The sequence below is a fragment of the Salmo salar genome, chromosome 15, assembly GCF_965601325.2.
Source record: "Salmo salar chromosome 15, fSalSal1, whole genome shotgun sequence".
Taxonomy (NCBI): Eukaryota; Metazoa; Chordata; class Actinopteri; order Salmoniformes; family Salmonidae; genus Salmo; species Salmo salar.
In genome coordinates this window covers 79306491-79594848 of record NC_138305.1, presented here as the reverse complement: position 1 = coordinate 79594848, position 288358 = coordinate 79306491, and the positions used below count along the sequence as shown (strand labels likewise).

The following is a 288358-nucleotide window of genomic DNA, read 5'->3' as shown; positions in this document are numbered from 1 at the left end:
CTGTCTGTCTGTCTGTCTGTCTGTCTGTCTGTCTGTCTGTCTGTCTGTCTGTCTGTCTGTCTGTCTGTCTGTCTGTCTGTCTGTCTCTGTCTTCGCTTCTCCTTGTGCTCCTCTGTTGCCTGTCTGTCTGTCTGTGACTCCTAAGTGTTAATTGCTATTACATACACTATAGAGCCAACATGTTAAGGAACTGGCAGTGCATTTGTGTCTCTTTGTTTTCTTCCTACCTCCACTGCACTCACCTTTGAGCTGTCTCTGCTAAGTCCAGCATCCTTTCCCACAGCACTGGCACCAGAAGACCAGGGGACCACACTGCCTGTGCTGGGTTGAGCAACATCCTAGTTGTGAGTGAATAAACACATTTCTTAGATACACAATAAAGATTACTGAATAAATGCCAAATAGATGACCATTGGCTCATAATATTGCAAATATAAGTACCTGGCTGTCATACATGTTCCCCCCTAATTACTGTTACATATATAATATAGAGCCAAAATATCAATAAACTGGCAGTACATGTGTCAGTGTGTGTCTCTCTCTGTCTGTCTGTGCAGTAACACTTTATTTTAAGGGTCCATAACAAACTAAATATAAGACATTTACAAACCGTTTGCTCACCATTTATTAATCATTATTCCCACATTTGTAAATGTTTGTAAGCTAGTTATTCACACATGTAAATATACTTCCTTAAACATCCTGTGTTGTGTGCTTGTTCTTTTACCAGGTACTGCAGGCATGTCTACCAATGGCATGCCCAACACTATGAAATAACACATATGGAATCATGTAGTAACCAAAAAAGTGTTAAACAAATCAAAATATATGTGAGATGCTTCAAAGTAGCCACCCTTTGCCTTGATGATAGCTTAGCACACTCTTGGCATTCTCTCAACCAGGTTCATGAGGAAGTTACCTGGAATGCATTTCAATTAACAGATGTGCCTTGTTAAAAGTTAATTTGTCAAATGTTTTTCCTTCTTAATGCCTTTGAGCCAATCAGTTGTTTTATACAGATGATAGCCCTATTTGGTAAAAGACCAAGTCCATATTATGGCAAGAAGAGCTCAAATAAGCAAAGCGAAACAACAGTCCATCATTACTTTAAGGCATGAAGGTCAGTCAATTCGGAACATTTCAATAAATTTTAAAGTTTCTTCAAGTGCAGTCTCAAAAACCATCAAGCGCTATGATGAAACTGGCTCTCATGAGGACCGCCACAGGAATGGAAGGCCCAGTTACCTCTGCTGCAGAGGATAAGTTCATTACAGTTACCAGCCTCAGAAATTGCAGCCCAAATAAATGCTTCACAGAGTTCAAGTAACAGACACATCTCAACATCAACTGTTCAGAGGAGACTGCATGAATCAGGCCTTCATGGTCGAATTGCTGCAAAGAAACCACTACTAAAGGACACCAATAAGAAGAAGAGACTTGTTTGGGCCAAGAAACACGAGCAATGGACATTAGACTGGTGGAAATTAGTCCTTTGGTCTGGAGTCCTAATTTTAGATTTTTGGTTCCAACCGCCGTGTCTTTGTGAGACGCGGTGTGGGTGAACGGATGATCTCTGCATGTATATTTCCCACTGTAAAGCATGGAGGAGGTGTTATGGTGTGGGGGTGCTTTGCTGGTGACACTGTCTGTGATTTATTTACAATTCAAGGCACACTTAACCAGCATGGCTACCACAGCATTCTCCAGCGATACGCCATCCCATCTGGTTTGCGCTTAGTGGGAATATCATTTGTTTTTCAACAGGACAATGACCCAACACTCCTCCAGGCTGTGTAAGGTCTAGTTGATCAAGAAGGAGAGTAATGGAGTGCTGCATCAGATGACCTGGCCTCCACAATCTCCCGACCTCAACCAAATTGAGATGGTTTGGGATGAGTCTGACCGCAGAATGAAGAAAAAGCAGCCAACAAGTGCTCAGCATATGTGGGAACTCCTTCAAGACTGTTGGAAAAGCATTCCAGGTGAAGCTGGTTGAGACAATGCCAAGAGTGTGCAAAGCTGTCATCAAGGCAAAGGATGGCTATTTGAAGAATCTCAAATATAAAATATATTTTGATTTGTTTAACACTTGTTTTGGTTACTACATGATTCCATATGTGTTATTTCATAGTGTTGATGTCTTCACTATTATTCTACAATGTAGAAAATAGTACAAATTAAGAAAAACCCTTGAATGAGTAGGTGTTCTAAAACTTTTGACCAGTAGTGTATACTGTTATTCTTTTCCTCTTTTGCCAGTCATGAGTATTTACTGTGAGCAAGGTTAATTATGTGTCTAGGAAATATTTGGTCAAGTTGCATTGTAGCACATTTCAGTTTCATATTTAAAGGCAGTAATTTATCCTTTTGCAATCCTCCAAGTGGATGCGATGTTCAGGTGCACATGAACACTTGCTACACTGACGAGAAAGAAGTTGTTTATTTCCTTATTGTAATGCATCCTGTGTTTGAAGTTTGCAAGTCTGGGAGCTCCATGTCTTGTCTGGCATGTATGTGCTTAATGGGAGCACGGGTGTGTGCTCGGCTCCATAAGTAATACGTTTTGCTGCTGCTTGTTGACCTGCAGAACTATCAAATATGTATTCATTAATTGAACGTATTCCTGTTTTGATGATAAGCCAGGAATGTTTAAGATGCTTATTTAGGCAGAATATGTAAATGTGGGTATGATGAAAATGCCTCTTACATGATTTACTGCCATATTTGGGTAAAGAGCTCCATGGTTAATGGTATGGGCCATAGGAAGGGGCAATGGGTGAAAAGTTATACCTGTTTCACCTGAGGGTTTCAGTTATGTTCAAGCTCTGGTATGTGAGCTGTGTGGGGAGGCTGTCCCTAGCCTCTATCATCCAATCTGCTATAGTTGGTTTGGCAGGGTAGGCCTGATTCAGGCTTAGGTTTTTGTTTTGTATTCAAACCTGTATTTTGAGTGTTTATTTTGTAAATACCTTTTGTAGATGATTTAAATATGAATTGGATTTCTCCATTCACCTGGAACCACCTTTCACTGATAATAAACTGGACACTATTTTGCACCTGATCCTGCTGCCTCCTGCTAATTACTGCGCTTAAGGCTGCTCCAACATCTGGTCCCTATCGCATGTGCATTTTAATATATTTTAATCATTTAGACATAATTTAGCTAATATGTGTGTCTAAGGTGTGGTGTGTGCTGGACCCTGGGCAGATGCTCTCTCTACAGACCTGCCATATAGATTTTGAAGTTGGACTTTTGTTGCGTTATTAAATGGTGTCATATCGTTGTGGAATAATAGGCTACTGCATCTGTCACATTCTTGTATCTGAACTTGCATTTACTTTTGTAGTGTCAGTAACTTTACTTTTTACAATAAACAATGGGAGACTTTCCAATTTACTGGTCCAACAGCAATAGTTGGGCTTATAATGAGAACAAATTCGTTAACTGTGTCATACTACTTGTCTACAAGAATTCGAAATATTGTTGATAAATCGTTTTATCATAATAATCCTCAGATAATTTGGACCTCATGTGCTTTCATTGCAGCGCTGGTTGAGTGCATAAACTATTCATTGTATTGCAGTAAGTAGTTCATTAGAAGGTATGACTTGAATTTATCTCATTATCTTTCTCTCTGTGCGACAACTAATGTGACCAACTATGGAAGGCTATAATGTAATTGATAAGAAATATATAATTGGATATGATAATAAAGAAAAGTTTATTACAAATAATGCCATCTCACAACATATACATCGATTTGAAACACACAAGTGAACAATACTGTACAGGCGTCCAACACATTTTTATTTTACCTTTATTTAACTAGGCAGGTCAGTTAAGAACAAATTCTTATTTTCAATGACGGCCTAGGAACAGTTCGGGGATTCGAACTTGCAACCTTTCAGTTACTAACCCAAAACGCTAACCACTAGGCTACCCGTCCGCCCCTACGTAACAAATGCGTTGTATTAGGCATTTCTGGAGAGTGCGATTAGCAATCATAGTTTCCTTTTCGTGGTAGAAATACAATATGCATGTCTAATTGTCACTGACAGTCTAGAAACCAACCAACACAGAAAAATTTAGCATGTTTTAATATTGAAATTATTTAGTATAAATTCGTTTATGAAATACATATTTCTCAGTTTAGGACTATTGTTTGAAGGGGAAAAAAATGCATTCTCCAGAATGCCAAGGAGAGTTTCACTGAGGTCAGACATGACGCTGTTTTTTTATCGTCCATGAATGGGTGGGCCTAGGTTGTTCTTCAGTTCCCAGATATTCTCTTCTTGTTACCTGCAAATACAAATTAAAATGATATAATAATCAACTGATTAATTTCATTTTTCTGTGGTTAAATTGTTGTCAAACATCACCATGCAGAAGTTCAAGTCATAGCCCTAAATGATATCAATGAATAATGAATATACAGCCCTTTCTTGATTATAATAATGTAATGGAGTTAATATCGATGTGTGTGTGATCTTGCAACAACCTTTATGTTATGTCTTACAATAGACAGAGCTATGCGTAAAATCAATTCGTGCGTAAAGCCAACACATTTTACGCATACCTTTTAGCCCCAAAGTATGGACTTTTTGCACACAAATTAACATGATACTACATTCTTGTCCTTATTTGTACGTTTTTTAAAGGCATTCCACTCAAATAATTGCCTTCAAATATACCAGTCTTGACGTTATTGCACCCCAGTCCGCTCCACGAGCCGATTCTCTCAATCCGGTTACCGAAACAGCTGTTGAACGATTTGGCCGTCCTCCTCAAACCGATTAGATCTTTCAGGCGTGACACCACAGGGCTTTCGAGGGCAATTATTTTGGCTGCGTTGATTACCATTCTCTCCTTCTGTCCCCGGATCGCCGCGGGCGAGTTCTCAATGTCCTCCATATCGGCTGCGTCCACGTCCTCAGACTCTGACGGATAAACGTAATTTTCCTCGTTAACCGTCAACTTGTCCTCGAGCCGCTGGATCAGGTCCTATAAGTGAACAAATGGCGCGTATTAATGTCACATAGTCATAACGTATTACTTTGAAAGGTGATTTTAATATAGAATGTAGGCCTGTGCGCATATAATGTATGCTGATGTCACCAGTTACATTTTGTCTGCAGAAATTACACAATTGTAAAAACTTAAATTAACTTGATTGCCTTTTTTATGTTTTTGTCCTGCTTGTAACTGTATGTCTTACCTTCATATTTTCCAACTCTTGAACATTCCTACTGGCATATAGATTTCCCCAGCTCACACTGTGCGTCATTATTAATACGATATATCCAAAGAAAACATGCAATTTTGCCATTCCGATAACAATCCCCGGTGGTTTTTGAGGTGTTTCAGATATCCCGTTCAGTGATTTAATGACGGGATGACTAGGGGCCCTTTTTATGTAGACTCCTTGCCTCAGATAGTAGCTTACTTATCAAGGACTGCATGTTATGACATAATTCAGCTTGACATTCCGTCGCCTTGACAGTGATAAGGGAGCGGGGTTGTTAGCGACGCCCGGACCGACTGCCTTTTAAGATAATATTTTGTTTGGACCATTATTTGGACTGGATAGGCTTATTTTCTGTAGAGTTGATGGTAGCTGTTGAGGTGTCATGTTTATAGTTTGTCTTTGGGGGTGAGAGGAGGAGGAGGATGAGGATGGGAGATTAAGAATAGGTCAGGTGGAGGATGGAGAGGTGAGAAGGAAGTTGCGATAGGCTACTGATCGCTGTTGGGAGTTATGACGATGATTTTGGCAAGTCAGAAACAGATGCTTCACTTGCTTGAGTGAGGAGAGCGTAAGTCTCGGTATGCCAGACCATGATTGTAAAAAAACGGAGACAATTAAACTCACAACAAAGTAATTTATTATGCAAAATATTTATTTCAACGCATTAGGCTACAGTCTATCGCAAGTCTGCACGTTATTTTTCTTACAAGAAAATAAATAGATAAATACATACAACAATAGTATATTATAGCAAGAGCCAAAAATGAAAATTCATCAGTATACAGTTCTAAAATAATAACCATTTAAATATTCCAAACGCGAACCACAAATTTAAATACATCTCATCACAAATGCCATTGTAAACTCTCAGTCGAGACTTTCTGAGGTGAAGAGATTCATCCTTGTTGAAGAGTTCAAGTAAGGTTCGTTTCTTGTGCTCTGATCAACAGCCCAAACCCTGCAGAAATAACACAAAACATAGAGCTGGTCTTGAGAAACAATATTGCATTTATTTGATAGTTCAAATAAACACATTATAATATAAATTCAACTCCAACATACTGTAGCTACACCTTGAATGGATAATCCCATTCGGTTGGATTGACGCAGAGGATAACCATACCTGTCCTTTAGCATCCAAGTCCACTGAATGACCCAATTCGCTCTAGCCTGACGCCGAAGCAGCTTCTCAGTCCACCCTTCTTGAACCGGCTCCACGAGCGCTTGGGGGTCGTCATAATGTCATTGAGAAGACGCGCAATTACGTCCTCCTTTCCCGTCAGCGCAGAATTCCTTGCGTCTTCGGAGTCCCAAGGAGGCACCTCTTCCGCGATGTTCTCTGTATTCAAGTCTTTCCCATCCACCCCCATCTCATCCGACGCGTAATATGGCACATGACTCTCCTCCTCCAGAAGCTGTTTCAAGCTCTAACGGAGAGAAACCATGGAATTATTAACCTCAATGTCACTTAAAGCCACTTAAAACAGTCTTCCATAAATTACAATAATATATATATATATATATATATATATGAATTGGTGGAATAAGAAGAACAGAAAAATAGCAATGATCAAGAGAGTTTGGTCCATGACGCACCAGCTTACCTGTAGGTTTGACATGGGGTTGGCTCCTACCAAGTTCAGAAGTACAAGCGCAGTTAAACAGAAAAATTGGATATTTGAAATCATTTTCATGTAGTTCGTCTTCTCCCCTTCGCTCTGTAGGTAGACCAAATCCTTCCTCTTGCCTGTTCGCCTTTGGCAACTAAACGTCACCAGGTGCGCTTTTATAGCTGTGCTTTCGTCACGGAGGCCCAAGAAAACATGAACCGTGATTAATCTAGAGAGGAGCAGACAATGCTGTGGGAGTGTGTAGCTAATTTGACTGGATCTCCACCTCAATTGACATATGCCTAAAACTGTGACGCCAAGAGGGCTCTACCCAATTACCCCTGTCTCCATACCCATGTCAAGAGATGCATAACGGGGGCTATACCTCCAGCTAAACGTTTCATATGTCTCTGTGGTTCATTTGAGATGATGCTGTTGTGTGATGCTTTCACAAGGAGAGACAGTGAGACAGACAGACTAACAGACAGACAGACTAACAGACAGACAGCCTAACAGACAGACAGACTAACAGACAGATAGACTAACAGACAGACAGCCTAACAGACAGACAGACAGACAAACAGACAGACTAACAGACAGACAGACTAACAGACAGACAGCCTAACAGACAGACAGCCTAACAGACAGACAGACTAACAGACAGACAGACTAACAGACAGACAGCCTAACAGACAGACAGACAGACTAACAGACAGACAGCCTAACAGACAGACAGACTAACAGACAGACAGACAGACAGACAGACTAACAGACAGACAGCCTAACAGACAGACAGCCTAACAGACAGACAGCCTAACAGACAGACAGACTAACAGACAGACAGACAGACTAACAGACAGACAGACAGACTAACAGACAGACAGACTAACAGACAGACAGACTAACAGACAGACAGCCTAACAGACAGACAGACAGACTAACAGACAGACAGCCTAACAGACAGACAGACTAACAGACAGACAGACAGACAGACTAACAGACAGACAGACTAACAGACAGACAGACTAACAGACAGACAGACAGACTAACAGACAGACAGCCTAACAGACAGACAGACTAACAGACAGACAGACAGACAGACTAACAGACAGACAGACTAACAGACAGACAGACTAACAGACAGACAGACAGACAGACTAACAGACAGACAGACTAACAGACAGACAGACAGACTAACAGACAGACAGCCTAACAGACAGACAGACAGACTAACAGACAGACAGCCTAACAGACAGACAGACTAACAGACAGACAGACAGACAGACTAACAGACAGACAGCCTAACAGACAGACAGACTAACAGACAGACAGACAGACAGACTAACAGACAGACAGACTAACAGACAGACAGCCTAACAGACAGACAGCCTAACAGACAGACAGACTAACAGACAGACAGACTAACAGACAGACAGACTAACAGACAGACAGACAGACAGACTAACAGACAGACAGACTAACAGACAGACAGACTAACAGACAGACAGACTAACAGACAGACAGACAGACAGACTAACAGACAGACAGACTAACAGACAGACAGACTAACAGACAGACAGACAGACTAACAGACAGACAGACTAACAGACAGACAGCCTAACAGACAGACAGACTAACAGACAGACAGCCTAACAGACAGACAGACTAACAGACAGACAGACAGACAGACTAACAGACAGACAGACTAACAGACAGACAGCCCTCTGGGCAAAAACTGGTTGAATCAATGTTGTCATTTCAATCCCCAAAATCTATGCGATGACGCTGAATCAATGCGGGAAACGGAATTGGATTAATAAAAAGTCATCAATTTCGGGTTTTTTTCACTTAACTTTTAACCTAAATCCATTGACATGGTGATTTATTTGTGGATTTCATGTTGAATTCACATTAGCTGACAACTCAACCAAATGTTTGCCATCTTCTGTTTGAAGACATTGTTTATCTTCTGCTCTACTGTCATTTGTGTCATTTGATGTGACATTTTTTATTTAACAATCAATCGAATCAATCAAATGTTTTATTTAGCAATCAATCACCTCAGCAATTGTTAACTATAGTTCCCTAAAGAAGAAGTGAAAGGTGATGAAGAACATTTACTATTTTAGTCTTGAGCTGTGTCCCAGATGGCACCATATGTCCTATATAGTGCACTACTTTGGACCAGATCCCTATGGGCCCTGTGGGTCCTGTTCAAAAGTAATGCACTATAGAGGGAATTGGGTGCCATTTGTGACTTAAACAGGGTTTTGATATTTCACCTGCCCATGCCCCACGTGTTTGGTGAACTTGGCATCAGCCTGAGAGTTATACAGTTGTTTAAGTGAAGAAACAGGGGTATTATGGTGATTTTATGTTGATGGGTTGACAGACAGACAGACGGACAGACGGACGGACGGACGGACGGACAATATGATTCCCAATGCGGTGAAGTGGAGCAAACAAAGAATAAAGAAAAAACTCAAGAGAAACTTGTTGATACTATTATATGACCTTGAACAACAAAGTGAACAACAAAGACCTTGAACAACATTTTATTCCATTTATTTCAAATGAAGTGGTTGTCATTCATTGCATCGGCTATTTATAGGCTATTTATAGGCTACATACAGAAAAGTTGGTATTGGGAGTTATTTCACAACATATCACAGTGTCTCTTTTCAGTCTCTTTTCAACTTTTTGAACAGAAATTGATATCCAGGACCTGCTCAGGGACAATAGATGTGTGTATATACAGTTTTCCTATTTGGCATTGTGAGTTACAAAAACTCTACATGCATTACAATCATTCTGATACGTTTTGTCATCTCATCCACAGGAGTGAATGGGGTTTGCACATCACATTTTTATCAAGCTCTTGTGATCCTAACATTGCTTCCCTAACCTCCTCCACTCCTATTCAAGTCTTGCATTTGTTCTGACATACTTGTTATGAAGCATATGGATTTACAGTTGTTACTGTAGGCTGGTTACATTTCTCTAACTCAGTCTGGATCCCCGTCAATGAAGATGGAGTTATGACCTCTCCTCTCCTCTCCTCTCCACACCTGGACACATTATATCCATAAATAGTTACTCAGTAAGGCTGAGTTTTTATTTTTGTTTCTCTCCCTATCTTTGTCACACACTTCTATTTATAGAAGTGTAGGAAAGCCCAACCAGTGTCAACTGTCATAAACATGTTTTTTCCCCCTGTGGAGAAGTCTGCAGAAAATACCTTGAAACTAAGAAAATGTATTGAGATACGTCTTGGACAGAGTGTTTTAAAGATGTCTCTCTTGGCCTTCAGATACCAACCTTACATTTCATACTTGGCCAAAGAGTCAGACATTTGCTGGTCTACTGTTCAGTAGTCCTGTCTCATGCAAAAGACACTGTTGAAAACAAATCAAATCATGATTGCCCTTGTATCCATGGATACAGAAATGGATCTAGCCTCTATAATGCCTTAAGGCTGCTTCTACTTTACGTTATTGAAACATAAAGTGCCAAAACTGGAGCAAGCATCTATGCTATTATGATATTCCACAATATAATACTTTTCTATACTATTTGAGCTGACTTTTTTGGCCCTTATTACTGTAATGTCCAATATAGAGAAGAGTTGAGAGTTCACATATTGCCAGTGGTTTGTCATTTCAAAATGGGAAATCTGATGATGAATGTAACTGTATGGATCTGTGATGATACTGAATGCTTGCAGTCCATGTTCATGAAAAGAACACAATAAAAATAAGTTTGCATATGTATTCATGCAACTTTATACATACACTACCACTCAAAAGTTTGGGGTCACTAAGAAATGTCCTTGTTTTCCATGAAAACATACATGAAATGAGTTGCAAAATGAATAGGAAATATAGTCAAGACGTTGACAAGGTTATAAATAAGGATTTTTAATTGAAATAATAATTGTGTCCTTCAAACTTTGCTTTTGTCAAATAATCCTCCATTTGCAGAAATTACAGCCTTGCAGACCTTTGGCATTCTAGTTGTCAATTTGTTGAGATAATCTGAAGAGATTTCACCCCATGCCTCCTGAAGCACCTCCCACAAGTTGGATTGGCTTGATGGGCACTTCTTACGTAGCATACGGTCAAGCTGCTCCCACAACAGCTCAATAGGGTTGAGATCCAGTGACTGTGCTGGCCACTCCATTATAGACAGAATACCAGCTGACTGCTTCTTCCCTAAATAGTTATTGCATAATTTGGATCTGTGCTTTGGGTCATTGTCCTGTTGTAGGAGGAAATTGGCTCCAATTAAGCGCCGTCCACAGGTTATGGCATGGCGTTACCAAATGGAGTGATAGCCTTCCTTCTTCAAGATCCCTTTTACCCTGTACAAATCTCCCACTTTACCACCACCAAAGCACCCCCAGACCATCACATTGCCTCCACCATGCTTGACAGATGGCGTCAAGCACTCCTCCAACATCTATCTGACCATCTGAAACTTCGTCTGTCCGTAACACTTTTTTCCAATCTTCATCTGTCCAGTGTCTGTGTTCTTTTGCCCATCTTAATCTTTTCTTTTTATTGGCCAGTCTGAGATATCGCTTTTTCTTTGCAACTCTGCCTAGAAGGCCAGCATCCCGGAGTCGCCTTTTCACTGCTGACGTTGAGACTGGTGTTTAATGAAGCTGCCAGTTGAGGACCTGTGAGGCGTCTGTTTCTCAAACTAGACACTCTAATGCACTTGTCCTCCTGCAAAAGGCTTTTCTAATGATCATTTAGCCTTTTAAAATGATAAACTTGGATTAGCTAACAACGTGCCATTGGAACACCGGATGGATGGTTGCTGTAATGGGCCTCTGTACGCCTATGTAGATACCATAAAAAATTGGCCGTTTCCAGTTACAAAATTTATTTGCAACAATAACAATGTCTACACTATATTTCTGATCAATTTGATGTTATTTTAATGGACAAAAAATGTGCTTTTCTTTCAAAAACAAGGACATTTCTAAGTGACCCCAAACTTTTGAACGGTAGTGTATATTAGATGTTTGTATCTGTATATTCACCACATAATAGTACTGTACAACCCTAAACATTAGCAAACCCAAAATACAGTATTTTGGTGCTAAGGCTACTGTAACTGTGTTTAATCAAGGCTACTGCATACACCTATTGTTCATTATTCTCAGCCACACACACACACACACACACACACACACACACACACACACACACACACACACACACACACACACACACACACAGTACCAGGTTCAGATCCGTTAGCGCTGTGCATCGTTTATATGATGAAGCACTGATGTGCTAATTAAAAACGTTAATGAGGGGGAACCCCCGTTAGCTGGAACAGACACATTCTTCATCGGAGTGACAGTGTATTGTTTTAAATGTCACACAACGTAACCAGCTCTGGGGAAGTTATGTCGCTCATGTTCCGCTATAGGTTCATGTGGTCCAGAAGCTGTAGTGATTTAGAAAAGACAAATGAAACACATGGTTCGATAAAACTGGATTGTATCCTCTATGATCCACATTGTATTGCCATTTGAGAGTTGACACATCTTTGTTTCCAACTGTGATGAAACGTTGACATCATTCATTTTGATTCATATTAACACTGAGTTTACAAAACATTAAGAACACCTGCTCTTTCCATGACAGAGACTGACCAGGTGAATCCAGGTGAAAGCTATGATCCCCTATTGATGTCACTTGTTAAATCCACTTCAACTACTGTAGATGAAGGGGAGGAGAGAGGTTAAAGAAGGATTTTTAAGTCTTGAGACAATTGAGACATGGTTTGTGTAAGTGTGCCATTGAGAGGGTGAATAGGCAAGACAAAATATTTAATTACCATACCAACGGGTATGGTGGTAGGTTCCAGGCACACCGATTTGTGTCAAGGAATGGAAAACGTTCCTGGGTTTTTCATGCTCAACAGTTTCCTGTGTGTATCAAGAATGGTCCACCACCCAAAGGACATTCAGCCAACTTGACACAACTGTGTTATGCATTGGAGTCAACACGGGCCAGCATCCCTGTGGAACGCTTTCGACACCTTGTAGAGTCCATGGCAGAACTAATTGAGGCTGTTCTGAGGACAGAAGGGTTGTTCAACTCAATATGTGGTCTACTCAGTGCCTTCAAACTATTAGCACTGCTTTACTTTTGACCCATTTTGTATTGCAGTGGGATTCAAATGGATTTAATTGTCAATTGTTGTCAATGATCTACACAAAACACTATGTCATGTCAAAGTGGAAGAACAAATTCTAACATTTGTTTAAAAATGTATGAAAAATAAACACTAATATAACTTAGATAAAGGGGGTGGGTGCAACTCAATACTGAGAAAGGTGTTCTTAATGTTTTGTACACAGTGTATAATTGATTTATATTTGAGCTTAGAGAGAGAGAGGGCGGGAGACAGAGTGAGAGAGAAAGAAAGAAAGAAAGAAACATTTCAACCTTACCTCATCATATTTTTCAACAAATAAAATGTGTGTGTTTGGCCTGCCAGGTGCTACTTTTGAAAAATTTGAGTCTGCTGAACAGTCTTGGTGTTTCAAACCCCTGAAAAGTACATTATCGGCAGATGCCCTGAGACCTAAGTCAATTTGGCATGATAGCTCCTTGTGCCAAGAGGCTGGTGAATTGTCAATTAGTCCCCCTCCACCTCCACACTGTGTGCCCCACATCCGAGGCGGCGGGAGGTGGTGGTAATCGGGCTAATCGCTCATAATTTGCCCTTGGTCTCTCTTCTCACTAGGGTAGTGTGTGAGTGTGCGCTAGGGTGTGGGGTTGTTTGGAACAAGCTTCTAGTCTACACACATGCATGCACATACTTACACACACAGGCACACACATTCATACCACACCAACACACACACACGCAAACACGCATACACACGCGCACACTATTTCCAATAGAAGTGAAACTTCAAAACAGGAATGTGATTTACAGTAGACAGATTAATTTGTCATTTTCCCCCATTTTCTATTGCAATCCTCTATCCTAAGCGTTCACACAACAATGTCAGTAAACTCTTCAGCACAAACTGGAAGACACAGCATCAGTAAGAAAGTTCAAAATGCTGATATGTGACAAAACGTTGAAGATTAGGGCCAGGATTCAATATGACTGCATGAACGTTGTCAGCTATGCACCTTTTAAAAGGCAATGTTCCCGAGTTCATGGAGACCACATATGTCAGCTCAATTGGAAATTACCTTTAAATGTCAAGTGCGCTATAACACGGATCTACCACTGATCGGATTGAATCCCAGCCTAAATTGTATTTTACAGCAAAATACAATACATATACACATAGATACAATACACATAGTATAATATATTATAGCTAATGAACATTAATAACAAATCATTGATGATGATTACTATGACAATGATGCTAATGATCCACCCGCTCCGATACTTGAATGAATAATATGACAGGACGAGAATGGGTCGAGAATTTGTCACCTGATTAGGGACAAAAAGAGGCGGACGAGAGATAGCCACTGAACCACGGATGTTCTCAACTAACGCAGTCTGTCAGCACTGTCCTCTCACTCTTCCGACACACACTGATTATCATACAGACATTGCTAAAGCACAGCGGGAAGAACACTCATTATCCCCGATTCACTGGATGCATACCAAATGAGACCCTATTCCCACTACTGTTGACCAGGGCCCATACAGATTAGGAATAGGGTGCCATTTAGGATGTAACTACTGTCTTTCTGAGAAAGGCTTTGTTTGAATCCCTGTCCACCCCCACACAGGAAATTGGCCAGTTGAATTTTCATTGTAACATTTCTAGTGTTGATTCAGGAGGTAAATTCAGTCTGTAAGAGTGAAATTAACACTCAGTGGAGCAAAATAACACCCAGTGTTGGTGTTAATAACTAGAGTTATTGTTTTACACTGTGGAGAGTAAAACAGCCACATCAAAACCACGCCGATCATTATCATATTTTCCAGCATGCTCTATTGTTTTTAATATCTGTGTCTTTGCATATACTGTACAGTACATTGGCTGATTCATCTTATGCTACAAAAATATAAATAACATGCATTTTTCTAAACTAATCCAATCAGTCAGTTAGATTTATTGCACCTGTTACTGGAATGGTTGCTCCAGTTTAAATGGTTTAGGTAGTCTTCTTATCAACTTTCCTAATCCTGACAGTCACTCTGAATGCAGGTTGCAGGTGAATACAAATTCCAACTGTTGAACATCCTAACTCTGGCTGGATTCCAATAGGAAATACACATCACTTTGCAAGCCAGCATAATAGGACTTGCATGCTTGATTTGGGCTGCAAACCAGGAGTTTCCTAACACCTCTGTGTTAGGGTAAAACTAGCCCATCAAAGTAAGGCCTTATGATATATGTCTTGTATTGTCATAGATTTTAATGATAGCATTTGCCTAGATACTCAGTTGGTGAAAGCGACAGGCCTTTCAAATGAAATAATTCAATAACCATGTCTCTGTCACTAACAAATACAGTCATGGGTGTTAAATATGCAAATTAGGCTCTACACCATACAGTGTTAAAACAATATCCCAAAATGATTTACTGTAACGTTGCAGGTGTTCATTTCTTACACAGAGAAAGTGTTACAGCGTCAGCACTAAGCAAAGTGAGTCCCGTTCACTCTAAATCAGTGTTATGTTTTACACTGTAGGTGGTATGTATTACTCTACAGTAGAGCTATGCAAACATCACAGTCAAGTTCATTTTAACACTTTAAGAGGTGAATAGGGAGCAGTGCAACAAGTTAAATATTTAACACTTTCAGAAGTTTTATTTTCACACCAGTTCAGTGGGACTCATATGTTCACTGAAAATAGTGTACATTTAGCACTTTCAGAGTTAATCAATGTACACCATTGATTTTGTTGTGCACTTCCATATCCCTTTTAAACAATTATTAATGAAAATGTGAAAAAATACCTGGCGAAACCTTTTCAAAAACAATTAAGGTATATTTTGAAGACAGTATCAATGCTATTTTCGGCTATGAATTGAGGGTATTGCTCATGGCACCTGTGTAATGATTGAGTCACCACTGGGGGATCATTAGCTTGGCTGTTGAGGTGTTCTGGTGGAGTGTGTGTCTGTGTGTGGGCGTGCGTGGGTGTGTTCGCATGTGTGTGGGGGTTTGTGCATAGTATGGGTTGCGTGTGTGTGGCTCGCCTCTGAAAGGCCAGGGAGAGAGAGGTGTGTGCACTGACCTCATAATGGAATGGCATTTGCAGGGCAGGAGATATGACAGGACTCAAAAGACAGGCATTTGTTGGACATATCACCTCAATATCAAAGATGCAGAAATGCAAACATATCCTTTAGAACATTAATATATGTGATTAAATACTCCCAGGGCAAGGAGTTTTTCCTCACCGTGTGACTCATGTCATCTCATTGTTTCTCAGTTGGCCAGAATGTGTCAGCGGTTAGTGCCACTGACCCCAGCACATATGCCAGTTGGCAATGGTTCGAATCCGGCCCACTGCCCTTTGCGTGTCTTAAGCCTATCTTTCCAGCCTTTGTCCTAGCCTGCACAGTTACATCACACCCCGTGGTTTAACATAGATAAGGCTATTTTAACGTCAGAGACCTCCTCGCATATATATTTAGCATTAGTTCATGCTATTTTTTTTATTGTGTGTCGCTTAAACAAGCCAAGTACAGTTTTCAAAATGGCAAAAACGTTGTAAGGTTAAATATATGCTAGATTTGGGTGCGTAGTTTAGAATTTCCTAGTCCTCAGATAATTCCCGGTTTTTTTTTGCTGGGAAAATGTCACACACAATCTGAATTCCATTGGGGATCCACTGGGATTTCCACAAATACACCAGGTGAATATTGGCAGGCCCACTTTACACGTCTTACAGAGTGTGGCTTCACCACACAATAACAACACCAACAACAACATAAAAGATCCATTTCAATGTACCACTTTTACAGTCAATGACTAAATGTGCCTCCAAGACATTCTGCACTGGCACACGAATCCAAAAAGAGCTAGCTTTACAAGATCATTAAAATCTCTTTAATGCCTCTTCTTCCCAACACTGACCCCCCGTAGCTCACTGACATATATCAATGACGTTACCCCGGGCCACACGCACCCCTGCCGTGGCGAATGTCAGAGGAACCATGCGCAGTAATGATGAAAACACTGTGTCCACTCTACGTAAGCCCCAGGCTACTTTCAGACTTTTCAGAGGTTGCCAGCTTTCCCCTCAGAGAGGGGAGTCAGGGACAGTTGGCACAATGGACATAGCATTTTTGTAAAGGTGTAATGTGTAATGGTTTTTTTAATGGCTTAAAAAAAACTCACCTGAAAGACATTTAGTGTGTTCCTGTGGTAACGTATTAGTTCGTTATCAAAGCCCAGTCCACAGGGTTTCAAACTCATGAGTAATTATCTTTGAATTCATGCTTTTGCGGTTGACATGAGCTACTATGTCTGGGCTGGTGGCTTTGCATGAAACCCACCTGCGACATCACCCCGTACAAATCTTTGAAATTGTATTTTAAGTAGAAATTGTACACCAATATTGCATTCTAAAAGCCTGTTATATTAGACAAAGTGCCCTTTAATATAAACCACATGGAGAATTCAATACATCAGACCTTATGCTTCTAAAACCGTACCACAAGTGAAGCGTGTTAATGTTCAGACACCATCGGGGCTCTTAACAAAACTGTACAGAAGACACCTTCGTCCAATGACTATGTGTAATGTAATGGAATTGAGAGCCATGATGAAGGGCTACCCTCACGGCCGCCCTGCTCATTAGGCAGGATTAGTGTTGGTCCCATGTTTCATGAGCTTAAATAAAAGATCCCAGAAAGTTTCCATACGGACAGAAAGCTTATTTCTATCAAACTTTGTGTACAAATTTGTTTATATCCCTGTTACTGACAATTTCTTATTTGCCAAGATAATCCATCCACCTGACAGGTGTGGCATATCAAAAAGTTGATTAAACAGCATGATCATTACACAGGTGCACCTTGTGCTGGGGACAATAAAAGGCCACTCTAAAATGTGCAGTTCTGTCACACAACACAATAATACAGATGTCTCAAGTTTTGATGGAGCGTGCAATTGGCATGCTGACTGCAAGAATGTCCACCAGAGGTGTTGCCGAAGAATTGAATGTTAATTTCTCTACCATAAGCCATCGTTTTAGAGAATTTGGCAGTACGTCCAACCGGCCTCACAACTGCAGACAACGTGTAACCACGTCAGCCCAGGACCTCCACATCTGGCTTCTTTTCTGTAGCCTACAGGCTGGAGATAAAATGTATGACAATGTAATGAGACAGACACATTTTACATCATGCAGGTTTCTCCGAAATAGCCTAACCTAAATGGCATCCAATCAAATAAAAAATGCGCTGTCATGTCAACAAACAACGTATCCTAAAAACAGGACAGGTCAAAGTAAAATGGACAATATGGAATGGACAATCACAACTGTTGTCCAGGGGTTTCACCCCATTGTCATAATCAGTGGTTTCAAGTTTGTATCCGTCCATTTTTGGCAAGCTGATCATGGCAACAACAACAAAATACTTCTGTATTTCCCACTGTGTAAACACATTGCAAATAGGCTCACAATAACTCCTGATAAAGTTGGATAGCTGATACTCAGAGCTTAAATAGTCAAATTGATTAGTCACAGGAATCAAGACTAATAAAGCCAATGCAAAGGCCTGTTTTACAAATGGTGGGCCTACCACATGGATGGGCATTCATAAAATTCCTTTGAGGGGACATGGTAGGCTATACCCCAGTAAGCACGAGCTGTTGTCTTTTGGACTTCTTTTTTTGGTCCTATTAACGGCTTTTTGTTGGTGTTTTACAAACGGTAGGCTTGCCACAACAATTTCAGGCGACATGTTTTGCTCTCACATAGTGCGGCAGAGAGTAATGTCAACCGGCCCTGGCTACCCTGTTACCCATAGACAGACAGGCTAGCAATGTTTTAACAATAAATAACACATTGTGTTTCTTGCATTCAATAGCCACACCCTGTTGCACACAACACGCTTCCATTCAAATCAAATCAAATTCGATTTGTCACATGCGCCGAATACATCAGGTGTAGACCTTAAAGTGAAATGCTTACTTACAAGCCTGTAACCAACAATGCAGTTAGGAAAAATAAGTGTTAAGTAAAAATAGATAAGTGAAAGAAAAAAAAACTGAGAGTAGCAGCAGCGTAAAAGAGGGGGTGGGGGGGGGACAATGCAAATAGTCTGGGTAGCCATTTGATTATGGCTTGGGGGTAGAAGCTGTTAAGAAGCCTTTTGGACCTAGACTTGGCGCCCCGGTACCGCTTGCCGTGCGGTAGCAAAAAGAACAGTCTTTGACTAGGGTGGCTGGAGTCTTTGATAATTTTTAGGGCCTTCCTCTGACACCGCCTGATATAGAGGTCTTGGATGGCAGGAAGCTTGGCCTCAGTGATTTACTGGGCCGTACGCACTACCCTCTGTAGTACCTTGCAATCGGAGGCTGAGCAGTTGCCATACCAGGTAGTGATGCAACCAGTCAGGATGCTCCCGATGGTGCAGCTGTAGGATCTGAGGACCAATGCCAAATCTTTTCAGTCTCCTGAGGGGGAATAGACTTTGCCGTGCCCTCTTCACCACTGCCCTGGTGTGTATGGACCATGATAGTTTGTTGGTGATGTGGACACCAAGGAACTTGAAGCTCTCAACCTGCTCCACTACAGCCCCGTTGATGAGAATGAGGGTGTGCTGTGTCCTCCTTTTCCTGTAGTCCACATTCATTTCCTTTGTCTTGATCACGTTGAGGGAGGTTGTTATCCTGGCAACACACGGCCAGGTCTCTGACCTCCTCCCTATAGGCTGTCTCATCATTGTCGGTGATCAGACCTATCACTGTTGTGTCGGAAAACTTAATGATGGAGTTGGGAGTCGTGCCTGGCCATGCAGTCATGGGTGAACAGGGAGTACAGGAGGGGACTGAGCACGCACCCCTGAGGGGCCCCTGTTTTTAGGATCAGCGTGGCAGATGTGTTGCTACCTACCTTTACCACCTGGGGGGTGGCCCATCAGGAAGTCAAGGATCTAGTTGCTGCGGGAGGTGTTTAGTCCCAGGGTCCTTAGCTTAGTGATGAGCTTTGACGGCACTATGGTGTTGAACACTGAGCTGTAGTCAATGAATAGCATTCTCACGAAGGTGTTCCTTTTGTCCAGGTATGACAGGGCAGTGTAGAGTGCAATAGAGATTGCATCATCTGTGATTTTTTTGAGGCGTTATGAATATTGGAGTGGGCCTAGGGTTTCTGGGGTAATGGTGTTGATGTGACCCATGACCAGCCTTTCAAAGAACTTCATGGCTACAGACGTGAGTGCTATGGGTCGGTAGTCATTTAGGCAGGTTACCGTAGTGTTCTTGGCACAGGGATTATGGTGGTCTGCTTGAAACATGTTGGTATTACAGACTCAGTCAGGGACAGGTTGAAAATGTCAGTGAAGACACTTGCCAGTTGGTCAGCTCATGCTCTGAGTACACGTCCTGGTAATCCGTCTGTCCCTGCGGCCTTTTGAATGTTGACCTGTTTTAAGGTCTTACTCACATCGGCTACGGAGAGAGTGATCACACAGTCGCCGGAACAGCTGATGCTCTCATACATGCTTCAGTGTTGCTTGCCTCGAAGCGAGCATAGAAGTAATTTAGCTCGTCTGGTAGGCTCGTGTCACTGGGCAGCTCGCTGCTGTGCTTCCCTTTGTAGTCTGTAATAGTTTGCAAGCCCTGCCACATCCGACGACCGTCAGAGCCGGTGTAGTACGATTCAATCTTAGTCCTGTATTGACGCTTTGCCTGTTTGATGGTTCATCAGACAGCATAGTGGGATTTCTAATTAGCGGCAGCTCTACCCTTTAGCTCAGTGCGGATGTTGCCTGTAATCCTTGGCTTGTGGTTGGGGCATGTACAGTTGAAGTCGGAAGTTTACATACACCTTAGCCAAATACATTTAAACTCAGTTTCACAATTCCTGACATTTAATCCTAGGAAAAATTTCCTGTCTTTGGTCAGCTAAGATCACCAATTTATTTTAAGAATATGAAATGTCAGAATAATAGTAGAGAGAATGATTTATTTCAGCTTTTATTTCCTTCATCACATTCCCAGTGGGTCAGAAGTTTATATACACTCAATTAGTATTTGGTAGCATTGCCTTTAAATTGTTTAACTTGGGTCAAACGTTTCGGGTAGCCTCCCACAAGCTTCCCACAATAAGTTGGGTGAATTTTGGACCATTCCTCCTGACAGAGCTGGTGTAACTGAGTCAGGTTTGTAGGCCTCCGTGCTCGCACACACTTTTCAGTTCTGCCCACAAATTTTCTATAGGATTGAAGTCAGGGCTTTGTGATGGCCACTCCAATACCTTGACTTTCTTGTCCTTAAGCCATTTTGCCACAACTTTGGAAGTATGCTTGGGGTCATTGTCCATTTGGAAGTCCCATTTGCGACCAAGCTTTAACTTCCTGACTGATGTCTTGAGATGTTTCTTCAATATATCCACATAATTTTCTTTCCTCATGTGCCATCTATTTTGTGAAGTGCACCAGTCCCTCCTGCAGCAAAGCACCCCCACAACATGATCCTGCAACCCCCGTGCTTCACGGTTGGGATGGTGTTCTTCAGTTTGCAAGCCTCCCCCCTTTTCCTCCAAACATAACGATGGTCATTATGGCCAAACAGTTCTATTTTTGTTTCATCAGACCAGAGAACATTTCTCCAAAAATGTGCAGTTGCAAACCATAGTCTGGCTTTTTTATGGCGGTTTTGGAGCAGTAGCTTCTTCCTTGCTGAGCAGCCTTTCATGTCGATATAGGACTTGTTTTACTGTGGATATAGATACTTTTGTACCCGTTTCCTCCAGCATCTTCACAAGGTCCTTTGCTGTTGTTCTGGGATTGATTTGCACTTTTCGCACCAAAGTACGTCCATTTCTACTAGACAGAACGCGTCTCCTTCCCGAGCAGTATGACGGCTGCGTGTTCCCATGATGTTTATACTTGAGTACTATTGTTTGTACAGATGAACGTGGTACCTTCAGGCGTTTGGAGGTATTGGCTGATTTCTTTTGATTTTCCCATGATGTCAAGCAAAGAGGCACTGAGTTTGAAGGTAGGCCTTGAAATACATCCACAGGTACACCTCCAATTGACTCAAATGATGTCAATTAGCCTATCAGAAGCTTCTAAAGCCATGACATCATTTTCTGGAATTTTCCACGCTGTTTAAAGGCACAGTCAACTTAGTGTATGTAAACTTCTGACCCACTGGAATTGTGATACAGTGAATTATATGTGAAATAATCTGCTTGTTAACAATTACTTGTGTCATGCACAAAGTAGATGTCCTAACCGACTTGCCAAAGCTATAGTTTGTTAATAAGAAATATGTGGAGTGGTTGAAAAAGGAGTTTTAGTGAGTTTTAGTTTTAGTGTAAACTTCCTACTTCAAATGTACGTACATTCACTGTGGGGACGTCATCAATGCACTAATTGATGAAGCCAGAGACTGATGTGGTGTACTCCTCAATGCCATCGGAAGAATCCCGGAACATATTCTGAGGGAGAGCTTTGTACGCGTCTCTGTGTGTGGAGTAAAGGTGGTCTAGTGTTTTTTTTCCTCTGGTTGCACATTTAACATGTTGGTAAAAATTAGGTAAAATGGATTTAAGTTTCCCTGTATTAATAAAGTCCCCGGCCACTAGGAGCGCCGCCTCTGGATGAGCGTTATCCTGTTTGCTTATGGCGGTATACAGCTCATTGAGTGCGGTTTTAGTGCAAGCATTGGTCTGTGGTGGTATGTAGACAGCTACAAGAAATACAGATGAAAACTCTCTAGGTAGATAGAGTATCTCATGATAAGTTGTAGACTTCCTTAATATTAGATTTCGTGCACCAGCTGTTGTTTAGAAATATGTGACTCACCACCTGGATTTGGTCTTACGTAGCAAAATTTGAAAGTGTGTTTTTTTTTTACATTGGATAATAGTAGAGACTCAGAGCTACAAAATGGTATATCATACACTGCATTTTGATGAACAATGGGAAAGGAATTATGCTTTGAAAGTTGATAAACTTGTAAACTCACATTTGAGAAAATGGCCTTTGAATGTTTTGGTATCTAGTGAAGAGCTCTTCTTTGTCTACACCCATTCAGCATCGTTCACACCCTCTAAAGCTTTAGCCCCACCCATCTCGGAGCGCTCTCAGAGCGCACACTTGACGCTCTGGCTGATGATTTGATTACCTCTGGATAACATGAAAACAGCCAAACCAGCTCATCTGGAAAAAATGTAATTCCGCTTTTTTGCAGATGTTTACTGACACCGGCCAAGTTGTTCACTTTAGCTTAAGACATGTAGCTAGCTAGCTAGGTAAACAATGAACCTAGCTAGGTAACCAACGTGTAAGATCACACACGTCACATAACGTTAGCTAATGAGCCAGCCAGCTAACGTTAGCTAGTTAAACAACAATGAACATAGTGCCAAATCATGTCGTTACACCCTGCATGAATCTACTGGGAGCTAACCAAACAGGTTCAATGTTAGCTAGCTAACATTAGGTTCCAACTAGCAAAGCAAACGGCTCTGGGAGAGCAACACTAATGCAGTTCCACTACACAATACTTTTTTTTAAAAGCCTTGTTCGACCGGATTACCAACACAGACTGATCAGCTCAAATAGACAGAAGCCTTCTATTTGGCAGCCCAATCCGAACTCCTCTCTTGGCATGTCCAGCCCACTCAGTGTCTCAGCCAATCATGGCTGGTGGGAAGGTTGCTGGAGTTTTCTGTAGCTTTACCAACAAGGCTCATAATTTAACAATTTTATTCGTATTTACAGATGCCATACATGTTTGTTGTTAAGGCACATGAAAGTTCACATGTTCCAGAAGGCATTTCTGCCAAAAAACACATTTTGATAAAAAAAATAATTAAAAAAAAAATGTCAAAAGGCTCTCCTGTGAAGTCGTGACTTGCGACATACGCCTAGTTTCCTGAAACGGGTCACATATTCACAGACTGCCACCACTTGTCTTACCAGAGGCAGCTGTTCTGTCTTGCCGATGCAGCGCAAACCCCGCCAGCTGTATGTTATCCGTGTAATCGTTCAGCCACGACTCGATAAAACATAAGATATAACAGTTTTTAATGTCCTGTTGGTAGGATATTCGTGATCGTATCTCATCTATTTTGTTATCCAATGATTGTACGTTGGCTAATAGGACTGATGGTAGAGACAGATTACCCACTCGCTGTGGGATCCTTACAAGGCACCCCGACCTACGTCCCCGACATCTGTCTCTTTCTCATGCGAATCACAGGGATTTGGGCATTGTCCGGTGTCTGAAGTAAATCCTTTTCGTCCGACTCGTTAAAGAAAAAAATCTTTGTCCAGTACGAGGTGAGTAATCGCTGTCCTGATATCCAGAAGCTCATAAGAGACGGTAGCAGAAACATTATGTACAAAATAAGTTACAAATAACGCGAAAAAAACAGACACGATAGCACAATTGGTTAGGAGTTCATAAAACGGCAGCCATCTCCTCCGGCGCCATTCTTCCCCCTGTCACAAGGATATTTATGGATGATTTAAGATGAAATCATCAACCCTGTTACTGTCAACCCTGTTCCTTTATTTGGCACTTAAAAGACACTTACTTAGGTCATTTATTCATTTCACCTCTTGAGATGGGAAAATGTGTATTTAATTGGAAAACACTTTAAAAAAGGATGTACTTCCTGTAAAGTAAGTGTCCAATGAATATGCACATTTTTGTTTTCCTTTTTCAAATTGTTTTCTGTTTAATTATTTCTGAACACACCCCCAGGCCCTGGTTCCTGTGTTGGCACCCTGAGTCAGAGGCAGGGTGGTGTCTCGGCTCGCCCTATCTGCACAGCACCACTGCCATTTTTGGGGTGGAATGCATTTCACAACTTTATGCCAGAACGTCACACATGAAGCCTGGTGACTGGAACAGAGGTCTGATGTAGAGCAAATCATTTCGACAAACTTCTCACTTTTAGAAGAACAGTTACCTCTTTAAAGCAGAGAAGCATTAAGATATGTATGCAGGGCATGGAGCACTAAGAACTGAGAAGTAACAGTGATACCTCCTGAAAATGTAATACCTTTTCACTGGTCCTGGGCAAAAACCACTCAGTCCCTGATGCTGGTAGGCAGTAAGACATCTTGACTCTCCTTTCCCTCAATAGGTTCTGTTATAGACTTATACAACATTGGACCCGTTTTAGAGGACGTACGTGAAACAATGTCATATAATATAGCAGTCACACAGAGGTGTGCATATGACGTAGATGGCAGCAAGGTCTTTGTGAGTCAGCACCTGGGGTCAGGAGAAAGAGAGAGACAGAGAGAGAAGTAGAAAGAGAGAGAAAGAAACAGAGTGAGAGAGAAATAGAGGGAGAGAGACAGAAAGAGATGTATAGAGGTAATACAAGAGAGAGCCGAGAGAGGGCCGTCATCACGCTGTCCCCCCCAAGACACCTTTATTATCAGGGCACTGCCAGTGAGTGTGGTATGACATGCAGGCCCTCCGAGGCGGTGTGTGTGTACTAGGTGGAGGTGGAGGGAGTATTAGAGGGGGCGTCGGAGGGAGGATTAGAGATGGAAAGGTAAATGCCCATCTTGACTTCTTTGAGAGCCTTTCTATCAAATGGCTTAATTTGTTCAAGTTGATCATTGGGACACATTACTGTGGTATGAAGTATCAGCATAATAACCGCAGGTTGACATTTATTGTCATGAGTCTTGCCCTTGAGGCAGAACTGAGCGATTTCCCCTTAGACAGACCAGAAGAGAATGCATTTGATAATTTTCCTCTTCAAGAACAGCAGTCAACACTACACTCTGAACGGCTGGTTTACATTACTCCCAATCACTTATTTGTATAGATAAATAACGCGGCAGCAGGTATGTTGCTCACTGTGGTAAACAAGGGTTGTTCTACGAAATGAGTGCCTTTGCATCCCTTTGATATTTTAAACCAAGATTGAATTTTAAAAGCCTGTTATATTCAATGAAATGCCCTTTAATATAGACCACATGGAGAATTCCATAAATCAGATTTACTAAAGTCCACAACATTTCTCCAAGTTTTCACCATCATTTTAAAGCCCTAGTTATTTTATTGTTTTGACAGTCATTTCTGAAGATTATTATTTATTAAATGTGATTGTGATTCATTATAAGTTAAAAAACAACCTGTCCCTCATTTTAAGGTCAACGCTGTTACGTGAACTGAACTCTCATTTTAATACAGTGAAACTACTCTTCAAAAAACATGTTTTTTAAAGAAACATATAATAGACAAATCAACGTGTGAGAGCAGGTGAGTTGGTTCTACTCTTTTCAGAGTTTTCTGATGTTTTGTGATTGAAAACAGTGGGTCGATCGTCACACGTCAACCCTGTTACCCACAGATAGACAGGTAACCAATGTTTTAACAATTTAATTTGTTCTTGTGAAGCTTGCATTCAATTGCCACTCCCTGTTGCACACATCAAGCTTCCCCTGTCACAAGGGGATTTATGGCTGATTTAAGATGTAATTGTCAACTCAACCCTGTTACTTTATTTGGCACTTAATAGGCATGTTCTATAGTATTCTTTTCATTCAACCTCTTGAGATGGGGAAACATGCTTTTTTTTAAAGTTGAACATTTGCTCTTTATGACAGAATGTTAATGTTAAAATGAGGTAAAATCTCAAATTAGTTTTCATCAAGTTACACATCTCAAAAGGTACCAAATTGTGAGCAAACACTCCATAACTGTAGGTGGCAGTAAATCACCATCCTTGGCTTTATACCTATTCAAACAACTCACTCTAGATTAGGGGTGTGAAAATGACATAGATGCAGAAAAAAACAGCATAGTGGGTCAGTGTCTACAACAACTAATAGTGCTAAAGCCTGAGGCTCAACTTCTCTGCTGTTCTGGTGAGATGGTTACCATGCTGTGAACAGCATGAAGCAAACTGTATTGTGTGTGACCGTGTGAGAGCGAAGTGTTGCATCTCACTCATCTCAATATCCTAGCCTATTTATTGATGATAGACCCTGCTTTACTGAAGTTGTGAGACATTGCCAGCCAAGATATTGCAAGATACAGCTTTTGATTGCTGATAGATAGCCCTAGTGCACGGTTCTGACTCCGTCTGCCTGGTGGCCGACCTGCCTATACTGTGCCCCTCCCTTCTCTCTCTGTCCCTCGCTAGCTCACTAAAGATTCAAGTGTTTGTGTTCTCGGAAGTACGACAACTAATCAGTCTCTGTTCCAAAAATACTGAATCTTAGGAGTCGATTCCTAGTGGAATCGAATCTTGACACACAGAAATGGGAGCCGACATGCAAAGAGTCGAGGAATTAATTATTTTGGAGTTGAAAGGCGACCGACAGCAGAGTGAAGTCCTGTATGGAAGTACGTTGAGAAGTTAAACAAGAAGGAAATGCAAACTTTGTAAGATGGATTTGAGGTACAGTAATAATAGCAGGGGTTGGAACCGGTTCAGGGAACAGAACCCAAAACCGGTAAATAAATAGATAATAGATAATGCCTATGATCACAAGATGCCCAGCGCTTCAAGCCAAGCCTCCTCCTCCACCCTCTCTCACTCTCTCCCCACCTACAAAATGTCAGTTGCATCTCGTGCCCAACACTTGTCTTTCCATCACGCATGTAAACACCTCACTGATCTATAGCTTGCCCGCTCCATAGCATAGTATAGTGATTTAATGTCAAACTAAATGTAAAATAATCCATTTAAAAAGGAACAGAAGAACCAGTACTTTTTGGGGGGATTGAACCGGTTCAGGACTTTATTTTGGTTCCAACCCCTGAATGGTAGTATAGGTGCAATGCACCGAGACCCAAACCATTGCTGGCAGCAGCGCAGCTGCATTGTGAATTCACGTGGAATTGTATGACATTTTCTTATAGTTTTAATGTAAAACTCTAGATGGCGGTAGAAGAAGAAAATTGACTAGTTCAAAATGGAGATGGCCTAAATAGAGCTCAATGACGAGTTTCCCACCAGTAATTACCAGCTGGAGGGCCATTCAAATAGATTTTTTCCAGTCATATGTGCTAAACATTGAGCATGATAGAGATATCATCTTTATATATGTCCCATTATGGCGTATGTGAGCGCACGGGCAGCGCCATTGAGGCCCTCTCCATTTTGTAGTAGTCATTTTCTTTTTCTCGTACAACAAACTGAAAGAGTGGATACTGCCAGCTAAAATGTGTTGTTTGAACAGGTATAAAGCAAAGGTTGGTGATTTACTGCCACCTACAGTTACGGAAAGTTTGCTCAGGAGTATAATTCATTGGCTGATCCCTCCTGATGTCCCGGATGGAATCATGTGATTCTTCCTTGACCAATAGGAAGGCCCACCCAGTTTACTACTTTAAAATGGTGGTCCTTTATCTAACTCTATGGTGGTAAATTCCCACTTACCACATGATTACGAACTTGATTACGAACGCAGCATAAACTCTGTCAATATTCCAATGTCACCAGGTCCAGTGTTCATACACTTAGCTCAGTTATTGAGAGGTCAGATGTCAAGTCTCTGGCTGCTGCTAGCAGTAATTTAAGTAAATGACAAGCTTGGCATTCAAAATGGCCCAGATTGGTGGCAATTAATTGTTGGGCCATATGACAAGAGCTTCTTGTAAATATCACCTCTCATCAGCAGGTGTTCATATAGCGGTCATGGGAATCAACTGGTTAGTCTCTTTGGGATAAAATGTATATTTTTCAATAGCGAACTATAGTGGATGGCTAAGTGCTAATGTGAATACATAGATAACGTGCATTCAGATCGTTGTATCCTGATCTGAAAAAGGTTCAACTTATTTTAGCTCGGGACAAGACTTTTTCCTATGTATCCTATGTCCCCATCTTTGTTAACTCAACTGTCACCGTGTCACTTATGGCTGGCCTAGACAGGATTGGTGCTGCTGTGCCTCTGTGCGTTTGTGTTTGTGTGTATCAAACACGGGTCTCTTGCTATTCGGTTACAGTGAACCCCTCCCATCTCTCTCTCTCACTCTGGGTGTCACTCCTGGGACGTGGCAAAATGTTAAAGTGTTCACAGGACCCTACTGCAGCACCAGTCCCAGGAGCATGTGGTACACCTGGCAAAGATAGCAGGGTCATATTCATTAGGCACGAAATGGAAGCAAATGGCCCTGAACAGTGAGGTACTATCTGAACTTGTCCAATACAAAACACTTGTTTACGCTTTCCATTGTACACCAGTTTGAAACATTTTGCTACAGTGTGACCAAATGAATATCGCCCAGGTCATTCTCCCTAAAGCCAGCTAGCTCAAATAAAGGACTCACACTACGACACATTCTCAACCCGCACAGGGTATCTTGGACTTCAAGCTTGAATATGCAAAGGGTATCCAATTAATAATATAATCAGTTGTCATGTTTTAATAACGACGTCTATAAATGTACACTATACACACAATATATACATAAATATGTGGACACCCCTTCAAATGAGTGGATTTTGCTATTTCAGCCACACCCGTTGCTGACAGATGTATAAAATCGAACACACAGCATTGCAATCTCCATAGACAAACATTGGCTGTAGAATGGCCTTACTGAAGAACTCAGTGACTTTCAACGTGGCACCATCATAGGATGCCACCTTTCCAACCTGTCAGTTCGTCAAATTTCTGCCCTGCTAGAGCAGCTCCGGTCAACTGTAAGTGCTGTTATTGTGAAGTGGAAATGTATAGGAGCAACAATGGCTCAGCCGCGAAGTGGTAGGCCACACAAGCTCACAGAACGGGACCGCCGAGTGCTGAATCGCGTAAAAATCGTCTGTCCTCGGTTGCAACACTCCCTACCCGAATGCATAGTGCCAACTGTAAAGTTTGGTGGAGGAGGAATAATGGTCTGGGGCTGTTTTTCATGGTTCGGTCTAGGCCTCTTAGTTCCAGTTAAGGGAAATCTTAACGCTACAGAAAACAATGACATTCTAGAATATTCTGTGCATCCAACTTTGTGGCAAAAGTTTGGGGAAGGTCCTTTTCTGTTTCAACATGACAATGCCCCAGTGCACAAAGCGAGGTAAATACAGAAATGGTTTGTCGAGATTGGTGTGGAAGAACTTGACTGGCCTGCACAGAGCCCTGACCTCAACCCAATCGAACACCTTTGGAATGAATTGGAACGCCAACTGCGTGCCAGGCCTAATCGCCCAACATCAGTGCCCTTACTAATCAGTGCCCTCACCTCACTAATGCTCTTATGGCTGAATGGCAAGTCCCTGCAGCAATGTTCCAACATCTAGTGGAAAGCCTTCCCAGAAGAGTGGAGGCTGTTATTGCAGCAAACGGGGGGACCAACTCCATTTAATGCCCATGATTTTGGAATGAGATGTTTGACGAGCGGGTGTCCACATACTTTTGGTCTTGTAGTGTAGTTCTGGACCACTTGAAGTAGCTTCGATGTTTGAACTTCTGTACGCAAATCTGTAATCAGAAATTATCAGAAAATGAGGAGGGCTTAATGTGCACATATAAACAGATATGTCAGTCCATCTTGAACCCAAAATAATACTCTTACTCTCACAAATGATTTTATAGGTTTCATTTCAGTGCTGCTCAATTCAGGCTGTTCAGTTTCAGAATCCTGAGAGTGATAAAGTTTGTTTTAGTATAAACAGAACCACAGCCATTTAGTAATGCACCCTAAGCTTGAACATTAGCAAAGGGCTCAAGTTTGATCAAATTGTGCCCCCTTGTGGCATATTGACAGAACAACTTCCACCACTTGATAAACTACATGATTCATACACAGTGCCTGAATGCTCACCGGTCAGTCTCTCTCCCTCTCTCAATATGAGGAAGGTGTTCCTAATGTTCGGTATACTCAGTGTATATTTGTTTCTACTGCCCTTTTGAATAAAACGTAATTTATTTCAAATGTTGTAATTGTAATAGCGTAGTGAATTGTTGTTCTCAGGGTTTCTCAATGGGTTTCCCTGGTTAAATAAAAGTTAATAAAACAATTATAATAATACCATCCTTGACAGAACAACTTACACTTGACAAGCTACATGATTCATACACAGTACCATCCATTATACACCCAGTGTTTCACTCACATGATTTCTGAACTCAAAATCCACCCTTATCCGCAATCCGTACTAGCCACTGCTGTAGATCGTAGGTTAAAGATGGAGTATTTGCTTTGCCATGCGGGCAGGGTGTGGTTTTGGACATATTGCTTAATTATTTCACATCTACAGTGCCTGTATTCAGCAGTGCTGATCTAGGATAAGTTTTGCCTTCGAGATACAATTAATTATGATTATATGGACAGGGGGAACCTGATCCTAGATTACCACTCCCACTAAGATGGTTTTTGAGGGGATAGCCTACGGTGCTATTTGTTGTCCTCAGTGTGGATCAAGGAGAAGAGGCCAATTCAGACCATTGAGATGTACCCTTCAAGTGGAACTTTTTTCCACTTTGAGCAACCTACAATTATCTTCATTTGATGGTCAGGGTTAACCCTGTTTGAGCAGTGGTTGGCACGTTAGCAGCATTGCACTGGTTGTTACAATATATTCATTCTTAAAAGTCTAAGCTGTTGGGGGCCCTTTTGGTTTAAAAAAATATATAAAAAATGTTACGATAAAATATTGAATTTCGCCTTTACTACTATAGCCCATAGAAACACATTGAATAACACATTCATAAATAGCAACAAAAAAAGACAGTCAAAAAATAAAGCATAACAAATAAGCTTTTGAAGTGTCTGTCCTATAAGTAGGATTTTTTTTTACACATATTTAACCCCTTTTTTTGGGTAGGTACAAAACTACCTCCATACTTCCATTCATTTTTTAAACCGGTAACGGTTACCTTCAGACGAAAGAAGCAGAGACCACCATGCTGTTCATATCAGAGCCTCATCTTTCCAAAGAGTGTTCGTATTAGTTTGTAGGCCAAAACACCGTTTAAGTGAGAAGGCAGATTTTCAGGATGTCTCATGGTCTGACAAACACTGCTGTAGCTCGGCCACCTTCCACCGCAGATGCGGAAGTCTTCCATAGGCGGATATGGTGGTCTGAGACGCAGCTCTGATATCTCTAGCTTAAACTGACGGATTTTGATGGGGATTTTTTTATTGTGTTACTTAGATTGACGCACCGGTGTGTCAGTAGACTCTAGGGAGTTGTAACTTGTATCGTAATGTATTATTTCGTAAATGCACTCACATTCGCCATAGAAATGTCGCTCCCCTCCAATGTCTTCTTCTTGTGGGGTAGATTTGGGTTCCAGTGACACACCAGGCTGTCCTTCTGAACACTGTAGTTCTTGTGTCCGATCAGCCTATATATGTTAATTTTCCGTTTACCCTGAGAGGGGAAATGCTGTTTTATTTCATAATAAATCAAATTTATTTATATAGCCCTTCTTACATCAGCTGATATCTCAAAGTGCTGTACAGAAACCCAGCCTAAAACCCCAAACAGCAAGCAATGCAGGTGTAGCTCAAAGACAAATCACACTAAGGATTAGAAAACAGGAAATTCACTTTTCCCCCCACTGCTTTGAACAGAAATCTCTCACACACTTATTAGAGGTAATCTGACGACTTTTGACTTGTAAGTTAATTAGCTAGAGAGTTTGGATGGGTCCCAAATAATTATACACTTCACTTCAACCCACAGGGTCTATTGACAGTTCATTACACAGTACTTCTCCCCTCTATGTCAGTGTGAGGACAGTTGACCTACTAAGTACCCTAATGATTTTATAATGTTCAGTTAGATTAAATAAATGAGGTGATGATCATGCTGTCGAACTGTAACTTAGTCATTCAAAAGTCATAATGTGAGCTTCTCCACTCCACTTCGCTGGAGACAGTATATAGATGATATGAATAGCCAATGATTTGCTCAGAGTAATAATAGTATTTTAGTGGCTGAAACTAGACATTGCTCCAAAAAGGAATATATACACGCACGCACGCGCACACGCACACGCACACACACACACACACACACACACACACACACACACACACACACACACACACACACACACACACACACACCACAGCATTGAGAACAGGTGCCTGCATACTGTATGTGTGTGTGCCAGTGTGTGTGTACACCTACGCAGGCTGGTGGACTCCATTCTGGAGGCTGTGTTGACAGTATCTCCAAACAGGCAGTATCTGGGCATCTTGTAGCTGACAATACCTGCCACACATGGACTTGGAGCAAGGAAACAAATGAAGAGAAAGACAAGCTTGCTATGCCATATTTGACTCACTGATCTTTACATTGGCAATAACTCCATACAATAATCCCAGGTTATTAAAAGGCAATCGGGTTATAGACTTATATCAAACCTACCACAACAGTACATATGCAATATATATTACCACACAGGAAGTTCCCTCTCAGGAAATACAATTTATTTGAATTGAATTCAGTATTGCTTGCATACACAAACTGTACGTCTCAAAACTCAAAGCATCTGCCTGTTAGCTGAGATTATCAGGTACTTTTGCAGCACCTAAAACCCTTATGTGATATGATTTGAACATGGGTATGTGTGTGTTTTGTCCCCTGTGTGTATTCCTGCGCGAAGCTGTGGGGTACGGCCACCTGTCTAATGGCCGCCACCAGGTCCAGCGACATTTTGGCTATCTCGTCAGCGTGCTTGTCCCCGTTCCTCTCAGGCAGCCCGCTCACCACCATGTAGGCATCGTCTATCGTCAATGGGTCCACTCATGATAAGGGCATGTTGGATAGATCAAAAACATCCCAATACGTACACACAATTTTGTATAAAGTGATGTATTGGCTATGCATACTGATTAGTCTGATAAGATGACTCTGTTTGTATGTTTGACAACAGCTGGTAATCAGATAATGGGACAGGCTGTACCAAAATGAACGAATGGGAGGGGAAAACCCAATTGTGCATTAGATGACCACTTCTCAGTATGGATGTTGATATTTGTTCAGTTTTAACTAAACAGTATGTTCTAAATAGTATGTTGTATGGTTAGTACACAGTATAGGGTGATTCCACGCTATCACAGATTGTTCTGGCAATTCTTACATAAAAACTCCATTGGGAGTTTTTGAGAAAATCATAATGAAAGTGTCCATTTTAGGCCCTTTTTAGAACCGTACAGACATCTTGGTGTCATTATACTACTTATAGTGTGCTCTAAGATATGGAGTTTGTCTTGATTCTGAGAAATGAACTATGAACTAATTCAACATTTGTGGTAGCAGGATTACAAGATGATGTTACATATACGCACCAAATGGTTGTTTTATGAAATAGACTAAGGTTCTTAGTCTTTTTGAAGCTTGGGCTGGCAACTGTTAAAAAGATGGTTTCATTTTAGTCATTTAGCAGACACTTTTTATCCAGAGCATTCCACTCTAGCTTCCTGCAGTTAGTATGGACGTATGGTCAAGGGAAATGGGTTTTGCTAGATAGCTTGGGCTGACAATGACTTGGTGATAACTACCTAAAGCTGGCATTCTATAGACAAGATGTGGTGTGGGTGACCCGAGATAGAGAGAGCCTGGAAGAGTCTAGAACAATACCTCATTGTCTCGTCTTCCTGGCATCTGGGAAACTAAGCCGGGTTGGGGGTAAAACACCATCATGTGTGGATAACCAAGGTGGCTTATGGGAGTTGGAACCAGTCTGACATAGCATTTTTAAGTCCTATATAAGGTCTCTGTTTTATCATTATCAGTTAGGCTCTCGGCCCAACAGTCTTTTCATAATTGCAATAATGAATCGATATTGAATAAAAATGATTGTTTGAAGAAATGACAAAGTCTCTCTCACTTGAATAAAATATTCCACCACATTATGAATTACTTTTTGGATTGTGCTTATTTTTAGACATTGTTTGAAACAATATACTCTTCAAAACACATCAAATTTCCAGAATGGGCTCTGATATTTTTTAAGGAATTTTCTATTTTATACATATAAATTGACATAGGTAATTAACCAATGAGAGTCGTCCTGTAGGATTGCACATTCAGCAAATCACCAGCAGAGGGAGTTCCCTTTGAATCCATTTTCCCATTCACTGTGTCGATGTTGCTCACACATGGGACATTACAGGATTTACCCCAGTGTTTTACCCAAAAGGCTCAGACTTTTCTGTTTCCATATACGCAGGATGGCACCTGTGTTTCACTGGGCCATGGCTTTGGTGGACCTGCTCTCACTTGGGGCCAAAGCCAGGCCACTGGTACTTTTCCGCTGTCATTTACATAACAATGGCTAAATGTGAACTTGAACACCTTCTCACAAAGCAACTGTTTTGATTATGCAGAAGTTGTTTAGTCCTCTCTGTCAGCCCTAGCACAATTTCCCTAGTATAAAATAAGGGTGTATACACTAGTGTAACACTGGTGTTCAGTGGTGATTTTAGCATGTAAATCTTGGTGGGGTAAACTCAACTATTTTGTTTAGATGCATGCCAGCAAAGCCACTGCACAACACTAAACAATACATTAATTGCACTATAACGGTGCCCACAAACTGTTAGGGCCTACATAACGCTGTCACGACAGCGGAGCTTTCCTTTCAGCAGCATGGAGTGAATCCTTACCACCGCTACACCTGGCTATCCGTGGAGCCTTGTCTGGCAGCAAAACAGTTCATTCAGCTTCATTTACTGACTTTTTAAAACCATAGCTGATATGACTGACTTTCTTAAACAAATGTGGTTTCTACTGACTCCTTGTGGATTTGTGTAAATCGATAAGAACTTTTTTGTCCTTCAATAATAACGAACACCAACATGAGTTATGACTTTTGAACCATTCACAAGGATTATTACATTTCTGTTCAGTAAATTCACAATGTTTGTTGTTATATCATTAAGACTTAGCTCCAAGTATAAGCAAGTGCAAGCAAACAAGCTGTGATGAGGCAGGCCTATTCGTTCAGCACTTTTAAAATGGAAACTGGCAGATATTCAAATAGATTCAGATAGAGAGAGAGAGATGCGGTTAGCCTACCATTTGAAGTATTTTATTAAGCCTAAAAAGGAAGGAAAATAATCATGAGGATCCACTTTAATAGATAATATACCGACGCACAGACACCGGATTGGGCAAACACAACAACTCTTGCAATGTCAACTGTAATTACATGGGTCTATTACTGAACGTTTTGTTGAAAACAAATATTTGAATGGGAAGCGACTGTCACTGGCAAACATGGTTACAGACCCAACAACATTATATAGTATCCGCTCCTCGTGAAGAAAAGCACCAGCTCATTTATGCAGCAGCATACAAGACATTTTTGTGCTGTGCACACTTGAAAAGGAAGGTGGCGCAGTGATTCTTCTTGTGGGCAAATTTTGTCATCAAAAGTTGCTTTCAAGGCAACTGGGAACTCGGAAAAAAACAAGATCAAATCATGACATCAGTGATCTTCAGGTCAGAGCTCTAGAAAGAGGCTTGAGTACCCGGCTTGGAATTCTGAGTTGAATGACCGTTCAAAACTTATTTTCCCAGTTGGAGATTCTTTTTTTTCCCCGAGTTCTCAGTTGTCTTGAACTCACTGAAGTCTGAGATTTTCCAGTTCCGAGTTTCCAGTTGTTTTGAACGCGGCAGAAGTCATGCTGGATTGACAGCATGGTCAATGTTTTCAACCTTTTCTGGCCAATGGTGTTGCGAGTGAATGTTTATCCTTTTAAGCTTGGAAAAGAGACCATTTCAGACATACATGTATGTATGAAATCCTTAAACACCCTCTCCACCGAATAGCAGGCAGGGGAAGCAAAATAGTAATTGCTTTGCAACGCTTGCAGTTAGCCACTGATTCCTTCCAAACCACTCATTATTGAATTTTCAATTTTCCGACTTGTTGTGTAATGTTTATGTCCAATGGCCAATGAGCACCGATACCTTTTATCTATAATTAATCTTCATATGACAAGGATTGAAAAGGATTTGTCAGTAGATTGTTGACGTGATGCATGATGATGACTGCTTGTCTAGCTTGCTAGCTAAGATTTTGAAAGTAATATGATGAGTCCAATCAAAGCTACGGTAGATATAACATGATTTGACATCATTTTATCTGTGGCCAATGACCTTGAGCCTTCTTGGATGGAGACTTCTAATGGAAATCTATGGCAGCACCCAAGGGGGCTTGAACTGCCTAGCTCTCCCTGTAGATTCTGCAGTGACGTAGTGTCCCCATGAGTGACAGAACACTGAGCCAATCACGGCGCAACTAGAGAAGATTACCAACACCTGCGCTCTGTATATTCCGCTGGCCGCCCCTCCACCGCAGAAAGCACTGAGCTAGGCTGAAACACCTGCATTTTGGAGTTGCCTTACTCCCATGTTTGTATGCGGCTTTAATAACTCAAATTTGTATTTGTTACATTGTTTAACGGTCGCCACCGCTGGTGTTACAGTCGAAAGCTTGTGGTGCCTATAAAATGTATCATAACTTTAAAAGTAGCAGACAGTCCACTCCGGATATTTGATGTAGCCTACTTGTATAGTACATTGTTTAAAGCAATATGTCTAAAAATGAACAAAATCTAAATGTGTACTTTTAAAACATTATTATTAATAGTTTTAATGTTGAATAAATGAATGTGTAAAATTATATTTCAGAATGTAGCAATACTCCACTGTAAAATGGTTGTGGCTATTTTGCTTCCACTGGTCCTGGGATAAAAGACATGAATTTTACCCAGTACCAGGACATTTTAGCCAAAAACCTGGCTGCCTCTGCCAAGAAGCTGAAACTTGGCCACAAGTGGATCTTCCAGCAAGACAATAACCACAAGAAAACATCAAAATCTGCCCCAAATAATTAATTGGCCACAAAATCAACATTTTACAATCTCAGTCTCCGGACTTGAAACCCATTGAATACGTGGTTTGAATTGAAGAGGGCAGTCCATGAGCGCAGACGAAATGTATCAAGGATCTGGAAGGATTCTGTATGAAGGAATGGCTCTACCCGTGCGGAACACATGTCCATTTGCCCTTACAGTATCCTAAGTGCCATTTTCGCTGGTAGTATAATAAAAAATGTTTTTGCTAGTTTTTTTGTATAATTGTTGTCGTTGTTGTTCTTAACCAACTGCCCACAAGTTGGCGTTAAATTCTCATATATACTTCAGAACCAAAATGTGATTGTTGACCAATGACCAGTCATCAGCATTGGAGTGCAAAGGCAGGTATTAGGCCTATGCATATTAGACCTAGTTACCAGATAGAACTGGTTTCATTTCCCCCAGTTTTGCCTGGCAAAAACAGGGTTGGCCTACATTTATCATCCATATAAAATACAGTTTAGCAACCTACTACTGACTGAACTCTGCCAGAACAATAGGCTACCTGGTGATTTTGTTGATCATTTTCATATTTCAGATAGGCCCGGTTCGTACTGGCTACAGGTCTAAAGAAAAGCACCTGTAACATCGAACTGCCTTCAATATTATTTGATGAAGATTAATCATATTCCGGCTAATTTATTATGATATTTGTATGGAAGAACAGGGCTACCCGGCTGGCAACTAGCACTCTGCAGACAGAACATGCTTTCCATCTGATCCTGCAACCTATGTTACAAGAATGTTGTATGATTTTGTTTGCTCTGGACTCCAGAGAAGTGACATGATATTAGCTGCTAACACGAATGACTTTCAGCTCCAAACTCAGGTGTTAAACGCAGTTTATTTCTGTAGCCTATCTTGCGTTTTGAAAATGCATCACCATTTATGGATATGTGCGCGCATATTCGCGGATGCACACACACGCATGTGCGTGCGGGGTCGTAGGTTCCCGGGTCAAATAGTTTGCAAACCACTGGGATACATGATAGTGGTAACATATGCAGTCTCTGAGCAATTGTATTAGTATAATTTGTTTTTGGAATACAATATGTCTTGTTATTTATTTTATAAAATCATTGTTGGTTGTATTTATCAATGGTGTCAATCGTTTCGGACCACACTCTAGTAGGAAGTAGTAGGCAAGAACGAGTCCAATACAATCTCCATGTAGGCTATCCAGTCTTACATTGTAGACGTCATAAGAGTCGATGCGAGTGTCGAGCACAAGTACAGATTGTTCAGCATCTCCACAACTTGCAGAGGGGTGCAGGAGGCAGAGATAGTGGTGAAACCAACAATATCAGAGAAAAAATAGTGACCTTTATAGAATGACAGGAAAAACAAGATGCCTCTCTTAACACATCATATGGTAAATTGCGTGCGAAGTACGCTGTGCATGCGGAATACATGTATACAGTTGACTCCATTGTGATTTAAGTCTCTTTTACAAAACAGACAGTGGTCCAAAGTAAACATGGGTAAATGGAGTAAGTGTCATTTGTAAGTGTACTGTACAGTTCTATTGTATACGTATACTACTTGTATAGTTTCTTTGTCTAGCAGCTGAATAATGGGGGTTCCTCAGGAATATGTCTTATGGCCTTTCCTCTTTAGCTTATATGAACTTATAATGACCTTCCTCATGTGTGTCATGATGTTGATAGCCAAATGTATGCAGATAATATTGTGATTATATTGTGTTCCATTTTGAGAATGTTACAGTGCTGGGACTCAAAGGCTGCATTTAGACAAGCAGCCCAATTCGGATCTTTTTTCCACTAATTGGTATTTTGACCAATCAGATCATCTCTGAAAAAGATCTAATGCGTAAGATCTGATGTGATTGGTCAAAAGATCAGAATTGCGCTGCCTGTGTGAACGCAGCCATAGAAGCCTGTGTCAAAACGGACCACATCCCCTTTGCTAGCCAATAGCCCTGAGCAAAGTGCTTTTGGCCCAGCTGGTTCAAGCCACTCAATAAGCTGGATGCAATTTTCACCCGTGTAACCTATTTTATCTCCTAATGAATATGGCACACCGTAATTACAGGTAATTATGACAACGATAAGAGCAAATTAACCAAATGTAAGGGTTCATTCAGCACATTGGTTTGGTGATCTTGCCAACCTATTTCACCAACGGGGTCCCTTAACATTACAAGGCTGTAACGGCTGTCTTCAGGAATGGACCAAAATGCGGCGGAGTTAGTGTTCAACATGATTTAATAAACAGAACACTATACAATTTTACAAAACAAGAAAACTGACAGCCAACACAGTCCTGTCAGGTGCAACCACTATGACAAGAACAATTACCCACGAAACACAAAGGAAAACGTAGGCAACTTATGTGTGACTCCCAATCAACCACAACCCTCTACAGCTGTGCCTGATTGGAAGTCACACGGCCAAAATCAACGAAACAATAAAAAACACACTCCCTTTTGCCACGTCCTGACCCAACTACACCCTCTACTGGTCAGGACGTGACAAAGGCCCTCACAGTAATTTGTTTAAATTGTAAAAGTGATGAGGGAGAGAAAGGGTCTCATTTGCTGCTATTTAAGTTGGTTATAGAAATGTCAAGGAGTTTCTTTAAATTGAAAGGTGTTGTTAGAAGGTGCCATACCCTCTAAGAAAGCATGGGTTCTTGAAAGCAGTGGTGTAAAGTAGTCAAGTAAAAATACTATTACTATTTATATTTTTGACAACTTTTACTTCTACATTCCTAAAGAAAATAATGTACTTTTTACTCCATACATTTTCCCTGACACCCAAAAGTACTCATTACATTTTGAATGCTTAGCAGGACAGGAAATAGTCAATTTCACTCACTTATCAAGAGAACATCCCCAGTCATCCCTACTGCCTTTGATCTGGCGGACTCACTAAACAAACATACTTCATTTGTTAATTATGTCTGAGTGTTGTATTGTGCCCTTGTAAGTAAATAAATAAAACAATAAAATGGTACCATCTAATATAAGGAATTTTAAATAATTTCTACTTTTACTTTGGTACTTAAGTATATTTGATTAATTACATTTACTTTTGCTAATTCAGTATATTCTGAACCAAATAATTTCAGACTTCTACTCAAGTAGTTATTACTGGGTGACTTTCACTTTTACTTGAGTCATTTTCTATGAAGCCATCTTTACTTTTACTCAAGTATGACAATTGGGTAATGATGACACAGGAATTCACTTGATGGAACAGCACAAAATGGAATTGATCGACATGATTGAACTGAAGCCCCACATCTCCTCAGATCAATCAAACCCACCTTCTCGTAGCTCTCTGCCTCCACGTGCTTCTGCTGCCTCAGCTGCTTGGCCACCGACTTGGGCACCATCAGGTGCAGGAGGTCCTCGGCCAGTTGTCTCTGGTGCTTCAGGTCCTCAGTCCTCTCTCGCAGGCTACGCGCAAAATTCTGGGTCCACTCCGTCATCTGCTTGAAGGACATCAAGCATCAGTGGATAGATCTGGCAGGCCAATGTCAACAGAGGGATCTGCTGGCACCGCCCCGGCCAGCAGACCCACATGGGTGTCCCTCAGGGCTTGGAAGCCAGTCTGAGAGCCTGTGAGGACGCCCACTTTGACCACCATGTCAGACGCTGAAATCTGCCAAGGGGCAGAGACGAAGACGTACGCGTCGACTTTGAGGCTGTTGGTCAGGTTGAGCTTTAGGTGAATGTTTTCCATCCAACAGTCATGCAGTGTTTCTGAGGAGAGCTGGGCAAAGGCTATCGGCTCAGTGCTTGGATCCACTTCTCGTGAAAGTCAGCTTGGTCAGCAATGGAAGAGAGCTCATTGAACTGGTGATTGAGTTCCAGGAATGTGACCATCAGTCTCAGTGAGAGGACATCTTTCCAGTCTGAAAACTTCTTGACCTGACTAATGTCCATTTTCTTGGCTTGTCTCGTTACTCCTGTACCATGTGCATAGACTTCTCGTGTTTTGGAGTTCACCTATGAGTTGGAGAATATCCGTGGTCCTACATTAAGTCAGCTCGTCGAAAGCGGCCTCTGTGGCGCGCAGCAGGTCCAAGTTGAGCTGAGGTCAACGGCGACTGAGCCAAGCAGAGCCAGAAACCAGTTAAGCAGAGCCAGAGCCAGTCAATATGCGACGAACAGTGCGGTTACTGCCAAGACACAGAGAGAGAGAGCACCTGCAACAACAACAACAAATATAGAAACAAATATATACCTAGATAAGGATCTATGATTACATAATTTAAAAAAATGCAATAAACTTATTGTAAATATGAAATATGACTATTACATAATGCAATTATAATTTTAAAACCTTAATAGATAAGTATATAAAAGTACACTTAACATGAGGACAGGCTCTCCATGGACAACACCAAACATGGCAGACTAACCAGGGAAGTGAACTAGATAGCTTTTATCCTCTAAAACAACAGATAAGCCTGTGTGAATACATTGGTATAAGTTTGTTTTATTGTTCTGCTTAAACTTAATGTGGGAAAAAGTTAAACGAAATGCATTTGTTGATTGGATATAATGTTGATATTTATCATGATTTTTACAAAAACAAAATAAGCCCTTTAGCTAGGCTTACAAGTAAACAAAGGTTTTGTAGGTTTGTAGGCTATTAACATTTAACAAAACAATACTCACAATTACCTGCAAATATTCGCATTCGCTGTCGACTTCCTCTTGCGCCGTTGGTGCGACTCTCCTTTTATGTCTGCTGTTCTGAATTTGGGTAAATATTCTTTTCAGAGAAGACGAGGACAGTCAGGAATGCGAAGCATTCCTTTTTCATGTAACGTTACTCCAAAGATGACTTGGACTCGTCGTCCGAAAGTAAAATGCGGATATCAAAGTTATGTAGTCCTACATTTGTATGATGCAATTGAAAGAGAATAGAAGGCAGACATTATGTTAACAATTATTACAAAAATGTCTGTCATTTGGCTCCGCAATATTGCTTGTTCCTGATATCAGACAGGAGGCTTATAAATAGGATGCAACTAGTGACGTGTGTTGGATAATTGTGTGGTTTAATTTCTGCAAAGGGAGGAATACATGCCAATAAAGTCTCTCACCTCCTTTCACCCAAGGCTTTTCAACAGAAAACAAGTAATACATTAAATTCTAACTCAATTTATCTTGCTTCTCTTTGAAATACATTTTCATATTGACATTTTTGACGACAATTTCCCATCAAATTAAGATAGTTAAAATATCCTGTGTTATTACACTCAATATATTTCGTTCCAACATACATTTTGAGGTAACAAGTTGGCTACTGCTGGGCATAATCTTATCTGCACGCAAATCTATGGACTCCTATTGAGTTTCATGCTTATATATTTAATAATTTGTGTTTTCTTTATCAGAAAATCTCCTAAATTAGTTGAACATTTGTGTTTCCATGAAGAGGGGAAGTAAATCTGGGAAACTCAACCAAATTCACATAGAAATGTGAGTTATACATCTGTCATTCACACTGAAAGGAACTTCTATGTGCAATATTTCTATCCTTCCCGTGCGTAAGTTTAGTTTTTGCATCTTCTACTTTCGGTTTTGTACACCAGCTTCAAACAGGTAAAAATACTTTTTTGGTTATGTAAAATAGCAGTGTAAATGGTACAATGATTCTCTAAACTATACTTGCTTGTTTTGTCACACAAACTGAAATTAGGAAAAACCAGTAGAATTTTAGCAACCAGGAAATGGAGGAGCGATTTCTGCATATTGCATCTTCAATGAATAGTGTGTAATTGCTTTTGCTGTACATGGATCTCAATGACAGCTGCATCCACCCTTGAGTATCTGCTTATCTATTATTGAATGCTTAAATAAAAAGGGAAAATTATAGTATGCCGAATAATGGAACAAGAGACTAAGGGAAATTATAACTAGAATGCAGTTATTGATTTGCCTAATTCAGTGTCTGCTCCATAATAAAAGGAAAATCAGAGAAATACTTCTTGTCATGCATTTAAACCCCATGTTGCATTACTAATTAGGCCTTGTGGATTTTGACCAGCCTTGATATCATTTTATTTTTGATGGGGTGAGAGAACGCAAAGGACATTCAATTTTGTGGAAAACAACATGTAGTTTAAAAGCTATATACCATCCTTTGGTAATTAAACCAATTTAATTCAAACCCCTTCACACGTGCATAGAGCCTAATAACTTTGATTAGAAATACAACAGATTTCACTTTCAATTCACAAACAAGTTGTTGTATACTGTCAGAAATTGTTTAACATATTTACATCTTAATTCAAAGTCTTTGTATACATTTATTTTTTAGCCAAATTGAAATCAACTTACAACGTACATTTTTATTTTCTCCCAAATCACATTTTCATACAATATTCAAATACAATCCAACCAAATTCTAGGTGTAATCAGAATAAATTAAACTTGTTAAGGCACACTCAGTAGTTAGTTACAGACAAAAAAACAGATTCGAAAAAAGCCCTTAAAAATGCTATATAAACAAAGATGAACAATAAATGCAAAAAAAACACACAAAAAACTGAAGAAAACAATTAAGTCACACTTCACAATAAATCAGTTGTAGAAACTCAGTTTATCTAGTAACTGTGGAGTATTTAAACAACATTAAGATAATGTGCATAAATTCACTAAATCATGGTGGATTAATTAACCTAACATTTAAATGTTAAGAGTAGCCTGTATGAAGTAGAAAATCTACTACATGTCCAAATGTAATTCTATTGGTTTAATGTGTCAGAGTGAACAGTGCGAAGTGGAAACTGGAAACATACAGGCTACAAAACCCATTTAAGTAAACCAACTAAAATAACTAATTTAAATGTCAATGTTTACATCTCAATCCATTTTTAATGGAGATGATTTCTTAGGGACTAATCCTATCTTAAAGTTGCGATAATAACCACTTGTGAAGTCGTAAATACCAGTTGGATGTATTCACATGCATTGAACTCATTGACAAATGCAGATTGGCTAATGGCCAACAATTTACCTTTATTCAATGACGGCCTAGGAACAGTGGGGTAACTGCCTTGTTCAGGGGCAGAAGGACATATTTTGCACCTTGTCAGCTTGGGGATTCGATCTTGCAACCTTTCGATTACAAGTCCAACGCTCTAACCACTAGGCTACGCTGCCAACCCAACAAGCTGAGTCAACCACAGCATAATAGCTGTTCTTTTAGTTTATCAAATTATAGTGTTCAAAAACAATATTAATAGATTGCTTTTTATAAATAATGTTTTGTTGGATTAAATTGCCGAAAATGTTGTTATCGAGGTCATTTCCTTAGTGGGTGACGTCAGAGGTCACCATGTGGGAGAAGTAGGAGCTCAGGGATGATAAATACATTTTCCTCTAGTAATTACCAGTTGGAGGGGCATTCAAGTGGATTTTCCCCAGTCATATGTGGTAAATACCACCATCCCACTTGGTTATGATCGCAGGGTAAAATATATGTGTGGGCTTGGGTTAGGATTCCACCATCTTGAAAAAAGGTGAAGGAATAACTGACATTTTTCAGAATTCTATATGGTAGAAACAAAACAAAGCTATGTCTAGAACCATATAAATAGAATCCCTATTCTTCGTTCAAACCGAGGGAGTCATCCAGCCAAAACAAATGGAAGCATTGTAAACAGTGACAGACTTTCGTTAGCCTTGCCAATGAAAGAGGTCATCAGGTGAGGTGAGCTTCTTTCTCTGAATTCAGCTCCAACATGTCGAAAGTCAAACATTGATGACCATCTCAATACAAATCATTGACAAATAATGACATGTACAGTAACACACTTTCTGGAAATGTAATTTGTCTCATGCTGCCATCGCTGGCTGCTACTCTGCACCTGTGATGTCATGGCTGCTTCCTAAGCTTCCATTTCCTCACTTGGCTTCGTCACCTGGTGAGGTTAAAGGGGAGGGTTACAAACAGGAATAGGAAACAGGAAATGCAAGGCTGTTTACTGAAGCAAGCTCCTACTCGCAGATGCCTCAATCCCAAATCGACCATAGAGCTCATTTAAACCAGAGCTTCTACCCCCTGGGCAAATGTGGAGATCGAAGAGGATTGGAAAGGCGTAAGAAATATGGCAGCAATTCCACCTGGCCCATCAGAAAGCAATGTTAAGCTACAGCAACATTGCATTGGCCGTTGTCAAGACCTCCACAAGAGCATAGGAGCTAGCGGCTAGGAATCGGTTGGGGATAGGCCAAATACCTATCCACACATAGGTATGAGTAACAGCAAGCTCTCTGAATATCAGAGAGAACCAAGTCCTTCTGTCAATTTAATTTCTTAATTTAGTCAGAGTGAATCAATAGAAAACACCATCGAAAAAAAACCCCAGCCAAATCAAAACAATGTCACACGGTGAAAGGGATAACTGGCAGCACTCAGTCAAAGCTAATCCAAGACAACCACTTACAGTAGAAATGTTCCTCCTTTGTAATGCCCATTATTTTAAAACAGACATCTAATTCTGCAACCAATGCTGTAGATAGATGGGTATTTTTGTACATGATAGGAGACAGGCATCAAGAAGCTTTTGGATAATTCCCGGACTAGTTCGTACCACCTCGTTGGACCTGTTTATGTTCCAGTTTTGGTGTCTCTCTTTCTAATTTTGAGACATAGCACAGATAGTTACTTAGCCTAGCCTATACTGAACAAAAATCTAAATGCAAAATGCAACTATTTGAACGATTTTACTGAGTTACAGTTCATATAAGGAAAACAGTCAATTGAAATAAATTCATTAGGCCCTAATCTTTGGATTTCACATGACTGGGCAAGGGCACAGCCATGGGTGGACCTGGGAGAGCATAGACCCAATCCCTGGGGAGCCAGGCCCAGCTAATCAGAATGAGTTTTCCCCACGAAAGGGCTTTATTACATACAGAAATACTACTCAGCACCCCCTGAGAAGCCGGACATGGAGGTCCTGGGCTTGCGTGGTTACATGTGGTCTGCGGTTGTGAGACCGGTTGGACGTACTGCCAAATTCTCTAAAACGACATTGGAGGCGGCATATGGTAGAGAAATGAACATTCAATTCTCTGGCAACAGCTCTGTTGGACATTCCTGCAGTCAGCATGCTCCCTAAAAACTCGAGGTCTGTGGCATTGTGTTGTGTGACAAAACTGCACATTTTATTGTCCCCAGCACAAGGTGCACCTATGTAATGATCATGCTGTTTAATCAGCTTCTTGATATGCCACACCTGTCAGGTGGATGGATTATCTTGGCAAAGAAGAAATGCTCACTAACAGGGCCGTTAACAAATTTGTGCACAACATTGAGAAATAATCTTTTTGTGAGTATTGATCTTATATTTTAGCTCATGAAACATGGGACCAACACATGGTGTTTATATTTTTGTTCAGTATACTTTAAACCACTCGAAATTAGTATGCCGTGTATCAAATCGAGGTGGTAGTAACTAGGCTACTATAGAAGCGAACAGAACTGAAAAGATTGGAAACCCACATTTACACCATTGTTGATTGAGAAGAGACTTCAAGGCACCAGAATAGGGATCAAAAAGAGGGTGAACTCAACTTAAACATACATTAGCTACACTAGAGGCTTATGGTTGGGGGAAAAAACTATTTGTTTGCTTTCACACAGACGGGAAATGCTCTAGGCTACATTTGGAAATATATGTAAGGGTTCGGAAATCGATGGATTAAAACAACTTGCATTACTGCATGTAATGAAATGTTGATTAACAGAACTGGGATGGTCCACCATTTTAAATGAGGACTAATACTGGTGCGTTCAATGACAGAAGTTTTCAAATAAAATGTACATGGCTCATGTTAGAATATATTCGTAATAGGCTATGTATTGCAAAATAAATTGTTCCTTACTTTCCGATTAAAGCATTTGTCGTCAAATGTCTTCACAAACTGATTCCTTTCACACAAAATGAAAAATCACCAAATAAATTATTGTTTGTACGGAAGAGAGCAGAAAAAAAGGGCGAGGCGGCGCACAGCAATTATGCAAATCCACTCCAAAAAACATTCCAAGCACACATCCAAACTATGTCCCAGCTGAGACAGAGAAAGACACCCGAGGAGGAATGAAAGTGAAAGGGAATTCTCCACCACACACATAAAACAAAGCGAGAAGAGCATAATTTGGACAGTTTTTGTGTTCATCAGTTCAAAGCAGTTTGTTGTGTTTGTGTTATTATACCTTGCTCCTGAAGAGGGGCTTGGCGCTGGGGCCGCAGTACTCATTGTAGATGAGCTTGAAGAGGAAGAGGTGGAAAAGGGTGATGAGAGAAGCCACGCCGAACCAAAAGAGGAAGGGCAGGCCCGGGTCCTGCTTGGCCATGTGCTCCTCGTGTGCCAGGATGGCTTTGAGGTGCAGTGTGTGCCGCAGGTCCTGCAGGTGGCGCAGGTCCGTGGATATGTAGAGCAGTGGTGTGATGGGCTGCGTCACCATCACCGGGAACACGTGGCCCTTGGACTCTACCATTGACGACGTCAGCTCCACCGGCTCGTTGAGGCATCCCGCCTCGCAGGCGTACAGAGCTACGGGTTTCTCCTGGGGCTTGACCGAGACATGCAGGAAGGGCTTGACCGACACGTGCAGGAAGGGCTTGCCCTCGGCGTCCAGAAGCACAGCCAGGTTGATCAGGTCCTGGTTGTAGTGGATGCCTCGCAGCGCGTAGCTGTTGTGCAGCACGTCCGGGTCCGCCTGGAACTGCAGGTGGTTTTCGTTGAAGGAGAGGCCTCCGAAGCTGAGTACGGCGCCCTGCATGACGCCATGGGCACCTGCCGCCACAAGCACCTTGCAACCCCTCTTCTGCAGGGTGAGGGTCCACAGGGTGACCAGCTGCAGGACTTGGGCCACACTGCTGACCCGCTCTGGCCACAGGTTATCGGCATGCATGGTGGCATGCCCACTAAAGCAGTGGTCGGCGTAGTTGAGGCTGGATTCCAGACGGGCGCGTTCTTCAGCGCCCAGACGGCGGTCGAGCAGGGGTGCCGGCGAGGCCGAGAGGACGTAGTAGAGTGTGGTGTTGACCGTGGCGCTGGACGGCGTATGCGCGTCAGTGATCTTACGCATCTCCACCCCTGCAGGAGACACACACAGTAAGATGTGGGAACAGAAAATGTCTACATAGTCATTTGATCTAGAACTACATAATTCATTAGCTTAGTCATTCATCACGATCAGATAGAACGCTTGTATTTTTTGTAAATACTGGGTTGTGTTAATATCATCCGGGTCGTTACATTTGATTTCAATCTCTTTTTGACCGCACCCCTTTTGATTTGAACAAAAAATTCTATACATATTTTCCCATGTTAGAAGTGGTCATAGAGTAATTTTTTGGACATGAATGACAAAAACATTTAGGAGATAGAGGTGCTCAAAGTTGACCCATTTTGCATACCCCACCCTACCATAAAGCATCCATGTCTTCATTACTGGAAAATATAAAAGGTTGAGTTTCATATAATTTACAATCTTCCAAAACAGGGTTGACAAAGTATTTTATAATTTCTTGGAAAAAAAGTTAAATAATAAGTTTAAATAACATTAACGTAAATGATCTAAAAACACTTTTAAATATACACTGTCGTTCAAAAGTTTGGGGTCACTTTGAAATGGCCTTGTTTTTTTGTCCATTAAAATAACATCAAATTGATCAGAAATACAGTACAGTGGGGTGGCAGGTAGCCTAGTGGTTAGTGTTGGGCCAGTAACCGAAAGGTTGCTGGATCGAATCCCCGAGCTGTCAAGGTAAAAATCTGTCGTTCTGCCCTTGAACAAGGCAGTTAACCTCCCTGGGCAAGTTTGTTCTATAATATAAAATGTCCTCTTTGATTTGATCTTAACCTCCCTGGGCAAGGTGGGACGCTTAGTCAACAGCCAGTGGAATCGCGTGGCGCGAAATACAAATACCTCATAAAAGCTATAACTTCAATTTCTCAAACATATGACTATTTTACACCATTTTAAAGACAAGACTGTCATTAATCTAACCACATTGTCCAATTTCAAAAAGGCTTTACAGCGAAAGCAAAACATTAGATTATGTCAGGAGAGTACCCTGCCAAAAATAATCACACAGCCATTTTCAAAGCAAGCATATATGTCACAAAAACCAAAACCACAGCTAAATGCAGCACTAACCTTTGATGATCTTCATCAGATGACACTCCTAGGACATTATGTTATACAATACATGCATGTTTTGTTCAATCAAGTTCATATTTATATCAAAAAACAGCTTTTTACATTAGCATGTGATGTTCAGAACTTGCATACCCACCGCAAAGCTCCTTTGAATTTACTACAGACATAACAATTATTTTAAGAATTATAGATACAGAACTCCTTTATGCAATCGCGGTGTCAGATTTTAAAATAGCTTTTCGGCGAAAGCACATTTTGCAATATTCTGAGTAGATAGCACGGCCATCACGGCTAGCTAATTTGACACCAACCAAGTTTGGCCCTCACCAAACTCAGATTTACTATAAGAAAAATTGGATTACCTTTGCTGTTCTTCGTCAGAATGCACTCCCAGGACTTGTACTTCAACAACAAATGTTGTTTTGGTTCGAAATAATCCATAGTTGTATTCAAATACCTCCGTTTTGTCACTATCCGAAGGGTGACGCGCGAATGCATTTCGTGACAAAAAAATTCAAAATATTCCATTACCGTACTTCGAAGCATGTCAAACGCTGTTTAAAAGCAATTTTTCTTGTAAAATAGCGATAATATTCCAACCGGGCGACATTGTATTTGTTCAAAGACTGAAAGAAAAACATGGAGTCCTCTCGTGGACGCGCACTCCAGTGTCATTGTTCCCTGCCCTACCACTCACAAAAACTCCTGCTGTTTTTCGCCCAGAGACTGCAGAGACGTCGTTCCACTTTCTGGCGCCTTCTGAGAGCCAATGGAAGCCTTAGAAAATGTCACGTTACAGCAGAGATGCTGTATTTTTGATAGAGATGCCACAGAAGGAGAACAAATTGTCAGACAGGGCACTTCCTGTATGGAATCTTCTCAGGTTTTGGCCTGCCATATGAGTTCTGTTATACTCAGACACCATTCAAACAGTTTTAGAAACTTTAGAGTGTTTTCTATCCAAATCTACTAATTATATGCATATTCTCGTTTCTGGGCAAGAGTAGTAACCAGTTTAAATCGGGTACGTTTTTTATCCGGCCGTGCAAATACTGCCCCCTAGCCCCAACAGGTTTTAACCAACTGTTCCCAGGTGAGCCGTCATTGTGAATAAGAATTTGATATTAACTAACTTGCCTAGTTAAATAAAATAAATAAAAATGTAAATCACTATTGTAGCTGGAAACGGCAGATTTTTTTAATTGAATATCTACATGGGCGTACAGAGGCCCATTATCAGCAACCATCACTCCTGTGTTCCAATGGCACGTTGTGTTAGCTAATCCAAGTTTATCATTTTAAAAGGCTAATTGATCATTAGAAAACCCAGCTGAAAACTGTTGTTCTGATTAAAGACGCAATAAAACTTGCCTTTTTTTTAGACTAGTTGACTATCTGGAACATCAGCATTTGTGGGTTCGATTACAGGCTCAAAATGGCCAGAAACAAAGAACTTTCTTCTGAAACTCGTCAGTCTATTCTTGTTCTGAGAAATGAAGGCTATTCCATGCGAGAAATTGCCAAGAAACTGATGATCTCGTACAACGCTGTGTACTACTCCCTTCACAGCGCGAACTGGCTTTAACCAAAAAGAGGAGTGGGAGGCCCCAGTGCACAACTGAGCAAGAGGACAAGTACATTAGATTGAACAAGTCCTCAACTGGCAGCTTAAATAGTACCCGCAAAACACCAGACTCAAAGTCAACAGTGAAGAGGTGACTCCGGGATGCTGGAAATTTACCAGAAAGTTTCAGACCCTTTGCAACCCTAGTTTGAACTATACAAGCAATACTCGCTTAGCCACGTTAGCTTCACCTTCATGTGTGTGCTAGCAAACAAGCTTGGTAGTGCTAGGTATCAATAGCCATTGTCAGCCAATCCTAGTAGGGTCTGGAAGCCATGGTGAGCTTCGACTGGTCACTTGCGCCACAATATCGTGGAGAATTTGCATAAAGTTAATCTATTGCCAACTTTAGTCCCACCCTATTCAGCTCCCTCGCCCATGCTCACATTGCTCAACGGTTCCCCCGCACAGTCCGCTTCTCTTGCTTTCCTTCCAATGAAAGTGAATGGCTTCTGATATTTCACTGTACGATGCTGCTGTATATTACGAGACGCAGCCCGTAAGCTTCGTCTCAACCGATGGTGGGCACAACGCAAACACCTTAGATGGTGTAAAATAGGGTCTAAGCCACAACATACTTGAAAATGACGTTTATGCATTTTTTGATAATTGACGCTAAAAAAAATGTAACTCATTTTTTATATAAAAGCCTGCTTAACAAAATCAAAATGTATGCAGTCAAAAAGTGATTGAAATCAAATGGAACTACCCATCCATTAATTGTTTTGTCCTGTACAGTTTCCGAAAAAACTCACACACTAAATACCACACACTAAATACTGTGGTATTTAGTGTGTGAGTTTTTTCGGAAACTGTACAGGACAAAACAATTAATGGATGGGTAGTTCCATTTGATTTCAATCACTTTTTGACTGCATACTGTAAATAGAAAAGACATGGCATCTCAGCTTTGACTTTTACTTACCAGAGATGAAGAGGTCCATCCAGGCCTGTTGGTGGTCCTGGACCAGATCTTCTATGTTAGCCCTCAGCAGCTCGCCCAGCTCTTTCTTGGCCCCCTCTCTAAGCCTAGTGAAGGTCTCCTGCAACTTGGTCGACTCAATGGGCTCCGACGTCCACACCACCGACAGCACACTTTCTGCGTACTCCGACTTGGCCGCCACCTGGATGCGGCTGCCCAGCTTCTTGGTGGCCACCACCACCAGCAATATCTGGTTCTTCTCCGGCAGAACCACGCGGCCTGACGACAACACCACCTCTTTTTCCTCCACCTTCTCCACGCTGGCTGAGAACTTGCTCCCGAACAAGGACGGTTCAGTGGAAACCTCCAGGGTGGCGGCCCGCTCCGAGGGGTTGTTGACGTGGATCCTCTGGAGGTAGACGTTGGGCCGGCTGCGGTGGGCGATGAACTCCTCTCGGACGGTGAGGCAGTCACGGGCTGACCCGGAGCTGTCCCCCGGGAGGACACAGTGGACGGACAGGACAGCCCCTTTGCGGAACCAGAGCATGGTTGCACTCGCCTCGGCTCGCTTCCCAGGGAGGTGGACACCCACTATGGGCGAATACTCAGTCTGGTGGACAGGGGCCGAGCCGGGCTGGGAGGACGAGGCCACCCACAGTCTGTTGGAGTCAATGTCCACCAGGAAATGGCCGTTACCTGTGACAAAAGGCGTGACCGCTTTCTCCTGGGGAGTGCTGTAGATGCCCTCCCCCCGGTCCACCAGTGACTTCCACCTGTGGATCTCAGTCTGGAGGCATTGTCCGGCAGGCCCCCCTGATTGGCCTGAGCCACTAAACAACCTCAAAGCGCCCTCTGAGCTAAGGTACCAGTAGAAGATGAGGAAAACCAGCAGTCCAATGAGCATTCTTCTAGCCCAGCTGCTTGACAGCACACCTGGTAGGCCCTTTAGTCTTTGCTGGAGCCACATTTTGAATTTAGGCTTAAGAGTCACTTTAACTCAAGTTTGCAACTCGTGTTAATGAGCTAACTAGCTTACGTTAGATAATGACAACAAACAAAATGGACGGTCAAAGTTGGTTCTCCATTCAAATCTGACCAAAACCAACGTTAACAGACTAGCTAGATTACCACTTAAAGTATTTCGCTAAATGTGTGAAGTGTTGTACTTCCTGTTGACAACTAGCTAGCTAACGTTCGCTAGCAATGCACTGGGGAAATGAGCTAAACTGGTAGCTAGCTCTTTACTAGCTAGTTAGCTAACTAGTAAACTGGTACTCAAAATATTGTATGACTAGCTATGTTGCTATCCGACCAAGAGCAACATACATTCCATGTCAAACCTTGCTTACTGTCAAATCTAACAAAGCTTACAATAACAAGCTACTGACTGTAACAACCTAACTGTTAATATTTAAAGTTAGCTAGCTATGGTGGTTGCAAACTAGCATTGTTGCGATGCAAATTAGGCGACACTTTGCATTTGTTTCTCACATCGTGGCAATACGTCCATTGAGTGCAATTGTTGCTCATTTGTTGCTTGTGTCTTGCAGTTGTGAGATTTCATTCCTTGTTGAAGTGGATTACTTTGTTCAAGCAACTCACCAATCTATCATTGACACTTTTGGATTTACTGAAATTAGCGTAAATGATGTTGATGACAGAAACCGGAAGTGTCGGAATTGGGTCAGTCGCATGATCATTTTTACGACATTGAAATTGTTTTTTATTGCCTTTAAAGTTTCAGCAATAATAGCTATTTTAGCCTCGTTTATCCATCGAATCTAGGCTACTACTGATGTAGTCTCTGATGATACAACGTTTTGAGACAGACTGAGGAGGAGAGGTAGAGCGTCTGTGAAAAGAGGAAGATTGGAGTTAAGGATCTCTGAGCAGCCTAAAGCAGGAGAACTCTGAACTTAAACATGATGTTTGTGAGCTCAGTAAAGAGTCCCTATCCTGTCCCTCCCTATTCTTGAAGCCCAGAGCTTTTTTGAAGTTTCAGTGAGTTACTGGGGGATGAAGATTCGTCGGTATGATGTCACGGGGAGTAAAGCCAAAAGTGACTATGTCCGCCCCCGATTTCCCCCTCCTCCCTGATGATGGATAGGATCCCCTGCATCTCCCTCCCAAAGCCCACCTTCTCCATCTTATGAAGCGTTCGACCCTCTCCAAGCCACTGCCCTACATAGAGGGAGGGTTGGTGTTGAGTTCCTCAGAGGAAGCCATCTATGCTGAACGCTAATGCCAGAGAGAGGTTTTCTGGAGGGGGCCACATACCTCCACAGAGGTGCCCCACCTAATGGAGACAGGGGACCCTGTGCTGCTCTTCAACAGAGACCTTCAGACAGGAGCTGGACCACTACCGCAGAACGCCACATAAACAACATCAGTGTGAGTACTACCTCTGGTTTGGAAAATAACTCCACTCATTCTACAAATCCAATTTCACACCGATATCTCTCCCGTGGGCTGTGCAGTAAGCAAGTGATTGAAGTTTTGGTTGAATGTAGGTTCAACAAGTAACTTGATTAAATGCTTCAAGCTGATGTGATGAAGGAGCTTGCTATTCTTGTACATGTGTAATAGTTTAGTATACTGCTTGTATTTGTTTTTTAGGGCCATTCCAGTGTTATGGATATTACATTTGCACACAAAATCACAACTTTAATGTCTCACAGAATGGACGAACAGAGAATACATGAATACTGTGTGTGTCCAAAGAACCCCTTGGGGGGACTGTATACACCAAAAAGCAGACTTGTAAATATAAAAAAAAAAAAAAAAAAAAGCTACATGGCCAAAAGTATGTGCACACCACAGGAGGTTGTGTGGTAGGCCACACAAGCTCACAGAAGGGGACCACTGAGTGCTGAAACGCGTAGCGTGTAAAAATCGTCTGTCCTCGGTTGCAACACCCACTACTGAGTTCCAAACTGCCTCTGGAAGCAATGTCAGCACAATAACTGTTCGTCTGGAGCTTCATGAAATGGGTTCCCATGGCCGAGCAGCCACACACAAGCCTAAGGTCACCATGCACAATACCAAGCGTAAAGTTTGGCGGAGGAGGAATAATGGTCTGGGGCTGTTTTTCATAGTTCGGGCTAGGCCCCTTAGTTCCAGTGAAGGGAAATCCTAACACTACAGCATTCTAGACAATTCTGTGCTTCTAACTTTGTGACAACAGTTTGGGGAAGGCCCCTTTCTGATTCAGCATGACAATGCCCCCGTTCACGAAGTCATGTCCATACAGAAATGGTTTGTCGAGATTGGTGTGGAAGAACTTGACTGGCCTACACTGAGCCCTGACCTCAACCACATCGAACACCTTCTGGATGAATTGGAACGCTGACTGCGAGCCAGGCCTAATCGCTCAACAGCAGTGCCCGACCTCACTAATATAACAGCAAAGGGGGCCCCAACTCAATATTAATACCAATGATTTTGGAATGAGATGTCCAACGAGCAGGTGTCCACATACTTTTGTACATGTAGTGTATGTTTATTATATTATATTCTTAGCTATAAATGGTGTTTTTTTATTAGTAGCAATAATTCATAAATAGGGTTCTTTATGGAACAAATGTTGGTTCAGTTAAGAAGAACCCCTGGGGTTGTATATTTGGTTCAGTGAAAGAGTGTAGGCCTATTAATGGAACCATTCTGTCTATATATAAAAAAAATAAGTGGCATTGCAAACAAATTATTTTGGTAAACATGCTTGTTGTTCTTTTTTTACTTTTCCATTTCATATGCATTACATTTATAAATATTTTAACTCCTGTACATCCAAAGTGAAAAACATAAGCAACTGTACACTTTCATTGTTGACACATGCATTTAATAAATGCTATTCAAATTTACAGTATAAAGAGCTTGAAACCCCCCCACAAAAAAAATCCAGTACAAAGGCAGGAGAGATGAGAGAAAAGCAATTTAAATAAACATTACAGAGCAACTTGGCAAGGTCTACATACTACAGTCCAGCTTTCTCAGAGCAAAAAATATATACAGCTCTGGAAAAAATTAGAGACCACTGCAAAATTATCAGTTTCTCTGGTTTTACTATTTATAGGTATGTGTTTGGGTAAAATGAACATTTTTGTTTTATTCTATAATCTACTGACAACATTTCTCCCAAATTCCCCCCCAAAATATTGTCATTTAGAGCATTTATTTGCAGAAAATGGTCAAAACTGGTCAAAACTGGTCAAAATAACAAAAACAATGCAGTGTTGTCAGACCTCGAATAATGCAAAGAAAATAAGTTCATATTCATTTGTAAACAACACAATACTAATGTTTTAACTTAGGAAGAGCTCAGAAATCAATATTTGGTGGAATAACCCTGATTTTCAATCACAGCTTTCATGCATCTTGGCATGCTCTCCACCAATCTTTCACATTTGATGTTGGGTGACTTTATGCCACTTCTGGCGCAAAAATTCAAGCAGCTCGGCTTTGGTTGATGGCTTGTACCAACACCATATTAATGCCCATGATTTTGGAATGAGATGTTTGACGAGCAGGTGTCTACATACTTTCGGCCATGTAGTGTATATGGATGTTACAGGAAATGGACAAGCGTTTTGGGGAGACTGAACATATTAGCAAAAATCTGTGAGTTTGTAAGTCTTAAGTCAAAACATGGATTGCCATTTAGAAGGAAAAGCTGGCTGAAAACAAAAAACACCCTCTGTTATGGATGTTTCAGTCTGAAATAGACAATCAAATCTTAATGTTGTATTGATCAACATCTGTCATAACACATTTAGTTGTCATTTGAAATGTTTTTCAAATGTAATCAGAAGGCATAGTACCTTAGGATTACAGGTAGCCTGAATAGTATACACACCCATAGTTATTTTTTTAATCATAATGTATGTCATAATGAAACTTTACTAGTTGAATTTAGACACAAATATAATACTTTTTTGGATTTGTTTTGGGATTTTTTTCAGCCCACCACTGGTGTGCGTGGCCAAAGAGCTCTATTTTCATGTCATCTGACTATAGGACCTGTTCCAAACCAAGCGCCAATGCCGTTTAGCAAACCCCAGGCATTTACATTTGTTGAAAATAGAGCTCTTTGGCCACGCACACCAGTTATAGACCCTATAAAACCTTGATGAAAGTTAGCTTTACAGAGAAAGTTTCAAGATGATCTGTTGTAAGGTGCATGTTTGTCAAACACTTTTCCTAAAAAAACTTTATGGATGTTGCACTGCCTGTCCCAGTCACCCCTCTCTTTAAAAGACTGTAGAACACACAAACTAAACTAAAGACACAAGTTGTGAGCACTTTCTAAAAGCCATTAAATATTATTGACTGAAAATACTTTTTTGAACACGCAAACAAAATTCAAGACACTTCAATTTGGTCAGTATTATTGCTTCATTAACATCTCATACTGGGGGACAGCTGTGAATACACTTTTTTTGAGTCTTGGCCACCTACTCTGGTCAAAATTCATGAAATTATCTATTGATAAAGTAACCTTAAACTTTTCAAATAAAGCCTGAATTCCCAACATTTAGAGATTGAGGATAATTATGAACGTGGTTTCATAATAAAAAAAGAAAACACTTCTGAATCCATCTATGGTACATTCCATGTCCACCAGGTGGTAGTGTAGGCTAGTATTGAGTACGCATTTTGTGAGAGCAACCACAGACTAGGCAATTCAGAGGATATATTCAGCCTCATTATTTGAATTGAGCCCTCTTTTTTCCCCCCATTACATCACACACAGTGTGTGTGAGAGAGAGAGAAGAGCGCACTTGCATGTAATGCTATTCTCACAGCAGCAGTTAATTGGCGTTACTAGGCCCACCGCTCACCCTTGACCTTAAGCTAGGGTCATGACCAGGTACATGTTTAAAAAATGGTGTCTTGGTTGCTAAGAACGTTGAACTTTGTGGCAATGTTAACGTTGTGTCACAAGATGGATTGGTGGATAAGTGGGTTGCGGGGCTAGTGTGATCAGATGCCCTTGCAGCAAGTTAGCTAATCAGACAGGTAGCTGGGGATTGGCTGTAATTTCCTATAAAAGCCCTGTGTTTTGTGGTGCTCGGGGCTGGCTCAAATGGTGGATGGAAGAGTGCGCTTGTTTTAAATGGAAAGGGTCCCGGTAGCTATTGATAAAGAAGACCATCAAGACGAAGCAGCTGCTTTACAATTGGGATGCACTGTTGAGCGCTACGTGCTGATTGTACGGAAATTGTGAAAGCCGGTTAAATGGTGTCCCTTGAGAAGGCAAGAACAAGATGTCATTGGCGAAAATCTGATATCAACTTTGGAGGGGACAATTATATGAAATTTTCTCAAGAGCAATTCCTGAGGGGGACACCAACAGTAGTGCTGTAACACATAGCCTACATTGTAATATGGTAAATGTATATTGAGGAACCAAAGAAATAAGGTGTTTGCCGTACTCCTAACTACCGGTACCCAAAACTACACGACTAATCACAACAGCAATACCATTGCCTTTAACAAATCTTAGTTCAGTCACCAGTTTAAGTTGAGAGTGGGGGTATCCATGGCATTTTCCAATTATGTTCCTATTTTACAAGTCAAAAAAATTGAGAACCTTTCATAATGTTGCCAAACAAAGACTCAACAAACTTACCTGAGACTCCCTGTCTCTGCCAGTCTGTCCCTGCATATCTGTCCCCAACTCTGCTGTCTGTGTGCCATCTGTTGCCTGCTCTGCCTAATGACATCATTGTGAAACATTTCCATTAGAATTTCATTTCTTTCTTATGAACATTTTATCAACTAGTCTTTGAGATATTAGGCTACTAGGGTTCTTAATATGCGTTTTGGTGTATTGAAAAATACTCTGATGTCCGTCTTTTATTTTTCTGCCATTTTTCTACCTGGCTGGCTGGCTACACACACAGTGTGTAGGTTATTTACAGTAGGAGATGGGCTTCAATCATCTTATCTTTTATCGTTCTATTTGGGCTTCGATCTAAAAGGTAGCTAGCAAATGTGAAACGGATTAAAATGACAAGAGTTGACAGCTGTATGAGTTCACCATTTACACAACATATGCTGCAACCTTTTGTCATTTTAATAGTTTGTTTCATATTGGCTGGCTTCCAACAATAGCTGAATTTGCAAAGCTAGCGAGCACCAATTCAGTTTCAGTGGTGTTTGCTATAATCTTTGCTACCCGGGTTAAATAAAGGTGAAATAAAATAAATAAATAAAAGTTCACTTGCGACAATTTAGCTTTTGCAACGAGACCATTAAATATATTTAAGACAATGGTAGAAGAGAGTGTAGTTCTGTTCAGTTTGGATTTCAGTTTATCGCTAACCTTATCACAGGGACTTTGAAGCACTAACTTACATTATCTGCATGATGATTCCATCTTTGACGACGCCACATAAATGGAATAGGTACTAGCTAGCTTAATAGTTAATATTTGCGCGCTAGCTCTGCATATTCAGCTAGTGTGTGTGCGCGATTGACTGGATTAACCTCACGTCAGTTACGTAGCAAGCTAAGGAACTGGCAGTGGATCAAACCATTGTGAAACTTAAAAACGCGCTATTAAGTGTCTATAATCAGCACAATTGCTTTCATTGCGTATTATTAATATTATTTAAATTACATAGTTATGTTTCAGTGATATATTGGGGGGGACAAATCATATTTTTCCCAGGATGGGGGGGTCGTGTCCCCCCCGTCCCCCCCGGGATTTCCGCCCCTGCAAGATGTATGTCACGGGAAGTGCAGTATTATTATTAGGAGATGAATATGAAGGAGGAATGGAGGGAAAAAGAGAGGCAGAAAAGGTCTTAGAGAGAGAGAGAGGGAGGGTTAGCTTGAGTCGGTTAAAAATGGCGGAAAAAAGGGAGATGGTTTGTTAAAGAAGAATGCTAGAAAGTGTAAGCAGAGTGAGCTGAAGACAGGAGGAGAAATTGAAGTGAATTAGTGCGAAGTATCGGAGGTGGTAGGTGTGGTGAAATTCTCAGAGCCCGAGGGTCAGGATAAAGATGAGTCTGTGATAGCAGGAGTAAAGTTTTTGGAAAAAGTTGACCCTTGCCTTTTGGCAAATCCATTTGTGGTTTCAGGGTGGGTGAAAACAGAGTTGGATGCTGTGGAATCGATGAGGGTAATCAGAAGTGGTCTTGTGATCATTTTTGTGTTTCTGCTGGTCAGAGGGAGCAGGCACTCCGCGTTAAACGAATGGGGACAAGAGATGTGAATTGTTTTGCTCTCAAGGAAAGGGCACCTGTCACGACTTCTGCCGAAGTAGATGCCCCTCCTTGCTCGGGTGGTGCTCGTTGGTCGACGTCACCGGTCTTCTAGCCATCATTGATCAGTTTTTCATTTTCCATTGGTTTTGTCTAGTCTTCCTATACACCTGGTTCCAATCCCATTAATTACATGTTGTGTATTTAACCCTCTGTTTTCCCTCATGTCCTTGTCGGTGATTGTTTGTGATGTTATGTAAGTGTGTATTTTGTATCGGTGTGCGACGGGTTATTTTTACCCATGTTATTTTTGTACTTTGGTTTTGGAGTTTGTTTTTTGTTATTAAATACTCCAGTTTAACTAATTTGGTTTCTCCTGCGCCTGACTTCCCTGCCACCTACATACATGATTATGACAGAATCACCGACCTCAATATTGAAGTCAGCAGGAGAAGATACCCCGGACAGGGAGGTGGAGGAGCGCATCCAGGAGAATGCGGAGAAACTACACCATCTGTGCGCCGCCATGGATCGCGTTGTCCAGAATATGGACCTCTGGGAGAGACAGGGAATTCATCCAACGCCTCCACCAGCCCAACCGGGGTCTATCCGGAACGCCCCTTGTCAACCTGAACCCGGTGGCATCTGTCTAGCCATGCCTCAGGGTTACGACGGAAGTGCTGCCAACTGCCAGGGTTTCCTACTCCAATTAGAACTTTATCTGGCCACGGTCCACCCAGTTCCAACTGACAGTGAGAAGAGTTTCGCCCTCGTCTCGTGCCTCACCGGGTGAGCCCTGGAGTGGGCCAGCGCTGTGTGTGGAGAGGGAGATGCGGCGCTGGACCATTATGAGGAATTCACCCACCGTTTTCGGGCAGTTTTCGACCACCCATCCGAGGGCAGAGTGGTGGGTGAGCGCCTCTACCATCTGAGGCAGGAGACGAGGAGCATCCTGTATTTTGCCCTGGAGTTCAGGACCCTGGCAGCCTGTACGGGATGGAATCACAGGGCCCTGATCGACCATTACCGCTGCAGTCTGCGTGAGGACGTCCGTCGGGAGCTGGCCTGCAGAGACACCACCCTCGCCTTCGACCAGCTGGTGCATCTGTCCATCCGGCTGGACAACCTGCTGGCTGCTCGTGGACGTCCAGATTGGGGTCTGGTGGTTCCATCCTCCCGCACCCCCTCTCTTCTACCCATGGAACTGGGAGGGAGGGTGCACAGGGCGACTGGAGGGGGTTCCCGCTCGTGCACCATTGGTGGCCGCAGAGGTCACACTGCTGGTCGGTGCCGGGTAGGTTCCTCTGGGAATCGAGGTGGCAGGCAGGGCGCTCTGGCGCCACCCCAGGTGAGTAGGCACCATTCTCATCCAGAGCCCTCTGTGGCACATATATTTGTGTCTGTTACTTTTCCTGATTTTTTTTCCCCCCCGCGTTCCCAGCATAAGGCGCTAGTAGATACAGGCGCGGCTGGGAATTTCATTGATCAAGCTTTTGCTCAAATTTTAGGGATCCCTATTGTACCCGTGGATGTGCCTTTCCCCGTTCATACCTTAGATAGTCGACCATTAGGGTCAGGGTTGATCAAGGAGGTCACAGCTCCTTTGAGTATGGTGACGCAGGGGGGTCACAAGGAAAAAAAGTAGTATTTTCCTTATTGACACTCCTGCGTATCCCGTGGTGCTGGGCCTACCTTGGTTAACCTCTCTTGGGTAAGGGGCAGTATTTTCACATCCGGATAAAAAACGTATCCGATTTAATCTGGTTATTACTCCTGCCCAGAAACTAGAATATGCATATAATTGTTTGATTTGGATAGAAAACACCCTAATGTTTCTAAAACTGTTTGGATGGTGTCTGTGAGTATAACAGAACTCATATGGCAGGCCAAAACCTGAGAAGATTCTATACAGGAAGTGCCCTCTCTGACCATTTCTTGGCCTTCTATAGCCTCTTTATCGAAAACAGAGGATCTCTGCTGTAACGTGACATTTTCTAAGGCTCCCATAGGCGCCAGAACGGGGAATGATGACTCTGCAGTCCCTGGCTGAAAAACAGTAGCGCATTTGGAAAGTGGTCGATCTGAGAACAATGACACGGGCGTGCACGTGAAGACACCATTTTCTTCTTTCAGTCTTTGAACGAAAACAACGTCTCCCGGTCGGAATATTATCGCTATTTTACGAGAAAAATCGCATAAAAATTGATTTTAAACAGCGTTTGACATGCTTCGAAGTACGGTAATGGAATATTTCCAAAAAATTTGTCACGTCATGCGTCCACGCGTCACCGTTCGGATAGGGACCTGAACGCACGGACAAAACGGAGGATATTTGAACATAACTATGGATTATTTTGAACCAAAACAACATTTGTGGTTGAAGTAGAAGTCCTGGGAGTGCATTCTGACTAAGAACAGCAAAGGTAATCCAATTTTTCTTATAGTAATTCTGAGTTTAGTGAACACCAAACTTGGTGGGTGTCAAATTAGCTAGCCTGTGATGGCGAGCTATCTACTCAGAATATTGCAAATGTGCTGATGCCGAAAAGCTATTTTAAAATCTGACACAGCGATTGCATAAAGGAGTTCTGTATCTATAAGTCTTAAAATAATTGTTATGTTTTTTGTGACCGTTTATCGTGAGTAATTTAGTCAATTCACCGGAAGTTTGCGGTGGGTATGCTAGTTCTGAACATCACATGCTAATGTAAAAAGCTGTTTTTTGATATAAATATGAACTTGATTGAACAAAACATGCATGTATTGTATAACATAATGTCCTAGGAGTGTCATCTGATGAAGATCATCAAAGGTTAGTGCTGCATTTAGCTGTGGTTTTGGTTTTTGTGACATTATATGCTAGCTTGAAAAAATGGGTGTGTGATTATTTCTGGCTGGGTACTCTCCTGACATAATCTAATGTTTTGTTTTCGTTGTAAAGCCTTTTTGAAATCGGACAATGTGGTAAGATTAACGAGAGTCTTGTCTTTAAAATGGTGTAAAATAGTCATATGTTTGAGAAATTGAAGTTATAGCATTTTTAAGGTTTTTGAATATCGCGCCACTCGATTCCACTGGCTGTTGACTAGGTGGGACGATTTCGTCCCACATACCCGAGAGAGGTTAACTAGTCATAACCCCACTTTTTCTTGGCCACAGAGGGCTCTCATGGGGTGTTCGCGAGAGTGCTCAGGTAGGTGTGTAGGGGTTTCCGTTGGTGCTACTACGGTGGAAAGTCCAGACCAGGTCTCCACCGTGCGCATTCCCCCCGAATATGCCGATTTGGCTCTCGCCTTCTGTAAAAGGAAGGCGACTCAATTACCACCCCATCAACAGGGTGATTGTGCGATAAATCTCATGGTAGACACTGCACTTCCCAAGAGTCAGGTGTATCCCCTGTCGCAAGCGGAGACGGTGGCTATAGAGACATATATCTCCGAATCCCTGCGTCAGGGGTACATTAGGTCCTCCATTTCACCCGTCTCCTCAAGTTTCTTTTTTGTGAAGAAGAAGGATGGAGGTCTGCGCCCGTGCATTGATTATCGAGCTCTTAATAAATCACGGTGAGGTACAGTTACCCGCTACCTCTAATCGCCACGGTGATTGAGTTAATGCACGGGGCGCGCTTCTTCACTAAACTGGATCTCAGGAGTGCGTACAACCTGGTGCGTATCCAAGATGGAGACAAGTGGAAGACAGCATTTAGTATCACCTCAGGGCATTATGAGTACCTCGTCATGCCGTACGGGTTGATGAATGCTCCTTCAGTTTTCCAATCTTTTGTAGACGAGATTTTCAGGGACCTGCTTGGGCAGGGTGTAGTGGTGTATATTGATGACATTCTGATATACTCCGCTACATGCGCCGAGCATGTGTCCCTGGTGCGCAGAGTGCTTGGTCGCCTGTTGGAGCATGGCCTGTATGTCAAGGCTGAGAAATGCCTGCTCTTTCAACAGTCCGTCTCCTTCTTAGGGTATCGCCTATCCACGTCAGGAGTGGAGATGGAAAGTGACCGCATTGCAGCCGTGCGTAATTGGCCACGGTGAAGGAGGTGCAGCGATTATTAGGGTTTGGCAATTACTACCGGAGGTTTATCTGGGGTTTTGTTCAGGTAGCTGCTCCCATTACCTCACTGTTGAAGGGGGGTCCGGTGCGTTTGCAGTGGTCGGCTGGGGCGGACAGGGCCTTTAGGAAACTGAAGGCTCTGTTTACCTCGGTTCCGGTGTTGGCTCATCCGGATCTGTCTTTGCAATTCATAGTGGAGGTGGACGCGTCTGAGGCTGGGATAGGATCTGTGCTCTCTCAGCGCTCGGGTACGCCATCTAAGCTCTGCCCCTGTGCCTTCTTTTCTAATAAGCTCAGCCCGGCGGAGCGAATCTATGATGTGGGGGACCGGGAGCTGTTGGCAGTCGTCAAGGCTTTGAAGGTGTGGAGACATTGGCTTGAGGGGGCTAAACACCCTTTTCTCATCTGGACTGACCACCACAATCTGGAGTACATCCGGGAGGCGAGGAGACTTAATCCTCGCCAGGCAAGGTGGGCCACGATGCGCTGTCTTAGTGTAAGGTACTGGTGGCCCACTTTAGCTAAGGACGTGAGGGTTTATGTTTCCTCCTGCTCAGTGTGCGCTCAGTGCAAGGCTCCTAGACACCTACCCAGAGGTAAGTTACAACCCTTACACGTTCCACAACTGCCGTGGTCGCACTTGTCGGTGGATTTCATAACCGATCTTCCACCTTCACAAGGTAACACCACGATCCTGGTCATTGTGGATTGATTTTCTAAGTCCTGTCGTCTCCTCCCTTTGCCCGGTCTCCCTACGGCCCTACAAACGGCGGAGGTTCTGTTTACACACGTCTTTCGGCACTACGGGGTGCCTGAGGATAGTGTCTGATCGGGGTCCCCAGTTCACTTCAAGGGTCTGGAAGGCGTTCATGGAACGTCTGGGGGTCTCCGTCAGCCTTACCTCGGGTTTTCACCCTGAGAGTAACGGGCAGGTGGAGAGAGTTAACCAGGATGTGGGTAGGTTTCTGAGGTCTTATTGTCAGGACCGGCCGGGGGAGTGGGCGGAGTTCGTGCCCTGGGCAGAGATGGCTCAGAACTCGCTCCGCCACTCCTCCACTAACCTCTCTCCCTTTCAGTGTGTGTTGGGGTATCAGCCGGTTCTGGCCCCTTGGCACTGGTTCTGGCGCGCGGAGGAAACCTGGGACGCCGCTCATGTCCGCCTTCAGCGCGCCATACGGCGCCAGAAAGTTGGTGCAAACCGTCACTGCAGTGAGGCCCCGGTGTTCGCACCGGGGGACAGGGTCTGGCTCTCGACCAGAAACCTGCCCCTCCGCCTGCCCTGCCGGAAGCTGGGTCTGCGGTTTGTGGGGCCGTTTTAAAGTCCTGAGGAGAGTGAACGAGGTATGTTATAGGTTAAAGCTTCCCTCCCATTACCGCATTAACCCCTCGTTCCATGTGTCTCTTCTGAGGCCGGTGGTGGCTGGCCCGCTCCAGGAGGCTGAGGTGTGGGAGGTTCCTCCGCCCCCTCTGGACATTGAGGGGGGCCCCGGCGTACTCCGTTCGATCCATCCTGGATTTGAGACGTCGAGCGAGGGGCCTTCAGAACCTCGTGGACTGGAAGGGGCACGGTCCGGAGGAGAGATGCTGGGTTCCGGTGGAGGATGTGTTAGATCCTTCCCTGCTGCGAGAGTTCCATCGTCTCCATCCGGATCGCCCTGCACCTCGTCCTCCGGGTCGTCCCTGAGGCCGGTGTCGACGCAAGTTTGTTTTTTGTTATTAAATACTCCAGTTTAACCAATTTGGTTTCTCCTGCGCCTGACTTCCCTGCCACCTACATACACGATTATGACAGCACCATTGAAAGGAGTGATTACTGGGGTAGCGGTAAATGTGAAAGTTGACCAACTGGGGAAGATTCCCAGTGTTTGTGATGCTCGTCGTTTGGTGCGACCCAGACAGAGTGGCGTAAGTGGTGAAACATGAGTCATCTGTTCTTTAGAGTTTTGATGTTGTCTTTGCCTGACAAAGTGATGTTAGGATATATAAGTTATCCTGTACAAGCTTTTGTGCCGAATACATTGCGTTGTTACAGGTGTCAAGATTATGGGCATGTGGCAGCAGTGTGTAGGAGCGAGGTTCCTAGGTGTGAGAAGTGTGTAGAAGGGCGTGAGACAAAGGAATGTGTAACATTGGGGAAAGTAGTGGTATGTGTTAATTGTAGGGATGCCCATGGTGCTGGGGATCAGACATGTACCGTGTGAGAGAGGCAGGTTGAGGTTATTAGGGTTAGAGTAGTGCAGAAGTTGTTGAATGCTGAGGCAGTGAAGAAAGTAGAGGAAGATGGGTCAAGGGGGAGGGCTCCTGAGAGGAGTAGTATGAGTAGTAGATCTGTGCCAGTACAGAGGGATAAACCAACATTGCAATGGTTATCAACTGTACTGCAGGGAAGGAACGTAAGTCAACGAAAATTGAGGTTCTGTTGGCAGCTGCAGAGAGGTATTTGGCTGTGAGAGACTTGATGTCAGAAGAGTTACAGGGTGTGTTAAGTGCTGGTGTCCCATCCTTTCAGGCTGTTGGCCTGAGGTAGGACTAAATCGATTTAAATAGTGGAGTAGGGTGGTTTTTATTAAATGTTTTATTTTAGTGAGCGTGGTGTTAGATAGTAGGGTATTTGTTTTTAATTTTTTCAAGCAAAGTATAAGGGAGTTAATATTAATACTATGCACGCCACTCTCTTGGCTAATAGTTGAGTTGAGGAAAGACTGACTGCGTCACTTCTTGTTTTCATAAGAAAATTGTGTTTGCAATTCCAAATTGTTTGCCTAGTCAACTTACACACACACACACACACACACACACACACACACACACACACACACACACACACACACTTACCCCACCAGACATGCCACCAGGGGTCTTTTCACAGTCCCCAGGTCCAGAACTAATTCAAGGAAACTAACAGTATTATACAGGTCCATGAGTGCATAGAACTCCCTTCCATCTTATATAGTGCAAGTGGACAGCAAAGCTGGTTTCAAAAAACAAATAAAGCAACACCTCACGACACAACGCCTCTCCCCCATGTGACCTACTTGTTGTGTATGTACTGACATGTATGTGTAACTGATAGATGCACACACACTACATGTTAGTGTTTTTAAATGTTTGTAAATTGTAAAGTATTTTGTCTGTAATGTATTTTTTGTTATACGTCGGACCCAAGTAAGACGAGCTGTCGCCATTGGCGTCGGATAATGGGGATCCTAATAACTCAAATCGAATTAAAACAAATGGGAAAACCAAAGCCTGTAACATTTTGATAAAGTGCTGACAACGTACAGAAGAGCTGTGTGCCACAGACTTTACAGGCTTTCTTCTACTTGTGGTGTAGTTCAATCTAATCGAATTTACTGCACACTGATACATACCAGAATCAGGTTTGATTTTATTAGCAAGATTAAAACATTTTAGTACAAAGTACTTTGGTTCACAGTGCACACAAAGAACTGAGTCTGCGTTTCCATCAAGAATCCTCATCCTTGCAGACATGAAGCCGAATGCATTCTGATGTACATACTTTTGACAAACACAAGCAACTGTACACTTTCATTGTTGACACATGCATTTGATAAATGCTACTCAAAATTACAGTATAAAGACCTTGAAATCCCCCCCAAAAAAATTCAAATTCAAAGACAAGAGACAAGAGAGAAAAGTAATTTAAATAAACATTACAGAGCAACTTGGCAAGGTCTACATTTACCTTTACATTTATGTAATTTAGCAGACGCTCTACATACTACAGTCCAGCTTTCTCAGAGCAAAAAATATATTCAGCTCTGGAAAAAATTAGAGACCACTGCAGAATGATCAGTTTCTCTGGTTTTACTATTTATAGGTATGTGTTTGGGTAAAATGAACATTTTTGTTTTATTCTATAAACTACTGACAACATTTCTCCCAAATTCCCCCCCAAAATATTGTCATTTAGAGCATTTATTTGCAGAAAATGACAATTGGTCAAAATAACCAAAAATATGCAGTGTTGTCCGACCTCGAATAATGCAAAGAAAGTAAGTTCATATTCATTTGTAAACAACACAATACTAATGTTTTAACTTAGGAAGAGTTCAGAAATCAATATATGGCGCACTGGTTTGTGTCAAGAAATGAAACGCTGCTGGGTTTTTCATGCTCAACAATTTCCCGTGTGTATCAAGGATGGTCCACAACCCAAAGGACATCCAGCCAACTTGACACAACTTTGGGAATCATTGGAGTCAACATGGGCCAGCATCCCTGTGGAACGCTTGACACCTTGTAGAGTCCATTTCCTAACAAATTAAGGCTGTTCTGAGGGCAAAAGTTTTTAACGTTTTTTTTTTATATAATACTTTTCTCTCTCCCCCATCTGTCTGCAGTTCCGGAGTGTGCTTTAACGATGGCCAGTGTCAAGAGGACTCGTCGTAGCTCTGTGATTGCCATGCAGGATTCAACGGACCCAGATGCCAGTATGGTGAGAACACACGTCACTAGAGAGTGGTGTCCACAGGGTTTCTCTGGGTCAAACACCTCCATTTAAAACAATGGTCAAATTCTGCCACTGTACTCAACATGTCTGTACTGTGTGTGTAGTTTGATGACATCAATGTCAGTGCTTAAGACCTTGCTGTCACATCATCAAAGTTTCTTGTAATTGTGACACTCCCTGGAACTTGACTTAGCAAGGTTTGATGATTAAACTCCCTTGTCAGTTGACGATCAGTTCTGCAGACAGCCAACAATGTTATCAATGGGAATGGTGGCGATTCAGGAAGTCTGGACTGCTGACCGAACAACAAAGTGGTGCTCCAGTTTTTCTGTCCCTAAACCGAGTTCAGAGAATGGATACCGGAATACTGGGATTGTTAGAACAATGGGAGATGTTCTGATGGTGATGACTCCAGTTGTTCTAGTTCCATTTATTTGGGTGCCAAAATAAATCATCCTAACCTTTAACAGCTACATTTCCATGTCCTTGCTTTTCTAGCTCAGACTGTGGGTCTTTTTTGTAGATTTGAACGCTTATCACTGTTAGCTGGGCCATTGGTTCCTGTTGGGATGGCCATAGTTGATCATTTCCAAATGTTTTACTTTTTCACTTTGTCACTTAGTCATGCATTGATGTCAATGGGAGAATAATTTCAAATATGAGACTTAGAGCGAGTGAACGAGGGACAGGGTGTTTAATATAAGTGTGATCTCACAGCTGTAAAGAAAATCCTGAAAAAATGGTTCTTATTCAGACAACTTCCTAACATGCTGGAATATAAAAGTTGAAACAGATTCATTATTTGTAAGACGCGCGCGCACACACACACTATCCCGTTTAAATGGAGCATTACTCAAACCATTGATTAAGCCATATTACACATTTCATGTTATTCATCATTTCCACACCGGGGAGTTGTACAGCTGAGGACACTTGGAGAAAACAACATGCCCCGATCCCAATAGCTCACCTCTTGACTCTTGAGAATAATTGACCTGACTTCTGGGACACACCTTGAGACAGCTTTCTAAGCTCTGCCTGAAGCTGTTGCTATCACTCAGTACCTTACCTCAGGTGTGATGTTTGCCTAAGAGTTACTCTGTCAGACAAACAACTCCCTAGATGTCTTTGCCTGGACGGGTCCCATGAGTGGAAATCTGTGGTGAAAGACAAGGTGTTTGGTCCTAGCACTTTTAAATACAAGGGCCATGGGACATTTCCTCTCCCCACAAATGCTTGTAGCTGATTGAAACTCTCCACCATGCTGTTTCATGTGGCTTTAATCTTCATCCTAACATCGGGTCACTCTTCACCCCCCTGGGCCAATCACAGTTAGGTTTACTAACAGTGGGCTTCAAGTGACACCTTTCCTAGTAGAGTGATGTCCCTCGGTGGATGAAGGCTTCCTCAAGAAGTGTCTAAATCTACATGTCCAAAGCAACACCTTTCTTGCAATGGATTTAACATGCTAGGCCAATGCTCTAAGTCTGGGGAAAGTCAATGAATACTAGAATGATACATGTGTTTCAACCCTGAATAACCTTGTGACTCACAGACAACGATACTGGCTTTGGTGGAGCGTGTTGTGTGCCATTCTATTTGTTGACGCAGCATTGGCTAGTCAAATATTAGTGTTAAAGGTCAAACCTCCTAGAATAATACTTTATAGATTATATTACATTGTAGGAGTACTATAATACCCTAATAAAACATGCAAAAGCGTAGTCTTTAATACAATTGCAATAATTAACATTGGTTTCTATCACTTCGGCACGTTGCCTGTGTATTCACTCAAATTTCAAGCCATACCACTTATCCTAAATATACAGTACATAATGGGACTCACATTACAGTAAGTGCATTTTTCCATGCTGTCCAATTAGTTTTGAACCAAGACTTTAGCAATTTTCTGACTGGTCAAAATTGTTTGTTCTTCGTCCACTCAACACATTGAAAATCACAGGACTTTTTTATGGAGCCAGATAGCTGCCAAAAGGTTGAACGTACGTATCATTAGGATCTTAAAAACTTCTTGGTGACAGGGGGCAGTTTCATGCATCTACTGTTACTGGGAAGAGAATAGGAGCTCAGTCAATCAGTGGACTGCCTGGTACCAGTGAGTTGTTTACTGCGTGGACACGCTGGCGCGCCGCTCCTTCTTTTTCCTCTGTAATGAATACACTATTGTCCGGTTGGAATATTATCGAAGTTTTATGTTAAAAAGACCCTAAGGATGATTGTAAACATCATTTGACATGTTTCTACGAACGGTAATGGAACTATTTGACTTTTCGTCTCTGGTTTTGCGAACAAAACGGAGGTATTTGGACATAAATATGGAGTTTTTCGAACAAAAAGAACATTCCGACGAAGATCAGCAAAGGTAAGGGAAGATTTATAATACTAATTCTGAGTTTAGTTGACTCCAGAACTTGGCGGGTAACTGTATTGCTTGCTTTGATGGCTGAGCTCTGTACTAAGAATATTGAAAAATGTGCTATTTTAAAATCTGACACAGCGGTTCCATTAAGGAGAAGTGTATATATAATTCTTTCAATAACTGTTGTAAATCTTATCAACGTTTATGATGAGTATTTTTGTAAATTGATGTGCTCATTCACCGGGAGTTTTGTTGGGAATACATTTTCTGAACATCATGCGGCAATGTAAAATGGGGTTTATGGATATAAATATGAACTTTATCGAACAAAACATACATGTATTTTGTAACATTGAGTCCTGGGAGTGTCATCTGATGAAGATCATCAAAGGTTAGTCATTCATTTTAGCTGTATTTCAGGTTTTTGTGACACCTCTCCTTGCTTGGAAAATGGCTGTGTGGTTTTTCATGTTTAGGCGCTGTCGTAACATAATCTAATGTTATGCTTTCGCCATAAAGCCTTTTTGAAATCAGACACTGTGGTTGGATTAAGGAGCATCTTATCTTTAAAATGGTGTATAATACTTGTGTGTTAGAGAAATTTAAATTATGAGATTTTTGTTGTTTTGAATTTGCCGCCCTGCTATTTCACTGGCTATTGATAGTGTGTACCGCGGGTGTCCTAGAGAGGTTAAGAAAAGCCATGCGTGTGAAACATGATACGTAAATGTGAAATTTCATCAGTGAACATACAAACACCATGTTACAAATAACGGACTAACATTTTAGGGGTGAACAAATTTTGTGTTGCAATTCTGACATACAATAATACCTTTCAGGTAGGAGCGCTGGGCCAGTAACCGAAAGGTCGCTAGATCGAATCCCCGAGCTGACAAGGTAAAAATCTGTCGTTCTGCCCCTGAGCAAGGCAGTTAACCCACTGTTCCCCGGGCGCCGATGACGTGGATGTCGATTTAAGACAGCCCCCCGCACCTCTCTGATTCAGAGGAAGACACATTTCAGTTGAATGCTTTCAGTTGTACAACTTACTAGGTATCCCCCTTTCCCTTACAGAGTTTTGGCAGTTTCATCTCACCAACAAAAAAAACGTACACCAAATGGAATGTGAGGAGTGTTACGCGAACAAGCCTAACACAGAATAAAAAAAACGGAAGTCAGGGAGAATTCAGGCAAACTGGGAAAATAAGTATCTTTCACGTTTTCAATTAAGTCTTCATTCTCTATTACTCCTCAGTTGAGTTTACTTTACATTTAGGGTGCTAATGTCATGGATTTATTTGCCAGCACAAGTCTAGATAGCACTAGCTGTATTATGCCTACAACAGTAAAGTTTCAGTCCGCTAGGTGTATCTCTACAGCATGCACATATCTCAAATCAAAGTATATTTGTCACGTGCACCGAATACAACAGGTGTAGACCTTACAGTGAAATGCTTACTTACAGGCTCTAACCAATAGTGCCAAAAAGGTATTAGGTGAACAATAGGTAAGTAAAGAAATAAAAACAACAGTAAAAAGACAGTGAAAAATAACAGTAGCGAGGCTATATAGAGTAGCGAGGCTACATACAGACACTGGTTAGTCAGGCTGATTGAGGTAGTATGTACATGTAGATATGGTTAAAGTGACTATGCATATATGATTACCAGAGATTAGCAGTGGCGTAAAAGAGGGGTTGGTGGGTGGTGGGACACAATTCAGATAGCCCGGTTAGCCAATGTGCGGGAGCACTGGTTGGTCGGCCTAATTGAGGTAGTATGTACATGAATGTATAATTAAAGTGACTATGCGTATATGACAAACAGAGGGTAGCAGCAGCAGCGGAAGAGAGGGGTTGGGGGGGCACACAGTGCAAATAGTCTGGGTAGCCATTTGATTACCTGTTCAGGAGTCTTATGGCTTGGGGGTAAAAACTGTTGAGAAGCCTTTTTGTCCTAGACTTGGCACTCCGGTAAGGCTTGCCATGCGGTAGTAGAGAGAACAGTCTATGGCTGGGGTCTTTGACAATTTTTAGGGCCATTCTCTGACACCGCCTGGTGTAGAGGTCCTGGATGGCAGGCAGCTTAGCCCCAGTGATGTACTGGGCCGTACGCACTACCCTCTGTAGTGCCTTGCGGTCGGAGGCCGAGCAATTTGCCGTACCAGGCAGTGATGCAACCACTCAGGATGCTCTCGATGTTGCAGCTGTAGAACCTTTTGAGGATCTCAGGACCTATGCCAAATCTTTTTAGTTTCCTGAGGGGGAATAGGCTTTGTCGTGCCCTCTTCACGACTGTCTTGGTGTGTTTAGACCATTCTAGTTTGTTGGTGATGTGGACACCAAGGAACTTGAAGCTCTCAACCTGCTCCACTACAGCCCCGTCGATGAGAATGGGGGTGTGCTCGGTCCTCCTTTTCCTGTAGTCCACAATCCCCTCCTTAGTCTTGGTTATGTTGAGGGATAGGTTGTTATTCTGGCACCACCCGGGCAGGTCTCTGACCTCCTCCCTATAGGCTGTCTCGTCGTTGTCGTTGATCAGGCCTACCACTGTTGTGTCGTCTGCAAACTTAATGATGGTGTTGGAGTCGTGCTTGGCCATGCAGTCGTGGGTGAACAGGGAGTACAGGAGGGGACTGAGCACGCACCCCTGGGGAGCTTCAGTGTTGAGGATCAGCTACCCTCACCACCTGGGGGGGGCCCGTCAGGAAGTCCAGGATCCAGTTGCAGAGGGAGGTGTTTAGTCCCAGGGTCCTTAGCTTAGTGATGAGCTTTGAGGGTACTATGGTGTTGAACGCTGAGCTGTATTCAATGAATAGCATTCTCACATAGGTGTTCCTTTTGTCCAGGTGGGAAAGGGCAGTGTGGAGTGCAATAGAGATTGCATCATCTGTGGATCTGTTTGGGCGGTATGCAAATTGGAGTGGGTCTAGGGTTTCTGGGATAATGGTGTTGATGTGAGCCATTACCAGCCTTTCAAAGCACATCATAGCTATGGACGTGAGTGCTATGGGTCTGTAGCCATTTAGGCAGGTTGCCTTTGTGTTCTTGGGCACAGGGACTATGGTGGTCTGCTTGAAACATGTTTGTATTACAGACTCAATCAGGGACATGTTGAAAATGTCAGTGAAGACACCTGCCAGTTGGTCAGCACATGCCCGGAGCACACGTCCTGGTAATCTGTCTGGCCCCGCAGCCTTGTGTATGTTGACCTGTTTAAAGGTCTTACTCACGTCGGCTACGGAGAGCGTGATCACACAGTCATCCGGAACAGCTGATGCTCTCATGCATGCCTCAGTGTTGCTTGCCTCGAAGCGAGCATAGAAGTGATTTAGCTCGTCTGGGAGGCTCGTGTCACTGGGCAGCTCGCGGTTGTGCTTCCCTTTGTAGTCTGTAATAGTTTGCAAGCCCTGCCACATCTGATGAGCGTCGGAGCCGGTGTAGTATGATTCAATCTTAGCCCTGTATTGACGCTTTGCCTGTTTGATGGTCCGTTGCAGGGCATAGCGGGATTTCTTGTAAGCTTCCGGGTTAGAGTCCCACACCTTGAAAGCGGCAGCTCTACCCTTTAGCTCAGTGCGAATGTTGCCTGTAATCCATGGCTTCTGGTTGGGGTATGTACGTACAGTCACTGTGGGGATGACGTCCTCAATGCATTTATTGATAAAGCCAGTGACTGATGTGGTGTGTTCCTCAATGTCATCGGAAGAATCCCGGAACATGTTCCAGTCTGTGATAGCAAAACAGTCCTGTAGTTTAGCATCTGCTTCATCTGACCACCTTTTTATAGAGCGAGTCACTGGTGCTTCCTGCTTTAATTTTAGCTTGGAATCAGGAGGATAGAGTTGTGGTCAGATTTACCAAATGGAGGGCAAGGGAGAGCTTTGTATGCGTCTCTGTGTGTGGAGTACAGGTGATCTAGAATTTGTTTCCCTCTGGTTGCACATTTAACATGTTGATAGAAATTTGGTAGAACTGATTTAAGTTTCCCTGCATTAAAGTCTCCGGCCACTAGGAGCGCCGCCTCTAGGTGAGCGGTTTCTTGTTTGCTTATTTCCTTATACAGCTGACTGAGTGCGGTCTTAGTGCCAGCATCTGTTTGTGGTGGTAAATAAACAGCCACGAAAGTATAGCTGAGAACTCTCTAGGCAAGTAGTGTGGCCTGCAATTTATCACAATATACTCTACTTCAGGCGTGCAAAATCTAGAGACTTCCTTAGATTTTGTGCACCAGCTGTTGTTTACCCCCCCTCGTCTTACCAGAGTGTGCTGTTCTATCCTGCCGGTGCAGCGTATATCCCGCTAGCTGAATATCCATGTCGTCATTCAGCCACGATTCCGTGAAACATAGGATATTACAGTTTTTAATGTCCCGTTGGTAGGATATTCGTGATCGTACCTCGTCGTCCAATGTTTGCACGTTGGCGAGTAATATTGACGGTAACGGCAGCTTTCCTACTCGCCTTCTGCGGGTCCGGACGAGGCATCCGGCTCTTCATCGTCTGCGTCGCTTCCTTTTGTGAATAATTGGGATGTCTACCCTGTGGGGTGTTTGGAGAATATCGTGTGAGTCCTGCTTGTTGTTGTTGAAAAAATCTTTGTCTAACCCGAGGTGAGTGATCGCTGTGCTGATATCCAGAAGCTCTTTTCTGCCGTAAGATACGGTTGCAGAAACATTATGTACAAAATAAGTTACAAATATCACGAAAAAAAACCACATAGTAGCACAATTGGTTAGGAGACCGTAAAACGTCAGCCATCTCCTCCGGCGCCATCTTGTACTTTTTTTATGGATCATTATGGAACTCATGCCATATGCATCAGTTTAATCCTGGAGCCTAGTGCATGGTTCACGACGGCTGGACCATTGTCATCACCGTTCCATGATTAGTGAGGATTATTAGGGTAGATTTATAGGACTCCTGTTAATCCTATAGTGTACACTTTTCTCACCTTACAATATTTCATGGATTGAACAATTAAATATGACAACTTTCAGGATGAATCAAACCACTGTATTTTTGATTCACCAATATATTTAGTGCCTAAAGGCTCTCCAAACCATTTATTTTTTAAATTCATAAATACTTTCTAACCCTAAATAATATACAAGATCAGAGTATTTTTTTATCAACCAATTGGTGTCTGTATTTACATGGCTTTCTTTCATTGATCCCTAATATTCTGAACTGTTCTCTCAATATATTCTAGTTTGTCTGTCGAGAAAATTGGAATTAAAGGTACACCAAATTTTAAAAGGATGGCTTTAGATAAATGTACTGAAAAACCTATTGAATGAAAACTCCACTAGAAAATCTGTTGGCCAGGAAGTGGGAGGCTTTTCAGCTGTTGAATTACATTTATTCAGCGAGCGCAAGGGAACCACTCCTTCAAAGCCCATTATGTGCCTGCATAAGGTAAATCAAATAAAATTATATTTGTCACATGCTTCGTAAACAACAGGTGTAGACTAACAGTGAAATGCTTGCTTACGAGCCTTCCCAACAATGCAGAGAAAAAAATTAAATAGTAAAAAAAAAGAAAAATAATAACACAAGGAATAAATAGTCTTAAACTAACTACTCAGAAGTGTGTAGGAAAGGCGCAAAGTCTGCCCAAACTGAATTAGAACCAGAAGCACCATGGAAATAACAAATCTCCTTCTTCAGTGTTTTATATTGATTCATGTTCTTGACCTTGGAGGCATCGCCCATGTATCTTTCATGATTTTGCTAATGGATGGTTTTGGAGAGCCAAAGAATACAAGATCTCACAGTTACAAACTCCTTGGCCGCACTGGAGAAGGCATAATTTTACTCAGTTATTGTTTTTGTACAACATCTGGTGGTTAGCATGCACTTCATTGTGGGTTGCTTCTGCTAGCATCTAATCTGCTTCCATTAGAAAACCCTGAAAGGAGGATGTCATAACCTTCATGTCATAACCACATAAGGCTATGTCATACGTCAAATACACTGTAGATTGTGATACAGTAAATTGATGATTTCAGAGATACATACAGTATGTACAGCAGATGTACAATATAGGTTGTTAAGAAAAAATAACCAGCCTTGTTTTAGCCCACATATTATGGAAATAATTTCCCTCCTTGCGCAAGGACTTCCCTGCTTAGGGCAGGTACTGCTCAGGGATGTGGTATCGTGGAAAGTGATTTGTCCTGTAATCTCATCTGGAATTTGTAATCCCTCCTAATATGTGGTAGAACCAGTGCATATACGATAGGAATCACACCGTTTCACACTTCAGGTTTAGACTTGAAAGTCTTGTCCGCTCAAAACATGTTAAGCATGCAACTCACCCCATTCTGTCTTGTAACTGCATAGTTTATGCTTGAAAATGAAATTTTATAAAAACAATACACAAACTTCATGCTGATCACTATCTCAAATTCCAGTGAGTACTCTTGGTTAAGAGTACTCACCTGACTTCCGGGTTAAGCGAGCAGTGTGTCAAGAACCAGTGCGGCTTGGCAGGGTTGTGTTTCAGAGGATGCATGGCTCTCGACCTTCGCCTCTCCCGAGTCCGTATGGGAGTTGCAGCAATGGGACAAGACTGTAACTACCAATTGGGGCGAAAAAGAGGTAAAAAGTAAAACATACAAATATACATGCACCATGTAAAGAGTTGGTCTTATGTTTCATTAGCTGAAATAAAATATCCTCCATAAAAATATCCTCCATAAAAGGCCACTCCAAAATGTACAGTTTTGTCACACAATGCCACAGATGTCTCAAATTTTGAGGGAGCGTGCAATTGGCATGCTGACTGCAGGAATGTCCACTAGAGCTGTTGCCAGAGAATGTAATGTTAATTTCTCTACAATAAGCTGCCTCCATGTCGTTTTAGAGAATTTGCCAGTACGTCCAACCGGCCTCTCAACCTCAGACCACGTGTGACCATGCAAGCGCAGGACCTCCACATCCGGTCTCTTCACCTGTGGGATCGTCTGAGACCAGCCACCCGGACAACTGATGAAGCTGAGGAGTATTTCTGTCTGTAATGAAGCGCTTTTGTGCGGAAAAACTCATTCTGATTGGCCGGGCCTCCCAAGTGGGTGGGCCCATGCCCTCCCAGACTGCGCCCCTGCCCAGTCATGTGAAATCCATAGATTATTTAAATTTACTTTATTTAAAGTCAGTGTAAATTGTTGAAATTCTTGCAAGTTGCGTTTATATTTTCGTTAAGTATATGTATAACTTTATAAGCTGGATTGCCTGTCTTTGCAATTTAGTTAATTTTTTTCATTTGCGCTCATTGGCATATTTAGATAGCAGCCTCTATGGAAATGTGCCATTACTTGTGCTAAATTTGTTAACATTCTGGTAATATACTCCCAATGGGCTTTGTTTGTGTTTTCAGCGTCCCCTTGTGTACTAAGCTGGTAAAACCATAAATGCCCACGATGAGGGAAGGACGGTATGACGATTTGAAAACCTTGATACCGACAACCCTAGTTACCAGGTCAAAGTATTTATTGTGAAGAGTTACCACAGTAATTCCCCAATATATCATTCAAAGATGCCTTTGAAGACTGTCTCAATACTTCTAAAGTCAATAATGTTAGTCATGTTTTTACAGATAGAAGTTCTTCTGCTGTTGCTCTACCACATCACTCTACACCATGAAGACCCATCGATGACCAAACTATGTGTCAGAGTTCCCTCATGGTCCGATGCCTTCCAATGAAGCCTTTGTATTCATTAGCATTTCCAAGTTCCTCAACCTAGCCACCAAAGTACGTCATCCAGCATTTTGACCAAAATTACAACATAACATCCCAGGTAGCACATTTGGTTCCTCGGGAAGTTGTGGGACCGTATGTTTTTTGTTTCCAATTGGTTCTGGGAACGAAGCCATAAGTTTCCTGACCGTTTTCTAAACATTCTGAGAATGGAAGTGAAAATGTCACCTTTTCTGAGAATCTTAATTTTTTAGCTTAGGTTTTGGGAACGTTAACTATTTAGCTTAGGTTAACTGTTTTGAACACCAAGCACAGATAGCACTTCATTTCCTTAGGCATTAATCATTCAAATACATTTCTTTATTGTTGTGGCATTGCACCAGTGAGATGCAAACCTATGATCTCCTGCTCTTTATCCATGGAATTAGTCCACTGCGCCAACAGGATGGAGCTAGCATGCCATGTGTTTTTTAACTCATACAAAGCTGTTCATTTTAGTCTATTCAAACTGACCCTGTTTCAAAGGAAACAAGCACTCATTAAGATCAGCTGTGGCCAATTAGTGGGGGTGGCCAACACACCTGAACACACTTAACAAGATAGTGGCTAGAGAGTTTTGTTGATGCTGGGAACGGAATGTATATGTTTTTAAATAACGTTTGTTGAACGTTACTAATGTTTCATTTTATTTTAATCCTTATTTTACCAGGTAAGTTGACTGAAAACATGTTCTCATTTACAGCAACGAACTGGGGAATAGTTATAGAGGAGGGAGGATGAATGTTTTTTATGGAAAGTGTTCTTAATGTTCTGAGAACATGCCTTTAAATAGAACCATGCAGAACCTGCAGAAAATGTTATGCTGAATAACTGAAATTCCCACAGAAGAACGTTGTTTCTTAACATTTTCAGGAACAAATTGAGAACATTACTTTAGAACCATGAGGAAACCTGTTATAGGAAGGTTGTGTGTAAAATAACCACAGGACAACCACACTCTCACCAAGCTCTAAGAAACATACACTGCCTTCAGAAAGTATCCATACCCCTTGACTTATTCCACATTTCTTTGTGTTACTGCCTGAATTCAAAATGGACTAAATAGATTTTCACACCCATCTACACACAATACCTCATAATGACAAAGATAAAACAATACAGAAATATCTCATTGACATAAGTATTCACAACACTTTGCTATGACACTCCAAATTGAGCTCAGGTGCATCCAATATCCTTTGATCGTCCTTGAGATGTTGCTGCAACTTGATTGGCGTCCATCTGTACCCAATTCAATTGTTTGGACATGATTTAGAAAGAAACACACCTTTCTATATAAGCTCCCACAGTTGACAGTGTGTGTCAGAGCAGAAACTATACCATGAAGTCCAAGAAACTGTCCGTAGATCTCAGAGAAGGGTATAAAACAATTTCTAGTGTTGAGAGTTTCCAAGAGCACAGTGACCTCCATCATTGGGAATTTGAACAAATATGGAACTACCCAGACTCTGTCTAGAGCTGGCTGTATGACCAAACTCAACAACCAAGCAAGAGGGACCTTGGTCAGGGATGTGACCAAGAACCCAATGACCACTCTGACAGAACTACAGAGTTCCTTGGCTGAGAGGGGAGAACCTGCCAGAAGGACAACAGTCTCTACAGCACTTCACCAATCTGGCCTTTTATGGGAGAGTGGCCAGATGGAAGACACTCCTGTGAAAAAGGCAAATGACAGCACATCTGGCATGTGAAAGACTCAAAGCATAAGGCAAAATATTCTGTGTCAAAATATTCTGAGACAAAAAAATCGAACTCTTTGTCCTGAATGCAAAGCACTATGTTTGAATAAAACCAGGCACAGCTCATCACCTATCTAACACCATCCCTACCATGAAGTATGGTGGTGGCAGCATCATGCTATGGGGAAGCTTTTCACCGATGGGGACTGGTAGACGGGTAAGGATAGAGGGAACAATGAATGGAGCCAAATACAGGCAAATCCTTCATGAGAATCTGCTTCAGAGTGCAAACAACTTTAGACTGGGGGCGAAGATTTACATTCCAACAGGACAATGACCCAAAGCGTACGTCCAAAGAAATTCTGGAATGGCTTCAGAACAAGAATGTGAAAGTCCTTCAGTGGCCCAGCCAAAGCCCAGACGTGAATCTCATTGAAAATCTTTGTAAGAACTTGAAGATCCCTAAATCCAGCTGTGCAAAGCTGATACAGACATACCCAAAACAACTTAAAGCTGTAATAGACGCCAAAGGTTCTTCTACAAAGTTTTGACTCTGGTCTTAACAGATCCACCTGTACCTGAATATCTGAGACCAGATCCGGGACCCTAAATAATATCACGGGTGTGGGTTGGATCTGATACGGTAGTCACAGGTCTCAGGTATGTGTCATTTTAACTGACCTGTCTGGAAGGGCCCGTACAGATTCGAACGCAACTGCTGCAGTAGAGAGAGAGAAATATCATTTATACTGCAGCTCTTGGTTTTCACGAGAGTGGAGCATGGCGCATGGCGCATATAGCTTGTTGTTGTTGGCCAATAAGTCATCAAAGTGGCAATATGCTTCAGTCATAAAACCCCTGTGTATGGCAAAAGTTAGGACATATCTAATCAATGGAAGATGGAATTAAAAGTTAAAGGGGGATAGGCAACAACCACCAAGAGCCAACAGGTAGCCTGCTACTTAATATTTGTTATTTGTTAACTGATTAAAGTGCATGCACTGAGAAAGCGCATGCACTGCAGCCTCAATTAGACTAGCTAGTTAACATTTGATGCAGTCATATTTGATAATATTTAACCTAGCTATGGTAGCTATTGGTCTACTATAGCGCAAGTTCGCTTGGTTGGTTGCTGTCTCTCCCTCCCTGGTCCTGTGTCTCTCACTCACGGTACGGGTCCTCCCCTGCCTGCTAGAGCGGCACCCCTCTCTCCCTCCTCTCACACTTATAACAGCTCCAATTTAATAAAGTAACTTAAAAAAGGTATTTTCTGCTGCTGTCTCACTCGGATCGGACTGGGTCTGGATCTGAGCAGATCTATACGGAACGTGTCTAGTTCAGAATGGTTCTCTATATAAAGAAAATTAATATATAAAATCTCTTGGGTCAAGTGCCCCAGGTCCATTTCGGAACGGGTTCAACATTTTGGACCAGTGAAGACCTCTAGTGTGAATACTTATATAAATGAGATTTCTGTATTTCATTTTCAATACATTTGTAAAAATGTGTTTTCCACATTGTCATTATAGGGTATTGTGTGTAGATGGGGGGGGGGGGGGGGGGGGGATATACATTTAATCCATTTTGAATTCAAGCTGTAACACAACAAAATGTGGATTAAGTCAAGGGGTATGAATACTTTCTGAACTCACTGTATGGTTCCCAAAATGTTATGTGCTAGATGGGATTAGAGGACATCTGGGTGATATAGGTCCTACTGAACACAACCCTGGCTTGGCGCACCTGGTCCAAGGAGACTATCCTGTCTGTATGTACTGTAGGATGGGGATTAAAGGGTGACTTACTCCTACTAACCACACAATGCCACCCGTCAGGCACTCTGTTTGGGTGTGTTCCCCTTGAACTTGCTGATCACTATGGGGGTCAGGAAGGTAGGTTAAGCTTGTGTGCTTTCTTTGCCAGAGGCATTGGCACTGTGGAGGAGATTTCACAGTTGATTTGTTCTTGGAAATTGGGTGGGGGGGGGGTACAGCAGGTCCTCAAAATACTGTAGAACACATGTGCACACACACTCACTCACACAAACTTGTCACATACTTCCACAAGCCGTCTACTATCACGTTAGGCACAAACCAGTGTGTATGTGGAAACATGCTTTTTCAATGTACATAAAAGTACCTGATAAATTAAATTGTTTTGGAGCAGGTCATGTAGAAAGAAGCCATAGCAGTAATTTGGGAATTCTGACATTCCTGTCTGTCTCCTAACCTTGCCCCAGGGCTCTGTGAAACCTTTCAAATGTCAGAGGTAGACTCAGAACATACAAACACTGCCCAGAAGGTTAAAGCCAACTGTCTCAGGAACATGTTTGCTTCTGTAATGTAATTTAGTGCAGATAGACACAGTTGTTTGGCCTTCTCTGCACAACATCATACTAGTCAAAATCACTGTTGACTTGGGCTATAATACACATCTGTATCTGATTAGATGCCTATTGGTTGGATCCTGCAGGAACATGGTGCATCCTGGGTTTCTATGCCCCCAACAACGCACACTTGTACGCACATCACAGTGCTCAAAGGGAAGTCCATGTTGATGCAGTTCTCATGGGAGAGATCAAACAAGCATCACGTTTTTTCACGTTTGCCATTGGTCCACTGAGCTTAAAGACAATGTTGGATGTTCAGGTAACTGTCAAAATTAAGGAAACGTGAGTAAATGAGGGATACAAAGTATATTGAAAGCAGTTCCTTCCACACAGGTGTGGTTCCTGAGTTAATTAAGCAATTAACATCCCATCATGCATAGGGTCATGTATAAAAATGCCCAGTTGCCTATTATTTTGGCTAGCATGGCTAGAAGAAAAGATCTCTGTGATTTTGAGGGGACTATCACACCAAATTGTTTTGGAGTGGTTTTTCAAATTACCCCCTTGTTCGGTTCGTTTGGACTGGTGTGAATGCTCTAAACGCACTCGGAAGCGTACTAAACAACGCACCGTGGTTCGCTCAAAAAGGATGGTCTAGGTCCGGTTACATTTGTACTGTGGTGCGGTTTGCTGCAGGTGAGAACGCAGTCCGGACCGAACACAGAAAAGAAAACAGAGGAGTGCAGTATTATTGGTTGTTTGACTGAGCATTTAATGAAATGCACACAGTTAGGCTACCATAACTTGATATCTCTGAAACATTCTGTGAGTAGCTTAGCAGCACATTTATGTTATGAGTGCATCCGATGCAGATTAGGGGAGACAGGGATACACAGTGCATTCGGAAAGTATTCAGACCCCTTGACTTTTTCCACATTTTGTTACGTCACAGCTTTATTTAAATATTATTAAATCGGTTTTTTTCCCCACCTCATCAATCTACACACAATACCCCATAATGACGAAGCAAAAACAGTTTGTTAGAAATGTCTGCAAATGTATTAAAAATCTAAAACTGAAATATCACATTTATATAAGTATTTTGACCCTTTACTCAGTATTTTGTTGAAGCACCTTTGGCAGCGATTACAGCCCCGAGTCTTCTTGGGTATGACGCTACAAGCTTGGCACACCTGTATTTGGGGAGTTTCTCCCATTCTTCTCTGCAGATCCTCTCAAGCTCTGTCAGGTTGGATAGGGAGCGTTGCTGCACAGCTATTTTCAGGTCTCTCCAGAGATGTTCGATCAGGTTCAAGACCAGGCTCTGGCTGGGCAACTTGAGGACATGCAGAAACTTGCCCTGAAGCCACTCCTGCATTGTCTTGGCTGTGTGCTTAGGGTCGTTGTCCTGTTGTAAGGTGAACCTTCGCCCCAGTCTGAGGTCTGGAGCAGGTATTCATCAAGGATCTCTCTGTACTTTGCTCCATTCATCTTTGCCTCAATCCTGACTAGTCTCCCAGTCCCTGCCGCTGAAAAACATCTCCACAGTTAAGGTCGTTTAAAAAGGATGAACACACTGCAATTTTATTGTTCTCTCTTTTCCTTTCTCTTCCCATCATTGCATTAAGCCCTTCCCATTATTGTCTTGGATTGCCTGTACAGAACCTCTGCTCCACTTTATCCTTGAATTCCTTTTTAGCTTTCCTCATTTTTGACCTGAATTCAGTATCTCCTTTCAGGAACGCAAACTTCCTTTCATTGAGGCACTTTTTCAAGTCCTTGGACACCCAGGGCTTGTTGTTGGGAAATACTCTGACAGTTTTTGTGTTAATGACAGTATCCTCACAGAACTGGATGTATTATGTGATGCTGTCTGTCAACTCGTGGGGATCCCTCCAAAGAACGTCAAAGAACACCTCCCAGTCTGTGACGTCAAAGCAATCCTTGAGCTCAACGAGAATCTCATAGTCTCTGGTGCACGCTTGTTCAATCACATTACACTGCATGGCCCAAGTATTAACTACAAAGATACATAGCCCCCCGCCTATTGATTTATGTGATGTTGTTTAGTCTCCATCTGCTCTGACAGTGTATCCATCAATGTTCACATCGATATTGTCCTGCTTGAGCCACGTTTCTGTAAAGCAGATTAAATTACTTCTCCTAAAGTCCTCTTCAAATGCAGCCCTTGCCGCTAACTCATCCAGTTTATTATTTAGTGACCTCACATTTGACAGGGTGATCACCGGGAGCAAGTGACGGCTTCCCCACCTCTGTAGTCTTAACCACATCTTGAGTCTCGCTTCTTCTTAGTTTCCCTTTTGACTTTGTAGAACAACCATCAGGCAAGGCAATGCTGTTTGGGAGTGTGAGCTTTATCTCCGAAAGAGAGCAAAAACTCACCGGAGTAGGTGATGGTGGTTGATTTACTCACTAAATCCATACAACCTCCAGTAGTGATTGTAAAGTTTTCCGCATATTACAACGATTAGGATTAAGAAGGTCACACATGCCACGTACGTTCAAACTTGTGACACACTTGGATTTAGACAAAACAAAACAAAATTGAGCGATAGAACTATAAACAAACAAACAATAGACGCAGGTGAGCTCAGGGTCTGGCAGCAGTGCCGCGCCCCCAGGTCGGGCCCCCAAGTCGGAGCCTGACTAGTCCCTGCCGCTGAAAAACATTCCCACAGCATGATGCTGCCACCACCATGCTTCACTGTAGGGATGGTGCCAGGTTTCTTCCAGATGTGACGCTTGGTTTCAACAGACTAGAGAATCTTACCATAAAGGCCTAGAGTGCTGCAGGGATGGTTGTCCTTCTGGAAGGTTCTTCTATCTCCACAGACGAACTCTGGAGCTCTGTCAGTGACCATCGGGTTCTTAGTCACCTCCCTGACCAAGGCCCTTCTACCCCAAATTCCTCAGCTTGGCCGAGCGGCCAGCTCTAGCGAAGAGTCTGGGTGGTTCCAAACTTCTTCCATTTAAGAATGATGGAGCCCACTGTGTTCTTGGGGACCTTCAATGCTGCAGACATTTTTTGGTACTCTTCCCCAGATCTGTGCCTCGACACAATCCTGTCTCTGAGCTTTATGGACAATTCCTTTGACCCCATGGCTTGGTTTTTGCTCTGACATTTACTGTCAACTGTGGGACCTTATATAGACAGGTGTGTGTGCCTTTCCAAATCATGTACAATCAATTGAATGTACTGTACCACAGGTGGACTCCAATCAAGTTGTAGAAACATCTCAAGGGTGATCAATGGAAACAGGATGCACTTGAGCTCCATTTTGAGTCCCATAGCAAAGGGTCTGAATACTTATGTAAATAAACATTTCTAAAAACCTGTTTTCACTTTGTCATTATGGGGTATTGTTTATAGATTGATCAGAAAAATAAGTAATTGAATCCATTTTAGAATAAAGCTGTAATGTAGCAAAATGTGGAAAAAGTCAAGGGGTCAAAATACTCTCCGAATGTACTGTAGGGTACTGAATATAGGCTATTAACATTGCAGTTCAAGCAGCTATTGTTTGCTCCCTTATGTTGTTGAAAAAAGTAATATGAAGTTTGGGACACAGGTTAATAATCGTAGATGGATTTAATGTGATAAACAAGTAACTTGCATGAACACTTGGTTTTGTTTAGTCATTTTAGTTAGTTTAGTTTGTGGCATTGTGAAACCAACCGGACCAAATGAGAACAAAATACAATGTGACAAATAATCTAACGCTGATTCGAACTATAGTTTAGAAATATGTATGAAAATGCCCAGAAGAGGGGTCTCAAAGGAGCATAGGGGTTTCAAGGGTGTTAGTGTGTGTCTCAGTCACCAGATCTCAACCCAATTGAAAACTTATGGGAGACTCTGGAGCTGTGCCTGAGACAGCATTTTCCACCACCATCAACAAACACCAAATTATTGAATTTATCATGGAATAATGTTGTCACATCCCTCCAATAGAGTTCCAGACAGTTGTAGAATATATGCCAAGGCTCATTCAAACTGTTCTGGTGGCGCCTATTAAGACATGTGTTGGTGTTTCCTTTATTTTGGCAGTTACACTACAAAGCGTATGGCTTTAAACTAACTCCTGGCCGTACTATTAGATTATATAATGATCACTTTGAGAGTGTAATTTAAAAGGCATAGGAATGGGTGACAATGTATCAGTGTTTAAGAATGTTCTTTATGTCATTTAACATTTGCTTTATGATGTTGAAATTACTGTAGGATTGTCAAGGCTTTGTTGCGCTATCCAGCTTCCATATTATCCATATTATCATATATGATCATAGACTTACACAAAATAGACCAATCTGTGGAGGACTCTAATTCACTTACAGCTACAGTGAGTCTGTCTAATGTTGGCTCGACGAGTCTTGTCTGGAAACGCTAGCCATGATACTTATATATATGTACAGTACAGCGAATCAATACCAGACTCCCCTGTGAACTCTCGGGTCCTGGAGCTCTTGGCGGTTGGCTAGGCCGTCTTGAGGAACATTTGGAGATTTTTTTTATTTGAAAAACTGAGGGAGATGACGCCTAAAGGAAATACTCCAGCGAATTGTCATGACATTAAGCATAGCATATGTAGATGCAGTGGTGGACCCACGCATCCAACACTCTCTTTCCACTGTCCTGCATTTACTCAATTTCCGCTTGATTGGAAATCCCACTCATCGCTCACGGAGCATCCTTTCCACTAAAAATCGCTCTTCGCTCACAGGAACAAAAAACTGCCGCTCCAAATTCGCTCCATTCATCTTTTATAGCCTACAATTTTAATAAATAAATAAAAACATTTTAGTTCACTTTTAGAAACACCATAACTGCGCAATGTCGTCCAGCATAGCCTAGTTTGTTAGTTAATTTAGCCTAGTAGACGCTCTTCCCCATACCCTAATTACAATCAACATAAATATATTTGAATAACAATATAATGGATTAAAATATAACAAATAAAAAAATTAAATGTTCCAAGATGAAAAAGTTGCAAGTGCATACATGATGATATGCGGCCACTGTGTTAAAAAAACAAATCCCCTTTTCTCTAATCCATTGATGATCAGATACTTCAGTTGTAACTGACTCTTTGTTACATTTTTACAGTTGACAGACAACTTTGGCACTGTCACAAATTTAGACTATCCACATTAGTAACAATATCCTCTGTAGAATGTAAAACGTTGCCGGTGTTGCAGCATTCACTCATTCCTTGTCTTGCCATCATCAATTACACAGGCTGTCAGTAGCATATTTCTTGGTTGACTCATATCTCTGCGCATTACTAGTGGTGTGGGGTAGGCTGAATAAATACAACAGAAATAGGCCTTATTAAAGTTAGAGTGATAAAGGGAACAGTGTAAACAAGACCTATGGAACCGAACGCATGCGTTGGAACGCGGTAACAGCTTATTTTTGTAATTAGAAAAAAATGAAATACCCCAACCACCAAGACGCGCGGTCAAATGATGAAAACATCAGTAGCCTAAACATAATTTTAAGCGCCAAGTGTGCCTGATATAGAGTGAAAATCTGCACAAAAGCAATGATAGCATTATAATGAATATAAGTGTTGATATGACAGCAATGCCCTTGAGAAGGCACTTAACCTAAGCTGGTGAGTGCGTTGCTGATGTTTTGTTGCTTGAGATGTTGTGCCTCCTTTCTGTGATGACATTCTGTGCTGTTAATCGGCCGTAGCATTGTCGCCAGCTTGTTCTAGCCAAACGGTGCCGTCCCTTCCTGTCTCACTATTTGGTGGTGGCGCAGGCACCTTAGTGCGCAACATTCTGGAATTTTTGCGCTTAGGCCTCGGAGGTGCAGGTTCAGAATCAGAATAATAATCAGAGATGTGATGATTCATTTCTTCCCCAACATCGGAGTCGTTTTCATTGATTTTGTAGCATCACTAACACAGCATGTGCATCCATTCGTCTTGGTCTTCTTGCCATTGTACATTTCTCTCACTGTGTACTCCACGTAGGCCAGAGTAGACTGACACGAATGCTTGAATTCGGTGGAATGATGCAGGGTACATACCATTCTTAGATTATAATACATCACTAGAATAGATCGCCATGTTCTTCATTCGCAATTGGAACATTACATCCCCTCGCTCATCAACGCACCCTTTCTCCCCATCATAGTTTGCTTCATTTATTTCATGTTTATATGTGTGAAATGAGTTTATAGTTTTATGTTCAGTTTCCAGGCATTTATCAGGGTTATCATCAACTGGGCATGGCACCTTCAGAAGGCCTTTTTCTCGGGAGAAGGGTGGACTGGTTGTAACTCCAGTTTTGTTGATGATATTAAGATTCTAACAGCAACAGTGTGTTTATATAGTCTTATCTAGGACAAGTCAAGGATGGAGGCGGGCATGACTTAAATTATGAGCAGTCAAAATTACCTCAGTGGTTCTAGTTAACATTTTGTCAGTGGCCATGGAAGAAAGACAAATGTAGGTCCGTTTGCCAACACAGTCAGAGTGTTTGGGGATGCTTTCCTTGGAGATACTAAGGTAACATATGTTACGGACGCTTCTAGGAAGAGGGAACGCAACACCCTGCTGCAACTCAACGTGGTGTGAAAGAGGTATGGACTGTAGGTGTGAGTAAGGATGACAAAAAGCAGAGAATTACTGTTTACAGGGAATTTATTCCGTCGCACAGTAAGTTTGGGGAAAAGGGGCTGGACGGAACCAAAGAAAATAAAGTAAATATCAAAGCCCCTCTCCTACCTTACCTACCTACCCACTACTGACCTAACTAGCACCACCTGGTGCACTAATCAAAATACAGGGGATGGTCCGCCCAGGTCTTTCCTAGTGTACATAGACAAAACTACGACCGGTAATGTATGCCCGCGGGCCTCTTGCCTAAGCACTCCCTAGGTGCCTTCCCCTTCCCCCTGGGAACAAAGGAAACAGAATAACAAACACATTTCACAAAACTGAGAAGAAAAAAACTCAGGACATTAAAGAAGCTCTCTCTGAGCAAACTAACACAGAACATTACAATCAGCTCTCTTAGCAACAACAAACACAGTACATACCAAATGTCTTCGCAACAACCAACATGCTATTAGCCTCCTCTCTCAACAAATCTCTCCCCTGTGAGCAGAACAGAACACTGGCTTATAAAGCTTCAGAAGGAGTTGTTAATTGGAGACAGCTGCATCCTGACGAGGGGGCGGGGTCAGCTCTCCAATCAGCAATGGGGCCGACCAATCAGCTGCTTGGGGAATTTCAGGAATCCATTTCCTGAAATACATACATGAAAATACACAAACCACAACACAGAAACTGGGGAACATAACAGAATAGCATTAGCATATCACTGGTTGTTCCAGCAGGTCTGTCCCATTGTGTTTCCCCAATCTGAGAGTGAAGGGGAACAGGAAGAGGTTTTATCTGAAGTGCTTTCACTGGTTCCTGTGGAGAAGAGCATTCCTGGGGCCTGGGCTGTCCCCAGTGCAGCCTGTCAGGAGTGTCCTCTGTCTTGTATCCTGAAGAACAAACAAGGACACCAGCATGGCCACTATTGGCCTGTTAATGCAGTGTCATTTTGACAGGCAGCAGAACACTTGTTTGATGAAGCATGTCATGAGAGAGAGAGAGGGAGCGGTGTATAGACTTGCACACTGAAGCATGTAAAGTGTGTGCGCTGTATGCAGTGTTCTATGTACATGGTATGTATACATTGCCTTCAGAAAGTATTCATACCCCTTGACATTTTCCAAGTGTTGTTGTCTCAAAGCCTGAATTTAAAATTGATTCAATTGTAATTTTGTGTCACTGGCCTACTCACAATTCCCCATAATGTCAAAGTGAAATTATGTTTTTAGAAATATTTACAAATTAATAAAAATGAAAAGCTGAAATGTCTTGAGTCAATACGTATCTAAACGATTTGTTATGGCAAGCCTCAATACGTTCAGGAGTAAAAATGTGCTTAACAAGTCACATAATACGTTGCATGGACTCACTCTGTGTGCAATAATAGTGTTTAACATGAATGACTACCTCATCTCTGTACCCCACACATACAGATAATTGTAAGGTCTCTCAGTCGAGCAGGGAATTTCAAACACAGATTCAACCACAAAGACCAGGTAGGTTTTCCAATGCCTCACAAATTGTTGAGGGAAACTCATTCGCGGAATCGGGCAGAACTCATTTATCAGCAATAAGAGGTTTATTTGAGCAATTGCAAGGAAGATCACTCTCTCAGGATGAACCAGGATATTAACTTTCAGGACATACCGGATAGGAACTCTCAGGACATACTGGAGAGGATCTTTTTATACTTAATCTGCACAAAGAGCTGCTTACCCCTCAAAGAGGGTGGAAAGTTTACAGTACATGAGAGATCAGGGGTACTTAGCTCTACTCCCTTAAAGCATTAAAACATATAAAAGCAGGTTCTAACCAGTTCTCACAGCCTATGTGTCTAAGATAGGGGAGTGATAAGATCTCAGTCATGTAGTGAGTTTCAGGTTGTCTAATGCCTCACAAATAAGGACACCTTTTGATAGAGGGGTAAAACAAATAAAACAGACATTGAATATCTCTTTGAGCATGGTGAAGTTATTAATTACACTTTGGATAGTGTTTTAATACACCCAGTCACTACAAAGATACAGGCGTCCTTCCTAACTCAGTTGCCGGAGAGGAAGGATATTGCTCAGGTATTTCACCATGAGGCTCTTTGAAAGAGTTACAAAGTTTAATGGCTGTGATAGGAGATAACTGAGGATGTAGTTAATCCACAATATTAACATTGTAGTTAATCCACAATATTAACCTAAATGACAGAGTGAAAAGAAGGAAGCCTGTACAGAATAAAAATATTCCAAAACATGCATTCTGTTTGCAATAAGACATTAAAGTAAAACAAAAATAAAATGGAAAGGAAATTAACTTTATGTCCCGAATACAAAGCGTTATGTTTGAGGAAAATCCAACACAATACATTACTGAGTACCACTCTTCATATTTTCAAGCATGGTGGTGTCTGCATCATGTTATGGGTACACTTATCATCAGAAGGATAATAACATAATACACAAGTCCAAATATACAGTACAGTCAAAAGTTTGGACAACACAACTGATTGGCTCAAGCACATTAAGAAGAAAAGAAATTTCACAAATTAACTTTTATCAAGGCACACATGTTAGTTGAAATGCATTCCATGTGACTACCTCATGAAGCTGGTTGAGAGAATGCCAAGTGTGCGCAAATCGGTCATCAAGGCAAAGGGTGGCTACTTTGAAGAATCTAAAATATATTTTGTTTTGTTTAACACTTTTTTGGTTACTACATTATTTCATATGTGCTATTTCATACTTTTGATGTCTTCACTATTATTCTACAATGTAGAAAATAGCAAAAATAAAGAAAAAACCTTGAATGAGTAGGTGTACCCAAACTTTTGATTGGTACTGTAAATCGGTTTAAAAATCTATGGGAAGACTGTCTGTCTAGAATGGCTGTCTAGGAATAATCAACAACTACCTTGACAGAGCCTGAATTTTTTTTTAAACAATGTGCAAATATTGTACAATCCAGGTGTTTAAAGCTCTTACAGACTTACCCAGAAAGACCCATAGCTGTAATCACAGCCAAAGTTGCTTCTACAAAGTATTTATTCAGGGTTATGAATACTTATGTCAATGAGATATTTCTCTATTTCATTTACAATAAATTTGGCCAAATTTCTAAAAACATGTTTTGATATTTTCAATATGGGGTATTGTGTGTAGATGGGTGAGAAAAGAAATATTGAATGCATTTTGAATTCAGGCTGTAACAACAACATGTGGAATAAGTCAAGGGGTGTGAATACTTTCTGAAGGCACTGTCAGAGTAAAGGCAAAGGTCATATACTGTAGGTGACACAATTGTTTGCAATACACTGCAGAAAAAAAGCTCTCTTTAGTGATCATGTTGAAACTTTGTAATTTCACCAATTGATTGTAAAGTAGGTTATGAGACAATATGGCTGACAGCTAACAGCTTACAGCAATTTGGAAAACAGACAGCCACAGAACTAAATATGATTGTTGCATTTGTCAAGTTCCTCTCATCTCCTTGTTACTGGCTATAATTTTGGCTACCCAGCATTTGTGGGTACCGTAATTTCCGGACTATAAGCCGCAACTTTTTTCCCACGCTTTGAACCTCGCAGCTTAAACAATGACGCGGCTAATATATGGATTTTTCCCGCTTTCAATTTTTTTTTAAAGGAGATGACTTCAGTGGTTTCAGTGCACAGGAGGAGGAAGATAGTGACCAATGACTTTCTTGGTAGGCTACTGTTTACTGCTAATTTTTCTATTTTTTGTTACAAGCCGTGTTTCGTTAAAGCCTATTTATTTTTGTTACAAGCCGTGTTTCGTTAAAGCCTATTTATTTTTGTTACAAGCCGTGTTTCGTTAAAGCCTTTGAAAAGTTCATTTGTTTCAATGTACCGGTAGGCACCTGCGGCTTATAGACATGTGCGGCTTATTTATGTTAAAAAAATAAATACAATTAAATTCAGTGGGTGCGGCTTATATTCAGGTGTGCTCAATAGTCCGGAAATTACGGTAGTTCATTTTGGGCAGCATGTGATTTATTATATTTATACTTGAAATTAGTGTTCTGCAAATGTACCCATACCTTCCATTGGTTTTATATTCCAGAGTTACAACAGTTTCCAAATTAAATACATTAGTTGGCAAAAAAGGGGATTTGGTTCTTACTATAACTCATTAATGGGAAAAGTGCCTTTTGAGGTTTAGTTTAAACTTGACCCTTGATTACTCCACTTCACTCACACTCTACTGTGACAGAGCCATATGGACCGGTTCAATTGTTAAAGCCGCTTTTGTCGTGGAAATTCAAATTCATTAGTGAGGCGAGACAAGGGCAGTCAGCAATTAAGTTATTTCTTTATTCAAAACGTAATAAGGGAGCAGGTCACACCACACACACAAGTGAATAGACTGAGATCTCAGCGATTCTGAGTCGGGGCTTGCCTTGTATAGCCCAACCTTGTTACATTTCCTTAATCCACCACAATCATCTCAATGTGTCGAACCAACCGATATCTACTGGATGAAGTGGCCACATTCTGAGTCCTCTGTGTTCTCCTTCGGGTACTAAGAACTGTTTGTTCTTAGAATAGAGGATAAGGAGAGACTTCATTTGGAACAGAGATACCTCGCTCCGAACATGCACGTTTCAGAATACAGAGGGTGGGGGTAAGAACACGAGATGTGCACCGCCGTGGTGGATTAGGTACAGAGTTAGGTGAAAACAGCAACTTACACAACCAGAGTAACAGGATTGTACATACCAATCATTTAAAGTAGTGCTAATACACATTTTTCCCCACACTTTGCAGAAAGATTCAATTGTTCCTGCACCTCGCGACAAGGCACCCTTTCAATACATTCCAAATTAATGTAGGTTCAAACAGTTAAAGATTTTAAATATACTGAACAGAACAGAGAAAATGTTCTTATAGCTCGCATGCTCATCTAGAAAGTATACATTCTAAATTGACTCATGTAATGCCCGTTGAGATCCAAACCCAACTGTCCTCTCTCTCTCAGCAGTCCAATCCTCTGATACTATGAATGACTCTGAGCTACAGCAACTCCTCTTGGCCAGACTCTGAAGTACAAATAAAAAAAGGCAGATCCCATTTGGTTATATTATAGGGCTTCCACTGACTAAGCCCACTGGCAGTGCCCACATTCCCATTAATGGGACATTTATTCCAATAGGAAGTGTGCATCAGGGTTGATTTGAGGCACAGAGAGAGGAAAGACTGGTTTTGGCTTGGCCTGGGACAGGACAATGTGGAGATGGCTCAGTCCAGTTTTCAAATGAACTTTATTAACAAATGCCATGCCATATACAAACAACAACAAGAATAGTCACATAAATCTCAGTCACAAATACAAACTTCTTAAAATCCTTGTTGGAAACTATTCCAGTTGCAAGAACAGTATTGTGACAGAGTATTAGTGAACCGAATGTCACACTCCCTATGATCATGCTCACATCAGTGCTGTGCAAATTCCAGACTAATCAGCCTTGGGTAGGTTCTGGCACAAACTTAGAAAGTTTTGTTTATTAATGTTAAGGTTTTAGTAGAACACTCTAAATTTCCCTAATCTTCAGTAGTTTGATCTTATTTCCCCAGTGGACTTATGTTGATTTCTTCCACTTTTTTTCGTGGTGGCTAATGAGTGAACTCATGCCCACCCCTTGACAAGTTTGATGGTTTTGTACTAAGTCCGCGGCCACGTTGGTATTTTGTGTGCGAGAATTACAGATGGAGTAAGTGTGTGTTACGTATGCAACTCGTCCGGAAAGTAGAAGGATGAGTTGTTATTTTGTGTTAATGCATGTGTGGCCATGCCCTAAAGATGCTACGCAACCCCCTTCCTTCAAGGAGGCCTGTCCTTTTTCTGTTAATCTCTTTCATGAACCTTCATGCATCTGAATTATTTAATGATGTTTGGTCTATGAAGAAAATATAACAATTAACTGTAACAATGAAATACCTTACTGTAATAGCTTTCCATTTAAAATTGTCAAAAAGCTCAAACAAATTGCTTTCAGCAAAAGACAATTTTTCAAACAAGAATTCTGCTAGGACTGTCTGGGAGGGGTCTGAGTGAGGGACCTTTTTGGAGGGGCCTAATGGGAGGGATATGTAACCTGACAACTAGCTGTTATTGGCAGAGAGGATTGGAACTATTTTTGTTATTGGTCTGTTCACTTTTACCGCCTGGTGATGTCACCAGGCAAGCAAAACCTCGGCCCATGCAAAACCTGCTGATTAGAAGGTCTGGTGTAAATTGTATTTTCAACCAGCAACTATCAGGAAATAACACAGATCCCTTTTTCAAATTTTTACAGTGTTAGTTTCATCAGCCATTGTACAATATGATACAAAATACAGGAAAACTGAATTTTGACTGCACTGGGCCTTTAAACGTATGATGGTACAGAACATTAATCACCACATCCCATGGAACTGAATGAAACACTCTTATAAACTGGCTTCTATACTATAACCCCATAAGACGATTCAGTGTGGAAGTGTTTTACCATGCAAAACGTTTTATGATTTATATGGGCCTCACACTTAATTTGGGCCCTTCACACAAATCCTTTATGGGCAGAGGATAACATCAAAACTGTGCACTGGAATTGACTTCTACATATCCATACACATCCATAACTCACTCTCCACACTCTCCTCCTAGCGTAGCTTATGAAAGCGATATCACATGTACATAACCCAGGAGGCCTATGTAGTTCATGCATGTTTCTCCTGATAAATCAAACTAACTAGTGGATTTGTTGAGCTTTCGGGTGCCAGGAAAGCAATGAAGCTATATTATGTTTCCTAGACAAAGCCCTACTGTATTTTTATGACGCCAGGCCCGAAGTAGTGCCAGGACTTCTTTGCTGTGATGAATGCAGACCTGCTTGCATTGTGTTTACTCTAAACGTGAATTGATTGCTTTCTGTTCCCCGCAGTGCTAACTGAATGTTGTAGAAAATGTTATGCCGAGGTGGAAGTTATTTCAAAGAGTAAGAGTCATGGCACAAGAGTAGGAGTTATTGCATAGAGAGAACAAAATAAATGGTTGCATTGATAAAGAGTCCATATTTTCCTCCCTCGGTCTAGGTGTCATTGACTTTAGTGATGTATATCAGTGGAGGCTGCTGAGGGGCGGACGGCTCATAATAATAGCTGGAACGAAGCTAATGGAATGGCATCAAGCACCTGGAAACCATGTGTTTGATGTATTTGATACCATTCCACGTATTCTGCTCCAGTCATTACCTCGAGCCCGTCCTCCCCATTTAAGGTGCCACCAACCTCCTGTGATGTACATGTATTCTTTTTGTATTATATTCTTTGTTAAACCGGGTAGTATCAACTTTTGTTGTAATACCAGCCACTGTGAGAACCCCTTTAAAAGGATTTTATAGCGATACATCAATCTTGATAAATGTGACCGACTGGGTTTGAAGATGGTTTCACTTGTCTGCGCACGGCAAGACTGTTAACCTGCGGTGTGTGTGTCTCTCTGTGTGTGTGTGTCTGTGTGTCTGTGTGTGTGTGTATGCATTTCAGTGAGAAATAGATTATTTTGGTGTGTGCTTTGGCATGTCTCTGCGTTACCTTGCACTGACCTGATAGTGTGACCTGTTTGGGAGATGAAGAACACACTGCTTTCCCCACTGGACTGGAGGAATATATTTTGGGCCGGCATATGAGGTACATTCTGTTCCATTTGATTTCTGTGTTTGTGGCCGTGTCCCAAATCTGGCTCGCCTACTACTTACATCACTTAAAATGCATACTGTGTACTAATTGTACTGTGTACTAATCGTACTACATGCTATTTAAAAGGGACAGTTTAGTACAACAAATATCAACATGCTACTCATCCACACTGAGAAGGAGTCATCAAATCAAATTGTATTGGTCACATAGAAGGCATCATCGAATGAGCAATTGCTCTTGTTCTCCGCCATTCATTCTGATTAGCAGTTGTTGTTGAACACACGTGAGTGTGAAAAGACAATTCTCTCTGCATCGAATTCTACTAGATGAAAAGCCAAAATGAGTAAGACATCCAGGAATTCCGCTCCAGACATTACCACGAGCCCGTCCTCCCCAATGAATGTGCCACCAACCTCCTATGGTATGTACTTGTGTGTGCATGCCAGGAACACAGACCTGTCTCATTACATGTGTCCACCAGTATAGGCTTGGGTCCTGGAGAACTGGCTGTAAGATTCCCTTGTTCCCTTCTACTATGGCATTGTGGAATCTTTTATGGCTGGAACGTTCTTGAACAACAGAAATTTAATTTTGACCATTGAAATTCTTTGGCCTGAATTGTCAGTGAACAATTTACGCTTTAATCAAGTGAATGTTGATGGATCTGGTTGCTTACAGAATCTATCATTAGTGATACCAGAGGGACCGTTGCTAGGAGCAGTAGCAGAGATACACATGCTTCAACTCTTATGCTTAGAAAGCTTTATATTCATAAACAACATACAGTTCCTGTATACACTTGTCCTCGTTAGCTAACACGCTGAACGTCGCAAATGTTCGGATTGAACCCTTCACCTTGATGTTGCCAGCACCATATTTCAGTCAATTGAGCCACCTTGAAAACTTTGATATTGTACATCAGAGTTTGTTGGACTATATGAAACTAAAAGACACTTTGCTCCCTCAAGCTTCTTCATCAACCTGGCCAAGGATTTCGACTCTGTCAATCACTGCATTCTTATCGGCAGACTCAATAGCCTTGGTTTCTCAAATGAATGACTCACCTGGTTCACCAACTACTTCTCAGACAGAGTTCAGTGTGTCAAAATGGAGGGCCGTTGTCCGGACCTCTGGCAGTCTCTATGGGGATGCCACAGGGTCAATTTTGGGCCGACTCTTTTCTCTGTATATATCAATGATGTCGCTCTTGCTGCTGGTGATTCTCTGATCCATCCAGCCCTTCTTTGGACAATGTGTTAACAAACCTCCAAACGAGCTTCATTGCCATACAACACTCCTTCCGTGGCCTCCAACTGCTTTTAAATGCTAGTAAAACTAAATGCATGCTCTTCAACCTATTGCTGCACGCACCCGCCCACCCGACTAGTATCACTACTCTGGACGGTTCTGACTTATAATATGTGGACAACTACAAATACCTAGGTGTCTGGTTAGATTGTAAACTCTCCTTCCAGACTCACATGCATGTTTCTCCAATCCAAAATTAAATATAGAATCGGCTTCCTATTTCGCAACAAAGCCTCCTTCACTCATGCTGCTAAACATACCCTTGTAAAACTGACTATCCTACTGATCCTTGACTTCGGCGATGTCATTTACAAAATAGCCTCCAACACTCTACTCAGAAAATTGGATGTAGTCTATCACAGTGCCATCCGTTTTGTCACCAAAGCCCCATATACTACCCACCACTGCGACCTGTATGCTCTCGTTGGCTGGCCCTCGCTACATATTCGTCGCCAAACCCACTGGCTCCAGGTCATCTATAAGTCTTTGCTAGGTAAAGCCTCGCCTTATCTCAGCTCACTGGTCACCATAGCAACACCCACCCGTAGCACGTGCTCCAGCAGGTATATTTCACTGGTGATCCCAAAAGCCAACACCTACTTTGGCCGCCTTTCCTTACAGTTCTCTGCTGCCAATGACTGGAACGAATTGTAAAAATCACTGAAGCTGGAGACTTATATCTCCCTCTCTAACTTTAAGCATCAGCTGTCAGAGCAGCTTACCGATCAGTGTACCTGTGCACAGCCCATCTGTAAATAGCACACCCAACTACCTCATCCCCATATTGTTATTTCTTTTTTTTGCTCTTTTGCACCCCAGTATCCCTGCTTGCACATCATCATCTGTACAATGCTAAATTGTAATTATTTCGCCTTTATGGCCTATTTATTGCCTTACCTCCCTAATCTTACTACATTTGCACACACTGTACATAGACTTTTTCTATTGTGTTATTGACTGTACGTTTGTTTATCCCATGTGTAACTCTGTGTTGTTGTTTTTGTCACACTGCTTTGCTTTATCTTGGCCAGGTCGCAGTTGTAAATGAGAACTTGTTCTCAACTGGCCAACCTGGTTAAATAAAGGTTAAATAAAATAAATGATACAGTATTTAATTTTCACTGGATTTTCTCTATTGGATTACCAAACTTCCCCGACCATTGAATCCTACAGCCATCAATATTCAATAACAGAGCAATGGATGTGTTCCCTTCTGATTATGCAGCTTAGACAAGTGGCAGAATCCACTGATTGAAGCAAACAGTTGTGCTCATTTCTTCTACAGTCACGCACATATTAAACAGTCAGATATGTTTTTTCCTAATGGTTCAATAAAACGAGCTGGAAAATATTTGCTCCTAATGTTGGAAAATTGGATGTGCACCGTGCAGCCATTTCTCTGTCATCTACTTTGAAAAGGTCAGGATTTGGAGCCAGCGAACTGGAGGTTGTGGTTTTTCAGATCACTGTCTGTGGTTTCCATCGCCAGTGGTGCAATTCTTGAAATAGAATGAAACGGTCATTTGCCAGGATTCAAAGTTGTTCATGGAAGCAATTTGCCATTGAGTTTTGTCTATTATTATCTGGCATTGGACAGTCCTCGTTACTGTACAAAATGTTACTGTTTGAACTAATCCATTTTCAAAATGACCTCCAAGGATGTACTATAGCAAATTTCCCTGTGAAATCTACGGTAGGAAAAGCAGTATTGTAATAATCTAAGTGGTCAAGGGTGAGGACCGAGGAGTTGACTTTGATGCACAATGACCTTGACTCAGCATAAAATAAATAATGTTTAGTCAGAAGTCTTATGACCTATATCGAAGGCCCAGAGTTTTTCCTGGTCAGGTCACATGGTCAGCAAAGCTCTGGGCCCTACTCACAAACTCCCAAAACCGGGGGTTCCCAAACCTTTTTGGTCCGCAACCCCATTTTCATATCAACATTTTCTTGTGACCCCATCATGTAAAAAAAAGTTAGGTAATGTTTACTTTTGTCACATCCTGACCAGCAGAGGGAGTAATTGTATTAGTTTTGGTCAGGACGTGGCAGAGGTTTTGTGTTATGTGTAGGTTGGGTTGCTGGACTCTCAATTGGAGGCAGGTGTTTCTAGTTGCCTCTGATTGGGAGTCCTATAAACAGGTGTGTGTTTTTCTTTGGGGTTGTGGGTAGTTGTTTGTGAGCACTGCTTTGTTTAGCCTGCCACACTGTTCGTGTCGTGAGTATTGTTTATTTCCTGTGGATGCTTTACTCATGTTTTATTAAAAAAAGATGAGTATCCACATTCCCGCTGCGTATTGGTCTTCTCTCCACTACGACAAATGTTACAACTTTTTTAATTTGGGCCATGACAATCTATTATAAATCAGTCTGACAGCATTTTGACAGTATTTCAATCTGAAGACAGTATAGTTTGAAGTGACTAAAATGCATCAGAAAGGTATTGGTGGTTATGTTACCGGTACCCACTGTATACAGTGCATTCGGAAAGTATTCAGTCCCCTTGACTTTTTACACATTTCGTTATGTTACAGCCTTATTCGAAAATTGATCAAATGTTTTTTTCCCTCATCAATCTACATACATCTACAATCCCTCATCATCTATTAATACAAAGCAAAAACAGATTTTTAGAAATGTACAATATATATATATTTTTATATTCACATTTACATAAGTATTCAGGCTTTTACTCAGTATTTTGTTGAAGCACCTTTGGCAGTGATTACAGCCTCGAGTCTTCTTGGGTATGACGCTACAAGCTTGGCACATCTGTATTTGGGGGGTTTTTCCCATTCTTCTCTGCAGATCCTCTCAAGCTCTGTCAGGTTGGATGCGGAGCGTTGCTGGACACCTATTTCCAGGTCTCCCCTGAGATGTTCAATTGGGTTCAAGTCCGAGCTCTGGCTGGGCCACTCAAGGACATTCAGAGACTTGTCCCAAAGCCACTCCTGTGTTGTCTTGGTAGTGTGCTTAGGTTTGTTGTCCTGTTGGAAGGTGAACCTTTGACCCAGTCTGAGGTCCTGAGTGCTCTGGAGCAGGTTTTCATCAAGGATCTCTCTATACTTTGCTCCGTTAATGTTTCCCTCGATCCTGACTAGACTCCCTGTCTCTGCCGCTGAAAAACATCCCCACTGTCACACCCTGATCTGTTTTACCTGTCCTTGTGATTGTCTCCAACCCCCCTCCAGGTGTCACCCATCTTCCCCATTATACCCTGTGTATTTATATACGTGTTCTCTGTTTGTCCGTTGCCAGTTCGTCTTGTTTGTCAAGTCAACCAGCGTTTTTGTTCTCAGCTCCTGCTTTTCCCAGTCTCTCTTTTTCTCGCCCTCCTGGTTTTGACCCTTGCCTGTCCTGACTCTGAGCCCACCGGCCTGACCACTCTGCCTACCCTGACCCTGAGCCTGCCTGCCGTCCGGTATCGTTGCCCCACCTCTGGTTTACTGACCCCTGCTTGCCTTGACCTGTATATTGCCTGCCCCTGTTGGAATATTAAACCATTGTCAATTTGACGTGTCTGCATCTGGGTCTTACCTTGAGTCCTGATAGTACGAACTGGCCATTACTGACCCAGCAGACTCGGGCCAGCAGCACAATGCCATCTCCACCCAGGAAGCCACCATCGGTAGGCACGAGGAATTGCTTCATGGTCTTATGGAGGGGATCCAAACGTTGGCTGAACGCCAAGACCGGGCGTTGGACATTTTGCTGAAGCAATTCCACGGGTTGTCTGGGAGGCCGGCTAACATGGTGGTAACCCCCACAGCTCCTCAGCAACTCACCTGCTAGCAGCGCGGTCTCATCGGTCACTCCGCCTTCTCAGGAGCCCCACTTACCTCCTCCGGAACGCTTCAATGGAGAGGTGAGCACCTGTCGGGGGTTCCTAGCTCAGTGTGCTCTCGTCTTCGAGCTTCAGCCCTCCTCCTTCCCATTGGATTGCTCCAAGATAGCCTACCTCAACACGCTGATGTCTGGGAGGGCTCTCACCTGGGCTACTGCCATGTGGGAACAACAGACGGCCATTTGCGCTAGTCTGGAGGGGTTTCGTGGGAGAAGTGAGGAAGGTTTTTGATGCCCCGTTCTCCGGGCGAGAGGCTGCCCGGAAGCTAATCCAGCTTCGGCAGGACTCCCGCAGTGTACCTGATAATGCGGTGGATTTCCTCATGTTGCCAGCGGAGAGTGCTTTGAATCAAAAGGCACTGTTCGATAAGTTCCTGCACCGCATCTCGGAGGAGGTCAAGGACAGCTTGCCGCCCGGGAGTTACCTACAGAGCTCGATTCCCTCATCGCTTTGACCATCCGTATCGATGGGCGATTACAGGAATGAAGGAGGGAGAGGAAATTGGATTTTGCTCGCACGCCCAGGGATCCCACCTTGCCTCCGAGTCATCCCGGAAGCTCCCGACGGTCTCGATGCCCAGAGAACCCGATGCTTCCCAACCTGCCCCGAGGGCTGCCGAAGACGGCAGAGTCACCACTTCCTGAGCCAATGCCACTTGTCAGAGCTGGGCTATCGCCAGCGGAACGGTAATACAGGATCGACACGAAGAGTTGTCTGTATTGCAGGACTCTTGGTCATTTCGTGTCCTATTGTCCTTTAAAAAAAACAGGCTCACCGGTAGGAGCGAGTACTCTGGTGGGCCATATGGAGAACATTCCTGCTTCCCCTGCTCGCACCCCTTTTCATGCTATTCTGCTGTGGGGAGACCAGTCCAAATCTTTCGGGGTTCTCAATGACTCTGGGGCCAACGCTTTTTGGACGCTACCCTGGGGTTCGAGCTCAACATCCCCACTCAGCCCCTCTCCATTCCCATGGACATTAGAGCGCTGCGCTGGATGGGCGCTTTATAGGCCGAGTCACCCACAACACCACTCCCATCAACTTACGTGTGTCAGGGAACCACAGCGAGGCTATCCAGTTCCTGTTCATCATGTCCCCTCAGCTTCCCATGCTATTGGGTTTTTCCTGGCTCCAGCAATACCATCCCCTCATTATCTGGTCTACTAGTGCCATCATGGGCTGAAGCTCGTTCTGCCACGCCCATTGCCTGAAGTCAGCACAACCTGCCCCGAGACGCCTTCCAACAACTTCTAGCGACACTTATCCGGAGGTACAGCACCCTGGCTTCCCCCCTGTCTGCACTCACCTTGCCCTAGGTTCCGTTCACGTGGTCTCCAGCTGCTGACCGGGCGTTCCGGGACCTCAATATCGCTTCACCACAGCTCCCATCTTGGTTCATCCGGACTCTTCCCATCAGTTTGTGGTGGAGGCCGATGCTTCTGATGTCGGAGTGGGGGCGGTCCTGTCCCAGCATTCTGCCTGGGACCTCAAGCAACATCCCTGCACCTTCTTCTCCCACCGCCTCAATGCCACAGAAAATAACTACGATGTGGTGAATTGTGACCTTCTCGCGGTGGAGATGGGATTGGAGGAAGGGAGGCACTGGCTGGAGGGGGTGGAACACCCATTCATCGTGTGGACCGACCACAAGGACCCTGAGTATCTCCGCACCGCCAAGCACCTCAACTCCAGGCAAGCCAGATGGGCCCTACTGTTCACACGGTTCAACTTCTCCCTCTCGTACCGGCCAGGATGCAATAATGTCAAGCCGGATGCACTGTCCCTCCGCCATAACGGGTACCACCCCGGAGCCCGAGACCATCCTTCCCACCTCGTGCCTGGTGACGGCACTCAACTGAGGTATAGGGAAACAGGTCCGGGAGGTGCAGCGGTCCCAGCCGAACCCTGGAGGGGGCCCTGATAATCAGATGTTTGTGCCTGACACTGTCCGCTTTGCGGTCCTGTTTTGGGCCCATTCCTCCAGGTTTGCCTGCCACCTGGGCTCTTGTCGGACTTTGGCCTTCGTGCGACAATGCTTTTGGTGGCCTACGATGGTTCCAGATGTCGCCGCGTTTGTCTCTGTGCTCAGAATAAGACTCCTGGGCAAGCTCCAGCTGGTCTTCTGCAAACACTGCCCGTCCCCCACCGACCCTGGTCCCACATATCCCTCAGTTCTCGTCCCGGTTCTGGAAGGCATTCTGCGCCCTCATTGGGTCATCGGCCAGACTGTCCTCTGGGTTCCACCCCCAGTCCAATGGCCAGTCAGAGCGAGCCAACCAGGATCTTGAGACTACATTGCGCTGCCTGGTCTCCGCCAACTCCACCTCCTGGAGCCAGCAGCTGGTGTGGGTTGAGTACGCCTGCAACACCCTTCCCTGCTCTGCCATGGGCCTGTCTCCGTTTGAATGTTCCCTGGGGTATCAGCCCCCGCTCTTCCCCGAGCAGGAGGAAGAGGTCGGCGCACCTTCTGCCCAGATGTTTGTCCACCATTGTCATTGTACCTGGAGGAGAGCCCGGTCGGCCCTCCTCAAGACCACCTCCAGGTATCGACGACAGGTGAATCACCATCAGACCCCGGCTCCCCGGTATCGTCTTGGGCAGAAGGTATGGCTATCCACCCGGGATCTGCCCCTCCGGGTGGAATCCCGCAAACTCTCCCCCCGGTTTATCAGCCAATTTCCCATCTCCAAGATTATTAGCCCCTCCGCTGTTCGTCTTCTGTTGCCCCGTACCCTTCGTATACATCCCACCTTTCATGTGTCCAGAGTCAAACCTATGTCTCACAGCCCTTTGTCTCCTGTTTCCCTGAGCCTGCCTGCCAACCTGTACCTTTGCCCCACCTCTGAATTGTTGACCTCTGCCTACCCTGACCCTGCCTGCCGTCCGGTACCATTGCCCCACCTCTGATTTACTGACCCCTGCCTGCCTTGACCTGTCTATTGCCTGCCCCGTAGGAATATTAAACCATTGTCAATTTGACGTGTCTGCATCTGGGTCTTACCTTGATTCCTGACACCCACAGCATGATGCTGCCACCACCATGCTTCACCATATGGATGGTGCCACGTTTCCACTAGACGTGACACTTGGCATTCAAGCCAAAGAGTTCAATCTTGGTTTCATCAGACCAGAGAGTCCTTTAGGTGCCTTTTGGCAAACTCCAAGTGGGCTGTCATGTGCCTTTTATTGAGGAGTGGCTTCCAACCATAAAGGCCTGATTGGTGGAGTGCTGCAGAGATGGTTGTCCTTCTGGATGGTTCTCCCTTCTCCACAGAAGAACTCTGGAGCTCTGTCATTTTTTGGTACCCTTCCCCAGATCTGTGCATCGACACATTCCTGTCTCTGAGCTCTATGGACAATTCCTTCAACCTCATGGCTTAGTTTTTGCTCTGACAAGCACTGTCAACTGTTGGACCATATATAGACAAGTGTGTGCCTTTCCAAATCATATCCAATCAATTTAATTTACCACAGGTGGACTCCAATCAAGTTGTAGAAACATATCAAGGATGATCAATGGAAACAGGATGCAACTGAGCTTAATTTCAAGTCTCATAGCAAAGGGTCAGAATACTTAAGTAAATAATGTGTTTCTGTTTTTTTGTTTAATACTTTTTTTTAAATATATAAAAACCTGTTTTTGCTTTGTCATTATCGGGTATTGTGTGTATATAGATTACATTTTTTAGTTATTTAATCAATTTTAGAATACGGCTGTAACATAACAAAATGTGGAACAGGTCAAGGGGTCTGAATACTTTCCGAATGTACTCGTCATTGTTATTTTATTGTGTTAAATTTTTTTAACTTTAGTTTATTTAGCAAATATTTTCTTAACTCCATATTTTTCTTAAAACTGCATAGTTGGTTAAGTGCTTGTAATTAAGTATTTCATGGTAAGGTCTACACCTGTTATATTTGGCGCATGTGACAAATACAATTTTATTTCATTTGAAGTTTAGAAGATCATCAGGCAATAATGTTGAAAGATCTGTGTGGAAAATATCATCATCGTTGATGTTCTTTTTCCCCCAGTCTGATTTAGTGCCTGGTCTTGTTCCCTCGGTTCTAAATGTAAGGAGTGACGCTGGAGAGGTGAAGCAGGTATGGGGAGTCAAACATTTAATAGGAAACAGACTTAGAACAAGACAGGAAGAGCGTCAGAACATGGATAACACGGACATATGACAATCAATCCCGAAGCAGGGAACAGAGCTTGGGAACAGACAGATATAGGGAAGGTAATGACACAAGTAATTGAGTCCACGTGAGCCCAATGATCGCTGATGCGCGTGACGAGGGGAAGGCAGGTGTGCGTATGTGTAATGCGGGGGATCCTGGAACCCTTCAGCGCCAGGGGGAGGAAGAGCGGGAGCAGACGTGACACTAAAGGCTTGTGGGCATAGTGTAGAAAAACAGTATGTACGTGTTCCTGAGAGTCTTATCTTTCTATTTTAAATTCTTCAATGTAGCCACCCTTTGCTTTGATGACAGCTTTGCACACTCTTGGCATTCTCTCAACCAGCTTCACCTGGAATGCTTTTCCAACAGTCTTGAAGGAGTTCCCACATATGCTGAGCACTTGTTGGCTGCTTTTCATTCACTCTGCGGTCCAACTCATCCCAAACCATCTCAATTGGGTTGAGGCCGGGTGATTGTGGAGGCCAGGTCATCTGATGCAGCACTCCATCACTCTCCTTCTTGGTCAAATAGCCTTTACACAGCCTGGAGGTGTGTTGGGTCATTGTTCTGTTGAAAAACAAATGATAGTCCCACTAAGCGCAAACCAGATGGGATGGCATATCACTGCAGAATGTTGTGGTAGCCATGCTGGTAAAGTGTGCCTTGAATTCTACATAAATCACAGACAGTGTCACCAGCAAAGCATCCCCACACCTCCTCCTCCATACTTCACGGTGGGAATCACACATGCTGAGATCATCTGTTCTGCATCTCACAAAGACATGGTGGTTGGAACCAAAAATCTCAAATTTGGACTCATCAGACCAAAGGACACATTTTCACCGGTCTAATGTTCATCGTTTGTGTTTTTTGGCCCAAGCAAGTCTCTTCTTATTATTGGTGTCCTTTAGTATTGGTTTCTTTGCAGCAATTCAACCATGAACGTCTAATTCACGCGGTCTCCTCTGAAGAGTTGATGTTGAGATGTGTCTGTTACTTGAACTCTGTGAAGCATTTATTTGGGCTGCAATTTCTGAGGCTAGTAACTCTAATGAACTTATCCTCTGCAATAGAGGTAACTCTGGGTCTTCCTTTCCTATGGCGGTCCTCATGAGAGGCAGTTTTTTATTATTGATTTATTATTTCACCTTTATTTAACCAGGTAGGCTAGTTGAGAACAAGTCCTCATTTACAACTGCGACCTGGCCAAGATAAAGCAAAGCAGTGCGACACAAACAACAACACAGAGTTACACATGGAATAAGCAAACATACAGTCAATAACACAACAGAGAAAAAGTCTACATACAGTGTGTGCAAATGAGGTAAGATAAGGGAGGTAGGCAATAAATAGGCCATAGTGGCGAAATAATTGCAATTTAGCAATTAAACACTGGAGTGATAGATGTGCAAAATATGAATGTGCAAGTAGAGATACTGGGGTGCAAAGGAGCAAAAAGCGAGATATGGGTCTCCAGCTTCAGTGATTTTTGCAATTCGTTCCAGTCATTGGCAGCAGAGAACTGGAAGGAAAGGCGGCCAAAGTAAGTGTTGGCTTTGGGGGTGACCAGTGAAATATACCTGCTGGAGCGCATGCTACGGGTGGGTGCTGCTATGGTGACCAGTGAGCTGAGGTAAGGCGGGGCTTTACCTAGCAAAGACTTATAGATGACCTGGAGCCAGTGGGTTTGGCGACGAATATGAAGCGAGAGCCAGCCAACGAGAGCATACAGGTCGCAGTGGTGGGTGGTATATGGGGCTTTGGTGACAAAACGGATGGCACTGTGATAGACTGCATCCAATTTGCTGTGTAGAGTGTTGGAGGCTATTTTGTAAATTACATCGCCGAAGTTGTTGTTTGGCAGCATGAGTGAAGGATGCTTTGTTGCGAAATAGGAAACCGATTACATATTTAATTTTGGATTGGAGATGCTTAATGTGAGTCTGTAAGGAGAGTTTACAGTCTAACCAGACACCTAGGTATTTGTAGTTGTCCACATATTCTAAGTCAGAACCGTCCAGAGTAGTGATGCTAGATGGGTGGGCAGGTGCGGGCAGCGATCGGTTGAAGATCATGCATTTAGTTTTATTTGTATTTAAGAGCAGTTTGATGGTGCTTGATGGTTTTAGCAACTGCACTTGAAGAAACGTTCAAAATTTTAGAAATGTTCCGGATTGACTGACCCTCATGTCGTAAAGTAATGATGGACTGTCGTTTCTCTTTGCTTATTTGAGCTGTTCTTGCCATAATATGGACTTGGTCTTTTACCAAATAGTGCTATCTTCTGTATATCCCCCCACCTTGTCACAACACAACTGATTGGTTCACGCATTAAGAAGGAAAGAAATTCCACAAATTGACTTTTAGCAAGGCACACCTGTTAATTGAAATACATTTCAGGTGACTACCTCATGAAGCTGGTTGAGAGAATGCCAAGAGTGTGCAAAGCTGTCATCAAGGCAAAGGGTGGCTACTTTGAAGAATCTCAAATGTAAAATATATTTTGATTTGTTTAACACATTTTCTGTTACTACATGATTCCATATGTGTTATTTCATAGTTTTGATGTCTTCACTATTATTCCACAATGTAGAAAGTAGTAAAAATAAAGAAAAATCCTTGAATGAGTGGGTTTGTCCAAACGTTTGACTGGTACTGTACATGCCTCCTTTAAGACCCTATGATCTGTGAACCGTACATGTTATAGACAACACCTTGGTGTCATTATAATCCCAATAGTGTGCTCTAAAATATGGAGTATTTATACATTCCGTAATACAATTTTATATACGAATTTATTAAACATTAATACTATTAATGTTAATGTCTAAAAATAACCAATTTTTAATTTTGTTAATTTTGTGACATATTATTTTAAACAACAAGTACATCCACTTTCCAGAGTGGGCTCTCTGCTGCTTTTAAAGTTATGATACATTTTATAAGCACAACCAATACTGTGAATGTGAAAATGGATTCAAAGGGAACTCCCTCTGCTGGTGTTTTGCTGAATATGTAATCCTACATTAGGGATGTGATCGGTTAATTACCTACAATGTAATTTACCAGAGAGCCCACTCTTGAAATGTTATGTGTTTTAAATTAAGAGTAAATTGTTCCAAACAATGTTTAAAAGTAAGCTAAATCAGGATGTGGTTCATGTTTAATAAATTAATGTAGACATACTCCATATTTTAGAGTGCACTATAAGGGGTATAATGAAAACAAGATCTTCTATGTACCATGTACGGTTCACGGATTATAGGGTTTTACAGGAGTCATGTACATGTAGACAATGAACATATAGACCAGCGGTTCCCAACCAAGTGTACTACGACCCCATGGGGGTACTTGAAAAGACGCATGAGTCCATAGGGTTACTGGTAAAATGCACATGAGGGGGTACTTCAGGCATACTCCGGGCAGAGCAAAATTCAGTTGGTGGTACAGTAACCAAAAAAGGTTGGGAACCACTGCTATAGTCCATATAGGTTTAAAAAGGGCCTAAAATAGCCACTTTCATCAAGATCTTCTCAAAAATGTTTTGTGATACAAACGTAAAAAGCATGTTAAACATTCTTCCTCCCAATTAAGTTTTTGTGGGAATTGTCAGAACAATCTGACACCAAAAATATTGCTCTATTACAGTAGGAAAAATAGGAATCCCAACAGTAGGAATCCCAACACCCATCTAAAAAAGGCAAAGGTTTGGAAAGCTGTAAGCCATTAAAATTAAGAATGTCCTGTCTGGTTTACATTAACTCTTGGCTTTTTGGGGTTCAAAGAACTGCAAAGTTTTCTTTCCTTAGCCTCATTAATCAAAAGAAGCCTTCAGGAGCTGTGTCCATGTGCCGTGCTCTATTACAGGAAGCAGGAGTGTTTGTGTGTGGGTTTGGGTTTGTATGTAGGTGTATGTGAGAGAGTAATGCACACATGTACTCATGTATACACACACACATGCGCAAGCAAGCACACACACGGCAAGGAATTAATCATTTGTGGGGGATCACTGTGGGGAACAATTTATACTGAGCCTATAGCCATAGTAGAGATGTACTGGTGTTACAATGATCGTGTGTGTGTGTTTGCATGTGTGTGTGTGTGTGTGTGTGTGTGTCCTATTTAACCCGTGTGTTGTCTGAAGGGTCAAAATGACCCGCCACTACGTTTAACAGACAGAAAAAACCCTAAATGATCATTTTTCAACTTGAAATTGGATGACTTTTCAAAGAGTGACCCCAACATTAGAAAATGTGAAACATCGCATTTGTTAATATTTCCATGAAAGCTGTACACCACCAGGGTACAAAGATTATCTTAGGGTCATTTTTGACCCGGCAGTTATAAAATCATTTACACATCACAAAAACCACGAAGACACACACACACACACACAATGAGAAATTGAGATTATGTGCTACTGATTGAACTGAGACAAAACTAAAACTTTCTTGTGCATGTGCAGCATCTCCCCCCCACGACCCCACACATGACTCAAGTTCACAGACAAAATAAACAAAATTTCCGACAAAATAAAAATTTCTTGAAAGCATTGTTACCTAATGGGGAATGCAGTCAGAGGCAATAAAGGTGATGCAGATGACAGTCCCCTGAGTTCTCTCTTTGCTGAAGCCTTGAGTGCACGTTTCACTGCCCAACACGTCATAGATCAGATTTTTTCAGATGTCCAGGAGGAACAGGAGAACAATGATTTAGAAGAGGAGGAGGTATCTGAAGAAGGAGATGGGGAAGAATACAACCCAGAGCACGATGCATCATCTTCAGATGAAGAATAAATCCCCCAAGCTGAAAGAGAGACATTTTTGTCAAAGAACAGCAAAATAACATGGTCCTTGTCACCATATGACAACCAGGGCAGGATGGCAGCACAAAATGTCATAAGGATGACCCCAGGGCCCACAAGACATGCAGTTGCCCATGTCCAGGACATCGCCTCAACATTCTACATGTTCATCACACCAGCCAATTAGAGTTGATTGATTTATGTTCTTCACGTTTTTGTTTTGAATCTATTATCTTATTTTATTCTTATTTATTGATGTTGTTTATACACCTTGTGGGTGGGGGCAATGGTTAAAAAAATGGGAGAGGACTAGTATTTTGTAGTTGAATTCCTCATTGTACGGTATATAAGAATATATCACTATGCTGCCAAAAAAGTTTCCCTTCAATAAAATGCATTCAAAACTACTTTCTGCACATTTCTGCTACTTTCTAAGGCTATACAAGTGCTATCTCTTGCTAAAAAAATTACACCTATGCAGTACCTTTAGCAATAATAATAATACAAATAAACCTCTACTTTGCTAAAGAAAACAATTGTGACAGGTGTGTTGTAATAAAAACGAGTGGTGTCCACTAATTAAATGCAGTCTTTCTGCATTGTGAAGAGGGAAAACCCAGATATTCACAAAATGTGTGATGAATGACAGGTTGTTTCTTCATGCAAAATAGATTTGGGGTTTAAAATTCAATGAAGATGCTTTATTTTAAGGGTTTAGTGAAGGCGGGTCATTTTTTAACCTTAGGACAAGGGGAGTATACAGAATGTTAAGACTACACACGGGTTAAGTCCAGACCTGGTGGCTTGAGTACAGCACCTATAAAAGATAGGACAATACCATGGAAATGACAGAGGATCCTTGAGTCAAAGCCAATATCAAATTCTCAATGCTCTCAAGCCTAATCAATGGCGGTGCATTTTAAGGAAGGTACGAACCAGTATGAAGTGAACAGCCCAAATCTCTTAATAATCAGGTCCGACTGGCTGTTGATCTCTGTCTAAAATGTCGCAGAGTACCTGGTTTGTATCATAGACTTATGGCACGGGTACACCAGCCAAGCATTTGCGTTACGGTATCCATATTAGAACAGCCTCAGGATGTGAGACACCACTGTGGGGAATACTGCCTACCTGCTATATCCGCAGCATCATCAGCACAGCAACGCTTGAGGCTTGTGTTCGAGTGTATGTCCTATTAAGAGATGTGCGTCGAAGGAAGCGTATGCATTCAGGGAAGTGGCTCATGGAGTGTTGATTTTCTTCTTTGGGATCCGTGGGTCCCCCATGGGACAGTTGAGCTAACGTAGGCTAATGTGATGATGTTGTAAGTAACAAGAACATTTCCCAGAACATATACATATCTGATATTGGCAGAAAGCTTAAATTCTTGTTACTCTAACTGCACTGTCCAATTTACGTTGCTATTTCAGTGAAAGAATACCATGTTATTGTTTGAGGAGAGTGCACAGTTATGAACTTGAAAAGTTATTAATAAACCAATTAGGCATATTCAGGCAGTCTTGATACAACATTTTGAACAGAAATGCAATGGTTCATTGGATCAGTCTAAAACTTTCCACATACACTGCTGCCATCTAGTGGCCAAAATCTAAATTGCAACGGGCTGAATAATACATTTTGGCCTTTCTCTTGCATTTCAAAGACGATGGTACAAAAAAAAATACAAAAAAATGTTGTTGTTTTTTCTTTGTATTTTCTTTTACCAGATCGAATGTGTTATATTCTCCTACATTCATTTCACATTTCCACAAACTTCAAAGTGTTTCCTTTCAAATGGTATCAACAATTTGCATATCCTTTCTTCAATGCCTGAGCTACAGGCAGTTAGATTTGGGTATGTCATTTTAGGTGAAAATTCAAAAAAGGGGCGGATCCTTATGAGGTTGAAAATGTCAACTGCCTTCATCCAGGTCACACTTCTTTTCAAATCAAACACACTCCTGAAAACTGCCATCTTCAACAAATGTATGAACTTTTCAATCCCACTTGGCCGCACTCGGACCACAATTAACTTTCTGTTAATTGCCTTGACTGACCCAGATTTGTCTGCTATCTGGGACATAGTCCACATCCTAAAAGCTAGTCATTTCCCGGTAATGAACAGCCTGTAAAATTGCAGTTTAGTTCCAATGTTCTTCTATAAGTCTCCTACTGTACATGCAGCCGTGTACTTCGGGATTTGTTATTCTATAGATGAGCTCACATATAGCTTGCCTGGCACATCACTTGAGCACGCTATTACCTATAATTTCCCTCACTCAGCTGAAGTTGGCCCTTCTCTCGCTGCTCCCATCCAAGCACAGCAGTCGATGATTGATTACATCAAAAAACAGCCCTCGCAATTCCCACAATTCCTTTCATGTCCAAAATGGCATTGACGTCTTGATTTATGTCAGGAAGTGTCCGTGTTGAGTTAGTGTAGTGTAGGTAGTGTAGTGTCTTGTCCTTGACAAACGTAATGTCCTTTAGGGGTAGCTACTATAGTTTTTTGGTCAGATGAGTGTCTTGTAATAGATGTGTTCTTTGTGTGTGTTCTTATGAGAATGTTCCAGTGGTTAGTGCTTTGGAAGCTCCCTTCTGTGTCTCTTGGATAGCTCCCTTCTGTGGCTCTTGGTTTCCCCTGTTGCTACTTTTACTACATGGGAGACTGAAACTAAGCAACCAACAGTCGCAATATGGGCTCTTCAGATGGCCCATTAATGAACAGTCGGTGCTCTCTCACAGAGTGCAATGTAAGGGTTACTCTGAAGACTTTAATACACTGGGAAGGCATTACAGGTCCATTAGCAGTAAGTAATCATGCCTTTTCTAGCCTGGAGCCCTTGTATCAGTACCATTGATGCGCAGTCCATCAGTATGCTAGTAGCATGGATGGACGCTAGACTATGTCCAACAAGTCACCTTTCTCTCCTTGTATTCCTGACAGTCCTGGTGACAGAAGCGAGGCGTTGATTCCCTTAGCTCTGTCTCTTCGCATATTACTCCCCCAAATCCTCCCTCTGTTCTGCTCTCTTTCTCTCGTTCTCCTTTAAAGGCCTGCAACAACGGTACATGTAATAACACTGGAAAATGTAATACTTTTTCTATTTGTAATAACTTTTAAATTTTTTATGTAATAAACCTGGTAAATGTAATAACTTGCCAGTAAATGTTGAACTGTAAGTGTAATAATCAATGTTTTTATGTACTACTTCCCTCAATTTGATGCACATACCACCACTCACTGCCAATTATGACACAAACGAACTCATGCACATCATACAGGAATACTCATACATAGAGACACTTACAAGCACACATTGAAATGAACACATGCACAGTCATGCACGCACACACACACACACACGCACGCACGCACGCACGCACGCACACACACACACACACACACACACACACACACACACACACACACACACACACACACACACACACACACACACACACACACACACACACACACAGATAAAAAAAGACCTGAATGAATCTGTAGGCCCTAGTTTTAAACATATAATCTGCAATAGTTACCTGCAAACAATAACGAGTCGTTAGGGCATCCTGGGACGTCACGAAATGGTTGCCTGGAGGTTTTGTCCAGTTCCCGGTTTGATTGAATCTCCCCTTTCCACAGTGGGGTCACATTAGCTTTAGCCCAAACGGTTCAGACGCTACAGACAGATGTTGGCACGTCGACGGTACCGACTTCAGATGGTCGTAGAGCAAAACAGAGAACACCATGGTGTTCATGAGAGTCTCCCCTTTCCATAACACTGGCAGATGCGGTGGATTGAGACACATCCAATGCATAACCTGATATCTCTAGCTTAAACTGAGGATTTTTATGGGGATTCTTTTGTTATGTCACTTCAATTCACTCTAGGGGGGTTGAACTCTGTCTGGTGAGCTCTGTGTAATACTTTGGATAAAGTTGTGATATATAAGGCAGCAGGTGGCCAAGGATAGGGAGAGAGACTTTTATTGTGGTTTAATTCAACATCTTGGGAACTTTTTTGGACTGTGTCGTTCATCACTCTGGAAATATTATTACCTTATTTTGTTATTTGTGTGGGGATGGTTGTGAACGGGGATAAACAAAGCCCCAGGCCGAATGTTTGAGAATTTAAAAGTAACCGTGTGATAATGTTTTTTTGTCTTATCCCCAATGGGATGTGAGATGAGGTGGGCATGCTGTTACTGTTGACTTCCTTTCTGCTCTCTCTTCAGTAATCACTTCCATTCACATGTCCTCAATTCTGCTTGCTGGACAAGCTGTAAAACCAAAATAGCAGTTTCTTTCTATCTCCCTCCTACTCCCCCCCACCCCCCTCCCTCTATACTTTATTGGCAGGTTAATGTCTCCATGGTGATCCCTTTTGGTGAAGATAATATGTTGACCTCTGCTGTAATATTTCCATATTTTCCTCCATCTTTTATTGCATTTTCATGACGAGCCAGCTAGCTGTCGAAATCCCAGTTACATGTAGAGTAGCTGCAGGCCTACTCAAGCTCTCCAATTTTTGTTGCCATGAAATCAGTGGGATTTACAATACGTTTCTCTATGGCATTAGGAGTTACAGGAAAGAGGGAAAGGTGTGACAGTGCTTGGCTTTTCTGGTGTGATGTCATCTCAGTGAATGTTGCTGTGCGGTCCAGTTGTTAGAGTTCCTCTGTACAACTGTGTCTCTGTCACTGTACCTGAGAGGGCAGGGAGGAGGGAAGAAGGAGGGAGGAAAAAAGGAGCAGGAGGGTGGACCTGTCTTCGGAGAGAGGGAGAGAGGGAGGAGCTCCCAAGCAAAAGAGAATCACATAAAACATGTTTGTCAAAGCTGAGAGAGAGAGTTAGAGGGAGAGAGAAAGAGAAAAGGGGGGGAATGCTGCCTGAAATACCAAAGAAAATGACTCAACTGGTGCGGTGATCATACCTCCTTTGGAAAAGATGCTATTGACAGCATGGTACAAGCTCTATCTCTCTACACATCGTAGTTATCTTAGTTCTTTGTAGATACTTCTCTCTTACTTTCAGTGCTGTTTAGACCATGGCTTCCATAGGTTGGTTTATGGTGGTTCTAGTGGGCTTTTGGAGTCAGTTAAGCCCTAGTTGGGGAGCTAATAACAGGCTTGGCAGATACCGCTACCAGCGCAGGAACTGCTTCACCTGTTTTTATGGATACAGTGGCTACAACACGGGACACATGCATGGTGCAGGTGAGTGAGAAGTATGTGCTGATTTCACAGTGCTCTACCATAGTAGTGACTTTGATGAGGGTGGGGGCCATAAAAAATGTGAAGTCATCATGAGGGCTTGAGGGTCTGCATACCCACGTACATACCCACAGAGGCAGTCAGAGCCGGCCCTAGCCTTTTGGGAACCCTAAGCGAATACATTTTCTTGGGTATTTTGTATTCTTGCAATTCTACTCATTTTGCCATTGGGAGGGGAAAAAACTGCTATTTGAACTCTCAACCGTAAGACTGGTAAAAATATATATAATAATTGTGGCTTAAGCCTACAAAGTTGCCCATCCCTGACATAGTATATCAGTCCTGGCTGTACTCTGTGATGATAGACAATGTCACTTGCATCTTCTGGAATGCAAGAGAACCTCTAGTCTGAGAGATTATCATTCTGAATCATGGCGTCTGTGTGTGTTGACATCTGACATGTCACTAAATTATCAGTGTGGGCTTTAGCGTCCGTCCCCCTCCTCCGCATTACCTCGAACCAGGGACCCTCTGCACACATCAACAACAGCCACCCTCGAAGCATCGTTACCCATCGCTCCACAAAAGCCGCGGCCCTTGCAGAGCAAGGGGAACAACTACTTCAAGGTCTCAGAGCGAGTGACGTCACCGATTGAAACGCTGTTAGCGCGCACCCCGCTAACTAGCTAGCCATTTCACATCGGTTACACTTGTCTGTGTGAGAGTTAGAAATACAATGCAACTGTATTGTCCCACATGAGGCTATGAACCTACATTAGTTGCTTAACCTACATTACCTTTAATGGTAAAATTGTAATGGTGTGAGTGAACTAATGGGACTTGTGTAAAATTCATTGAAAGCAGGTAGGGATCAGGAGACAATGCGGCTCCTGCAGTTAAGGGGTATACCCTGGAAGAAGTTTAATACCCTCTCACTTGTCAGAGATACAGGGAGGATCTCTATGTGGAGAGAGAATGCATATGAACACGTCATAAGCAATGGCAAAATGTGTAGAATTGCAGGAAATTGGCTTTAAAACATCACATTTTTCTCTCAGCCACATGGCAAAAAGTGTAAAAGAGCAGGAATTAAGCTTTAAAATTGCAGAATTCTCTCAGCCTCATAACAAAATGTGTAAAATAGCATCATAAAACTGCAAAAAAAGTATCTCTTCCCATAGCAAAATGTGTTAAAATGCAGGAAGTTAGCTAAATTCTTCTCTCAGCCTTATCACAACATGTGAAGAATAGCATGAGATTAACAATAAAACAGCACATTTCTCTCTGCCCCATGGCAAAATGTGCACAATTGCAGGAAATTAGCTTTAAAACTGCTAAATTCTCACAGCCTCAAAACAAAATGAGTAGAATAACATCATACAACTGAAGGAAACAAATAACTCTGCCCCGTGGCAAAATGTGTTCAAATGCAGGAAGTTAGTTGTTTTACTAAAATAATCTGCTTCCCTTTTTGGGGGTGGTTGGGGTTCCCCCTGGAGCTAGGTGCCCGGGGCCCCAAATGTGGTAGTCCGACCCAAGAGAGAGAGAGAGAGATAGAGATTGATTAATAACTTAAATCATATGACAGCGGTAGGTGATTTTTGTCGGAGTGGATGGTCGGGGAGCCGGAACATACAGTAGTTATAATCATTTGTACACTGCAAATTGACCATAAATGAGCCCAAAAAAGAGATTGTATATGAAAATAACAATAGTTTCATACCTTGATAACATTGAGACACGATCACGTATGTCTCTTTTTTTTTATTTTGGGAGAATAGTTGGTGAACAGATTTCCTAAATGAAATTCATGTTTTGGTGAATTCCTGGTGATTTTTGTCTTTTTTAAATTTCTTTTTTTTAACCTCTATGGGCTAGGTGGGACGCGTCCCACCTACTCAACAGCCAGTTGAATCCTGTGGCGCGTTATTCAAATACCTTAGATATGATATTACTTCAATTTTAAAAAAATATGACTATTTTACACCATTTTAAAGACAAGACTCTCGTTAATCTAACCACACTGTCCGATTTCAAAAAGGCTTTACAATGAAAGCAAAACATTAGATTATGTCAGCAGAGTACCGAGCCAGAAATAATCAGACACCCATTTTTCAAGCTAGCATATAATGTCACAAAAACCAAAACCACAGCTAAATGCAGCACTAACCTTTGATGATCTTCATCAGATGACAACCCTAGGACATTATGTTATACAATACATGCATGTTTTGTTCAATCAAGTTCACATTTATATCAAAAACCAGCTTTTTACATTAGCATGTGACTAGCATGTGACTAGCATTCCCACCGAACACTGCCGGTGAATTTACTAAATTACTCACGATAAACGTTCACAAAAAGCATAACAATTATTTTAAGAATTATAGATACAGAACTCCTCTATGCACTCGATATGTCCGATTTTAAAATAGCTTTTCGGTGAAAGCACATTTTGCAATATTCTCAGTAGATAGCCCGGCATCACAGGGCTAGCTATTTAGACACCCAGCAGGTTTAGCACTCATCAAAGTCAGATTTACTATAAGAAAAATGTTATTACCTTTGTTGTCTTCGTCAGAATGCACTCCCAGGACTTCTACTTCAATAACAAATGTTGGTTTGGTTCAAAATAATCCATCGTTATATCCAAACAGCGGCGTTTTGTTCGTGCGTTCTAGACACTATCCTAAAGGGTAAATAAGGGTGACGAGCATGGCGCAATTCGTGACAAAAGAATTCTAAATATTCCATTACCGTACTTCGAAGCATGTCAACCGCTGTTTAAAATCAATTTTTATGCCATTTTTCTCATAAAAAAGCGATAATATTCCGACCGGGAATCTGTGTTTAGATAAACAGACAAAGGAAAAGAAAGCATTCGGTCGAAGCGGGCGCGCGCCTAAGCCCATAGTACTCAGAGTGGCCACTTGCCAAAAGCGATAAAGTGTTTCAGCCAGAGCCTGCCTCGATATCGTTCAACTTTTTCCCGGGCTCTGAGACCCTATGGAAGACGTAGGAAGTGTCACGTTATTGCACAGATCCTGAGTCTTCAATAAAAAGAGCCAAGATGAAACACTACTTCTCAGACAGGCCACTTCCTGCTTGAAATCTTCTCAGGTTTTGGCCTGCCATAGGAGTTCTGTTATACTCACAGACACCATTCAAACAGTTTTAGAAACTTTAGGGTGTTTTCTATCCAAAGCCAATAATTATATGCATATTCTAGTTACTGGGCAGGAGTAGTAACCAGATTAAATCGGGTACGTTTTTTATCCAGCCGTGTCAATACTGCCCCCTAGCCCTAACAGGTTAAAAAACATTTTCCAAATTCCAGTGTGTCGGTGCCCTAACCCAACTGTAGATGGTGTATCCTGTGTCAGCATCAGGGGATGGTGAGAGGGTGAGATGTACACTGAGTATACAAAACATTTGTCACTTCCTGACCAGTTTAGGGAGTATTTGCTATTGTAGTTTGGTCAGGACGTGGCAGAGGGTATTTTGTTTATGTGTTTCGGGGTGGTGGTGTATGTAGTAGGGTGTTTGATTTATTATTTCTGGGTTTTGGTCTATGTTCTATGTTTTGTATTTCTATGTTCTTTCTGGTTTGTTGTATTTCTATGTTTAGGTTGATGGGGGGTTGGACTCTCAACTGGAGGCAGGTGCTTTCTCGTTGCCTCTGATTGAGAGTCCTATATATGGGTAATTGTTTGGTTTGGTGTTGTGGGAGATTGTTTCTTGTTTTGCCTGTGTGAGCTTGACAAGACTGTTTTGTTGTTCGTTTTGTTATTTTGGTGTTCTCTTTATTTAACTTGTTATGGATAGGGGGCAGTATTTTCACGGCCGGATTATTACTCCTGCCCAGAAACTAGAAAACCTGAGAAGATTCTGTACAGGAAGTACCCTGTCTGACCATTTCTTGGCCTTCTTTGCCATCTCTATCCAAAACAGGGGATCTCTGCTGTAACGTGAAATTTTCTAATGCTCCCATAGGCTCTCAGAAGGCGCCAGAACGTTGAATGATGACTCTGCTGTCTCTGGCTGAAAAACAGTAGCGCATTTGGTAAGTGGTCGATCTGAGAACAATGAGGCTGGGGCGCGCGTGCACGAGACGACTCCATGTTTACATTTTCAGTCTTTGAACGAAAACAACGACTCCCGGTCGAAATATTATCGCTTTTTTACGAGAAAAATCGCATAAAAATTGATTTTAAACAGCGTTTGACATTCTTCGAAGTACGGTAATGGAATATTTTGACATTTTGTCACGATACGCGCTGGGCGCGTCACCCTTCGTTACCCTTCTGATAGTGTCTTGAACGCACAACAAAACGCCGCTATTTGGATATAACTATGGATTATTTGGAACCAAAACATTGGGTGATGAAGTAGAAGTCCTGGGAGTGCATTCTGACGAAGAACAGGAAAGGTAATCCAATTTTTCTTATAGTAAATCTGAGTTTGGTGAGTACTTGGTGGGTGTCAAAATAGCTAGCCATGATGGCCGGGCTATCTACTCAGAATATTGCAAAATGTGCTTTCACCGAAAAGCTATTTTAAAATCGGACACCGCAATTGCATAAAGAAGTTCTGTATCTATAATTCTTTAAATAATTGTTATGTTTTTTGTGAACGTTTATCGTGAGTAATTTAGTAAATTCACCGGAAGTGTTTGGTGGGAATGCTAGTTCTGAACGTCACATGCTAATGTAAAAAGCTGGTTTTTGATATAAATATGAACTTGATTGAACAAAACATGCATGTATTGTATAACATAATGTCCTAGGAGTGTCATCTGATGAAGATCATCAAAGGTTAGTGCTGCATGTAGCTGTGGTTTTGTTTTTTGTGACATTATATGCTAGCTTGAAAAATGGGTGTCTGATTATTTCTGGCTGAGTACTCTGCTGACATAATCTAATGTTTTGCTTTCGCTGTAAAGCCTTTTTGAAATCGGACAGTGTGGTTAGATAAAGGAGAGTCTTGTCTTTAACCTCTTACATCTAGACGTTCCGCTAGCGGAACACCTGCTCCAATATCCAATGATAGGCGTGGCGCGAATTACAAATTCCTCAAAAATACAAAAACTTCAATTTTTCAAACATATGACTATTTTACAGCATTTTAAAGACAAGACTCTCCTTTATCTAACCACACTGTCTTGTGGTTTTGACTGCCATATGAGTTCTGTTATACTCACAGACACCATTCAAACAGTTTTAGAAACTGTAGGGTGTTTTCTATCCACAAGTATATGCATATCCTAGCTTCTGAGTTTGAGTAGGAGGCCGTTTAAAATGGGCACGAATTTCTTTCAAAAATCGCTTTAGCGCCCCCTATCCTAGGGGAACGCCAAGAGGTTAAAATCAATTTTTATGCCATTTTTCTCATAAAAAAGCGATAATATTCCGAGCGGGAAAGCGTGTATATGTACAAAGAGAGAGAAAATAAAAGCATGGGATCCCCTTGTGCACGAGCCTGAGTTTCATAGTTCTGTGACCGGCCACTATCCAAACGCGCTACTTTTTTTCAGCCAGAGCCTGCAAAGCCACGATTCAGCTTTTTGCCGCCTTCTGAGAGCCCATGGGAGCCGTAGGAAGTGTCACGTAACAGCAGAGATCCCCTGTATTGGATAGAGATAATCAAGAAGGGCAAGAAATGGTCAGACAGGGCACTTCCTGTAAGGAATCTTCTCAGGTTTTGGCCTGCCAAATGAGTTCTGTTATACTCACAGACACCATTCAAACAGTTTTAGAAACTTTGGAGTGTTTTCTATCCAAAGCTAATAATTATATGCATATTCTAGTTTCTGGGCAGGAGTAATAATCAGATTAAATCGGGTACGTTTTTTTATCCGGCCGTGAAAATACTGCCCCCTAGCCATAACAGGTTAAAATGGTGTAAAATAGTCATATGTTTGAAAAATGGAAGTTTTCGGATTTTCGAGGAGTTTGTATTTCGCGCCACGCCCATCATTGGATATTGGAGCAGGTGTTCCGCTAGCGGAACGTCTAGATGTAAGAGGTTAAAATAAATAACAAGATGAGCATCCACATTCCTGCTGCGTTTTGGTCCTCTATTCCAGATGACAGCCGTTACAACATTAGGAACACCTGCTCTTTCAATGACGTAGACTGACCAAGGGAATCCAGGTGGAAGCTATGATCCCTTATTGATGTAATTTGTTAAATCCACTTCAATCAGTTTAGATGAAGGGGAGGAGACAGGTTAACCTCTATGGGACCCCTTCCCATTCTCATCCTGGTAATGGGATTGCTTAACCTCTATGGGACCGGCGGGACGAATTCGTCCCACCTACGTAACATCCACTGCCAGCCTGTGGCGCGATTTTCAAAATCTTCAAAATCCTATTACTTCAATTTCTCAAACATATGACTATTTTACAGCCATTTAAAGATAAGACTCTCGTTAATCTAACCACACTGTCCGATTTCAAAAAGGCTTTACAACGAAAGCAAAACATTAGATTATGTCAGCAGAGTACCAAGCCAGAAATAATCAGACACCCATTTTTCAAGCCAGCATATAATGTCACCAAAACCCAGAAGACAGCTAAATGCAGCACTCACCTTTGATGATCTTCATCAGATGACAACCCTAGGACATTATGTTATACAATACATGCATGTTTTGTTCAATCAAGTTCATATTTATATCAAAAACCAGCTTTTTACATTAGCATGTGACGTTCAGAACTAGCATACCCCCCGCAAACTTACGGGGAATTCGCTAACATTTTACTAAATTACTCACGATAAACGTTCACAAAAAGCATAACAATTATTTTAAGAATTATAGATACAGACCTCCTCTATGCACTCGATATGTCCAATTTTAAAATAGCTTTTTGGTGAAAGCACATTTTGCAATATTCTAAGTATATAGCCCAGGCATCACGGGCTCGCTATTTAGACACCCGGCAAGTTTAGCACTCACCATAATCATATTTACTATTATAAAAATGTCATTACCTTTTGTTGTCTTCGTCAGAATGCACACCCAGGACGTCTACTTCAATAACAAATGTTGGTTTGGTCCAAAATAATCCATCGTTATATCCGAATAGCGGCGTTTTGTTCGTGCGTTCCAGACACTATCCGAAATAGTAAAGAAGTGTCGCGCGCTTGGCGCAATTCCTGACAATAAAATTCAAAGTATTCCATTGCCGTACGTCGAAGCATGTCAACCGCTGTTTAAAATCAATTTTTACGTCATTTTTCTCGTAGAAAAGCGATAAAATTCCGACAGGGAATCTCCTTTTCGGCAAACAGAGGAAAAAATCCCAAAGGCGGGGGCGGTCGGGGTCACGCGCATAAGCTAGTGTCTCTTGATGGGCCACTTGAGAAAGGCGATAATGTGTTTCAGCCTGGGGCTGGAATGACGACATTCTCTTTTTTCCCGGGCTATGAGAGCCTATGGACGACGTGGGAAGTGTCACGTTAGAGCAGAGATCCTTAGTAAATGATAGAGATGGCAAAGAAGTTCCAGAAATGGTCAGACAGGCCACTTCCTGTAAAGGAATCTCTCAGGTTTTGACCTGCCATTTGAGTTCTGTTATACTCACAGACACCATTCAAACAGTTTTAGAAAATTTAGGGTGTTTTCTATCCATATGTAATAAGTATATGCATATTCTAGTTACTGAGTAGGAGTGGTAACCAGATTAAATCGGGTATGTTTTTTATCCAGCCGTGTCAATGCTGCCCCCTAGCCCTAACAGGTTAACAAGATAGCATGGCGCGAAATTCAAAACAGCAAAAATTTAATAATTTCAATTTCTCAAACAATCAACTATTTTACACAATTTGAAAGATAAACATCTCCTTAATCCAACCACATTGTCCGATTTCAAGAGGCTTTACGGCGAAAGCATGAAGTTAGATTATGTTAGGACAGTACATAGACAAAAAATTACACACAGCCATTTTCAATGCAAGGACAGGCGTCACCAAAAGCAGAAAACCAGCAAAAATTATGCACTAACCTTTGACAATCTTCATCAGATGACACTCCTAGAACATTATTTTAGACAATAGATGCATTTTTTGTTCTATCAAGTTCATATTTATATCTAAAACAGCATTTTACATTGGCGCGTGACGTTCAGAAAATGTATTTCCCCCAAAACTTTCGGTGAATCAGCACTACAATTTACAAAAATACTCGTCATAAACGTTGATAAAATATTAAACTGTTATTCAAAGAATTATAGATTAACATCTCCTGAATGCAACCGCATTGACAGATTTCAAAATAACGTTACTGGGAAAGCACACTTTGCAATAATCTGAGTACTGTGCTCAGAAAAATACACTACGCAATACAGATAGCCGCCATTTTGGAGTCATCTAAATGCATAAATAGCATTAGAAATATTCACTTACCTTTAATAATCTTCATCAGAAGGCACTTCCAGGAATCCCAGGTCCACAACAAATGTTGTTTTGTTCGATAAAGTTCATAACTTATGTCCAAACAACTCCATGTTGTTTGCGCGTTCAGTAAGCTACTCAAAATGTAGGAAAATGTCACGACGAAAAGTAAAAAAAAAAAAATCTATTTACGTTCGTTCAAACATGTCAAACGTTGTATAGCATCAATCTTTAGGGCCTTTATAACATGAAGATTTAGTAATATTCCAACCGGACCATTCCAGTGTCTTGAAAAACGTTTTGGAACAGAGCTACCTCTCGCGTGAATGCGCGCCAATGAACTGACATCCTTCCCTGGGTCATCAACTTCCCAGCCTTCTCATTCGGTCTCTGTTCATCATAGACACCACAAACAACTTTCTAAAGACTGTTGACATCTAGTGGAAGCCTTAGGAAGTGCAAAATGAATCCTTAGTCACTGTGTGTTCGATTGGCAATGACTTGAAAAACCTACAGGCACCAGATTTTTCATTTCCTGGTTGTATTTTTCTCAGGTTTTTGAGTTCTGTTATACTCACAGACACCATTCAAACAGTTTTAGAAACTTCAGAGTGTTTTCTATTCAAATCTAATAATCTAATAATATGCATATTCTAGTTTCTGGCCCAGAGTAGTAACCTGTTTAAATTGGGTATGTTTTTCATCCGGCCGTGAAAATACTGCCCCCTAGCCCAGACAGGTTTTAAAGAAGGATTTTTAAGCATTGAGACATGGATGGAAGTGCCTTTGAACGGGTTATGGTAGCAGGCACACCGGTTTGAGTGTGTCAAGAACTGCAACGCTGCTGGGTTTTTCATGCTCAACAGTTTTCCGTGTGTATCAAGAATGGTCCACCACCCAAATTACATCCAGCCAACTTGACACAACTGTGGGAAGCATTGGAGTCAACATGGGCCAGCATCCCTGTGGAACGCTTTTGACACCTTGTAGTCCATGCCCCGACGAATGCAGGCTGTTCTGAGGGCAAAACGGGGTGCAATGTTTTGTACAATCTGTATATCTTTCACTTATACCTCTTTAAAAGAACCCATTTCAGTCCTCTTTAAAGTGAACTCTGGGATAAAAAAGGCAAACGAACTCAGTAATCTTTGTATTCACTCAGCCCTTGCATTTGAACTCTTTTGCCAGTTCACTTCAGCTATTTTGTGGTCTGAGTCCTCTTCGTATTCACATTGCTATGTTTTTAAAGAAACCAATATCTTTTTCAACATTCACTCAATGCATACTGGGTTTTAACAAAGTGCAGGACAAGCCATTCCATCAGAAGGTGTTATCGGACAGCTAGATACAGTTGAAGTCAGAAGTTTAGGTTGGATTCATTAAAACTCATTTTTCAAACACACCAAAAATGTCTTTTTAATTAACAAACTATAGTTTTGGCAAGTCAGTTAGGACATCTACTTTGTGTATGACACAAGTAATTTTTCCAACAATTGTTTACAGACAGATTATTTCACTTATAACTCACTGTATCACAATTCCAGTGGGTTAGAAGTTTACATACACAAAGTTGACTGTGCCTTTAATCAGCTTCAAAATTCCAGAAAATGATGTCATTGTCACGTCCTGACCAGTAAAGGGGTTATTTGTTATTGTAGTTTGGTCAGGATGTGGCAGGGGGTGTTTGTTTTATGTGGTTCAGGGTTTGTTGGGCTAAGTACTTATGTAAGAGTGGTGTTTGTTTTATGTGTTCCGTTTTTTTTTGTTGGTCTATGTTCTATGTTAGTGTATTTCTATGTTCAGTCTAGTCTATCTATTTCTATGTTTAGTTCATTGGATTGACCTTCAATTGGAGGCAGCTGTTCCTCGTTGCCTCTGATTGAAGGTCCTATGTATAGGGGTGTTTATGCTATGGGGGTTTGTGGGTAGTTGTCTCCTGTTTGTGTCTGTGCACCTGACAGGACTGTTTAGTGTCGTTTGTTGTTTTGTATACGTGTTTCTTTGGTTTTTCCTTCTTTTGATTTAATAAAGAAGATGAGTATACACGTTCCCGCTGCACCTGGGTCTAATCCTTACGACGCCCGTTACAGTCATGGCTTTAGAGCTTCTGATAGGCTAATTGACACAATTTGAGTCAATTGGAGGTGTACCTGTGGATGTATTTCAAGGCCTACCTTCAAACTCAGTGCCTCTTTGCTTGACATCATGGGAAAATCAAAAGAAAACAGCTAAGACCTCAGAAAAAAAATTGTAGACCGCCACAAGTCTGGTTCATCCTTGGGAGCAATTTCCAAACGCCTGAAGGTGCCACGTTCATATGTACAAACAATAGTACACAAGTATAAACACCATGGGACCACGCAGCCGTCATACCGCTCAGGAAGGAGACGCGTTCTGTCTATTTAAGATGAACGTACTTTGGTGCGAAAAGTGCAAATCAATCCCAGAACAACAGCAAAGGACCTTGTGAAGATGCTGGAGGAAACGGGTACAAAAGTATCTATATCCACAGTAAAACGAGTCCTATTTCGACATAACCTGAAAGGCCGCTCAGCAAGGAAGAAGACACTGCTCCAAAACCGCCATAAAAAAGCCAGACTACGGTTTGCAACTGCACATGGAGAAAAATATCGTACTTTTTGGAGAAATGTCCCCTGGACTGATGAAACAAATATAGAACTGTTTGGCCATAATGACCATCGTTATGTTCGGAGGAAAAAGGGGGAGGCTTGCAAGCCGAAGAACACCATCCCAACCATGAAACACGGGGGTGGCAGCATCATGTTGCGGGGTGCTTTGCTGCAGGAGGGACTGGTGCACTTCACAAAATAGATGGCATCATGAGGGAGGAAAATTATGTGGATATATTGAAGCAATATCTCAAGACATCAGTCAGGAAGTTAAAGCTTGATCGCAAATGGGTCTTCCAAATGGACATTGACCCCAAGCATACTTCCAAAGTTGTGGCAAAATGGCTTAAAAAAATAACATTTTCAAATCAAATTTTATTTGTCACATACACATGGTTAACAGATGTTAATGTGAGTGTAGCGAAATGCTTGTGCTTGTAGTTCCGACCATGCAATAATATCTAACAAGTAATCTAACAATTTCACAACACCTACCTTATACACACTAGTGTAAAGGAATGAATAAGAATATGTACATAAAAATATATATTGATGAGCGATGGACGAACGGCATAGGCAAGATGCAGTAGATGGTATAGAGTACAGTATATACATATGAGATGAGTAGTGTAGGGTATGTAAACATTATATAAAGTGGCATAGTTTAAAGTGACTAGTGATACATTTATTACATCCAATTTTTAATTATTAAAGTGGCTAGAGATTGAGTCAGTATGTTGGTAGCAGCGACTCAATGTTAGTGATGGCTGTTTAACAGTCTGATGGCCTTGAGACTGAAAAACAGCTTCTGTCTCTTAGTCACAGCTTTGATGCACCTGTACTGACCTCGCCTTCTGGATGATAGCGGTGTGAACAGGCAGTGGCTCGGGTGGTTGTTGTCCTTGATGATCTTTTTGGCCTTCCTGTGACATCGGGTGGTGTAGGTGTCCTGGATAGCAGGTAGTTTGCCCCCGGTGATGCGTTGTGCAGACCTCACTACCCTCTGGAGAGCCTTACGTTTGTGGGCGGAGCAGTTGCTGTACCAGGCGGTGTTACAGCCCGACAGGATGCTCTCGATTGTGCATCTGTAAAAGTTTGAATGTTTTTGGTGACAAGCCAAATTTCTTCAGCCTCTTCAGCCTCTGGCGCTGTTGCGCCTTCTTCACCACGCTGTCTGTGTGGGTGGACCATTTCAGTTTGTCCATGATGTGTACACCGAGGAACTTAAAACTTTCCACCTTCTTCATGAGACATAATAATTGTAATTTGAAGATGATATTAACATGTAAATATAATTGTTAACAGAATAAATAGCAGAAGAATTACTGAAGATTAAATAATGCTGTAATTGAAAATTGTATACCAATGTAGGCTACAGGCACTTTGAGAGCTAGAATTGATTTTGTACCATATGTCCTCATCAAATATGTTGTCTTCTCACACTATTCAAACCCCACAATTAAATAAACAGCTGATGAAGCTCTCTTAGCCTATAGATCACATTATCGCAAACAAGTTACCTTGAACTAAAAAACTGTGCATCCTTGATGCACATCATCATCATCTTCTCTCTTTTGTGGCACCAATGTGAGGGTTTATGGCAGGGGAACTGGTGTTGCAGTAGTCAGGTGTGTGGTGTAGGAATAATGACAAGCGGACCTGGGGAGCTTTGTTTTCACATTGTCCCAAAAAAGGGAACTTGACCACCTCTCGAGATGATCTCAGTTCAGTTTGCTTCTCTTTGAGGGGTCTGAGTTCCTTTGGAGTGTTCACAGTCTCCCCAAAATTAAGCAAACCACAAAAATTGGCTGAAAGGGACTAAGTGTGAAAACACCCTTAGACTAGATACTAGAGTTATAGACTACCTGGCATATTCAATCTGCAGATGCAGCGGTTTCTTTGTTGTTCCTTTGACTTGGTGAATTCCTGTGATCCTCCTGATTTATGACAGTTGGAGTTCAGTTGCTTTTTGAATGTGTCTTATCATTGTCCAGTAAGAGTATGGCAAGCACAGGGAGATCCTGGCACCACACACACCCATGCATGGACACACACAAGAACTCACTCACACATGCACACACATTCATGTGTGCACACACACGCACGCAATCACGCACACGCCAATGCTACTTCCCAAAACCAAGGTTCGGCTGCACTCCATACCTCTAATCCTGAAAAATGTTGTGATATTGGACCGCAGCGGACCACAGTCTTGTAACCCCCACAGGTTGCCAAACTGCGTACTTGATCTGAGCCATGTGTGTTCGATCTCTGGTCATGGTTCCAGTTCCAAACATGTTGATGCTGGCTGTGAGTGTGGGAGAGACCCCAGGGCAGCTGTTTAGGACATTACAACTGAGTTGTGTTGTACTAGTAGTGTGAATTTCATGGCTGTTGGTGAGAGGTCAGTGACTTGAGGCCAGATAAACACTGAATGACTGTGAGGTCAGGGAGGGATGTTGGCCACAGCAGCAGAGGCCAGTGGCTCCAATCCATATCAATAATCCTCTCATGTCGAGAACAACATTCAGAGATCGTTGTATGGTAAACAGCTAGGCTAGCACAAGTGGGTGATTTGATTCTCTTGCTGCAGTTGCTCTTTCTCTCTGTCTTTCCTTCTGTCAAATGTGCCTCACGTCGTCTACTGATTGAGAGAGGATCAAGTCTATCAGTGCAGTCGATGCCCCCTGTAGCATGAGCGAACTGTTCATGCCCCTTGTCTGACTGCCCCACTTATTCATTGCTAGTTCTAGCCTGACATGAGGAACCACTGCACTCATTGGGAGTCTGGGCTGTATCACCACTTATGCTGCACAGAAGTTAACACACTTGAATAATGCAACACGGTATGTAGAAATGTTGAAACTGTTAATTACTGTTCTCAAAACAATGTCCAGTACAGGCTAGAACACTACAATGCAAGAAGATACCGGTAGCTTCCATCTTTGTAAGCTAACTTTCCTTGCTAGCTTACAGCTGAAGCCAACATCAATTCACTACCCCAGTACTATGTTTGTGATAATATGTAAACCGTAATGCTAAATATGCTGATTTGTCAGCAAAAAACATTATTAATCTCTCCCAGTCGAGATCATCTTTGCTGGGGCCTCGAATTAGCTTTGTGTGTGAATGACCTCATGGGTCTTAAAGAGACAGCGCACACTTTTATAAAATAAGAGATTGCTTCTTCTATGCAAATGTTGATAAGTCCCAAATGGAAGGTTAACTGATTGTTTTTCATCTGTGGCCACATGAAATCAGCCAAAACAAGCTCAATAACGCATGCACACGCTCTTACTGAATATGCATTCACCTGTATTGTGAATAGGCCTAAGCTACACCTTGATTTACCCAGTTTGTCAATAGAGATTTACCATTCAAATTAATGATAACCATTATGCAGTTATCTTGTATAAAAACAAAGATTGTAATGCATACAATCAAAAATGTCCAATATAATGATATTGAACTGAACAGATCTGTCTGGATCAAGTGCCATTCTGTTACTTTGGCTAAAACGTCTTCTTTTGTTGCCATGGTATCATTTTGGTATCAAGTATCGTGATGGTATCGAGTATTGTGATACTAAACCTGGTATCGGTATCAAAGTCCTTCTCCCTCTACCTCTCTCTCTACCTACCTCTCTCTATACCTCTCTCTATACCCCTCTCTATGCACAACTGACCCCCAGGTATGTGCACCAGATACATTTCCTAGCTCGGCTATGTCCAAAATGCTGCAGCACCAGAGCAAATGCCTAAGCTTTAACCACTACTCCATGCTAAGCTGTTGCATACATTTGGCTTTACCAATAACAATTGGTTGCTGATTGGGAATGTACTGTATTGTCATACCAGATCATGTCCCACTTTTACTCACAGTGGTGTAATCATGCTCTAATGATTCTGTGTGAAACAGTGCTGCTGTTTATGTCCTCGCTGACCGTGTGTGTGAGTGACACACACACACACACACACACACACACACACACACACACACACACACACACACACACACACACACACACACACACACACACACACACACACACACACCAAGGTGCATTAATTTATCCTCCCGTCAGCACTCCGGGCCACAGCTATTAAAATTCTTTGCCGATCTCTCGGGGAGGTGGTCCTCGTTAGCCTGTAGACTTTGCATGTGCTCGATTGGTACACTGTTTGGGAGGCACACTTTTGTATACACTGTAAATATGTAGGGGAGACGGAGGTTGGTTGTCACACTTTTTGCTCTCGTGTGTATTTCACAGCACCAGTCTATCTGACTTTTCAATATAGGATAAAGAAGAAAGGCCTTGGGTTGAAATGGGGACGATTTTTATCCTCAAATCTTATTCCAACGTGGCGTTATAAGCCATCAAATACACTCTGTCCACTTGTGACAACCAGCGCCCTCGCGTGGTTGGTTGTCACACAGTATGGGGTTGGCTGTCACAATGTTTGCTAGTAGCTTATAGCATACAAAGTCTTAGAAATAGCCACTCCTTTCTTTGATCTGTTGATATTCCTAACAAAATTCTGAATTTTATGCTGTGAGAATAACATATCACATTTTGAGTACATTTGTAAGGTGTGTTTGCACACGTGTGGGTGTGTGTGACAGAAATTAAGGGGGCTCTTTATAGCACACACAAAAAATATACACTACCGGTCAAAAGTTTTAGAACCCCTACTCATTCAAGGGTTTTTCTTTATTTTTACTATTTTCTACATTCTAAACTTTTGACCGGAAGTGTAGCTCTTTATTCCCTCTTTTCAAGAAACATAATTGTTCATAGATACTCCCATAATTCAAACATTTACAAAGAAAATACCAATAATGCATTTATTTTCTTTCAACTATGAAAAACACATAAATTCCACTCACCTCAGTGTTTAGTCATGTTAACACAAATTGACCAGGTGGATGTTCTTTCAAACAATTCAAACATTTGAACCTTAAAAATATTACACGATTTAGATTGGGAGTAATTACCGCTGTGATAACCAACACCAGTCTCCCCTAGACTACAGTGCATTTGGAAAGTATTCAGACCCCTTGACTTTTTCCATATTTTTACAGCCTTATTCTAAAATGGATTTAAAAAATACACACAATACCCCATAATGACAAAGCAAATACAGGTTTTAAAAATGTTTACAAATGTATTAAAAATAAAAAACAGAAATAACTTATTTACATAAGTATTCAGACCCTTTGCCATGAGACTCGAAATTGAGCTCAGGTGCATCCTGTTTCCATTGATCATCCTTGAGATGTTTTTACAAATTGAATATGGTAAATTCAATTGATTGGACATTATTTGGAAAGGCACACACCTGTCTATGTAAGGTCCCACAGTTGACAGTGCATGTCAGAGCAAAAACAAAGCCATGAGGTCGAAGGAATTGTCCGTAGAGCTCAGAGACAGGATTGTGTCGAGGCACAGATCTGGGGAAGGGTACCCAAACATTTATGCAGTATTGAAGGTCCCCAAGAACACAGTGGCCTCCTTCATTCTTAAATGGAAGAAGTTTGGAACCACCAAGACGCTTCCTAGAGCTGGCCGCCCGGCCAAACTGAGCAATCGAGTGAGATGGGCCTTGGTCTGGGAGGTTACCAAGAACCCGATAGTCACTCTGACAGAGCTCCAGAGTACCTCTGTGGAGATGGGAGAACCTTCCAGAAGGACAACCATCTCTGCAGCACTACACCAATCTGACCTTTAAGTTACAGTGGCCAGATGGAAGACACTCCTCAGTAAAAAGCACATGACAGTACCCTTGGAGTTTGCCTAAAGACTCTCAGACCATGATGATGAAACCAAGATTGAACTCTTTGGCCTGAATGCCAAGCGTCACGTCTGGAGGAAACCTGGCACCATCCCTACAGTGAAGCATGGTGGTGGCAGCATCATGCTGTGGGGATGTTTTTCAGCGGCAGGGACTGGGAGACTAGTCAGGACTGAGGGAAAGATACACAGAGCAATGTACAGAGAGATCCTTGATGAAAACTTGCTCCAGAGCGCTCAGGACCTCAGACATGGGCGAAGGTTCACCTTCCAACAGGACAACAACCCTAAGCACACAGCCAAGACAATGCAGGAGTGGCTTCGGGGCAAGTCTCTGAATGTCCTTGAGTGGCCCAGCCAGAGCCCAGACTTGAACCCAATTGAACATCTCTGGAGAGACCTGAAAATAGCTGTGCAACGACTCTCCCCATCCAACCAACAGAGCTTGAGAAGATCTGCAGAGAAGAATGGGAGAAACTCCCCAAATACAGCGGTGCCAAGCTTGTAGCGTCATACTCAAGAAGACTCAAGGCTGTAATCGCTGCCAAAGGTGCTTTAACAAATTACTGAGTAAAGGCTCTGAATACTTTTGTAAATGTGCTATTTTTGTTCCTAAAATAAATGTCTAAAAAACGTTTTTTTTTTCTCTGTCAATATGGGGTATTGTGTGTAGATTGATAAGGGGAAAAAAACGATTTAATCCACTTTAGAATAAGGCTGTAATGTAACAAAATGTGGAAAAAGTCAAGGGGTCTGAATACTTTCCGGAATGCACAGTTTGTACTGTATACAGTGTAGTATGTCCTTTAATTCACTGAAATCGGTGGCTAGTATACACTGAATGTAGAAAACTTCAAGAATATCTTCCTAATATTGAGTCGCACCCCCTTTTGCCCTCAGAACAGCCTCAATTCGTCGGGGCATGGACTCTACAAGGTGTCGAATGCTTCCCACAGTTGTGTCAAGTTGGCTGGATGTCCTTTGGGTGGTGTACCATTCTTGATACACACGAGAAACTGTTGAGCCTGAAAAACCCAGCAGGGTTGCAGTTCTTGACACACTCAAAACTCTGAATGGCACACATACACAATGCATGTCTCAAGTGTCTCAAGGCTTAAAAATCCTTCTTTAACCTGTCTTCTCTCCTTCATCTACACTGACTGAAATGGATTTAACAGATGACATCAATAAGGGATCACAGCTTTCACCTGGATTCACCTCATCAGTGTTTGTCGTGGAAAGAGCAGGTGTTCCTAATGTTTATGCACTCAGTGTATGTTCTGCACAGGCACAGATAAACAGAATTTATGGAAATGGCCTGTTGGCTGTTGTTCCTTGTTTTCCTGTTTTATTATCAATTGTGATGTCTGAGCGTGTGCGCCTGCGAGCGAACCTGTGTGAGCGCGTATGTGTGCGCACACCAGTGTGTAAAGTCTGCGTGGCATGTTTCATGAATCCCCATTTTCCATCAGTGTTGATATGGCTTTGGATTTGATCTGCCTGTTGGCTGCATCTTATGAAAACCTGTCACGTCTTGCATATGCTAGCAGCTTAATAAAACTACTCTAAGCCATATGATTGACGACATGTGGAAACAGCCATCATCTCTCAAATTGAAATGTGTACTGACCACTTTGTTGTGGAGTCTTAACATTCATGACCCATGAACAGCCATTTTGTCTGCCAACGTTTCTTGTGAGATTCATCTTCATGTTTCACCCTGTAATTATCTAGAGGATATAAGGTTATGGAACTGACGCTTAGACCAGATTTAGTTCAGTTGTAATGTGAAGAAAAGTTCATGTTGTTGCCTTCCCCTCCCCTATTTTGTCGTCTTTCTCAATTGTTTTGTTTGGTAAAAAGGAACTCATGCCTTTGTCGAAAAAAACATATAGCATGTCAAAGTGCCTACCTCCTTAAGACAATGACTGACAACCCAGATATCTTGCCGGCAGAATGTAAATGGGGTTGCCAGCGCAGTGAGAGATAAATTAGCAGTGCCTACTGTATATCAGCTCAGACGCCCCATCAACACAAAGGCTGCTGGCCATCTAAATACGGTGGACCTCAGGGGTCAGACACAATTATTTACCTCCTGGAGTAGAATAGGCAGGACTTTAATCATCATCACAATAGTCCTGAATGTAACTAAGGCTTCTGATGAGCCCTTTTATCATCATGGGCTGCTTCAGAAAGTGTGCCAGACTGTCTATAACTCTCCAAATCCCTTATGGTACCAAGATAAATCCAGTAAACATAATTTGGCTGATCACTTCAGGCATTTACTGCTTATCACACTGCCCAGTTTTAATGGCAACTGGGCCATTCTCCACTCCTGGGCCTCTTGAGGCCGAAGCCAGACCTGTCCTTCCGGCTTTAGTAACTTCCTCTGAAGGCTCTTTCAGGCCTTGCCCCCAAGTGGACCCTAATATAGCTCCAGACCAGAAGACAGAGGACATCAGAGGACATCCAACGGTCTTTGTTTCAAAAGCCAAATACCTCCTCATAGCATATCTCTCATTCTGCCATTCGTCTTGTTTTGGTGGTCTCTGGTTTTGTTGAAGTTGGAAGTAGGGGATGTCTGCGTCACAGATGGTTTCTCATAGGCTTGAAAGGCGAGCCGTGTGACCACAGTGCCTTGAAATGATAACAGTAAAGCGTGTCGTGGAATGCTACTGTACTTGACATTGTGGAACGATGGCTGTATATCAAAGAAACTAAGGAAACCATGTTTGTTCTCCATAAATCTTGAATGGAGAATAAACTCTCGTCTTATTAAGAAAATGTCACTTCACTGATTTGATGAAGTCAGCAACTCTCTTCATAGTGACATACTGTACTTGTTATGACTGCTTTTTTCTGCAATATGTATCTCGTGCATTGTATGGATGTGGCTCCTTAGAAGAACAAATGTGTAGCTTATAGAGCTAAATCTACTGTGCAGGAAACTATTAAGTTTTTGATAGCTGCAGGTTTGCACTGAGTATGTATTTTCCCCATGGTAGTGCTCTTTGAAGCGGTGATATCCAGAAGAGAATGTCTTCAAACGGGCCCTTGACGGACACTTAATGTCATAGGAGCCTCTGGATAAAGTTTTAATAGAGGCACAGAGAACCCTTATGAAAAAAGATTGCAGTCAGAGTGCAGTATAACTGCAGTACACTGGAGTACAACTGCAGTTAGACTGAATTATAACTGCAGTATGCTACAAATACTGCATCCAAAATAAAAAAATTCTTACTGCAGTAATTTTGCAGTGTAACTGTAGTTAGAGTGCAGTATAACTGCAGTTCAACTGCAATACACTGCAGATATTCTGCAATTACTGTGTCCAAAATACCACAATCGTTACTGCACTTTTACTGCAGTTTCAAAACCGCAATATTTTTTCATAAGGGAATCATTGACCTCTGGCCTGTGAAGGACAGATAAAACTGGTTGTTATGGAGAGGAACTGGATGATGTTTACTGCCTTTGAGGAGGCTTGTATGGGGCCATAAGTTAATTTTCTAGTGCCATTCCTAATCCAGGTGTAAGGTACATTTTTGTTGTTATAAATGGGTAGATATACTCCATTTTAGCCTTACTTGCACTGATATGTCTCATATCTCGCAAAGACTAATGGGATACCTAGGTGACATCGTCTAAAACATTAGATTATGTCAGGAGAGTACCCTGCCAAAAATAATCACACAGCCATTTTCAAAGCAAGCATATATGTCACAAAAACCAAAACCACAGCTAAATGCAGCACTAACCTTTGATGATCTTCATCAGATGACACTCCTAGGACATTATGTTATACAATACATGCATGTTTTGTTCAATCAAGTTCATATTTATATCAATAACCAGCTTTTTACATTAGCATGTGATGTTCAGAACTAGCAAACTTCCGGTGAATTTACTAAATTACTCACGATTAACGTTCACAAAGTACATAACAATTATTTTAAGAATTATAGATACAGAACTCCTTTATGCAATCGCGGTGTCAGATTTTAAAATAGCTTTTCGGCAAAAGCACATTTTGCAATATTCTGAGTACATAGCCCGGCCATCACGGCTAGCTAATTTGACACCCACCAAGTTTGGCCCTCACCAAACTCAGATTTACTATAAGAAAAATTGGATTACCTTTGCTGTTCTTCATCAGAATGCACTCCCAGGACTTCTACTTCAACAACAAATGTTGTTTTGGTTCCAAATAATCCATAGTTATATCCAAATACCGCCGTTTTGTTCATGCGTTCAGGTAACTATCCGAAGGGTGACGCGCGAGCGCATTTCGTGACAAAAAAATTCAAAATATTCCATTACCGTACTTCGAAGCATGTCAAACGCTGTTTAAAATCAATTTTTATGCGATTTTTTTCTCGTAAAATAGCGATAATATTCCAACCAGGCGACATTGTATTCATTCAAAGGCTGAAAGAAAAAAAATTGAGAATTCTCATGAACGCGCATCTCCAGTGTCACTGTCCCCCAGCCTGACCAGTAACAAACAGAGCTGCTGTACTTCGCCCAGAGACTGCAGACATCTCATTCCACTTTCTGGCGCCTTCTGAGAGCCAATGGAAGCCTTAGAAAATGTCACGTAACAGCAGAGATGCTGTATTTTCGATAGAGATGCAACAGAAGGATAACAAATCAAGTCAGACAGGGCATTTCATGTATGGAATCTTCTCAGGTTTTGGCCTGCCATATGAGTTCTGTTATACTCACAGACACCATTCAAACAGTTTTATAAACTTTAGAGTGTTTTCCATCCAAATATACTAATTATATGCATATTCTCATTTCTGGGCAAGAGTAGTAACCAGTTTAAATTGGGGACATTTTTTTATTCGGCCGTGCAAATACTGCCCCCTAACCCCAACAGGTTAAATGGCTGATGCTCTGGGAATATTACAATTTGAATATGAGTTCTACGTCCTACAAGACAGGTCGCTTGAAGTGCAAGCGTTGCGTCGGAAGACAATGCCATTGTAGTGGTTGGTTGTCAAGATGCCGTAGGACTTCTGTGGTTAGAGGGCTGGTTGTGTGTGTGTGTGTGTGTGTGTGTGTGTGTGTGTGTGTGTGTGTGTGTGTGTGTGTGTGTGTGTGTGTGTGTGTGTGTGTGTGTGTGTGTGTGTGTGTGTGTGTGTGTGTGTGTGTGTGTGTGTGTGTGTGTGTGTGTTTACCAGCCCTCCAGTGCTTGCTTTGCTAACCGTCCTGGCCTTCGTCCATCTGTCTCCAGTTACTTCCTGGCCCTGTGAGATTGGCATGCGCCCGTATTTCTTGCTGATTGCTCTGTGTGTGTCTAATGGCTTCTCTATAAGTGGCCTGCAGGGCTTCTGGTGCTTAGGCAGGACTGATGCCTGAACGAATCAGTTGGAAGGTTATTTGATTTAAATAGGGGCCGCTTTTTTTTTCTTCGGACCTCCAATGTCTGCAAGTGCTGCACACATTATTTTTCAACTAGAACTGCTGGGCCTCAAGGGACCCCCCTTCAAGCTAATGCCATACTCATTTTGTCCAGGCAGCATCAGATATAGTACATGGGCTACACATACTGAGACAGAGGGGCGGTGTTTTGCTCGCTTGGATGATTCGTCTGAGATTGATAGGTCTTTCTGTCGGTGCGCATCTCGGTCAAGTAAATTGTCAATATTACAAGGTACGATAGGGCAGGCCAAGCCCCCTAAGCCCCGCTCATAATGCCGGCCCTGGGCTTAGGCAGAGCTGTTCCACCACAATTTACTGTTCTTTACTATTAAAGAGTGATTACACTGATTTGTCATTTCTCTCCCACAGATATTGATGAGTGTCAGGTCTATAATGGGGGCTGCCAGCACCGATGTGTCAACACCAGGGGCTCGTACTACTGCGAGTGCAGCCCGGGCACCCGTCTGCACACAGATGGCCGGACTTGCATCGGTAAGATCCAGGGGAGGGTGTCGAGGGGTCACCTGAGGTCAAATGGGTGAAGGGGTCGGGGGTGAGGGAGGTTTGGGATGAAACAGATGGATCTGGTTCAACGTACTGGATGTATTCTGTTGTTGTCCTCACTGTCTGGTAGCTAGGCCACGGGAGAAGCTGGGACTCACATCAAAGCAGTGAAAGAGGGGTCTCCACCTTCTGCTTGTGTCAAAAGGGGGAATCAAAGAGTCTGTTGTGCTGGCAGAAGACAAGCTTTCCCACTGTTCCCCAGCAGCCCTGTCAGAGCAGGTTTGTGTCTGGGTGTATATAGTAGTGCAGTGTCTCCTCCTCTTCTTTCTCTCTCTCTCTCACATACGTGTGCATGCTCACACACACTCTCTCACTTAGATCTCATCTGTTTTCCTCTGCGAGTTCCAGTGCTGCATCAGAAAGCTTATTTTAATTCACAGCTATGGCACACAACAACAGCGTGTCAGGATAACTCTCTCTCTCTGATTAGGGAGCATTACCGCACAGTGGGCACAGACGTCAATTCAACGTCTATTCCACATTGGTTCAACGTAATTTCATTGAAATGATGTGGAAACAACGTTGATTCAACCAGTGTGTGCCCAGTGGGTGGGAAGCCCCGAGGCCTGTTGAGTTTGTTTAAAGTGCTACTTTTATGGCTTTGACCAGAGCTGGTCTGGATGAAATGTTAGTGTGTCTGTTATTTTTCAATGAGTAATTACCACAGAGATACTCCAAATGGGCTCCAAATTACACTACCTCAGTTTGTGAATAGATTTCTGCAGAGTGATGATTTAGAGTGCAGGTGGCCAACCCCTTTTTCTTGGAGAGCTACTGGGTGTGCAGGCTTTTGTTCCAGCCTGGCACTAACATACCTGGTTCAGCTAATCAAGGTCTTACAGCTATTTAGTAGAAACAGGTGTGTTACTGTTAAAGCTGAGCTGGAACAAAATGTGCACCCCTTAATGCTCTCCAGGGTTGGCCACCCCAAATGCTGTCTTCTCAGCTCAACTACAGACTTTCAATCACATTGCTTTTCCTTTTCACCATTGAGAGGCAGACCATGTGCTTCGACACACGTGCTAATTTTCGATTCCCTGTAGTATTATGCACATCAACTGTGTGCAGTCCAGAAGCGCAGAATCAATAGAGTTATTTATTTAGATTTTAATCAGGCTGCTTTGAAGGCACGGAAACCTCTGATGGCATGATTTGTCAAACAAACCGCCTCATCTTTCTCACGCTGTTTTTCACCAGGCCTCGTTTTCCTCCTTTAAATGAAAGGCAGCTGATGAACTCAAGGATGCTCCAAACAGTACAAAAACATAAGACATAAACTGTGTGTGATATGGCTTACTGAAAAAAATATGAGTATTGTGATGCTACTTCACAAAAGTTTAAGTGAAAGACTCACTCTTGATAATGCTTCATTTCCTTTCAATGAAGTCCTCCCTTTCCCTGAAAAAAATTGTCGACCCATGTATGTCTGGCCTTCTAGATTATGAGCCCTAAGTAGTCTCAACTGTCCCCTAGCATTCCCAGATGAACCAAACCAGCCAGAAAAGCATGTCTCTCTCCCCCTTCACACTAGAGTGCTCTGAAGCCTCCCTCCACTAAGAGCTCTGTTCCTGTGATTCCTCCTGAAACCAGGAGCAAGTACTATAGAAGCTAACTGCAGACAGTCAGTCTCATTTGATCTTAGCACAGTCAAAAGAGGCAACTCATCCATCATTAGGAAAATGATCATTGTTCTTTGAGAATCAGTGAAACTTGGACCAGTGAAACTATATGCCTACCTGGCTCACACATTGACTATGCGGAGTGTTGATTGATCTACAAACAATGGAGAGCAAATGGGCAATCTATCTTCCCAAGCAACACGGTGCGCTCATGTTGGCTTCCCGGGGGCACTTGCCAGTCAGGGGAAGACCTGATACTTTCCACTGACAATCTCATGTCTTTCCTCCATAAACATAGGCTCTGTCCAGAAGCAACCCATTGCCCCTATACCACTCTAGGTACTTTAGTAGATCTGACAGGACTAGGTGTAAGCAATATTGCAAGGTTAAGCCACTACCATATTGCTTATATCTATCCATTCCTGTCAGATATAATGTACATAAGGTTTCAATGGCCTAGAGGTAAGCGGCAGGGGTTGTTTCTGTACAAGGTGCACTGCAATGAGCCACGTAAGTACCCCCTGCTGTCCGTACGCTTATTGGCCTGATACGATGGCTCGCTAATGGAGCAGCAAAAAATGAATTATCTCCGGCATTTCTCTCCATGTTATTATTGGGCTTTTCTTCCGAGATAGCAATCGAAGGGAAAACAGATTGGAGCAGAAGGGACAGGGTCTGTGATCATCACATTCCAAGGGTGAAGTGGAGCTGGGGTACATGTTTGTTTTGGTTTTGAAACTGGGACACCCTTTTCTGAGTTCATCCAAATGAAAATGGAGGAGCTACTTCTCATGTAGAGATACAGTTCACCTTGGGTTATGATAAATCAAGTGTTTGAAATGACCTCGTGGTGTCTCGCTCTTTGTGAGAAAGCATACAGGCGAACACTTGCTCCTGCTGTCAGAGAAAGCAGACCTACTGTACATGTAATGTTCATAACAATTACTAGTCATTGTTAGGGCCAGGAGTTTATCCTGCTGTCATGAAAAACTCTGGGCCTGTGTCAATGTAGATAATCGGAACAAAAAACAATAGTGGTCAAATTGTGTCTGTCTGCGTTAGACTTTGAGAGCATCTAAACAGGTATTTTTTCTTCATATGATAATAAATCAACTTTATTTGTTTACTATACATCACCTTTAATTGTTGATCTGTTGTCGCTCTCTGTGTGTTTGTCTCCAGCCGTCCGATCCTGTGCCGTCAGCAATGGAAGCTGTGAGCAGAACTGTGTGCAGCTGTCCCCGGCTCACTACCAGTGTCGCTGCAGACCCAACTATCAGCTCGCAGAGGACGGCAAACACTGCATATGTAAGTGCCGCTAGACTGCCATAAAAAAAATGTCTGTCCGTGTAATATTCCATATGTTCAATATGAATAATAAAGTAATGTCCAGACACAGATCAAGTTGGTCGTTTATCTAGAAGCGTTGCATGGCTCACACATATGTGTTCTGTGGTTGACTGACAGCAATGATCCACCATGAGGTGTCGCATTACACTAGTTTTGTCAAAAACAATGTAATCAATGTTACTGCACTGTTGTGCCTAAACATTATAGTGGATGTGGGTGTGCAAGCAATTTCTCAGTCCATCTTGGCCTTGAATCTCCATGCAGCACAAACTTTTTTGTCTTTGTTTGCCATGTTGGGGATGAGGTGAAATAACAAAATGCTGACTGTGCTGGCTATGCTAGCTGTGTTGACTTTGTTGGCTGTGCGGACTGTGCGGACTGTGTTGACTGTGTTGGCTTTGTGGTCTGTGCTGTGACAGCTCACTTCCTGTCTGTCTGTCTGTCTGTCTGTCTGTCTGTCTGTCTGTCTGTCTGTCTGTCTGTCTGTCTGTCTGTCTGTCTGTCTGTCTGTCTGTCTGTCTGTCTGTCTGTCTGTCTGTCTGTCTGTCTGTCTGTCTGTCTGTCCTGTCATGGAGCCGAATAAACCTGATCCAATTCCATGACTTTAACTCCAGCCTGGTGTTTTCCTTACCAACTCCACATTACTTTCTCAAACAAGGCTCATGAAAACCGTGGACAAACACTGCATCCTCATAAAAGTAGCACTTTAAACAAACTCAAATGCACATGTGGCCATTGTTGTTTCCTATGCCCATTTGGTGTGACCGCATAAAGGCGTTTGACAGCCAGGGCTCGCAATGAATTTGAAACGTACTTAAAGGCTGGAGATGGCATCGATTATATTAATCGATACTGTATTTACTAGCTTGTGTTAATGACTACTAGGCCAAACTATAGCACCCAGATTTCCTCCTGCTAAAGATACAGTAGATAGAGGATACAGCTGTGCTGGAGTGGTTGGCTTCAGATATTGTGCCTGGCAGTTCTCAGTTCGTACCCAAAGCCCATTGACAGCTCAGATCCTTTGACTTCAGACGGTTGTTATTGTGGTCGACAAGTTGATCTCAGATATAGCATGTCGTATTTTATATATCAAGACATATGGACGTATTTAATATTCTTGGAATTTCACATTTTCACATCAAAATAAAAAAGCACTTTGAGAGATGTCAATGCTATTTTAGATCCAATAGGATGAAGTTATATTTAAATGGTTTTGATACCAGACATGCATTAGGCCAATTTTAGCACTAAAGGGGGGGGGGGGATACAATTATATAAATGTATTAAGATGTAATATAGAGAATGCAGCTATTTGGGAGTGAACACTGTAATAACTCTATAAGTTAAATTACTGTGCACTTTGGCAGGCTTTGAAATTCCTCCTGTCTTGTATCAGACTCCAAGGTCTGAGAGAGAGACCAGTCCGACATCGCCTTGGCGACCTCTGACCAATGGTCTGTCTTGCCGGCAGAATAACTGGTAAATGCAATCATCAGGAGGCTTACCAGAGGTCCACCGTTGCTATGGTTACCAAACCCCGATCCAAAAGCGACAGATAGGAACGCATTAAATAGTTATCCACCTAGGGTGGATTTCAAACAAACCTGCATTGTGTTACTGCTGTATCCATTCCATCTTTGGGCAGATGTGGACATCTCCTACCTTTTCTGATTTCCTGTCCCTTTACAATATACACTGCTCAAAAAAATAAAGGGAACACTTAAACAACACAATGTAACTCCAAGTCAATCACACTTCTGTGAAATCAAACTCTCCCCTTAGGAAGCAACACTGATTGACAATAAATTTCACATCCTGTTGTGCAAATGGAATAGACAACAGGTAGAAATTATAGGCAATTAGCAAGACACCCCCAATAAAGGAGTGGTTCTGCAGGTGGTGACCACAGACCACTTCTCAGTTCCTATGCTTCCTGGCTGATGTTTTGGTCACTTTTGAATGCTGGCGGTGCTTTCACTCTAGTGGTAGCATGAGATGGAGTCTACAACCCACACAAGTGGCTCAGGTAGTGCAGCTCATCCAGGATGGCACATCAATGCGAGCTGTGGCAAGAAGGTTTGCTGTGTCTGTCAGCGTAGTGTCCAGAGCATGGAGGCGCTACCAGGAGACAGGCCAGTACATCAGGAGACGTGGAGGAGGCCGTAGGAGGGCAACAACCCAGCAGCAGGACCGCTACCTCCGCCTTTGTGCAAGGAGGAGCAGGAGAAGCACTGCCAGAGCCCTGCAAAATGACCTCCAGCAGGCCACAAATGTGCATGTGTCTGCTCAAATGGTCAGAAACAGACTCCATGAGGGTGGTATGAGGGCCCGACGTCCACAGGTGGGGGTTGTGCTTACAGCCCAACACCGTGCAGGACGTTTGGCATTTGCCAGAGAACACCAAGATTGGCAAATTCACTTCTGGCGCCCTGTGCTCTTCACAGATGAAAGCAGGTTCACACTGAGCACATGTGACAGACGTGACAGAGTCTGGAGATGCCGTGGAGAACGTTCTGCTGCCTGCAACATCCTCCAGCATGACCGGTTTTGCGGTGGGTCAGTCATGGTGTGGGGTGGGGTGGCATTTCTTTGGGGGGCCGCACAGCCCTGCATGTGCTCGCCAGAGGTAGCCTGACTGCCATTAGGTACCGAGATGAGATCCTCAGACCCCTTGTGAGACCATATGCTGGTGCGGTTGGCGCTGGGTTCCTCCTAATGCAAGACAATTCTAGACCTCATGTGGCTGGAGTGTGTCAGCAGTTCCTGCAAGAGGAAGGCATTGATGCTATGGACTGGCCCGCCTGTTCCCCAGACCTGAATCCAATTGAGCACATCTGGGACATCATGTCTCGCTCCATCCACCAACGCCACGTTGCACCACAGACTGTCCAGGAGTTGGCGGATGCTTTAGTCCAGGTCTGGGAGGAGATCCCTCAGGAGACCATCCGCCACCTCATCAGGAGCATGCCCAGGCGTTGTAGGGAGGTCATACAGGCACGTGGAGGCCACACACACTACTGAGCCTCATTTTGACTTGTTTTAAGGACATTACATCAAAGTTGGATCAGCCTGTAGTGTGGTTTTCCACTTTAATTTTGAGTGTGACTCCAAATCCAGACCTCCATGGGTTGATAAATTGGATTTCCATTGATTATTTTTGTGTGATTTTGTTGTCAGCACATTCAACTATGTAAAGAAAAAAGTATTTAATAAGATTATTTCATTCATTCAGATCTAGGATGTGTTATTTTAGTGTTCCCTTTCTTTTTTTGAGCAGTGTATAAAGCCTTCTCCATTTCTTGCTTAGCTAGATGTGCACTGTCTAACATCGTCTTCCATACATCAACATCTAACTACCAAGAAAAAAAATCTAAAGTTTTAAAAAGTGCATAATTTATAGTAAGCGGAGCTCCTTGGAAATTCACTTCTCGGGGGTGCAGACATGAAAGTAATTATGGCCTGTTCTGCACAGAGAAAGTAACCATTTAGCCCCATTACCCACTTACTCCCTTAAATCCACAGGGGAGAGGGGCTAGAAAGAGAAATGAAGTGTGTGTCTGTATTTCTGTCAGTCTGTGTATGTTGTAACGGTTTTGACTTGAGGTTATTGTTTGTAGGGATGCCAGGTAGGTTGTGCCTACCAGAGAAAATATAGATTTTTCCTTTTGGTTTGGGAGGGAATGAGTCCCGTCTGGTCCGTCAAGTCTACACCAATACAAAGGACTCGTGTAAAAGTCAGGATGGACATACACTTTTCATAAACCCTTAAAACATTGGAAATAACTTCAAAACAAATGTATTATTTTGCGTGGGTTGTATTACCAACAGAAATGATCACACACATAATAATATAACAAATAATGAGCTCTGGTTCCTCCAGAAAAGTCCCATACTGTCACGTTCGTGTGGAGAGACGGACCAAGGCGCAGCGTGCTCTGAGTTCCACATATTTTATTAAGTGAAACTTTGAACAAAACAAATAAAGACACAACGAACAGTAACTTCAGAGGTGCTACATGCACTAACTCAAAACAAGATCCCACAAAACACAGTAGGGAAATGGCTGCCTAAATATGATCCCCAATCAGAGATAACGATAAACAGCTGCCTCTGATTGAGAACCATACCAGGCCAACATAGACAGACATAAAGATACTAGATCACCCACCCTAGTCACACCCCGACCTAACCAAAATAGAGAAAAAAAGGCTCTCTATGGTCAGGGCGTGACACATACTTCGGGCCTAAAAAAGTCCAGCCCAGTAAATGAGTTCAGTGAACTCAAGTGACCTTAGTCACGCAATGTTTGTCCGTTCATAAAGTGTAGCGTAAACCCAGTCTCAATCATACAATCAAAATATTAACTATTTTACCACACAACCATGAAGAATATCACATCTCAAGAAGTCTTAAATCATAACGGTATACATCACTCTAAATCAAATGAAATACCATATGCAAAATAGTTCTAGTCAATCGGTCAGTCAGACAATCAAATCAGCCAACAGATCTCCAGCGGAGAAAGGCCATGAAGAACCAGTGGACAACAACAGATGTGTCACAGATAATGTCGTTGTGTTGAAGGGAGGACCAATACGCAGCGGGAATGTGGATGCTCATCTTTTAATTACTTTAGAATAAAGCATACACGGGAAAACAGTAAACATGAACGACTAGAACAGTGTGGCAGGCCAAACAAAGCAGTGCTCACAAACAACTACCCACAACCCCAAAGAAAAACACACCTGTTTATAGGACTCCCAAACAGAGGCAACTAGAAACACCTGCCTCCAATTGAGAGTCCAGCACCCAACCTACACATAACACAAAACCTCTGCCACGTCCTGACCAAAACTAATACAATTACTCCCTCTGCTGGTCAGGACGTGACAGTACCCCCCCCCCCCCCCCCCCCCTAAAGGTGCAGACCCCGACTGCACCTTTAGGTGCAGAAGGGCTATATAAATACATTTCATTTGATTTGACTGCACCTAAAAGAAAAGACAAACCCCCCCCCAAAAAAAATTCCCCCTAAACTAAAGGGGGGGAAGGGAGGGTGGCTGCCGTCAATGATGGCACTGTGCTACACCCCCCCTCCCCAACCCACCTATATAGGAGGCGGCTCAGGTGCGGGACGTGGACCTCGCTCCACCTTCGGCGTCGCCTACTTAGGTGGCGCCGATGGCTGCGCCGGGCAGACAGGCCACTCTGGCTGACCCGGGCAGACGGACCACTCTGGCTGGGCCGGAGGACAGGCGGGCCACTCGGGCTGGGCCGGAGGACAGGCGGGCCACTCGGGCTGGGCCGGAGGACAGGCGGGCCACTCGGGCTGTGCGTGTAGTGGGAAATACTGGACCGTAGAGGCGCACTGGCGGTCTTGAGCGCAGGGTTGGCATCACCCCTTCAGGCTCGATTCCCACTCTCCCCTGGCACATGCGGGGCGCTGGTACTGCGCTTACCGGCCTGAAAATACCAGGCCTCACCACAGCCCTTACCCCAAAGCACGGGACCTGTCCAGTCTATTTCTGCCACGTCCTGACCAAAACTAATACAATTACTCCCTCTGCTGGTCAGGACGTGACAGGATGTGTTGTCCAAAGGAAGCAATGAGTGGATCCGATCCTGGTTAAACTTGCGACTAGGCTACAAAGCACACTTTTAAATAGAACAAAACAAACAGAGTAAAGAAGCTTCGGAACTGCGGATTGAACACATTCTCATTCGCGTCTCCATCACCACCCCACTTTGAGCAGCTGATGCTGGCTATTTAATTGGGAATTAAAAGGGAAGCGCCCTATTGGAAGGAGAAGCACTGAGACGTTCAGGGCCATCACAATGTGTGTGCATGTTGCTTATGTGTGTTATGCATATGTATCTATTAGTCAAAGAGAGTGAAGGGCTGACAAGTGCATATTATAAAATGTGTGTGTGTGCATGTGTGTTTTAGCGTGTGCTTGAATGTTTCTTTCAATGTTCGTGTGTGTGTACTCATCCCATGTAACTGTATTTCAGTAAGAAACCCCTGTGCAGACAGAAATGGGGGCTGTATGCACACCTGCAAGAATGACGGAGGGAGAGCTCAGTGCAACTGTCTTCCTGGTTACACACTGGCACAGGATGGCAAGAACTGTGAAGGTAAATATCCATAATTTGCTAAATGAGTCTGGTGATGATTTTATTGGTTATGGTGGTGATGAGGATTATGATGATAATGCTAAAAGGCAAGTAGTTTAAAGTTGTGTGTGTGTGTCCCAGACATTGATGAGTGTGAGACAGACCAAGCTGCTTGTGCCCACGGTTGCCATAACAACCAAGGCTCCTTCACCTGTGTCTGTAACCCAGCATACGAGCTGGGTGCCGATGGCAGGAAATGCTATCGTAAGTCAACTCCCATTCACTCTCAACTATAATTTGTACTCAGTCAACTTCCATTCTCTCTGTCAACTCTCATTCTCTCAGTCAACTCCCATTCACTATGTCAACTCTTATTCACTCTCAGTCAACTTCCATTCTCTTAGTCAACTCCTATTCACCCTCAGTCAGCTCCCATTCCCTCTGTCAACTCCCATTCACTGTCAGTCAACTCCTAATCTTTCTCAGTCAACTCTAATGCTAGTTCGAATGTCTGCGCAGATCAGCAGAACTTCACAATGCAACGATAATCCTATATTCTGGGAATGTGGCCATATTTCTTTCTCTTAAGGAATCGAGATGGAGATCGTGAATGGTTGTGAGACTGCCAATGGAGGCTGTTCCCAAAAGTGCCAACACTCCACCCTCGGACTTGTCTGCAGCTGTCACCACGGTTACCACCTGGATGAAGACCTCAGGACATGTGTGGGTGAGCAAAGAGCAGTTTGATCAATATGGAGTGATTTTTATCTGCAAATAATTTCGAATTTTACATGAATTCAAAGTTATTGAATCCAATAAAAAAATTGCCACTAAAATCTCTCCATAGACAGACTTGTCAACAACGACTGTGTATGTTTCAGACTTGGACGAGTGTGAGGTGGGAAGCTCGTGCTGCGAGCAGGACTGTACCAACTATCCCGGGGGTTACGAATGCTACTGCGGGGCTGGCTACCGTCTCAATTCGGATGGGTGTGGCTGTGATGGTACGTTCTATTAAGCAACATAACTTCCTTGATCAAAATGGGATAAAATATGTTTTTTTTATCTATCTACACAGTGTTATGACTTACTGCTTACTTAAATCAAATCAAATGTATTTTTATATAGCCCTTCGTACATCAGCTGATATTCTCAAAGTGCTGTACAGAAACCCAGCCTAAAACCCCAAACAGCAAGCAAAGCATGTGAAAGAAGCACGGTGGCTAGGAAAAACTCCCTAGGAAAAACTCCCTAGAAAGGCCAAAAACCTAGGAAGAAACCTAGAGAGGAACCAGGCTATGAGGGGTGGCCAGTCCTCTTCTGGCTGTGCAGGGTGGATATTATAACAGAACATGGTCAAGATGTTAAAATGTTAAAATGTTCATAAATGACCAGCATGGTCAAATAATAATAATCATAGTAGTTGTCGAGGGTGCAACAAGCACGTCCGGTGAACAGGTCAGGGTTCCATAGCCGCAGGCAGATCAGTTGAAACTGGAGCAGCAGCACGGCCAGGTGGACTGGGGACAGCAAGGAGTCATCATACCAGGTAGTCCTGAGGCATGGTCCTAGGGCTCAGGTCCTCCGAGAGAACGACAGAAAGAGGGAAAGAGAGAATTAGAGAGAGCATGTTTAAATACACACAGGACACCGGATAAGACAAGAGAAATACTCCAGATGTAACAGACTGACCCTAGCCCCCCGACACATAAACTACTGCAGCATAAATACTGGAGGCTGAGACAGGAGGGATCAGAAGACACTGTGGCCCCATCCGATGATACCCCCGGACAGGGCCAAACAGGCAGGATATAACCCCACCCACTTTGCCAAAGCACAGCCCCCACACCACTAGAGGGATGTCTCCAACCACCAACTTACCGTCCTAAGACAAGGCCGAGTATAGCCCACAACGATCTCCGCCATGGCACAACCCAAGGGGGGGGGGGGGGCGCCAACCCAGACAGGAAGACCACGTCAGTGACTCAACCCACTCAAGTGACGCACCCCTCCCATGGACGGCATGGAAGAACACCAGTAGGCCAGTGACTCAGCCCCTGTAAAAGGGTTAGAGGCAGAGAATCCCAGTGGAAAGAGGGGAACCGGCAAGGCAGAGACAGCAAGGGCGGTTCTTGCTCCAGCCTTTCCGTTCACCTTCACACTCCTGGGCCAGACTATACTTAATCATAGGACCTACTGAAGAGATAAGTCTTCAGTAAAGACTTAAAGGTTGAGACTGAGTCTGCGTCTCTCACATTGGTAGGCAGACCATTCCATAAAAATGGAGCTCTATAGGAGAAAGCCCTACCTCCAGCCGTTTGCTTAGAAATTCTAGGGACAATTAGGAGGCCTGCGTCTTGTGACCGTAGCGTACGTGTAGGTATGTACGGCAGGACCAAATCGGAAAGATAGGTAGGAGCAAGCCCATGTAATGCTTTGTAGGTTAGCAGTAAAACCTTGAAATCAGCCCTTGCCTTAACAGGAAGCCAGTGTAGGGAGGCTAGCACTGGACTAATATGATCAAATTTTTTGGTTCTAGTCAGGATTCTAGCAGCCGTATTTAGCACTAACTGAAGTTTATTTAGTGCTTTATCCGGGTAGCCGGAAAGTAGAGCATTGCAGTAGTCCAGCCTAGAAGTAACAAAAGCATGGATACATTTTTCTGCGTCATTTTTGGACAGAAAATTTCAGATTTTTGCAATGTTACGTAGATGGCAAAAAGCTGTCCTTGAAACAGTCTTGATATGTTCTTCAAAAGAGAGATCAGGGTCCAGAGTAACGCCGAGGTCCTTCACAGTTTTATTTGAGACAACTGTACAACCATCCAGATTAATTGTCAGATTCAACAGAAGATCTCTTTGTTTCTTGGGACCTAGAACAAGCATCTCTGTTTTGTCCGAGTTTAAAAGTAGAAAGTTTGCAGCCATCCACTTCTTTATGTCTGAAACACAGGCTTCTAGCGAGGGCAATTTTGGGGCTTCACCATGTTTCATTGAAATGTACAGCTGTGTGTCGTCCGCATAGCAGTGACATTTAACATTATGTTTTCGAATAACATCCCCAAGAGGTAAAATATATAGTGAAAACAATAGTGGTCCTAAAACGGAACCTTGAGGAACACCGAAATTTACAATTTATTTGTCAGAGGACAAACCATTCACAGAGACAAACTGATATCTTTCCGACAGATAAGATCTAAACCAGGCCAGAACTTGTCCATGTAGACCAATTTGGGTTTCCAATCTCTCCAAAAGAATGTGGTGATCGATGGTATCTAAAGCGGCACTAAGATCTAGGAGCACGAGGACAGATGCAGAGCCTCGGTCTGACGTCATTAAAAGGTAATTTACCACCTTCACAAGTGCAGTCTCAGTGCTATGATGGGGTCTAAAACCAGACTGAAGCGTTTCGTATACATTGTTTGTCTTCAGGAAGGTAGTGAGTTGCTGAGCAACAGCTTTTTCTAAAATTTTTGAGAGGAATGGAAGATTCGATATAGGCCGATAGTTTTTTATAATTTCTGGATCAAGATTCGGCTTTTTCAAGAGAGGCTTTATTACTGCCACTTTTAGTGAGCTTGGTACACATCCGGTGGATAGAGAACCGTTTATTATGTTCAACATAGGAGGGCCAAGCACAGGAAGCAGCTCTTTCAGTAGTTTAGTTGGAATAGGGTCCAGTATGCAGCTTGAGGGTTTGGAGGCCATGATTATTTTCATCATTGCGTCAAGAGATATAGTACTAAAACACTTTAGTATCTCCCTTGATCCTAGGTCCTGGCAGAGTTCTGTAGACTCAGGACAATGGAGCTTTGGAGGAATACCCAGATTTAAAGAGGAGTCTGTAATTTGCTTTCTAATGATCATGATCTTTTCCTCAAAGAAGTTCATACATTTATTACTGCTGAAGTGAAAGCCATCCTCCATTTGCGAAGGCTGCTTTTTAGTTAGCTTTGCGACAGTATCAAAAAGAAATTTCGGATTGTTCTTATTTTCCTCAATTAAGTTGGAAAAATAGGATGATCGAGCAGCAGTGAGGGCTCTTCGATACTGCACGGTACTGTCTTTCCAAGCTAGTCGGAAGACTTCCAGTTTGGTGTGGCGCCATTTCCGTTCCAATTTTCTGGAAGCTTGCTTCAGAGCTCGTGTATTTTCTGTATACCAGGGAGCTAGTTTCTTATGACAGATGTTTTTAGTTTTTAGGGGTGCAACTGCATCTAGGGTATTGCGCAAGGTTAAATTGAGTTCCTCGGTTAGGTGGTTAACTGATTTTTGTCCTCTGACGTCCTTGGGTAGGCAGAGGCAGTCTGGAAGGGCATCAAGGAATCTTTGGGTTGTCTGAGAATTTATAGCACGACTTTTAATGCTCCTTGGTTGGGGTCTGAGCAGATTATTTGTTGCAATTGCAAACGTAATAAAATGGTGGTCCGATAGTCCAGGATTATGAGGAAAAACATTTAGATCCACAACATTTATTCCATGGGACAAAACTAGGTCCAGAGTATGACTGTGGCAGTGAGTAGGTCCAGAGACATGTTGGACAAAACCCACTGAGTCGATGATGGCTCCGAAAGCCTTTTGGAGTGGGTCTGTGGACTTTTCCATGTGAATGTTAAAGTCACCAAAAATTAGAATATTATCTGCTATGACTACAAGATCCGATAGGAATTCAGGGAACTCAGTGAGGAACACTGCATATGGCCCAGGAGGCCTGTAAACAGTAGCTATAAAAAGTGAGTGAGTAGGCTGCATAGATTTCATGACTAGAAGCTCAAAAGACGAAAACGTCATTGTTTTTTGTTTTGTAAATTGAAATTTGCTATCGTAAATGTTAGCAACACCTCCGCCTTTGCCGGATGCACGGGGGGTATGGTCACTAGTGTGACCAGGGGGTGATGCCTCATTTAACACAGTAAATTCATCAGGCTTAAGCCAAGTTTCAGTCAGGCCAATCACATCAAGATTATTATCAGTGATTAGTTCATTGACTATAACTGCCTTGGAAGTGAGGGATCTAACATTAAGTAACCCAATTTTGAGATGTGAGGTATCACAATCTCTTTCAATAATGGCAGGAATGGAGGAGGTCTTTATACTAGTGAGATTGCTAAAGCGAACACCGCCATTTTTAATTTTGCCCAACCTAGATCGAGGCACAGACACGGTCTCAATGGGGAAAGCTGAGCTGACTACGCTGACTGTGCTAGTGGCAGACTCCACTAAGCTGGCAGGCTGGCTAACAGCCTGCTGCCTGGCCTGCACCCTATTTCATTGTGGAGCTAGAGGAGTTAGAGCCCTGTCTATGTTCGTAGATAAGATGAGAGCACCCCTCCAGCTAGGATGGAGTCCGTCACTCCTCAACAGGCCAGGCTTGGTCCTGTTTGTGGGTGAGTCCCAGAAAGAGGGCCAATTATCTACAAATTCTATCTTTTGGGAGGGGCAGAAAACAGTTTTCAACCAGCGATTGAGTTGTGAGACTCTGCTGTAGAGCTCATCACTCCCCCTAACTGGGAGGGGGCCAGAGACAATTAATCGATGCCGACACATCTTTCTAGCTGATTTACACGCTGAAGCTATGTTGCGCTTGGTGACCTCTGACTGTTTCATCCTAACATCGTTGGTGCCGACGTGGATAACAATATCTCTATACTCTCTACACTCGCCAGTTTTAGCTTTAGCCAGCACCATCTTCAGATTAGCCTTAACGTCGGTAGCCCTGCCCCCTGGTAAACAGTGTATGATTGCTGGATGATTAGTTTTAAGTCTAATACTGCGGGTAATGGAGTCGCCAATGACTAGGGTTTTCAATTTGTCAGAGCTAATGGTGGGAGCCGTCGGCGTCTCAGACCCCACAACGGGAGGAGTAGAGACCAGAGAAATCTCGGCCTCCGACTCCGACTCGCTTAATGGGGAGAACCGGTTGAAAGTTTCTGTCGGCTGAATAAGCGACACCGGTTGAGCATTCCTACAGCGTTTCCCTCCAGAAGCCATGAGAAAGATGTCCGGCTGCGGGGACCGTGCGAGGGGGTTTATACTAACGTTACTATCTGTACTTACTGGTGGCATAGACACTGTTTCATCCTTTCCTACACTGAAATTAGCCTTGCCTAACGATCGCGTCTGAAGCTGGGCTTGCAGCACAGCTATCCTTGCCGTAAGGCGATCGTTCTCCTGTATATTATAAGTACAACGACTGCAATTAGAAGGCATCATGTTAATGTTACTTAGCTTCGGCTGTTTGAAGTCCTGACGAACCATGTCCAGATAAAACCTCCGGGGTGAAAAAGTTGAATGAAAAAAGTTGAGTGAGGGAAAAAGTAAAAATATACGGTAATGAAAAAGTAAAAAACCGTCAGGTAGCAAAGTAAGATCGGCAACAAAACGCACAGCAGCGTAAACAAGTCTGCAAGTTTCCTGTACCTTATTAGTGAATTAACAACCCACAGCCAACAGAATCTAAGTCTCAAGATTGTAATAGTTGGCTCTTCCCAATATACTGTACACTGTATGTATACCACAAGGGGGCACATTGGATGGAGCCAATAATCGCAGTCTTGGCAGATTTTAGTTCTGTTGTTGATGTTTCTAAGCAGGAAGACACCCCGCTGTGTACGATGATGTCGTGTACGATGATGTCATGTCATGATGATGCTGAACCTATGGTGCTCTTTAATGCCATTTTCTTTGCTGTTTTAATAAGGGTGCTTGCTTCAACTTAAACTGTACATTTGCCTCTAACAATTTAAACCTCTGACACTACCATGAAATATATTTTAGACTGCTGAAGCAAGCACATACATTTTCTTCAGGAAATCTGCATTTTCTGGTTGTTGATGTTGCAGATGTGGATGAGTGTCTGGTAGACAACGGAGGCTGTGACCATACCTGCCAGAACACAGCCGGCTCCTTTCAGTGCTACTGTCACCTAGGACACCGGCTAGATGAGGACCATGTCTCTTGTATTCGTAAGTGGATCAGATATGAATCCTGTCTTGGTGGTAGTCAGGTAGAAATAATACATTGGGCCAGGAATTTTCCTGACCTGATTGTAACCTGACTCGGAAGAACTCTGGGCCTTAGTGGTAGGCTATAACTGGCAGTACAAGTTAAAGGCTATAGCTAGGACCCAGAGTTTACAAGCAACAAATTGCTTTATGTTAATAAGTGGCATGCTAAACTGGATATTAGTTTGGCGAGAAAGTGTGCAAGGAGAATGACAATGACTGTTGTACTCTCTCCCTCCAGCCCTGGAGGGGGCAGTAGAGGCGTCGGAGTGGAGCAGTCACATCGCAGTGGAGCGCCCTCTGCCCCAGATAACCCTGCTGAGGGACTACCAGCCGCTGGAGCGTTATGACGACTACGAGGAGGACAGCCTGGGAGAGCTGCGGGCCCAGAGCACCCTCACCCAGACCTTTGGTATACATACACCTGTACTAACACCTACATAAGGCTGTCGTAACACCTATACAAGCAACTTATAAGCAGTTCCTAAACAGCTTGTTTGCACCGATGATGAATTTGGTTATTTTTTAAGATTACTCCAAGTCCTTTTCTCAATATTTATCTACGTTTACAGTACCAGTCAAAAGTTTGGACACACCTACTCATTCAAGGGTTTTTCTTAATTTTTACTATTTTCTACATTGTAGAATAATAGTGAAGACATCAAAACTATGAAATGACACATATGGAATCATGTAGTAACCAAAATATATTTTAGATTTTAGGTTCTTCAAAGTAGCCACCCTTTGCCTTTGACAGATTTGCACACTCTTGGCATTCTCTCAACCAGCTTCATGAGGAATGCTTTTCCAACAGTCTTGAATGAGTTCCCACATATGCTGAGCACTTGTTGGCTGCTTTTCCTTCACTCTGCGGTCCAACTCATCCCAAACCTTCTCAATTGGGTTGAGGTCAGGTGATTGTGGAGGCCAGGTCATCTGATGCAGCACTCCATCACTCTCCTTCTTGGTCAAACAGCCTGGAGGTGTGTTTTGGGTCATTGTCCTGTTGAAAAACAAATGATAGTCCAACTAATCAGATGGGATGGCGTATAGCTGCAGAATGCTGTGGTATCCATGCTGGTTGAGTGTGCCTTGAATTGTAAATAAATCACAGACAGTGTCACCAGCAAAGGACCCCCACACATCACACCTCCTTCATGCTTCACGGTGGGAACCACACATTGCGGAGATTGTCCGTTCACCTACTCTGTGTCTCACAAAGACATGGCGGTTGGAACCAAAAATCTCAAATTTGGACTCATCAGACCAAAGGACAGGTTTCCACTGGTCTAATGTCCATTGCTCGTGTTTCTTGGCCCAAGCATGTCTCTTCTTATTATTGATGTCCTTTAGTAGTGTTTTATTTTGCAGCAATTCGACCGCGATGAAATGATTCACACAGTCTCCTCTGAACAGTTGATGTTGAGATGTGTCTGTTACTTGAACTCTGTGAAGCATTTATTTTGGCTGTAATTATTGAGGCTGGTAACTCTAATGAACTTATCCTCTTCCTTTCCTGTGGCGGTCCTAATGATAGACAGTTTCATCATAGCGTGTGATGGTTTTTGCAACTGCACTTGAAGAAATATTAAAGGGGTAGGCGTCCCGTCCACGGGACAGTTGTAAATCATGCAGCTCCGTGTGTCACGACTGCAGATTTTAGAGAAACAACAAATGTCGGTACATATAAGTGTCTTGTATCGGCTGAAAGCTTAAATGCCTTTTAATATAATTGCACTGTCCAATTTACAGTAGCTATTACTGTGAAAACATGCCATGCTATTGTTTGAGGAGAGCTCCTAACAACAAAACACTTTTTTCACAGCGATAGGTTTGATAAATTCACCTCTGAAGGTGAAATGTGGACTTACATTCTGAAATCTTGCTCTGATTTATCATCCAAGGGGTCCCAGAGATAACATGAAATGTCATTTTGTTAGATAAAATCCTTTTTCATATCCTAAAAATGTCCATATAGCATGCACGATCTATTTTGTATTTCCACTCATTCAATTTGCAAAGAAAGGAATCTGTGAAAATCTAACCCTAAACGTTATTTCAACCAGTCAAATTATGTTCGTATTTATTCCTCAGAGATCCTAGAACGTAACCAGAACATTACCACTATATCATTAGGAGTGTAATGTATCCTATAGGACGCCAAATTTGGTCAGAGAGCGATGCCTTCATGGCGCACAGATGACACGGGCGGACTTCACTTGATTTGTCAAATCAGCACCAATCAGGGTCAAACAAAGCTAGCTAGATAGCCAATGAGCTGGGCTTTACAGGAGGAAATCCCGTATCTGTCACACAATTGTGCTGCTATCCTTGTGCAATAGCAAGCCTTTTCCTTTTGGACATAAATGGCAAGAATATGGAGACTTATGAAGATATGAAAACTGGATGTTTTGCAAATGTTGAACTTACAATATCGCTACTAATACTGGAAAGCTAAATCAAAGTCCAAGTATACAGATTTGACGATATTCTTGCAGAAAAATGTAATGTTAATGTAAATGCGTCCTTCACGATTTGCCCAAATGTACCTGGGGAACTTTACACTAATGAACTTTGAAACTTTACACTTTTTTGGTTACTACTTGATTCCATGTGTGTTATTTCATAGTTTTGATGTCTTCACTAAGGAATCTGCTACTGCTACTGTATATATTTTTTACTTCTTCTTCTTCTCCTCTTCTTCCACCTCCCCAGTGTGTCTAAACAACACGTTTGGTTACGACTGCAGCCTGACGTGTGAAGACTGTTCCAACGGTGGCGTGTGTGACATGGAGGAGGGCCACTGTGACTGTCCTGATGGGTGGACAGGTGTTGTCTGCAACCAGAGTGAGTGAAGCCATGCAGAGAAAACAAAACATCAAAACATCAACAGGGTTTAAACCCTCAAAGTCACAGGTGATGCTGATTACCTGAGAATGTATTTACTAGGAACTAAACGAAAGCAAACCAATATAAACATGGAGGGGACTGCAAAATATTTCCTTTGCAAAACATTTTGCTACAGTTTGCAATGGTGTACACTCACTCTGTTGTGTTACTAGTCATCTAACTTCTAACCAAATGTTTCTCTATCTATTGCTGGGTGAAGCTATAAAAGTGGCCTACCTTATGTTTAAATGCAATTTCACATTCTGTCAGACATAATCATCCTACAGAAAATTCCGTATTTTGATGATGTATCTACTGTATATAGCTTTGTTGAGAGAAATAACGCCCTACCTCTGTCTCTGCTTCTCTAACCCTCTCTCACCCTCTCTCTCCTTCCCTTTGCCCAGCTTGTCCAGAGGGCACCTTTGGCAGGAACTGCTCCTTCAGCTGTAAGTGTAAGAATGGTGCCACCTGTGACCCTGTGAACGGGCACTGCCGCTGCCCGCCTGGCATCAGCGGGGACATGTGCCAGGATGGTGAGTTGGCACAGATTCATGTTATCATGCAGCACTGGATCAAAATGGCATTGCTTTCTCTCAAAAATGTACAATTTATTTAGCTTACAATTGAACCAATGGAATTGTCCTAAAAGTGCACATCTTAATATTGGTGCACATTATAATATGTTGTACTTTCTACTCTTGCTTCTGTGTCTCTGTGCTCTGTAGGCTGTCCTAAGGGCCTGTATGGGAAACTTTGCAATAAGAAGTGTAACTGTGCCAATAACGGGCGCTGCCATCGTACCTATGGAGCCTGCCTGTGTGATCCCGGGCTCTACGGGCGCTTCTGTCATCTAAGTGAGTGGCATGATGTCTCGTTGCCTCTCTACCTGTAGTTTCTTTCCTTCTATTTCCTTTATGTCCGTGGTTCCCAAACACATTTCACCCCCTTCTGTCATAGGGGAACATCCCACGCTATTTCTATGGGCACAAGCACTGTCCATGACTGTTCTCACCCCTTTTGTTGGAGGAGAGAACATTTTGCAGGTTTATATCTTATTTCCTGCAATTCTATATATGTTTTGCTATGGTGTGGATAGTTTTTTTTGTTGCCATTTTAAAGAAAATCTCCTGCAATTATATGCATATTGATATGGGGTGGAGAGAACATTTTGTAGTTTTAAAGATCATTTCCTGCAATTCTATACATTTTGCCATGTCTTATATGTGTTCATGTGACACTGTATCTGAGTGGCTCAAACATTAGAACATTTTCTCCCTGAATGTCAAAACCAATGGGCAAAAACACCTAGCTAAAAAACAATAACTGACCTCGGCTAGTTGATCTGGACATTTCTGACAAGTTATAAATAGCTCTCTAAGGTCTGCAATGACTGACATGACAAAAGGACAACTGATGATGCACTACCCAATTTAGAAATGTCACCTTGTGCATTCTACTATTACAACTTTCAAGAGTAAGTTGAAAGTCGGACTGAGTTCCTTAAAAACCCAGCGTGCCCCACAGTTTGGGAACCACTGCTTTATGTCATTCTTTCACTCCCTGTAGCCATTTCTCTGACTGCCAGGACCAGTGATTACCTCAAGGAAGGACTCATTCCTGGTACATCTGGATCTTACTGTGAACTGGGGCTGTTCGGCCAGTAGAATTGCTGATCTAGGATCAGGTCCCCTCTGTTGTGATCAATATGATCAAAAAAGGCAAAACTGATCCTAAATCAGAACACCAACTCTAAGATGCTTTATATGATTTGATTTATTAGGATCCCCATTATCCGACGTCAATGGTGAGCGATAGTTAGCCTTCCCTGTAGCTCAGTTGGTAGAGCATGGTGTTTGCAACGCCAGGGTTGTGGGTTTGATTCCCACAGGGGGCCAGCACAGAAAAAAAATTATGAAATGTATGCATTCACTACTGTAAGTTGTTCTGGATAAGAATGTCTGCTAAATGACTAAAATGAAAAAAATAAAATGAGATAGTCTTACTGGGGTCCAACACATAACGGAAAATACATTACAGACAAAAGACATTACAATTTACATACATTTAAAAACATGAACATGTTGTGTGTGTGTGTGTGTGTGTGTGTGTGTGTGCATCTATCAGTTACACATACATGTCAGTACATACACACAACAAGTAGGTCACATGGGGGAGAGGCGTTGTGTCGTGAGGTGTTGCTTTATTTTTATTTTTTTAAACCAGGTTTGCTGTTCACTTGCGCTATATGAAATGGAGTTCCATGCACTCATGGACCTGTATAATACTGTTAGTTTCCTTGAATTTGTTCTGGACCTGGGGACGGTGAAAAGACCACTGGTGGCATGTCTGGTGGGGTAAGTGTGTATGTTAATGCTGTGTGTAAGTTGACTATGCAAACAATTTGGACAAACATACATTTTTCTTAAGAAAACAAGAAGTGATTGTCAGTCTTTCCTCAACTCTTAGCCAAGAGAGACTGACATGCATAGTATTAATATTAGCCTTCTGATTACAATGAAGAGCAAGACGTGCTCATATTGTCCATATGACTGGACAATAATCAAGATAAGAAAAAAAAACATATTTATGAATAAGGGCCTCAGACCTCTCTTCCCCTGCACTACAATGTAAACAGTTGGGCAGTGTGTACCCTATCAAGCCTGCAGTCCTGTTTAACGCTTGGTGTGCCGTCTCTCCCCAGCGTGTCCTAAGTGGGCGTACGGCCCTGGCTGTTCGGAGGAGTGCCAGTGTGTCCAACAGAACACCCTAGAGTGCCACCGCAACCATGGCTCCTGTGTCTGTAAACCAGGCTACCAGGGCAAGAACTGCCAGGAGGGTCAGTGGTCCAGAAGATGTTCTGCACACACACACGAGCGTACCCAGACACACGCATGCACATGCACACATACACGTATGTGCACGCGCACACATAAACACACACACGCATTCACATATACATATACCTATGTACATGCACGCACAGACACACAAGCAAACAAAACACACATACGTCAAGGAAAGGTTCTATCTGGCTTGATCTCGGTCCAGGAAACGGGCCCTAAATGTGTAACCAGTACCTTTAACCGGCTTTTGCTCCTCTCCTCTAGAGTGTAATAGAGGATACTATGGCCTGGCCTGCAAGAGGACATGTCAGTGTCCATCTGGGGTACCCTGTGATCATGTGACAGGGGAGTGTCTGAGCCAGTGCCCACCTGGCTTCCATGGGGACAACTGTGACCTAGGTGGGTACAGTGCATGGCATGCCAACCCAGACCAATGCAGAATAGTACTTTGTTGTCCATGTATTGGGAACAGAAATGTGTATTTCTTGTTTCTAACTCCCTCAGGCGAGACAACATAAAAAGCTTGCAGACATGCACACAGACACACACACGCACTCACTCACACATGCACACATGCACAGTATGGCATCTAAGTCTATTACACTCATTCTCTGTCATGGCTAGATTCCAAAGCGACTGGTTTCATGTTTGTTTTTGATAGTTTTCTCATGGTGTTTCTCATGGACTCAGTTTTTCATACACACAGTAGTTGCAGCTGTTTATGAGTTTGTCTTCTTTTAGATGTGGTACTCAACACTGGTCATCTGTTTTCCCCTCTCATGCGGTTTGTGCTGAGCAGTAACACAATAATCAACAAGAGACGGATGGGGTGTCTCCAACTCTGGTCCTGGAGAGCTACTGGCCTGGGTGTGCAGGGTTTGGTTCTAACCCAATTCCAACAGACCTGCTAAACCTAGGGCCCTATAAAATCTGTGTTCCGTACAGAATCACGGAATCCAGACAATAAAACTAAATTCAACAATATTCAAAAATGTATTCAAATCAACAAGTAGAAAATCAACTAAATGTATTGAACTTATTTGAAAATGCATGAATTTGCCCAAGTTATTATTAAGAAAAGATCAAAATGCATCAGTGATTTGTATTTTCCTGCAACTTTCTGAAACGGCACGTGTGTGTGTGTGTGTGTGTGTGTGTGTGTGTGTGTGTGTGTGTGTGTGTGTGTGTGTGTGTGTGTGTGTGTGTGTGTGTGTGTGTGTGTGTGTGTGTGTGTGTGTGTGTGTTGCACATATGTGTAGCCGTTAGCGATGATGCTAATGATAACCTTCTTCTGGTAGAGATGGAAAGGCTCTCCCAAAAACCTTCTCCATTAAATGTTAACTACAAAGTAACCTATACCTACCTGGTATATCATCATTATTTGCATCATTCCAGTGGCCATTTGTTTTGCAAACTCTGCAATCACATGAGAACTACAGAGACATTGCTAACCAAACAAAGGTATCTTGCTGGTGCGCACTCGCATTTCTTCTATTTTTCTAAGACCTCAAAAGTGGTTTCTTGATGTGGTTTAAAGCTCCAATGCAGCCGTTTTTATCTCCATATCAAATCATTTTGGGGTAACAATTAAGTACCTTGTTGTGAGATTCTTAGCGAAGGGCACATGAAAGTGGTTGTGGAGATGCACTTACTGCATAAGTGTGTTCCTATATTGTTGTTTTGTGTCTGCGTGTGTATGTAGCTATGCATGCGTATATGTCTATATGTGTCCGTTTATGTGTGTCGGTCAATAACAGACAGAAACAACCAGAATAGTTTAATTGAAACACCAAGCTGGCGATGAGTTTCTTGTCATCTGGAAGTCATTAAGCGATCAGGGCCTTGCATCTCCAATCAATTAGAAATATCGGGGAGCGAGGGGAATCGTCCTGGCCTACCTCCTCTAATTTCCCTCCTCTGTTTATCTGCATCTCTCTTAATGGTATGTTTTTCAACCTTTCCCCTCCATTTTAATTTGGATACTCTGGGCACTCTGGAGGGGAAGGATACCCTCAATCTGTAAATGAGTACAGGGTCTCAGAGAAAGTCGCCGTAGGGTATGGCTACTGTTTGACGGGCTCGTAACCAATTGTGCTATTCTGACAGAGTTTACAGAGTTCAAGTAACAGACACATCTCAACATCAACTGTTCAGAGGAGACTGCGTGAATCAGGCCTTCATGGTTGAATTGCTGCAAAGAAACCACTTCTAAAGGACACCAATAATAAGAAGAGACTTGCTTGGGCCAAAACACACGAGCAAAAGACGCCAGGCTGTGTAAGGGCTATTTGACCAAGAAGGAGAGTGATGGAGTGCTGCATCAGATGACCTGGCCTCCACAATCACCCGACCTTAACCCAATTGCGATGGTTTGAGATGAGTTGGACCACAGAGTAAAGGAAAAGAAGCCAACAAGTGCTCAGCATATGTAGGAACTCCTTCAAGACTGTTGGAAAAGCATTCCAGATGATGCTAGTTGAGAGAATGCCAAGAGTGTGTAAAGCTGTCATCAAGGCAAAGGGTGGCACAACTAAAATATATTTTGATTTGTTTAACACTTTTTTGGTTACTACATACATACCACATTACTACTTCCATATGTGTTTTTTCATAGTGTCGATGTCTTCACTATTATACTACAATGTAGAAAATAGTACAAATAAAGAAAAACCCTTGAATGAGTAGGTGTGTCCAAATGTTTGACTGGTGCTGTATATCTCCATCGCTTTCTCTCTTTCTTTCTCTCACTCTCTCTATGTACACCCCCATCACTCTCTATCCCTCCCTCTCCCTGGCATTTATCGATTCAATACATTTTACTGGAGCGTGCACATCCCTGGTTTCCCATGTAAATCAACATTAGTAGATGGGGAATTGCTGGACATTCTGTGCTAGATACAGTGCCTTGCAAAAGTATTCAACCCCCTTGGCGTTTTTCCTATTTTGTTGCATTACAACCTGTAATTTAATTTCATGTAATGGACATACACGAAATTGTCCAAATTGGTGAAGTGAAATTTAAAAAATAACTTGTTTCAAAAAAATTAAAATGGAAAGTGGTGCATGCATATGTATTCACCCCCTTTGCTATGAAGCCCCTAAATAAGATCTGGTGCAACCAATTACCTTCAGAAGTCACATAATTAGTTAAATAAAGTCCACCTGTGTGCAATCTAAGTGTCACATGATCTGTCACATGATCTCAGTATATATACACACCTGTTCTGAAAGGCCCCAGAGTCTGCAACACCACTAAGCAAGGGGCACCACCAAGCAAGCGGCACTATGAAGACCAAGGAGCTCTCCAAACAGGTCAGGGACAAAGTTGTGGAGAACTACAGATCAGGGTTGGGTTATAAAAAAATATCCGAAACTTTGAACATCATTATATAAAAATGGAAAGAATATGGCACCACAACAAACCTGCCAAGAGAGGGCCACCCACCAAAACTCACAGACAAGGAGGGCATTAATCAGAGAGGCAACAAAGAGACCAAAGATAACCCTGAAGGAGCTGCAAAGCTCCACAGCGGAGATTGGAGTATCTTTCCAGAAGACCGCTTTAAGCCGTACACTCCACAGAGCTGGGCTTTACGGAAGAGTGGCCAGAAGGAAATAAGCAAACATGTTTGGTGTTCGCCAAAAGGCATGTGGGAGACTCCCCAAACATATGGAAGAAGGTACTCTCGTCAGATGAGACGCAAATTGAGCTTTTTGGCCATCAAGGAAAACGCTATGTCTGGCACAAACGCAACACCTCTCATCACGCGAGAACACCATCCCCAGCATGGTGGCGGCAGCATCATGCTGTGGGGATGTTTTTTTATCGGCAGGGACTGGGAAACTGGTCAGAATTGAAGGAATGATGGATGGTGCTAAATACAGGGAAATTCATAAGGGAAACCTGTTTCAGTCTTCCAGAGATTTGAGACTGGGACGGAGATTCACCTTCCAGCAGGACAATGACCCTCAGCATACTGCTAAAGCAACACTCGAGTGGTTTAAGGGGAAACTTTTAAATGTCTTGGAATGGCCTAGTCAAAGCCCAGACCTCAATCCAATTGAGAATCTGTGGTATGACTTAAAGATTGCTGTACACCAGTGGAACTCATCCAACCTGAAGGAGCTGGAGCAGTTTTTCCTTGAAGAATGGGCAAAAATCTCAGTGGCTAGATGTGCCAAGTTTATAGAGACATACCTCAAGAGACTTGCAGCTGTAATTGCTGCAAAAGGTGGCTCTACAAAGTATTGACTTTGGGGGGGGTGAATAGTTATGCATGGAGAAGTTTCTTTTTTTTGTCATATTTCTTGTTTGTTTCACAATAAAAAATATTTAGCATCTTCAAAGTGGTATGCATGTTGTGTAAATCAAATGATACAAACCCCCCCAAAAATCGATTTTAATTCCAAGTTGTAAGGCAACAAAATAGGAAAAATGCCAAGGGGAGTGATTTCTTTCGCAAGCCACTCTAGATCCACCATTCACATGCCACGGGGGATATCAGACAAACTTGACACAGGAAAAGCATATGCTATTCAACACCCATCCATAGATATTTCCTACATATTAATCTAATCAAACATATTCATCCGAATTCAGTTCAATTGAGGGTAGCCAAACAGTTGTGTAAACATAAAATAGTATAGTGTGTTTTTCGTCTGTATATCATCATACTATCTTTCAATAAATCATAAATGTGTGTGTCCTCTTTCACAGACTGTCCAGAGGGTCACTACGGGGCTGGATGTAACCAATCGTGCCACTGCTCTGGCTCCCCATGTGACAACATGACAGGACAATGTCACTGTCTTGCGGGGATGAAGGGACAGCACTGTGAAACTGGTAAGGATGGGGGCCAACATGCTATTAGGGCGTGTCGTATAGGGCCATGGGGGAAGAGGAACTCGGGTGGAGGGTGCAAGGGGTTCCAATCAATAAATTAAAAATATTTTTTCTTTTTTCTTTACGTGTACTGCACAAACATCAGGAAGGAAAAGGCCGGACTCTCTATCATAAAAACATGAGATTGTATTATCTACTTAAAATTAAAATCATGACGTTTAGGCCGTCAATGCCATGGCCTTCAACAGACGCTAGGAAAATATCCAAAGACATTTGTCTGGCACTAGGTAGGTAGAATATTAACTGTACAAAAAATAAAGCTGTCACTGAATAAAAAAACTCAACCTCCCAAGACGTTTGAAAAAGAAGGAAAACTGTAGGTAGAGGAACCAGTCCTCCTAGAACCAGAGCCCATCCTCTTCTGGCTGGCCGGGCATAATGACAAATCCCATAGGAATATCCTCCTGGCATACTGGCATGGGAAAATCTCTGGGCCGCAGTATCGGCCACAGTCTGTCCTCTTTAAAAGCTCTCTTCAATTCAACATGGGCTGGGCTGGCCAGAGCAGTACGTGTGTTATATTCAACAATGTGATGGCACACATCTCTCTCCAACTGCTAACCATAGTAAAACAACCCAGAAAACATGTTGTGATTGCATCTTTAATGTGTTTCCATTCTGGTCCGTTTGAAATTCTCTTGGACATTGTTGGGAATACGAGCTCCTTGGAAGAGGTGATGGAATTGAGCCTGGCAGTTTTAGAGAAGGGAGAGTACTTAAAGGCCCAGTGCAGTCAAAAACGTAGTTTCCCTGTGTTTTATATATATTTCCGCGCTATGAAGTTGGAATAATACTGTGACATTTTGAAAATTATAATACCCTTTTAGTGTAAGAGCTGTTTGAAAATACTGCCTTCAATTTCAGCCCGTTTTGGTGGGAGGGAGTTTTGGCCTTCCATGGTGACATCACCCTGCGGTACATTCCAATAAGAAAGAGTTCCAAACCTCTCTGCCAATTACAGCTAATTTTCTGTTTTTCTCTCCCCACTCAAACCACTCCGAGACAGTCCGAGCAAAATTCTTGATTGAAAAATTGCTTTTTCCTATTTGGGACACAGCACTTTATGAAATTAGATTTTCAAAGAAGCCATATGAGAATCAGTACCCTGTTCATTCTTTAGTCATGGAACACTGGTTAGAATAATAATGCCCCATATGAAGAGTAGAACATTTCATTCACAAGGACATCTTTGGAGTCTTTTTTTCTCTAACTTTCTTGGTCTCTGTCCCTCTCTCTCCTCTCATGTCTGTTAGAGTGTGAGGAGGGTCGTTGGGGTCTGGGCTGTTCAGGCTTCTGTCCCCACTGTCAGAACAGGGGAGTGTGTGACAAACACAATGGAGTGTGCTGCTGTCAACCTGGATACATGGGCACCCTGTGTCAGAGCGGTGAGAGAGACACCCGCACACACACACACACACACACACACACACACACTAGTCACCACTCCTCAGACTAAGTATAATTGACCATACTATCTCTCTTTCGTAGCCTGCCCGGTGGGTAGATTTGGCCTGGGTTGTCAGCTACGTTGTCTGTGTGATAACGGTGGGCGCTGCCACCCGGTGACAGGCAACTGTGCCTGTCCTGTAGGATGGACTGGACCTAGCTGCAGCAGAGGTAAGTAAGGATGATTGATTGTGTGACCCACAACCCTCACTGGAGTGCTTTATGGTCTGCCCTACCACGTAGATCTGGGTTCAAATGCAATTCTGTTTGAAATCTTGGCTTAATTCCCTGGCTCAACGGAACCAATAGAAGAGTCACAAAATTGCAAAACCTCGCCCATCTTGCGCTCCAGGCAGGCTAAAGTAGTTGAACCCAGGTCTGCTGCCACCACAGCTTGTAATAATAGTTATAATAACATTGTAGTTCATTAGTTGGTTCCTTCTTTGATCATGACTGTTTTAGTGAAAAGGTGTGGCAAAAATATGAGATATGACTTATGGGGGTCATGACCTTGTGTTGACCTCTGAACTCTGTCTCCATGGCAGCATGTGATGCCGGGCGCTGGGGGGCGGACTGTGCTAACATGTGTGAGTGCCCGGGCAGCGATGGCAGCTGTGACCTCATCACGGGGCAATGTCGCTGTGAGGCGGGCTACACGGGACCCCGCTGCCAACAGAGTAAACACTTACAGTATATATCCTTGTGTGTGTATGCTTGTGCACGTTCATGTATGTGTGTCGATTTGTGTGTAACTGTACATACACTAGCTGGGTTGGGGACAATGCCTAGCAGGAAAAAGTGTTTTAGTTTCTCTCTGCGCTCTCTCTCTCTCTCTGCCCTGGCACTGCCACAGAGTGCCCAGAAGGCTCCTTTGGCATAGGCTGCAGACACAGGTGCCAATGTGCCAATGAGGCGGCCTGTGAGCATGTTAGTGGAGCCTGCACCTGCCTCACTGGTTGGACCGGCACATACTGTGAAAAATGTAAGTGTGTGTTTGAGTGTGTGTTGGATAACTAATTTGATTATCTGAGCATGCCCACATGATATGTTTGGAGGTGTGTAAGGTCGTAATTAATTGACTTACCTGTGTAAATAAAGGTGACATAAAAAAAGTGTGTGTGTGTGTGTGTGTGTGTGTGTGTGTGTGTGTGTGTGTGTGTGTGTGTGTGTGTGTGTGTGTGTGTGTGTGTGTGTGTGTGTGTGTGTGTGTGTGAAGCATGTCCTGACGGCTTCCATGGGCTGGAGTGTCAGCAGCAGTGTCAGTGTTCTAACGGGGGCCGATGTGACCACCTGACGGGTGCCTGCCACTGTCCAGACGGCTGGGTCGGACCACAATGCAACATCAGTGAGTTCCATTGGCTTAGGTCCTCTATGCAAATTCCATCCTGCCCACCCATGCACACATCCACCCACCCATGTATGCATACACATACAGAACACACGGCAGGTAGCCTAGCAGTTAAGAGCGTTGTGTCTGTAACCAAAAAGTCACTGGTTTGAATCCCTGAGCCGACTAGGTGCCCTTGAGCAAGGCACTTAACCCAAATTGCTCCTGTAAGTTGCTGTGGAGAAGAGCTTCTGCTAAGCACACAAATGAATTATGTTAGTAACCGTATGAGATCTGTTCTATTGCATTAAAGTTTATTTAAGATACTTTCAATAGTTCAACTCCGCACCGTAATCAGATTGTTTTAATTTCTCCAATAATTAAATGTTCCACTAACATCACATTAAGAGTTGTTTGTGTGAGAAAATGTTATGGAACCCCCCTTTATAAGAGATTCTCTGGTACGTTTGTATACTTTTTAGCCAGTCGTTCTGAAAGTAATGCTCACGAGACAAAAGTGGTCCCCAAAAATGTATTACTACGTCACATATGTGCAGATATGTTCACTGTCATTGCTCTGCACTGCATCTCAGTGTTAGAGGTGACACTACAGACCCTGGTTTGATCCCGGGCTGTATCACAACCGGCTGTGATCGGGAGTCCCATAGGGCAGCGCACAATTGGTTAAATAAAAATAAATAAATGTGGCATTGAATAATCCCCTGGATCACTATAGTCATTTTTCAGCTCTGACTGGTAATGGGGTGCCAGGAGGGCCATTCTTAGTGAATTGGAAGCCCCAGGTAGAGGCCAGTCTGAGGCCCCTGCCTAGAGCCGCCTCTAGGCTTTTGGGGGCCCTTAGTAAGATTTGGTTGTCTAATGGTAAGTCTGAGGAGGGCCCACAAAGAATGTGCCTGTGTGTGTGCGTGTGTGTGTGCCTGTGTGTGTGCCTGCCTGTTTGTGTGTGTGCGCCTGTGTGTGTGCCTGTGTGTGCCTGTGTTTGTGTGGAGAGCCGAGCATGGAACACAACTGTCACAACACCCTTTGTATCTGTATACAGTTACAGTATGTTATGGCTGTTTTCGTTCCCCCTGACTTTCTGTGCCCTGTTCCTGTGGTAGCATGCCAGGCAGGGTGGTTTGGCCATGGGTGTGAACACACCTGTGAATGCCGTAATAATGCCACCTGTGACCCTGTGAGTGGGCAGTGCCAGTGTACGCCAGGGTGGATCGGCCCCAGCTGTGAGAAAGGTACTGTCAGTGTGTGTGTGTGTACATGTGGGGGTTCGTAGGTCATTCCCCCAAGAGCGGTACTGTACTTTGGTTAAAATAAAAACAATTTATTTAACCTTATCTTAACATTCTGTCATAAAGAGCACGTTTCACTTAATTAAAAAACATGTTTTCCCATCTCAAGTGGTAAAAAACAGGCTATAGGAATTGCCAATGAAAATGTGTATTGTTTGTGTATTGTAGAAATGTATATATATATATGTGTGTGTGTGTGTGTGTGTGTGTGTGTGTGTGTGTGTGTGTGTGTGTGTGTATATATATATATATGGTATAAAAATAAAATAATATTAACTGCCAGTTAAGTCCCAATTCAAGTAACAGAGTTGACCATAATAGGATTGACATTGCATCTTAAATCAGCCTGTCGTGTCCTGACCAGCAGGTGGAGTAGGTGTACAAGTGTTGGTCAGGGCGTGGCAGAAGAAGTTGGGTTTTCTTTGTTCTGTCTAGGTTAGGTGTTTCTATGTAGAGGTAATTGGGGTGGACTTCCAATTGAAGGCAGCTGTGTGGTGTTTCCTTTGATTGGAAGTCCTATATTAGTTGGGTGTGTTTGTCTGTGTGTTGGTGGGGAATTGCTGTGAGCACTGCTTTTTTTTTTGGTTTAGCCTGCTACACTGTCATACCATGAGTACTGTTCATTGTTTTGTTTATTGGTTTTTTCAGTGGATGTTTTACTCCTTTTTTTTAAATAAAAAATATGAGCATCCATATTCCCGCTGCGCCTTGGTCGTCCTTTCATCAGCACCATGGATTATGTGACAGAATTCCCCACCAACACAGGACCAAGCAGCGGAAGAATTCTGGCAAGGACTGGGGAACACATCGGGTAAGGGAGACCGAGAGGCACCCCCAAGAAATTTTTAGGGGGGGGGGGGCACAAGGGCTGTGTGACGGGGCAAGATTGGAGACCCAGGCCAGCGCCCCGTACCCCTGTTAAAAGTAAACAGACTGGACAGGTCCCGTGCGTTGGGGTAGGTGCCATGGTAAGGCCTGGTATTTTTAGGCCAGTAGGCTTAATACCAGCACCCCCCACGTGCCAGGGGAGAATAGGCATCGAGCCAGCACCGGAGATGCCAACCCTGCGCTTAAGACTGCCAGTGCGCCTCTACGGTCTGGTGTTTCCTGTCATACGCACTAGCCTTGAGGTGCGTGTTCCCAATCTGGTACGCCCAGTGCCAGCACCACGCACTAGGCTCCAAGTACGTAAACCCAGCCTCGCCAGTCAACAGTCGCCAGAGCTGCCCGCCAGTCAACAGTCGCCAGAGCTGCCCGCCAGTCAACAGTCGCCAGAGCTGCCCGCCAGTCAACAGTCGCCAGAGCTGCCCGCCAGTCAACAGTCGCCAGAGCTGCCAGACCGCCCTGAACTGCCGGACCGCCCTGAACTGCCGGACCGCCCCGAGCCGCCAAACCGCCCCGAGCCGTCCCGAGCCGCCGGACCGCCCCGAGCCGTCCCGAGCCGCCGGACCGCCCCGAGCCGTCCCGAGCCGCCGGACTGCCCCGAGCTGCCTCCAACATAGGTGGGTTGGGGAGGGGGGGTGTAGCACAGTGCCGTCGTTGACGGCAGCCACCTTCCCTTCCTGTAGTTAGGGGGACATTTTCGGGTTGTTTTGGGTGTTTTGTGTTTTTTTTCTTTTGAAGGTGCATTCGGGGTCTGCACCTTTAGGGGGGGGTAATGTCACGTCCTGACCAGCAGGTGGAGTAGGTGTACAAGTGTTGGTCAGGGCGTGGCAGAAGAAGTTGGGTTTTCTTTGTTCTGTCTAGGTTGGGTGTTTCTATGTAGAGGTAATTGGGGTGGACTTCCAATTGAAGGCAGCTGTGTGGTGTTGCCTTTGATTGGAAGTCCTATATTAGTTGGGTGTGTTTGTCTGTGTGTTGGTGGGGAATTGTTGTGAGCACTGCTTTTTTTGGTTTAGCCTGCTACACTGTCATACCGTGAGTACTGTTCATTGTTTTGTTTATTGGTTCTTTTTCAGTGGATGTTTTACTCCTTTTTTTGAAATAAAAAATATGAGCATCCATATTCCCGCTGCGCCTTGGTTGTCCTTTCATCAGCACCATGGATTATGTGACACAGCCATAAATCCCCTTGTGACAGGGGGGATGTAAGCGTGTTGTGTGCATCAGGAAGGGACATGCAAGCTTAACATTTTTATTATTTTTTATATTCTATCCTGTATCTATGGGTAACAGGGTTGATGTGTTATGCTTGATGCGCTGTTTTCCACCATAAAACCCCAGAAAATTGCCAAAAAAGCTGAAATAGCTCACCTGCTTTTACACTATGATTTTACTGTTATGTTTTCAATGTTTCTTTTCAATAAAAATAGGAATGGTTTCACCATATTAAAATGAGAGTTCAGTTTTTATAACAGGGTTGGTCTTAAAATGAGATGGAAATTAATCACTTATCACATGAAAATAAATTATATTCTTCAGAAATTACTTTTTCAAAGCAACAAAAATAACTACAGCTTTACAATGATGGGGAAAACTTGGCAAACGTTTGGGGTTAAGTGAGTTAGTCTTCCTAGAAGTTGTGAAAATGCAGAATTTTGGCACTTTAGCAAGTCTTGATTCATATTCAAAATGTGATATATTGAATTTCCATGTGGTGTTTGCTGAAAAGGCACCTCATTTAATATAACAGGCTTTTAAAATTCCATTTTGGTGGACAATTTCGACTTAAAATATCAATGCATGTGTGCCTGCGTAACAGAGAATGTATTATTTTGCCTACAAAATTGGAAAGTACATTTGAAAAGCAGGCTTTATTTAGCTGCTTTTCAGTCCTCCACATCTGTACATTTCATTGAAGAAATAATGAGCGTCCTTGAGGCTAAGTAATGGTAGTATTCCCTCCCGTTCCAAAGACTATACATACAGGACAGTGGCTGCACCCTGATTCTCTACCCTTCTCCCTAATGTGTGCAGTCATTCACTCCCCATAAAGGATTGAAATTGAACAGACTATACATACAATACAGTGGCGGCGCTTTGATTATCTTCCCTTTCCCCTGAAGTGTGCACTCAACTTTTTCACTCCACTTCATGGATCAAAATGGAATGGACTTATGTACGTTTGAAATATGGTGGAATCTAGCTTGTGTTTACGCGATGTGTATCTTACTTTCAGAATGTGTAGAAGGCTTTTATGGACAAGACTGCCAGCATCACTGCCTGTGTCAGAACGGAGGGGTGTGTGATCAGTTCTCTGGGCGCTGCTCGTGCTCCAATGGGTGGACTGGGGCAGCCTGCGAACTGGGTAAGTGTTGGATCAACTTCCAGGACCAAATAGGGAAGAAGGGGGGTTGAGAGATTTCCAATGCACTTAGGCCCTCTACAATGGTTAAAGGGATACTGCGAGATTCTGGCATTTAAGATCCTTTGTTCTACTCACCGAAAGTCCGATGAACTCGTGGATACCATTAGTATGTCTCTGCGTTCTATATGAAGGAAGTTACCGGTTTGCGTTTGCGCAATTACTGAAAGTCTACAGGGACGGTAAATGCCAGAATCTCGCAGTATCCCTATAACGCAATAGCAGATAACGTTATAACTTGTCATAATGCAATAACTTTTTAACAGGGTAATGTAATAAGTTGTCAGATAATGTAGGCTAATAAACATGTCGAACAGATGTGATATTTTTTCCCCACTGTAATAAGTTACTGTGTTATCCTGTGGTTAATTACGTTATTAGGTGAGTAACAACTTTTTGGATGAATAATTCACTTCAAACGGATCATGTGATATTCCAAAATCACTGTCTTTAAGATGTATAAAATGTAGTTTAAAGGTGATTCGCTGATCTGTCCACTATATGTGCTGGCTAGACCTAGTTACAACTATGCGTACCATGCAGACACCATATAATAAGTCCTTAATAGAAGTCTGAGTTCAACCTCCTGTATGTGCCACTCCCCCTCCCGTTGTCCCTGTGTCTCAGCACATTTTCGAACAATGGCTGCAATAAAGTGGTTCTTCTAATCACAAAAGCTTGTGGTAGTGTAGATGTGAGCCATCAAAGGTCAATTCACAGTTCTTACCTGAGCATTTACAGTGCATTCGGAAAGTATTCAGACTCCTTCCCTTTTTCCACAATTTGTTACGTGATATTTCCTCTTTTACGTTTTTAATACATTTGAAAAATGATATGCATAGGTGTCCGAGCTGTGTGCTAGTAGTTTAAAACAGACACCTCGGTGCGTTCAGCATGTCAACCTTTTTTATTATGTTTTGAATGGCATCCGAATAGCAAGTCAGTTGGTGTGATAAACAAATACATTTACTGTAAGTAGGCTTTACCTAACAAGGGAAGTGGGTTATGGAGGAAGCAAAAGAGAGAAACCATATCATTTGTTGTGTCATTTCTTACCAACAGGCTGTGGGAAAAATTTAAATTACAGACTGTTTTAAACAGAATAAAACAAGTATCGGAATTGAGAATGTTGATGCCAAACAATGCAGGTCTGTGACATGAAATAGTCTAACACCTCACACACTGAAGGGTGACAACTTGAGAGGAGCAAACTGCTCCAGATAAAACATGCTCTTACCAGGATCTAATCTTCTCATTCTCCCCTTCATCTTTAATGTTGGCATTCAACCCCAGTGTTTGACCATAGAAGTTGCTTTAAGTCTATTGCTCGGATGTGTACCAGTACAGCTCTCTCATCATTGCCTCTTGTGTGTGACGTCTTCTTTCAAAACTCAATGTTTTCGAGAGAGAAGCTACATTATGGCTAAACTTGTCACAAAAATCAGATTATGTAGTACAAAATAAAAAATCTAATACATCGAACATCTTCCTCCGCAAGGCAGCTGAATCAACGATCTTGTCCTCCTGGAGTTCTTTTGTTACATGGGGACTTGTTCACTTCTTCATGAGTCCAGATTGTAGAGGGGTCATCCGCATAGAAGAGCTCAAGGAGCAAAGTGAAACTGTATCATTTGTGCTATATCCAAGACCGGTGTGGAGGGTCACCTGCTTGTGAGAATCACCAACGTGAACTGCCTGAATTTCACTGGTGTATTTACAAAACTTTGGTTTTAGAAGTTGGGGGGAAATAATTATTATAATTTGTTTTATCCAGTCGGATAAACACTCCAAACAGCCTACCTGACTGCTCGGAGGCGTCTGCATGGTCCTAAAGCACACCTGTTTCAATATGCTTTGTGTTGTAGTCACGACAAACAAAGATATATAGTTAAGCAAACTTTACTAGGCATGTTGTCAACCAGCACATCCAGTACACGAATAAGGTAAGTAACAATTGGTTTCCATTTCCTGTGTAACATCAATATGAGTAACATCAATATTGCTACATGTTCTCAAAGGCAGACTCCACCTAACTTTGGCTTGTAGTCCATGTCTGCAATAAACTGGAATGTGAACTGAATGTTTGTTTAATGTCTCTGACTGTCCATTACATTATTATTATTTTTACCTTCACACAAAGTCTTTCAGGTGTATAGGTCTTCGGACGGCCCTACCAAGCCTTGTGTGGGGAGTGTTGATTACGTCAGGAGGTGCTTGACCTGAGATGTTTGGATCTTCTTGTTGAGGTGCAGCGTTCACCTCTAGGTTGCGTTGGGCGTCAGCTAGTGCTCTGTTTACTGGCTCTGTGCCAGGCTCCTCAACAGTGGGGAAATCCTCCTCTATTTCTCTGCTCTTCCTCAGGTGTCTCCTGTTCCTCCTGAAGACTTGTCCCTGTTCTGTCTTTACCTCGTAGGACCTTTGCTCAACAGGTCTGACTACTGTGGCCCTCTGCCACCACTGTTTCTGTCCTGTGAGTGGCTGAACTCTCACCCTGTCATCTCGTTGCAGCTCTGTGAGATCCTTAGCAGAGGTGTCGTAGTACTTTGCCTGTTTCTGCTGTCTTTCTTTGAACTTCTCCAGTTGACAGTTTGCCATCACCGGTCCCAGAAGGTTTTCACTCATTATAAGTAGTGTCTTTTTATGTCTTCCCATGAGTGCCATTGCAGGGCTGCTGTCTGTTCCTTGTGACAGGGTATTTCTGTGATCCAGCATGGCCAGGTATGGGTCAGCACCTGCTCTCTTTGCTTTTGCCATCAGTCTTTTGGCTATTTTCACTGCTGAATCCACTTTCCTATTACTTTGTGGGTATCCTGGAGACGATGTTTTGTGTGTAAAGTCCCAAGCCTTGCTGAAACTTCAGAACTCGTCTGAAGAGTACTGGGGACCATTGTCTGAGTAAAGGATGTCAGGTATCCCATAGCGTGCAGAGCGTGTCTTCGGTTTTCGAATGACCGTTTTCGACTGTGTGTTCTCCAAATGGTCTACTTCCCAGAAGTTGGAGAGATAATCAACTGTGACCATGTAGTCTCTGTCATTGAACTGGAACAGGTCAGTCCCTATTTTTTCCCAGGGACGCTTTGGTGCTTCGTGTGGCCTCAGCGTCTCTTTCTGCTGCTTCACATCCCATGCAGTGCAGGTGCTACATTGTGCCATATATCTTCTCAGCTGTGCATTCATGCCTGGCCAGTAGTCACACTCGCGAGCTCTTCTCAGACATCCCTCGATTCCTATGTGTGAGAAATGGATTGTCTGCATTATCTCTGACCTGAGGGCAGTAGGCACAGCGACTCGCTCACCTCTGAAGATTACTCCATTTTGCACACTCAGCTCATCTCTGTTGGGAAAATACATAGCTACTTCCAAGGGTACATGTTCTTTCACTTCAGGCCACCCCTGCAGGATCACATTTTTCAGTGTCTGGAGCTCCCGGTCCAGCTCAGTGGCTCTCTGGATGGCCTTTAGTCTCTCGCTTGACACAGGGAGGAAGTGTATCATATTAATTGATTCCACATCGACCTCCACGTGGCCTCTGTTGTCTTGTTCTGTGAGGTACGCCCTGCTCAGGGAGTTGGCCAGCACCACATGTTTACCCGGAACGTATCGGAGACTGACCTTGTAGTTTTGGAGTCTCATGAGCATGCGTTGTAGTCTTTTTGGTGCGCTGAGGAGAGGCTTTGTCATGATGCTCTCTAGAGGTTTGTGATCTAACTGCACTTCCACAGTTCGTCCATATGTGAATTGGTGGAACCTCTCCATGCCAAACACCACTGCAAGCAGCTCCTTCTCTATCAGTGCATACACTTTTTCAGTCTTTGTCAGGGCTCTGCTGGCATGTGCTATTGGTTGTACTCCCTGCATCAAGGCTGCTCCTAACCCACTCTCTGAAGCATTACATTGTAGTACAAACTGCTCTGTTGGGTTGTAGTATTTCAGCACAGGGGTCTGTGCACTGGTATCCCTGATTTAATTGAAAGCCTGTTCATGTCTCTCTAACCACTCCCACAGTGAGTCCTTGTGTTAGCTGTCGCAGTGGCTCGCAGAGCTCCGTGGCGTGGCTGCAGAACTTGGCTAGGTAGTTTACCATGCCCAGGAAGCACTGCACCCCATGCACATCTGTAGGCCTAGGCGTCTGTCTGATGGCTGTCACTTTTCCTGGGTCCACTTTCAACCCCTCTGATGTTAGCAGGTGGCCAATGTAAGGCACTTCCTTCAGCCTGAGCTGCAGCTTCTCCGGATTCAGCTTGATATTGAGCTTCCTGCATCTGTCCAGGAGCATTCTCAGGTTTTTGTCATGGACCAGAGTCGTCGCTTCATCGTTGTCTCCTTCTCCCACAATCAGAATGTCGTCTGCAATGATTTTGACTCCTGGAAGAACTTCCATTGCCTGGTTCAACTTCCTCTGAAAGATCTCTGGGGCTGGACTGATTCCCATTGGCATGCTCAGCCACCTATAGCGTCCCATGGGAGTAGAGAAGATGGTGATTCCTCCTCCAGTTCCACATGCCAAAATCCCTTTTTACATCACAAACAGAGAACACGTGTGCTCTGTTCAGATCTGGCAGCACTTCTTCAATAGTGAGAAGTGGGTAATGGCTCCTCTTGAGCACCTTGTTGAGAGGTTTTGGATCAATACACACTCTTAGATTTCTAGACAGTTTCTTCACTACGATCAGGCTGCTAATCCAATCTGTGCTTTTTTCAGCTGATTTTATCATCCTTCTTTTCTCTAGACCACTGAGCTCCTCTTTGTGGTTTATATAGTGCTATTGGCACTCTTCTCTTTGGCAGCTGGACGGGCTCCACTCGCTCACCCACTTCCAGCTTCAGTTTGCCGGGTAAGCATCCATCTCCCTGGAATACATCAGAGTACTCCTGTTTAATTTGCTCTTTAGTCCAGGATCCTGTTGTTTTCTCGATGGCCAGGATGTTGTGATGCTGCACAGTAATCAACTCCATTGCCTGGATAGCCTTACTGCCTAGAATGGGCCTGTGCACGTTCTTGTTGACGACAATGAACTCAAATCGGTAGGTTTTCTTATTGTGTGGATTGATCACTTTAAGTGTAGACTTCCCCAGTGGCGTCAGAGTACTCTTGTTAAACAGCACCGATACCTGACTGCAGGGCTCTAGGTGACTGGCTTTTGTGAGGTTTGCAGGGATAACATTACAACTAGCACCACAATCTAGCTGAAATCTGACTGACTTTTTGTTGACCAGCATGGTTGCAAAGAGAGCTGCATTGGGGTCTGTGGTTTTGTTCTGTACCACGTTGATGCTCTATGACTTTGGCCCTAGTGTGATGCAGAGAACATCTTCACCGCTCTCTGAGTCAGCTGATGCATTTTCCATTGCCAGGACTGTTTCTCTTGCTGATCTCTGCACTTTTGCAAACTGTTGAGAAGTGATTGTTTTTTCCACAGGATTGACATTTTTTTCCATGGGCAGGGCATTTTTCCTTTTTTCTCTCATGTGTCCATCCACAGTATCTGCATTGTATAATGCTCTGTCCCTCAGTAAGGGTCTCCTCTCCCTCTGTCACTCTGTAGGGTCTTCTCTGTCTCTCTGTAGGGTCTCCTCCCCCTCTCTGTCACTCTGTAGGGTCTCCTCTCCCTCTCTGTCCCTCTGTAGGGTCTCCTCTCCCTCTCTGTCCCTCTGTAGGGTCTCCTCTCCCTCTCTGTCCCTCTGTAGGGTCTCCTCTCCCTCTCTGTCCCTCTGTAGGGTCTCCTCTCCCTCTCTGTCCCTCTGTAGGGTCTCCTCTCCCTCTCTGTCCCTCTGTAGGGGTCTCCTCTCCCTCTCTGTCCCTCTGTAGGGGTCTCCTCTCCCTCTCTGTCCCTCTGTAGGGTCTGCTCTCCCTCTCTGTCCCTCTATAGGGTCTGTTCTCCCTCTCTGGTCCTCTGTAGGGTCTGTTCTCCCTCTCTGGTCCTCTGTAGGGTCTCCTCTCCCTCTGTCCCTCTGTCGGGTCTCCTCTCCCTCTCTGTCCCTCTGTAGGGTCTCCTCTCCCTCTCTGTCCCTCTGTAGGAGTCTCCTCTCCCTCTCTGTCCCTCTGTAGGGTCTCCTCTCCCTCTCTGTCCCTCTGTAGGGTCTCCTCTCCCTCTCTGTCCCTCTGTAGGGTCTCCTCTCCCTCTCTGTCCCTCTGTAGGGTCTCCTCTCCCTCTCTGTCCCTCTGTAGGGTCTCCTCTCCCTCTCTGTCCCTCTGTAGGGTCTCCTCTCCCTCTCTGTCCCTCTGTAGGGTCTCCTCTCCCTCTCTGTCCCTCTGTAGGGTCTCCTCTCCCTCTCTGTCCCTCTGTAGGGTCTGTTCTCCCTCTCTGTCCCTCTGTAGGGTCTGTTCTCCCTCTCTGGTCCTCTGTAGGGTCTCCTCTCCCTCTCTGTCCCTCTGTAGGGTCTCCTCTCCCTCTCTGTCCCTCTGTAGGGTCTCCTCTCCCTCTCTGTCCCTCTGTAGGGTCTGCTCTCCCTCTCTGTCCCTCTGTAGGGTCTGCTCTCCCTCTCTGTCCCTCTGTAGGGTCTGCTCTCCCTCTCTGTTCCTCTGTAGGGTCTCCTCTCCCTCTCTGTCCCTCTGTAGGGTCTCCTGTCCCTCTGTAGGGTCTCCTCTCCCTCTCTGTCCCTCTATAGGGTCTGTTCTCCCTCTCTGTCTCTCTGTAGGGTCTCCTCTCCCTCTCGCTCTCTTCCTGTGTTAATGCATGCACTGCTACATGCCCTGCACTTTTATGACTTTAGCTCTCTGTCTGGACAGTTCTGTAGCTCTTCCAATCTGTATGCATTTCTCTAAACTGAGATTAGTCTCTCTGAGTAAGCGCTTTGTTAAGTGTGGGTCACACGTGCCACACACAATCCTGTCTCTGATAAGAGAGTCTGTGATTACTCCAAAGTTGCAGGTGGCCACTAGAGTCCTCAATTCAGTGAGATATTTGTCTAAACTCTCATATTGGCCCTGACTTCGCATGAAAATATGATATCTCAATTGTTTCATTTTTCTTGGGATCACAATATGCATCCAGTGCTGCAATTACTTCCTCAACAAAGATATTGTCTTTTGTACTGCCCACACAGTGGGTCTCACAAATCTCTATGCCTTTTTCCCCAATGAGATAATACAGTAGCTGTACAGTAGTCATCAGGTTCATCTCCCATTGTAAGAGCCATGTACAAATTTAATTCCTCTTTCCATCTTTTCCAGGTCAGTGCTAAATTACAATCATCAAAGTCTATTTTTCCCCGAGGTTTCAGTGCATTTTCCATGGCTATTTATTTGTAGAATGGAATGTTAGCTACTCACAAATCTGCTTGTATCCAATAGCCAGCTAGCTTTGATGTTCGGCATGATGACTTGCTTGTAAATGAGGCACTTTTCCAAACTGCCGCCTGGGATGTATTCTTCATTTACATCAATGAGATCCAGATTCTTTTGAGTACCGCTGCCACCATGTTTCAGTATGCTTTGCTTAGTCACAACAGACAAAGATATATAGTTATGCAAACTTTACTAGGCATGTTGTCAACCAGCACATCCAGTACATGAATAAAGTAAGTAACAATTGGTTTCCGTTTCCTGTGTAACATCAATATTGCTACAACACCGTTGCCTCATTTTGTATCACATTCCAATGATAAAACTGGGGGGGACAAAAATACAATTTCAGAATGTGGGGTGCATGTCCCCCCGTCCCCAGTGAAAGTTGCGCCCCTGAGTTCTCTGCAAAGTCAATATGCACGTTGATCTCTTTCCGCAGATTCTCTTTTAATTCTCTCAGTTTGGAGTGTTGGTGTTGAATGTTGTACACGTGTTTCCCCAACTTCTCTTTCCATCCTTTGGAGAAGTCCTACAGTAGAATATGCAGTGTGCCACAGACCTTTTCTTTAACTGTCAAATGTACAGTGAACTTATCCATGTTTCCCTCTTTGTTTTTCCTTTTCTCTCTCTTCAGGTTTGTTTTTCCACTCAAACCACCATGTCTGCTCACCAGCATCAAAGTCAGATGTTTTAAGCTCTTTTGCTTGGCAAAGGGAGCACTCTGTGTACATGCACTCTTTCTTCAGGTTCTCACAGCACAAAGTCTCAATTAGGTTCTCATTGTTGCTTCAGCTGATCTGTAGTTTGTCCGCCATGAACTAGAGGTTGGCGTGGGTTTTGCAGAGGCATGTGTCCCTATCCTGGACTGTTGGCTTGACAACCCAAAAAGGACGTATTTTGCGGAATTCATAGAAGGACATTTTAATCTCTGAATAAAATTCTGGAAAAGGTTCTGAATTTTGCCATTCAAGAAGCGCTTCTGCTTTTCTTTCTTGTGTGTTCTTTTTCCCTGTTGTTGCTCTACTGTTGACATCACTTTCATAGAATCTAGTGATTTTCTCTTCTGTGGCAGTGCTAATCATGTTACACTGCTCTTTCCTATAGTATTGAAGACTTGTTGGCCTGTTTCCATTTGCCCTCATTTCTTTTGCTGAAAATCCAAATTCTCTGTTTGTGTCTTTGATCAGGCCATACTTTCTCAGGATGTTGCCTCTGAGCATTTTTGAAGCCACTTGTTTGTCCTTGGCACAGCGCCTTTTTTGATACTTTTGCTTTAACTCTGCAATGATGGCATTTTGAAACAATAAAATCCTTTTCAAGTTATTCGGAGTTCCCTTCATTTTCTGTTTTGACTTTGTCTTTGGGGAATATTGTCTCTCCATTTTCTTCATCAGTTGATCATACCTGTTTTGGTATTTCTCAGTTTTCCGTTATGCTTTATCAAGTTTGACATTTGTCATGCAAAGATTTCTGTTTTTGAGCAACCTCTTCCGAACTTATTCCTTCTATCAAGTATTCAACTTCTCATTCCTGTTGCAGATGATGAGGAAGGGGTATCAGGGTGTGCATCAGGGGCAGGTAAGTTAGGGGCAGGTATGATGGCCTCATGTTCTGGCTGCAAGTCATCTGGTGAATAAGGTGTTGTGTTACCTGATAGGTAGGTCGCAATTGCAAATGTTCTCTTTAAAGTCTGTCTTCTATTCCGTTGGTTGCATTTCCATTGCCATCTCTTGCTTCTTTGTTCTCACTTTGTAAGCTCAGAGATAGATTTCACTTCTCCCTTCAGTTTTTTCTTCCAGTATCTCTCCCTGTCTTTTTGCAGATGTTCTTAAAGGATCGTTTTTTATTTTGTTTCTATGTCTGTGACCTCTGTGCTGTTTTATGTGGAATCTTCTAAAAACAAAGAAAAATACAACTTAGGTTTTCCAATTGTGCACACCTTGGAGCATTTTCTAGATTAAAGGAATTTAAAACATGATTAAATAAGCCTAAAGTTAAAAAAAGTAAAAAGTAATAACATAATGGATTTTTGTCATTTCCACCACGTTCTGTAGTTTCCACCACAGTTAAGTTTGTGATGAAAATGACTGTGATGGAAATTATGCTTCTACTGTTTTTGGAGAAAAATGACAGACTGCTTAGCATGCTTTGGCTAGTATTACAGCTAGCATATAGTTTACATAAAATATATTTAAAAAATAAAAATTCTACCACAAATTAAAGAAATCTATAGCCTGTTTTGGAAATGACTGACAATAAAAATATTCTCTACACAAGTAATATTTACCTAGATTTTTCTTCAACTTCTGGACTTCACTTCTGGAACAACTGTCTCCTGCAGCCATGTGCTTCAGTGTCACAATAAGTTTCCATGGTAACTAAGTTAACATTCTCATGACAAAACTTTATTAATGAGGAATTCTTCCTGTCTCTCTCTCTCTCCCTAGAGTGTGCCCATGGCTGGTTTGGGGTGGACTGTGCTCAGCCCTGTGAGTGTTTGAATGGTGGTGTGTGTGACCGTCACATTGGAGAGTGCAGCTGTGGCCCAGGCTGGGTAGGACAGCACTGTCAGACAGGTAAGGAATAAGAATCCTAACCATGTTACCGTAAAATGACATTCTCCAAGATGGCGAAGCAGCAAGATGTGTTTGTCCCGTGTTTTGTCCCGTGTAAGTATTCAGATTTATTTTAGATTTTTTTTTCATTTTTCTGTATACATTTCAATCTCTTTTTCCATTTTCGAAATAAATATACCTTCCTGCAACCCGCCTCAACCAACGTGGTACGGATCTGCTATTTTTTTAGACCTTATAACTGGATCTTCCATCAGAAGCTAGCCTTCAGAAGCTAGCTAGCTAATTAGCTACTAGCTATTTAGTTATTGTTAGCCACTGCTAGCAGTCTTTACCTTTAGCACAGACACCAGCTGCTTTAGCCCGGAGAGCCCGGACAATATCTGCCCTGAGCATATCGGACTGCTTTTCCCCCACTACATCACCGGATTCCTGCCGCAAGCTCTGGACCATTACACCAGATCATCTCAGCTAGCTAGCTGCTACCGAGTGGCTATTGTGGCTAACGCCCTTGTCCAGAAGCAAACACCAGTTAGCCTGGAGCTAGGCCCATTCCCCTGGCTAGCAAACGAAGTACACCAACTACAATACCTCTCTTGCCAATTGGCCTGGACCCTTTGTCGACACGGAGCCCCGCCGATCCATCACAACTGGTCTGCTGACGTATTTCAGCCGATGTGCTCTCAACCGGCCTCTGCATCGTTGATGTCGGTGAGGACCCAGCTACTAGCCCTGGCCCGCTAACTCTCTGAGCGTCGTGTCTCCCGCTCGCCTAGCGTAGTGACGACTGCTGAGCGGGTCCCTGTTTTGTCCATTGCTGCTTATCGGACCATATGATCACTCGGCTACACAGTTGATGCCTACTGGACTGTTCATTAACCTCTCTAGGGTATGTGGGACGAAATCGTCCCACCTACTCAACAGCCAGTGGAATCCCGTGGCGTGATATTCAAATACCTTAGAAATGCTATTACTTCAATTTCTCAAACATATGACTATTTTACACCATTTTAAAGACAAGACTCTCGTTAATCTAACCACACTGTCCGATTTCAAAAAGGCTTTACAACGAAAGCAAAACATTAGATTATGTCAGCAGAGTACCCAGCCAGAAATAATCAGACACCCATTTTTCAAGCTAGCATATAATGTCACATAAACCCAAACCACAGCTAAATGCAGCACTAACCTTTGATCTTCATCAGATGACACTCCTAGGACATTATGTTATACAATACATGCATGTTTTGTTCAATGAAGTTCATATTTATATCAAAAACCAGCTTTTTACATTAGCATGTGACGTTCAGAACTAGCATACCCCCCGCAAACTTCCGGTGAATTTACTAAATTACTCACGATAAACGTTCACAAAAAACATAATTATTTTAAGAATTATAGATACAGAACTCCTTTATGCAATCGCTATGTCCGATTTTAAAATAGCTTTTCGGCAAAAGCACATTTTGCAATATTCTGAGTAGATAGCTCGCCATCACGGGCTAGCTATTTTGACACCCACCAAGTTTGGCCCTCACCAAACTCCGATTTACTATAAGAAAAATTGGATTACCTTTGCTGTTCTTCGTCAGAATGCACTCCCAGGACTTCTACTTCAATAACAAATGTTGGTTTGGTTCAAAATAATCCATAGTTATGTTCAAATATCCTCTGTTTTGTTCGTTACAATTACAACATTTTCTGTCAAGATAGAACTACTAAAGGGGGCGGAGTTGCAATCTACTTTAGAGATAACCTGCAGAGTTCTGTCATACTATCCAGGTCTATGCCCAAATAGTTTGAGCTACTACTTTTAAAAATCCATCTCTCCAGAAATAAGTCACTCACTGTTGCCGCTTGTTACATACCCCCATCAGCTCCCAGCTGTGCCCTGGACACCATATGTGAATTGATTTCCCCCCATCTATTGTCAGAGTTTGTACTGTTAGGTGACCTAAACTGGGATATGCTTAACACCCCGGCCGTCCTACAATCTAAGATAGATGCCCTCAATCTCACACAAATTATCAAGGAATCTACCAGGTACAACCCCAAATCTGTAAACATGGGCACCCTCATAGATATCCTCCTGACCAACTTGCCCTCTAAATATACCTCTGCTGTTTTCAACCAGGATCTCAGCGACCACTGCATCATTGCCTGCATCCGTTATGGGTCCGCGGTCAAACGACCACCCCTCATCACCGTCAAACGCTCACTAAAACACTTCTGCGAGCAGGCCTTTCTAAACGTCCTGGCCCGGATATTGACCTCATCCCGTTTGTAGAGGATGCCCGGTTGTTCTTCAAAAGTGCCTTCCTCACCATCTTAAATAAGCCCCTTTCACCATCTTAAATGTGCCCCTTTCAAAAAATAAGAACAGATATAGCCCTTGGTTAACTCCAGACTTGACTGCCCTTGACCAGCACAAAAACATCCTGTGGCTCACTGCACTAGTTTCGAATAGTCCCTGCGATATGCAACTTTTCAGGGAAGTCAGGAACCAATATACACAGTCAGTTAGGAAAGCAAAGGCTAACTTTTTGAAATAGAAATTTGCATCCTGAAGCACTAATTCCAAAAAGTTTTGGGACACTGTCAAGTCCATGGAGAATAATAGCACCTACTCTCAGCTGCCCACTGCACTGAGGCTAGGAAACACTGTCGCCACCGATAAATCCACGATAATCGAGAATTTCAATAAGCATTTCTCTACGGCTGGCCACGTTTTCCACCTGGCTTCCCCAACACCAGCCAACAGCTCTGCACCCCTCGTAGCAACTGACCCAAGCCACCCCCCCCCCCCCCCCCCCCCGCTTCTCCTTCACCCAAATCCAGACTGCTGATGTCCTGAAAGAGCTGCAGAATCTGGATTCCTACAAATCACCTGGGCTTGACAATCTGGACCCTCTCTTCCTAAAATTATCCGCTGCCATTGTCACAACCCCTATTACCTTTCTGTTCAACCTCTCTTTCATATTGTCTGAGATTCCTAAAGATTGAAAAGCGGCCACGGTCATCCCCCCTCTTCAAAGGGGGAGACACTCTAGACCCAAACTGTTACAGCCCTATATCCATCCTGCCCTACCTTTCTAAAGTCTTCGAAAGCCAAGTGAACAAACAGATCACCGACCATCTCAAATCCCACCGTACCTTCTCCACTATGCAATCCGGTTTCTGGGCTGGTCACGGTGCACCTCAGCCACGCTCAAGGTCCTAAATGACATCATAACCACCATTGATAAAAAACAGTACTGTGCAGCCGTATTCATCGACCTGGCCAAGACTTTCGACTCTGTTAATCACCGTATACTTACCAGCAAACTCAACAGCCTTGGTTTCTCTAATGACTGCCTCGCTTGGTTCACTAATTACTTCTCAGAGTTCAGTGTGTCAAATCAGAGGGCCTGTTGTCCGGACCTATGGCAGTCTCTATGGGGGTGCCACAGGGTTCAGTTCTCGGGCCGACTCTTTTCTCTGTATATATCAATGATGTCGCTCTTGCTGCGGGTGATTCTTTGATCCACCTCTACGCAGAAGACACTATTCTGTATACATCTGGCCCTTCTTTGGACTGTGTTAACAAACCTCCAGACGAGCTTCAATGCCATACAACACTCCTTCCGTGGCCTCCAACTGATCTTAAAAACTAAATGCATGCTCTTCAACCGATCACTGCCCGCACCCGCCCTCCCGCCTAGCATCACTACTCTGGACGGTTCTGACTTAGAATATGTGGACAACTATAAATACCTAGGTGTCTGGCTAGACTTTAAACTCTCCTTCCAGACTCATATTAAGCATCTCCAATCCAAAATTAAATCTAGAATTGGCTTCCTATTTCACAACAAAGCCTCCTTCACTCATGCTGCCAAACATACCCTCGTAAAACTGACTATCCTGCGATCCTTGACTTTGGCGATGTCATTTACAAAGTGGCCTCCAACACTCTACTCAGCAAATTGGATGTAGTCTATCACAGTGCCATCCATTTTGTCACCAAAGCCCCATATAGTACCCACCATTGCGACCTGTATGCTCTCGTTGGCTGGTCCTCGCTACATATTCATCGCCAAACTCACTGGCTCCAGGTCATCTATAAGTATTTGCTAGGTAAAGCTCCGCCTTATCTCAGCTCACTGGTCAACATAGCAACACCCACCCGTAGCACACGCTCCAGCAGGTATATTTCACTGTTCGCCTTTCCTTCCAGTTCTCTGCTGCCAATGACTGGAACGAATTGCAAAAATCACTGAAGTTGGAGACTTATGGAATCATGTAGTAACCAAAAAAAGTGTTTACCAAATCAAATTATATTTTATATTTTACATTCTTCAAAGGAGCCACCCTTTGCCTTGATTACAGGTTTGCACACTCTTGACATTCTCTCAATCAGCTTCATGAGGAATGCTTTTCCAACAGTCTTGAATGAGTTCCAACATATGCTGAGCACTTGTTGGGTGCTTTTCCTTCACTCTGCAGTCCAACTCATGCCAAACCATCTCAATTGGGTTGAGGTCGGGTGATTGTGGAGGTCGGGTGATTGTGGAGGCCAGGTCATCTGATACAGGACTCCATCATTCCTTCTTAGTCAAATAGCCCTTACACAGCCTGGAGGTGTGTTGGGTCACTGAAGTTGGAGACTTACAGTATATCTCCCTCACTAACTTCAAGCATCGGCTGTCAGAGCAGTTTACCAATCACTGCAGCTGTACACAGCCCGTCTGTAAATGGCCCATCCAACCAACTACCTCATCCCCATATTTGTTTTTTGTTTTTTTCTGCTCTTTTGCACACCAGTATTTCTACTTGCACATCCTCATCTGAACATCTAATCACTCCATTGTTAATTGCTAAATTGTAATTACTTTGCCACTATGGCCTATTTATTGCCTTATCTCCTTACTTCATTTGCGCACACTGTATACAGATTTTCTATTGTGTTATTGACTGTACGTTTGTTTATCCCATATGTACTTCTGTTGTTGTTTTTGTCGCACTACTTTGCTTTATCTTGGCCAGGTCCCAGTTGTAAATGAGAACTTGTTCTCAACTGGCCTAACTGGTTAAATAAAGGTGAAAAAAAACTGTACTTCTCTTACCTGATATACACATACAGTGTCTTGTCACTGTATGTGCATGTTTATGTCTAAGCAGGAGTAGTAACAGATAACATGTCATGGGGATAACGTAATCTGATTACAAAAATGAAGTAACTCTAATCCGCCTGGATTTTTGGGGTATTACTTCATTTAATAAAATGAACATTTGATAAAACTTTATCAGTATCTCTGTTATTTATCTCACCCTCAAGACTTCTCTTGTTCTCATCTCAGCAAGATTATATTGTCCTGCTAATCACCCATCAAGGGTGGATGGCTTCTTTTGTATTCATACTGGTTGGTTGACTCAATAGGTGGCCTCAAACCATTAACACCTGGCCCACTGGTCAGTCAGTCATCTGGACTCCACAGAGTTCCTGCTTGCTGTGTTGTAGCCTATGTACTTTCACTCTCTCTCTAGTAGTGGGAGAAAAACAATTCTTTCAAAATGCAAAATTTCTAAATGCAATCATGTTTTGACCATGGTGCTTACCTACAGAACAGCAAGAAGAACTGCACCTACCTTCAGGCTATGCCAAACCCTACACCCCAATCCGAGCACTCCGTTCTGCCATCTCAGGTCTCTTGACTCTCCCACCCCTATGGGAGTGTAGATCCTTCTCAGCCCAGTCCAAGCTCTTCTCTGTCCTGGCACCACAATGGTGGAACCAGCTTTCCCCTAAAGCTAAGACAGCAGAGTCCCTCCCTGCCCATCTTCCCGAACACCTCTGAAACCCTACCTCTTCAGAAAGTATCTTAAATAATCCTGCTCCTCACCTCAACCCCCCCAACCCCCAAAAAATGCGGAACCTGCACTTGAAGGCAAAGGTGGCTACTTTGAAGAATCTCAAAATAGAAAATATATTTTGATTTGTTTATCACTTTTTTGGTTACTACATGATTCCATATGTGTCATTTCATAGTTTTGATGTCTTCACTATAGAAAATAGTAAAAATAAAGAAAACTCCTGGAATGAGTAGGTGTGTCCAAACTTTGAATTAGTACTGTAGACATAAATTACACGGCTTGCTAACAGCAATATTATTTAGAGTTATCACTCTAGCTAACCACTTTCTCACGTGGCAAATTAGCCGCAAATGAATTAGCCTATGTGATATTTCCAGTTATCCATGAGTACTCCTCCAAAATCTGGTGCTGTGGTATGACAGCAGAGCTGCCTATCGACTAGACAGGCGGGGTGCCCACTACAGGCCGCTTTTAGTCAGCGAGCAGCCACACTCTTCCAGCGGGTGAGCTTCACACTGCCTCGTCACACTTCTCCCAACTGGCGGCACTACAGATGCCCGTTGGAGCAAGCTGATGCTTATTATATATATATATATATATATATATATATTTATTTATTTTATATACACTACCGTTCAAAAGTTTGGGGTCACTTAGAAATGTCCTTGTTTTGAAAGAAAAGCTGTTTTTTTGTCCATTAAAATAACATAAAATTGATCAGAAATACAGTGTAGACATCGTTAATGTTGTAAATGACTATTGTAGCTGGAAACGGCAGATTTTTAATGGAATATCTACATAGGCGTACAGAGGCCCATTATCATCAACCATCACTCCTGTGTTCCAATGGCATGTTGTGTTAGCTAATCCAAGTTAATCATTTTAAAAGGCTAATTGAGCATGAAAAACCCTTTTGCAATTATGTTAGCACAGCTTAAAACTGTTGTTCTGATTAAAGAAGCAATAAAACTGGCCTTCTTTAGAGTATTTGAGTATCTGGAGCATCAGCATTTGTGGGTTCGATTACAGGCTCAAAAGGGCCAGAAACAAAGTACTTTCTTTTGAAACTCCTCAGTCTATTCTTGTTCTGAGAAATGAAGGCTGTTCCATGCGAGCAATTGCCAATAAACTGAAGATCTCATACAGCGCTGTGTACTACTCCCTTCACAGACCAGCACAAACTGGCTCTAACCAGAATAGAAAGAGTGGGAGGCCCCGGTGCACAACTGAGCAAGAGGACAAGTACGTTAGAGTGTCTAGTTTGAGAAACAGAAGACTCACAAGTCCTCAACTGGTAGTTTCATTAAATAGTACCCGCAAAACACCGGTCTCAATGTCAACAGTGAAGAGGTGACTTCGGGATGCTGGCCTTCTAAGCAGAGTTCCTCTGTTCAGTGTTTGTATTCTTTTCCCCATCTTAATTTTTTATTTTTATTGGCCAGTCTGAGATATGGCTTTTTCTTTGCAACTCTGCGTAGAAGGCCAGCATCCCGGAGTCGCCTCTGGTTAGAGCCAGTTTGCGCTGTTCTTTACATGGTGCGTTTATATTTTTGTTCAGGTGGGTCATGTTTTGGAGGACGCATGAACCGACCTTCGCCTCTCCTGAGCCCTTTGGGGAGTTGCAGCGATGAGACAAGGTCGGAATCACCACAAAATTTGGGAGAAAAAGGGTGTAAAAAAATATTGTCGTCTGATTTGCATGTTTTTTGGGAATTAATACGTGTCACATATCAGTTTGCAAAAAATGTAAAAAAATATGTATTGTTAATAAAGCCGCAAACAAACATGGTCTCTTTTTTTGCTTTCTGCTTTCTTGAGTAAGGCAGCTCCAAAATGCCGGTGTTTCAGCCTAGCTCAGTGCTTTCTTTGGTGGAGGGGCAGCCAGCGGAAAATACAGAGCTTAGGGGTTGGCAATCTTCTCTAGTTGCCCTGTGACTGGCTCAGTGTTCTGTCACTCATGGGGACACTACGTCACCGCAAAATCTACAGGGAGAGCTTGACCCTGCTGGTCATCTATGAACGTTTGAACATCTTGGCCATGTACTGTTATAATCTCCACCCGGCACAGCCAGAAGAGGATTGGCCACCCCTCTGAGCCTGGTTCCGCTCTAGGTTTCTTTGTAGGTTCCAGCCTTTCTAGGCAGTTTTTCCTAGCCACCGTGCTTCTACATCTGCATTTCTTGCTGTTTGGGGTTTTAGGCTGGGTTACTGAATAGCACTTTGTGACATCGGCTGAAGTAAAAAGGGCTTTATAACTAAATGTTATTGATTGATTGAACGTTCAAGCCCCCTTGGGTGCTGCCATATACACTGCTCAAAAAAATAAAGGGAACACTTAAACAACACAATGTAACTCCAAGTCAATCACACTTCTGTGAAATCAAACTGTCCACTTAGGAAGCAACACTGATTGACAATAAATTTCACATGCTGTTGTGCAAATGGAATAGACAACAGGTGGAAATTATAGGCAATAAGCAAGACACCCCCAATAAAGGAGTGGTTCTGCAGGTGGAGACCACAGACCACTTCTCAGTTCCTATGCTTCCTGGCTGATGTTTTGGTCACTTTTGAATGCTGGCGGTGCTTTCACTCTAGTGGTAGCATGAGACGGAGTCTACAACCCACACAAGTGGCTCAGGTAGTGCAGCTCATCCAGGATGGCACATCAATGCGAGCTGTGGCAAGAAGGTTTGCTGTGTCTGTCAGCGTAGTGTCCAGAGCATGGAGGCACTACCAGGAGACAGGCCAGTACATCAGGAGATGTGGAGGAGGCCGTAGGAGGGCAACAACCCAGCAGCAGGACCGCTAGATGGGCAGTGTATTGCAGGGCAAGTACAGAGCACTGGAACTACAGGGACCTTTGTCAAAGGCCTCCCTTCTCGATCCCCGGTACAAAAGCTGCAGGAGAGATTGCTTGGGGGACACAAAAGAAACCCTAGGCCAACTTGGAACTGGGGGCAGCACTCAGAGTCGGTGCTAGTGGTGCCGCTGCCACTACGGATGGGGATGGCTGTGCACCTCCCCCAGCTAAAAAGAGGAATCTAGGGGATCTTCTTAAGAAGGAAATGGGCCCTCTAAGCTTAACTCCGCCACCCTTGACAGTGCGCTGTGACACCGAGATGATGCACTATTTGAAAGAGGAGGTACTGGACGAATCCGATGACCCTCTGTCATGGTGGCGGGATAACCATTATAGCTTTCCTTTCTTGGCTCAACTTGCCAAGAAGTCCATGTGCATTTGCGTAACCAAATCCGGACGTGATTGGGAGTCCCATAGGGTGGCGCACATTTGGCCCAGCGCCGTCCGGGTTTGGCCAGGGTAGGCCGTCATTGTAAATAAGAATTTGTTCTTAACTGACTTGCCTAGTTAAATAAAGGTTAAATAAAAAATAAATGTAAAAAATAGCACCGCGCCAGAGAAAGTGTTCAGCTCAGCAGGGATCATCTCTGTCCAGTCTTCACTGAACCCCGATAAAGTAAACATGCTGGAGTTTCTTGCTCGGAATCTCAAAGAGGAGGAAGACTTAAAAGCTCCTAGCTTAACTTTAGTGTGTGCCATAGGCCTTCTACAACTGACTGTAGCCTAACAATAGACAATAGCTTTGTGAGTGCATGGCACATTTTCTTTTTACAATTTGTTTATGAGAGATAATAGGCCCTATTGCCTTTTTTATAGCTTAAACTTTGAGTGCAGTAGCCTACCGTAGCCCTCTTTTTGCTTTTTCATTCAACAATTTGTTTATAAGAACAAAGTAGAAAAAAAATATTCTATTTTTTTTTAAGGTTTAGGGATATATTTATTTGCACTCTCTTGCTCTGTTTTAAAAAAAATGTATTTTCTATTATTATTATTATTTTGAAGTGTTAGCCTATACTAACGCCTAAGTACAGGTACTTTTTGTTGCAATGCTAATGTCTTTATATCACCCCAGTAAACATGCACACCTTTGGTCGACGTATCAAAATCTTTAGTTAATATGTAGTTCAGAGAGTTTGCACATTGGGAAGACGTCACCGAGACATCAGAATAGTCTTGACACTAAGCAAACTATGCCTAAACAGCATGTTATTTTTTTAAATCAATAACATTCACATTTTTAAACAGTAAATGTGTTTGTGTATGCTTAATCCCAACAGCAACAACAGCGTAGTAGATCGTCTTTGATAATGGTGATGGTGGTAGTAGCCTATAGAAAGCTTTTGTCTCCAAGCCAAGGGTAAGAGCCACGTCTTGCGGTTCAATATGAGAAGCAGCAGTGCAGAGGAGCTTAAGCACTTTGACAGCAGTTCAACATGTTTTTGTTTTTTGTGCGCTTGTGTCCTAAACAGCGTGTGAGGCTGGCCTGTTTGGCCCAGGGTGTGAGGAGCGGTGTCGATGTAACCATGGGGATGTGTGTGACCAAGTCAGCGGTGTGTGTTTGTGTCCTCCTGGCTGGAGGGGACCCAAGTGTGACAGAGGTAAGGCCAAAGTGCTGATCTAGGATCAGTCTTGCCTTTTAGATCATAATGAATAAGATTACATGGACAGGGGATACCTGATCATACATCAGCAAACCTACTCAGAGGCGCTTTATGAATACAGGTCGTGATATATAGTAAAATATGAATGTATAGTAACTATTTATTACAAGGACCTGTATATACTGTAAATCACAACAGACTGTATGCATTGACTTCATTGAACATATGTAATTTCCCCGTTCACCACAGCCTGTTTACCTGGCTCCTATGGGAATGACTGTCTGAGCTATTGTAACTGTCCCCACGGCACTTCCTGTAACCATGTCTCTGGCAAATGTGGCTGTCCCCCTGGATTCACTGGCAATGGCTGTGAGCAAAGTGAGTGACTTGGGGAAGCTGAAGGATAGTGAAGATGTGTTGTGTATTGTACTGTTTTTCTTGTTTTGTGTTGCATTGAACAAAATAACAGACTCTGCAATGACACATTAAAAATCAGCTGTTTAGCAACCTAACAAGTTAGCATTAGTTTGGTGATAGATTGTGGTGTGTCATAGTGTATTAAGTGCCTGTAGAGGGAGCTCTGGTCTAGCCTAGAAGCTAGAGCCAGAGGGATAGGAGAATAGAGTCATGGAGAACTGAATGCTATGGCCATGTTTGAATAGTTCAGAAATGTATCCTTAGTTCCTTGAGGTAAGCACAGATCTAGTATGCTTTCACCATCAACAATCCGACCATTGCAGATCTATGATAACCTCAAGGAAATTAGGAAGGAAGGATGCATTTCTGAGGTATTCGAACAGGGCCTATGAGGTAGATATGTATTGTATGTAATGGTGGTGCTGCATGAAATGACAATAAATATACATGTTTTCTTATTACCAGCTACAGTAGGCATATAGAACATTTGGAAAGTACTCAGATCCCTTGACGTTTTCCACATTTTGATACATTACAGCCTTACTCTAAAATGGACTAAATAGATTTTTTTCCTCATCAGTCTACACACAATACCCCAAAATGACAAAGCGAAAACAGGTTTTTAGAAGTGTTTGCACATTTATTAAAAATAAAAAACAGAAATACGCTATTTACACAAGTATTTACACAAGTACCCTTTGCTGTGAAATTGAGCTCAGGTGCATCCTGTTTCTATGGATCATCCTTGAGATGTTTCTACAACTTGAATGGAGTCCACCTGTAGTAAATTCAATTGTTTTGACATGATTTGGAACGGCACACACCTGTCCATATAAGGTCCCACAGTTGACAGTGCATGTGAGAGCAAAAACCAAGCCATGAGGTCGAAGGACTTGTCGGTAGAGGTCTGAGACAGGATTGTGTCGAGGCACAGATCTGGGGAAGGGTAATACATTTCTGAAGCATTGAAGGTCCCCAAGAACACATCATTCTTAAATGGAAGAAGTTTGGAACCACAAAGACTCTTCCTAGTACTGGCCGCCCGGACAAATTGAGCAATCGAGGGAGAGGGCCTTGGTCAGGGAGGTGACCAAGAACCCGATGATCACTCTGACAGAGCTTCAGAGTCCCTCTGTGGAGATGGGAGAACCTTCCAGAAGGACAACCATCTCTGCAGCACTCCAACAATCAGGCCTTTATGGTAGACTGGCCAGACGGAAGCCACTCCTCAGTAAAAGGCACATGACAGCCCACTTGGAATTTGCCAAAACACACCTAAAGGACTCTCAGACCATGAGAAACAAGATTCTCTAGTGTGATGAAACCAAGATTGAACTCTGGCCTGAATGCCAAGAGTCACATCTGGAGGAAACATGGCACCATCCCTACGGAGAAGCACGGTTTTGGCAGCATCATGCTGTGGGGATGTTTTTCAGCGGCAGCGACTGGGAGACTAGTCAGGAACGAGGCAAAGATGAATGGGGAAAAGTACAGAGAGATCCTTGATGAAAACCTGCTCCAGAGTACTAAAGACCTCAGACTAGGGAGAAGGTTCACCTTCCAACAGGACAACGACCCTAAGCACACAGCCAAGACAATGCAGGAGTGGCTTCAGGACAAGTCTCGGAATGTCTTTGAGTGGCCCAGCCGGAGCCTGGACTTGAACCCTATCGAACATCTCTGGAGAGACCTGAAAATAGCTGTGCAATGATGCTCCCTATCCAACCTGACAGAGCTTGAGAGGATCTGCAGAGAAGAATGGGAGAAACTCCCCAAATACAGGTGTGCCAAGCTTGTAGCGTCATACCCAATAAGACTTGAGGCTGTAATCACTACCAAAGGTGCTTAATTTTTAATACATTTACTAACATTTCTAAAAATGTGTTTTTGTATTGTCATTATAGGATAGATTGATGAGAAGAAAAAAAACCAATTGAATCCATTTTAGAATAAGGCTGTAATGTAACAAAATGTGGAAAAAGTCAAGGGTTCTGAATATTTCAGATTGCACTGTACCTTTGTTGTATGGGAGTTGATGTGTGTGTTGTGTGTTTCTCTACCAGTATGCCAACCTGGCACGTATGGGCTGAACTGTAACCAGGTGTGCCAGTGCTCTGGCACCAACCAGCTGTGCCACCCTGTCACCGGCCTCTGCTTCTGCGCCCCGGGTTACCATGGCAGCAACTGTGATCAAGGCAACCACCCCACACACATACACAGACAGACACACACTTCCTTAACCAATGTCACGAAGGAATTCCATTGTTGAAAGTTTGTTAGCTTACAATAGTCATGTGTTCAGGAGTTTTTCCACAATGTGACCTGATCAGGAAAAACTCTTGGCCCTAGTTATGACATCAGCTGATCAGAAGAAAACGTTGCTCTTACCAGTAGGAAATGTTCTAACCATAATTACTACCACAACTAGGTCCTGTGTGTGTTTGCCTTGACAGAGTGTGACATGGGACGGTATGGCCCAAACTGTGAACGCCCGTGCCAGTGTCTGAATGCCGGTGTGTGCCAGACCACCACGGGCACCTGTCAGTGCCCATCGGGGTACATCGGAGCAGACTGCAACACCAGTGAGTGCCAACGTGTGCCAGGGGAATGGGCATATCCATAGGCTATTGACAGAAGGAGCAGGGGAATGGACATTTACATATAATACATTGATATTTACATAGTATTTAGTTCAACATTAGAAAGTAAAATGGTAATTGTATAAAATGGTATTTGCATGTATTTTTGATCCTATAACACAAGCAGTACCATATAATATTTGGCATGGTCTCCTCTTTTTCCCCTATCTTTTCCTATGGTTCTACCAGCATGCCCATCAGGGCGCTATGGGCAGGACTGTGCCAAGGTGGCCCTGTGTGGCGAGGGGGCACGAAGTGACCCAGAGACGGGCAGGTGTGTGTGCAAGGCGGGCCAGCGGGGAGAAGACTGCAGACAGGGTAACACTCACACATATTTCTGTTTATTCTAGCTCCACAATGAGTGTAATCAATGTATTAATCCACCCCATCAAGTTTTATTTGACATTCTATAGTGTGTGTGTGTGTGTGTGTGTGTGTGTGTGTGTGTGTGTGTGTGTGTGTGTGTGTGTGTGTGTGTGTGTGTGTGTGTGTGTGTGTGTCAGGTTGTGCCCAGGGCTGGTATGGGGAAGACTGTGGCCAGCACTGTAACTGCAGTAACGGTGGTGTGTGTGAACTGGTCTCTGGAGGCTGTACCTGTGGACTAGGCTGGACCGGACCCAGCTGTGATACAGGTGACCTGACTGTACATACTATTTTAAATATTTTAATGTCTTTGCTTATTTCCTTTATCCAGCCTGGAGTGCCAGGTAGGTGACATTTATATTGGTTCAATTGCATCAGACAGGATCAATCAAGCACATACACAGTATTTCATTTATTTAAAATAGTATTTAAACCCATGTCATGACAATCATGTCAACAGCACACATTTCACATTTTCCTCATTGTGTTGTTTTGTGAATTTATGTGGAGACTCCATTTGAGTGCCCCTGATATCATGAGCCCGTGACACCATTCCATTGCTTACCCATGACAAGGTGTTGTATGTGTTTTCTGTTGCTTGGTCACTCAGAGTGCCCATCAGGGAGTTACGGAGCCAACTGCAAACTGCGGTGTGATTGTCACAACAACGGGACCTGTGACAGAGTGACGGGAGAGTGCCAGTGTGACCCGGGATACTATGGTCACCTGTGTGAACATGGTGAGGCAGGGCTGTTCAGTCTGTCTAATGTTCTGTTGTTCCTATGTTCTGTTTGATTTTCTAAAGTTCTAATATTCTGTCTGATGTTCTAATGTTCTGTCTAGCCTGCCCTGCTGGTTTCCATGGCCACCGCTGTCAACGCCAGTGTAAGTGCCGAGGCCTCGCCCCCTGTGACCCAAGCACAGGGCACTGTCTCTGCCCTACTGGTTACCATGGATACCACTGTGAGAAAGGTGAAAAGCAGTTTAACAGTCAGAAATAAGGATTAGGCTGAGATTTAGTAGATACAACTGCTGATATAGTGGGACTGTTACATGCCCCAGTCATAGTCTTTTACTTACAATGCTGAAGGATGGGGACTACTTTTCATTATCATATCCATGTGTGCGCTGAATGCTCCCCCTCCCTCTCATTCCCTGTCACAGAGTGTGAGCAGCATCGTTTCGGGGTGGGCTGCAACCAGTCATGTGACTGCGAGGGGGACACCCCATGTGACCCCATGACCGGCCACTGTCTGTGCCCCACAGGGAAGATGGGAACGCGCTGTGACACAAGTAGTTATTTGTTTCTTTATATCTAATATTGAAGTAGTGTGATTTATCAACATTTTTCAAACGACTATGGGGTGACTCCTAACTTCCACTTAAGTCAAATGTTCACTTAGTCTCCCATTAACATCAATGCAGTTAGACTTAAAGTCAATGTAAGGATTCAACCATGCCAAACAACACTACAATCTAAAAGTGTTGTCGCACTTCTTGTTTCCCTGTCTGGGTTGTGTCCAGATTGTCCAGCGAACCACTACGGCCCAGACTGTTCTGAGAGATGTGAGTGTAGGAACGGGGCACGGTGTGATCCACGGAATGGCGGCTGCACCTGTCTACAGGGCTGGATAGGACCTACCTGTCAGGAAGGTACGTGTATTAATAAGGTGACGGGACAGAGCAGGCACGGATGTGGCAGAGCATTATGGGTAGTGTAGTACATGCTACACTAAGAACTGCATGACTAGGATAAATATCCCACTGATTAAGGCGCTATACAAAAACACACATGTACAGAGACATTTAAGATAAAATCAACTCGGGACACACTTTACAATAAAACAATACAAATAAAGGACATAAAAGCAAGCAGATGGCAATACAATATATGAACAGTGGTGTAAAGTACTTTAAGTAGATAACCTCGACAGGATAGGTGTCCCTATACCGGGACGGTTAAGCTAACGTGCGCTAATGTGATTACCATGACAGTTTTAAGAAACAGCAAACTTTCCAGGACATAGACATGTCGTATATGGGCAGAAAGCTTAAATTCTTGTTAATCTAACTGCACTGTCCAATTTAAAGTAGCTATTACTGTGAAAAAATATCATGCTATTGTTTGAGGAGAGTGCACAACAACAAAACACATTTATCATGGCAACTGTTTTGATACATTCACCTATGAAGGTAAATAATGTACTTACATTCAGTAATCTTGCTCTGATTTGTCATCCTGAGGGTCCCAGAGATAAAATGTAGCATAGCTTTGATTGATAAAATACATTTTTATATTCAAATGTAGGCCGGCGGAGATACAATCTTCGGCAAAATCATTCGCAAGGAGATTCCTGCAAAAATATTATTTGAAGATGGCCTGTGTGAACGTTAGTGTATAAGCTAATGATCCATCATGGAGTCTAAGCAAGATGTCCTTAGAAGTCCTTAGGAAACTATGCAATATTTAGTTTTTTTATGTATTATTTCTTGTTAGATTTTGCTGCGCTGTCAGATCTAGAAGCACAAGCATTTCGCTACACTCGCAATAACATCTGTATGTGACCAATAACATTTGATTTGTATGACATTCCTGGGAGTGTGTAAACTTACATTTTGTATTACCATATCATTTTTGTATGTTCTCTATAGTTATGTACTTGAAAATGTATCAATTGACCAATTCGGCACATTTGGACAGACTTGATACAAAATATTGTCCAGTATTGCCATGCTTCACTGGATCAATCTGAAACTTTGCACACCCACTGCTGCCATCTATTGGCCAAAATCTAAATTGCACCTAAACTGCAATAATACATTATGGCTTTTCTTTTGCATATCAACGATGATGAAAAAAAAGCATGTTTAATTGATTGTATTATCTTTTATCAGATCTAATATGTTATATTCTCCTACATTAATTTCACATTTCCACAAACCTCAAAGTGTTTCCTTTCAAATGGTATCAAGAATATGCACATCCTTGCTTCAGGTCCTGAGCTAGATTTGGGTATGTCATTTTAGGCAAAAATTGAAAAAAAGGGAATGATCCTTAGGTATCTTTACTTTTACTCAAGTATGACAATTGGGTGCTTTTTCCACTACTGTATATGAATAAAAGAACATAAAAGATGTCTAAAGAAAAGAACGCTCTTTCTTCTCTCTCTGTCTTCTCGTCTGCAGAAGGGTCCTCACGTCTCCACAGCAGTCCCAACAGAAACCAAGAAAATAAGCACTCACACACACACGCACACTCATAGCACCCCCTACTGACTGACCCTCAGCTGGGGCTTACTGGTCACCTCTAGAGGTCACAGAGCTCGAAACCGAACTGACACACTCAAAACAATAGACTGTTTATACAGAGATGGGAGTGCAATGGCATGGACTTGATGAACTAAATACCAGTAGGTGTCAGAAATTGTACTGAGACCTATTGGTGTCAGCGCCGGGACCTATGAACTGGTATATGCCATTTATGGAGAGTTGTCTAATCGCAGACATTGATGAGACAATGGAGTTCACATGACACACTACACTTGACGTCATAGGGTTGATTCTGCTACACTTCACGCTACGGGGTAAACTCTGCTACACTTTGCTTGACGGGGTTGACTCTTCTATACTTTTTGTTACGAGGTTGACTATCCTACACTTCACGCTACGGGGTTGACGCTGCTACACTTTACGTGACTGGGTTGACTCTTCTATACTTTTTGTTATGGGGTTGACTCTTAAAGGTACTCAAGTGTTACCAGACACTGGTACACATTTTCTAGTTTGCCCTGTATAAGAGGACATTTCTGGGTCAAATTCCAAAAAGGACAAAGTTATGCAGAGGTTTGTGGCATTATTTACTGTAAAATGCAGTTCAGTTGTTGAAAATCATGTACCATGCTTAACTGTTGTGTGTATTTGTCTGTACATTGCATGTATGTAAATGTGTTCACGTCTACAATACAATCATGTTGTACTTATACTCTCACGATATGGTAGTACCTCATTGGAAGGAGGTTTTCACATTGAGGAGATTTGCTTTTCGTTCATAGAATTTGTTGTACTTTGGAGTAATATCATTGAAGTTGTAGTCCTGCTTATTGGCTTCTCCAAAAACAATAGTTTACACACACATGATCCATTTGTTCTCTTTGCTGCCACCATTGCACTATACAGACTCCTATGACACAGTTGATTTAATGATAAGAAACAATTCAGGATAATGTTGATCTGAATTAAATGTTCTACAGTATTTAGAAAGTTTGCACCCAGTATTGATGATGTGCACAGCCATGCACACAGGTCAATAGGCTTTAGTCCACATGCCTTATTCTACATGTTTTATACTCTATGAAATAAGTTACAGCTCCTCAGCGAAATGGAGGGAAAAGTGCTGCGGTTTTCAATAAAGACATTTTGGGATTGTAGTATGTGTGCTGCAAAATATAACTCAAACCAGAAGTAAAGCTTTAGACCGCATTTAAAGAGCAATTCCACTGCTTTTCAAGCTCATATTCATCATCCCATGCAGTCTAAGAGCAAATGCCCTTAGGCTGCATCTGCCCTATATAGAGCCAGGGATAGCAGAGGGGAGTCATGTACAACTATTCTACAGATGCTATACATTTACTTAGCCTGATCCCAGATCTGTATGTACATTAGCAAACCCCTCTGACTGTATGTATGGGAGGAATAATCACAAGAGTTTACTAAAGTACATACAGGTATGGGACAAGGATAAAAATGATAATCTTGGTCATTGCCAGACCAGTGTGATCAAACTGCATGGTCAAGTGCAATATGAAGTCAAGGTGTTCTACATTCCTGCAGTAGCCTCTGTCACCATCTTCTGGTGTCTCACCACATTACATATTGTGATCTGTCTGCCTTCCAAAAAGAGCTACAACAACTATACAACAAGTCAACATGAATTCTTAGAATTGATTGCCAGCCTACACTGGAAAGGGCAAAATATATTTTAGCCTACATTCCTAGCTTATATATATATATATATATATATACACATACACACACACACACACACACACACACACACACAACCGTTCAAAGTTTTTTGTCCATTAAAATAACATCAAATTGATCAGAAATACAAGACATTGTGAACATTGTAAATGACTATTGTAGCTGGAAACGGCAGATTTTTTATGGAATATTTACATAGGCGTACAGAGGCCCATTATCAGCAACCATCACTCCTGTGTTCCAATGACACGTTGTGTTAGCTAATCCAAGTTTATAATTTTAAAAGGCTAATTGATCATTAGAAAACCATTTTGCAATTATGTTAGCATGGCTGAAAACTGTTGTTCTGGTTAAAAAAGCAATAAAACTAGCCTTCTTTAGACAAGTTGAGTATCTGGAGCATCAGCATTTGTGGGTTCAATTACATGCTCAAAATGGCTAGAAACAAAGTACTTTCTTCTGAAACTCGGCAGTCTATTTTTGTTCTTAGAAATGAAGGCTGTTCCATGCGAGAAATTGCCAAGAAACTGAAGATCTCGTACAACGCTGTGTACTACTCCCTTCACAGAACTGAGCAAACTGGCTCTAACCAGAATAGAAAGATGAGTGGGAGGCCCCGGTGCACAACTGAGCAAGAGGACAAGTACATTAGAGTGTCTAGTTTGAGAAACAGATACCTCACAAGTCCTCAACTGGCAGCTTCATTAAATAGTGCCCGCAAAACACCAGTCTCAATATCAACAGCGAAGAGGCGACTCCGGGATGCTGGCCTTCTTCTTCTTATACTTTTTTTTAAATCACAATTTGACTCACCAGGGCTGCGTTTACACATAACTTTTCACATCAGATCTTTTTCAGGACTACATAAAATACACATTTAAAAAAGATCTGATTTGGCTGCCTTTCTAAACGCAGCCCAGGTAACCATTTAAGCATAGTTTACATCTTGCATTAACATGGTTTGTTGCATCTACACATGGTATTAAAATGTGTCTCTAATCCGTTTACTGTGACCACATTGACCAGATTACCTGATCTATCCCTGAATGCTAATTATTTGAAAGATATTTCAAAAATAATATATAGTTTAAGACAGATTGATGCCATAAAACAATGGTGTCACCTGTCAATTACTTTAAAGGGCAGGATAATGGATACGTTTACATGCACATAATACTGATTATTGTGAATACTTAATATACACTGCTCAAAAAAATAAAGGGAACACTTAAACAACACAATGTAACTCCAAGTAAATCACACTTCTGTGAAATCAAACTGTCCACTTAGGAATCAACACTGATTGACAATAAATTTCACATGCTGTTGTGCAAATGGAATAGACAACAGGTGGAAATTATAGGCAATTAGCAAGACACCCCCAATAAAGGAGTGGTTCTGCAGGTGGGGACCACAGACCACTTCTCAGTTCCTATGCTTCCTGGCTGATGTTTTGGTCACTTTTGAATGCTGGCGGTGCTTTCACTCTAGTGGTAGCATGAGACGGAGTCTACAACCCACACAAGTGGCTCAGGTAGTGCAGCTCATCCAGGATGGCACATCAATGCGAGCTGTGGCAAGAAGGTTTGCTGTGTCTGTCAGCGCAGTGTCCAGAGCATGGAGGCGCTACTAGGAGACAGGCCAGTACATCAGGAGACGTGGAGGAGGCCGTAGGAGGGCAACAACCCAGCAGCAGGACCGCTACCTCCGCCTTTGTGCAAGGAGGAGCAGGAGAAGCACTGCCAGAGCCCTGCAAAATGACCTCCAGCAGGCCACAAATGTGCGTGTCTGCTCAAACGGTCAGAAACAGACTCCATGAGGGTGGTATGAGGGCCCGACGTCCACAGGTGGGGGTTGTGCTTACAGTCCAACACCGTGCAGGACGTTTGGCATTTGCCAGAGAACACCAAGATTACCACTGGCGCCCTGTGCTCTTCACAGATGAAAGCAGGTTCACACTGAGCACGTGACAGACGTGACAGAGTCTGGAGACGCCGTGGAGAACGTTCTGCTGCCTGCAACATCCTCCAGCATGACCGGTTTGGTGGTGGGTCAGTCATGGTGTGGGGTAGCATTTCTTTGGGGGGCCGCACAGCCCTCCATGTGCTCGCCAGAGGTAGCCTGACTGCCATTAGGTACCGAGATGAGATCCTCAGACCCCTTGTGAGACCATATGCTGGTGCAGTTGGCACTGGATTCCTCCTAATGCAAGACAATGCTAGACCTCATGTGGCTGGAGTGTGTCAGCAGTTCCTGCAAGAGGAAGGCATTGATGCTATGGACTGGCCCACCCGTTCCCCAGACCTGAATCCAATTGAGCACATCTGGGACATCATGTCTCGCTCCATCCACCAATGCCACGTTGCACCACAGACTGTCCAGGAGTTGGCGGATGCTTTAGTCCAGGTCTGGGAGGAGATCCCTCAGGAGACCATCCGCCACCTCATCAGGAGCATGCCCAGGCGCTGTAGGGAGGTCATACAGGCACGTGGAGGCCACACACACTACTGAGCCTCATTTTGACTTGTTTTAAGGACATTACATCAAAGTTGGATCAGCTTGTAGTGTGGTTTTCCACTTTAATTTTGAGTGTGACTCCAAATCCAGACCTCCATGGGTTGATAAATTGGATTTCCATTGATTATTTTTGTGTGATTTTGTTGTCAGCACATTCAACTATGTAAAGAAAAAAGTATTTAATAAGATTATTTCTTTCATTCAGATCTAGGATGTGTTGTTTAAGTGTTCCCTTTATTTTTTTGAGCAGTATATTAATATAATAGTTTGCTTAAAACACGTCCACTAATTAGAGGTCCAATCCTGTGAGGGCGTGTTAATCCTTAATAGTCTAAGATGGGGGAGGGGGGTGGGGTTCTACTAAGCTATATGGAATTGTTTTAAGAAAGTATTACCAAAAATAATTTATCTATTTTATTTCGAATTTTAAGACGCCTTGAATTATAAGAAATAACATATACACTACTCGCCAAAAGTTTTAGAACACCTACACATTTAAGTTTTTCTTAATTTTTACTATTTTCAACATTGTAGAATAATAGTGAATACATCAAAACTATGAAATAACACAAATGGAATCATGTAGTAACCAAAATAGTGTTAAACAAATCAAAATGTATTTTAAATGTGAGATTCTTCAAAGTAGCCACCGTTTGCCTTGATGACAGCTTTGCACACTCTTGGCATTCTCTCAACCAGCTTCATAAGGTAGTCACCTAGAATGCATTTCAATTAACAGGTGTGCCTTCTTAAAAGGTAATTTGTTGAATTTCTTTCCTTCTAAATGCATTTGAACCAATCAGTTGTGTTGTAACATGGTAGGGTTGGTTTACAGAAGATAGCCCTATTTGGTAAATGACCAAGTCCATATTATGGCAAGAACAGGTCAAATAAGCAAAGAGAAATGACATGAAGGTCAGGCAATCCGGAAAATTTCAAGAACTTTGAAAGTTTCTTCAAGTGCAGTCACAAAAACCATCAAGAGCTATGATGAAACTGGCTCTCACGATGACCGCCACAGGAAATGAAGACCCAGAGTTACCTCTGCTGCAGAGGATAAGTTCATTAGAGTTAACCAGTTACCAGCCTCAAACATCGGCAATTGACTGCACCTCAGATTGCAAACCAAATAAAAGTAACAGACACATCTCAACATCAACTGTTCAGAGGAGACTACGTGAATCAGGCCTTCATGGTCTAATTGCTGCAAATAAACCACTACTAAAGGACACCAATAATAAGAAGAGACTTACTTCGGCCAAGAACCACGAGCAATGGACATTAGACCAGTATAAATCTGTCCTTTGGTCTGATGAGTCCAAATTTTAGATTTATAGTTCCAACCGCTGTGTACAGTGCCTTAAAGTATTCCACCCCCTTGGCGTTTTTCCTATTTTGTTGCACTACAACTCGTAATTTAAATCGATTTTTATTTGGATTTCATGTAATGGACATACACAAAATAGTCCAAATTGGTGAAGTGAAATGGAAAAAAATTACTTGTTTAAAAAAATTTACAAAAATGGAAAAGTGGTGCTTGCATGTGTATACACCCCTTTTGCTATGAAGCCCCTAAATAAGATCTGGTGCAACCAATTACCTAGTCACATAATTAGTAAAACTAAGTCCACCTGTGTGCAATCTAAGTGACACATGATCTGTCACATGATCTCAGTATATATACACCTGTTCTGAAAGGCCCCAGAGTCTGCAACACCACTAAGCAAGGGGCACCACCAAGCAAGCGGCACTATGAAGACCAAGGAGCTCTCCAAACAGGTCAGGGACAAAGTTGTGGGGAGGTATTAAATCCATTATAAAAAAATGGAAAGAATATGTCACCACAACAAACCTGCCAAGAAAGGGCCGCCCACCAAAACTCACAGACCAGGAGGGCTTTAATCCGAGAGGCAACAAAGAGACCAAAGATAACCCTGAAGGAGCTGCAAAGCTCCACAGCGGAGATTGGAGTATCTGTCCATAGGACCACTTTAAGCCATACACTCCACAGAGCTGGGCTTTACAGAAGAGTGAGCAAACATGTTTGTTGTTCGCCAAAAGGCATGTGGGATACTCCCCAAACATATGGAAGAAGGTACTCCGGTCAGATGAGACGCAAATTGAGCTTTTTGGCCATCAAGGAAAACGCTATGTCTGGCGCAAACCCAACACCTCCCATCACCCCGAGAACACCATCCCTACAGTGAAGCATGGTGGCGGCAGCATCATGCTGTAGGGATGTGTTACATCGGCAGGGACTGGGAAACTGGTCAGAATTGAAGGAATGATGGATGGCACTAAATACAGGGAAATTCTTGAGGGAAACCTGTTTCAGTCTTCCAGAGATTTGAGACTGGGACGGAGATTCACCTTCCAGCAGGACAATGACCCTAAACATACTGCTAAAGCACCACTCGAGGGGTTTAAGGGCAAACATTTATTGGAATGGCCTAGTCAAAGCCCAGACCTCAATCCAATTGAGAATCTGTGGTATGATTTAAAGATTGCTGTACAGCAGCAGAACCCATCCAACTTGAAGGAGCTGGAGCAGTTTTGCATGGAAGAATGGGCAAAAATCCCAGGGGCTAGATGTGCCAAGCTTATAGAGACATACCCCAAGAGACTTGCAGCTGTAATTGCTGCAAAAGGTGGCTCTACACAGTATTGACTTTGGGGTGGGTGAATAGTTATTCACGCTCAAGTTTTCCGTTTTTTGGTCTTTATTTATTGTTTGTTTCACAATAAAAAATATTTTGCTTCTTCAAAGTGGTAAGGCATGTTGTGTAAATCAAATGATACAACCCCCCCCCCCCCCCCCCCAAAAAAAATCCATTTTAATTACAGGTTGTAAGGCAAGAAAAAAGGAAAAATGCCAAGGGGGGTGATTTCTTTCGCAAGCCACTGTATTTGTGAGACACAGAGTAGGTGAATGGATTATCTCTGCATGAGTGGTTATGGCTCTTAAAGTCAGATCCAACAATAATGTCAAATGTCTCAATATCCAGGGCTTAAAAACAAATGTGTCATTGAAAGCTGACGATTCATGTTTTCTTATAAATCCGCTATTTGGATCTCTGCACAGCCTCATAGAGGATCTAGATAACTCTTCTAACCTCTCTGAATTACAACCAAATTATGATAAATGCACCATATTACATATTGGGTTGTAAAAAAATATAACTTTTACATTACTGTGTAGTTTACCAATAAAATGGTCTGACGGTGAAGTGGACATACTCTGTATTCATATCCCTAAAGAAATGATCTAACTTCAATACATTGTAATAGAAAGTTAGGCATAATAGATAAACCAGAAAAAAAGCAATGTTACAACCTGTGTTGTGGCAACCTCTGTCCGGTGAAGTCCACAAAGCAAATTGCATGTAACAGTTACATGACATACAGCATGGTCAAGCAAGTTAATGTTTCCGACATTTTCGAACCACTAAACAACTATTGATTTAGAACCACAGGGAGTTACCGCAAGTCACTAACAAAACAGGAGCTGCTTCCACTATTCCAGCACATCAACATTTCAACATTATCAAATGACCTATGCTTAGTCTATTACAGTGACAGCTAAAAGATACCAAAAACTATTTATTCCAATAAAAGTAAGTTAAATATGGTATGGCTGTCCATGGTTCTTATTTCTCTGTGTGTGTGTGTGGGTGGGTGTGTGTGTGTGTGTGTGTGTGTGTGTGTGTGTGCTTTCCTGCAAGTAGAAAAACATGTTGACTCACCCTACATGTAGAGAAATGCAAATGCCATCCTCCTCTCTTTCAGGTTGACGAAACGGTCTATGACTCAGTACATGCTTTTATTTTTTGTTCTAGGCTACCTGAATAAAATGCTTGCTCGCTAGCCTAACTTCCTTTCATGGGCAACATTAGCTAGAGTCTAGGAGTCCTGCTAGGGGGACAACTTCCAGTGAAACTGGAGGGTGCGCAATTCAAATAAATAATCATAATTTTATGGATATTAAACATTTAGGTACATACAAGTGTCTTATATCGGTTGAAAGCTTAAATTCTTGTTAATCTAACTACATTGTCCGATTCACAGTAGCCACTACAGCAAAAGCATGCCATGCGATTGTTTGAGGACGGCGCCCCACATCTGTCACGTTATCCAAGATAGCAGGAAAGGGGGAAGTCAGGCACAGGAGACTGAGGTCCGTTGAACAGACGTTTAATACAGCCAAGAGCAAACACAGCAGCAAGGCAGGGTGCACAGTCCACAAAAGGAAGGAGAACAGCTCCAAAATCCAAAATAGACGGGGCGCAGCCAGGCAACCCTAATGCCTAACAAAAATACGTTGCGCAGTTCAATACAGACAGTAAACCTGCCCACTACAATAAACGTAACAAGCAACAATCCCGCACGAATCCCAAACGAAACAGACAAACTAAATACCCCCCACTAATGACAAACAAGGAACAGGTGCAGACTAAAACAGACATAACCAACAGACACTGAAACATGGATCGGTGGCAGCTAGTAGACCGGCGACGACCACCACCGAGCATCGCCCGACCGGGGAGAGGCGCCACCTTCTGTGGATCAAAATATTCTTTCACCTGCACAGGTTTCATAAATTCACAAATAGCGATTAAATATTCACTTACTTTTTGAAAATCTTCCTCTGATTTGTCATCCAAAGGGTCCCAGCTATAACATGTAGTGTCGTTTTGTTATATCCCAAAAAGTCAGTTTAGTTGGCACCATCGATTTGAGTAATCCACTCGTTCAACATGCAGAGATAGGAATCCGAAAATCTACCCTTAAACCTTGTTTAAACATGTCAAAATACATTCCTATTTACTCCTCAGATACCCTAAAATGTAATCAAACTATAATATTTCATATGGAAAGAAGTATGTTCAATAGGAAACCGATTTTAGTCAGCCTCAAAACCTTAATGACTTGGAGAAGATCTGCAAAGAGGAGTGGGACAAAATCCCTCCTGAGATGTGTGCAAACCTGGTGGCCAACTACAAGAAACGTCTGACCTCTGTGATTGCCAACAAGGGTTTTGCCACCAAGTACTAAGTCATGTTTTGCAGAGGGGTCAAATACTTATTTCCCTCATGAAAATGCAAATCAATTTATAACATTTTTGACATGCGTTTTTCTGGATTTTTTTGTTGTTATTCTGTCTCTCACTGTTCAAATAAACCTACCATTAAAATTATAGACTGATCATTTCTTTGTCAGTGGGCAAACATACAAAATCAGCAGGGGATCAAATACTTTTTTCCCTCACTGTAGCTGCTGCTTTCACAACAGCTAATGGGGATCTAAATAAAATACCAATACCTACAATCAGTGGTGTAAAGTACTTAAGTAAAAATATTTAAAGTACTATTTAAGCAGTTTTTGGGGTGCCTGTACTTTACTTTAGTATTTATATTTTTTCCAACTTTTCCAACACTACATTCCTAAAGAAATTCATGTACTTTTTACTCCATACATTTTCCCTGACATACAAAAGTACTCGTTACATTTTGACAGGAAGTTGGTCCAATTCACACACTTATCAAGAGAACATCCCTGGTCATCCCTACTGCCTCTGATCTGACAGACTCACTAAACACAAATGCTTCATTTGTAAATATATCTGAGTGTTGGAGTGCGCCCCTGGCTATCCATCAATAAAAAAAAATAAGAAAATTGTGCCATCTGGTTTGCTTAATATAAAGGAATTTGAAATGGTTTATACTTTTACTTTTGACACTTAAGTATATTTAAAACCAAATACTTTTAGACTTTTACTCAAGTAGTATTTTACTGGGTGACTTTCACTTTTACTTGAGTCATTTTCTATTAAGGTATCTTTACTTTTACTGAAGTATGACTATTGAGTACTTTTTCCACCACTGCCTACAATACCAAAATGCCTAAATTGGAAAATCCAGATGAAAAATGCAATAGGCCGACCCCAGCCTTAAATATTTAATTCAATAAAAAATGGAAAAGAAATAACATTAACAACGAACAGCCTAATAGCCTGCCTGTAATAAAGAAACATGATATTTCAAAATAAAATAACTCATCGGATTGCCATAATTGGTCCAACCTGGTCCAAATGTGATTAGCTGGAGAAATACTGGGTTTGTAAATTAGCTATTAAAATCCTATCAGATATCAAAACAACAATCTGTCTGTATTTGCACAAATATTTAATTTGATAAATTAGCTGAAATCTGGAGAAAACATGCGTTCAATGTTCGCAAACCTGATTCCAACATCTATTCAAATGAGTGCATAAGTGACATTTCTGGTTGTCTGACATAGGAGAAATGGGGGTAGCTAGCTGAGAAAGTCTAGCCACCACTGGGGCTCAAAGGCTGGGTCATACCACCGTAGTGGCATCCGTTATATGGCACCAGAACGGACACGTTTCAGTGGTAAGCACTGTAGGTGGTTTGGAGCTGATGGCAGTAGGTCACAGGGGAGCTGACGTATCCATTTGGAACGCATGTCTGTTGATAGGTTGCGACTGTGGATAGCTGTTTGAGGTGGCCTGAGGTGAGTTTGGCTGGGAGAGGGTCCAAGGGTTACTGACAAAAGGTGCCGGTACATAGACAGGCAGTGTCTCCTCACCCTTCTCTGGCATTTGAAGTTGCCTTTCTCAAATAAGTCCTCAAATGCAGGATCCAATGTCCAGAAATTCCCTTTCCTGTCACATCCACCTTCCCTGGGCACTTTGAAGAGGCAATCATTGAGACTGAGATTGTGCCGAATGCTGTTCTGCCACCTCTTCTTGTTTTTCTCATAGCAGGGAAATGTGAAACTCTAGAGAAAGGAAAGGATTGTGGGATAGAAAATGTCATCAGTCGTGATGTGATGACTTCTCTAGGTTAGGTCATACATACAATAATGAAGCAGCATAAAACCAAAAACAGAGATGATAGATTAGATATTTTGTTTCAATAGAAGACCTAATGGTTTTTCTTCAAGTCAGTTTGCCTTGGCTAAATTCCTGTGCTAGGTGTGGCCCTGCTTCTCTCAAGTGATGAGATACAAGAGTTCCCTGTTCAGTTCACCAAGCCAGTGACCCGTGTCTTTTCCCATAATGCACCACTGGGCAGGTTCTATATGACAGCACTTGGGCCTTTTTCTACCAGTCTGGCCTGCAGCCCACAGCGATGCAACTCACTCCACAGCAACCAGCTGATCCACTCCCAAGACAAGCCTACCATTCTATTTTTGAATTGTGGGTGTACTATTAGGCTACTGTGTGACAAAATATTCATTTTTCCAACACTTAGACACACATTGTTTTTTTAAAACGAAATTTTAACAGATAAAGTAGATTCACATCCTAATGGAGTACGCTTGCAAACAAATCTAACCATATCTGAAAATGCATCTCAGTACGTTGTGGGTTGTGTAGCATGCCCGGGTGTTAAGGATGAAAATTAGCTTCATAGCTTACTCCGGAAAATGTATATTGACGTGTAAACTGACATGTTGATAACTGTGTACTGTCTCAGTGAAAAAGATAGCATCAATTAATACATTTGTATTAGTTATTGCAATCCCTGTCATTTTCATCATTAATCAGTAGCTGATCATTGCCGTTGAATGTAGACAAAATGTCTGGATCACTTCTGTGCTAAAATGTTCAAGAATAACAAGTGCGTACTTAGCAACTGTAAATTGCAGATCTCAGCACTGTTTGCAAAAAGAAAATCTGTCACATTTAAAATTGTCAAAGACAGCTTGGCCTGAGTGGAAACAGTGGTTTGGGCATATACCAGTAAAACAAAACGTATTTGCCGGCTCAGCCAATGAACACTTGGATATTCAATTTAGCTACCAACTCTACGTGGGGCAGGGCTACATGCACTGCTTAGCAGTCTTGCCTGTTTAACCAACAGCGAAGGTTACTGCCTGTAGTCAAATGGCCCATGCTATCCGGGATCCTTGGGACATCCCATTTAAAATGGTTAAGGTAAGGGTTAGGTAAGGTTTATGGTTAGGGTAAGAGTTAAGGCTAGGTTTAGGGTAGGGACATGCCAAGGATTCTGGATAGCACTATCTGTGGTCAAATAGTATGGATTGATTCAGGATTTGGAATCACATGATAGCAAACAATGAACATGGAGTACAGGAGGAGACTGAGCATGCACCCTTGAGGATCATAGTGCCAGATGTATTGTTACCTACCCTTACCACCTGGGAGCGGCCTGGCAGGAAGTCCTGGATCCAGTTGCAGAAGGAGGTGTTTAGTCCCAGGGTCCTTAGCTTAGTGATGAGCTTTGAGGGCACTATGGTGTTGAACGCTGAGCTGTAGTCAATGAATAGCATTCTCGTGTAGGTGTTTCTTTTGTCCAGTAGGGAAAGAGCAGTGTGGAGTGCATCATCTGTGAATCTCTTATGGCAGTATGCAAATTGGAGTGGGTCTAGGGTTTCTGGGATAATGGTTTTGATATGAGCCATAACCAGCCTTTCAAAGCACTTCATGGCTACAGACGTGAGTGCTACGGGTTGGTAGTCATTTAAGTAGGTTACCTTGGTGTTCTTGAGCACAGGGACTATGGTGGTCTGCTTGAAACATGTTGGTATTACAGACTCAGTCAGGGACAGCTTGAAAATGTCAGTGAAGACACTTGACAGTTGGTGAGCGCATGCTCGGAGTACACGTCCTGGTAATCCATCTGGCCCTGCAGCCTTGTGAATGTTGACCTGTTTGAAGGCCTTACTCACATTGGCTAAGGAGGGAGTGATCACACAGTCGTCAAGAACAGTTGATGCTCTCATGCGTGCTTCTGTGTTGCTTGCCTCGAGGTGAGCATAGAAGTTATTTAGCTCGTCTGGTAGGCTCGTGTCACTGGGCAGCTCGTGGCTGTGCTTCCCTTTGTAGTCTGTAGTAGTTTGCAAGCCCTGCCACATCCGACGAGCGTCAGAGCCGGTGTAGTACGATTCAATATTAGTCCTGTATTGACGCTTTGCCTGTTTGATTGTTTGTCGGAGGGCATAGAAAGATGTCTTGAAGCGGCAGCTCTGCCCTTTAGCTCAGTGCAGATGTTGCCTGTAATCCATGGCTTCTGGTTGGGGTATGTACGTATGGTCACTGTGGGCACGACGCCATCGATGCACTTATTGATGAAGCCCGTGACTGATGTGGTGTACTCCTCAATGCCATCGGAAGAATCCCAAAACATATTCCAGTCTGTGCTAGTAAAACAGTCCTGTAGCTATTGAGCCAGTCACTGGTGCTTCCTGCTTTAGTTTTGCTTGTAAGCAGGTATCAGGAAGATAGAGTTATGGTCAGATTTGCCAAATGGAGGGTGAGGGAGAGCATCGTACTCGTCTCTGTGTGTGGAGTATACAGCTCGTTGAGTGCCGTCTTACTGCCAGCATCAGATTGTGGTGGAAAAATAGACAGCTGCAAAAAATATAGATGAAAACTCTCTTGGTAAATTGTGTGGTCTACAGCTTATCATGAAATACTCTACCTCAGTTGTATGTTATCCATGTCATCGTTCAGCCACGACTCTGTGAAACACAAGATATTACAGTTTTTAATGTCCCATTGGTAGGATATCCTTGATCAGAGCTGATCCATTCTGTTATCCAATGATTGTACGTTGGCTAATAGGACTGATGGTAGAGGGTGTTTACTCACTCGCCCGACCGCCGCCCCCTTTTTCTCCATCTTTTCTTCACGCAAATGACGGGGATTTGGGCCAGTTCCCGAGAAAGTAGTATACCCTTTGCGTCGGACTCATTAAAGAAAAAAATCTTTGTCTAGTTCAAGGTGAGTAATCGCTGTTCTGATGTCCAGAAGTTATTTTCGGTCATAAGAGACAGTAGCAGCAATATTACTGTATGTACAAAATAAGTAAAAAAAACGAAGTTACAAATAACGCGAAAAAATTAACAAAACAGCACAGTTGCTTTGGAGCACATAAAACGGCAGCTGTCCCGTCAAGCGCCATTAAATAATACAATATAGCTACACAAAAGTATGTGGACACCCCTTCAAATTGGTGGATTCGGCTATTTCAGCCATACCTGTTGCTGCTAGGTGTATAAAATCGAGGACACAGCCATGCAATCTCTATAGACAAACATTGGCAGTAGAATGGCCTTACTGAAAAGCTCAGTGACTTTCAACGTGGCAACGTCATAGGGATGCCACCTTTCCAAAAAGTCAGTTCATCACATTTCTGCGCTGCTAGAGCTGCCCTGGTCAACTGTAAGTGCTGTTATTGTGAATTGGAAACTTTGCTCAGCTGCAAAGTGGTAGGCCACACAAGCTCACCGAACGGAACCGCCAAGTGCTTAAGCGCATTAAAATTGTCTGTCCTCGGTTGCAACCGAGTTCCAAACTGCCTCTGAAAGCAACGTCAGCACAAGAACTGTTTGTCGGGAGCTTCATGAAATGGGTTTCCATGGCCAAGCAGCCGCACACAAGCCCAAGATTACCATGCGCAATGCCAAGCGTCGGCTGGAGTGGTGTAAAGCTCGCTGCCATTGGACTCTGGAGCAGTGAAAATGCATTCTCTGGAGTGATGAATCACACGAATGCCAGGAGAACGCTACCTGCCCCAATGCATAGTGCCAACTGTAAAGTTTGGTGGAGGAGGAATAATGGTCTGGGACTGTTTTCATGGTTCGGGCTAGGCCCCTTAGTTCCAGTGAAGGGAAATCTTAATGCTACAGCATACAATGACATTCTAAACAATTCTGTGCTTCCAACTTTGTGGCAACAGTTTGGGGAAGGTCCTCTTAAAGGCAAACACTGCTATGGCCTAATAGTCATATTGCATAGTCTATATTCCATGGACATTTACATATAAATGTAAGCCTACAAAGTTTTATATGCTTTTTATTATCATCTACTTCGTCACATATGCGTTATTTGACTCGAGGACAAACAGTGGATCGTTTTTTCCTAAAACAAAAACCTTGCCCCAAGGGGGATTTGAACTCCCATCCATCGTATTTTGCTTTCTCTGGACTTAACTTCTTTGTGGAGCATACCACCAATTAGTGATAGCGTTAAGGGAGGTGTAGATTACAGCTATTTGACGTAAGTATAAGCGTCAGCGACTTTTTTTTTTACAATACATTTACATGTTATATAATCCTCCTACATCTTTATTGCTGTGAAAACACATGAATGTGTGTGATCGGCAAAAACATGGGATTTTGTCATGTGCCTGCCTTGTCAAGGATGCATCATGCAATATTGAGTGGGACACTACACTTTACAGATCTAGTGGAACAAAAGTAAACCTTGAATTTGGAGGTTTAAAATATCCTTCTGGTGGCCAAGTTGACCTGTTTTAAGAAATACCATTGGTTGGTGGCTACAAAGTCTAAGATCTTTGTTAATAAGATTATGCAGAATTTGGTACAGGAAATAGTCACTGTCAGCTGGTGAATTTAGCAAAAAGGGTGACTAACATGTGCCAGGTTATCTGATGGGACCATAGGGCTAACGTGTGCCAGGTTATCTGATGAGAGCATAGGGCTAACGTGTGCCAGGTTATTTGATGGGACCATAGGGCTAACGTGTGCCAGGTTATTTGATGGGACCATAGGGCTAACGTGTGCCAGGTTATCTGATGGGACCATAGGGCTAACGTGTGCCAGGTTATCTGATGGGACCATAGGGCTAACGTGTGCCAGGTTATTTGAAGGGACCATAGGGCTAACGTGTGCCAGGTTATCTGATGGGACCATAGGGCTAACGTGTGCCAGGTTATCTGATGGGACCATAGGGCTAAATGTAATGTAATGTAAATGTAAATGTAAATGGCTAACGTGTGCCAGGTTATCTGATGGGACCATAGGGCTAACGTGTGCCAGGTTATCTGAGGGGACCATAGGGCTAACGTTTGCCAGGTTATCTGATGGGACCATAGGGCTAACGTGTGCCAGGTTATCTGATGAGACCACATACCGTGTAGCGTTCTATCATGTGCAAGTACCTCAACGATTTTAATTGGCTGATGCGCATTTTGACCTGGAGGTCTAGGTTAAATTGAAACTTTTTCTAATGTTCGCAAGTATGGCCCTACAGTATTAAATTACAATTATATTGTTTACAACCAATGGAGTTAAACAACATTTGGGGGTTCTGATGAGGTACAACAGTTGAACTAAGCTCATGAGGCATTTAGTTATATTCTTCAATAATCAACTACTATATATAATTAATTTAAAAATAAAAAAATGGATGTACCAATCACAGACTGCAACTCAATGTACATAATTTGGGCAATTAAACACAAAAAATGCAATGTTATAACTACTTTTCAAATGCACTGGTGAGCTGTGGGAAAAAAAATATTTTTTGATGAAGAACAATACATTTAATTATTATGAAGAACAATAATAATTATTCATTCATTCATTCATTCTCCTCATATAGCAGTTATAATGCTGACACCAGCTGGCTAAAGATCTGAACTGTGGACCTGTGAACTTTTCTGTGTTTGGTATCTCTTGTACCTATGTCAGATGACATTATGTAGTATTTATTCATGGGTGATTAATAATGAAGTTATACTGATTCTGTTCTGTACAGCGTAATCCTGTACTACTCCAGTGGCACATTGTGTAGATTGTAATTTATCAGCTCTTACAAAGGAAAGCAATAATGTTTTGGGTATGATACTGGGATGATACTCTCCTGGATAAACCATGCTATATATGAGTTATTTAGCAGTATTTGGACTGAAATAATGAAAAAAGTGATGGTTTGGCGTCCAGTCCCAGCACACATGACGACGCAATCAGAGGACTCTTGTGGGGGGAGATATCGTAAGCGGGCTGATTGTAATTGAAACACATCACTGTTTGATTTATTCTATTCCAGTCATTACAGTAAGCCCATTCCCGCCGAGATCTCCGCCCACCAGCCAGCACTGGATGTAATACTTCTAAACGGCCGTGACATAAAAGAAGAATGCCCTGGTACAAATGTACAAATGCATGACCCTCCTCCGCCACCTAGTGGATACAGCAAAAGATATGGTGCAAAAAAAAGGCTGAAAATGCTATGTGTTGTGTAGGTAAGTACTCTTGACTCTCCTACAATACAGTTGAAAAGGAGGTGAGAGGAGATAGGGTGCAAGGTATCAATGAATTGAGATAAATCCCTTGATCTGTGTCACTCTACTTGGAGTTCAGAACAGCAACAGTAGAGGGCAGCAGAGGAACATGGTCAGAGCAGACTTGAAAATCAATAAAACCTCTGAGATAATAACTCCCCATTCAAAAGCTGGGTTTATGAAAAACAGTAAATTATTGTTTAAAATTGTGCCAATAATTCCAGTGTACCATACCATCACTGTCATAGTCAAATATAAATTACGGAAGCAAATGTCTGTTTTATAGTGTTGTTATTTCAGCCAACATGTCCTTAATATAGTTTGAAAAACATCGGTCTGGAAAATCACCAGGAATTCAGTAAAATCACCAGGAATTCGAATTCAGTAAAATCACCAGGAATTCAGTAAAATCACCAGGAATTCGAATTCAGTAAAATCACCAGGAATTCAGAAAAATCACCAGGAATTCAGCTACTAAATCAGCACTTTTTATATCACCAATTCCACCCCTGGCCATTCAGTCATTTTACACAGTTTGATCTACGTTTAATTTCCATAATGTGCAAGTTTGGCTCACACAATTAATAATAACATGTCTACAAACAATGAGGTTTGAGGTCAATCTAGTTGAGTATCTGGAGCAAAACACCAGTCTCAACGTCAACAGTGAAGAGGGGACTCCAGGATGCTGGCCTTCTAGGCAGTTACAAAGAAAAATCCATATCTCAGACTGGCCAATGAAAAGAAAAGATTAAGATGGGAAAAAGAACACAGACACTAGACAGAGGAACTCTGCCTAGAAGGCCTGCATCCCGGAGTCGCCTCTTCACTGTTGACGTTGAGACTGGTGTTTTGCGGGTACTATTTAATGAAGCTGCCAGTTGAAGACTTGTGAGACGTCTGTTTCTCAAACTAGACAATCTAATGTACTTGTCCTCTTGCTCAGTTGTGCACCGGGGCCTCCCACTCCTTTTTCTATTCTGGTTAGAGCCAGTTTGCGCTGTTCTGTGAAGGGAGTAGTACACAGTGTTGTACGAGTTTCCAGCTACAATAGTCATTTGCAAAATTAACAATGTCTACAATGTATTTCTGATCAATTTGATGTTATTTTAATGGACAAAAAAATGTCCCTTTCTAAAACAAGGACATTTCTAAGTGACCCCAAACTTTTGAACGGTAGTGTAAGTTATTGTTAAAACTGTATTTACATTATAATGATGATGATGATATTAGCAGCTACAGTTTAGGTACAGCACAGCTACACCTCGTTGTATAATACTGACAACTTTTATAGTCAAACTTTTTTAGCAGTTTAATAATCTATAGTATAATAGAAAATAATAGTATAACATTAACACGCAATTTATAATAATATACAAAATCACCATAACCTTGCTGGAGTCAATGCAATATGATATTGTATACCTAAAAATGTGTAACACTCGGTTGCCTACCATTAGAATACACAAATACAGTAAATGTAGTACATCTTTTTGATCTATATATCAATCTTCTCTTGCTTTATCAACTATTCACTCTGTTAGATGTACAGTGCCTGAGGAAGTCCCGCAGCATCATCAAGGACCACACACCCCAGCCACGAGCTGTTCACTCCCTTACCGTCGGGAAGACGGAGCATGAGGTCTGATACCAACAGGCTCAGAGACAGTTTCTATCTATAAGCCATCAGACTGCTGAACACTTGAACTGGACTGACCACCTGCTCTGATTCTCTGCAACTTAGCACACATGCACTCCCTCATGCGCAAACACACACACACACACACACAGACAGACATACACACACACATATCACAATTGCTGCTACCAGATTCTTATTTACTATTGCTTATACTGCACAATTTAAACACTTGCCTCCCAATCCCCCTTTCTCTGATGTGTAAATATTGTACAATAAATTGTGCCTTGCTGAATTATACTCTTCTTAAAATGTTTATTATATTCTACTGAGCCATTTACTTTATGTTTGTATTCTAATCTTTCATTATTTCTTATTGTTGTTGCATTGTGGAGAAAGAACCTGCAAGTAAGCATTTTGTTGGATGGTGTATACCATGTGTACACCAAACTTGAAATAAGACGTGAGTTGATGGGCAGTCTTACATAGAACAAACTCCCTGTGATAGCTCTGTTAATCCACACAGTATGTTTGTACTCAGCAGTACCCTCTACTATTTCATTAAAGGAATGACTCTCCACAGCCTATTTATGGTCTGTCCTGTACTGGACTGGGTCCATTGACAATTGGAGCTTTAAAACTCAGGCCAATCCACACCATTTATGGAACTGAATAGCAGACATGACTAATACATTAAGGTGATCATCAAAATAAAAGGCCTCCTCTTTAACCAAACCCAAAAAAGGAAGAATGTCTCAGTTTTTGACAGAAACAAATTCAGGAATCACCATTGAATTACGTATAGAATTATATAGGATCTCTATGGGAATCAGTACCACCACAAAAACACACCAACACTTGAAGAATGCATGTTATGCCGCATGGTGATTCCATAGTTCATAGTCCAAGATTGGTTGGGTGGTGGTTGGTAAACACACATTAGACTTGATGACCCCATGATTCATCAGTCGCTGAGAAACACTCCATCCCAAATAACTTTGATGTCAAAGACAAAAGGGAAAATGTCTCCCTCGGGCTTTGGAATTCAAGTGTGGAGACCACAAAAACAACACTTAATCAGGACCATTCAGACTGGTGATCAGCAATACATGTGGGAATTCAAAATGAGAGACATTGTGTATAGAAAGACCAAAGAGATTTGTCTGGTCCCTTCCTTACATCTTCTCGCGAGCGACTTGAATGTGTACAAAATGATTGAAAAACAGCGCAGTGTGGCTCGATTGAATTTAGCCGAGAATAGGTTAGTGGGAAAGAGGAATGGTCGGTTCGGTTTCAGAAAAGTCAATTCACAGAGAACACTGAAACAAAAATCACATTTCAGCGAGTGTATCAATCTGCCAGCCCAGAGAAGAAAGAGAGGAGGTGGTGTGGGTGAATAAGAAAGAGAGATAGAGAGCGGAGGGAGAATGTGGAGGGAGAGAGAAAGCAGGGAGAGAGAAAGCAGGGTGTGTGAGAGAGAGAGAGAGCGAGAGAGAGGAGGAGAAATGTGGCGGGAGAGAGAAAGCAGGGTGTGAGAAAGAGAGCTTCATTTGGCTCACTCTTTAGAAAAGGCCTCTCCTCTCCTGCTGGGCCCCGCTCGGCTCCCGTCCCCTCCGCACAATACTGGTAGGGAGGCGGCCCCCCGCTTACCCCCGACTGCCCTCCATGTGCTGGGGCTAACACTGACAGCCTGGGTCCAGAGCACTAGCATATGGAGGCCAGACCATGGGACTCCTCTCCCCTTTGGACCCAGCTGGAGGTCTGGTGGATTGGACAGTGTAGTGCAGAGACACACCCCTCTCTCTCTCTCTCTCTCTCTCACTCACACACACACAGATCCAATGTGATGGGCAAGAGTTGTGGTGTAAAAGGGCAATGTGATGACCCTGTTATAAAATGTTAAACTATTAAATAACAGACTATTAAAATATACATGTATGTATAAAGAGCACCATACAACTCTTGGTTGCCAATTCTCCCCATTTTATAGTCTGCTGTTTAATATTCTTCATCAGTACTGGTCTTCATCAGATGTAATTCTGTCCTTACAGTAAAAGGCATAAAGCTGGGACAAAGGCACAAGCACCTAAATACATTGGTTATGTACCCTATTCATTGCCTAGTACTCACCCCCCCATTGACACAAGTACAACATGTGATAGCCATTTGTTTGTGAAGACAATGTAAATCTTACACAGGGGAGAGTGACATTTTCTGTGTACTTTTGCTGGAAAAGCCGCTGACGGGCCTTGAGACCTGTTTGTGAGCCACCATACATTCCAAAGAGATACAGAACAGGTGTAGTTCATTCACTCCACAATGAGGATGGACCACACACGCAAACACGGTGCAAGGCACAGCCACTGTTAGGACCCAGAACACATATCCAGAGGAGAGAGCTATAGTTTTTTGGCCTGCCTTCAGCCCCTCGATTCTGAAATGAACTAATGTTGACTCACGGCAGGAATATGTTGCCATTCTGATGCTAATGGAAGCTTGAGCCACCTCCTTCACCGAGCTGCCTGAACTCTCCATGCAGCAGCACTCAAGCCTGATCCCTGTGTGTGCGTGCGTGCGTGCGTGCGTGTGCATGCGTGTGTGAAAGGAATGGGTAGAGGGCGAGGAAAGATGGACGAGGGGAGAAAAGCAATGAAAAAAAAGAGAATGTCAAAAATCACTTGTTTACTTCTGATGGCTGAGCTACTCTTGAAAGTCTTTTGGTAGGTGAAATCCACAAATAACTGCAAATGTCATCTGATTATAGATAGATACAGAACACGCCAAGCTGTATAATGTTCACGTGTATGAAACATTGTAGGTTCTATGCTTAAAATTCATCAGCACAAAACTGTTTGTGATAAGAGCAGCCCATAAAGGATATAAAAGAATAGTAAGGGCCCATCGTAACTTCCATTAACTGTTACATAACCATATTATATTATATATTATATTTCTATTAACATAATACATTGGGCAACATTTTGGTAGTGAAAAAGCAATGTGCAAAAATGACCGTAAACCTCATTATAATCTTGCAGTGCGATTTCATTTGAAACATTCTTCAACAATATGTGGCATGAGTAGGCAATTATTTAACTTGAGTTCAGTACACTGAGCAATACATAATTATTTAACTTGAGTTCAGTAAACTGAGCAATACATAAACATTTGCCTCTTCATAATTCACGTTGTTGAACAAGAATTTTGAATGAAATCATGCTGAGGTTTATTGTCATTTTTTGGCACTTTGCAGAAGACTTTAGCACTAAAAATGTCAGCCATTATCTTATAGACAATATGAGTCATGCCCAGTATTACTCACTCCACTTTAAAACACTAAAACATTGACAAACTGTTGGTTTCATTTGAACATTATTTTTGTCACACAAGAGAAGCTGTAGCCTATGAAATGACCATGTTGGCTAAATGGATGGATGTTAATAATAACATTAACTATGACCACACCACCTATCTGGGGGCAGTGCCGTCAGGTTTGTGATGGTGGAGACAAGGGTCAGTAGTTGGTCTCTGACCCTTTAAAAACAGAGAAATCCTAGCTGCTCGGCCCAACACTACACAATACAGTGCAGGAGAAAGGGCAGGTGGTCATTAAAACTGCTGTAATCCCTTCCATGAATAGCTCAGGACTTCTCTCACTCTGTAAGCCATGGTCATGGGCATAGAGAGAGAGAACGCGAGAGAGGGAGATCGACTGAAGAGAAAAAAAAGGGAGGGAAGAGGGGGCCCATCGTTTGATGCCCCGGACCACGGGACTCTTTAGCATAGTTCCGCGGGCCGTGCTTCAGAGCGGATGTGTTAACAGTTTCGGGCTCAATGGAGGGAGAAATCCCCACAAAGGGAGGTGTACAAATATTGTGGGAAATCTGTCCGCTCTTTAATATTTCATGAGGGCCTTCCCATCTATTCATGGGACTTCATTCCTCTGGAGGGGCCAGTATTCAAGCTCACTCTGCAGGCTCAATGGGCAGCCCTTAATTGAGTGCCCGCTCATTCTTCGGGTAAAGAAAGAGCAGATCCATGCCATCTAGCATGAGACTAACTGCGCGGTAGGTTCAGTGATGATTCTAGGGCTAGTGTCACGCTGCCTCCCTGTCAGTGAGGCTTTCAGCGGTTCTATTGCCTCCACTCCACAACCCCTGCTGTCCTAAGCCTCTATCTGTTATGAAACTGCTAAACAAATAGTACAGCACTTACGGTACGAGTGAATCTGCCAATCAACATCACTAAGAACATTTCCCCAGCCTACCAGTCATTTTCTTCGTTTTCTGGATTAGACATTTATGACGGATTTAACAAGTAAGTACGTCTCCTAGTTAAGTGGTCAGAACCTTAACCTTAATGTTACCCTAATGTTGCCTTTTCCACCCCAATCTCAACTCCAGAGACAGAAATGTGAGCTGCTCCATATGGTGACCTGCGACTCTGCCTTATCTGAGGATAGACGGGGAAAGCGGTCAACACGCCGCCTAGCTGAACTTAGTATACTAAACGGTAACAATTTATGGACCACTATGTGCTTTAAGGATCCCACTTCTGACACTATTTGTATTTCATGACCAATCCATTGGAGGACGAGCCTGGCTCTCTGATAAACACAGAGGAAACATGCACATTAGCTGAATCTCAATCCATGCACAAACTTCACTTGGGATATCTATTTGTCAGGGACAACTACAGTGTCCAGGAGGCATAATTACATTTTTTGTGTTTGTCTTCGAGTTGGTGACCAGCAGACCAAACCCGTAGACAGTGAAGATCTGGAGAGTAGGATATATACTGTACATGCACCCCTGCCTTATGGGTTTTCTGGAGTGAGTTGTCCAGTGTATGGGGATGAGGATAACGCTAACCTATTGAGATTAAGCCGTGTTGTCATATACCTCGTGCCTGTGCTGACCGCTTCATCTCAACCCGACTGATGCTATGTGGTGGCAGTGGGCTGCGAGGCCAGAGGTATAATCAGGGCTCCTGGGGGCCTTCAGCTGCAGGCCTGGCTCCTGATCCTTGATTAAAGGTCACCCCGCTCCCTCTAAGGGCCTGTAAGCCCCTGGGAGCCCTAGACTCTCCCCTTCACCAGGCCTGATGCGTGTCCAACAGGCTTAGCCCAAGTCTTGAGGGATGGAGAGAGGGCCTGCCGAGAGGAATCCCAGGGAGAGGAAAATCCTCAACAACGGCTCCAACCTCCAACCTCCATCCCCCCATTCCCATCTCTCCCTCACACATTGTCCTGTTGTCCCAGTACCATGGACCGTACTCTGGTAGCATGCAAAATGGATTCCACAGCGGAAGCGACTTAAAGCTTTCATAGCACATACTTTGTTCCAGGCCGCTTCATTTAAGAGCAGCAAGGCTTTGATGGATTGTTCTCTAGTTTATTTTAAGACTTTCATTTCAAATATACTGAACAAAATATAAACGCAAAATGTTGTTCTCATCTTTCATGAGCTGAAATAAAAGATCCCAGAAATATTCAATACTCACAAAAAAGCTTATTTCTCTAAAATGTTATGCACAAATGTGTTTACATCCCTGTTTGTGAGAATTTCTCATTTGCCAAGATAATTCATCCACCTGACAGGTGTGGCATATCAAGAAGCTGATTTAACAGCATGATCATTACACAGGTGCACCTTGTGCTTGGGACAATAAAAGGCCACTCTAAAATGTTGTCACACCCTGACCATAGAGAGCCCTTGATTCTCTATGGTGTAGTAGGTCAGGGCGTGACTAGGGGGGTGTTCTAGCTCAATATTTCGATGTTGGTGTTTTGTATGGTTCCCAATTAGAGGCAGCTGGTAATCTTTGCCTCTAATTGGGGATCATATTTAGGTAGCCATTTTTTCCACCTGTGTTTGTGGGATATTGTTTGGTTTTGTGCTTGTTGCACCACGTAGTCACGTTTTCTTGCTTGTTATTTGTTTTGTTGAAGAAGTTTCACTTTAAATAAATATGTGGAACTCAACACACGCTGCGCCTTGGTCCGTCTCTTACAACAACTGTGACAGAATAGCCCACCAAGAAAAGACCAAGCAGTGTGTGGTGGAGGACAAAGTGAGTTGGACCTGGGAGGAGATAATGGGAGGACACGAGACGCCAAGGAGCATAGGTAGACAACGACGACGCCAGGGACCGCGGCCACAGAAACCCCAAGATTATTTTTTTTTTTTTGGGGGGGGGGCACGAGGGGTGGTCGGCGGAGCATCAGAGAGTGGAAGAGTCCGTCCGGTGCCATCTGTGCCAGCTCCCCGTACTCACCCTGAAGAGCCAGAGACCGTCAGGGAGGCGATGGAGAAGTTGGGAGAGAGAGAGATGAGAGATGTTGTGCAGGTGTGTTCTGCTCAACATTCGACCTGAAGAGCCTGTCAGCAGTCTGGTGAAGTCTGTGGTGAAGTCTGTGCCGGCTCCACGCATCTGGAGCCGGCACAGACATTTTTTCCACCTGTGTTTGTGGGATATTGTTTGGTTTTGTGCTTGTTGCACCACGTAGTCACGTTTTCTTGCTTGTTATTTGTTTTGTTGAAGAAGTTTCACTTTAAATAAATGTCGAACTCAACACACGCTGCACCTTGGTCCATCTCTTACAACAACCGTGACAAATGTGCAGTTTTGTCACACAACACAATGCCACAGATGTCTCAAGCTTTGCAGGAGTGTGCAATTGGCATGCTGTGACTGCAGGAATGTCCACCAGAGCTGTTGCCAGAGAATTTAATGTTAATTTCTCTATCGTAATCCGCCCCACAACTGCAGACCAGGTGTAACGACTCCAGCCCAGGACCTTCACATCCGGCTTCTTCACCTGCGGGATTGTCTGAGACCAGCCAACCGGACAGCTGATGAAACTGTGGCTTTGCACAACCGAAGAATTTCTGCACAAACTGTCAGAACCAATCTCAGGGACGCTCATCTGCGTGCTCCTCTTCCTCACCAGGGTCTTTACCTGACTGCAGTTCGGCATCATAGGCGACTTCAGTGGGCAAATGCTTACCTTTGATGGCCACTGGCACGCTGGAGAAGTGTGCTCTTCACAAATGATTCATGGTTTCAACTGTATCAGACAGATGGCAGACAGCGTGTATGGCCTCGTGTGGGCAAGAGGTTTTCTGATGTCAACATTGTGAACAAAGTGCCCCATAGTAGCGGTGGGGTAATGGTATGGGCAGCCATAAGCTACAGACAACAAACAAAATGGCATTTTATCGATGGCAATTTGAATGCACAGAGATACTGTGATGAGATCCTGAGGCTCATTGTTGTGCCATTCATCCACCACCTCATGTTTCAGCATGATAATACACGGCCCCATGTTGCAAGGATCTGTACACAATTCCTGGAAGCAGAAAATTTCACAGTTCTTCCAGGGCCTGCATACTCACCAGACATGTCACCCATTGAGCATGTTTGGGATGCTTTGGATCGACGTGTATGACAGCGTGTTCCAGTGCCTGCCAATAACTAGCAACTTCGCACACCCATTTAAGAGGAGTAGGACAACATTCCACTGGCCACAATCAACAGCCTGATTAACTCTATGCGAAGGAGATGTGCCGAATTGCATGAGGCAAATGGTGGTCCCACGAGGTACTGACTGGTTTTCTGATCCACACCCATACATTTTTGTGAGGTAACTGTGCCCGACAGATGTGTATCTATATTCTCAGTCATGTGAAATCCATAGATTAGGGCCTAATGAATGTATTATCCTTATATGCATCTTTGAAATTGTTGAATATGGTTGAAGATGTTGCTTTGCAGAAAAACTCCTGCTTAGACGAGTTTACCTCTGCACATTTATTGTGGTCAACGTTTCGGTACAACACCTTTTTCTAGGCTGTTTTATTCCAAACTCTCACCAATAATAACTTCCATGACCTTTGACTCCCAAGTGCAAACCTTGTTAACCTGGATACTCTACAATCTTCTGCAAATCCTTTTTGTGAAGATGGATCCTAATGCTGGCTAACGAGCTGGGTTGTGGAATCTTGTGGAACTTGTGGAATCAAAAATTCACTGGAAGGTTCAAACGCCTATCTGAAATCTGAATCACACAAACTTCAAAGCTTTATTTACGGTTTAATAGAGATGACTTTTTAGTCATTTTCAGTCCCTCACTAGAGGCCATAGCTTTGAGTCTTGAATTTTTCATTGGCCTGCTCAGCCACCACCACCTGTGCCATCCCCAACCCCACCGGCGTAATCACCATGGCCAACACCACACAACATCATGGTCCAGGGATTCCTGGATAGATTTGGAATTGACTGTGGTGCGTTAACAGGTAGGAAATAGAGGGAGAAGTCAGATCAGAACCAGTAATATGATTGCACCTTGCTTGTTAACATAACAACTACTAGATGATTAATTCAGTCAGTTAATCCCTGGTGGCCAATGGGCTCAGGGGGGAGTAGTTCCGGCAGTCTAATCCAAGCCTCACCACGCCACTCCAACGGGCTTTGTGTGAGCAGGTATTAGCACCACAAGTGCAGCCCGAGACAGCGATGGGCAGAAGATTGGGAAAGTCCCCGGACTCAATGGCGGGAGCGAAGGGAGGGGGGCAGGGAGAGATGGAGGGGAGGGGGCAGGGAGAGATGGTGGTCGCACTCAAGGTGAGACTTGGCAAGACTTGCATTTTCCATTTCTCAATTGGAGTTGAAAGCAAAAAATGCACTTGGTCCCCATAGCTTTGCTGGGGACAGAATCTGATGTAGACAGTCTCTAGTGTATTTATGTGTCTCTGTTCTAAGTGGGTCCTATGTGATGGTAATGGATTAGGACTGGTATAGAAACCATGATGAGAACAACCCCATGGATAGTTTTGTTCACTTCTCTTTTGGACAAGAAAACATGAGAGAAATGCTTTAGAAATCCCTTCTATGGATCGTCCTCATGTGCATCCACGCGCTAAACAGGTTTGTTAAAGAATTTGACCCGCCAAGGTCCAGGTCTATAAATTAATTCTGTTAAGTGGCAGCATTCAGGCCCCAAAATTATTTATACCCTTACTATTGGCCGGGGAGTCACTTAGATAAACACTGCGGAGGTTCATCTCATGTGGGCCACAAAGGGCCTGAGTGTGCCGCTGCCAAAGGCTGCACTGAACTCTGACCCTGACAGGTCACGAGGAGCATTTTTCCCTCAGTAATTGGACAGAAGGGCCCTTTCGCTCTTCATTTAACCTTTTGGGACTGATTCTTTCTTCCTCAGCTACCACAAAGCCCCTGGTCCCAACCCAGTGTTTTCAGGCCTATCTTTCCACCCTCAGCACAGGCCTTTGAAAGCTGGAGAAAAGCTGGAGTGTGCTTGCCCTGTCAGGGACAATGGCAGAGTTAGTGACCCCTGACCTCACCAGCCTCTGAGTTTTCTTTCTGGATCAGCGGCAGCCATTTGTTACGGTAGGTTATTGCACCACAGCTCTGCAACCAAATGAGGGTAAACACTTGTTAAGAGGTGATTGTTCTTCTCTGGGCTGCGCCCCGACTCCTCCTTTTCTCTCTTCTCCTTTTGTTTTTGAGGGTCTGTGTGTTAAAGATGGACAGGTCTCTTGTTTGAAATGCAGGCAGCAGTTCCACAGTCAATCATTGTGACAGTTCTTTGTCACTTGTCCAGAAGGGACAAGATAGGACCCTGTGTTACTCAGGAACAAACACAGAACAGTATAAATTATTCAGATATTCACATCTGCACAAAACAAGCTTCTGGGAGAAACATATCAACATAGCAAAAAGTAAAGGGAAAGTGTGTAACAACATACTTTCAGGACAGATATTGCCCACATGCAGACTCAAATGTATTATCTTACAAAAACAGACACTAGCATCTCTGAAAAGCCTGTATGTATGTACTGCATGTTCCATACAAAAGCTAGAGGTAGATTCTAAGTAGAATTTATTTCAGCACTCTAGGCAGAGTTATGGATCAAAACTGCAAGGATTTCATGAAAGCAACATGTCATGCTATAATCACTTGACTTTAATGCATATGAAATACTATGTCTCCAAAACAGAATAGACTCATGATATTCTCTAACACTGACAAGGGGGCCAACATTATAACCTTGTGCAGTCACTTTACTCATGCTTCAGGGAAACCACAATTACAAAAAAATCTAAACTAGATTAGCCTTTAGTGTTCCTAAAGTGACCCCCCCCCCCCCCCCCGCCTCCCTCCCTCCCCCTACTCGCTCCCTGGTCATGAGGTGACCGAGGACCTCGTGTGTCCAGATGCCGAGCATGCGGCCGTGGCGGCAGGAGCGTCCTGTGAGGCGGCCGGAAAGCATATGGGCTGAAAGGGACAAATCTTCTGGAGCTGCTGTCCCCTTCTCTCTGGGGACATAAGCCTCATTGTCCCTGCCCTCCGTGCCACTTAATGGTGCAGAACAGCATTGTACAGTATTGTCAACTGTTCCTTGTCTTTTTCGCCTTCAATAGCAGGGCCTCTCACTCACTCTCGCTCAGTAGGTGTTTTAGTGCCCCCTCCTCTTTCATCCCTTTCTTCTACTGCCACCTCCCTTTGCTACTTTTTTGCTAGATTGCTTAATGTTCCTCTTGAGTGATGGGCTAATTGTGAGAGAACAATTAACCCATCTTATTTTCTCCCCCTCTTCGCTGTCGTGTCTGCTTTTGTTTTAGGGTGGTGTCTCTTGAGTGGAAAAGGACTTGAGGTCAGTCCAATATCTGTCTGGGTGTCAATGCAAAGCCCCCCCAACACGGGGCCTTAAATCATGCAGAGCTCATGGGGTGCACAGCTTGTGGTCAGCTTAAAGAGGCAGGCTGGAATCCTCTGTCTTAGTGACTTGCTTACATTTTGTATGTATGCGTGAGTGTAAGTATGTCAATGTGTGTGCACAATGTGCATGCAGGAACCTTTAGGGAAGGAGCTCTGAATTGATTGATATTACTTGTTGACTTAGAGGCCTGCTGCCCTGACACAGTCGGTGTTTGGGTTGGCGAAACACCAGTCCCTTACTAACACTTTTTGAAGGGAACCTGTCTGTCCTATATTGTGTGCAGACGTCATACTGTATATGTAACACCTGACCTGTATGCCTCCCGTTAACAAAATCCTCCACTCAATATTGTAGACATCCATCCACATATGTGGGTCTAACAAGCTTGTCCAGTCCAGTCACCCAAATCGAGAGGAAATGGGATTTACTGCCCCCAGTGTTATAATCCAACCACTTAAAGGCCCCTCTCCCTTGTCAGCGGTCTCTCCTTTTGTGTGTGCCGAGAAATATGTTCCCATTTAATAGACAGGTGATCAAACCAGCTGAGAGACAGCTTTGGCCAAGATGGGATGTCTACACACTTTTACCCAGTCTCCCCTATTGTCTCCATAATGTCACAGCTGTGACCCTGTCTGCAACCTTCCCTCATTTGGGCTTTCATACTCTTTTCTTCGCCCATACCTTCTGCCCCATTTCATACTGTCTGGATCCCGCCCTACACGTGGACCCTAGTAACAGCATCTTGCTCCTAGCTCCGACCACCCTCCCAGCTTCTCACATCTAATCCCATTTTAATTTGGCTTCTTTTCCACAATCTGCCACTTCTAACATGAGAGAGAGAGAATCTTGAGTCGCACACTGTTCTGAAGACGCTGCCATCTTTTTTTAACATACAGTATGCTTCATAGTCTTCCGCTTTTCACGGAAGAATTCACCCAAAATTCACCCAACTTATTGTGGGAAGCTTGTGGAAGGCTACCCAAAACGTTTGACCCAAGTTAAACAATTTAAAGGCAATGCTGCCAAATACTAATTACGTGTATGTAAACTTCTGACCCACTGGGAATGTGATGAAAGAAATAAAAGCTGAAATAAATCCTTCTCTCTACTATTATTCTGACATTCACATTCTTAAATAAAGTGGTGATCCTAACTGACGTAAGACAGGGAATTTTTACTAGGATTAAATGTCAGGAATTGTGAAAAACTGAGTTTAAATGTATTTGGCTAAGGTGTATGTAAACTTCCGACTTCAACCTCATATATATAATTCTCACAATGCATTATTTCGGTATAAAGTTGTCCTACAGACTATCAATGCATACTGTCAATTTTTTTTTAAAGGTTGGAGGTGGATCACCATTCTCCAAAGTCCACAAGAGAACAAGTTAGAAATACTATATGATCTGGCTGTAGATGGCGGTGATGTGCTATGAATGACCGTCTGTTCATCACACTATTGTGCCGAACCCAACCGTAATCTGCTGGCTCAGATCATTTCTTTTCACCGACCCCAAACGTAATCTGCTGGCTCAGATAATTTCTTTTCACTGAAGCCAAACCGTAATCTGCTGGCTCAGATCATTTCTTTTCACCGACCCCAACCGTAATCTGCTGGCTCAGATAATTTCTTTTCACTGAAGCCAAACCGTAATCTGCTGGCTCAGATCATTTCTTTTCACCGACCCCAACCGTAATCTGCTGGCTCAGATCATTTCTTTTCACTGAAGCCAACCGTAATCTGCTGGCTCAGATCATTTCTTTTCACTGAAGCCAACCGTAATCTGCTGGCTCAGATCATTTCTTTTCACATTGTCCTTTCCAGCAAGGTTCCAGTTATTATGATGAATGCACACCCACTCCAGCCCAGTACAGATCAGCTCGGCTGGGTTTAGTTTGGCTCAGTAGTGTGAAAAAGGTGCTCTCTATCGTCCTGATTGGGTCTGAGCTCATTGGTACCCTGTTGCCCATTAGCAGCCATTAGTGGCCTGCCTCAGATTTTGGCACACCACTGGTAGTGGTGGTTAACCATCAACCAGTGGTGTCTGTGTGACGATAGTCAGCGAAGGGAGGGCACTATGGTGCTAATGAGAGCAGAGGACGGCCTTTCCCTCTCTTTTGTCTCCCTCTCTCCCTGTGTCATTATCTTAATGTGTCTCCCTCGCTCCCCACTAAAAGGCCTCAGCCAGTTTGGCCTGAGGTACACAGATGCTAATCTGAAGCCCAGTGAAAATGGCAGTAAATGAAAATTAATTGATTCTCATTCAGGCTCCTTGTGAGTTCGCTGTTCTCTGCCCTGTGTTTTCTTAATATGCGGACCTTGCCTGTTGAACAATACGTGCATAACCCTACACCTACCCAACTCAAACACATGGTAATGTACTTGCCATTGCTAGGCAGGCCGAATGAGGAGAGCGAGAGAACGTAACGTCTTGAATTGTATGTACTGTACATTCGCTATTTGACCCGTAACCAGTGTAGACCTCACAATGATGTTCTTGAGATGTGCATCGTCTATGTATAGATCATTTTGGGCCATATTTCACAATCATATTGACTAATGAAGTTATTGCAAAGAGTAATAAGAATCTAGATATTGGCCCACATGTTGTCCATTCACTAAACTGTAATGCATGCAATCACCCCTTTACTAGCCATACATGGTGTTACAAAAACATCCTCAGCAAGGAATGAAAAGTAATACAGTACAGTACACTTGTAACCTGTTGCCATTACAACCTGCTCACTGCTTCATAATTGGTCGTATTTGCATTATACCAATATTGTGGTTTGAATATGGTGCTAGAGTGAGATCTATTAAAAGGAGGGTTAACTGTTCTGTGGGATTAGCGTAATGAGCTGTGACCAATTGTGGTGTAACAGGCACCAGAGCAGGAGTTCACCCTCTTCAACCTCAGGAGGCTGAAGAAATGTGGCTTGTCACCTAAAACACTCACAAACTTTTACAGATGCACAATCGAGAGCATCCTGTCGGACTGTATCACCGCCTGGTACGGCAACTGCACCGCCCTCAACCGCAAGGCTCTCCAGAGGGTAGAGCGGTCTGCACAACACATCACCGGGGGCAAACTACCTGCCCTCCAGGACACCTACAGTACCCGATGTCACAGGAAGGCCAAAAAGATCATCAAGGATAACAACCACCCGAGCCACTGTCTGTTCACCCTGCTACCATCCAGAAGGCGAGGTCAGTACAGGTGCATCAAAGCTGGCACCGAGAGACTGAAAAACAGCTTCTACTTCAAGGCCATCAGACTGTTAAACAGCCATCACTAACATAGAGAGGCTGCTGCCAACATACAGACTCAAATCTCTGGCCACTTAAATAAATGGACTTAATAAAGGTATCACAAGTCACTTTAAAAAACGACACTTTAATAATGTTAACATATCTGACATTACTCATCGATTCTATACCATCTACTGCATCTTGCCTATGCCGCATCACTCATCCATATATTTATATGTACATATTCTTATTCCTCCCTTTACATTTGTGTGTATAAGGTAGTTGTTGTGAATTTGTTAGATTACTTGTTAGATATTACTGCATTGTCGAAACTAGAAGCATAAGCATTTCACTACACTCGCATTAACATCTGCTAACCATCAAATTTCAAATCAAATCAAATTTATTTTTATATAGCCCTTCGTACATCAGCTGATATTCTCAAAGTGCTGTACAGAAACCCAGCCTAAAACCCCAAACAGCAAGCAAAGCATGTGAAAGAAGCACGGTGGCTAGGAAAAACTCCCTAGGAAAAACTCCCTAGAAAGGCCAAAAACCTAGGAAGAAACCTAGAGAGGAACCAGGCTATGAGGGGTGGCCAGTCCTCTTCTGGCTGTGCAGGGTGGATATTAAAACAGAACATGGTCAAAATGTTAAAATGTTAAAATGTTCATAAATGACCAGCATGGTCAAATAATAATAATCATAGTAGTTGTCGAGGGTGCAACAAGCACGTCCGGTGAACAGGTCAGGGTTCCATAGCCGCAGGCAGAACAGTTGAAACTGGAGCAGCAGCACGGCCAGGTGGACTGGGGACAGCAAGGAGTCATCATACCAGGTAGTCCTGAGGCATGGTCCTAGGGCTCAGGTCCTCCGAGAGAAAGACAGAAAGAGAGAAAGAGAGAATTAGAGAGAGCATATTTAAATACACACAGGACACCGGATAAGACAAGAGAAATACTCCAGATGTAACAGACTGACCCTAGCCCCCCGACACATAAACTACTGCAGCATAAATACTGGAGGCTGAGACAGGAGGGATCAGAAGACACTGTGGCCCCATCCGATGATACCCCCGGACAGGGCCAAACAGGCAGGATATAACCCCACCCACTTTGCCAAAGCACAGCCCCCACACCACTAGAGGGATGTCTCCAACCACCAACTTACCGTCCTAAGACAAGGCCGAGTATAGCCCACAACGATCTCCGCCATGGCACAACCCAAGGGGGGGGCGCCAACCCAGACAGGAAGACCACGTCAGTGACTCAACCCACTCAAGTGACGCACCCCTCCCATGGACGGCATGGAAGAACACCAGTAGGCCAGTGACTCAGCCTCTGTAAAAGGGTTAGAGGCAGAGAATCCCAGTGGAAAGAGGGGAACCGGCAAGGCAGAGACAGCAAGGGCGGTTCGTTGCTCCAGCCTTTCCGTTCACCTTCACACTCCTGGGCCAGACTATACTTAATCATAGGACCTACTGAAGAGATAAGTCTTCAGTAAAGACTTAAAGGTTGAGACTGAGTCTGCGTCTCTCACATTGGTAGGCAGACCATTCCATAAAAATGGAGCTCTATAGGAGAAAGCCCTACCTCCAGCCGTTTGCTTAGAAATTCTAGGGACAATTAGGAGGCCTGCGTCTTGTGACCGTAGCGTACGTGTAGGTATGTACGGCAGGACCAAATCGGAAAGATAGGTAGGAGCAAGCCCATGTAATGCTTTGTAGGTTAGCAGTAAAACCTTGAAATCAGCCCTTGCCTTAACAGGAAGCCAGTGTAGGGAGGCTAACACTGGAGTAATATGATCAAATTTTTTGGTTCTAGTCAGGATTCTAGCAGCCGTATTTAGCACTAACTGAAGTTTATTTAGTGCTTTATCCGGGTAGCCGGAAAGTAGAGCATTGCAGTAGTCCAGCCTAGAAGTAACAAAAGCATGGATTAATTTTTCTGCGTCATTTTTGGACAGAAAATTTCTGATTTTTGCAATGTTACGTAGATGGAAAAAAGCTGTCCTTGAAACAGTCTTGATATGTTCTTCAAAAGAGAGATCAGGGTCCAGAGTAACGCCGAGGTCCTTCACAGTTTTATTTGAGACGACTGTACAACCATCCAGATTAATTGTCAGATTCAACAGAAGATCTCTTTGTTTCTTGGGACCTAGAACAAGCATCTCTGTTTTGTCCGAGTTTAAAAGTAGAAAGTTTGCAGCCATCCACTTCTTTATGTCTGAAACACAGGCTTCTAGCGAGGGCAATTTTGGGGCTTCACCATGTTTCATTGAAATGTACAGCTGTGTGTCGTCTGCATAGCAGTGAAATTTAACATTATGTTTTCGAATGACATCCCCAAGAGGTAAAATATATAGTGAAAACAATAGTGGTCCTAAAACGGAACCTTGAGGAACACCGAAATTTACAATTGATTTGTCAGAGGACAAACCATTCACAGAGACAAACTGATATCTTTCCGACAGATAAGATCTAAACCAGGCCAGAACTTGTCCATGTAGACCAATTTGGGTTTCCAATCTCTCCAAAAGAATGTGGTGATCGATGGTATCAAAAGCGGCACTAAGATCTAGGAGCACGAGGACAGATGCAGAGCCTCGGTCTGACGTCATTAAAAGGTCATTTACCACCTTCACAAGTGCAGTCTCAGTGCTATGATGGGGTCTAAAACCAGACTGAAGCGTTTCGTATACATTGTTTGTCTTCAGGAAGGCAGTCAGTTGCTGTGCAACAGCTTTTTCTAAAATTTTGGAGAGGAATGGAAGATTCGATATAGGCCGATAGTTTTTTATAATTTCTGGATCAAGATTCGGCTTTTTCAAGAGAGGCTTTATTACTGCCACTTTTAGTGAGCTTGGTACACATCCGGTGGATAGAGAGCCGTTTATTATGTTCAACATAGGAGGGCCAAGCACAGGAAGCAGCTCTTTCAGTAGTTTAGTTGGAATAGGGTCCAGTATGCAGCTTGAGGGTTTGGAGGCCATGATTATTTTCATCATTGCGTCAAGAGATATAGTACTAAAACACTTTAGTATCTCCCTTGATCCTAGGTCCTGGCAGAGTTGTGCAGACTCAGGACAATGGAGCTTTGGAGGAATACCCAGATTTAAAGAGGAGTCTGTAATTTGCTTTCTAATGATCATGATCTTTTCCTCAAAGAAGTTCATAAATTTATTACTGCTGAAGTGAAAGCCATCCTCCATTTGCGAAGGCTGCTTTTTAGTTAGCTTTGCAACCATGTGTATGTGACCAATCAAATTTGATTTGATTTGATTTGACACCCCAGCTCTTCCCTCCAGTCCCTTCTGCTCTGCCACACTGTCCACCCTGTTTGTTTACCAATCAATCGATCACCTTCCATTTTCTTTTTTTTTCGTCCTTAACCAAGCCTCTCCTCCTCTGCCGGGTCATTGAGGGGGTCAGAGTGGGCGTTCAGCTGAGCTCTAATCCTGGGGGTGGGAGGGGGGGGATCTCATTTCTCACATGTATAGGACCATGTAAGGGCCTGTATCCACAAAGTGTCTCAAAGTATAGGAGAGCTGATCTAGGATGTGTTTTGTCCTTTCAGTCATAATGAATAAAATGATATGGACAGGGAAGACCTGATCCTAGATCAGCACTCCTACTCTGAGACACTTTGTGAATACGGGCCCAGACCTGGGTGGGGTTTGGGACTGTTCCATTGGTTCGATTCCGCCAGGTAAGTGCAGCTTAAATATTAGAAAGAAAACAAACGCTATGAAACCAGGTCTGATATTTTTCCATGAACATAGCAGCCACATCAAACCAAACACATTTGATAGTGGAGTTTATGGTTTGCTGTGACAATGTGCTTGGGAAATTCCCTCATGATCTTATCCATAGATATTTCTACAGAATGGCAAGGATTAAAATGAATCAACAAAAATAGAACTGTGATTTATTCTCTGTGAGGCTGTTATTGCGGTTATCTAGTTGAATTTATGGAATGTCACACATGGTGTTTATCTAACCGGGATGAAAAACATCAAGACCTCCCAGAAAGGCCCTTTCAGATGGAACCCAATCACATTCAGTCCATTTAGCTGATGACAGATAGCTTTACACCATCTCTCAGACAGTACCGTGAGACTGAGCTCACCCACTTAACACATAGACATTTACCATACATAAAATACCCCAAAAATCTGACAGAAAGTTACACTTCAGAATCTCAAACCAATCAACCCCCCCCCTAAAAAATGTTTTTATAAAAAGCTTTGCTACGTTTTGAGAGTGTGAAAGAAAACGAGCGATGGCCCGCAATGAAAAGAGGGACATTTGCTAAGCTATCATTCATGAGTGAGGGTCCCATGCCTCCACAAGCTTGCTCCCAGCTCCACACACTTGTTGCCATTGTGACACACTGGCAGTGAGAAGCCTCTGTGGTCCAAAGGGATCAATTCAAATACTGACAACAACACACTAAACCAGGCTGCCATTTGTCCCAAGCAAACCCCCAAGAAACCCCTCTCTCCCCATCTGTCAGGGGGCCCCCAAGGCACATTGTGTGTATGTGAATGTGTGTGGGAGGGAAAGGGGGTGTGTGAGAGGAGGTTAATCAAGATTTGGATGAGGAAGAGAAGAGGGGGAGGTGAAGGAGTGTGTATGTGTGTGTATGTATGTGTGTGTGTGTGTGTGTGTGTGTGTGTGTGTGTGTGTGTCTAAGAGAGAGAGGGAGTGAGTGGATGTGTGGGAGGAGAGGAGCTGGTCATTATGCTGATTTTCCTGTTTTCTTTTCAATGCCATTAGAAGAATACATTCTTGTACGTTCCTTTCTTTTTGGTCAGGCAGTCTCTGTCACCTACGCTGCCCATTTTTATGCTACAGCAAGGGTGGTCACAGAGGGAACTAGAATCTGGGAATCAGGTCAATTATAGACGATGTCTTGCTGATAAGAGAAAGAAATTGAGAGAGAGAAAGACAGTGAGGGAAAGAGAGGGGGTCTGCTGTTTTATAATAAACCTTTAGAATAGCACCAGGTCACCTTACAGACAGAGTGGAGCTTGACTTGGCTGCCTGGTTTTGTCCTGCCTGTTGTGACGCTCCTAACAAGAGCCGTTCTCACACACCAGCCCCCCCCACCCCCCCGAGCACTTTCTCACCAAGCTGCTTCACACGCATCTATGCAACTGCAAATTCTCAGTCCCTATTTTAATTAGAAAATCTGAACAGTCCCTTTTAACCTCTTCCATGCAGCAGACCATGTCAAAGCAACAATCCCTGTTCAGTTTTCATCCCGGTGGACCTGAAACCACCTGAGCTCTCTCCCCTGCTGACGGTAGCCTTGGATTGGAGTTGGCTCTAGGCCACAATAGGACAAGTACTGACCCCTGACCTTTGCAGCGACCCATTCTCTTCCAGGGGTTAGGGGCTGTGGCAGATGTGGGTAAACTTCCAGCAAACTAGAGAATGGAGCACACTTGTTAAAAGGGGGTCTGTTTTCTCCCTGTCTTTTGAGCAAGTAAACCCCAAGTGGAAGATGGTTCTAATTGGGAAAAGGTTAAAATGTGAGGTTCAAATAGCAGCAGACCAGCTGAAGCACACAGTGGCTATCAGTGGAGGAGCAGGAGACTCAGTAGATGAAAAGGTGTTGGTTCAGGCATGGTCCTAATTGGGGTTATGTGTGATAGGTATCAAAAGAAGCTCCCGGTAGCATCACTGCACACCAATTTAATTGGGATAGGTCTAAATATGAAGAAAATACTGAATTGACAGAAAAGGGTTAGGGTTATTTAGCTAGCCAGCAATTAATGTAAGAAAATTTTACAAATATGTAAAATCTCTATGAACATTTAATGTACACCTTGTAGTCAGTGATTTTAAATGAAAGTATAGAGCAGGCCTAACCTATCACAGAGACATGAATGATTGCTGCAGTTTGCAGACATTCCAACTTACTGAGTATGACAGTTCATTATGGGGTGGCAGTGTAGCCTAGTGGTTAGAGCGTTGGACTAGTAACCGAAAGGTTGCAAGATTGAATCCCAGAGCTGACAAGGTACAAAATCTGTCGTTCTGCCCCTGAACAAGGCAGGTAACCCACAATGGCCGTCATTGAAAATAAGAATTTGTTCTTATTCTTAACTGACTTGCCTAGTTAAATAAAGGTAAAATGATCACTTACATAAACATCCTTAGAGAATAAGATAAACATACATTAAGCCACAGGCATTTTAAACCTGTTACCAAACGACTGATGATCCTATAGATTCCCAGTGGGTTAACCATAGTCTCCCTTTCTGCCTGCTACACCAGTTTCTCTCAGTCACTGACTGACCATTGTCTGTATATTGAATGCTTTTGATTCTTGTTGTATAGCCTATTTGAACAATAACCTGGGCCTACCTGTATATGATTGTATTGTTTGATTAACAACAAAGTATTATGAACACCTATTTGTAACACAATTTTTTAAGCCACTGCATTTTTAAGAGATGCTTCTTTTTTTTTTTACTGCGTTGATTATCTTTTTGGACTTTTGGAAAGGGGGAAAATAGGGCATTCTGACAGACATGTAATTTCAAGGAAATTATGATCCACGACCAATGCGTACGAAATAAGTCCTTCCACCGTTTCCATTGAAGAGGTGGGATGTCCCCTTAACGCCGGTAGGTGGCAATCATAAACAACTTCAGACTCGTAATGCCGATGATCGACCGATGATTATCCTGCAGCCAGAGCACGCCAATCGGTAATTCAAACCTTGCTGCTTCGTATCAAATGTTTAGATATCATCTTTCAAAGCTTTCCTGTGTAAGTGCATGTAGGCTACTCAGTCAATGTTTCTCATCAATACGCCATCAGCATAAAAAAGTCTTTGCAATTGCGACAACCCAGAAACGAATGTCATGATATGTTGTTTTGAGAACTAAACAAAGTAAACCAAATGACCTGCTACTTGTCCACAGTTATCATCTATCTGGAGGCCATTGCATTCATATTCATTTCTTCCTTTTCTCTCGCAGTCGACTCGCAAAAGAAAATGTATTGGATGAGACTCACAATGTGCATTATCCATAGGCTGTACTGAAGTGTAGGCCTATGAAGCCTACATAGCCTATGTGGTCTGTATGTCACTCACCACAATGATGGGGACAGAGTCTCATGTTGTGAGAAAGTTTAACGAGATTATCAATTTAATTTTTGGGCAACACTTCAAATATAGATTTTTGTCTCTTACCTACAATATATTTTAACGATTGTCGTATTCATGGTCAATGGAAGCCCACATTCCTTGCATTGAGATTGGCTTAACAATTTAATTTGGGTTGCCTAGTTTTCGGCTTGTCATTTTCACATGCCAGTAGAACAGTGTTTCCCAAACTCAGTCCTGGGGACCCAAAGGGGTGCACATTTTGGGTTTTGCCTTAGTATTACACAGCTGATTCGAATAATAAACGCTTGATGATTAGTTCATTATTTGAGTCAGCTGTGTAGTGTTAGGACAAAAAACTAAATGTGCACCCCTTGGGGTCCCGAGGACCGAGTTTGGGAAACGCTGCAGTAGAATAATGCCATTCAGGAATTCTGCTGACTTCACATAATGAGTTTTGAGACTAATGGTTAAAGGCATTAGTCTGTAAGACTTGCAGAGACAATGGTTGGGAAAGGTAATAACCAGGCATTTAAATCACCCCAAATGGGACAGGCTCATTGGGCACTGTGGGGAGACCCTTTCTCCAGCCCTGTAAACTCCACTCATCTCTTTGCTAAAAAATGTCAGGAAGTCAAGCCGAGCATTCCCATTCCTGGGGTGTCAGCGGGGTTACAGCACCGGTGTGTCCCGAGTGTGAACCTCTTCTCATTTTTCCATGGCCAAAGAGTCATAAATGTCTTGTTCCTATTGTGTGGGAACTCATCATGGACATTGTCTCTGAGGCTCTGCTCACCAGTAGCCAATAAGGTGAACATGGTCTCCTATCGAGCTGCAGTCTAGCATTCCTGGCATTTCCAGTCGGCTTTCTGGCATAAGGTCAGCAGAGACACAGTCAAGCCGTGGAACGAGGTTTTGGTCCTTCTCCCTAGTATGGAGACTGTTGTTGTCTCCTGGTTGGAATGTCTTTGTCTCCCAAACAAGTGGTCCCCCAGAGTGATGGTCAGGACAGGACCCAAACAAACTAATTTGGATCTGCGTCTAGACAAAGTCAGAGTTGCTTAATAATTCTGACATAAGTATATTAGTATTATTCACTTCTCTATCTGAGGAAATTGATGATCAGTTTCTTGATTTCTCCACTTTTCTGTCTTAATCATGATACAGTAATAATCTCTCGGCTGCTGTTTTGTAACGTAAGTGTATGCAGAACACTAACAAGATATGGGCCTATCGCCATCTTTCTCAATCACATGAAACTGTCCTGACCGGCATAACAAATATACTTCCAACACATCTCTGAATGCGTCAGCACTCTCCTTTTTTACATGGTGCCAGCTGTACGGTAGAGCACTGAGGTAAAAAAAAAAATGTCTAGCTTTAAGATCCGCTGTCAAAGTCCCCCCTCCCCTTCTTCTTCACCATGTAATATCTTTAATCTCTGGGGTTCCTTCCTACCTCTGCTGCTTGAGCGCCGCACTAAATGTGTGAGAGAGGGTGCGAGATCTCAGCCACTCAGCTGCTCTGGGGTCAATGTTGTGTTACAGTGAATGACTTCAGTCCTGCAGGGCAGGAGACTGTGCTGACACACGATCTAGCAGCCTCATAGCTAAGGCATCTCGTCCTAATCACCGCTGCAGCAGGAGTCCCTGCTTCATTATGAGCCCGGCACTACTTTCCCAGGAAGGTAACCAGGGGCATCCTGGCCTTTACCACAATACACTGCAGGGGGGGTGGGGGAGTTGCAACCATCTACAATGGTGTCATTTTTCCTGGTTTTAATCAAAACGCTGAGAGATTAGATTTTTTCTTCTTTCAATACTTAAGCCTAACTGTGTTTATGTAGCTCTCTTGCTGTTTGGTTTTACTACATAGTCAAAAGGATTCAGTAGATTACTGTACTTATTTCGTCACTACTTATAGGAATTCATTTGTTTTCTTATTTTTGTTGCTCTCGCGATCTGCTTTCTGTTGACAAGTAAGTTGGCTGGGCGGGACTTTGACATGGGACATGTTCAGTGAATGAGTGGAGAGATATGAGCGGAGAGATATGAGTGGAGAGATATGAGTGGAGAGATATGAGTGGAGAGATATTGTGTCTGTTAGTTTCCGCTTTGTGGCTAGTCACTGAGTTCCTGCGCAATGTGTGTAAGCTATAGAAAGATAAAATAGCAGAGAGCAGGGCCCTCTGGTTGTGATTTAGGCTTTCTCAGGGCTTTCATTTGATGTGGAATCTAATTAGAAGTGGAGCCGCTAGGAACTGGGGGTCCTGCTGTGCTCTGTAGTGCTGTCCACCAGAGTGCATTGTGACAAACTATCATTTGAGTATTGCAGACAAACACCCCTCTTAAATATATCTTCTCCACTCATACCTGGTAGACTCTCTGAGGTATTCCCCCTGATGTTCATCATTCAATGACTGTACATCTGTAGATTTGAATCTGAAAATGTACTGGGAATAAATCTCCTTAATTTGAGCATATTATTATATCTAGCTATCAGCCTGATTTACAAGTATAGGTGAGTCATAAAAGTACCCATTTTCTTTTGCTGACAAAAGCGAGTAACATCAACTCTTACTTGCTGTCATAAAATAAGGCAGTAAAGGGAAATGTGCATGCCCTAACACAGTGGAGCCAACCAGAGAAGAATGCAGTTTAACAGTCCTGATTTAGTCTCGTTATTGAGAGATTATTAGCTTTAATCTAGTAAAGAGGGAGCGTGACGTCCCAATCACCATCCAGGTCTTTTCAAACAGAAGGGGGATTTAATTATTTTATTTGCATTATTATATTTTTATGTACAAAACAAATACAAAAACAGAAACATACAAACAAGAGTACATAAACCTAACAGACAAGGGTATTAAATATCGAGATATATTTTCAATTTGTCCAAAAAGTTATGGTACGTATTGCTTTCTTGTTTTTACACTTAGTTTTGAAATGATATAATATTTGGAAATTATAACAATCTTAAACAATGTGAAGAGGGGTTTGTTCTCCGCCCACTTCATTTCATAGATAAAGAATCTGCCATGAAAAATAAACAAATTAACAATGAAAGTTTAATCAGAGTCCATATCATTTGGATCAAAATAAAATAGAATATCCGAGTCTTTCAAATCAACATTAGTAGTCGTTTCTTTTTAAATAAAATCTTCTAACTCACTCCAAAATCTTCTGACACAAGAACAGTCCCAAAATAAATGTTCAAGAGTCTCTGGGTCACAACCACAAAATGCATATTTGTTATCAATAGCTATTTTGAATCTGTGTATAATAAATTTCTTTACAGGGTAGATTCAATGAATGAGTTTGTATGATTCTTCTTTCACCTTATTAGATATATAGACCACCAATCTGTTGGAATATAAAATGAGGGATTATATTCCAAATGCAATCCTTATTTCTTAAATCATTTTGTATACATTTGATCTTAAAGATTATATTAGAGGTTTTAAAATCCAGAGCGTTCCATCCTCCCTCACTTTGGGTGCTACATACAGTACTACCACTTTTCATAATCATTTAGTATCAACCATTTTACTTACTGACAGAGGAACATCCAAAGCAAGGGAGGTATAAACTAATCTGGACAGACCTTCAGATTTTGACAAAAGTACATGTCCAGATAAAGAAACATTTGTAAATAACCAAGGGTTAAATCTCTTTCCAATTTTCTCTACAATAGGAGAGAAATTCAAGTTGGCTCTTTCTTTCTGATCTTTGCTATTCTTTAATACCATTATATGTGATCACATCTTTTACAGGGATATTACATATTGAGTTTAAGTCACATCTTTTCAACGTAAATAATTCACATTTTGTAATATTCAGAGATAAACCAGATACATGTGGGAAGGCATTAATACACTCAATAGCTTTCCTGACTTCGTTATGATCTTTTTACAAAATGGTGGCGTCGTCAGCCAATTGTGAACATTTTATCTCTTTATCTTGTGTCTGAATATCCCTAAAACTATCCTTATTGATATGAAGTGCCATAACTTGTATGACCAATAAAAAAATGAGAAATTGGGCATTCTTTAATTCTGCGTATAATGTCGAATATCTGTGAAGTTCCATGGGATAATTTAACAGAGATGTTACTATTCCTGTAAAGTGACTTAATTACACTTTGAAAATATTGATCAAAACCAAAAAATCGAAGAGTCCCAAAAATAAAATAATGTTAAACTATATCAAAAGCCTTGTAAAAGTCTAGAAATTAAATAAAGCTATCTTTCATAATGTGCTCGTTGTAGTCTGTCAAGTCCAATACTAGTCGAATATTATTACATATCCAGTACCAGTCAAAAGTTTGGACACACCTACTCATTCAAGGATTTTTCTTTATTTGTACTATTTTCTACATTGTAGAATAATAGTGAAGACATCAAAACTATGAAATAACCAAAAAGTGTTAAACATATCAACATTTATGTTATATTTGAGATTCTTCAAATAGCCACCCTTTCCCTTGATGACAGCTTTGCAGACTCTTGGCATTCTCTCAACAAGCTTCATGAGGTAGTCATCCTGGAATGCATTTCAATTAACAGGTGTGCCTTCTTAAAAGTTTATTTGTAGAATTTATTTCCATCTTAATGCGTTTGAGCCAGTACATTTTATGGCAAGAAGAGCTCAAATAAGCAAAGAGAAAGAAAGTCCATCATTACTTTAAGACATGAAGGTCAGTCAATCCGGAAAATTTCAAGAACTTTGAAAGTTTCTTCGAGTGCAGTCGCAAAAACCATCAATCGCTATGATGAAACTGGCTCTCATGAGGACCACCACAAGAATGGAAGACCCAGAGTTACCCCTGCTGCAGAGTATAAGTTCATTAGAGTTACCAGTCTCAGAAATTACCATCTCAAAAAAATGCTTCACAGAGATCAAGTAACAGACACATCTCAACATCAACTGTTCAAAGGAGACTGTGTGAATCAGGCCTTCATGGGCGAATTGTTGCAAAGGAACCACTACTAAATAATAATAAGAGACTTGCTTGGCCCAGAAACCCAAGCAATGGCCATTAGACTGGTGGAAATTGGTCCTTTGGTCTTGAGTCCAATTTGGAGATTTCTGGTTCCAACCGCCGTATCTTTGTGAGACGCGTTGTGGGTGAACGGATGATCGCTGCATGTGTATTTCCCACCGTAAAGCATGGAGGAGGAGGTGTTATGGTGTGTAGGTGGTTTGCTGTTGACACTGTCTGTGATTTATTTATTTAGAATTCAAAGCACAATTAACCAGTATGGCTACCACAGCATTCTGCAGCGAAATGCCATCCCATCTGGTTTGGGCTAGGTGAGACTATCATTTGTTTTTCAACCGGACAATGACCCAACATACCTCCAGGCTGAGTAAGGGCTATTTTACCAAGAAGGAGAGTGATGGAGTGTTGCATCAGATGACCTGGCCTCCACAATCCCCCGACCTCAACCAAATTGAGATGGTTTGCGATGAGTCAGACCACAGAGTGAAGGAAATGCAGTCCAGGTGAAGCTGGTTGAGAGAATTCCAAGATTGTGCAAAGCTGTCATCAAGACAAAGAGTGGCTACTTTGAAGATTCTCAAATATAAAATATATTTTTATTTGTTTAACACTTTTTCAGTTACTACATGTTTCCATATCATGTAGGGGTAAACAGCAAACCAAAAGCCGCCTCATGGGTCTCCCGGTGGCGGCCGGTACGAGTATTGAACCTGCATCTGTAGGTTCTATACGTAGCGTTGCTACAGATGCAGGTTCAATACCCGTGCCGGCTGCCACTGGGAGACCCATGAGGCGGCTTTTGGTTTTAATTTAGAATCCTCCAATCCTCTATATGTAATTAATGGCGGAGAGTCACGTCATATTTTTCGATATACTGTAGGCCTACCGTAGGCGACATGAGTCTCACTAGTGTTGAGTAATGTGCTGTTAAAAGTGGTGTAGGTCTTATTTATTTAAAGAGCATATTGAAGTTAGAAGCAATAGGATTTTAAGCACAAAGTAACAAATCACAGAGAGGTGTTGGTAAAGGTTTATTGTCCTGCTAATAGCCCATACTGGGCTATTATAATACTGTACATGGTGTCCAGGTCAGGATAACCAAAACATTTCTTTATTAAAGAATTGGTACTTGTTTATTTTGATCCAAAGCCATGAATGAGTGAGTCACTCCTGTAGGTGCCGGACTATATGTCCGTGCCATCAATTTGATAATATATAACGATATTTTGGAGATTATTTCATTTTCAAAAACCTAAAGTGAGCGATTGTAATCTGAGTAAAGTCCAAAATAATATTTGTAAAGGCCAAACAATTTATTTCTATTTTCAGAGGGAGAGAAACGCTGGGCCAATTGTGCGCCGCCCTATGGGACTCCCAATCATGGTCGGATGTGATACATAATAATAATACTTTTTGTTGTATTATTTTTTATATTTTCTGGTGGATTAAATTGAAAGGATGAGGAGTGGACCAGTCACCTCTGCTGAGGCGCGGGAAATCTGTCAGTCCGGCTGAGATGCGGGAGCATGGTGACCTACAGCGCCGGAGAGATAGCATACGTGACGGTACACCCTCCCGGCGAGTTCGGCTCCAGCCGCAGGACCCCAATCAAAGGGACGGTCCCGGGGATCAGGAGTGGACCAGTCACCCCTGCTAATGCGCAGGAACCTGTCGCCGGCTGGAGCGCGGGAACCTGACAGACCGGATGAGGCAGGGGAGCCTGGCGATCCAGGTAATGCATGAGAGCCTGATGAGCCGGTGGAAGCAGGAGAGCCTGGCAATCCGACGAAGGCATGAAAGCCCAACAAGCCGGCTGAGGCAGGGGAGCCTGGCAATCCGGCTAAGGCATGAGAGCCTGTAGCGACTCTCGGACCCGACATCATTCCCACCAAAACAAAACAACAACAAAAAACACTCCCTGATTCTTCCCTTAGGTGAGGCGTCATTCTATAACGATGTGCGCTGAGAGTCGGGAAGCAAGTTCAGGGAGTGAGTGTTTTAATAAATTAAATGGAACATAATACAAAACAAGAAACACTAACAGCACACAGACAAGAAACAGAAACAATGACACCTGGGGAAGGAACCAAAGGGAGTGACATAGATAGGGAAGGTAATCAGGGAAGTGATGGAGTCCAGGTGAGTCTGATGACACGCAGGTGCGCGTAACGATGGTAACAGGTGTGCGCCATAACGGGCAGCCTGGTGACCTAGAGGCCAGAGAGGGAGCACACATGACACAATATTTTTGTAATTCAGTGATATTTATTCCCATAGTAATTTGTTATGGATCCATAAATCTTCTTAGGGCTAGGCCCCTTTTTTCACAATTTCTGCCTGAATGATGTGCCCAAAGTAAACTGCCTGTAGCTCAGGCCCTGAAGCCAGGATATGCATATAATTAGTACCATTGGAAAGAAAACACTTCGAAGTTTGTAGAAATGGTAAAATAATGTAGGAGAATATAACACAAAAGATATGGTAGGAGAAAATCCAAAGATAAACAAACCTGATTTTTTTTGAGAGCCCATGCTCTTACAATGGAAAGTATAGAGGCATAATGAATTCTAGCTCCCAGGATGCAATTCCTATGGCTTCGACAGGGTGTCAGCAGTCTATGTTAAAGGTTTCAGTCTTGTAACTTCCAAAACGAATAAGAAATAACAGTTTTAGTAGAAGGACACAGTCTTGGAAGTCCGTGTTTGCACGCGCCATAAAGAAATTACGCATCTGCTAAAATCGGTTTCCTATTGAACATACTTCTTTCAGAAAGAAATATTATAGTTTGATTACATTTTAGGGTATCTGAGGAGTAAATAGAAACATATTTTGACTTGTTGAAACAAAGTTTAGGGGTAGATTTTCAGATTCCTTTCTCTGCACGTTGAACGAGTGGATTACTCAAATCGATGGCGCCAACTAAACTGACTTTTTGGGATATAACGAAGGATTATATCTAAAAAACAACACTACATGTTATAGCTGGGACCTTTGGACGACAAATCAGAGGAAGATTTTCAAAAGTAAGTGAAGATTTAATCTTTATATGTGAATGTATGAAACCTGTGCCGGTGGAAAAATATTTTGATGTGGGGTGCCGTCCTCAAACAATTGCATGGCATGTTTTCGCTGTAATAGCTACTGTAAATCGGAAAGTGGAGTTAGATTAACAAGAATTTAAGCTTTCAGCCGATATAAGACACTTGTATGTACCTAAATGTTTAAAATCCATAATATTTATTTGAATTACGCGCCCTCCAGTTTCACCGGAAGTTGTCCCGCTAGCTTGACACCGATACTTAATTAATCAAAATAAACATTGGCATTTTGAAAGAGTATTTTTATCATTATTTTAGTAACGAAAGCATAAAGATGAACAAATACAGTACTGTACAGTCATGGCCAAAAGTTTTGAAAATGACACAAATATTAATTTCCACAAAGTTTGCTGCCTCAGTGTCTTTAGATATTTTTGAAAGATGTTACTATGGAATACTGAAGTATAATTACAAGCATTTCAAAAGTGTCAAAGGCTTTTATTGACAACTACATGGAGTTGATGCAAAGAGTCAATATTTGCAGTGTTGACCCTTCTTTTTCAAGACCTCTGCAATCTGCCCTGGCATGCTGTCAATTAACTTCTGGGCCACATCCTGACTGATGGCAGCCCATTCTTGCATAATCAATGCTTGGAGTTTGTCAGAATTTGTGGGTTTTTGTTCTCAATGGGATTAAGGTCTGGGGAGTTTCCTGGCCATGGACCCAGAATATCAATGTTTTGTTCCCCGAGCCACTTAGTTATCACTTTTGCCTTATGGCAAGGTGCTCCATCATGCTGGAAAGGGCATTGTTCATCACCAAACTGTTCCTGGATGGTTGGGAGAAGTTGCTCTCGGAGGATGTGTTGGTACCATTCTTTATTCATGGCTGTGTTCTTAGGAAAAATTGTGAGTGAGCCCACTCTCTCGGCTGAGAAGCAACCCAACACATGAATGGTCTCAGGATGCTTTACTGTTAGCATGACACAGGACTGATGGTAGCGCTCACCTTGTCTTCTCCGGACAAGCTTTTTTCCCGGATGCCCCAAACAATCGGAAAGACGATTCATCAGAGAAAATGACTTTACCTCAGTCCTCAGCAGTCCAATCCCTGTACCTTTTGCAGAATATCAGTCTGTCCCTGATGTTTTTCCTGGAGAGAAGTGGCTTCTTTGCTGCCCTTCTTGACACCAGGCCATCCTCCAAAAGTTTTCGCCTCACTGTGTGTGTAGATGCACTCACACCTGCCTGCTGCCATTATTGAGCAAGCTCTGTACTGGTGGTGCCCCAATCCCGCAGCTGAATCAACTTTAGGAGACGGTCCTGGCGCTTGCTGGATTTTCTTGGGCGCCCTGAAGCCTTCTTCACAACAATTGAACCGCTCTCCTTGAAGTTCTTGATGATCCGATAAATGGTTGATTTAGGTGCAATCTTACTGGCAGCAATATCCTTGCCTGTGAAGCCCTTTTCGTGCAAAGTAATGATGACGGCACGTGTTTCCTTGCAGGTAACCATGGTTGACAGAGGAAGAACAATAATTCCAAGCACCACCCTCCTTTTGAAGCTTCCAGTCTGTTATTCGAACTCAATCAGCATGACAGAGTGTTCTCAAGCCTTGTTCTCGTTAACACTCACACCTGTGTTAACGAGAGAATCACTGACATGATGTCAGCTGGTCCTTTTGTGGCAGGGCTGAAATGCAGTGGTAATGTTTTTGGGGCATTCACTTCATTTGCATGGCAAAGAGGGACTTTGCAATTAATTGCAATTCATCTGATCACTCTTCATAACATTCTGGAGTATATGCAAATTGCCATCATACAAACTGAAGCAGCAGACTGTGAAAATTAATATTTGTGTCATTCTCAAAACTTTTGGCCACGACTGTACAGTATATGCCTTTACATTTGGATAATTTGGCCACCTGCATTTGTTTATTCATCTATAGCAGAACAGCATAACGGTCCGGACAGCCCTTGCTGTGCCTGGTGAGCAGTTGGTCAAAGTTATGTTATCAGAAGAGGAATGGAAATATCAGGGTGAATCGATGACCTGATGAACCTGCCAGGTATGTTGACTCTGCCTGTCGGGGGTGGAGTTCCAGAGCTCACATGTGTGCCTGGCATGGATTGTGACTCAATCTCATTCCTCACATTGTTCAACGCGTCATTCTCCGCCTGACTCTCCGCCAATGCCGCCTGGCTCTGAACCAATTCATCAGCTGTCGCCCATATCTCTGCCCTCAGATAATGTTTCTCTTTCTGCTGGTCTGCCTTCAATGACTCCACCTCGGTCTTCAAAGTTTGAATCTGATCTATGTGCACCTTCATCAGATGAGCAGAATGGTACCGCCCTGAGCCCCCATCGATTACAGTGGCCTATGAACAGGTGCAGTAGGCGACAATACAGTTAAGTAGGCCTAATAAATCGACTGCTGGTCTTAACTGTATGCTGTGCATTTTTACATTGTATTCCATTTCTAGCGAGACTATTCAAGCCATCGACTCACTGATGAATGAAGATGATGAGTGATCGGCAAAGGCAATCTGTAATCTGCTGGCATAACGGCACAACATCAACATCGCTCTTCTCACAGTCAGAAGACAGTTGAAGAAACTTGCTTGTACTTATGGAAAGGCACAGTAAGACATGTTTTATAATTATTATTATTATTTTTTCTTCTGAACATTAACCATGTGTGTTCGCTTGTTTTGTGCTGTTCTGTAGTTTCGACCCGATGATCCATCTGACAAATAAAGACCTTTGCGTCCTGCATGGACCATGCGTCCAGGCATGGATCAAAGCTAGTGAGACATTCAATGATGTCATCTTCACAAATGAATCAAACATGGCCCTTGAGCAATTTGCTCAAAATTGCTACAGAAAAAAAAGAAGAAGGTCAAGCAAGCCAAGTCCCAAGCACCCTCTCAAACTTCATGTGTGGGGGGCAATTTCTCGCCAGGGACCAGGCCCATATTTGATTTTTGATGGTAAGTTTGGCTATTTACAAATCAAAAGGTACATAAAATATTGTAACCTACACTGCATGGACTGCTATGTGTTCCACAATAATTCACTGTTGCCTCCTTTTTCAGGTATCATTGCTCGAGATTTCTTTGAGGAAGAAATCATCAAGAGATATGCTGGACCCCATGTCAGAGAGGTGTTTCTGGGACCACATCGTTTCTTTCAAGGTAGGATTATAGCAATATTTTGTTATGTTTAGGCCTATTTACATGTATATTTATACTATTATACCTAATGTTGGCTGTTAGGCTAAATTTATTTTTTTCTTCTCCAAATGCAGACAATGACCCAAAACACATTGCCGCCCAGGTTTGCATTACAAATGAGGGCATAAACTGGGTCAAGACTCCAGCAGAGTAAGTAGACCTTCATGTAGTAAAATAAAGGTTGAATAAAAATAAATAAATATAAGACCTACAACACCTACGGTAGGCCTACAATATATCTAAAAATAATAATAATAATCTCTACACGTAGGTCTCCTGGTTTAAACCCAATTGAACTTGTTTGGCACCAACTGAAAACATTAATCCGTATCTCTGCCAAGCCTACAAGCAAAGATGAACTGGTCAAGGCCATCAAGATGTTTTGGCTAGAGAAATTGATGATACTACAATGCAACAAATGCATTGATAATCTCAGCAAGGTTTTACCCGTGGACGTGGAGCTGGGTGGAAGTGCAACTAAAATCTAGTTTAAATAGCCATCTGCATTTTGAATGTCTTTTTTCTAGTTATTTTATTAGCGAAAGCATAAAGATGTTGATTAAGAAATACTGTACTGCTGTTTTGAGTTAGAAATGTAACACTTCAGAGTACTTAAGCATCGAATAAATTGCAAAAGATTGGGCTCACTTAGAAATGTCCTTGTTTTTGAAAGAAAATTAAAAAAAATTGTCATTAAAATAACATCAAATTGATCAGAAATATAGTGTCGACATTGTTAATGTTGTAAATGACTATTGTAGCTGGAAACGGCAGATTTTTAATGGAATATCTATATAGGCGTACAGAGGCCCATTATCAGCAACCATCACTCCTGTGTTCGAATGGCACGTTGTGCTAGCTAATCCAAGTTTATCATTTTAAAAGGCTAATTGATCTTTAGAAAACCCTTTTGCAATTATGTTAGCACAGCTGAAAACTGTTGGCCTGATTAAAGATGCAATAAAACTGAAGATCTCATACAATGCTGTGTACTACTCCCTTCAGGAACAGCACAAACTGGCTCTAACCAGAATAGAAAGAGGAGTGCACAACTGAGCAAGAGGACAGGTACATTAGAGTGTCTAGTTTGAGAACCAGACGCCTCACAACTGGCAATTTTACAATTTTCGCTTAAATGACATACCCAAATCTAACTGCCTGTAACTCAGGCCCTGAAGCAAGGATATGCATATTATTGGTACCATTTGAAAGGAAACACTTTGAAGTTTGTGGAAATGTGAATTGAATTTAGGTGAATATAACACAATATATCTGGTAGAAGAAAAAACAAAGAAAAAAACAACCAGTGTTTTTTTACCACTATCTTTGAAATGCAAGAGAAAGGTCACAGTTACAGCCATCACTCTGTTTGTAATTCCAATAGTGTCCACAAGATGGCATCAGTGTATGTGTAAAGGTTCAGATGGATAACTTGAAGTATGACTGAACCTCAAGACTTTTAGTGTGAAGTCCCAAGGTACATTTTGATAAATAGTGAAGGAGATATTTGCATTCATATTCCATTTTTTTCTGCAAGAATATCGTCATATCTGTATACTTGGACTTTGATTTAGCTTGCCAAGTATTAGTAGCCATATTATAAGATCAACATTTGCAAAACAACCAGTTCAACAAATGTTGAACTTCATAACTCTGAATATCCTTATAATTTTTGTCCAAAATGAAAAGGCATGCTGCTGTACAAGGTTAGTAGCTACATTTTCTGACATATACATGGTTTTCATAAATCCCAGGTCATTGGCTATCTAGATAGCTTTGTTTGACCCCAATTGGTGCTTATTTGACAAAGATACAGTCGTTCAAGTGATGGCCGCCTGCGTCATCTGCGTGCCATAAACGCATAGCGCTCTGACCAAATATGGTGTCCTATAGGATATACTACAACCCTAATGAAATAGTGAAGTCTTGTTACCTCTAGGATCTCAGGGAATAGATACAAACGTGATTTGACTCGTTGAAACAACGTTTAGGGTGAGATTTTCACAGATTCCTTTCTTTGCAAATTGAACGAGTGGAAATACAAAATCGATTGTGCATGCTATATGGACCTTTTTAGGATATGAAAAAATATTTAATCTAACAAAATGACACTTCATGTTATCTCTGGGACCCTTTGGATGATAAATCAGAGCAAGATTTCAGAATGTAAGTACACATTTCACCTTCAGAGGTGAATTTATCAAAGCTATCGCGGTGAAAAAAACTGTTTTGTTGTTAGGAGCTCTCCTCAAACAATAGCATGGCATTTTTTCGCAGTAATAGCTACTGTAAATTGGACAGTACAGTTATATTAACAAGATTTTAAGCTTTCAGCCGATATAAGACACTTCTATGTACCGACATTTGTTGTTTCTCTAAAATCTGCGATCTTGACATAACATGCTGCATGATTTACAACTGTCCCGTTGATGGAACGCCAATCCTTATAGTGCCCGCAAAACACCAGTCTCAACTGTAACCACAATGTCACAAATAATTTGGATCTACCTTTCCAATTAGTTTTAGAGTTTGAGATTAATTTGATTAATATTATGGTGTTTCTATTTATTTTTGAAAAAACACTCTGGGTTTCTGTTAGAATTGAACTGAAAATATATATGCAATTATTAGTTACATTGTTTTAGTTTGAACGTGCAGACTGGCACTAAGAACAGTGGGAACGCTTCCCTTGTCAGCGACATTATTAGTGCAATGCCCCTTAAAGTGTTGCTCTGTGCTACCTAGTGTGACGGGGCAATTTGTTTATTGCCTTACCTCCCTAATCTTACTACATTTGCACAAACTGTCTATAGACTTTTCTATTGTGTTATTGACTGTACATTTGTTTATCCCATGTGTAACTCTGTGTTGCTTTGCTTTATCTTGGCCAGGTCGCAGTTGAAAATGAGAACTTTTTCTCAACTGGCCTACCTGGTTAAATAAAGGTGAAATATATATATATTTGTAAAGGGCGCTGTACAACGTGACTGGTCGGGAGTAAGAGCAAAATAATCCTAATAAAATAATAAAAACCTTAGTGTAACAACAGTTTTAGTAAGTAATACTGAAGTCGTTCACAATTATCAGTTTCTATTTAGGTTTATGTCGCCCATTCATTGTCAGTTAGAGACACAGTAGGACCAAAAAGCATAATCAGTGCTATATCTGCCCCTTGCGCTGGTCTGGAGCAATGAAGTGGTGACACAGGGTACCGTACTAAACCACAAATTACCTCTTAGTCCCACAGCATAATCGCAAAACTCTTAGTGGAGCAAAAGCATCACAATATTGTTTTGCATCTCAAGAAGTGACATACCCTCTTGACCTCACATCTTTTCCCCTGGGGCTTGACTGGAGTGTCGGTGTCGTAAGATAGCGGCCTGAGCTGGGGACTGGATGGGCGCAAGTTGTCAGCATTATTGTCAGTGCTCACCACCCACAGCACTATTTCCCCCCAGTTACATTCTGAAGAGGAGTACCCAAAACTATAACATATTTTGCCATTAATTGTCCATCTGATGATATCTCCATTTCTTTTGGTTCTGGTCGTGGAAGTTTTCATGTAGACAAGCTCATTTTTGAGCTAGCTAGCTGATCTGGCTATCTAGTGTTGTTGCTAACTTAATAGTTTTAGAGGTGAATAACTTGCAGAAATTAATCAATTCCTTTGGCAAACAAACTAAACCATATTCTTCCTTGGTTCTATGACCTTAAAAATTACCAAATGGTAATATTTCAGTGAGGAAATCCAAAAATCCTTTCAGCTACCAAAAAATGCATCTGCACTGACAGCCATCTTGCTACGTCCCGCAGTAGGGGGATTGATGCAGAGCTGACTAAATGCTACTGTTACCCTCGTGCTCTCTGTCATAGGCCAGAAGTGTGGCCAATGCTGAATATTATAACATTTGAATAACATTTTACTATTAATAATATAACATTTGAATATTACCTGAGGCAGTGAGCCAGTCCCAAACTCTTCCCGCATCCCTATGTACCTGTGGAGAGGATAGGTTAACCATATTTCCAATAGCTCCATCTTGCCCTCTGATAGGCATAGTGGAATTTTCACCTATATTGCTTAGCTTGCTATCAAATCTACAGGAGCGCCTAGGATTGTAAGGGTTAAGGTTTGGTTTGTGATTCAGCACAAGTGTGGGGGATGTGAGGGGAGGTGTGGTGTTTGATGAAGCAGCTGGTCACCTGCGGTGTGTTAGCTGTAGCCAGGTTAGCCTCATGGCAGGTGGTGGTGGTGTCCGTCTGCGGTGCACTGCTGAGGTGCAGCACAGGGAGATCACAGGAGCCCTTTGAACGGCAGGCTGCCCTTTGAACAGCAGGCTGCAGGTGGAATGAGTTTAACAGAATTATGCTGAGACTCATATTTTTCACTTTTTTAAATGTATACAAAAAAAACCAATGATTTCAGAGTTTAACTAACCATAGAACTCTGTGCACAAGGACTACTTTCAACAAATTCTGTTAGCGTGGAATTGCCCATCTTCAGTGGTGTCATTTTATAATATTGTGCTATTTAATTAAGTTAACCTGCTCTCTACTGCAGTTAGCCATCTCTTTTACAAAGTTGACGTTTTCTTAAGTCAGCCATTGTAGATTTACCATTCAGCTATGGTAGATTTGGCCTGCCCCTGGGTGTTGTTAGCATGTGTATTGACATGGTCTTGTCTTGTGAAGCCCCACAGAGACTCTCACCTGAGGCTGTGCCATGCTATGACATTGAGCCTGGGGGCAACGACTGTCCGGGGGGCATGGCTACTGTGTTAACTAACTGAATAAACCATTATGTTCTCCCTGCTGTTACTTTCAACACATCTGTCATTAGGTTGCAAACACTGCCAGGGGGCACCTGTGAGGTTTAAAGGGACAGTTCAGAAGTTTAAAGGGAAGTTTAGCTTAAAGTGAACTATCCTCTTTTCAAGAACCAACATATGTAAACTATTTTTTTAAATATGAGTGATAGATGAGATTCACCCAGGGAGTCAGAACACCGCTAGTTCACAGCAAACCCAAAATGTATAGCAAACAACCACCAACAGGGATAATGTTTGTCAAAATGATGGAGAGGGAGAGTGTATAGCCGAACAGCGCAATAACCATTCCTAAGCTGCCAAAACAGGCAAAGTGTCAATAAAGGACTAAGATTGAATCCTACCATATTGGCTCTGACGCTCATCGGATGTGGCAGGGCTTACAAAATATTATGGACCCCAAAGGGAAGCCCAGATGACACGAGCCGACCAGACGAGAGAAATGACTTCTATGCGCGTTTCGAGGCAAGCAACACTGAAGCATGCATGAGAGCACCAGCTGTTCCGGATGACTGTGTTATCACACTCTCTGTAGCCAATGTGAGTAAGACCTTTAAACAGGTCAAGATTCACAAGGCTGCAGGGCCAGATGATTTATCAGGATGTGTACTCAGAGCATGCACTGACCAACAGGCAAGTGTCTTCAGACATTTTCAACCTGTCCCTGACTGAGTCTGTAATATCTAAATTTTTCAAGCAGACCACCATAGTCCCTGTGCCAAAGAACACCAAGGTAACCTGCCTAAATGACCACCGACCCGTAGCACTCACATCTGTAGCCATGAAGTGCTTTGAAAGGCTGGTCATGGCTCACATCAACACCCTCACCCCAGAAACCCTAGACCCACTACAATTTGCATACCGCCCCAAAAGATCCACAGATGATGTCATCTCTATTTTACTCCACACTGCCCTTTCCCACCTGGACAAAAAGAACACCTATATGAGAATGCTGTTCATTGACTACTGCTCAGCGTTCAACACCCTTTTCCCTCAAAGCTCCCTCAAAGCTCATCACTAAGCTAAGGACCCTGGGACTAAACACCTCCCTCTACAAGCACGACTCCAACACCATCATTAAGTTTGCCGACGACACAGCGGTGGTAGGCCTGATCACCGACAGCGATGAGACAGCCTATAGGGAGAAGGTCAGAGACCTGGTCATGTGGTGCCAGGAAAACAACCTTTCCCTCAACATGATCAATACAAAGGAGATGATTGTGGACTACAGGAAAAGGAGGGCCGAGCACGCCCCCATTCTCACCGACGAGGCTGTAGTGGAGCAGGTTGAGAGCTTCAAGTTCCTTAGTGTCCACATCACCAACAAACTATCATGGTCCAAACACACCAAGACAGTCGTGAAGAGGGAACGACAAAGCTTATTCCCCCTCAGGAGACTGAACAGATTTGGCATGTGTCCTCAGATCCTCTAAGTTCTACAGCTGCACCATTAAGAGCATCCTGACTGGTTGCATCACCACCTGGAATGGCAAATTCTCGGCATCCAACCACAAAGCACTACAGAGGGTAGTGTGTACGGCCCAGTACATCACTGGGGCTGAGCTTCCTGCCATCCAGGACTTCTATACTAGGTGGTGTAAAGAGGAAGGCCCTGAAAATTGCCAAAGACTCCAGCCACCCAAGTCATAGACTGTTCTCTCTGCTATCTCACGGCAAGCGGTACCGGAGCGCCAAGTCTAGTTCCATCAGGCTCCTTAACAGCTTCTACCACCAAGCCATAAGACTGCTGAACAGCTAATCAAATTGCTGCCCGGACAATTTGCATTGCTCCCACCTTTTTTTATGCTGCTGCTACTCGCTGTTTACCCCTACCTACATGTAAATATTACCTCAATTACCTTGACTAACCTGACTCAGTACCGATACCCCCTGTATGTACAATGCATTCGGAGTGTTTTCAGACCCCTTGACTTTTTACACATTTGTTGCATTACAGCCTTATTCTAAAATGGATTTTCCACTTCTCAATCTACACACAACACCCCATAAAGACAATGCAAAAACAGATTAAGACATTTTTGCAAATGTACCAGTCCAAAGTTTGGACACACCTACTATTCCAGGGTTTTTCTTTATTTGTACTATTTTCTACATTGTAGAATAATAGTGAAGACAACAAAACTATGAAATAACACATGTATATCCAAATATATTTTAGATTTCAGATTCTTCAAAGTAGCCACCCTTTGCCTTGATGACAGCTTTGCAAACTCCTGGCATTCTTTCAACCAGCTTAATGAGGTAGTCACCTGGAATGCATTTCAATTTAACAGGTGTGCCTTGTTAAAAGTTAATTTGTGGAATTAATTTTATTCCTAATGCGTTTGAGCCAATCAGTTGTGTTGTGACTAGGTAGGGGTGGTATACAGAAGATTGTCCTCTTTGGTAAAAGACCAGGTCCATTTTATGGCAAGAACAGCTCAAATAAGCAAAGAGAAACGACAGTCCGTCATTACTTTAAGACATGAAGGTCAGTCAATTCGGAAAATTTTAAGAACTTTTAAAGTTTGTTCAAGTGCAGTCGCAAAAACCATCAATCGCTATGATGAAACTGGCTCTCATGAGGATCGCCACAGGAAAGGAAGACCCAGAGTTACCTCTGCTGCAAAGGATAAGGTCATTAGAGTTAAGTGCACCTCAGATTGCAGCCCAAATAAATGCTTCACAGAGTTCAAGTAACAGACACACCTCAACATCAACTGTTCAGAAGAGACTGCGTGAATCAGGCCTTCATGGTCAAATTGCAGCAAAGAAACCACTACTAAAGGACACCAATAAGAAGAAGAGACTTGTTTGGGCGAAGAAACACGAGCAATGGACATTATGTCCTTTTGGTCTGATGAGTCCAGATTTTTGGTTCCAACCACCGTGTCTTTGTGAGACGCAGAGTAGGTGAATGGATGATCTCTGCATGTGTGTTTCCCATCGTGATGCATGGAGGAGGAGGTGTGATAGTGTGGGCGTGCTTTGCTGGTGACACTGACGGTGACTTATTTAGAATTCAAGGCACACTTAACCAGCATGGCTACCACAGCATTCTGCAGCGATACGCCATCCCATCTGGTTTGTGGTTAGTGCGACTATAATTTGATTTTCAACAGGACAATGACCCAAAACACACCTCCAAGCTGTGTAAGGGCTATTTGACCGAGACGGAGAGTGATGGAGTGCTGCATTAGATGACCTGGCCTCCACAATCACCCGACCTCAACCCAATTGAGATGGTTTGGGATGAGTTGGACCGCAGAGTGAAGGAAAAGCAGCCAACAAGTGCCCAGCATCTGTGAGAATTTCTTCAAGACTTTTGGAAAAGCATTCCTCATGAAGCTGGTTGAGAGAATGCCAAGAGTGTGCAAAGCTGTCATCAAAGCAAAGGGTGGCTACAATGAGAATCTGTCACGTCCTGACCAGTAAAGGGGTCTATTTGTTATTGTAGTTTGGTCAGGACGTGGCAGAGGGTATTTGTTTTCATGGTTTTGTGTATGTGTTTAGATAGAGGGATATTTTGTGTAGAGTATTTCTGGGGTTTATTGGTGTAAGTGTCGATGTAGAGGGGTTAGTTGATTTAGGTGGTTCGGGGTGTGTGTGTATTGTAGAGGGGTATTTGATTTATGTGTTCTGGGGTGTTGGGTTTGTTCTTGTGTTTATATTTCTAAGGGCTGTTCTAGTTTTGTATTTCTGTGTTGGCCTGGTATGACTCTCAATCAGGAACAGCTGTACATCGTTGTTGCTGATTGAGAGTCGAACTTAGGGAGCCTGTTTTCACCTGTCACTTTGTGGGAGGTTATTTCCGTGTTTAGCGTTATGCCTTACAGGACTGTCCATCGTCGCTGTGTTTTTGTATACGTGTTTGTTTTTGGTTTCCCTTCTTTGTCCAAATAAAAGAAGATGAGTGTACATATACCCGCTGTGTTTTGGTCTCAATCCTAACACTACCGTGACAGAATCTAAAATATATTTTGATTTGATTAACATTTTTTTGGTTACCACATGATTCCATTTGTGTTATTTCAACTTTTTGATGTCTTCACTATTATTCTATAATGTATAAAATAGTAAAAATACTGAAAAACCCTTGAATTAGGAGGTGTTTCCAAACTTTTCACTGGTACTGTATGTACAAAGAATTTACGTAAGTATTCAGACCCTTTACTCAGTACTTTTTTAAGGCACCTTTGGCAGTGATTACATCCTTCTCTGCAGATCCTCCCAAGCTGTCCGGTTGGATGGGGAGCGTCTCTGCACACCTATTTTTAGGTCTCTCCAGATATGTTCGATTGGGTTCAAGTCCCAGCTCTGACTGGGCCACTCAAGGACATTCGAAGACTTGTCCCAAAGTCACTCCTGCGTTGTCTTGGCTGTGTGCTTAGGGTCGTTGTCCTGATGGAAGGTAAACCTTTGCCCAAGTCTGAGGTCCTGAGTGCTCTGGAGCAAGTTTTCATCAAGGATCTCTCTGTACTTTACTCTGTTCATCTTTCCCGCAATCCTGACTAGTCTCCCAGTCCCTGCCGCTGAAAAACATCCCCACGGCATGATATTTCCACCAGCATGCTTCAACGTAGGGATGGTGCCAGGTTTCCTCCAGACGTGACGCTTGACATTCAGGCCAAAGAGTTCAATCTTGGTTTCATCAGACCAGTAAATCTTGTTCTCATGGTCTGAGAGTCCTTTAGGTGCCTTTTGGCAAACTCCAAGCGTGCTATGATGTGCATTTTACTAAGGAGTAGCTTCTGTCTGGCCACTCTACCAAAAAGGCCTGATTGGTGTAGTGCTGCAGAGATGGTTGTCCTTCTGGAAGGTTCTCCCATCTCCACAGAGGAACTCTGGAACTCTGACAGAGTGACCATCGGGTTCTTGGTCACATCCCTGACCAAAGCCCTTCTCCCCTGATTGCTCAGTTTGGCCAGGCGGCCAGCTCTAGGAAGAGTCTTGGTGGTTCCAAACTTCTTCAATTGAAAGAATGATGGAGGCCACTGTGTTCTTGGGGGACCTCAATGATGCAGAAATGTTTTGGTACCCTTTCCCAGATCTGTGCCTTGACGCAATCGGAGCTCTACGAAAAATTCCTTCCACCTCATTGGTTGATTTTTACTCTGACATCCACTGTCAACTGTGGGACCTTATATAGGCAGGTGTGTGCCTTTCCAAATAATGTCCATTCAATTGAATTTTCCACAGGTGGACTCCAATCAAGTTGTAGATACATCTCAAGGATGATCAATGGAAACAGGATGCGCCTGAGCTCAAATTTCAGTTTCAATTTTGGTTCTGAATACTTATGTAAATAAGGTATCTCTTTTTTATTTGTAATAAATTTGCAAACATTTCTAAAAACCTGTTTTCACTTTCTCATTATGGGGTATTGTGTGTAGATTGATGAGGGGAAACAATTATTTAATCCATTTTAGAATAAGGCTGTAAAGTAACAAAATGTGGAAAAAGTCACGGGGTCTGAATACTTTCCGAATGCACTGTATAGCCTCGTTATTGTACTTTTTTTTTTTTTTTTTTTTACTTTAGTTTATTTAGTAAACATTTTCTTAACTTTTATTTTCTTCACTGCATTGTTGGTTAATTGCTTGTAAGTAAGCGTTTCACGATAAAGTGATATGTTGTATTCGACGCATGTGAAGGGGGGGCCAAATACATTTTTTTTTATTGATTTGAAAACATGAAAAACCCGACCATTTCCACCAGCATTTCATGCAAATCTTTAACAATGATATCACTAACAGCAACAGTAAAAAAAAAAAAAACATGTAGCTAATTCATGCAAAGATGTCCTGCATTTCCTCAAAAAGGTTTGTGTTGGAGTCAGAAGAGGGGGACAGAGGAGGGTGGCTTGTTTTGGCTGTAGTGATTGGGCTGCAGTCGGCTGAAGGCTGGAGAGTGCTCTTTATTCGATAGGCTGTGTGCTGGCCTGGTTGGGGTGGGCTGTAATGTTAGCCCAGCCGGCCAGCCCCAGCCAGGCAGCGTGTCACACTGCTGCTCATAGACCACAGATCAAGGGCCCGGGCCCTCTGCTGGCCCCTAGCCAGCCTCCAGATGGCCCCTGCTAATGAGCCCGAACTGCAGCTCTGCCATGGGCCTCCCCAGACTGGGTGGGGAGGGGACCCACAGGGGGCCGGACGGAGCCTGACGGCCGGGTAGAGGGTCAACCACAGGGTCAACCACAGGCAGGGGGCTGGAGATGGGAGGATGAGAGGAACGCATGCCAATCTCAGGGAGAGAAGGATGGTGGTTCTTATTGATGATCATACATTTGAGTATGAACTTTGGTAGGAGTGTGTGTGTATGTGAAAGAGAAGATGGGGGCAGGAGGTGTTGCTTTGGTTTCTTCAGATGGAAAATGATTCACTGACACTTTCTTCTAATTACAAGATTAATAAAATGTTGGGTTTGTGGTCTCCTACTACTTTTATAGTCACTATACAGTGTAGCCTAGTTGTTTGCTTCCCAGCGAACAACAAATATTCCAACAACCTTGGAGAAAGTTCTCTTAAGAGTTTCATTAGGTCATCAAATAATGTTCTCGTAGGAATGTACCCATGATGTGCAAGGAATGTTTCTAAGAGACCATCCCCTTAATGTCAAATAGATCTTACCCAGAACGTGCTTACCATGTTCTCATAATTTAAGATATAAATGTTCTAGACATGTTTCATGGGAACGTTGCAAGAACATTCATGTCCAGAGGGTTAGGAAAATATTCCATCAAAATCCCACCAAACATACACAGAACACGGTTGCCATGTTCTCAGAATCTAAGATATTAATGTTCTAGATTTGTTTCATGGGAACGTACAGGAACATTTCTGTGTGTCAGTTGTCTGGACGTTGCTTAATAGCATGCTAGCTGATACCCATAGACTTCCAGTCATTGTGCTAACACTAGTTAGCATTGGCTCTCAAAATGACCTCTAACTTTACTGGACACAGAGACATACAAATGGTATGCACAAGTTCATCTGACGCTGGGGAAGTGGATAAAGGCCCTCATTGCCAAAATCCCAAAGTATCCCTTTAAAGTAATTATTTGGCAACAGTTACAACACACCTATCTGATCTAATTAAAATGAGTTTGTCAATGACACGTTTGTTATAAATGTTATATTAGGTGTAGATTTAAAAAAATACGTGAATTCTCTTGAGATGCTCAGCTATATACAACTAATAAATACTGATAATTTATGAGGTAGTGGAAATGTGATCATAATTCATGCTCAAGGTGAAATCCTACAGAATCCCATCTTTCAATGAGAAATTAATCAGATGTGTGTTATAACTTGTGCCAGATAATTTCATTAACATATTTTCCTAAGAATGTGAGAGAAGGGTAACTGCGTTAGCGGGTCGCAAACCTAGGCCAACAGCACCAATGACAAATGCCCTAACCACTGTCCAAATAAAGGATATATCTAGCATGTGCTTATTGGGCCAATATCCAGAATAAACCCTACCCCTCCTCCCTTTGCACATGTGTAGATCTGAAACAGCTTGATAGGTGTTAAGGCTGTTAGCAATTAGGTGAATGTACTTAAGTAAATCTCAGCTCTGTTAAAAGTACACTCAACAAAAATGTTTATTGATAATAGTGATTCAGGAGTATCATTAAAACAGGTTAACATGCCCCACCAACATTAGACAACTATACTGAAAGCCCATAAATTGTTGAAATAAGTAGGCCTAAATCACATCAGTGATGAGAACTGTCAGAATAACTGATACATGCCATGGACTTGGTGGTGTTGCCAGTGGCGGTTCTAGACCATTTCAACTGGGGGGGCCAAGCTGGGGTCAATTGTATTATTAGAGGGGCCATTTACATTAGACGTTATTGTTGTCATATCGTTTTCTTCACTGCATTGCAGGCATTAGCAGGCAAAAGACCATGTTCATAATCATCATCGTTGCCACTGTCTAATAACGGATGTAAAAAAAGAACGATAGCAAAAATTAGTTATGTAAAAATAATTTCATACTCCACAATTAGGGGGGCCACAAAGGGATCCAAAACCGACAGCAAGAGAATGCTGGGCTACACATACTGAGACTGAGGGGCACTGTTTCATTCGCTGTGATGCTTTCTCCAGGGAGATACATTCAGCCTCTTGTGAATTGAAGGACATTTATGAAACACAGAGAGATGAAAGATCAATTGTTTTGTATGTTGGTTTTTTTTGTACATTTTTTGGGGAAGCCTGGCTTCCCTTGGCATCCATGAATACATGCAACTGAGGACAACTGTGACTTTAAAACAGTTATAGAAAACTGAGGATGGATCAACAACATTGTAGTTACTCCACAATACTAACCTAATTTACAAAGTGAAAAAAGGGAAACCTGCATCCTTTTTGAAACAAGGCACTAAAGTAATACTGCAAAAAATGTGGCAAAGCAATTCACTTTCTGTCCTGAATACAAAGTGGTTGGGCAAATCCATTGCAACACATTACTGAGTACCATGCTCCATATTTTCAAGCGTAGTAGTGGCTGCATCATGCACAGGCAAAATCCTAGACGGAAACCTGGTTGTCTGCTTTCCACCAGACACTGGGAGATGAATTTGCCTTTTAGCAGGACAATAGATTAACATCACTTTATTCCACCAGGGTGGAATTCAGGCTGTAACGCAACATGTGGAATAAGTCAAGGGGTATGAATACTTTAGCTTAGCATTACCTCATCATAATCATAACTTATAAAATACACTGCTCAAAAAAATAAAGGGAACACTAAAATAACACATCCTAGATCTGAATGAATGAAATAATCTTATTAAATACTTTTTTCTTTACATAGTTGAATGTGCTGACAATAAAATCACACAAAAATAATCAATGGAAATCCAATTTATCAACCCATGGAGGTCTGGATTTGGAGTCACACTCAAAATTAAAGTGGAAAACCACACTACAGGCTGATCCAACTTTGATGTAATGTCCTTAAAACAAGTCAGAATGAGGCTCAGTAGTGTGTGTGGCCTCCACGTGCCTGTATGACCTCCCTACAATGCCTGGGCATGCTCCTGATGAGGTGGCGGATGGTCTCCTGAGGGATCTCCTCCCAGACCTGGACTAAAGCATCCACCAACTCCTGGACAGTCTGTGGTGCAACGTGGCGTTGGTGGATGGAGCGAGACATGATGTCCCAGATGTGCTCAATTGGATTCAGGTCTGGGGAACGGGCGGGCCAGTCCATAGCATCAATGCCTTCCTCTTGCAGGAACTGCTGACACACTCCAGCCACATGAGGTCTAGCATTGTCTTGCATTAGGAGGAACCCAGGGCCAACCGCACCAGCATATGGTCTCACAAGGGGTCTGAGGATCTCATCTCGGTACCTAATGGCAGTCAGGCTACCTCTGGCGAGCACATGGAGGGCTGTGCGGCCCCCCAAAGAAATGCCACCCCACACCATGACTGACCCACCGCCAAACCTGTCATGCTGGAGGATGTTGCAGGCAGCAGAACGTTCTCCACGGCGTCTCCAGACTCTGTCACGTCTGTCACGTGCTCAGTGTGAACCTGCTTTCATCTGTGAAGAGCACAGGGCGCCAGTGGCGAATTTGCCAATCTTGGTGTTCTCTGGCAAATGCCAAATGTCCTGCACAGTGTTGGGCTGTAAGCACAACCCCCACCTGTGGACGTCGGGCCCTCATACCACCCTCATGGAGTCTGTTTCTGACCATTTGAGCAGACTCATGCACATTTGTGGCCTGCTGGAGGTCATTTTGCAGGGCTCTGGCAGTGCTTCTCCTGCTCCTCCTTGCACAAAGGCGGAGGTAGCGGTCCTGCTGCTGGGTTGTTGCCCTCCTAAGGCCTCCTCCATGTCTCCTGATGTACTGGCCTGTCTCCTGGTAGCGCCTCCATGCTCTGGACACTACGCTGACAGACATAGCAAACCTTCTTGCCACAGCTCGCATTGATGTGCCATCCTGGATGAGCTGCACTACCTGAGCCACTTGTGTGGGTTGTAGACTCCGTCTCATGCTACCACTAGAGTGAAAGCACCGCCAGCATTCAAAAGTGACCAAAACATCAGCCAGGAAGCATAGGAACTGAGAAGTGGTCTGTGGTCCCCACCTGCAGAACCACTCCTTTATTGGGGGTGTCTTGCTAATTGCCTATAATTTCCACCTATTGCCTATTCCATTTGCACAACAGCATGTTGCTTCCTAAGTGGACAGTTTGATTTCACAGAAGTGTGATTGACTTGGAGTTACATTGTGTTGTTTAAGTGTTCCCTTTATTTTTTTCCGCAGTATATATATATATATATATATATATATATATATTTATATAAAACCCACATCATATGTGTGTCATGGCTGTTTGAAGGAGCGGACCAAGATGCAGCGTTTTCGTAGTTCCACATATTTATTAAAAGAGAAACTGAATGCAATACACTAATAACTTGAAAATAGGAAAACAACAAACCGTGACACAGAGAGGACAACACACTACTCAAAAGACAATAACCCACAAACCACAATGAGAAAAACCCAAACTTAAATATGATCTCTAATCAGAGGCATATGAGGATCAGCTGCCTCCAATTAGAGATCAACCCCAAACAATCCAACATAGAAATAGAAAACTAGAATTTAAACAGAACTAGAAAACATAGATCAGCCCAAAAACACCCCCTGTCACGCCCTGCCCTACACTACTATAGAAAATGACATCATACTAGGGTCAGGACGTGACAGTACCCCCCCCAAAGGTGCAGACTCTGAATGCAAACAAAAACCCAAGAAAGCAACCACAAAAAACACACAAAGGGAGGGTAGGGTGGGTGACTAATGTCTATGGCGGCAGCTCTGGTTCCGGGCGTGGTACCCCCACCGCCCGCTGATCCCCCCGCTTCTGTCTGTCCGGAGGAACCAGACCATGGATCATCGCCGGAGGCGTCGGACCACCAACCGCCGCTGAAGACTCCGGGCTGCTGAGCGCCGCTGGAGGCTCCGGGCTGCTGAGCGCCGCTGGAGGCTCCGGGCTGCTGAGCGTCGCTGGAGGCTCCGGGCTGCTGAGCGTCGCTGGAGGCTCCGGGCTGCTGAGCGTCGCTGGAGGCTCCGGGCTGCTGAGCGTCGCTGGAGGCTCCGGGCTGAGGAGCATCGCTGGAGTCTCCGGACTGGGGACCTTTGCTGCAGGCTCCGTGCCATGGGTCATCACTACTGGTTCTGCATCATGGATAATCACTGGAGGCTTTGTGCCATGGGTCATTACTGGAGGCTCCGGGCCATGGATTATCACTGGAGGCTTCGTGCCATGGATCATCCCTACGGGCTCCGGGCCATGGATCATCACTGGAGGCTTCGTGCCATGGATTAACACTACAGGCTCCGGGCTATGGATCATCACTGGAGGCTTCATGCCATGGATCGCTGGAGACGTCGGACCATTGACCATCATTAGAGGCTTCCTTCGGGGCGCTGGAACTGGTCTCACCGGACTGGGGTGACGTACAGTGAGGGAAAAAAGTATTTGATCCCCTGCTGAGTTTGTACATTTGCCCACTGACAAAGAAATGATCAGTCTATAATTTTAATGGTAGGTTTATTTGAACAGTGAGTGACAGAACAACAACAAAGAAATCCAGAAAAACGCATGTCAAAAATGTTACAAATGGATTTGCATTTTAATGAGGGATATAAGTATTTGACCCCCTCTCAATCAGAAAGATTTCTGGCTCCCAGGTGTCTTTTATACAGGTAACGAGCTGAGATTAGGAGCACACTCTTAAAAGGGAGTGCTCCTAATCTCAGTTTATTACCTGTATAAAAGACACCTGTCCACAGAAGCAATCAATCAATCAGATTCCAAACTCTCCACCACAGCCAAGACCAAAGAGCTCTCCAAGGATGTCAGGGGCAAGATTGTAGACCTACACAAGGCTGGAATGGGCTACAAGACCATCGCCAAGCAGCTTGGTGAGAAGGTGACAACAGTTGGTGTGATTATTCGCAAATGGAAGAAACACAAAAGAACTGTCAATCTCCCTCAGCCTGGGGCTCCATGCAAGATCTCACCTCGTGGAGTTGCAATGATCATGAGAATGGTGAGGAATCAGCCCAGAACTACACGGGAGGATCTTGTCAATGATCTCAAGGCAGCTGGGACCATAGTCACCAAGAAAACAATTGGTAACACACTACGCCGTGAAAGACTGAAATCCTGCAGCGCCCGCAAGGTCCCCCTGCTCAAGAAAGCACATATACATGCCCGTCTGAAGTTTGCCAATGAACATCTGAATGATTCAGAGGGCAACTGGGTGAAAGTGTTGTGGTCAGATGAGACCAAAATGGAGCTCTTTGGCATCAACTCAACTCGCCATGTTCGGAAGAGGAGGAATGCTGCCTATGACCACAAGAACACCATCCCCACCGTCAAACATGGAGGTGGAAACATTATGCTTTGGGGGTGTTTTTCTGCTAAGGGGACAGGACAACTTCACCGCATCAAAGGGACGATGGACGGGGCCATGTACCGTCAAATCATGGATGAGAACCTCCTTCCCTCAGCCAGGGCATTGAAAATGGGTCGTGGATGAGTATTCCAGCATGACAATGACCCAAAACACACGGCCAAGGCAACAAAGGAGTGGCTCAAGAAGAAGCACATTAAGGTCCTGGAGTGGCCTAGCCAGTCTCCAGACCTTAATTCCATAGAAAATCTGTGGAGTGAGCTGAAGGTTCGAGTAGCCAAACGTCAGCCTCGAAACCTTAATGACTTGGAGAAGATCTGCAAAGAGGAGGGGGACAAAATCCCTCCTGAGATGTGTGCAAACCTGGTGGCCAACTACAAGAAATGTCTTACCTCTGTGATTGCCAACAAGGGTTGTCACCAAGTACTAAGTCATGTTTTGCAGAGGGGTCAAATACTTATTTCCCTCATTAAAATGAAAATCATTTTTATAACATTTTTGACATGCGTTTTTCTGGATTTTTTAGTTGTTATTCTGTCGCTCACTGTTCAATTAAACCTACCATTAAAATTATAGACTGATCATTTCTTTGTCAGTGGGCAAATGTACAAAATAAGCAGGGGATCAAACACTTTTTTCCTTCACTGTACTTCGGATCGCGTGCTCACATCAGGCACCAGCCTTACCGGGCTATGGTGGCGCACTGGAGGTCTGCTACGTGGGACTGGCATAGGAGGCGCCAGGCTAGTCACACACACCTTCAGGCTAGTGCGGGGAGCAGGAACAGGACGTACTGGGCTCTGGTGACGCACTGGAGGTCTGCTACGTGGGACTGGTATAGGAGGCGCCAGGCTAGTACCACATACCTTCAGGCTAGTGCGGGGAGCAGGAACAGGACGTACTGGGCTATGGTGGCATACTGGAGGTAGAGTACGCGGAGCAGGCACAGGGTACACTGGGTCTTGGAGACTCACTGGAGGTCTGGCCTGCACAACCCGTCCTGGCTGGATGGTCACTGTAGCCCGGCACGGGCGGAGCGCTGGCACAGGGCGAACTGGGCTGTGCTGGGGAATGAGGGCTGCCGTGCATAGAGCAGGCGCAGGATAAACTGGGCCGAGGAGACGCACTGGCGGCCAGATGCGCTGATCAGGCACACTCCTTCCTGGCTGAGTGCCAACTCTAGCATGGCAACGCTGAGGATCTTGCACCAAGCGCAGCGGGCTGTGAATGCGTATGGGCGATACAGTGCTCATTACCGCATAGCTCGGTGCTTGCCTGATAAGCACGGGGAGTTGGCTCAGGTCTCCATCCTGACTTAGCAAAACTCCCCGTGTGCCCCCCGCCCAAAACATTTTTTGGGGCTGCCTCTCGCACTTACTTCGTTGCCTTGCCTGTTGATCTCGTCGCTGCACTTCCCTCGCTTCTTCCACCTGTTCCCATGGGAGGCGATCCATACTGGCCTGGATTTCTTCCCATGTCCAGGATCCCTTTCCTTCCAATATCTGCTCCCATGTCCATTCCTCTTGCTCCTTCTTACGCTGCTTGGTCCTTATATTGTGGGTTATTCTGTCACGGCTGTTTGAAGGAGCGGACCAAGATGCAGCGTTTCGTAGTTCCACATATTTATTAAAAGAGAAACTGAATGCAATACACTAATAACTTGAAAATAGGAAAACAACAATCCGTGACGCAGAGAGGACAACACACTACTCAAAAGACAATAACCCACAAACCACAATAAGAAAAAAAAACTACTTAAATACGATCTCTAATCAGAGGCAAATGAGGATCAGCTGCCTCCAATTAGAGATGAACCCCAAACAATCCAACATAGAAATAGAAAACTAGAATTTAAACATAGAACTAGAAAACATAGATCAGCCCAAAAACACCCCCTGTCACGCCCTGCCCTACTATAGAAAATTACATCTTACTAGGGTCAGGACGTGACTGTAACGGCTGTCGTCGTGAAGAGAGGACCAAGGCGCAGCGGGTTGCGTGCTCATCATATTAATTTATTAAATAAATGTGAACACGAGAAAAACAATAAACAAAAGAACGACAGAAGACAGTTTAACAGGCTATACTTACTACAGCAGTGCTAAAGACAACTACCCACAATTAACAAACAAAACACATCCCTATATATAGGACTCTCAATCAAAGGCAACTACAACACCTGCCTTCAATTGAGAGTCCAACACCCAATACCTAACATGGAAAATACTAAACTAGAAAGAACATAGAAATACAAAAACATAGAACATAACGCAGAAATAATCAATCAAACACCCTTCTAAACAAACCACCACCCCGAACCACATAAAACGAATACCCTCTGCCACGTCCTGACCAAACTCCAATAACAAATAACCCCTATACTGGTCAGGACGTGACAGTACCCCCCCCCCCAAAGGTGCAGACCCCGGATGCACCTAAAAAAAAAAAAAGAATAAACTCCTAACTAAAGGGAGGGAAGGGAGGGTGGCTGCCGTCAACGACGGCAGCAGAATGCAACATTTGAATGTATTTATTATGATTATTATTACTACCACACAAACCATAATTCTGATAATGATTTAGTGGCATGTGCAGGCAGTCAATCACGTCACCTCTGACAGTCACTCGGAACCATTCAGTGTTGTTATTCATGCATGTAGCTAGTGGGCTAAGATGTAGCATTGGGCAACGTCTTTCAAAAGGAGACAACTCACAAATGCGGAAATTCTGGAGAGTTTTGTCAATTCTGACAATGAGTATGAAAGTGAAGTGAAGTATCAGATTCTGGCAGTAACAGTGAAGAGCTGCCCCAAACCTTGTGATCTTTGAAAATCCAGAATATGAGGACCACTTTCCCATCGATGTCCCAGGTCCCTCTAAAGTTGCTGGTGTTGATGGAGGCACACCAACAGTGGGCGAAGTACAGGAGGTATGCGGTAGCTGGAAAGCCGCCAGCCATTTCACCCATCCTGGCTGTTGGTTTTGATGAGTCCCAGTCTGGAGTGCAAAGCCCCTTGCCATCTCCCAGAGTGGTTGAAGCTGTTTATGACAGAGGAACTGGTGGGAGACATTGTGGAAGAGACAAACAATCAGCATTTGGTAGGGTCTTTGTGCCATACAAGGACCTATGCATTGACGAGTCCCTGATGTTATGGAAGGGTAGGCTGGCATTCTGCCAATACATTCCTTCCAAAAGGCACAGGTTTGGGGTCAGGTTATTTTGCTATGTGAGACGTGAAGACAGGATTTGTCCAGGACATTATAGTCTACACAGGGTCCACCACTGACATCCAACATTATGAGGGGCTTCGGGTGACTGGGTCCGTGGTGATGACCATGCTGGCTCGCCGTCTCAGGATGGGCCACACTTTTAATATGTTGACAAATGGTACAGCAGTTCCACACTCTTCTAGCATCTGCTCTCGAACAGCACAGGGGCCTGTGGTACAGTCAGGTCGAACAGGAAGTGGATTCCGGCATTCGGAAGCAGAAACATGCAGTGGGGGGAGGTGGTCTTCCAGGAGAATGGTAAACAGCTGTCAGAAAAGTGGCATGACAAACGAGACGTCCATGTCCTCTCTGCTGTCCATACAGCAACCATGCCGGCCACAGGGAAGTTGGACCACCTGACGGGAGAGAGAAAGAGCAAACCAGACTGGGTGCCTGACTATAACCTCAAAATGGGGGCAGTGGATAAGGCAGACATGATAAACAGCTTTGTGGAATGTGCACGGAAAACTACCAAGTGGTATAAGAATATATTTTTTCATCTGATCAACACTGCTGTTCTCAATGGCCACTTAGTTCACGGCCAGCTAACAGGTGAGATGATTACTGAACACGTTCTTTTGTTGTAATTGGACATACAAATCACATGCAGTTCCACCCACAGTCCCACTCCCTCATCCTCTCCACTCCCTCATAGGTGAGGTGATTACCTTCAAAAAGTACAAAGAGAACCTCATGAGAAAGAGGCTGGAGGAGCACCACAACCCTCAGCGTCCATCCACTGGGGGCCATCCTGCTGCAGACAATTCCCTACACCTCACTGCATGGCATTTTCCCTCCGAAGTCCTTCAAACTGCTGCTCCAGGCTTTTTCTCACGGAGGCACTGCAAAGTCTGCCTGTCCAGTACCTGGTCATGCAGTTTTTGTTGTTCAATCATTTCATGAATATAGGTTATGCATATTTATAATGAAATTAGCTGTCTGTTTATTTTCTCTAGTAAAACTAGTCTTTGCTGTTCATGTCACGTTGGTATAAAGGGTCGGGAGACAGGCGCAAGAACGCGTAATAGTTTTTTTTATTTATTACTCAAATTACAGCGTGCCGTGTACAGTTACGGGGACAAAGACCAAACAAACACGTATACAAAACACAGGGTAGAAACCCAAACAAAAGAGTGAGGAGTACCTCGAATAAATACACAGTCACACAATGATTATCCCACGGGACGAGACCCGTAATTTTCTGCACAATATACATGGCACGAAAGCCAAAACAACATAGCGCAGGTACTCACACGAACCAACGGACATTGGAACAATAATCGGCAGGACAATGGTGAACAAAGGGCACACTTATACAATTACTAATCAATGGGAATAGGGGCCAGGTGTGCGTAATGAAAGTTCCCGGAGGGATCCGTGACAGTTCAACCACTACTACCATTCAATAAAATTGACAACCATTACATATAGGCCTATGTCTTTTTGCAGTTTTTCATCCAGTAAAACAATAAAGGAATGTACGTTCAAACAGTATGTTGCTAGCATACAAAAGCTAGCCTCAATCTTCGGCGAGAAAGATGTCCAGTTCCAATTATGATGTTGGCAAATCATGTTCAATACGGTTTGTATATGTGTGGTTTCTGAAAGTACAGAATGAAGATGAATTAGTATGAATTAGAATACAATTTAGGATATAGTAATGAAACAATATTACAATGAAGTAACATAACACTCCTATAAAAATAATAAGTCGCATTGACAATTGAATGACATAAAATATATATACAAAAGTATGTGGACACTCCTTCAAATTAGTGGATTCGGCTATTTCAGCCACACCCGTTGCTGACAGGTGTATAAAATCGAGCACACAGTCATGCAATCTCCATAGACAGACATTGGCAGTAGAATGGCCTTACTGAAGAGGTGAGTGACTTTCAACATGGCACCGTCATAGGATGCCTGCTTTCCAAAAATTCAGTTCATAAAATTTCTGCCCTGCTAGAGCTATAAGTGCTGTTATTGTGAAGTGGAAACATCTAGGAGCAACAACGGATCATCTGCCAAGTGGTAGGCCACACAAACCCACAGAACGGAACTGCAGAGTGCTGAAGCTCGTAGCGTGTAAAAATCGTTGGTCCTCGGTTGCAACAACTCACTACCGAGTTTCAAACTGCCTCTGGAAGCAACATCAGTAAAAAACTGTTCATCGGGAGCTTCATGAAATAGGTTTCCATGGCCGAGCAGCTGCACACAAGCCTAAGATAACCATGCGCAATGCCAAGTGTCAGCTGGAGTGGTGTAAAGCTTGCCGCATTTGGACTCAGTGGAAATGCGTTTTCTGGAGTGATGAATCACACTTCACCATCTGGCAGTCCAACGGATGAATATGGGTTTGGCGGATGCCAGGAGAACGCTACCTTCTCCAATGCATAGTGCCAACCTTAATGTTTAGTGGAGGGGGAATAATGGTCTGGGGTTGTTTTTCAAGGTTTGGACTAGGCCCCTTAGTTAAAGTGAAGGGAAATCTTAAAGCTACAGCATACAATGACATTGTAGATGATTCTGTGGTTCCAACTTTGTGGCAACAGTTTGAGGAAGGCCCTTTCCTGTTTCAGCATGACAATTCCCCCGTGCACAAAGTGAGGTCCATACAGAAATGGTTTGTTGAGATCGGTGTGGAAGAACTTGACTGGTCTGCACAGAGCTGTGACCTGAACCCCATCGAACACCTTTCAGGAGAATTGGAACGCCGACTACGAGCCAGGCCTAATCGGCCAACATCAGTGCCCGACCTCACTAATGTTCTTGTGGCTGAATCAAATCAAGTCCCTACAGCAATGTTCCAACATCTAGTGTAAAGCCTTCCCAGAAGAGTGGAGGCTCTTATAGCAGCAAAGGGGGGACCAACTCCATATTAATGCACATATATATATATAACATATACAGTACGAGTCAAAAGTTTGGACAAACCCACTTATTCAAGGGTTTTTCTTTATTTTTACTATTTTCTACATTGTAGAATAATAGTGAAGACATCAAAACTAAGAAATAACACATATGGAATCATGTAGTAACCAAAGAAGTGTTAAACATATCAAAATATAGTTTATATTTTACATTCTTCAATGTAGCCACCCTTTGCCTTGATGACAGCTTTGCACATTTTTGACATTCTCTCAACCAGCTTAACCTGGAATGCTTTTCCAACAGTCTTGAAGGAGTTCTGACATACGCTGAGCACTTGCTGCTTTTCCTTCACTCTGCGGTCCAACTCATCCCAAACATCTCAATTGGGTTGAGGTTGGGTGATTGTGCAGGCCAGGTCATCTTATGCAGCACTCAACCACTCTCCTTCTTGGTCAAATAGCCCTTACATAGCCTAGAGGTGTGTTGGGTTATTGTCCTGTTGAAAAACAAATTATAGTCCCACTAACTGCAAACCAGATGGGATGGCGTATCGCTGCAGAATGCTGTGGTACCCATGCTGGTTAAGTGTGCCTTGAATTGTAAATAAATCACTGACAGTGTCACCAGCAAAGCACCCCCACACCATCACACCTCCTCCTCCATGCTTCACAGTGGGAACCACACATGCAGAGATCATCAGTTCACCTACTCTGTGTCTCACAAAGACACAGCGGTTGGAACCAAAAATCTCAGATTTGGACTCATCAGACCAAAGGACAGATTTCCACCGGTCTAATGTCCATTGCTCGTGTTTCTTGGCCCAAGCAAGTCCTCATGAGAGCCAGTTTCATCATAGCGCTTGATGGTTTTTGCGACTGCACTTGAAGAAATTTTCAAAGGTCTTAAAATCTTCCAGATTGACTGACCTTCATGTCCTAAAGTAATGATGAACTGTCGTTTCTCTTTGCTTATTTGAGCTGTTCTTGCCATAATATGGACTTTGTCTTTTACCAAATAGTAATGATGGACTGTTGTTTCTCTTTGCTTATTTGTGCTGTTCTTGCCATAATATGGACTTGGTCTTTTACCAAATAAGGCTATCGTCTGTATACCACCCCTACCTTGTCACAACACAACTGATTGGCTCAAATGTATTAAGGAAATACATTTCACAAATTAACTTTTAACAAGGCATACCTGTTAATTGAAATGCATTGCAGGTGACTACCTCGTGAAGCTGGTTGAGAGAATGCCAAGAGTGTGCAAAGCTGTCAAGGCAAAGAGTGCTACTTTGAAGAATCTAAAATCTAAAATATATTTGGATTTGTTTAACACTTTTTTGGTTACTACATGATTCCATATGTGTTATTTCATAGGTATGATTTCTTCACTTTTATTTTACAATGTAGAAAATAGTTAAAATAAAGAAAAACCCTTGAATGAGTAGGTGTGTCCAAACGTATATATATATTTATTTATCTGCATTAAATCCTGAAAACTTGTACTGTTAGTATGGCCTTTGTTTTATCTCAGGTCCCATTGCACTCTGTGGAGCATGCATGGTTCAACCTCAGTCGGTGAGCTTAGAAGCCAAAAAGTGATGATTCAGGGATTGTTATTTCTCTAGTCCCTTGGGTAAACTCCACGTTTTCAGTTTCAGCCACACAGCCGACTGTGATTTATTTTGTCAGCAGCATCTCCTGGATTGCCATTCTTCTGAGAAAGCCTCCTCACTCTGGTCATCTGTCAGTGCACCCAACAATACAGTACTGTCTGCCAACAAATCTGCATCCTGTCCTCTGTCCTTCTAGTTCTGGCCTGTCTGATTATCCCTGGGAATATTGGCCAAGAATGGCTCCTGGCCATAGATGTGGTTGGTTGATTTTCCTTTCCCTTTATGTGAGTAAATAGAGCTGATTCTGCTGGGGACCATCTGCACGTGTTGGGGTCTCCCGTGGTGTTGGTCAGGCAATGTGGAATACCCGTGCTTCATAGAAATGCTCAGTTGCCATAAAGGGCTCATTGTTAACCCGAGAGCAGGGTCATCTCTCTCCTCCACTGGCCGATAAACGCTTGCATTCTCCACCTTTTCTTATGATTTTGTTTAGCTAGCGGCGGGCACCAAACAAAAAGGAAATGCATAAAGGACTAATTTGCATTGATTTTGCCCCTTGACAAAAGAAGTCATTTTTTTGTCCCCAAAAACTAGAGAGCAAAGCGTTTTTTCCAACCAAGCAAATGGAACAAAACAATCAATGGGCACCGTTTAATATGGCTATCAAGGAGGAAAATCTTGAAATTGGTCCTTTGTGTATTATTCGTTTTGGAGGATTTTCCACTTGGTCTGTAGCCATAGCTTTTCTGTGACTTTTCTATGGAATGTGCACGTTTAATCACAAGATATAGAAACATCAGTCTAAATTTGAATAATTTGGCTTGTGAAGGTCTGGAGTGGTTCTTTATAAATCAAACACATTGGGATTGAATTCAGCACGGTAATGCAGTGAGAAATTAGCTTTTTCTGCTCTGTGTTCGTTTGTTTGACTTAACCAACACCATTCGCCACAGCCTGTGAAAAGTCCTGTTCGCCTTTTTACATCTGTTTTAGTTTGGCCAAATGGATTCGACACAAGCTCAATTCAAGCCGAAAGACAAAATAAATGCATTTTCTGCCTTATTTTTCTTCCGGTATTTAATTCACAACCATATCATTACAAGTCTGAAGTGAAGTATATATTTTTCACTAAATGAATGGGGAAAACATGTTGAAATAAACAAATGAGACCTTCTCAAATACAATTTGTGTAATCTGCAGTTCTGGCAATTACTTCAGAGTCCATGTCTGCACTAAAGGGGAGAAAGGGAACATTTTTTAAAATACCAAAAACTAATTTGAAGGATGAAACACTTGGATTAATGGCAGATTGGCAAACATATTCTCAACAAAAAGTTGTACTGCAATAAATAATTAGGTTGCATATCCCAAAATATAGGAACATTGAGAAAGGTGTTAGAGTTATAAATCCATATAACCTATTTGTATTCTTAATATAGAGTTGTACCACGCCCTTTTGCTCTCAGAACAGCCTCAATTTCTTCGGGGCATGAACTCTACAAGGTGTTGAAAGCATTCCACAGTGATGCTAGCCCATGTTGACTCTAATGCTTCCCACACTTGTCAAGTTGGCTGGATGTCCTTTGGGTGGTGGACAATTCTTGATACACACGGGAAACTGTCGAGCGTGAAAAAAATCCATCAGCGTTGCAGATCTTGACACACTCAAACTGGTGAGCCTGGCACCTCCAACCATACCCTGTTCAAAGGCCCTTAAATCTTTTGTCTTGCCCATTCACCCTCTGAATGGCACACATACACAATCCATGTCTCAATTGTCTCAAGGCTTAAAAATCCTTCTTTTAACCTGTCTTCTTCCCTTCGTCTACACTGATCGAAGCAGATTTAACAAGTGACATCAACAAGGGATCATAGCTTTCAACTGGATTCACCTCGTCTATGTCATGGAAAGAGCATGTTTTGTACACTCAGTGTATTTGAGTAATCGTGTGAATAGCTTGATAGTCTCATCACTCTGAACATTGTGGCCCACTAGTTAGGATGACAGGCACAGGAAATACAGGGCAAATTATGTCTGCATTATATCAGCTAATATCGTATAGACCATTGCATATTGTTACAGTTTTCAAAGAGGTAGTAGTAAACTTTATCATAAAACTTTGAACAAATCCAAACACAACACAGTAAACTTAAACGTATTGCCCAGCAACATATGGGCATTTCCATGTAAAGGTTCAGACACACAGAGAAATCGGACTGCCGATAGGTAATTAGCACAATTGCCCAGAGTGTCGGCAGTTAACTTTTTGTTGTTCACATGGAAAAGTTTTCCTCCGATTTGCTTTGTTTAAATACCCCAGGCCACAAGGTGGCAGTAGCTTGTTTGACTTGTGCCTGATGTAGCTAATTTAAGCTAACTAGAAAACTGTGCTATTGTTGTTCCTAGCTAGCTAGCTAGAATTTGTAGTAAGCCCTTGTTGATACTAACCAGATGGCCATAACTAGAAAACTAGAGTAGCTAGCAAAATTATACACTGCTCAAAAAAATAAAGGGAACACTTAAACAACACAATGTAACTCCAAGTCAATCACACTTCTGTGAAATCAAACTGTCCACTTAGGAAGCAACACTGATTGACAATAAATGTCACATGCTGTTGTGCAAATGGAATAGACAACAGGTGGAAATTATAGGCAATTAGCAAGACACCCCCAATAAAGGAGTGGTTCTGCAGGTGGGGACCACAGACCACTTCTCAGTTCCTATGCTTCCTGGCTGATGTTTTGGTCACTTTTGAATGCTGGCGGTGCTTTCACTCTAGTGGTAGCATGAGACGGAGTCTACAACCCACACAAGTGGCTCAGGTAGTGCAGCTCATCCAGGATGGCACATCAATGCGAGCTGTGGCAAGAAGGTTTGCTATGTCTGTCAGCGTAGTGTCCAGAGCATGGAGGCGCTACCAGGAGACATGGAGGAGGCCTTAGGAGGGCAACAACCCAGCAGCAGGACCGCTACCTCCGCCTTTGTGCAAGGAGGAGCAGGAGAAGCACTGCCAGAGCCCTGCAAAATGACCTCCAGCAGGCCACAAATGTGCATGAGTCTGCTCAAATGGTCAGAAACAGACTCCATGAGGGTGGTATGAGGGCCCGACGTCCACAGGTGGGGGTTGTGCTTACAGCCCAACACTGTGCAGGACATTTGGCATTTGCCAGAGAACACCAAGATTGGCAAATTCGCCACTGGCGCCCTGTGCTCTTCACAGATGAAAGCAGGTTCACACTGAGCACGTGACAGACGTGACAGAGTCTGGAGACGCCGTGGAGAACGTTCTGCTGCCTGCAACATCCTCCAGCATGACCGGTTTGGTGGTGGGTCAGTCATGGTGTGGGGTGGCATTTCTTTGGGGGGCCGCACAGCCCTCCATGTGCTCGCCAGAGGTAGCCTGACTGCCATTAGGTACCGAGATGAGATCCTCAGACCCCTTGTGAGACCATATGCTGGTGCAGTTGGCCCTGGGTTCCTCCTAATGCAAGACACTGCTAGACCTCATGTGGCTGGAGTGTGTCAGCAGTTCCTGCAAGAGGAAGGCATTGATGCTATGGACTGGCCCGCCCGTTCCCCAGACCTGAATCCAATTGAGCACATCTGGGACATCATGTCTCGCTCCATCCATCAACGCCACGTTGCACCACAGACTGTCCAGGAGTTGGCGGATGCTTTAGTCCAGGTCTGGGAGGAGATCCCTCAGGAGACCATCCGCCACCTCATCAGGAGTATGCCCAGGCGTTGTAGGGAGGTCATACAGGCACTTGGAGGCCACACACACTACTGAGCCTCATTCTGACTTGTTTTAAGGACATTACATCAAAGTTGGATCAGCCTGTAGTGTGGTTTTCCACTTTAATTTTGAGTGTGACTCCAAATCCAGACCTCCATGGGTTGATAAATTGGATTTCCATTGATTATTTTTGTGTGATTTTGTTGTCAGCACATTCAACTATGTAAAGAAAAAAGTATTTAATAAGATTATTTATTTCATTCAGATCTAGGATGTGTTGTTTAAGTGTTCCCTTTATTTTTTTGAGCAGTATATATATATATATATATATATATATATATATTTATATATATTTATATATTTATAATAAAATAAATTAAGTTATGCAAGGCAACATATTATGCAATAATTAAGAGTAGAAAAAGTGATCATGTCAGGCGTAAATGATGTCAAACGTTTTACCATTGCAACATTCAACGTGGTTGTCTGAAGTGCTATAGAGTTCACATCTGGCAAAGCCTCATTGCAATTGGTTATTCCCCATCATTTGCCACAGTAACCAGGTTTCCAACCATTTTATGCGAGTAAAGTAGGCCATGTCGTTTAAAAAATGTAATCACAGGCCTGATGGAAACCAAACATTTTTTGGCAAACTTTCCAAATGACAGAACAAAATATGCTAGAATTTAAAATATGTAAGGTGGGATCTTTTTGTGTTGGTAAAATTATTTCTGCAACAAATGTCAGTGGAAACGCTTTTATGTGCAAATATTGATATAGGCCTAACAACCATGATGTCGAAGTTAAAAGGATCGGACCCTTTTTTTCAATTTTCACCTAAAATGACATACCCAAAACGAACTGCCTGTAGTTCAGGCATTAAAGAAAGTATATGCATATTCTTGATACTATTTGAAAGGAAACACTTTGAAGTTAATGGAAATGGGAAATTAATGTAGGATAATATAACACATTAGATCAGGTAAAAGAAAATAACTGTTTTTTAGTATTTTTTTGTACCATCGTCTTTTAAATGCAATAGAAAAGCCATAATGTATTATTCCAGCCCAGGCGCAATGCAGATTCTGGCCACTAGATGGCAACAGTGTATGTGAAAAGTTTTAGCCTGATCCAATGTATCATTGCATTTCTGTTCAAAATGTTGTATCAAGACTGCCCAAATGTGCCTAATTGGTTTATTAATAACTTTTCAAGTTCATAACTGTGCACTCTCCTCAAACAATAGCATGGTATTCTTTCACTGTAATAGCTACTGTAAATTGGACAGTACAGTTAGATTAACAAGATTTTAAGCTTTCTGCCAATATCAGATATGTCTATGTCCTGGGATATTTTCTTGTTACTTACAACCTCATGCTAATCGCAATAGCCTACGTTAGCTCAACCATTCCGTGGGGGACCCACCAATCCCGAAGATGTTTAACTTGGAGTCACGCAATGGCATGTTGTGTGGTCCTCCCACTATGACGTTGAGAAAGCATGCAATTTATTAGGCTACATGAAATAAATAATGATGAACTTCACAGGGTGCTGAAAGTGCAAGGTGATGCGCTTGATGCGCCTTTCCAATAAATATCAAGGGATGGTCACGGCCAGCTGTGACACAGCCTGGGATCGAACCCAGGGCTATAGTGATGCCTCAAGCACTGCAATGCATTGCGATGCATTGCCTTAGATCGCTGCGCCACAGGCAAAGATTTCAAAGTTAAACAAAACTCTATGCACAGGTACTACATTTAACAATTAACAAAGACAACAACAAAAAACACCCAGCTCAGAGTAGGCTTTAGGATGCTAGGTTTCCATCCAGTTGGTGAAAGATTTTCATGCGAATATTCTAAAATCACATTTTTCCCTCCAGAGATGTGTTTCCATTAAATTGATTTGTTGCAGATAAAAGCCTGTGCGTGATGACATAGAGCACATAAAATACATTGTGTGGTTAAATTGTGCAGTAGGCAGGCCTAATACATTATCACAGCATAATGTCTATTTCAAAATTCGATCTTTGATAACAAAATAGGTTTGTTCAGGGCCTGAAACTAACTTTTTTGGTCCACCAGCCACTCAAATTGTTTACAGGCCAAATATTTTTTTACTACCATAATTACACTTAAAAACAAAAAACGGATGAGCATGTTTTGTAATGTTTCTAAAACAATAAATGTATTTCTAGTAAGTGATGTGGTATATTGCTAAATTTTATTTCATTTTTTGTGACCCGAGGTTTTTAACCAAAATATCGCAGATGAGACAAATGTTCAGCTGCCCCTTTAAGCGCAGGAGATTTCCGTGGCAACGAGGGCACTCGAGCCGCTGGAGTCTTTAGTTACAGTGTGCCTGCCTGTGAGATATGATAATCTGACTAGTAGCTATTGGCTTCACTGAAGCATACACTCAAAACAATGTAAATAGCCAAGAAACAAAAGGACAAAGGTTCACTTTAGTACACTTTCAAGTAAATTAGACCAATTTAGGTCCTCAGCAGAGAAGTATTGATGCGCGTTGCGCGATGTTGGATATATAAGATTCGTAGGTCTTAGCGTGATTAGCTACCAGCTATGAAACACAAATACACAAACACTTAGAAAAAATCGACTGCATAATTTATTTTGCTATAAATGTGCTCATACTTGACCACTAATCATTTTTCTTTGCAAATACGAATGAAATGCTTGCACTGTGGATCCCTGACTACCCGCCAACGTTGCTGGTGAAATAGCCTATAGATTTTACCCACCAATTCCAAAATCTAACCGAATTAGGGGGGGGGTGGGTGTTAGTTTTAAACCCTGGATCAGTTAGTGTAGCACTTGCGAGGCACAGGCGAGTATGAATTGAAATAATTAGCAAATAATTGTCTTTTTTATTTTACTAGACTGATGGTAGGCTACCTGCATCTGATGGTCATGGTGCTTTCAAGACAACTGAAAAATAGTAAAACAACGAGGTAAAATCACAACATCAATGATGTTCAGGTCGGAAAGTTGGGGCTATATATACTGTAGATGCCCGAGTTCCCAACTTGGAATTCCGAGTAGCCTAATATGACTGTTCAAAACGATGTATTTTCTGAGTTCCCAGTTGTCTTGAACGCACTGAAGTCGGAGTTGTCGGAGTTCCTAGTACCCAGTTGTTTTGAACATGGCATTAGTCAGCGGAGGGAGGGAGAGAGCAGCAGATGGTCAGTGTCTCACGGTCCCTGCTATCTCCTTCCTTTCCTCCAGTGGGACTGATCAGAGAGAACGGATAGTCTTCCACCTGATGCCGTAACTCGCGTCTCCCTCAAGCACAAATTCATGTTGTTCCTATGACCAGAGAAAGTTAAATATTCCTTGATATTAAAATAGACATGGCGAGCTGCTAATAATAGCTTATTTATAAAAACGCAGGGCTATCGAAACACTTGGCTACTCAGTCATTGCAGCTGCAGCGTGAGTAGGCGTGTTATGTTTTGTAATAGTGTTGAATAAAGAAAGTGTTGACAATGCTGAATACACAATTAAACATGAACTCACTCATAAAAACTGCAGCGCTTTGCTATATTCTTTGACAGGGTCTCTCTGGTCATGGTTTTAAAAATTGTGAAATCTCATGTAGGCTAGTATAACATTTGTAGGCATGGTGATTTGAGCTATCAGATTGGCCAGCACAGTAGGCACACTCGATTTAGCAACAGATCTCCTGGTCCGCCGGTAGGCAGAGTTTGTCTTTTAAGACAAATTAAATGGTTCAAAAGGGAACACTTTGTCTACCTGGTGCGCAGGGCTTCTGAATCAAGTGCACCTACCGGCAACAGTGCATTACAAATAATAATTTTAAAAAGGAGCGCAAGCCTTTTGGCTTTTTAACAGAAATGTTTGGTGATCCACTAGGAATGCCTTGAAAATAGATCGCTGTTGATGACCTCTGGACGACATGATTAAATTATTATTATGGGGGGGGGGGGGGGAAAGCTAGATAATTTTCATTTGTCAAATGGCAGCCAAGCATGGACTATTATTGTCACCAGAATAAGTCCCTCAATATTTATTTGTGGGTACTATTTAATGAAACTGCCAGTTGAGGACTTGTGAGGCGTCTGTTTCTCACACTAGACACTCTAATGTACTTGTCCTCTTGCTCAGTTGTGCACCGGGTCCTCCCACTCTCTTTCTATTCTGGTTAGTGCCAGTTTGTGCTATTCTGTGAAGGGAGTAGTACACAGCGTTGTACGAGATCTTCAGTTTCTTGGCAATTTTTCACATGGAATAGCCTTCATTTCTCAGAACAAGAATAGACTGATGAGTTTCAGAAGAAAGGTCTTTGTTTCTAGCCATTTTGAGCCTGTAATCGAACCCACAAATGCTGATGCTCCAGATACTCAACTAGTCTAAAGGCCAGTTTTATTGCTTCCTTAATCAGCACAGCTGTGCTAACATAATTGCAAAAGGGTTTTCTAAAGATCAATTAGCCTTTTAAAATGATAAACTTGGATTAGCTAACACAACGTGCCATTGGAACACAGGAGTGATGGTTGCTGTACGCCTATGTAGACATTCCATATCAAATTCGCCGTTTCCAGCTACAATAGTCATTTACAACATTAACAATGTCTACACTGTATTTCTGATCAATTTTATGTTATTTTAATGGACAAAAATGTGCTTTTCTTTCAAAAACAAGGACATTTCTAAGTGACCCCAAACTTTTGAACTGTAGTGTACATTTTAAAGTGAAAAATCTTGAGTCTCAGCACAATGCCATTATCATGCAATTTCCCATGTGTAGCAGCAGCATTAGGAAGAGGCATGCCATGTACTGTAGATGGCCTCAAACAGTAGTTATATTTGACACATGCCTTGGTAATAATTAGATTTCCGATTTCCTTTTCCCTCTGCGTTTGTTCCATAGTCTTTGTCATACCCACCCTCTCTTTTAACTAGGAATTTGCAGGCAGGAGGGAGAGGGGGTTGCCCCAATGCATGGAGTGCAACCTAGTTCAACAGCGCTCGAGAGGGCAATATCTCTCATAGTGAATTCCAGTGCAGAGAGCTGATATGAATGAAGGGCAGTGGTGTGACCAAACTGTAAGTGTGGAACTCAAAGGGCTGCTGAAACCCTATAATGTAATTATGGCAACAAACTCTCAGATCCATTAACTTTAAATGGTTCCACAGTCACCATTCAGCCAGTGGGCTGCCATGTCTTTTCTCAAGGGAGGCCTCTTAAGTATCGTGAAAAGGCCTCTTCTGTACTGATTGTGCTCATTGTCTTTGTAAGCCTGTTATTAGCGGGAGAATCAAGTTACGCCACACCACCGATGAGAACAACAGAGATGTACGGTTATAGATAAGGGAATGTCTGTTCAACTGGGCATCTCGGCTCAGAGTTCAAATACCAGGAATACCTCCTCTAAAAATGATCAATGTTGAGTTAAATAATTTGACAGATATTTATTGCGATGTCTTCTCTAAAAGAAACATTTCGATTTTATAGGCATATTGGACGATTAACCAAACAGAGGAATTCACACTGCTATTACAATAATATATTTTTTGTTGAACTAACATTGTCCTTTGGTGACAAAACAGGTCTATGGCTAGCACATTGAAAAATAGGGAAAGTTTAGAACTCAGATGAAGTCCCTATGGGATCTACAGAAACATTCAATTGTTTTACAGAATGATGAATTGGATAATTGTAGATGTTTAAATTCAGTGGGCGTAGTATTTACATCTATTAATGCAATATAAACAATGGATGCTTATTGCACTAAAAGACTAGTTAACCTGCTGTGAAAACGTTGGTCCTCTCTCTGTGTCCTGAAATCAGGGAAGATTGCATTAAGTATTGTAGTTAATACAACATCCTTCAAACATTTATTTGGGAATCAAATTAAAGGTTCCAGTGATTTCCAGAATTTAATTTGATGTTTTTTGTATTGCTAATCTGTGGCGTTCAGCCTCTTTACACAGACACCAGTGGAAATTCCCAAATGCATCATTGCACAACTTTAATGCACTCCCCCAAAGTATTTCAGTTTAGTGACCCATTCTAAATAACCTATATCATTGGGATACAGAGGTTTATAAAGGAGTCCATTGGAATCTGTGCTCAAAGGACTTGTTGGAATTTGATGGAAGCCTTGATGAAAAGTGCCCCCCCAAAAAATGAGGATAAAGAAAAAGTATAGGAGATGTCAGGACGCCTTTGGAAGGAAAACAAACTGCGGCGACCAATGTGAGTTGACTTAATCTGATTAGGCTAACCTCATCAACAGCCCACTTAAAAGGGAGAAGAAAGCCATGAATTGGGCTAAGAAGCGAGAGAAAGGGGTCTCTCTCTGCTCAGAAAACTGAGGCTCTGTGAATACATCACATTATACTAGACATGCTGGTCTGCAGATGGCAAAATGACAACAAACTGCTTAAAAAGCGAAGCAAATATAATTGATCCAAGTTTTTTTTTTCCAGGTATGAGAATAATAAAGGGAGTAATGAGATTAAGAAAGAATAAGGTGAAAGTTCATGAAAAACACCACTCTGTCACGTTTGTGGTGCTAACATTCTGCTTTGACGTCTTTGAATGCAGCCACCCCCTTCACGCTATGAGAAATATCACCCACTTTATATGAATTAATTACATTTTTGACAACTTATAAAACCCCTAACAGAGCTAGTAACACATCAAACAAGAAAACCAAGACCAGGGAAATAAGATGTTTTAATACTTATACAAAACTTTTAATACATCAAGTTATTCCAAATATGAAGAAATCCTTAGCAACAATACACATGAGATATTTTATCTTTAGATCTTTAGCCAATAATATCTTAGGTGGATAAGTGTTCTGTCTGTGCATGTGCTTAGTATACATTTAACAATAAATCAGTCCACAAACTTTAGCTGCACTGCTGTAGTTGGCTATGTTTGGCTGGTTCAAGTCCTTTGTATATGAGTAAATCGTTAATGGTGCTGTCTGCATCCTCTTTTGGCACATTTCCTTGCCTTTATATAAACACTTACCAAGATGCTGCTGTCAAAATGTATTTATTTTGAGCAAACATGAGCGTCTTTCATTTCTATGGACTTTCAACAACAACAAAAAACTTGGAGACTTAAAAAAAAAAAAATGTGTACATAACAAACCTTAAGACAATAAACTACACCTGGACTCTCAAAACTGATGTCAATCTTTCCAGCAGCAAGAACTCTGTCGATCATATTCTACAAACACAAAGGATCAGTTCATCATAACTTATTACTAAAAGTTGAGAAATTGGCCTGGGAAGTTATCTAACATTGGACACCTAGAGCGTGATAATCTATGTT

At 42.7% G+C, this 288358-nt stretch overlaps 4 protein-coding genes and 1 pseudogene across 4 annotated transcripts; 1 reads left to right on the top strand and 4 right to left on the bottom strand.

The window, feature by feature from the left end:
• Window positions 1–3744: 3744 nt before the first annotated feature.
• Window positions 3745–5392, bottom strand: LOC106572130 (ventricular natriuretic peptide). Its single transcript, XM_014145994.3, has 3 exons — window positions 5217–5392; window positions 4693–5002; window positions 3745–4300 (listed from the first exon to the last, which is right to left on the bottom strand). The coding sequence occupies exons 1-3, from the start codon at window positions 5325–5327 to the stop codon at window positions 4272–4274; spliced, it is 450 nt and encodes a 149-aa protein (XP_014001469.1). The 5' UTR covers window positions 5328–5392; the 3' UTR covers window positions 3745–4271.
• A 558-nt stretch (window positions 5393–5950) lies between these two features.
• nppal (natriuretic peptide A-like) lies at window positions 5951–6999 on the bottom strand. Its single transcript, NM_001165265.2, is given in 3 exon segments — window positions 5951–6204; window positions 6370–6673; window positions 6851–6999. Coding segments are annotated over 2 exon segments (387 nt in total). The 5' UTR covers window positions 6941–6999; the 3' UTR covers window positions 5951–6204; window positions 6370–6376.
• Window positions 7000–44135: 37136 nt separating this feature from the next.
• LOC106572131 (uncharacterized protein KIAA2013 homolog) lies at window positions 44136–55330 on the bottom strand. The gene is made up of 3 exons (XM_014145995.2): window positions 52571–55330; window positions 48066–48952; window positions 44136–45765 (listed from the first exon to the last, which is right to left on the bottom strand). The coding sequence occupies exons 1-3, from the start codon at window positions 53532–53534 to the stop codon at window positions 45733–45735; spliced, it is 1884 nt and encodes a 627-aa protein (XP_014001470.1). The 5' UTR covers window positions 53535–55330; the 3' UTR covers window positions 44136–45732.
• A 61439-nt stretch (window positions 55331–116769) lies between these two features.
• Window positions 116770–201067, top strand: LOC106572132 (uncharacterized). The gene is made up of 35 exons (XM_082961499.1): window positions 116770–117144; window positions 139752–139874; window positions 142748–142873; window positions 148931–149053; window positions 149174–149296; window positions 149622–149759; window positions 149914–150036; window positions 155874–155996; window positions 156277–156447; window positions 158751–158882; window positions 159332–159460; window positions 159653–159781; window positions 161629–161763; window positions 162035–162169; window positions 166488–166613; window positions 167927–168058; window positions 168162–168290; window positions 168665–168796; window positions 168973–169101; window positions 169336–169464; window positions 170568–170696; window positions 173872–174000; window positions 183793–183921; window positions 194101–194229; window positions 194482–194610; window positions 196713–196913; window positions 196999–197039; window positions 197078–197231; window positions 197478–197606; window positions 197792–197920; window positions 198262–198390; window positions 198495–198623; window positions 198816–198944; window positions 199176–199304; window positions 200838–201067. The coding sequence occupies exons 1-35, from the start codon at window positions 116976–116978 to the stop codon at window positions 200912–200914; spliced, it is 4548 nt and encodes a 1515-aa protein (XP_082817625.1). The 5' UTR covers window positions 116770–116975; the 3' UTR covers window positions 200915–201067.
• Window positions 201068–211432: 10365 nt separating this feature from the next.
• Window positions 211433–247863, bottom strand: LOC123727314 (uncharacterized; annotated as a pseudogene).
• Between the last annotated feature and the right edge of the window lie 40495 nt (window positions 247864–288358).

Excerpts from the sequence above, each read along its gene's own strand:
- LOC106572130 (XM_014145994.3), bottom strand. The coding sequence starts at position 5,327 with ATGGCAAAATTGCATGTTTTCTTTGGATATATCGTATTAATAATGACG. Across the intron at positions 5,003-5,216 it reads AAGAGTTGGAAAATATGAAG|GACCTGATCCAGCGGCTCGA; the intron begins GTAAGACATACA and ends GTTCACTTATAG. Across the intron at positions 4,301-4,692 it reads GTGCAATAACGTCAAGACTG|GTAACAAGAAGAGAATATCT; the intron begins GTATATTTGAAG and ends TTGTATTTGCAG.
- LOC106572131 (XM_014145995.2), bottom strand. The coding sequence starts at position 53,534 with ATGTGGCTCCAGCAAAGACTAAAGGGCCTACCAGGTGTGCTGTCAAGC. Across the intron at positions 48,953-52,570 it reads GATGGACCTCTTCATCTCTG|GGGTGGAGATGCGTAAGATC; the intron begins GTAAGTAAAAGT and ends TGTCTCCTGCAG. Across the intron at positions 45,766-48,065 it reads AGCCCCTCTTCAGGAGCAAG|GTGACGAAGCCAAGTGAGGA; the intron begins GTATAATAACAC and ends TAACCTCACCAG.
- LOC106572132 (XM_082961499.1), top strand. The coding sequence starts at position 116,976 with ATGGCTTCCATAGGTTGGTTTATGGTGGTTCTAGTGGGCTTTTGGAGT. Across the intron at positions 142,874-148,930 it reads GGACGGCAAACACTGCATAT|TAAGAAACCCCTGTGCAGAC; the intron begins GTAAGTGCCGCT and ends ACTGTATTTCAG. Across the intron at positions 197,040-197,077 it reads AGAAAACGTTGCTCTTACCA|GTCCTGTGTGTGTTTGCCTT; the intron begins GTAGGAAATGTT and ends TACCACAACTAG.